This window comes from Sarcophilus harrisii, chromosome 2 (genome assembly GCF_902635505.1).
Source record: "Sarcophilus harrisii chromosome 2, mSarHar1.11, whole genome shotgun sequence".
Lineage (NCBI taxonomy): Eukaryota > Metazoa > Chordata > Mammalia > Dasyuromorphia > Dasyuridae > Sarcophilus > Sarcophilus harrisii.
In genome coordinates this window covers 21,021,266-21,260,392 of record NC_045427.1, presented here as the reverse complement: position 1 = coordinate 21,260,392, position 239,127 = coordinate 21,021,266, and the positions used below count along the sequence as shown (strand labels likewise).

Here is a 239,127-nt window from a genome sequence, read left to right as displayed (position 1 = left end):
CTTTGCAAATCCCAAAGGGAGAAGCTCAGCGTCCTCATCTGCAGAACGATGTGACATTCAAGGACCTTCCCATCACCAAACATCCATGTCAAAGCCAAAATGCCCTCCTGCTTAGGCCGTCTCCACTGCGTCTGTGGTCGGCCCGCGGTCTCCCCATGAGATTGTCCCTGCTTCGCCATCACCCGCTGTCCGGGAAGGGGAGGGGGAAGGGGAAGGGGAGGGAAGGGGGAGGGGAAGGGGAGGAAACACTTGGAGCACCAGGGTAAATGCTGAAAACTATCTTTGCAAAAAATAAATAAATAATTTTTTAAAATTAAAAAAAAACTCTTTGCATGGATTTTGAACATAAAAAGCGATTATCAAAATTTTTAAAAGAACATGAACAAAGTTACAAGGGAAAATGATTGTTCCTGCTTGAGCCCGCGGCAGTCCTTTGCCTTTATATTCCCAGCACTGAGCACCCTGTCTAGCACACAGAAGGCCTTTAATAAATGCTCCTTAACTGACTAATAGACAGAGATACAGCTTTGAGGAATAAGGAGGTGCGGGGCCCACCGTTTCTGTCCGAGTCAGTCTGTACCTAGATTGTTGTTCATGGTGCCACATTTTAGGAAAGCTGTTGATAAGATGGAAAGCACTGGGAAGAGGGCGACCAGGTGGTGGAGGGTTATTCTACATGAGAATTACGTGAGGAAGCCGGGAATTTTGCCCTGGAGTAGAAAAGACTTGGAGTGGACACGTGTAATGTTAAAGAGGAATTTACTCGTTTCTCTCAGCCATAAAGATCAGATCTGGAAGCAAAGACAAAGTGGGTAGAGCACCAGCCCTAAAGTCAGGGGGACCCGAGTTCAAATTTGGCCTCAAACACTTAACATTTCCTGGCTATGGGACCCTGGGCGAGTCACTTAATCCCAAGTGCCTCAGGGAAAAAAAAAAAAAAAAAGCCTTTTTTTTTTTAATTCTTTTATACTAAGTGTCTTCCCTCAGTTGATTATCTACAATGTATCCTGCTGAGCTTCTTTATGCTTGGTGTACAAACTGCTATTGTTTCCATTCCATCATGTGTGTGCTCTCTGAGGGCAGGAACTACTTTTTGCCTTTCTTTGTATCCCAGGCATTTGGCACAGTGCCTGGCCTGCTGAGTGTCTGATGATTTCCTATGTATCTTTTGTGTTTGTTGGTTTTTTTGTTTTTGGTTTTGGTTTTTTGTGGGGATGGGGGAGGGAAATAATGGCTGTCCCGAACCCAGTGAGTATTGGATACATTATTTGTACATGAAAGGGGACTCTGATATCTCCTTTGGGAAGGCCGAAATACGAGCCACAGCATATTAGAGATGTTTCTGGAGCAATTCCAGATGACGGCAATGAACCAAAGATAAGAATTAATCCTCACAGAGGTCAGCCCCCACTCTTAGACTGCATCCATGTTAGGTTCGGGATCTCGGATATTTAAATGCTTGTATAACACTGGGAAGTGGCCTTGTAAAGAACCGTCACCTGTGTGCCTTAGATAAGCAGCAACTTTGCCCGATAAGCAAGGGGGGAAACTTATCTCGCTTTACAGTCCCATTGGACTGGGAAGCCAAACAGCAACCACCTAGTTCAAAGTGTTTCTCTGTCATGGGTCAGAATATTTTTTGGTTCGATAGTTGGAAGGCTGCCACGAGAGCCGAAGAGTACAAACATTTTCATACACTGATGAGATGGACTCAATAGGTTCCGAGGCAAGGTTTCCCAAAATGGAGGGGAATGGGATAGGAATTGGGAGGAAATGGAGGGTTGTGATCAAGCTACCAAAGACTTCAGAAATATCAATAGTTCTATTTCTAGTCATATGAAAAGATGCTCCAAGTCATTATTAATCAGAGAAATGCAAATTAAGACAACTCTAAGATACCACTACACACCTGTCAGATTGGCTAAGATGACAGGAAAAATAATGATGATTGTTGGAGGGATGTGGGAAAACTGGGACATTGATGCATTGTTGGTGGAGTTGTGAAGCAATCCAACCATTTTGGAGAGTAGTTTGGAACTATGCTCAAAAAGTTATCAAACTGTGCATACCCTTTGATCCAGCAGTGTTACTACTGGGATTATATCCCAAAGAGATTATAAAGAAGGGCCTGTATGTGCACGAATGTTTGTGGCAGCCCTTTTTGTAGTGGCTAGAAACTGGAAACTGAATGGATGTCCATCAGTTGGAGAATGGCTGAATAAATTGTGGTATATGAAAATTATGGAATATTACTGTTCTGTAAGAAATGACCAACAGGATGATTTCAGAAAGGCCTGGAGAGACTTACACGAACTGATGCTGAGTGAAATGAGCAGGACCAGGAGATCATTATATACTTCAACAACAATACTAGATGATGACCAGTTCTGATGGATCAGGCCATCCTCAGCAACGAGATCAACCAAATCATTTCTAATGGAGCAGTAATGAACTGAACTAGCTATACCCAGAAAAAGAACTCTGGGAGATGACTAAAACCATTACATTGAATTCCTCAATCCCTATATTTATGCACACATGCATTTCTGATTTCCTTCACAAGCTAATTGTACAATAATTCAGAGTCTGATTCTTTTTGTACAGCAAAATAATGTTTTAGTCATATATACTTATTGTGATCTAAGTTATATTTTAATATATTTAACATCTACTGGTCATCCTGCCATTTAGGGAGGGGTGGGGGTAAGAGGTGAAAAATTGGAACAAGAGGTTTGGCAATTGTTAATGCTGTAAAGTCACCCATGTATATATCCTGTAAATAAAAGGCTATTAAATAAAAAAAAAAAAAAACTAAAAAAAAAAAAGAAAGAAAGAAATATCAATAGTTCACCATCAGAAGGGTCAGGATTTTTTTTTTTTTTTTAAAGTATAATAGTTGATCTAGAGCAGAGGTCCTCAAACTTTTGAAATAAGGGGCCAGTTCACTGTCCCTCAGACTGTTGGAGAGCCAGACTATAGTAAAAACAAAAACTTTGTTTTGTGGGCCTTTAAATAAAGAAACTTCATAGCCCTGGGTGAGGGGGATAAACATCCTCAACTGCTGCATCTGGACTGCCGGCTGTAGTTTGAGGACTCCTGATTTAGAGCCTTAAGGACTCCTCTGGTCTAGGCCCTTCATGGTTCCATAGCTGGTCAATGGCAGAACAAGGATCACTGGTGCTACACAAGCTTTTGTGTGACATGGCAAGAGGAGGTTATCCCCAGGAGCTCAAGGATGCCTCCATGGTCTGTCTCTGTAAAGGAAAAGGAAATAGATCATCCAGTGATCATCACAGAGGGGTCATCACTGGCAAGATTCTTGCCAGAGGCCTTGATAGGCTGGTCCTTCACTGGGAGAGGTTATTTCCCCTAGAGCTAGTGTGGCTCCAGAAATGGTTGATGTGACATTTGCTGCCCAACAGCCCCAGAAGAAGCCAAGAATAGAGCTCTGTACGTACTATTCATCAGTCCGACAAGGTCTTTGATACTGTCACCTGTGAGGGCTTTGGGGAAACCATGTGAAGAACTGTATCAGTATTATATGTCAACTTCACAACGGCATGCTTGCCTACGTTCTGGATCACACTTTCCCCATCTCTGATGGAGTGAAGCAGGCCTGGGCGCTTGCTCCCATGTTTTGGTTTGGCTGAGGCAGTCAGGGTTTAAGTGACTTGTTCAGGGTCCCACAGCCAGGAAGTGTTAAGTGTCTGAGGCAGGATTTGAACTCATGTCCTCCTGACTCAGGACTGGTGCTCTAACCTATCTGCCCCTGTCCTTTAACTCTTACATAGGGATGTCATTTTGGTCAACAACCAACCAATTGACCCAGAGTAGGTACTTTAATTAATGGGCTGATTGAATTGAACGTGGTGGGTGATGGAGGAGTAAAGTCTCATTTTATTTGCTGCTCTTTCTTCCAGGTAAGCCCAATGGTACCTGCTGTTTAAACATGATCTTCCTGTGGGCTCCAGAGCCATGTTCTTAGACGCCTGATGATCTGGTGAAAGGAAACAATTCAAGAAGAGAAGCCGCCCTCCAAAGCCCCCAAAGCCCCCCAGAGCTGAACATCAACTCCTAGAGAATGATTTAGGTTTGGTTGTGGCTTTGAGCTGTCTCTGCCCTCACCGCTGCCAACTCCAGATCTTCTTGCCAAGCGCTCCCAGGCCCTGCCGCCCGTTATTGGGCCAGCCCAGGAGGGTGGAGGGGGCTGAGAGCAGAAGCAAGGAGAGAGGAGACGTGCAGCCATCTAGGATTACCAAATGTCTGGGGAAGGGACAGATGCCCGGAGATGCCCAGCAGGAGATTCCTGTTTGTTTTTCTAATGGGGAAAGGGGAGGGGAAGATAGAGCCTTGCCCTGGCCTAGGGGAACAGCTCTAGAGGGATCTCTGCCAAGTCAGCCAGAGAGACTTGTGTAGGGGGGCCAGTGGAGGATCAAAGGCCTGCCCGTGGGTCTCTGAAAATGGTCCAGGTAGAAGGCTCGGCTCCAGTAGCAGAGCCATTGTTACCCTTCTTTTTATAGAACATGAAAGGTTATTTAGTCTGGTCTCTCACCCAAGGCAGGAATAATCTCCTCTGTGAAATCCCAGACAGATGGCTGTCCAACCTCCGCTTGAATACTTCCATTGACAAAGTACTCACCACTTCCCATCCTAGTGTTGGGATTATAAAGGTTGTTTTTTAAAAATGTATTTATTAAATGCCTATATGTGCCAGGTGAGGGAAAAAAAAAAATCAGTCCTTGTTGGTTGTTATAAAGGTTGTTTTTTTAAAATACATTTATTAAATGCCTATATATGCCAGGCACTAGGTCAAAGAAAGGAGGAAAAAAAAAAAAAAAAAAAAATCAATCCTTGTTCTCAAGGAACTCCCAGCCAAATGGGAGAGACAATGGGCAAACTACTCTGGACACAGGAGAGGCATAGAAGACAAATTGAAGGTGATCCATAAAGCAAAAGTCAAAGCTGTCCCTTCCCTCCCTCAGGTTTTGTGGAACTCCCGGGCCCTCTCCCACCCGGTAGCTCCTCAGCTAACTTTGCTGTTGCCCTGTCTCCTAAAGAACCTTTAGGAGAGATCTGGACCAGCCCCACAGATGAGCTGGCCCAGATACTTCTGGGTTTCGGGGCTGAGTCAGCAGCTCAGAAAGCTGCCACTGGCTTCTGCACAGAAGCTTTGCTGGACTGGCTGGGCATTTGAAAATCTGCCCAATCCTCCGTGGAAGGTCTGACTCCAGCCAGACTCCCTCCTACCAATGATGGGGACAGAAAATAGAGCAATTTTCCTTTAAAATTGTCCGGGATCTTTGGTGGTAACATGGTCCTGCCAGGTTACTGGAGGGTCATACTAGTGGCCCCATCCTTGGGACATTGATTTTAGGGTTTTTTTTTTTTTTTGTTTTGTTTTGTTTTTTTGCTGAGCCAAGTGGGTTAAGTGACTTACCCAGGGTCACACAGCTAGGACATGTTAAGTGTCTGAGGCTGGATTTGAACTCAGGTCCTCCTGACTTCAGGGCTAGTGCTCTATCCACTGTGCCACCTAGCTGTCCCCCAGACATTTTTTTAAAGTAAGTTTTTTCAATTTTTTTTTTATATATGGCCGCCAATTATAGATGTTCTCCAATTAGAGCAAAGAAAGATAATTAAGGAAGACTAAGTAGTGCTGGGACTGATTTGATGAATATGAGATATTCCATACCAGCAGATACCCATCTTTCTCTGGAAAAGAGAGATCTATGAGTTCTTATTTTGGTAGTTTTGATCTAGATCAAAGGAGGGTCTATGGGCTGGGGTGCCAGGTCTCCAGATCAACACGGTACAAAGTATAGCGAGTCTAAGGAGAACAGACCCAGGGGATTCAGCTGGTAGGGAGCCAAAGTAGAGGAGACAGGCAAGGGACCCTGAGAAGAGAAGGGAGATGCCTGGGAACAGTCCTGTCAAGGTCAGAGGCAATCAATGAACAATGAGCATTTATGGAGGACTTACTATGTGCTCCTTGTGCTAGTATGCCGAGGAGACAAAGCTGTCACAATCCTGACCCAAAATACCCTGCTTTTGTGACATGAGAAATTGGAGGACAAGTAGAGGGAGGAGCTGCAACAAATTAGTGTGTGAATGTGATAAAATATTATTATAAAACTACTACTACCAGCTAAGATTTATAGGATGCCTACTATGGGCCAGGCACTGTGCTAAAGGCTTTTCAGTTATTATCTCCTTTGATTTTTGTGTAGTACATTGGATCTGGAATGAGGAGGACCCAAGTTCCAATCTGACCTCAGTCACCTCCGTTGATTAACTATTTGCCTCAATTTCTTCATCTATAAAATAGGGATAATAATAGCACCTACCTCCCAGAGTTTTTGTGAGGATCAAGTGAGGAAAGACATAGGGAACACTTGGTAAACCCTAAACACCTTGTAAGCCACCTGTGGTTGTTCAGTCATCTCAGTTATGTCTGGCCCTTTGTGACCATGTGGGATTTCTTGGCAAAGATACTGGAATGGTTTGTCATTTCTTCCTCCAGCTCATTTTACAGATGAGGAAACTGAGATAAATGGGGTTAAGCGACTTGCCCAAGAACACACAGCTAGGACGTGTCCAAGGCCAGATTTGAACTCAGATCCTGACTTCAGCCCTGGCAATCTCTTCTACTGTGTTACCTACCTACCCAAAGTACTATGTAAATGCTGGCTCTTCTTAAAATGTAGTTCTTTAAAAACAAAATAAAATAAAGCAAATAAAAAAACAAGTTCATAGACCCAAAGTTAAAAACTCCTCAAGAGAAATAGGGGTTACAGGTAAAGAATATTGAATATACGTCTAAGGAGGTCACCATGGGGCTTGGATTTATTTACTTTTGACTCTTTTTGTCATGAAGAAGATTCCATGGAGGGGGAGGAATTTATATTTGTAAATGGATGGATGGAAAGGCAGGTAGAAGATGGATGGATGGATAAGGTAGACAGACAGACAGATAGATATAAATAGATGATAAAGATAGGTAGATAGATATGGATATTGATAGATAAACATGGATAAATAGACTGCTAGATACATAGAATAGATAAGTAGATACATAGATGAGAGAGAGGAAAGGATAGATAGGAGAGAGAAACAAAGACAGATTGACAAGCGAGATACAGAGAGAGAAAGACACAGAGACAGAGTGACAAAGACAGAGAGAGAGAGAGAGAGAGAGAGAGGAAACAGCACCAGCTCTGAAGTTCAAAGACCAGATTCAAATCTTCCCTCTGACACCTGGTGATTTTGAGCTCTCTGGGGCTTAGCTCTGGCACCTGTAAAATGAAAGAGTTTGCTGAGATGCTCTTTGTGGTCTGTTCCACCTCTAATCTTCTGTTGTTCAGTGGGTTTTGAATGAATCATTCTTAAAACAGCCAGAGTTTGTGTGCTCTTGGAGGCTGCCGTGCCTCTCTGATGAATCGTACCCAGCAGGCTGTTTAGAAAAGCCCTAATGGACCCGATATCTCTATCATATAGTCAGGAAAGCCATTTATTGAGCCTAAGCATGAGATTCTACATGTAACCCTATTAAATTTCATCTTATTAAATACAAACTCATGTTCTAGAGTGTCAAGTCAAATCAAATCAAGCATCTATTAAGCATTTACTTTATACCGCGTACTGTGCAGGTTCTCGGGATACAAAGAAAGGCAAAAATAGTTCTGCCCTCATGGAACTCGCACTCTGATAGAGGAGACAAAATCCAAACAACTATGTACAGACAAGAGGGGTATACATATATATGCTATGCACAAATATACATATATATGTGTGTGTATATATATACATATATATACACGTGTGTGTATGTATGTGTGTGTGAAATAACGTAATCAACTGGACATAATCACAGAGTGGAGAATGAACTTCCTTCCTGATCGTGTCTTTTCTCTGCCAAAGCAACCCGAGGCCACTCGTTACAGAATCCTAATAAGACAAATACTTCCATCTGAAGTCCTTGAACTGAATGCAAAATCTTGCCAGTGTTTAAATATCAGTTTTGAGACAGTGTTCTGCACAGCATTATTTTTAACAACCTCCTTATTTAAGAACTAATAAATGTATAAAGAACCTGAGCAGCTCAGGAAGGACTCCTACTTGAAATGATTAAGGTAAGGACAAGACTAAGAATGTTTGATTAAAACTATGAAGTACTTGCTTAATTCAATTAATAGAAATATCTCTTGAGCTTTCCTTTCATTATTCTGAAACAAGAATCCTTGAAAGGCATTTTCAGGACACATATGTGGCACATTGAATGAATCGTCAACCCTGGAGGAAGGAGGACCTGAATTCAAATTTGAACTCGCCATTTACTAGTTGTATGACCCCGCGCAAGTCTCTTAATCCTGACTACCTCAAAAAGGGGAGAGAAAAAGAAAGGGAGAGAGGGAGGAAGAAAGAAAAAGGGGGTAGAAGGAAGAAAAGGAGAGGAAGGGAGGGAAGAAGAAAGACACTGTTAAAGAGAGTTAGAATTTTTTTTAGGAAAATAATTCAAGATTTGCCATAAGATATGATTATTGTTTTATTTTAATAATAAAAAATTTTAGCTGAATTTCATAGAGTTCTTTAACTGTATGTTATCTCAATGTACAATATTTCTTTTGTTTGGAATTATTATAAATGGTCATTTTAAAATGTTTTGTTTCAGAGGGCTTTACTATTTTGACAGGGGTGTCTTTAGACTTCTTGGACATTAGGATACTATACTCATTTTTTTTCCACTAATGCATAAGTGTTGTGAAGATCGCGTATTTTAAAATCAGCAGGAGTCAGGAATTCAGGTTAGGGGAAAATCGTCAGTCTTTATTCTCAGTGAAGAAGGATCGGAGGTGGAAGAGAATGGGCGATAGCATTATGTGCAGCTGAGTCAAGAAGCTAGCTAGACCTGTAGCCACACGACCAGCAGCCAGGAGTATCGAACCCAGGCCCAATCTCCCCCAGCTTCTCTTCCTGTCTCTCTCTGCCTCCACCCACCAAAATCGTCATTTCCTATACAACACATCAGGACTTGCACGGAGAGTGGGCAGGGACCATTCTTTATCCAATCATGTATATTATAGCACAATTACTATTTAGCCTCACGTACTTGGGACCTCAGTGCATCAACTCAAACCTTAGCCCATTACAAGTGTGTGTGTTTGTGTGTGTATATATATATATATATATATAATACACACATGTATATATGTGTGTGTGAATATATGTATATGTACCTATATAGATATGTATATATTAAATATATACATTTATTATATATGTATAAAATATACAAAATGCACATTTTACATTTATATATTTATACACATATATAGCTATAAAGTATAGGTTTTTAAAAGGTTGGATAGATTTCTGTCCCTTTGGAATTTCTTTCCCTAAGGCAGAGATGCTTAGAATAGAATTAAATTATACATTTGTCCCTGGTAGGCTCTTGCTCCCAGATAGACAACACCATTTCCCCCTTCCATCTCCTAACTTTAATAAGTCATCTGCCAATATGCTAAGTGCCATCTATACATACTTCTATCCAAGCTGGCAATAAGAATGTCAAGGGCCAGCACTGATCCCTGAGGCATCTACTTAAGACCTCCTTTCAGACTGACATGGAATCATTTATGGACTCTGAATGTTCATTCAACCACTTCCAAATCTAATGGATTTGTCTAGTCTCTATATCTTATATAGATTAGACAAACAATACAATTAGGTGGATCTGTTATCTCATCAGAATTTTTTCCATTGATGAAATTCATAACCCATCTATCTCTGACCATCCTGCACCACTCTGCTCTGTGTCCTCTCAGAAGTCCCTCACAGGAAGTCCATCCACTGTACTGGAGGCTTTCCTCACTTTCTGGCATTGAGAGTTTGCCAGTGGTAGACTCAAGCTGTCCCCCCCCATCATTCCTCACCCAGGGACCTGCTTATCTTCTTTTTCCATTTCACATTTCCTTAATGTATCTTTTACTCTTGTCCTGCTTGGATGATCCTTAATGGTTATACACTGTACCTGCTGACATCTATTGCCTCTTCTTTGCCTTTTGGTTGATTTTCATTTTCAGTTTGGGGGATTTTATTCCCCATCTCCCAGCCATACTTCAGTATTTCTAGAATCTAGGGGAACTGTATCTCAGCATTCCTGATTAATAGTTTAAAATGGAATAAAATAAGGTGATCCTTTCTTTGACAACTCGTGATGATTCTTCATGACCCTTATTTAGACGTCCCCTAGTCATTTTTTTTTTTTTTTAAAACAGACCCTAGAATTTGCCCAGAACAGGGATTGGTTCTGTCATGTCTTGATAATTTTAGAAGAACATAAAAGGATTGAAAGAGGAATATAATAAAAGGGAAACAGAAAAAGAGTTAAAGAGCATTATTTCAGATAACCAGACATCTCTACAAACAAGGAAGAAAGGCATAGGGAGATGGCTAACATTTGAACCTCACTGCCATCTAAATTGGTCAAAGGAGGGAAGTATATACACAATTGGATACTGAAAGACATTTCATTCAACAAGGAAACTGGAGGGAAACAAGAGAAGAGAGAAAGGAGAATAAAGATAAGCTAGAATGGAAAGGGATTAGTCCTAAGCAATAAACTAAGAATGTAGAAAGCATTTAAATCAGGTTTTTTTTGGGGGGGGGGGGGGGAAGGGAAATTTTTTGTGTGTGTGTGGCAGCAAAGGATTAGAAACTGAGAGGATGCCCATTGATTGGGAAGTGACTAAACAATTTATAGTATATGAATGTGATGATGTGCTATTATTGCCCAGGAAAAAAATGAGGAAGGGAATGGCTTCAGAAAATAGTTCTATGAAACAATTCAGATATCGAAGAGCCACTTCAGGATTACCCAGGACCTGGCAGCATCCACTTTAAAAGATCAAAGGGCCTCAAATCTGATATTCTGAAGGTGAAGAAACTTGGATTGCAGCCAAGAATCAACTATCCAGCAAAATTAAGATTATCTTTCAGAGGAAAAGGTGGACATTTAATGACACAGGTGAATTTCATTTATTTCTGATGAAAAGACCAGAGCTGAACAGAAACATTTGATCTTCAAATACATAACTCAAGAAAGGCATACAAAGGTAAAAAGGAAAGAAAAAAATAACTCTTTTCAAAGTTAAAATGTTTAGATGCCCATAAGGGAAGAGGATATGTTTTATTCTTGAAATCTGTATTTCTGTTAGGGATATACTTATTTTTTTTAACTAAAGCTTTTTATTTTCAAAACATATGCATGAATAATTATTCAATATTAATCCTTACAAAGCCTTGTGTTCCAGTTTCCCCCTTTCCCCTATTCCCTCCCCTAGTTGGCAAGTAATCTATGTTAAACATGGTAGAAATATGTTAAATCCAATATGGATACATGTTTATATAATTATCTCCCTGCACAAGAAAAATCAATTCAAACTGGAAAAAATGAGAAAGAAAATAAAATGCAAGCAAACAACAAAAAGAATGAAAATGCTATGTTGTGAACAACATTCAGTTCTCAATCCTCTCTCTGGGTGTAGATTATTAAGGACCATGTCTAGGTGAAGGGGCAGGTGAATTATCCGAGAGCCTCTATAGCAGGTCTGTTTTGACCTGGTGTTCAATGGCAGTCAGCAGGAGGTCAGCTAGGCAGGATGTGAATTCCTGAATAAAAGATATTGAGCTTGCACATGGCTGTTCTCGAGTGCTCTACTGTGTATCTAAACCATCGTTCCTATGAAATGATAGCCAGAGATCTCTGAAGACCTCAGGCAGAGATAAACTTGGTAAGATTGGTTGAAGCACTGCAAAAGACAGTGATTGGAGATTTCTCTGAGGGCCTGAGAATTAGCAGAGACTGGCAATAGTGAATGCAAAGTAGAACAAGGATATTCGCAAATGTAGTGAATGCTTGGAGTTAACATTCACAGCATCTAAATTCCTAGAGGAGTAGTTAAGAGAGCTAAATTAGACAGCAAAACTATACTAGTGAGGCTCTCAACCTTGCTCTCTCAGAACTAGATAAATTGAATCACAAAATAAATAAGAAAGAAGTTAAGGAGGTAAATAGAATTCTAGAAAAGTTAGGAAGAGAGCCATATCTATCAGAATTGATCCTCATATAGTTTTGTTGTTTAAGTGTATAATGATCTCCTAATTCTGATCATTTCACTCAGCATCAGTTCATATATGTCTCTCCAAGCCTTTCTGAAACCATCCTGCTGGTCATTTCTTACAGAACAATAATATTCCATAAAATTCATATACCAAAATTTATTCAGCCAGTCTCCAACTGGTGGGCATCCCTTCAATTTCCAGTTTCTAGGTACTGTGAAAAGGGCTGCCACAAACATTTTTTGCACATATGGGTCCCCCTTTCCCTTCTTTAATTTCTCTTTGGGATACAAGCCCAGTAGTAACACTGCTGATTCAAAGGGTATGCACAGTTTGATAACTTTTGGGGCATAGTTCCAAATTGCTCTCCAGAATGGTTGAATCCATTCACAACTCCACCAACAATGTATCAGTTTCCCAGTTTTCCCAATGCTAACAGTTTTCCTAATATTGAACCAGCCCTGCATTCCTAGCATAAATCCTACTTGGTCATGGTATATTATCCTGGAGATGATTTTCTGTAGTCTTTTTGCTAATATTTTATTTAAGATTTTTACATCAATGTTCATTAGGGAGATTGGCCTATAATTTCTCTGTTTTCATCCTACCTGGTTTAGGTATCAGTACCTTGTCTATATCATAAAAGGAATTTGGTAGGATGGTGCAAAAATCTTAAATAAAATATTAGCAAAGAGATTACAGCATGTTATCCCCAGGATGGCACACCATGACTAAGTAGGATTTATACCAGGAATGCAGGGCTAATTCAAGATTAGAAAAAATATTAGCATATTTGATTGTATCAATAATCAAACTAACAAAAATCATATGATTATCTCAATAGATGCAGAAAAAAGCATTTGAGAAAATCCAACACCCATTCTTATTAAAAACACTAGAGAGCATAGGAATAAATGGAGTTTCTCTTAAAATAATCAGTAGCATCTATTTAAACCATCAGCAAGCATCACATGTAATGGAGATAAACTAGAACCATTCCCAGTAAGATCAGGAGTGAAACAGATTTGCCCACTATCACCACTACTGTTCAATATTGTATTAAAAATTGAAGCTTTTACAATAAAAGAAAAAAATTTAAAGGAATTAGAGTAGGTAATGAGGAAACCAAATTATCACTCTTGCAGATAACATGATGGTATACTTTGAGAACCCCAGAGATTCTACAAAAAAGCTATTAGAAATAATCCAAAACTTTAGCAAAGTTGCAGGATACAAAATAAATCACATAAATCATCAGAATTTTTTATATATTACCAACAAAGTCCAGCAGCAAGAGATAGAAACAGAAATTCCACTTAAAGTAACTGCTGATAGTATAAAATATTTGAGAATCTATCTGCCAAGGGAAAGTCAGGAACTATATGAGCAAAACTACAAAACACTTTTCACACAAATAAAGTCAGATCTAACCAATGGAAAATAGTAAGTGCTCTTGGATAGGTTGAGCGAATATAATAATGATGACAATACTACCTAAACTAATCTATTTATTTAGTGTTATACCAATCAGACTCCCAAGAAATTATTTTAGTGACCTAGAAAAAAATAACAACAAAATTCATCTGGAAGAATAAAAGATCAAGAATTTCAAGGGAACTAATGGAAAAAATACAAATGAAGGTGGCCTAACTGTGCCAGATCTAAAACTATAGAATAAAATAGAGATCATCAAAACCATTTGGTAATGGCTAAGAAATAGAGTAATCAATCAGTGGAATAGGTTAGGATCACAGGACAAAATAGGCAATAACTATAGTAATCTAGTGTTTAACAAACCCAAGGACCTTAGCTTTGGGGGCAAGAATTCACTATTTGACAAAAACTGCTAGGAAACTTGGGAATTAGTGTGGCAGAAACTAGTCATTGACCCACACCTAACACTGTATATCAAGATAAGGTCAAAATGAGTTCATGATCTAGACATAAAGAATGAGATTTTAAACAAATTAGAAGAATATAGGATTGTTTACCTCTCAGACCTGTGGAGGAGGAAGGAATTTGTGGCCAAAAAAGAAGTGGAGTATATTACTGAATACAAAACGGATAATTTTGATTATATTGTTAAAAATTTTTGTACAAACAAAACCAATGCGGACAAGATTAGAAGGGAAGCAATAAATTGGGAAAAAATTACATTCAAGTGTTCCGATAAAGGCCTCATTTTTAAATATAGAGAAAATTGACTCAAATATGTAAAAATTCAAGTTGTTCTCCAATTGATAAATGGTCAAAGGATGTGAACAGACAATTTTTTATGAAGAAATTGAAACCATTTCTAATCACATGAAAAGGTGCTCCGAATCACTTTTGATCAGAGAAAAATGCAAATTAAGACAACTCTGAGGCACCACTACTCACTTTTCAGATTGACTAAGATGGTAGAAAAAGATAATGACAAATGTTGGAGGAGATGTGGGAAAACTGGGACACTGACACATTATTGGTGTTGTGAACAGATCCAACCATTCTGGAGAGCAATTTGGAACTATGCTCAAAGGGTTATCAAACTGTGCCTACCCTTTGACCCAGCAGTGTTATAACTGGGCCTATATCCCAAAGAGATCTTAAAGGAGGCTCCCACACCACAATATTTACCTTGGCATCAATTCCTTATTAGCTATTTCTGTTAGTTCAAAGGTGGAGAAAATAGAAGCCGCACAAAAAGGAGAAATTCCACCTTCTCTTTCCTATAAGTTATAATACCATTTGCCGCAAAATAGCTGTCATCACTTTTTTGCTCCTTCATTTTCAGTATGGCTTTAACACATAATACACAGAGGCACAGAGAGACATTTACATACAGACACACAATCACATACACAGAGATACACATATATACACAGATACATAATCACTCACACACATTTTTTTGTTTGTTAGTTTTTCTTTTTTCGCCCCCCACCCCCAGTCTTTGTTTTAATAATAGCTTTTTATTTTCAAAATATCTGCAAAGATTATTTTCAATATTCACCTTGCAAAACCTTCTGTTCCAAATTTTTTCTCCTTCCCTTCCTCTCATCCTCTCTCCTGGATGGCAAGTAATCCAGCAATTCTTCTATACATATTTTCACAATCATCATTCTGTGTATTTCTTGGGTTTTCTTATCAGCTCATTGTGAATTTATTATTCCTGACACTATCTTTATAGGAATTTACCAGGCATTTGTATTCAGCCTCCTTCCCAGATCTTGCTTTCTTCTGTATCTAGAATAGACCTGTGACCTTCTGTTCACATCCTTTTAAAATTTAAGATGTTTGACGATTTCTCTAAGCATCCATATTAGCTTTTTAAGACAACTCTTATTTTCTTCTTCAGTGAAATAACTCACCTTTAGTCTTCAGAATTTTATTCTTGAGAATTCACCAGCTCTCATGGGAGGATTTCCCCAGGGGAATTTTAGTCCATGTGATTCTACCCATCTTTCTTCTGAACTCAATGAAATCTGCCTAAAATCTCAGATACATGGCAGACTGTGCCCAGTTTTCTTCTCTTCTGTTGGCATACAAGAGCCACCTAACAATAGCTGCTAGAGCTCCAACACAGACCTGTAGAATGGATCTCCTCATGTGAGAGGATGACACAAGGAGACTGAGAGGCAGTTGCTATTCTCTGACCTTTCTGACTGAGAGACCATTGCCTTGTCTAACTTCTCTCCTCCTCCCTCTGCCTCCAATTTATCTCATTCCCAATCTGCAACACCTGTGTCAGCAAAGGCTACCCTGCAACTCCTTCAGATGTTATGATCCACAGCTGTGAAGGCTGCCAGAGAAGGCTCCCTTAACACTCTTCCATTAAAGACTTTAGAAAATAATATTCAAACTCACTGCCCCAAAAGTTCCCATAATTTCCATCCCAGAAACCAGTTCCTCCCTGTCGGCAAGAGTCAAAGAATAGGATTTTCCATTGATAGTTTCTGCAAATCTGAAGAAAGAAATTATCCCTAAGAAAAATCAGAATGTTACTAGCTCTGCTTTTGGCAGAAAGAAAACACTAGCAGATGTCTAGTCCCCCATCACTATTATAGCATTATCTTCAGACCAAGCTTATAATCTGTTTCCCAACTCCTCTATTTCTTCTTTCTGTTATGTTGACTAATAGTAAAACCTAATAAAAATTTGTTTTATTGGTCTTCACCCAAATGCTCATCCTAGTCCTCTCCCTAGTTCCTGAATTTATTTACCTGGCTTAACCTTCTTAAAATATAATTCTACTCTATTCTTCTCTTTTTCAATCAACAAGCATTTTCTTTTCTTTTTGGTTTTGTTTTGTTTTTGTGGGGTTTTTTTTAATGTTAGTTTTTTATTATGGGAGGCGAGAGGGAAGAGGTCAGAGAAGGTGACTGCCTCTCAATTTCCTTGTATCGTTATCATCCTCTCACATGAACACATGAAGGGATCTATTCTGCCAATCAGAATTAGATCCCCAGCAGCCACTAGAAGGTTGCTCCCATAACAATCATTGAAGCTTTTTAAAGCATGAAATACAACAGAAGGAAGGCTAGAAGGAATCGGGGACAAATAGGTCAGCTCTGAAAGCTATGTGTTGGTTCTGAGCAACAAGATGGCAGATAAGACATTATCTCCTATCCCTACAACTGCTCCAGCATCGCCCAAACAAAAATTATGTGCCAAAGGAAAAGGAACTTCAGCTATTTACAAGGTCTAGGACACTAAGAATCCAAAAGAAGGTTTAAAATTACAAACTAACCCAGGAACTGATGCTCACTGACTATGTGTTGACATAGACAGTAACACAATAGTGACAGAAGACTCCAATATCCCTCTATCTGTTTTAGGTAAGTTTAATAGAAAGATTTTTTTTAAAAGGTGAAATAGAAAACTGAATAAATTTCTAGAGAAACTAGAATGAAAAGACTTAAGCTGCTTCTAAATGCTACTGCAGAAGAACATACATGTTTTATGTTTTTATGTACCACATGAAACTCTTCCAAAAATTGACTATGTATTAAGAAATAGAAAAATCGCAAACAAATGTAAAAAGGCAGAAATAATCAAAACAACCTTTACAGATCATAATTCAATAAAAATAGAAATTGGTTCAGGGACCAAAACAAAAATTACAGTTTGACTTTTAATCTATTCTTTAAAAAAAAAAAAGCAAGGGGTATATAATAGAGATTCACAATTTCATGTATAATTATCTTTTTCTATTGCCTAGAAAAGAGCCTGTTTTTTTCTAAGTTCAGAACAAAAATTACATAATTAAAAGGTAAAGAAAAAAAATTTAGTGTTTGGTGAATATCATGAAATTTCTAAGAAAGAAATGATCACTTCAGCCTGGGGTTCTCTGAAGAAGTTTTTAAGGAGACCTGAATCTTGAATGTTAATTGGCACAAACGGGGCCAGAAGCATTTATTCGGGTAGAATAAGCAAAAGCTCATGAAACGTCCCGTGGCTGTTCGACCAGAGTGCAAGGCAAAGTGAGCCAAGTTGTAGATGTATTTATATATCAGACTAACAGATTTGGACTTTATCCTATAAATAATGAAAAGCTATAAAAGGCATTTGAGGTAGCTAATATACCAATCTGGGGTGTGGGATATTAGGGAGGACTAGTACCTCTGGTGTAAGGACTTCCCAAGCCTTTTCCAGCGTTGCTTATCTATCTTGGATGTCCACCTGTCACCTGTGGCTCCAAAAAGCTGTAGCATGTGTAATGGCCACACCTCAGTAAACCATTTTGGCAGACAAGCTAAAACAGGTTCAGGGTGACTGACAGGCTTCAGATCTGTTGCTGAGTAAGGGGGGCGTCTACCCCAAGCACGTGAAGACTTTCCCCGACAGAATGGGTGGATGAGAACAGTTTGTCCCGCAGGCTAGAGGGTGCTTACAGCTTGGTCAGACATCAAAGTCATCCACTGTATCCTGGGCCACTGCCAGTCATCATGATTTTTGTCTTGCCACTGGGCTTTAATGACTGGGGAAGAGAGAGTGAGGTTGGCAGCTTTGTGCAACTCTCCCTCACGTAAATCCCATTCACTTAGGAGTCATCACCATTGATGTCACTGGTCTTCTTTCAAAACTGTTGAGGGTTTTAGCCTTGGGAAGAAAAGAGCTCTTGAGCTCTCAGTTCCTGCCAATCAGCTTGGAATGGGAGAAGAATTCTTTCCTTCTTTGCTCTAATCCTTGAAAATATCTTCTTTAAAAGTCTTATTACTTTTTTTTAAAAAACAGGTTGACTTCTTCCCCTTCTCTTCTCAATCTATTTCATCAGTGTATAGGTTACTTCCAATGTGGAAAATCCTTCTACCAATGCAAATTGGCGCCTCATCAGCAACTCGGAGTCTTAAAGAACTGTTCTGGGCATTGAGGTCATGTCCTATGTGGGACATCTGATGCACCTGGCTCGATTTAGCTTAGAACAAACAAAATTGGAATAGAGCCATGATTACTATCTCTAAGTCTTTGGAGGGCTGTTATATGGAAGGAATAAATGGATCTGGTGTTTCTCCAGAGAACAGAATCAGAACCAGTAGATTTCATAGAGGGGAAAATTTTTTACACAGTAAAAGGAAGAGTTTTCTAACAATAGTTCACCAAAGGAGTGACCTATTTTTTAAAGTAACAAGTCACTAGGAGTATTTAAACAGAGGCCTGAAATGACTTCTCTAGAATGGATTCTTTCCAAAAAAACTTAAAATGAATTGTTACTATTTTTATTATAATTAAACGTTAGTGTATTGACATTCTTTAATTTTTTATCAACAAAAATCTACCTTCTCTTTCTGCTCTTCCCCCCACATTGAGAAAGAAAGAACAAAACTCTGTTTCAAACATGTATCATCAAGCAAAATGAACCCTTGTATAGGCCAGGTCCAAAAATTCTGACACAGTCTACACTGTCAGAAGGTGGGTCACATGTTTTAACACAAGTCACTGCATTGATCAATTCCTATATCTTTTTAAAGTTGATTGTCTTTACTCTTTTGTTGTCATTGTGTAAATTGTTTTCCTGGTTTTGGTCACTTTTTTTTTTTTTTAGTACATGCAAGTTTTCTCAAGTTTTTCTAAAACCATTGCCTTCATCGTTATTGTGTTTTTTTCCCCATTACACCATAATTTGTTCAATCCTTTTCCAGTTGATAGGTGGCACCTCAGTTTCCAACTCTTTGCCACCCCCCCCCCAAAAAAAAGCATTGCTAGAAATAGAAATTTTGTGCCCATGGGTCTCTTTTGTAGAATAGATCCTTGGGAAGTTAGAATGGATTATCTTTAAGGCTTAGATGAACTTCCAAATCTCAGTTCCTTTTTTTCCAAATGTAAGAATTCTTTTATTCTAATTAAATAACTCCCAGGCACTGGGGGAACAGAAGAAATGATGAGTGCTGCCTTCTGAGTCGGATGTATCACAGGAAATACAAGGCAGGCAGGCATAATTTCAACATTACTAAGTACACATATAAAAATACAGGAATTCTCAACTTAAGTAAGAGGACTGAGTCAGAGAAAGTCCCAGCAGTGTGGAGTTCATTAGGGAATATTTCCTAAAGAAGGCATCTTGCAGCTTTGATTTAAAGTGAGGGAATGGAGACTTACATGACACTATTAGAAGGGAAAATATGGCCAGGAGACTCTTTCTCAGGGGCAGCTTTAAGTTGGCAGAGTGATGATCATATGAGAGACAACATAGGAAGCCCAATTTAGTTGTCAGTGGGAAAGCAAATTATCAGACTATGGGGCATAAGAGGTGTGACTGTAATATCTTAAGTTATATACATTGAGTTTCTTCTAGTTGTTATTTAGTGATTTCAGTCATTTCTGCTCTTTATGACCCATTTGGAGTTTTCTTGGCAAAGATATTAGAGTGGTTTACAATTTGCATCTCCAGTTCATTTGACAGATGAGGAAACTGAGGAAAACAGAGTTAAGTGACTTGCTCAGGGTCACATGGCTAGTTAATTTCTGAGGTCAATTTTGAACTCAAGTCTTCCTGGCTCCAAGCTCTGGCCACTATACCACTTAACTGTCCAATATCCACCAGTAGGCCTGGGTTTAGCTGTTGACCCAGGAGATATGTATTTGCAAGCCGGTTGTAGTTAAAGGATCAGCTATTTCCGGGATTAGAAGTCAATCTATGGGGGCAATGGCTCAATCTGACTGGAGTTAGGGGGCACTGGGCAAGGTAATGGTGACACAAAGGCAATATCAATCTACATTTCACTGGAGTGGGAAGAGAATAGTTTGTGGCCCGGGTTAGGGTCCAGTCTGCGTCCAGGATTCATTTGGACAAAACAGTTATGAAGTGTCAACAATGGGCAAAACCTTAGGCTACTTGCTTCTCTTCTGTCCCAACATTCTCTCTCTGGGTGATCTCCTCAGCTCCCATGAATAGCAGTATTCTCTAACTCCCAGATCTATCTCACATGATGAAGCGGCTTCGTACCTTACCAAAGCTGACTCTTCTGTTTGTTCAAGTGATCCCATTTCCTCCCATTTCCTCCAACAGATCGTCCCCATCATCCCTACTCCTTCATTTATCTTCAATGTTGCCCTTTCTACTAGGTTCTTTTTGACTTTCCACAAACATGACCATGTCTCCTCCATCTGGAAAAAACTCCCAATTGACCGTTCCATCCCTGCTTACTCCTGGTCTATATCTCTTCTGGCCTTTGTAGATAAAATCCTCAAAAAAAGGCCGGAAATAAGGGGGATGTGGCTCCAATTTCTCCCTTTTTGCCCTCTTTTTTAACTTTTTGCAATCTGGCTTCCAACTTGATCATGCCAGAAAAACTGCTCTCTCCAAAGTTATTAATGACCTCTTAGTTGCCAGATCCATCCATGTTCTTTTCTCAGTCTTTGTTCTCCCTGACTTCTCTGCAATTTTCCACACTGTGAATCACTCTCTCCTCCTCTATCTAGGCTTTCTCTCTCTTGGTTCTTGTCCTATCTTGTTGACTGCTCCCTCTCTGTTTATTTTTTCGGATCACCTTCCAGATCAACCCTCTGACCATAGGTATCCCACAGAGTTCTGTCCTGGGTCCTCTTCTCTCTTCCTTCTCTATGACTTCCGTTGGTACCCTCATCAGTATCCAAAGATGGAATGACCATCTCTACGCTGATGTCTCTCAAATCTGTCTTTCCTGCCCCATCTCTCTGCTGACCTTCAATCTTACATCTCCAACTTTGCATATCTCAAATTGATTGTTCAATAGACATCTTCAACTCCAAATGTACAAAACTGAACTCATGATCTTGATCTTCTTCCCCACTATACATACACTCTCTCTCTCTCTCTCTGTCTCTCTCTGTCTGTCTGTCTCTGTCTCTCTGTCTCTCTCCCTCTCTCTATCTCTCTGTCTCTCTCTGTCTCTGTCTCTCTCTCTCTGTCTCTGTCTCTGTCTCTCTCTCTCTACTACAGAGAACAATAGTATCCTCCCAGCCTCTCAATTCCCAATTTAGGAGACATCCTGGATTCGTCAACTATCTTCCCAACCCCATCTCCCATATTCAAGCTGTCACCATGGCCTGTCAATTTCCCCTCTGGAGCATCTCCTAGATCTCACAGCATCTCTCATCCATTTCACATATCCCCTTATATCATCCCTCCAATATGGCTCCTTCCCTTCCTTGACCCTCACCTTGGTCCATGACTTCATCACCTTATACCATATTATTGCAATAACTTCTGGGAGATCCTGCCTAACTCAAGTCTTTCTCCACTTCAACCCAGCCTGCATTCAGCCACTAAAGTGATTTTTTAAAAACACAGATCCAACCATATCACCCCCTATTCAATGCATCATTGACTGCCTCTAGGAATAAATATCAAATCCTCTTTTTAGCCTTCAAAGCCCTTCATGTCCTGGTCCCCTCCTCCCTTTTCAGTCTTCTTACATTTTAGTTCCAAACAAGAACTCTTCAATCCGATGACACTGGCTCCTGGCTATTGCATGAACAAGGCACTCCATTTCTTGGCTCTGGGCATTTTCTCTGGCCAACTCCTATGCCAACACCAACCTCTCTGGCTTTATTTAAGTCTCATTTAAAATCCTGCCTTTTACCGAAAGCCTTTCTAAATCCCTCTTAATTCTGATCCCTTTCCTCTACTAATTATTTCATTTTTATTCTGTATTTAGCTAGCTTCATACATTTTTTTTGCATGTTATCTCCTCTGTTAGATTATAAACTTCTTGAGGAGAGACTGTCATTTGCCTTTTTTGTATCCCTAGCACTTACTACAGTGCCTGGCACATAGTAGGCACTTTATCATTATTCAATTGTTTTCAATCATGTCTAAATCTTCATGATCCTTTTTTAGAGCAAAGATATTGAAGTAGTTGGCCATTTCCTTCTCCAGCTCATTTTACCAATGAGAAAATTGAAGCAAACATAGTTAAATGACTTGCCCAGGGTCACATAGCTGATAAATGTCTGAGACTGGATCTGAACTCAGAAAAAAATCTTCCTGACTGCAGGCCTGGCTCTCTACCCACTGTGAACTTATTAACTGATTGATCTAGCACTGATCAACTCCTCATCTTCAGTTTCATTATCAATAATAACAACAATAACAATAATGATAACTAACATTTGTGTAACATTTTAAGGTTTGCAAAGCACTTTACAAGTATCTCATTTGCTCCTCACATCTAGTCTGCAAAATAGGTGCTATTATTATCCCCACTTTACAGATGAGGAAACTGAGGTACTTCTAGATTCAGTGACTTGTCCATGACCACACAGTTAGCAATGTCTGAGGCCAGGTCTGATAGTTCTCATTCCGGGTCCGCATTCTCTTTGTCACGTGCCTTAGTGTCCCGTATCATCAACTATCTATTGACTTGTAGGCATCTCAAACTCCCTATAGCTAAAACAAAACTCATTGTCTTTCCCTTCAAACCACTTCCCTGCTGAACTTCCCTGTTTATGTTGAGTCCACTAACATCATTCCAATTACCCAAATTCACAAATTCAGAATCATCCTTGACTTTGCATTCTTACTCATCAATCCATTGCCAATCTTATCAATTATACCAGGGGTCCTCAAACTTTTTAAATAGGGGGCCAGTTTACTGTTCCTCAGACTGTTGGAGGGCTGGACTAGAGTAAAAACAAAAACTTTGTTTTGTGGGCCTTTAAATAAAGAAACTTCATAGCCCTAGAGGAGGGGGATAAACGTCCTCAGCTGCCGCATCTGGTCCGTGGGCCATAGTTTGAGGACCCCTGGATTATACCTTTGCAACATTTCTTGCTACCATTCCCTTCACTCTATTCACAGTGGCCACTGGCTTAGCTCAAGCTTTCTTCACCTTTCACCTGGACCATTGCCATAGCCTCCTAATCCGCTTGTTTGTCTTCAGTCTTTGTATGGAAAAAATTACTGGAAAAGCAAACTGTAATTTTTCCAGGAAAAACAAACTGTACATAAAAATGTTTGCAGAATCGACCTCTTTTCATGTTCTACTTTGTATATGGGAAATGCTCACTTTAGTTGTTGTTTTGAGTTCAGAAAAATAAGTCAAGAAAATTGGGAAAGCCACAAACTCCCCTGGCCTTTAAAGCCTGTCATAATAGTTCTGGCCCATAACAATAATCTGGCCCAAGTCTTTCCTTCCCTTAAACCTGGTTCCACCAAATTGGCTCACTTGTTGCCTTTCACACAGGACATCTTGCTACCTGTCATTGGACCTTTCTCCCACATCTGGACTTCCCTTCCCCCTAACTTCTGCCTTCTAAAATCTCTCATTTTCTTTCTGTAACACTACAACAGATAGGGGTTATTACTTAGGGAACAGATGAACAGGGAGAGTGAATAAAATTATCACCACCCTTTACTCCCTAACCTTTTTGTGTGTGGGTGTCTGGATATTTAATCAATCATACACCATTCTAATAAATTATAATAATTAACTCATTTTAAGCCAAAGGCCAGCATAATGGACCCTAAAGTTCATGTGGTTCTCTCCCCTTTTGCTTTAGGGAGATTATATATATATATATATATATATATATATATATATATATCAAGAGAGAGACAGAGAGATAGAGACAGAGAGAGACAGAGACAGAGAGACAGAGGTGGAGAGAGAGACAGAGAGACAGAGAAAGACAGAGAGAGACAGAGACAGAGAGAGACAGAGACAGAGAGAGAGACAGAGACAGAGAGAGAGAAAGAAAGAGAGAGAGACAGACAGAGACAGAGACAGAGAGAGAGACAGAGAGAGAGAGACACAGAAAGAGAGACAGAGAGACACAGAGAGAGAGACAGAGAGAGAGAGAGAGCCAGACCCCCTGTTATGAGTATCCTTGTTTCAAGTATACTTTTACAAAGTTCCAGCCTTCTACATCTCTCTCCATACATATACATATATATATATATATATATATATATATATATATATATATATATATATATATAATAGGGAGAATATATAAACAAAAAGTTAAATATACTCACAGTTGCTCAGAGCCCCTAGTTAGAATTCCTAATATTTAAAGAGAGGTTTGACTCTCTTAGGCAGCTAGGTGGCGCAGTGGATAGAATGCTACTCCTTGGAGTCAAAAAGACTTCTCTTCGCAAGGTCAAACATGGCTTCAAACACTAGCTAGCAGTGTTATCCTGGGCAAGTCACTTAACAGTGGTTACCTCAGTTTGATCACCTGCAAAATGAACTGGAGAAGGACATTTCCTTCCTTCCTGTAAATCACTGCAATATCTTTGCCAAGAAAATCCCAAATGGGATCGGGAAGAGTCAGACGTGACTGAAAACAACAAAAATATTTGTCTCTGCTTTAATTTCAATTTGTATTTATTGTTATTTGAAGAAAGATTCAGATTACCAGAAATATTTGAATAAAACCTTAGAGTATGTTTCAATAGGCAGAGACAGGAAGTTGGGAAAGGGTAAAAATGTTTTCTTAGGAAAAAGATGGGTTTAGTCCATCTTGATCTGAAAAACCTCAAGAATTAATGACTCTCCTTGACTCCTTCCTTTGTCAGTCTATTTCTTTATCTGCAAAATGAATGTTTTGGTCCCATTTTTTCTTTAGGTTTTGCTTTTTTTTTTTTTTTTTGATGCTGCTTTTTTCTTTCTCCATTCATCTGTTGTCCCTATGCTACTAATTCTTTCTAACCCAGCCCTTAAAGCCCCTACTCCTCTCTCTGGAGTGCCAGATTCTCAGATTTCCACATTTGGAGCTGATCTTTTATGTTCTACAAATCCCAGGGCTTAGCCAAATCTCCCCAGCTAAAACTTCCCTGTGTAGCATCTTTAGTTCAGGACTTTTCACATCTAGTATAAAGCCTTTGAAGTGTTTTGGTCTTAGCCCTCTTGTACTTCAAAGCTCAGCTCAAATGCTCCCTCCTCCTTTCCTGATCCCTCCAGGATTTATTACCCCTTTCCGCTTAGCCTGAATTCACTTTGTCTCTATTTGTACCTCCCTGGGTACATGTTGTTTCCCGTGATAGAAGGTAGTCTTCTTCATTAGATTGTGAGCTCCTTGGAGGCAAGAACTCTTTTACTTCTTTTTGTCTCCACGGTGCTCTCTAGTCTCTGGAATATAGTGAGTGCTTGATAAATGTTTATTCACTGACTGACTAACTTCTTGAGAATAGGAACTTTTTCTTTTTTTTCCCTGTTTTTGTATATTCAGAACCTAAATCCTAATAAGGTACTTGATAGATGTTTGTTGATTGTTTGAATAAGGGATGCTAAGAAAAAACAATTCCTTCCCTCAAATAGTTTATATTTAAAGGTCTAGAAGTTCCAGGGGTCCTCAAACTACGGCCCACAGGCCAGATGCAGAAGCAGAGGACGTTTATCCCCCTCCCCCAGGGCTATGAAGTTTCTTTATTTAAAGGCCCACAAAACAAAGTTGTTGTTTTTACTATAGTCAGGCCCTCCAACAATCTGAGGGACAGTGAACTGGCCCCCTATTTCAAAAGTTTGAGGACCCCTGGAGATAGACAAAGCACTTATTAAAGTTTCCAGAGGTCCCTCCCAGTGCCTGGAGAGACAGGCAAGATTGGCCCTGTTTTCAAAGGACTTACATCCTTTTATGTTTTATAAATTATATTGGGAGGGAAAAATCAGACCAAGTGGGAAAAACTATGGGAGAGATTAAAAAATTTTTAAAAGTGAACCTAGCATGTGTTGAGTGACATTCAGTCTCCTGAGTTCTTTTTCTGGACGCAGATGGCATTTTCTGTCCTAAGTCTATTGGGATTGCTTCAGATCACTGAACCTCTGAGAAGAACCGAGTCTTTCATAGCTGATTGTGACACACTCTTGCTGTTATTGTGTACAATGTATTCTTGGTTCTGCTTGTTTTGCGCAACATCAGTTCATGTAAATCTTTCCAGGACTTTCTAAGACCAGTTTGCTCATCATTTTTTATAGGATAATAATATTGTTTTATAGCCCTTTGGGCATAGTTCCAGATTGCTCTCCAGAATGGTTGGATCATCTCACAACTCCACCAACAATGCATCAGTAGGACTAACATTCTAAGGGGGAAAGACATGACACAAAGGGAAAGCAGAAAGGGGAAGGGGAATGCTAATAGGGTGATGGGGCGTGATGATGTCATCGAACTGAGATGAAGGTCTAGATAAGGCAAGATGAGGTACAACTCACCCGTCAGAGCTCAAGGAGGTTTTAGGTGGGGAAGAGGTTGAGCTGATGGTGCATTGGGGCAGACGTGCACGGAGACAGTAGGACCATGAGTGTTAGATGAATAGCTGATGGCCAGGGAGCCACTCCCAAAGTGTGCCTTACTGACAAGGGTGGGACAGAAAGTCTTAAACAATCTGAATCTCTCAAAGATCCTCCCAGTGTGAGGGATGGAGTAGTAAGATTAAATCTGGAAGGGACATTAAAAGTCATTCAATGCAAGCACCCACTTTGTAGATGAAGAAACTGAGACTTGGAGAATGACTTGACACCCATCCAAGCACTACTAGTCTGTGGTGGGAGTAAGGGAACGGCCTGTGGCCAGCAGGAGGGGTCAGTCTGTGGCTAAGGCTATAGGCCAACAGGTGGCTAGTGAATAGGGGGAAGCTAAAAGCCCCAGTCTCTTGAATGAATTTATTGCTATTTGAAGAAAGATTCAGATTACCAGAAACATTTGGATAAAAACTCAGACTATGTTTCAGGAGGCAGAGACAGGAAGTTGGGGAAGAGTAAGAACGTTTTCTCAGGACTTCCCTCAGCCTCTAAAAAGATGGGTTCAGTCCATCTTTTTAGCCTAAGTTCAATTTTACATTTTAGAGTTCACTCATAGCGGCTGCTCAGCTACAAAGACTTTCTAAACGGCTCTCCACCCAGATTTCCAGAGAACTTGAATCTGCTCCTCGGCTCATGGGCCAAAGCTAGAAAGAAACACAGGGGTTCCTTTTCAGTAGTCCAGGGGAGTCAACAAGAGAGGCCATGCGGGTCAGAGAAGCAGCTTCCAGTAACTAGATGTGAAGATAATACTCTGGCCAATTGTTTTGATCAGTGGAAATATCAATAAAGCTGCATTATGGAATATTGTTGCACAATAAGAGATGATGAAAGGGACTTTTCCAGACAAACTTGGAACCAACTCCATGAAGGTGAAGTGTGTTCAACTAGGAGAAAGTTTTCCACAGAAATAATATTTTAAAGAAAATCACTTGGAAGGAATTCTGATCAATGCAACGACCCACCTTCTCTTTCTCTGGAAGAATGATGAAGCAATGAAGAAGCAGGGTGGCCAGCTCACCCAGAGAGACGTGCAGAATCACATTGTCTAAATGTGGGGACTAGCTTTGCTCACCTAGACTTTTTTGTGCTCAAGGAACTGGGGCATAGGTGAGGAGAGCGAAGCTATAGAGTTCCCCACCACTCCCACCCCAAAAAAAAGAAAGAAAGAAAAGAGGGTCATTGAAGTATTTTTAAAACAGCCCAGAAAAGAGCAGAAGGAAGTTCAGAAGCAAATGCACAAAAGAAAAGCAAGCCAAATTCAACATTTGTATTTTCATAGTTCTGTCTATTTTGTATATGGAAATATTAGGTGTTTGTTTGCATTCATTAAATTTATAATAAATCCAAAACAGAGAGAAGGAAAGAGGGAGCAAGTGGAAGGGAAAGTGAAATAGAGACAGAGATAGAAACACATGGAGAGACTGACAGAGAAAGAGAAAGACAGAGGAGAAAAGAATGAGGAGAAAGGAAGGAGAATAAAGAGAAGGAAGGAAGGAAGGAAAGAAGGAAGGAAGGAAGGAAGGAAGGAAGGAAGGAAAGAAGGAAGGAAGGAAGGAAGGAAACAGTTAAACTAAAGAACTAAAGATAAGGCATCGTGAGTGTTAACTGACATCCAGCTCATCCTACCCTTTCTGGTCTTGTTGGAGCCACTCCCAAAGTGTGCCTTACCTGACAAGGACTAACATTCTAAGGGGGAAAGACATGACACAAAGGGAAAGCAGAAAGGGGAAGGGGAATGCTAATAGGGTGATGGGGCATGATGATGTCATCGAACTGAGATGAAGGTCTAGATAAGGCAAGATGAGGTACAACTCACCCGTCAGAGCTCAAGGAGGTTTTAGGTGGGGAAGAGGTTGAGCTGATGGTGCATTGGGGCAGACGTGCACGGAGACAGTAGGACCATGAGTGTTAGATGAATAGCTGATGGCCAGGGAGCCACTCCCAAAGTGTGCCTTACTGACAAGGGTGGGACAGAAAGTCTTAAACAATCTGAATCTCTCAAAGGTCCCCCAGTGTGAGGGATGGAGTAGTAAGATTAAATCTGGAAGGGACATTAAAAGTCATTCAATGCAAGCACCCACTTTGTAGATGAAGAAATCTACCTTGAAGAATGACTTGACACCCATCCAAGCAGTGCTCTTGTCTCTTAGCCAAGTCTTTCATACATTCTGCCTCTGGTCACTTCTACAAGGATATCGCTCCCCTCAGATTGGCCCAGAACTATGGCTGGTGCAAAAAGGGCTATGGAAGAAATAAGAGGCCATCCATCCATAAAGTGCTGGGTTCGGGACCTGCCTGGGATCCATCCTGGCTGTGTGACTCTTGGGCAGATTCCCTAAATTCTTAGTGCTGGACCCTACAAGGCTCAGTACGGTGCACTTCTGTCAGATAATCAGCTGTCAAGAAGCTATCTTCATTCTTTTTATGGAAGCAAAAACTTGGAAAGTTAGTGGATGCCCATCAATTGGGCAATGGCTGAACAAGTTGTGGTACATGAAGGTAATGAATATTATTGCCCTATAAAAATGATGAACAAGCTGATTTTAGAAAGATCTGGAAAGATTTACATGAACTGATGCTGAGGGAAACAACAGAACCAAGAATACGTTGTACACAATAACAGCAAGACTGTGTGATGATCTACTATGAAAGACTTGGTTCTTCTCAGTGATCCAAGGCAATCCCAATAGACTCTGAACAAAAAAGATCCAAAAAAAGAACTAAGGAGACTGAATGTAAATCCACACATACTATGTTCATTCTTTTTTCTGTTTTTTTTCTTTTCCATGATTTTTTCCCTTTTGCTCTAATTTTTCTCTCCCAACATGATTCATAAAGCAATGTGTATTAAAAATAAATAAATTTATTAGGAAAAAGAGGGAAGCTATCTGTAGTCATTGAGGAGGGAGTTTCCTGCCTTACGAGCTCACCACACTAATACAATCAGAAGTCCAGTCCCTTTTTGGCCTCTCCAGGAGCTTCCGGCTCAAAGCGGTGAGCCCAGTACATAGGAGACTGAGGGCCCAGTATAGAAAAAAGCAATACAAGGTGCTGTGGGAAAGAGACTGATCTGGATCTGGGTTCTAATTCCGGAACTGACACCTCTCTATCACCCGAGTGACTTTGGGAAAAACACTTATCTCTCTGGCCCTCAGTATCCTAATCTGTTAAACAAGAGTTGGCTTGAATAAGCTCTGGAGTCTCCTCCAGTTCTAGATCCATGAAGATGTTGAAATTCCAAGGAGGGAGAAAGCAGTATCACTTAGAGTGTCCACAGAACCTTCATGCAGGACAGTCTGGGGGCTGTTTAAATTCACGGGAAGGGAACAACAACTTATGGGCCATATTTAAGACCTGAGAAATCATCTGCAAAATCAGCCACAAGCGGTGATGAGCTGAAAGCCGGGAAGCACCACCTCCCACTGTTCTCTAAGTTGATCATTTTGTATGGCCCCAGAACGAGGTTATAAATATCCACATGGCCCTTGACAGGAAAAAGATTCCCCACCCCTGAATTACATGGCTATTACCGGGCACACAGCAGCCACTGCCAGTTGTGCTGTGAGGGTTGGAGTTTTCCTTCTCATCACGCCCAGAGAAGGCGTAGAGGTGGAAAGGATCTGGCAGAAAATTAAAAAACGAAAGCTACAAAGGATCCCCTGTGGGGGGGCTGTTGGCTCTGATGTATTTTCTGAGGGAAAGAGGAAGAGAAAGAGCTAGAAAGGGAGAAAAGAAGAGACAGAAAAGGTAGGAGAAAAAGAGACCTGTGGAGACAAAGAAATCTTGTCTCTTTAAAGAGAAGAGAAATGGAGCCAGAGGGATGGAAGGGAAAGATGAAAAGGAGACAAAGGGAGAGAGAAAGAGAAAAGGGGGCAGAGAGGGAAGGAGGGGATGATAGGGAGAGAGAGAGGGAGAGAGGAGAAAAAGAGAGGGAGGAAGGAGAAAGGGAAGTGAGGCAGAAAGGAGAAAGGAGGTGATAGGGAGAGTGGGAGGAAAGAAAAGAGGAAGAGGGGAAGAGAAAGAAAAGGAAAAGGGGAGGGAGAGGAAAAGAGGGAGGGAAAGAAGAAGGAAACTGAGAAAAGGGGGAGAGACAATTGGAAGGAGAAAATAAGAGGCAGAGATCGACAGAGACCAAGGGAAGGAAGGATAGAGAGAAGGGGAGAAGAGGGAAGAGGGAGAGAGGGAGGGAGAGCATACAGCATATAGTGATAGCTTGGTCCTGGAACTATGTCCAAACCTTCCTTCCCCACACACACACCCTACCCCAACTCAGCAGTGCCAGTGCTGGGCGCCATGATGAGCCCAAATTATACCCGCCTAGCAGAGCTCCGAATCCTGGGCAGAGGAGGAGCGTGTCTGTGTGAGTGAGTCCCTGACCACGGGGCCATCCTGCTTCCTTCCAGGAGGCCCAAACACGCTGAGGGGTCAGACTGGTCTGTGCTTGGGGGCAAAGGGGCGGCCTGGGAGAGCCGAGCTTGGCCTGGGGCCCCAGGGCGACCATTCTGTCCTTAGGCCTGTGGGCCATTCCCCATTGGCCCAGGGGGAGTTCTCCCTCTCACTTCTTGTGTAAAAGTCACAGATGAGGTTCCTGCCCAGCTCGGGGCTGCGGGGGGCGGAGGGGGGAAGGGGTGAAAGGGGAGAGGGAGAGGAAGAAGGAGGGGGCGGGGGGGGAGAGGGAGAGGGTGGGAAGGATGGAGGGAAGGAGGGAGGGAGGGAGCAGAGCTCTAATGCAGGAGGGAAAGACAAGGAGCAGACTTTTCCCAAGCAGAATAGCGGGAGAGAGGGGGCAAAGGGCCCGGAGGGACGTCCCTGCTTCAGGCTCCGGCTCCGGCTCCAGGCCTGATTTCTGGCACTCACCGCCCTCCCTCGCCCTCAGGGGCTGCAGCTCGCCCTCAGGCCTTGGCCTGGCTGAGTTCTGGAACTGATCTGTCCCCTGCCAGGCCTGCTCTGCCAGGGGCTCTAACCTCCGGGTCCTTAAGCCCGGGAGAGGAAAGGGCTCACAAGGCTCCAAGCCCAATTTACCCAGTGAGCTGTGGAATGAGAGACTGGCTCCCTCGGCCCTGAGGTCAGAGAGCGATTTTCTATGGCCAGAGGGTAAATCTGGAACTTAAAGTCACCCTCCCACTGCTGGCTCTCCCGGGCCTGACGCTGGACCCATGGGGTGGGGTATGAAGCCGTTCCGCTGCCACCCGAGGGGCTTATCTGCTGCAGAGCCACGTGTTTTGTCTGGACTAGGCTCAACCTTGAGGAGCCTGACCCCTAAAGAGAAGGGGTCTCCTTTTCTCACCCTCACTGGCTCACTGACCTCCCACCCCTAAAGAGAAGGGGTCTCCTTTTCTCACCCTCACTGGCTCACTGACCTCCCACCTTAAGGAGAGTTTTATTTCTGAATCATATCTAAGATTGCCAAATTGAGAGGATTAAGAAAAATATTCAACATATAGTAGGAGTCAGATATGGGGCAGGTAATTTATTCCTTTTAAAAAATTAATAAAAATAATTAATTGCTAATTAATAACTTATAAAATTATTTATCCATTATGATTGGGATTAATAGATAATTATATTATTTTATTAATTAAAATTATTAATTAATAAAAATTTTATTTTTCAAGACATATGCATGGATAAATTCTTCAACATTAATCCTTACCAAACCTTCCCTCACACCCTCTCCTAGATGTTAAGTAGTCCAATATATGTTAAATATGATAAAAATATATGTTAAATCCAATATATGTGTGCATATTTATACAATTATCTTGCTGCACAAGAAAAGTCAAATTAAACTGGAAAGAGAGAAAGAAAATAAAATGCAAACAAATAACAGCAAAAAGAGTGAAAATGCTATGTTGTAAACCACATTGAGTTCCCACAGTCCTCTCTCTAGATATAGATGGCTGTCTCCATCTAAGTCCATTGGAACTGGCCTGAATCCTCTCGTTGTTGAAGAGGGCCACGTCCATTAGAATTGATTATCATATAATCTTCTTGTTGCCACAATGATCTCCTGGTTCTGCTCATTTCACTCAGCATCAGTTCGTGTCAGTCTCTCCAGGCCTCTCTGAAATCTTCCTGTTGGTCATTTCTTACAGAACAATAATATTCCTTAATATTCATATCAGGTAATTTATTCCTGCGCACAAAAGAAATGCTAACTGAATTTAATAGACAAATTTAGAAAAAGATTCAGTAACTTAAATTCTGATCACTGTTGCAATTTATTATTGCACATATTTAACTTATACTTCTTGCTGTTTTGAAAGGAAGAAAAAGAGAAGGAAGGAAAAAAATTTGGAAGATACAAAAATGAGTGTTTAAAACTATCTTTCCATGTATTTGGAAAAATAAAATGCTATTGAAAATAAAAAGCCCAATCTATTAGAAGTGTCTGTTGTTGCCAGAGTTTTCAGTGGTCTGAGAAACTCTCAGGGTCCCACACCCATTATGTGGGTTAGGTGGGATTTGAATCCAGCTCCCTACTCACGACACCAAACCAGAGTAAGTGCTTGATAAATACTGGGCAAATTGAATTGAGCTGGACTTTGGTATAGAATATTCTCATCAAGTGATCACTCAGCCTTTTCTTGAAAACCTCTGGAGAAAGGAAGCCCAGTAAGTCTTCAGGAGGCTCTCCCCCTTTGGGATACCAAAATATATGAGGAAATTAGAGCCTAAAGTGGCCTCTCTTCAGGTTCTGCCTTTTGGACACCTTGGAGGCCAAGCCGAGCACGCCAAATCCCTACTGGTCCTACCCCCATCCCCCTATTCCTTATGGATGAATGCCGGCCTTCTTTAAGCTAAAAACCATGGGTCTTTACTTGGGGTCCATAAATGATTCTAAACACGATTTTGACCATTAAAATTCAATGTCATCGGTTTTCTTTGTAATCTTATACATTTTATTCTATGCATTTCAAAACGTGATTCTGAAAAGTTTCAAGGGCTTCATTCACCAGGCTGAGCTTAAGAACTGTCCGGGCTGCTAAAATAAAGGTCTCCAGATCCTTCAACTGATCCTTCTATGGAATAGACTCCAGTCCCTTCGGCGTCCTGGTCCCTCTCTGGCCACTTGCCAGCTCGTTTAAATTCAGGAAAATGAGTCTTCCCAACTCCAGTTCTGGCATTCTATCCACTGTGACTCTTGGATCCAGGACATATCCCCATGTCCTATCTGTATTTGGTGTTGGGAATATAACGATGGTCCCATAAACTGATATAATAAAGCAGAATCAGGAAAACGGAGTGACTCTAATACTATAAATGGAAACAAGAATCACCACAAATCAAAGCTAAACACTGAAGTTATAATGATCAAATCTGGCCCCAAAGAAGAGTTAAAAGGAAACCCCTTCTTTCCCTTCCCTCCCCTCCTTTGCTCTCCCCTCTCTCCTTTCCCCCTCCTCCTGCCTTTTTTGCAGGGATTGGGGACTTTGGGTGTAGAACACTGCTCAGGCTTAGTTGATGTGTTGGTTAGTTTTGCCTTAGTGGGTTTTTTCCCTCCTCTTTGTTATGAGGGATGGCTTTTTTTAAAAAAGAGAGGAAAGTATTAGAAAGTGAAGGTGATGTAAAAACAAAAAGTGTAAATGAAAATGTTAAGAAAAAAACCTTACTCGGTTCAAATGAGCTCTGACTGTTCTCCCAAATCTCCAGTTATTGGATGCCAGTTATTGCTCAACAGATCCTAGGGTTTAGAGCTAGCAGGGACCTTCCAGATCTCTTATTTTTACAGATGAATAAACTGAGGACCAGAGTTGTCCAATGATTTGTCCATGGTTACACCGCTGATATGAGAATCTTGGGGCAGCAAGATGACACAGTACCAAGCCTGAAATCAGAAGGATCTGAATTAAAATCAGGTCTCAGACACTTAACACTTACTAGCTGTGTGATCCGGGGCAAGTCACTTAACCCCAATCACCTCGCAAAATAAACATGAATAATATGAGACTCTGCACTCAGTCTTAGACCGTGTCCTTATCCCCCTTATTTTCCTCTAACAAAGGGTTCATTTCTAGAAGATTATGTGGTGACTGCACTGGGTCCCAGGGAAAACCCCTGGGAATGCCCAGAGTTTGGACATTAACTGTGACTATTCAAAGGGCATTCTGAATCATGGCTTTCCCTGGTTTCTGAAAAGCCCATTCTGGGACACTAACCTCTGTAGTTCCTGTTACTATCCAATTGAAAGGAGGAAAAAAAAAAAAAAAAGATCCCACAACCTAAATAGTGAGGTTAAAACAACTGGAAATGAGAAAAATCCTGCTCCCTAGAGCCCAGAGCCCAGGAGGCTCAGGGGGCTGGTCGTTTGTGCCTTCCAGGACAATGTCACCACACCAGAAGCATTGCAAGAGAAAGGGGCAGAAAAGGGGCTTAGCTTATTAAGCAAGAATCCAAAAAGTTGAAACCTGAAAAGACATTGCATCTAAACACCACAGGGGACACATAATTTCAGAGCCACTTTAATCCCGACGAAAACAGAGACTACAGAGAAAGATCCTTGGGAATTCAGGGAGAATTCTTTACATTGGTTGACAGTGAACTGGAGTAGATTGAGTGCATACATACATACATAACAGTATCTAAGAGGAGGAAACAGACATCAATCGACTGATGGACCCTGAATAGAGACCTAATATAAGATTTTATACATTACTGGTATATCCTTCAATCCTCAAGGACAGGCAATAGTAGAGAGAAGAAACAGAGACATTAAAACACTCCTCCAAAAACAAAAGAAAGGGGGAGCCACAGGTAACCGTAGAGAATTTCTAAATTTAGTTCTCTATACCATTCTTTTTTTTTTTTATTATTAAATAACTTTTTATTGACAGAACCCATGCCAGGATAATTTTTACAACATTATCCCTTGCACTCACTTCTGTCCCGATTTTTCCCCTCCCTCCCTCCACCCTCTCCCCAAGATGGCAAGCAGTCCTATACATGTTAAATAGATTACAGTAGATCTTGGATACAATATATGTGTGCAGAACTGAACAGTTCTCTTGTTGCTCAGGGAGAATTGGATTTAGAAGGTATAAATAACCTGGGAAGAAGAACAAAAATGCAAGCAGTTTACATTCGTTTCCTAGTGTTCTTTCTTTGGGTGTAGCTGCTTCTGTCCATCCTTGATCAATTGGAACTAAGTTAGATCTTGTCTTTGTTGAAGAAATCCACTTCCTTCAGAATACATCCTCATACAGTATCATTGTTGAGGTATATAATGATTTCCTGGTTCTGCTCATTTCGTTCAGCATCAGTTCATGTAAGTCTCGCCAATCCTCTCTGTATTCGTCCTGCTGGTCATTTCTTACAGAACAAAAATATTCCATAACATTCATATACCACAATTCACCCAACCATTCTCCAATTGATGGGCATCCATTCATTTTCCGGCTTCTGGCCACTACAAACAGGGCTGCCACAAACATTTTGGCACATACAGGTCCCTTTCCCTTTTTTAGTATCTCTTTGGGGTATAAGCCCAGTAGAGACACTGCTGGATCAAAGCATATGCACAGTTTGATAACTTTTTGGGCATAGTTCCAAATTGCTCTCCAGAATGGCTGGATGTATTCACAATTCCACCAACAATGTATCAGTGTCCCTGTTTTCCCACATCCCCTCCAACATTCTGCATTATCTTTCCCTGTCATTCTGGCCAATCTGACAGGCGTATAGTTGTACCATTCATTTTTAAATTTTTGATAAAAAAGTGTTATTCCTGGAATTGTGAAGATGAAATATCTGAGAAGTAGCAGGGCAGGGGATGATAATTAGAAGAAATGGCCAAATATCAAGATAAAACTTGGTGCCTGTGATGGATGAGGAAATGCCCTAGCTCTGATTCTATCACAGAAGAAATAATTATAATATCATAATTCAAACATGGTTGTTAAATATTCTGGTCGGACAGGTTTACACGGTTTCACTTCTTTTCTGGGAAGCAATATTAGCTATGCAGTGTCAAAAGAATATGCCAATGAATTTTATTTGAAGAAGAATGATTGATGTTTTAATTTAAACTACAAAAAAGATGTATGGTAATGATCCTCTTACCAGAATGTATCTGGATGAGGTGGAAATGAATTGTCCTCTCAGTCTAGCTCACGTCATCGCTCAGAATGGTAGAATTTGATAGAACTTCAAGTTCATACGACACAGTTTTTAAGGAATTTTATTTTTCTAAATAATTGCAAAGATAATTTTTGACATTCACCCTTGCAAAATCTCGTGTTCCAAATTTTTATCCCTCCCTCTCTTCTCCCCTAGAGAGTAAGTAATCTTATATAGGTTAAACATATGCAATTCTTCTAAACTTATTTCTGGGGGCAGCTGGATGGTGCAACAAAGTACTAGTCAAATCTGATCTCAGGCACTTAACACTTACCAGTCCTGTGACCGTGAACAAATCATTTAACTCCAATTGCCTTGAAAAAGAAAACAAAAAAACAAGGGAACCATCATATTTCCATATTTGTCATGGTGTGCAAGAAAAATCAGATCTGAAGGAAAAAATGAGAAAGGAAAAAAGCAAACAACAAAAGGAGAAAATATTATATTTTCATTCACATTGTTTCCATAGTGCTCTTTCTGGATGCAAATGGCTCCTTCCATCACAAGTCTATTGGAATTGTCTTGGATCATTTCATTATTGAAAAGAGCCACGTGCATCAGAATTGATCATCACATAATCTTGTTATTGCTGTATACAATGTTCTCTTAGTTCTACTCACTTCACTCAGCACCAGTTCATGTAAATCTTTCCAGGTCTCTCTGAAACCTTCCTACTGATCATTTCTTATAGAACAGCAATATTCCACTACATTCATATATCATCACTTATTCAGTCATTCCCCAACTGATGGGCAGCCACTCAATTTCCAATTCTTTGCCACTACAAGAAAGAGCTGCTACAAACATTTTTGCATACATGGCTCCTTTTTCCTCTTTTATGACTTCTTTGGGCTACAGACCCAATAGAGACACTGCTGGATCAAATGCCCTTTCGTCATAGTTCCAAATTGCTCCTGAGAGTGGTTGGATCAGTTCCCAACCCCACCAACACTGCATTAGAGACACTAACAATTCTTATACCAAGATTTCTAAAGCTCCTTTAAGTGATCGTCTATTTTATTTGTTGTTTTTCAGTAGCATCTAGCTCTTCATGACACCCCTTCCCCCCGAGGTTTTCTTGGCAAAGATACTGTCGTGGTTCGCCATTTCCTTCTCCAGCTTTTTACAGATGAAGAAACTGAGGCAACAGGGAACCCTTTAAGTGACTTGCTCAGGGTCACAGTAGTAAATGTCTAAGGTAAGATTTGAACTCAAGAAGATGTGTTCCTAATTCTAGGCTGGGTGCTTTCTGTTCTGTAGCATTCTCTCTATTAGCTCCCCAGACAGTCTATGCTTAGTAACATGAGAATTACCTTATGTCTCCAGAGTAGCCCCTTCCACTCCTGGATAACTCCCAATGTCAGGAAGCAACTCCCACCCATTACTCCAAATTGTATACTTCCTCCATGATAGTTCTTGAGATCCTCCTTTTCCACATTTTGGGGACAGATGTAAAGACTCGTTTCCCTTCCATTTATAGGTGCTTCACTAAGTAGCCCATTGATGGTAGAGTGCTCTTTCCCTTTATTAGTGCCATGACAGACCTGACCCTTTACTTATTTATTACAACACACTTTTCCTATTAGGAAGCAAGGGGGGGTGGAAAGTATGTGGAGTTGAATATAAAGGCTTATTAATCAATGTCTTTATAGCCAAAGAGTGGAAAAGTGAGGAAGAACTCTTGTGGTGTTCCCTCTCTTACATGGTTAATTTTTCTTTAAAGTGGGGCTACACAGCCCTTTTTGTAGTGGCAAGGAACTGGAAACTGAGTGGATGCCCATCAGTTGGGGAATGGCTGAATAAATTGTGGTGTATTAATGTTTTATAAGAAACCATCAGCAAGATGATTTCAGAGAGGCTGGAGAGACTTACAGGAACTGCTGCTGAGTGAAATGAGCAGAACCAGGAGATCATTATACACGGCAACAACAAGACTATATGATGATCAATTCTGATGGACATGGCTCTCTTCAACAATGAGATGATTCAAACCAGTGCCAATGGTCTTGTGATGAAGAGAGCCATCTGCATCCAGAGAGAGGATTGTGGGAAATGAGTGTGGACCACTACATAGTGTTTCCACTTTTTTTGTTCCTTCCTTGTTTGCATTTTGTTTTCTTTCTCATTTTTTCCCTGTTTGATCTGATTTTTCTTGCGCAGCCTGATAATTGTAGAAATATGTACAGAAATGTATCATATATTGGATTACTTATCTAGGGGAAGGGGTGGGAGAAGAGGAAGAAAATTTGGAATACAAGATTTTGAAAGAGTGAATGTTGAAAAATGATCTTTGCATGTATTTTGAAAATAAAAAGCTATTATTAAAAATGAATAAAAAATAAAGTGGGGCTACAAGAGAATTCAGAGTGATTTCCCTTGGCTGTGTATGATTTTCCCATTTCCTGTAGCAAACTGGCAGATCTTTCTGTAGGCGAAAGCTCTCTTAAGGTGGAAGAAAATTCCTCTTTGCAAAGTCTTCTTTCCAAGGAGTCTTCTTAAACTTTCTGCTCTTCCCCATGTTGCAGTGATCCTGGCTTCCTTCCTGTTCCCCAAGCAAGCCCTTCCACCTACCACCTCGCTGGCGGCTGTTCCCTCAGGCCTGGAAGGCCTCTCTCCTCGACAAGTGCGGGCCGAAATCCTGCTTTTTACTGGAAGTTTATTCTGCCCCCCTGTAACTGTTCGAGCCCTCCCTCTGAGACTGGTTCCAATTTACCCCGTATAAAGATCACTTGTACACGCGGTCTCTCCGAAGAGTGTCTGCACACAGTAGGTGCTTGATAAATGCTTCTTGACTTTTTTTTTTTTAACAAATCAGAATCTGTCCCTTATAAGTCTTATAGCTCACAGTAGGGTCAGTTCCTGATTAATTACGGTCTGGCCTGGGAAGCATCCGCGCTCTTGCTGTAACTGAAGGACATCGATTTGATGTGAACTTGGTGGGAAAATCCCGCTGTTGACACTTGGAGCGGGAGGTCCGATCATTTAACTTGGCAATTCCCTGTTAACTCGCTGCTTGTCCCAGTGGCAGCGGAGGCCGAGTCGGGAAGGCTCGGTCAGAGGGCTCGGATCTTGCCTGGATGATGGCGAGCTGCGCGGGTCTGGGCGCCTTCACTTTCTCACCTGTAACGCGGGCGCAGTACTAGGTCTCAGGCCTGACCTCAGGCTGTGGCTGGAGGAGTCACTTAACCCCGGGCAGGGAACGGGAGCAGGAAGCGGCGAGCCCTCTGCTTTGCCAGGGAATCCCGGGGGGCCGTGACGAGTTAGGGGAGACTGGGAAAGTCCGGGGTCGGAGCCCCTGCTTTCCGGGGCTGTCGGGAGGGTAACCTGAGACCTTGGTAAACCCGCAGTCCCCGAGTCAGAGAGACAACGCTAACATAGTAACACCCAGTATTACTATAATCAATAATAAAGAAGGATTAGCTTTCTAGCCTCCTTTACTGGGGGAACGAGCCTCAGCATTACAGAAATCACTGCGCGAGAACCCCTGGCTTCTCCGTAAAGCTCTGGAAGGGGACCCGCGCCTACTGTGTGCCGGCCCCCGCGCGCCTACTGTGTGCCGGCCCCGCGCGCCTACTGTGTGCCGGCCCCGCGCGCCTACTGTGTGCCGGCCCCGCGCGCCCTCCCGGAGCCGCCGCTGGGAGGAGGCAGGGAGGCACCTGTGTGGGTCCGGACGGTAACCGCCAGGGCAGAGGGAGCGGGCCGTGGGGGGCTCGGGCAGCTGCGGGGGGGCGGGACGGAGACCTCCTGGGGAGCTGAGGTCGGGGCGGGGGGGAGGCCCAGCCCGGCGCGCTCACCTTCTCTCCCCCTCCCCCCTCTTTTTCATTGCCTGCTTTGTGCGGGCCCCGGGAAGCCCCGAAGGCGAATCTCGCCCTGGGCAGGCTCCGTCTCCCGGCTCTCCCCTCGCCGCGTGGCCCGGCTCCGTCCATTGCAAGGCCTGCCTTGGAGGGCAGCTGCCAGGACCTGGCGGGGGAGGGGAGGTTCCGTCCCGGAGGCGGGTCCCCGTTTAGTGGGGGACTGGAGAACTGGAGACTCTCCTCCAGAGGAGGGAAGCTCGAGGGGGGCGGGGAGGGGCCCGACAGGCTGGGGGGGTGGGGGGGGGACGCGTGTGGCCGCCAGGCAGCGAAGCGCACCGCGTCTGGGACTGGTCTGGCTCCGTGACCCCGGAAGGGCTTCCCGGGCGATGACCCGCGGGAGCGGCTGCCCGTCTGGCAGACGGGGAAACTGAGGCAAGCAGCCGCAGGGGACTCGCCCAGGACCGCACAGCGAGGAAGGGGCCGAGGTCGGACTGGGAGGAAGAGTCAGGAGCTCAGGCCAGGGCGCTGCGCACTATGGCGCCACCTGGAGGTCCTGCCCAGCAACGGCAGGCGCTTCACGCATTTGACTGACAAGGACGGGGAAGTCTTCTCTCCTTACTATTCTTGTTGGTCTTTTTGGGGGGAGAGTGTGGGGGGGAGCAGGGGGGAGCCAAGGCAACTGGGGATAAGTGACTTGTCCAGCATCACACAGCTAGTAAGTGTTAAATGTCTGAGGCTGGATTTGGACTCAGACCCTCCTGATTCCGCGGCTGGCGCCCCCTGCACCGCCCATCCTTACCCACTCTCAAGACCACCTGGGACACCCCCTCTTGCCGACAGTTTTCCCCAAGCTCCCCTCTGACAGTGATGGGCAGGTCCTCCCTCAGGGCCTTCCCCCAGACTTGGCACTGCTCTGTGGCAGCCGTCGTTGGGTGGCCTCTCCCACTCTGAGAAGGCAGTGGTGGCCAGCGCCCCATCACTCGCGGGGAGCCCTTCCCTCAAAGGCTTCATCCTGAGTCCCAAGGATGGAGCTCAGAGAGCCCCGGATCCCGCCCCTTCACTGTACAGCGACAGAATCTGAGGCCTGGGGAGACAGACGGCGGTCACACGGGTCGTAAGTGACGGGGCCTGGAACCAGTAAGTGACGGGGCCGGAGCCCAGGGCCTCTGGCTGAAGCCAGTGACTTTCCTTTGAACAACCCGAGTCCGTCCTCCAAGAGAGATAGCCCTGGGGAAGGAAAAGTCACCGATCTGCTTCTTTCCTTAAATAAAGGATTGGAAAAGTTCTCCCGCTCTCTGGAGAGCACCGCCATTGTCTGAAAATGACAGAGGTGAGGTGGGACAGCTCTGAGACAGGAGGAAGAAACGTCCAGGAGGCCGATGACCACGGAGTTTTCTCTACAGCCCCCTGAGCTTCTGGGAAGGGGCCGAGATTGGAGATTATTCCCAAAGCAGCCCCAGGCCCTCCTGAAGCACACCTCTGCTTGGGGCAGTCAGGAGCAGGGCTGGGCACCCTCTTTGTACACAGGCCTATTCTTCTGCTTTGGCCGCTGCAGAAGGTACCCACTAACCTTCTGTCCCTGTTGCTAAAGCCCTGATCTTCTATTTATCCTGTAACCAAGGTGGCGACAGCAGAACCCCCTCGATGCACAGGGAGCGGGGGCTGCCGGCACAAGCCCAGCAGAGAAGTCTCTGTGATTTTCCATCTTAGAGCGGGGCAGAGACCATTTACTCATTTTACCCATAGGTCATTGGAGAGGAGTTACGAAAGGCCAGGGACACACCCTGAAAGTTCCCTCATCCTTGGCCTGAGACTGCACTGTTTCTCCCAGCAGGAATGCAGGCAAGGGAGCACCAGCCCGCCCCCTGCTCCCTCCCGGCTCCCAGCCCCAGGGGCGGAGGGGGGCAGGATCAGGGGATGGGCAAAGCCTCGGCTTTAGAGTGAGGGGTCTTGGCTTCAAGCCCCAGCTCTGTTCTCACTCCCTAGGAATCCTGGGTGCTCCTATATGAGGAGTGGGCCCAGAAACTCCTTGGCTTGACCCGGGAATGGTCTGCAGGAAGCACTTCTGTCTCTGGTTCTCTGCTGCCTTATGTGGGAAAGTATGCAACCCAATCAACCTTGCCCCACTTATTAGCCCACAGGACACTCTGGGACTGAAAATACTAACGTTAACAATCATCCGATGCATTATGGTTTACAGACATTATTATTATTATCCCATCTCGCAGATGAAAAAACAAAAGCGATGGAGGGATATTGGACGCTCAGGTCCCTTCAGGCAGCCCAAACCCAGGGCTCGGTGCCCCAAATGACAACTCTGTCACCCATTGTGATGGAAGGAACCCACACAAGGAGCTTGTGCAACAGAGATGATGGTGAGAGCCACATGGATGAATAGGCTGATTCTCACAGAGAAACTCACCTGTGCTGAACACATCTGGAGCACTGAGTTTCCTGGGGGAAGCAGGCCAGGCTGGAAGCCTCAAAGTCAAGTCAAGAAGCATTTCTTTTATTTTATTTATTTTGCTGAGGCAATTGGGGTTAAGTGACTTGCCCAGGGTCACACAGCCAGGAAGTGTCAAGTGTCTGAGACCAGATTTGAACTCCGGTCCTCCTGACCCCAGGGCTGGGGCTCTATCCACTGCACCACCTAGTATTTATTAAGGGCAGCTAGAGCACTGGCTCTGGAGTCAGGAAGACTCGAGTTCAAATTCAGCTGCAGACACTTACTAGCTGTGTGTAAAAAGTAATTGATCAACTTCTTCCCTTAAATGAAGGACTGAAAAAATTCTCAAGTTCTCTGGAGATTTCTCCCCTTGTCTGTATCCTGAGGGTGATGATAGAGATAAAGTGGGACAACCTCTCTGAAATAGGATGATTGCCTCCAAGAGAAACATTTATTTAGTGCCTGCTGTGTGCCAGGTACCGCACTAAGTGAGCACCAGACAGACAAAAACATAGTTCCTGCTCTCAAGGAGCTCACAATATGATTGCTAAGCCCCGATTTCAAGTCATATTTCTGACCCCTTTCCCCCAGGGTAGGGGGCTTTATATAATGCTACAGAGAAGATACTGACTTAAACTTGTAAAGGGAAACTTCTTTTTGCCAGATTATGTCAATGCAATCACTGATCCAGTTCTAGCCTGTGCTGTCTTATTTAATATTTTAGAGGAAAGACCACTGGTAACATTTAACTCTCCTCCCAGAACTCCTGTTCACAGGGTGCTGAACCAGGGTCCCTTAGAACAGAATCTTCAACAGAACCTTGGATTTGGTGTTAAGGAGACCCGGATTCAAGTCAAGTTACTTCTCTCAGAGCCTCAGTTTCCCCATATGTAAACTACTAGATTATACTCATGTCCACACCTTGTGTTCTTATATTCCTGAATTATGATTTTCCTCTGGGTCCGAGGAAAAGAGAATGAAAAAGCAGTTTCTGATGCCCCTGACATGAGATGGGGCAGATTTCCTTCCCTTGCCCAGCAATCTTGGAGGCCAGACAGCAAATGTGAGCAAGAAGCAATGCTTTTTACCCGCCTGGGATGACGGTTATGCTGTTGCCCTTGCTTAGCCCGTACTTGCAACGTTAGCCCTTCCATCCCAACCAGCCTCTGGCCACCCTTCCTATCACGGGGGCTGGTCCTGACCTCAGGAGCCGCCACCAAAGGTCGCTGTGGATGCTCTCGGTCCTGAGGGGTTTCAGCACCAGGGGCTTTGCACACTGGAGTGCTAATGTTTCTGGGAAGCTTGACGTAACTTCTTTCTGGTTCTGCATTTTGAAAAAGAACCAAAAATCAGAGATTGCTCTTGCCCAGAGCTCTTTGTGGGTGAAGTCCTGGAACTCAGGGAGGGGGTAGTTACTTCCTCCCCTAGGAGTTCATGCTTAACAAAGTCTAGCACAGGAACTCAGGCCTGGCTAGGTCACTACACTGTTGCGTGACTTTGGGCCCTTCATTGCCCTTCTCTGGGCCTCAGATTCTGCTTCTGCAAAAGCAGGGGGTGAGCACAGCTAGAATTTACAGAGCACTTCTACATTGGCAAATCCTTCCCATGTGTCCTTTGATCTTCACAACACCCGGAGAGGTAGGTGCCATTACTGTCCCCATTTTGCAGATGAGGAAACTGAGGCAAACAAATGAAAAGGCTTTCCCGGGGTCACACAGCTACAAAATGTCTGAGGCCAGATTCAAACTCAAGCCCTGCCCATTATTCTGTACATTATAGCTCCTAGGAACATTATCCAATAACATTTTGTTTTTATTTTTCACTGCTGTGGTTAGGAAAAAAATTCTTTTTTAACAAATCTTCCAAAACACGCAAAGATGGTTTTCGACATTCACCTTTGCAAACACTGTGTGTCCCCAAATTTTCTCCCTCCCCTCTCCCCCAGTCAGCAAGCAATCCATTATGGGTTACACACAGACAATTCCTCTAAACGTGTTTCCATATTTGTCTGCTGCACCGGAAAAACCAGATCAGCAGGGAAAGGAACAGCTCTGGCCTGAGCTCAGGGAGCTTACATTCTAGCAGCCGATAGCGGAGATGGCTTGTTCATGTGGATATGTGACAAACACGTCTGAGGTCATTTGGAAAGGTGCAAGCAGCTGGGACTGAGGGGCAGGGAAAGGCTCAGGAGGGAAGGAAAACAGCCCTTGCAAGAGGCAAAATAAACCGGGATCCCTTTTACACCGGCCTGGAGACTCTGCTTCTGGGGAGGGAGATGAGGCGGAGAGCTGACCTCGGAGCCCTTCCTGCCCCCAGCCTCTGCCCTGTCTGGGCATCCTGTCCGGGCCACGAGCTTCCCAGGTCTCTGCCAGCAGCACATGTTATCATCCAGCCCCGTGGCAGGCAGCGGTACGAACAGTTCTGGTCTCAGCTTACCTCCTGACCCGCTCTGTGACATTGAGAAAATCTCCCCCTCCTGCTGGCCACAGACCAGACTATTGGGGCCCATCCTCAGGCTGAGGGAGGGGAGAGTCAGAAAGTTGAGGACTGAAAATGGTCCTGTGGAGAGCGACGGGCCTGGATCTTCTGATTTCCCCCTTTCCCTCTCCTAGAGGAGCTTCCAGGAGCCCCTTGCCACCTTCCAGGCCAATTCCTCCCCACGCTATCCACCTTTCCTGCCCAGCCCTGGAACACAGAAATGGAGCGAGTCAGCCTTTCCGCTGACCTCCTTTTCTCTGAGAGGGGAGTCATGGAAAGTGCATGGCTTTGGAACCAGGAGGTTTTGGCCCTTGCTAGCAGGGTAAATCTTGGGCTTCTCCTGGGCCTTGGTTTGTTTGTCAAGCGAGCAGGGGTGATCAGGGACCTTTAAGGCCCTTCCGGGCCAAAGGCCCCATGTTCTGCATCCTGGATGGGGCAGCTCTGTCCCTGAGCCCAAGCGGGAGCCACCAGGATGGGGAGGGGGGGACAGCTCCCAGCACAGGGCCGCACTAAATAAATACTTGATTGTTGGAGCAGGAGGCAGTGCTCTCCACTGTGCATTATTCCCAGGAGGTCCAAAATTCTCGTCCAAAATCATCACCAGGGAAAGGGCAGGAGGAAGAAAGGAAAAACGCCAGGAAGGAGAGGCCGGCTTTATTTATAAATCAACCTGGAGCCGGCCCTCATCCCGGGGAGGCAGAGAATGGAACCAACTATGGCAAAGCAAAAACCCCGTGCTGGCTCATGCTCTGACCCAGGTCTTTGGGAAGTGGACCCAGCAAGCCTGGCAGAGGGGAATTAGGGTTTGAGGCCTCCAATCAGAAGCAAACAGGGGCTTTTTTTAAATGGGGCTGGGGCCCCTTCTAGCTGGCTGCTTGGGGCAGATCTAGGGTCTCCTGTACCCCAGCTGGCTGGCTGCTTGGGGCAGATCTAGGGTCTCCCGTACCCCAGCTGGCTGGCTGCTTGGGGCGGATCTAGGGTCTCCCGTACCCCAGCTGACTGGCTGCTTGGGGCGGATCTAGGGTCTCCCGTACCCCAGCTGGCTGGCTGCTTGGGGAGGATCTGGGGTCTCCCGTACCCCAGCTGGCTGGCTGCTTGGGGAGGATCTGGGGTCTCCCGTACCCCAGCTGGCTGGCTGCTTGGGGCGGATCTGGGGTCTCCCGTACCCCAGCTGGCTGGCTGTTTGGGGAAGATCTGGAGTCTCCTGTACCTCAGTTTCCCCATTTGCACAATAGAATTATAATATTCCCTCCTACCTTCTACTCAGGGTTAGGGTCTATTTTTTAAGGATAGTTTTTAATCCAAAGGTAACATATGGATATGGATTCTTATTAATGTTCTGTGACACTTTTCCCCTCATAACACTGAAACACATTCCAAAGAGCAGGTAAGTTGATAAAAAAATTGAATTCTCTCCACTAGTACATCTTGCCATTAGCCCCAGCCGGGGCTGAACCCCTCCCCCCTTACCTGGGGTCATCCCCCCACTCAGGACCCAGAATTCAGAGAGGAATTAATACATCCAATCCATCAGTTCAAGCCTCTAAGACCCTAAGTCTGAGCACTGACAGCTAGGGAGATGTCACCTCACTCTTGGTACCCAGCCCTCCCCACTTTTACAGAGACCCCCCATTCCTCACTCCCACTCTTGTCCGCCCTTGCTTCTAGATGGGGCTGACCCTGGACTCCCCTTCCCTAAGGTGCCATACCATCCATGGGCCGGGCTCCCCTCTCCAGCCACCACTTCCTTATGGGGCTTATCTTCCCATTAAGTTCTTGAGGGTGAAGACTGTCTCACTTTTGTGTTTGCAGTGCTTGGCATACAGTAGGAGCTTAATACATGCGTTTTGTACTCATCCTTTCCACTCTAAAGCTACATGATTCATTGCTCCTATCCAAGCCAGAATTTGGGAAAGCTGGGCTTCCTCTCCCTCCCTACCACGTTCCTTCTGCCCTTTCCATCTCTTTTCCAGTATAGGCTAATTTCCCTTAAATTGTGCCGTTTAATCTAGGCTTGAGAAGGAAGCAAATGGCTTATGATTTATGGATAAGAAAGCTTGAATTACCCCATTTACTTATGAGCTTTTTGTTCTCGATGATCTCTATGTAAAACAGGTTTATAGAACAATATCCATCATAGAAAGCTGCAGAGAAATTGGACTTTTAAAAGCCTTCTAGTCTCTAGGGATGTGGTTTGGCCAGACTGAGGGCATTTATTAACACCTACTGCATTCAAGGCACTGGGGATACAAGGACAAAAATGAAATTGTCCCTGCACCCTGCTTACATTCTACTGGGACATAAAATAGGCACGTGGAGGCATATATAAAATAAAGTTGGGGAAGGATGTACACAGCTAGGGAGATCAGGAAAAAATCTCATCTGAGGTACTAAATGGGGTAAAACCACGATTTATTGAGTTGAAATCAATTATCTTAGATTAAAAACCTATTCGGTTCATTCAAGACCTTTTTGAAACCGCTCGTATGCTAGGCCTCCTGTGAGCAGGATGATGATAGAGTATGCTAGGGTAAGTACAGTGTTGGTAGTTGACAGCTGGATGGCTCAGGGCAGGGGTAGCTATTTGAGTAGAGAGAAGGGGACGGCTGTGAGAGATGTTGTGGAGGTAGAAAAAATGGTCAACTTCAGAATAATGTGATATTTATGCAGCACTTATGGTATGGGGGCACTTTGCAGAAGCTTCACCATTACTATATCATTTGATCCTCACCACCATCCTGGGAGGCAGGTGCTATTATTGTGCCCATTTCACAGCTGGGGAAACTGAGGCAGAAGCTAACTGGCTTTCCTAGAGTCACATGCTTCGTAAATGTCCAAGGACAAATTTGAACTTTGGCCTTCTTGCCTTCAAGCCTAGTACTTTATCCACTGGACCACTTCGTGGCCCCTTTTGGACACATGGATTGAAGTGTAAATCTAGCCCTGGACACTTGCTGTGTGACTCCGGGCCAAACAAGTCACTTCACTTCTGTCTGCCTCAGTTTTTTCCCCTATAAAATGGGGACAATACTGATACCTATTTCCCAGGGTGGTTGTGAGAATATTTGCAAAAAGCGCCTCGCACAGTACGTAGGGCAGGCACTGAAGGTTAGCCATCATTCTTGTGATTGTTACTATTGCTTGTGAGAGAAATAGGGAAGTTTGCGGCAGGGGCGTCTTGGCGAAGGGTAACGAGTTCTGTTTTGGACATGTGTTGTAGAGGTCCACTTGGAAGCGTCCAGTTAGTGACGCAAGTCCAGAGCCCAGAAGGGGCAGCCAGAGTAAGGAGACAACTAGAGGGAGACAGAGGGAGCAAGCTGCTGGAAGGGATCCAGGCAGCAAGGAGAAGGGCGTTGTGGGAGTGTGATGGCGAAGGGGGAGCCGGTGGAGGAGGGGAGAGGAGAGGACGCAGCTCCTGGGGAATGCTCCCAATTTTCTCAGGGTGATGGGGAGGCAAGCTTCCCTGCTGAGCCACAAATCAATTGCCAGACTATGTCAATGCAATCACTGATCCAGTTCTAGCCTGTGCTGTCTTATTTAATATTTTAGAGGAAAGACCACTGGTAACATTTAACTCTCCTCCCAGAACTCCTGTTCACAGGGTGCTGAACCAGGGTCCCTTAGAACAGAATCTTCCACAGAACCTTGGATTTGGTGTTAAGGAGACCCGGATTCAAGTCAAGTTACTTCTCTCAGAGCCTCAGGAGGGGTAGAGGGATGGCCTTGCAGTCAAGAGGACCCAACTGGGATTACATAACAATAATAGGGTCCCCCGGCAGGGCCGTGGTGAGCATCCGGGGACTGCGGACAGCTCCATTTCTTCTCGACACCAAGCATCCTTTTGGAGGCCTCTCTACGTGGACGCGGCCTTTGTTCCTGATGAAGCACATTAGGGAACAATGTTCTCCAGTCTAGCGTCCTTCCCAGACCGCCCGAGTGAAGGGAATCACCGATTTTCATGATAAAAACTCCTCCTCTTTCAGTGAATAGAAGTGAGCAGGACTGGTCCCGGATTTGAAGATTCAGCATCTCAGACACTCCCTGCGCGACCCTTCATCCTGTGGGCCTCAGTTTCCTCTCCGTAGAATGAACCGGAGAAAGAAGGGCAAGCCTCTGCCACAAACCTCAGACGGGCCACCAACCGGCCCTTGGCTGCTTGTAAAGGAGAAGCACCTCAGTCGGCCCTTGGCTGCTTGTAAAGGAGAAGCACCTCAGTCCCGCCGAGCCCGCGCCGGCTGACGCCAGAGTGTCAGCGCCGCGCAAAGGCCTCTGGGAGCCCAGCAGCCCGTCGCCTCTAGTTCCCGCCTCTTCCCCCGTAAAACGGCGCTGACGGTAACGAGAGCGTCTCCTCGGCGGGCGCTCGGGACCGGTGCGAGCCGCACGGTTAGCCGCCGGGACAGGGAAGCGCTTTCGGGCTGTGCTGACAGCGGCCCTGCGCCACCCCGACTGCGAAGTCTGCTGCCGACTCCGAGACGGCTCCCGTGGGTGGCACTTCCGAAGGCCCGAGGGGTCCCCGTCGGGGTGCTGAGCAGTAAGGAAGGGGGGGGCGGATTAGCGTCATCACACGGGGGACACGCCTCTTGCTCGCAGCCCCGCCTCCCCGGCCGCTCGTCTCCGCTCCCGCATCACGGGGAGTCGGCGCCTCGCTTTCTGAATTAGGCGAGAACGCCCCCGCACACCGCTCGCCCAGGGGCCGCCTGCGGGGGCACGGGCCTGGGGACGCGCCGGTCCTGCGGGCGGAGCCAGGACTCAACCTCCTGCCGGTGCCCCCGGGCACGTCTGCCTCAGTTCCCCGCGCTGAGAAATGGGCGTAACAAGGCCCCGCTTCCCCGGAGGATCGGATGAGGTCACTTCTGAACCGCGGGCTATTACGTAAAGGCGTTGCGGGGGGACCGGCCGAGAGAAGCCCCCAGAGGCCGCCCGGCGGGGAGCCCAGCCTCGGACGTGGCAAGCGGGCCGCCGGGGCGGGGCCGTGCCAGTTACCAGGGCCACGTGCCAGTTACCAGGGCCACGCGCGCGCTCGGCTCCCGGCTCCGCAGAGCGATCCGCCACCCCCTCCCCCTTCCCCGGGGAGCTTCTATCCCCGCCTTCTTCTCCCACCTATCAGGCTTCCCGCGCTCGGCCCGTCCCCGCCTCTGATTGGCCGGCGGGCGCGGAGGAGGCGGGCCCCCGACGCGGCTAGCGGTGTCGGCAGCGTCGCTAGCTCAGTGTCTCCGGGTCTCCGCCTGGGGCGGGTTGGAGGGTGTGAAGGGCCAGGCCGGGGCGCGAAGATGCCCCAGGACGGTGTCGCCGGCGGCGCGCCTGGGCACGGGCAGGGAGCCCTGGCAGCCGCCGCCGCCGCCGCCGCCTCTGCCGCCGGAGTGGTCGGGCTCGGCGGCGGGGCGCTCCTGCCGAGCCCCGCGTTGGTGGCCTCCGTAGCTGCGCCCGTCCCGGACCCGCTAAGGCGGTGAGCGCGTCCTCTGGGGAATCCGCGGCCCGGCCGCCAGTGCGCATGCTCCCTGGGGGGGTGTGGCCCCGGAGGGAGAGCGGGAGGGGGCCCGGCGGGGGGGGGCGGGCGCAGGGGCGGGGTCGGGCTCGGTGATTGGCCCGGACCGGGCGATAACACTTGACTGCTGGTTTTTTACCTGTGTAGCGCTTTCCCTACCTCCTCTCTGTGGCTGACTGCCCCCCTGCTGGGAGCGCGCGGCTGCTGGGCCCACCGGGCCGCAGCGCCGCCTGCAGACCCCCGGGGCCTGCCCCCGGCCCGCGGCTCTGTCTGCCGCTTCCCCCGGGGTGACCTTGGGCGGGTCATCGAGCGGGGCTCGCCGGACCCGGAGCCCTGGTTCCGATCCAGCTCCAGCGGGACTCGGGGCCGCGCAGCCTCCGGAGCTGCAAACGGGCTCTCCCTGCTCCGGGGCTGCTGAGGCATAACTGAGACGCTTGCCAGAGCTCTGCACGCCTCAGACCTAATCTCCGTGTTAGTGTCATGTTCCACTCCCCTTGTGGACCTAAAAGGCGCGGGCGCCTCCCAAGTCCCCGTCGGGACCCTCTGGGGGGGGGGGGGGGGGGGGGCGGGCGCTCGCCCTTGGATTCCGGATTGCGGGCCAGCGTTTGGCTGGCTCCCCCTGGGGGGAGGGAGGATCCCCGGAAGCCCCCCAGCCCCGAAGGGAGGCGTCCAATGACGCTCCTCTCTCAACCCCGAAGGGAGGCGTCCAATGACGCTCCTCTCTCAGCCCGTCTGGGAGGCTGAGCGCTCCTGCCGTGTCTTTAGGTCCTCGTGGATGCTTAACACAGTTTGTGGACCCTTTGAAACCGGCCCTCAGATGGTGGTGCCCAGTTTCAGAGCCTTGCGGGTAACAGACTTGTTCAGAGGAGGAGAAGATGCTAGATCTTTTGGGGTCAAAATCCCTCCACCCGCAAATGAGGAGAAGACCCAGACAGCAGAGTCGTGGAGCTCCTAAGAGGGATTAGGAGCGCAGTGAGGAGCTCCAGTCTGCTCCTTGGGGACCTATGAGCCGGGGCGAGGTGCTTTAGGAACAGACAGACTGAAATCTGGTGTCTGGAGGCGCCTCTAGTCCACAGAGAGAGGATAGAATTCATGACTGGAAGGCAGCTTCCGAGCAGTCCGGGCCAATGATCTCATTTTGCAGATGGGAGAACTGAGGCCCGGGGTGAGTGCTAAATTCCAGGTCAGACAGGTGGTGAGCTGGAGTCAAACTCTGGTTCTCTGGCTGCGGGCTCAGACCTCGGCCCCACACCAGCAAGAGTTATCCCTCTTACGGGCAGCACTAGGGGCCCATTTCGTTTCCCAACAGTCACTCTCCGTCTGCCCTTTTTGTAAATCCAGATATTTTATGTCCATCAGTTAAGGACTGTTCACTGAGAACCTGCCTTGGGTCCTCTTTCTGTCTGCTGGAATCCTCTTTTCCTGCTCCTTTGGAGTCATTGGGAATTAGCTTACAGCATGTGAAGGCTACATTTGTGGCTTAAGGGAGATCTAGGACCTCCTTGGGTGCCATCTTCGCTTTTTAGAAAAAGATAATAATTGTCTCTTATTTAGAAAAGAATTTTCTTTCTGTTGTTGAGGAAATGTATGCTGTCGTTTTCCGGGTAAGTTCCTCAGGAAAAACCGAGTGAGGGGAGCAAACTAGCCAATAGCCTCAGTGCTGAAACTCCAGCCTTCTCCTGGATGCCAAAGGGTTGAAGGCGAGCTGCCAACGGCTTTGATGCAGTGACTTCTGTGTCCGCCCAGTAGGACTGAGGGATTGATTTCCCAGGCTTGGATATACTATGACAAACGCAGAAACCCAACTACCTGGATTCCCATCACCTAGAATAGCCATAAAAGAGCATCCACGTGTCTTCCCCTCACAACCTTCTTTTTTTTCCACTTTTTTATATCCTTGTTTTCTAATCCTAACAGAGTTTTACTGTGTGGAAATATAGGTCATAAAACATGAAATAGGATGATTTATGGGCCAACAAACAGAACTTTCCCAACTTTTTAGAAGTTTGGGGCAGTAGGATAGAATATGTATTGTTATCTCAATATATTTTTTGCTGAAATGGCCTGGTTTTTTAAGTCTTCATCCTGGAAATATGGTTTATATTTTGGTTTGCCCTTAACCCAATGACACTAGATTTGTTTTGCTTTCTTATCCCATAAGATGGGAGATGAGGAAAAATCAGTTGTGTTCCTTGGATAAATTTTTGACTAAATATGGTATTGCCAGGATGGTTTACTTTTTTAGATTGCCTCATTCTAGGCTATTTTACTGTTTATACCAGTTGGTCTAATGGAGCCATGGTAGGATTAGGAGGCTGAGATAGGACCAGATAAGTACAGTTGTATTTTTTTTTATTAAAGCTTTTTATTTTTCAAAACATATGCATAGATAATTCTGCAGCCTTAGCCCTTGCAAAACCTTTTGTTCCGGTTTTACTCCCCTTCTCCCACTCCTCTCGCCTATATGGCAAGTAGTCCAACATATGTTAAACATGGTAGAAATATATGTTAAATCCAATATATGTATGCATATTTATACAGTTATCTTGTGTACAGTTGTATCTTGTTTTACACAATAGATATGTTTATGAAAAAGGTGTCATTTAATTGGTTATAGTTTAAGACACCAGGGGAATTTCTCCTTAAAGGAAGTCTATTTGGAATACTTTCCTTAAACCATTACCCACTTCTTAATTCATCCTTTGTTTAATGGGAGAGAGTAATTGGGAAAAAATTACTGGCTTGGCAGCAAGGTAATGGCTGATTTGGGGGCTCCAGCAATTCTCAAGTGTCCTGAGTTCTAGAAAAGCTGAAGTTTGCCCTTGTGATTGGAGCACCAGTTCCTGTCGAAGTGTTGAAAGCGTCAGATCCTAATGCTCATCACACCGAAGCTGACTTTGTTATTGGGTTTTCTTACACAGGTATCCCTGTAGTGAGCAGCCCTACCGTGGGTGGAAGGATTTGAAATGGAGTAGAACAGAAGTTTGCCCTGTTCTAAAGATGAGGAAAGTGGGGCTGGGATAGTTTAAGTGACTCGTCCAGGGCCTCGTGGGTAGTTCTGTTTGTGACTCAGCCCGTGAGCATTTGTGAAGGGTCAGAAGAGTCCGTGACTGGCCACGTTCAGGCCTTGAGACAGTGTCCGCTCCTCAGGAGCTCACAGGCCGCAGGGCGGCCCAGGGGATGGAGCTCAGGACTAAGGCGCGCTCTTCTCTGGGGAGCCGGGGGTGGAGCCACAGAAAGTGACCTTTTCTTTCCCTTGATGGACACGCGTATAGCCTGTTTAGGGGCAGCTAGGGGGCACCAGAGCGCTGGGCCCAGCCAGAGATACTGCCCAGATGGTGACCCTGGGCGAGTCACCTCACCTTCTGCCTCAGTTTCCTCATCTGTCAGAGGAGCCGCAGAAGGAAATGTCGAAGCCCTCCAGCGTCTCTGCCGAGAAAACCCCCGCAGAGGGACAGTTGTAATGTGCTTATGGCTTCTGCAGCCCATTTTAGTTGCACAGCTCTAGGCATTTATGAAATGAGGAAACCGGCTCCAAGTGAAGTAGGAGAGAAGGAGGGGCGGCAGAGGGCTTGTGGTGGGGTCCCAGGCTTCTCTAAGGAGCCGCCTTAGCTTCCTTCCCTGAGTGACTTCTCAGGTGCCTGATGGCTCTAGATTTAGTAAATGTCAGGGTCAGAATTCAAGCCGTTCACCTCCTCCCTCTGCCCTCTGCCCTTCATCCCTCCACTGTTTTTGTAGAGTAAAGGAAACTCACGGGGTCAAGTCCTCGGTTTGTGTGAATATGCTGGCGAGGGAAGAGGCCGCTGCTTTCTTTCCCCTGTCATTTGATTTATAGAATGGAATACAATGGTGTTCTGCTGGCTTAAGCAACTTTGTTATTTGAATGTGGCCCGTCATCCTTTTGCCTCATGAGATTTTTATCTGCTTATTGAAGTGTTATTTTGTACCGTAGCATGGAAAAATGGGAGGCAGTAACATTTTCCTCCTTTATTTTAGCAGTATCGTAGAAAACTTGCCCTTGTAGGCCTGGGGGACCCCTCTCCAGCAAGTTGCTGGCTGCTGAAATGTGGGGTGATCTGGTGTAATCCCCACTCCTGTTGAACCTTGTGTTTTGTGAAAATCTGACTCGCCACGAGTGAAAGCTGCCAAGGAATGGGCAAGGCTTGGGGTCTCTCCAAGGAGAGGGGTCCCAAAAGGCCCTGAGCCTCCTGGGACACCGGGGCTTCTCTCTTGCTCCCTAGTTTTTTCCCCACAAAGTGTCTGAGCCTTGCCCGGTCCAGCCTGTAATAGGGACAGCAAGGCCTTGTTTCAGGCCTGATGGAGTGTTTTCTGCATCTTGTGCGCGGAGTTGTGGAGATTTCTTTCTGGCTAGCAGTCGATTGTCAAAGAGCAGATCCAGGAGAGCCCCTCTCTCAAGTACCTTCCACAGACATTTTACATTAGGAGAGCTTAATTAACTTTGCCTCTAAGAGCTAAAGTAGAAGGAGCAGATGTCGCTGAACTAGAGGATTGGAGCTGATGTTTGAAGAGAAAAAAATCAAAGGGAGAATCTGTTCTTGATAGATTAGTCAGCTCTCTTCACCAGCAGATGCCTAATTGTATATGAATGAAAAGGGAAAAGAAGGTGCTTTGGGCATTTAAAAGGAGAAAAGAGAAAAGACATGGAAATATTTCTAGATTTTTTTAAAAATCGCTCAGTCCTTATAAAATTACTTTTTTTCATTTTTGTCAAACTTATTTTAAAAATCCGTACAATCAGTATGTGTAGTGAGACGGATGATGGAGCAGCTCTGTGAGTCACAATGAAATATGATAGACGTCAGTGTTCTGTTACAGATGTTAGCGTTCGTGTAGTTGTCAGCACCCGTGTCATAAAGTAGAAAGAGGAATACGGAGGAAAATATTTCTGTTGATAGACGGCAGTGTTTGGGTACAGATGTTAGTGTTCATATAGTTGTCAACACCAGTAATCATAAAGTAGAAGATAGAAATACAGAGGAAAATATTTCTATCTGTGGGGATGCTGATGGCACACTGGCATGTGATTAGGAGGAGAGAAATTCTGGCTGCAATGAGCAAGGCCCAAAGGAAGGGAGCAAGAAATTGGGAGGCTCGTAGAGCTGGCGCTTCTCAAGCAAACACTCAGCTTGTTTTAGCCATAATATTGTTTCTTCCTGGGAGTCTCTGGTTGGGGAGGGGAGAGAGCTGGAGATGGCTGCAGCATTTGCTTATTACTCCAGAGAAAATAGTTTCTGCTGCTCTGTCACATCAGCCGGGCTGTGCCTTCGAAAATGCCAGAAGACCATATATTTAGAGCTAAGGGTCCCAGTAGGTTGTCATCAAGTGCACGAGGCACAGAGAAGAGAAGCTGCCGACTGAGGGCTGGGCCCCTTGTCTCCAAATGCATCTTCGTTTCTCCACTGCACCCCACGGCGGCCAGTGCTGTCTTGTATGGGGCAGTCGGTGGAGGGATTAAAGGAATGAAACTGAGGCCGCCTTCTTAGTGTTGAGAGGTGTATTCAGGTAGCAAGGCTGAAGGATCAGTAAAATAACAGCTAATTCAGAAAATTGGGGACCTCAGGCTCATATTTATTTGTTTTTATTGGGGCAAAAGTGACAGGAAGCATTTTAAAGAACCTCACATTGGTTTGTTAGAGCTCAAAGCAGGTTGATCTCAGAGGGAAATAAGGACCAGGATAAAATCAAACAAGTGGATTATAGAAGCCCTTCAGGGAGGAGAAACCCCTCTTTCCTCCTCCCAGGAGAGATGTCCTCACAGTGCCTGTTGTCCCATCTTGGGGCAAAATGGAATCCTGGTTAAAATGAGCTGGGAGAGGGAACCCGTCACCTCCCCTCCCCGGAGCTCCCCAAGCAGAGGCTGGACCGTTCCTTGTGAGCCTTATCATATTGGAGCTTTCTCTTCTGAGCTCCCTTGGAGTATCATTAGCCTTTTCAAAGCTCCATTTTCCCCATCTTGGTCTAATAGATTGTGTGTGGGTATTAGAAAGTAAATGGGGATTTTTTGGAAGTTTTACAGAAAGCACAGATGACATAGAAAAAGTATAGAAACCCAGAAGGGCCTAAAATGTATATATAGTTTTATACAATATCAACATATTTTATTTTTCAGTATTATAATAATTCAGACCTTGAGGGCCAAAAACTTTTCCTGATTTTGGGGCGAGGGGTGCTCCTAACCCCCCTGGGATGTGGCAGGGATAACTGTCCCTAGTCAGAAAAATCTCTACCAGTTAAGAAACGTGATGAATCTGTGTCTGGGGCAGTGGTGCAGAAAGTCGCCCTTGTCCCGCAGTGAGTTAGGGCCACCCCAGAAGGGCCGGCTTGGCTCAGGCTTCCATGCTTGTGGCTGAGGGCCTTACCTCAAGGGGGATCAGAGGGCTTCCCAAAGCTGGCCTTTCCACAGCTCACATGGGAATGGATTGCTTTTCAGCTGGGAGTGGCAATCTGCTCTGGTGAGTCCCAGTTTGGGGTGATTTCTCTCCACAGAGAGAAGTCTTAGCTCTTTGTCTCCTGAGCGTTAGGGCGTTGTCCTTGGCTTTGCCCTTCTGCTGTGCCCACCAGGAGGAGGGTAGTAACAGGGAAGGGTGATGACAAAAAAAAAATTTACTGCCTGCCATGTGAGATGATCTCCGTGAGTGATTCCTTCCCCCAGGGAGTGTTTTCTGAGTAAAAATAATAATGATAATAAAACACCTCATATTTATTTTGAGGAACCTTTTCATCTTCAAAAGAGAGAATATCTTGTCTCTGTAACTGCTTCATTTAAATGAAGGTGGGGGGCTAGGAGCAGAGATTCCCCAACACTCATGCTGGTTCTTAATAGCAGGAGAGTGACAGAACTGGTAGTTAGAATGGGGACAGGAGAAGAAGAGGCTCATTGTTGACTGACTGGGCTTTTCCATTAGCTGGTGGTACTGAGAGGATACATAGAAGCGGCTCAAAGGGCGATGTGTGAAGGGAAAGGCAAAATGTCATCTTCCCCGGGGCTCCAGGTCAACCTGTCCAACCTTGGGTGGTGGTCACGATAAGCTTGTGTGGGTCCTTCTCCCGGAGCTCTCTTCCCAGTTTCAAAATGACTCCTCTGGGCAGTGAAATGAAAGCCCCTGCTTGTTCATCTCAGGACCTCAGAACATGGCAAATAAATGCCAAACTGCCGGCCTCATCTGCCAAGAATTCCTGCCTGCACCCGCGGCCCCGTGCTTGCACGAGGCCCCGGCATGGCCTTCCCGGCACACGGGGCCGTCCCAGCGGGTCTGCCCCCGGGACTGGCCCCGCTCTCTGGGAGTTAGCCCGCACCGGCCCTTGCGCCCGCTCTTGTGACTGGCTGGAGTTTCTGGGTTTGGTAACAGATGTCTCGGGTCGGTGAAGGGCTGCTTTGTACTCCCCTCCTCCTGGCAGCGCCACCCTCCCCCTGGCTTTGACGCCACTGCTGCCCCTGCCGCCTCAATCGCCTGCCTTGTGTTGCCTCTGTGAGTAGCTTATGACCCCACAGAAGCCGTTTTCCCCAAACCCCCAGACTGAGCCATGAAAATAGTGGTGATATTGAAAAGAACTATCTAGTTTTTCAAGAAGGTGAAGCCATTGAGTTATTCTCGGGAGCCGCGGCCCTTTTCTGCCTCCCCCGGGTTCAGTGTCTGCCCACTGTTTTGGACACCACACAGAACATCACTAACAGAACGACTTTCTTCTAAGAACATAAAAGAACTTGCCAAGTAAAGGGTCATTAATCTTGTCTGAGAATGAAGGGCACCGAATGGAGCTTCTCATCAGCCGGGGGCAGGGGGGTTCTGGGAGTACCCGAATCCTGTGCCCCCCCCTGCCCCATAACTCCCTTGTTTGTTACAGATGGTACTGGACACAGGAGTGGCCCGCTCTGGCACCACCTAGTGAGCCGTGCCGCAAAGTGAGTTTAAGAATTTGTAAATACCGTGTGCCAGTTAGCAAATCTTGTTACTCAATTCAGAGGCCTTGTGTTTAAACGGGGGTTCTTTCTCAAGATCAGTTAAGAGAAAGGGGGTGGGGTGGGGAAGGGCACTTACCAGAGAGCTCTGGGTTTGTGTCCCTGGCATCCGTTTTACTGCCACCCTCAGCACAGGACAGTTTTCTCCAGTTTGGGGGGAAAACAACACAGCAAAACCGGGGCTGGAGACTGAGTATTTCTTGTGCTGCTGAGAAGGGGAGGAGTTTCTAGAGCTCCCTAGAGGGGAATCACAAACCCTAGAGGGAATCACAGAGCTGGAATTGTCCTTCCTTCCTGAGCCGGGTCCTCCATGTTGAGCCTTCTGCCTTGGGGCCCCAAGCAGTGGGCAGGGCGGCTCTGGTCCCTCTCCCCGGTACATGCAGAGAGGGCAGAAGCTGCTGGAGTGCACAGTGGTTTTACTGCGTGTATCTCTAGCATCCTCCATATCATCGGTACGTAAGAAACACTCATGGATTGAAAGAATGAAACGGCATTTGTCAGGCACTTAATGTGTGCCAGGCCCTGTATCAGGTGTTGGGAAGACAAGAAACTAGCTCGTTCTGCTCTTTAGGAACATACCTTCTAATGAAGAGAAAGGAAACAGCATCTCGAGAGGGGCTGCCAGGTCAGGATTGTGAGCCAATCCTAGAAAACCAGTCATTTTACCAGCATTTATTAAGTGCCGACTGCAAGCCAGGCATTGGGTTAAGTCCTGGGAATACAACCAAACTGAAACTCCAAACCCCAATCGGCCTCTTTGGGAGTTCACAGATTAAGGAAGAGAAGGCAAATTTAAATAAATAGAGGTCACTCAAGGGTAAATTGGGGATAGATAGTCTCACAGAGTCAGGAGGTCTGAGCAAGGATTCGTGCACACAGTTAGTCTTTTATTGAGACCTGGAAAAATCCAAGAAAGCCAAAGGGGAAAATGAGAGAGAGCTCTGGGAAGAGGACTCAGCAAATGGAAATGTTGCAACGGATGCAGAGAGAAAGATGTAAGAAGGCTGGGAAGGAGATCGAGAACTGAGGCAGAGGAATCATATTGGGGACCAACCAGGGCTGGTAGCTGTGGAACCCGGCACTCATCGGGAAGGGGTGAGAGAGGGAGACACACACACACACTCACACTCTCACACTCTCACACATACAAACACACACACACTCACACACACATATACTCACACATACACACACACACACTCACACATTCACACACACTCTCACACATACACACACACACACACACATCTAGAAGGGTCTCAGTCTCCTATGTGTAAAAAGAAATTAATGGGGAGAATTAGGGCAAGAGGGGATATAAAGGGTTTGTAGATTAATGGGAATGGGATAAAGAGGGAGGGGAAGGGTGGGGGACAGCAGAAGGGGAGTCATCCCTTGGAGGGGATAGGGTAAGTAATAGGAGGGCAAGGTAGAGAATGGAAGCAAAGTTAAAAAGCCAGCAGACAAACGAGATACACACCAACATTATAGTAATGATCAGGAATAGAAGTTATTGGAAAAAAGGAGGGGTGATAACCATTGACCTCAGACAAAATTAAAGCTAAAATAGACTGAATCAAGAAATAGAGAAACTATACTGTATGTCAGCCATAGTAATCAGTATTGTTTTAGGCTATTTAAAATAGTGTAAGGTTGAAATGTTCCTCTGGTGTCGAGAATGTTGTTGGTGGATTGAGAAAAATATAAAGCTGATGTTATCAACCTTCAGAGAACAGAGGGCAAACAAACGTGTATATGAATGTATGTGCATGTTTGTGTATGATTATAGATACCATATGTGTGTGTTTGTATACATATGTATATGTGTATGATTATAGATAACTGTATGTGTGTGTTTGTATATATGTATACGTGTATATGTATATGCGTGTGTTTGTGTATACATATGTATGTGTTTGATTATTGAGATCTATGTATGTGTGTATATGTGTTTATATATGGGTATAAGCATGTATATGATTATAAAGATCTGTATGTGTGTATATGTTTCTGTATGCATATATGTGTGTGTGTATGATTATAAATATCTCTGAATATGTATAAATACATCTGCTTAATTGTAGCCTTCTTGGAAAGGGAGGAAAAAAGAACAAAGTAAAAAGTGAGCAGCAGAGGAAAAAAGGCAGCAAAGAAAAGCTGGATGGCTCAGACACCATGTATAGGGTTTCTTACATGGGCTTTCTGGGCGTAGAAATGGATTGTTTCCATTGATCTCGGCTTTCCAAGTCAAATGGGATTTTATATTTGATGCTGGAGGTAATAGGGAGCCACAGAAGCTGACTGGCAAGGGGAGCGACCTGATCAGAGTTGAGCTTTGGGGGAGGTGCCTTTGACAGCTGGGTGGAGGATGGGCTGGGGGGGGGGGGGGAAAGGCCCCCAGAAGGACATTACAGGAGCTCAGAAATGAAGCTGGGAGAACCCACAGGGGGTGGCAGTGCCAGAGCAGAGGGGCACCCACAGCAGATACCTAATGATGGGGATGGCAGGACTTGGCTCACAGCTGGATGGGGGGGCTAGAAAGGGGGCAGGGAGACTGGCCTGAGAGCCGGGCCGCAAGATGGTGGGCCTAGGTAGTAGTGAGGAAGTTAGGAGGAGGGGAGGCTTTGGGGCAAGATGTCGGGCCCAGTTTGGACGTGTCAACTTGTTTGTGGGACGTCTGGCTCGGGGTGTCAGACCGTGGGAACTCTGCCCCTGGAGTTGGGAGAGAGGCTAGAGATGGATTAGCAGGTCTGAGGGTCATCTTCTAGAGATGACAATGGAGTTCCTGGCAGCTGATGAGGCGTCCAATGGAATTCTGTAGAGGGACTGGAAGCACCTCCAGGGTGAGCAGGGCCGGCCTGAAGCATGGGGAGCCTGGGAAGAGGCGGTCATCCTGAGGAGAACTGGAAGCCTGAGGGGGTCGGCCCGTTTGAGGAAAGGCCCTTAGATGCGGTGGAGAAGGGCGTTTCCCTGGAATGATGAGCTACAAAGGGAAGGAGAGATCTGGAAACATGGGATGGGGGCAACCAGGATTGGGGATGGTGGGTCTTGTTTGTGGGCAGTATGGGGAGAAGGTGGAAGTCATTGGGAGCCTGAAGAGTCCTGAGAGACTAGTTCCTGGGGTATGCTTGCCCCTTCCTCCGGGCTCTCTCCAGAGGTGACATCCTCACCCAGACCCAGCTCCCTCCTGGTGCCAGCCTGGCCAGCACTCCTCCTGGACTCCCAGGTGAAGTTGGGGAGGTGGGGATGCTCCTTAGTGCTCCCTCCCAGGCCATAAAGTCCTCAGTGCTCCCTCCCAGGCCATAAAGTCCTCAGTGCTCCCCCAGGCCATAAAGTCCTCAGTGCTCCCTCCAAGCCATAAGGTCCTCAGTGCTCCCCCAGGCCATAAGGTTAGTAATCCTGTCAGAATCACAGTAGCTGTTCTCTAAGTCCTCCCCAAGGCTCCCACCCTTCCTTCACAAGCTCAGGGCCCAGCTCACAGCCTTCCCCCCAGCCCCTCCCATCCCCCTAGGGGGGGCACAGGCAGTGACACCCCAAACCCCTCACTTCAAGCTACTCCTCCTCCGCACCCTCCCAGAGGCCCCATTTGCATGTTCAAGGGCCCTGAGAACCCCTTCTCTGATAATCATCTCCCCCCGGGGCTTCCTAGGCCAAAGGCTTGTCCACCTTGGGGCCCTTAGGCTCTTCCAGGCCATCCCCATGGCCCCATCCTCCTTTCCCCATCCTGACCCGTGGCGAGCCTGTCCAACCCAACACTTGACCCCTTGAGTCCCGTCCCCCTTCTGTCACTGCTGGTGCCCCCCCATCCCTGCCCCCACTGTCCGCTCCTGTGGGCACACTGAGGACAGAGGGAGAAAATCAGGAAACCTTGATGCTGTCCTGGCCACTAGAAATCCATGTTCCACCCCTCCAGGCACCCGGGAATCCCCTCCCCCCCCCCCCACTGCTTCCCTAACTACCTCACCGTCCTCCTCAGTGGGGGCAAGATGGCCTGAGTTCAAATCTAGCTTCAGACCCTCTCTCTGGACCCTGGACAATCATGTCACTCTGTGCGCCTCAGTTTCCTCATCTGTGAAGTGAGCTGGAGGAGCAGAATCTTGGCCAGGAAAACCCCAAGGGGTCACCACCAAAGCTCTCCCTCTCATTCCAAAAGCCTGTCCCCCCTCAGACTTCCCATGGGTCCCCCGAGGCGACCCCACTCTGTGCCAGGAGCCGTGTCTGTTAGCAAACTCTGAGGCTCCCCCTGGGCCCGTGCAGAAGGCAGGGCCTCCCGAGGCCCTGGGGGGAGGCAACAGCACAGGAGAACACCATGGAGAGGGCCGGGAAGGGCTTAGGAGGCAGAGAGGGGAGGGAGCCTTCCACGGGGAGGGGGAGAGCCAGCAGGAGGCCCTGTCTCCAGACCTCCAGCATGGGGAGGGGGCCATAAAGCAGAAGTCGGTGGGAAAAGGGAGGGGTGGTGAGGATGCAGCAGTGATAGGGCTCCCCCCGGAGGTGAGGGAGGGGAAGTGTCGGGGACAGCCTGCAGCGAGCTCTTGCCGTAGTCCCAGCCAGGGGAATGGGGTCCAGAGAAGATGGGGACCTACCATGGAAGGGGGTACTGTGGGCCTCGGAGGTGGGAACCAGGAACAGGGGCTTTGGAGGAAGATGCCGAACTCCCTGTTGGCTCTGCCGAGTCGAAGCTGGCTGCAGTCTGTGCAGGTCAGAGTGTTTGTGAGGCAGCTAAAAATCAGAGATGGGAAGTCGGGGAAAGCTTGGGGGGGGGGGGCGATGGATTCGAGGCTCACCAGCACAGTGATGGTCATTGAATCCACTATCTCCAGAGAGAGAAGAGGACCCCAGACCAAGTCCTGGGGACCCCCAGGGTGGGTGAAGGGAAGGGAGAGTAAATGGAGAAGTGCTCCTAGGGATGTGGGTACAGGAGGAACGAGGGGTACGAGATGGATGGGGGCAAGGGGTCCACGGTGTCAGAGGCTGCAGGGGCCTAGATGGACGAGGAACAAGGAAAGGCCTCTGGGTTGGACCAGCATAGGCCTTTGGTAACTTGGGAGGGAGCAGCCGAGCTGGAATGGGGGGTCAGCAGGCAGCCAGCACAGGGTTAAGAGGAGGGAAGGAAGGGGAGGCAGCAGTTGGACGTGGCCTTCTCACAGAGCTTAGCCACAAAAGGGAAGAGCAGGGAGGGCTTTATAGGGGGAGATACAGGCATGGGGGGAGGCTGGCAAAGGGGCCACTGGAGGAGAGGGTGTGGAATGGGGAGGGCTCTTGGGAAATGGCTTTGAGTTTTTGGTAACCCATGAGACGCTCTGGGATGAGAGAGAGGGGCCAGAGGGAGCCGGGAAAGTGTGCGGAGGGCCCAGTAGCCTGAAGGCCCAGGGAAGTTGTGGGGGACCCGGTCTGCACATCGGGGCTCTTCTCCAGCAGCATTTCCAGGTGCCTGTGGAGGATAAAGGCAGCAGCAGGAGGGAGGCTGAGGCCTGGTGGGGTCAGCTCCTGAGGAGAGATCAGGGCCGGCTGAAGTGGCTCACCAGGAGGTCAGCATGGAGGGGGAGGGCAGTGCTTAGTCTGGAGTAGAACTGGGGGGCCCAGTGTGGACAAAGCCAAGGGCAGGCCATGGGAAGACCAGGAATGTGTGACCTAGGCCACGGAAAACCCCCTGAGGTTAGAGGGATGTCTCAGTATGTATGCTCCAGCCCCCATGGGATTAGGGAGAAAGGTGGTGGGCCCCTTGAGGAAAGAGGATGCCCTGGAGAGTGGGGGTCAGCAGCTGCCAGGACTTTGGAGGGTGGGGGCTATTGTACCTCAGAGACTCCTGACCAGCGGTGTGAGGGTGGGGACCTGGAAGTGTTGGTGGGGGCTCCCGTGGGCCAGAGGGCGGTTCGTGCTGGTGAGGATGGCCGGAGTCTTCGTCATCGGTGGTGAGCCTGGCCTTCGAGGCAGGGGATAGAAAAGGAGAAAGCAAGCTGTGAGATGGTCAGGGAGGGGCAAGGATTTTCACAAGAAACGGGGAGGGTCACCAGTATGGGTGATGACACCCTTTCTGTCCTCCTGGGGCTTCTGAAGGGGTGGTTCAAGGCTGAAGCTGGGCCGGACACAATCGGCAATGTGGTGAGGAGGCCAAAGAAGGCGTGGACTCGAACAGGATCTCCAAAGGGTCCCCAGGGAGGAACGGACAGGAGTCAGGGCTTCTTCCAGAGAACCTGGAAGGAAGCTGAGCAGAGGGAGAGGTGGAATGACAATGGATTGTTATCAGGGAAGGAAAGCTCTTTGGTTGGTGATGGGGAAATGGACTATCTCTGAATGAAATTGAGGGTTAGTGAATAATAATGGTCAAAACCTTTAGAAACTTTCTCATAAAATTTTTTTGGGGAAATTTTATTTTAATCAGCAAAAAAACTGCCTTGTCTCACTTGTACCTCAGACCCCCATCACAAATACATCTCCCACAAAAATACCCCCACAAAATGTCTCATTCTGGGAGGGGAATGAGTAGCATGTTCCACTGATGTCTGCTGACATCATGCTTGGCCATTATTGTGATTGAGTTCAAAATTGTCTTTACAATATTGTCCCTATGGGAGTTTCTGATCACTTTGCATCAGTTCTTAGAAGTCTCCCAGGCTTCTCCTTCATTTCAGTGGGATTACAGTCCTATTCCCCAACTTGTTCAGCCATTCTCAGCTGGTGGACATCTCAGATCCCCTTCTTTGCCAGCTCGAAAGAAACTAAATATTTGTATCTCCTTAGCTGTGGTTTGTTTTAGGAGGTATCCTCCCATCAATCCCCCCTTCTTTCTTCCCCATCTCCTTTCCCTCCTCTCTCATTTCCCTAATGAGGGAAATGTTTTTCTGTACCTGCCTATGTCCATTTCTCCCTGTCTTTTTGACGGTTCAGATGGGAGTGAGCTTCAAGTGTTAACGCTGCCTGCTTCCTTCCTCCGTTTGTATCCACTGCCACTTGTTCGCTGGGTGATGTCCTTGTCCAAGCTTCCTTTCCCTTCCCCAACCCCCACCCCCACCGCCTCCCCCTCTTTCCATACTTCTTTCATGATCATCAAACTATCACAGACCCATTCCCAGAGCTTAGACTCTTTCCATGACCCCAGGTGCCGTGGGATAGAGAGGGGACACATGTATCATCTCCCCTTACTGGAATGGAACAGTTGATCCTTGTTTAGTCCCGTGGCAGTCACCTTTTAACTTCTCTTCCCTCCTGGGTTTGGACTATGCAGCTCTGCTCTTTCCTTCGAGAACGCCTGGAAGTCCTCAGTTTCACTGCTGACCCATTTTCCCCTTGAAGGGTCTTGCTGAGTTTTTCTGGGCAAGTTATCTTGGCTGGAAGCTCATTTCCTCTGTCTTTTGGAATATCAGATTCCAAACCGTCAGCTTCTTCTACTGGCACTTGCTAAATCACGTATGATCTTGGCTGTGGCTCCTCCGTGCTGAGTTCTTTGGGCTGTAATGTTCTTGAGAGTTGTAGCTTTTCTACTTCTCTTTTGTCTTCTGGTTCTAAGAGACTGAGGAAAGTTTAAGATTTCTTGTAATAAGGTGTCAGGCTTTTTTTGTCAGGGTAGTTCAATAATTCTTAAATTTTGTCTCCCTGATCTTTTTCCAGGTTGTTTTTTGATATGAAGTATCTTACATTTTAGCTTCTCTTTTTTTAGTCTTTTGACTTTGTTTTTAATATTTCTTGTCTCATAGAATCTTTGTTATCTGTTTGGTCCATTCTGATTTCCAAAAAATTTGTTGCTTAAGCAAAAGTTTGCTGTTTTGGGTTAGATCAAGCTGTTAATTCAATTGAATATCAGTTGAATCTGTGCCCAAATTGTGTTTTTCTTTGAAGCTTTGCATGTAGATGATTTGAAGTCATTGGGTTTGTGTCTTGAACATCCCTTTCCCCATTTTGGGGTTGAGATTGCTTTTTTACTTACTGACTTTTGACTTGATTTTGTACAAGGAAGGTCTGTGCAAGACCTATTGTTGCTTGAGTCTGTTGAGTATTGGTTTATTCCAGGATCTCAGAGACAGCTCAGGTTGGGGATCTGCAAGCTTTTAAATGAGATATTTGTTCAAGCACAGTGTCTAGCTCATAGTAAGTGCTCAATCGGTGCACATTCCCTCTGCCTCCTTCCCTATAGTAAATGCTTAATAAATGCACATTCCCTTTTTGCTTATTCTTTATATCTAGGGCAGAGACTGCTTCCTGTACCTCTAGCATGAGCCCTGCAAGCTCCTGATGGGCAGCCGGGGACTGCTCCTGGACTCAGGCCCTCTCAACCAGCTGCTGCTCAGGGGGACCGAACTTTAGGCTTCTCTTTGCTTTAGGATTCCTGCAGTGGCCATTCCTCTGCAGGGCCCTCTCAGCTGGCTGCTGCTCAGGGGGACCAAACTTTAGGCTTCTCTTTGCTTTAGGATTCCTGCAGTGGTCATTCCTCTGCAGGGCCCTCTCAGCTGGCTAGTGCTCAGGGGGACCAAACTTTAGGCTTCTCTTTACTTTAGGATTCCTGCATTGGCCATTCCTCTGCAGCCTCCAGCAAGGACCAAACTCTGGACCTGAAATGCTGTCTCAGAACCCGAACCTTTTCTGTGGGGCCTGTTGTCCCCCACCCCCCATCCCCAGCTGGACCCTGCCTCAGGGCACCTTGGACCTGAGAGCTGGGACTGAGCAGTGAGTGACAGAACTGCCAGCTGGCACCCATTTCCACACCTGTCTGGGTCTGCATGTCCCTCTTAGTGCTGGTGCCCCCAACTCCACTTGTCTTCAGGTGTCCCCTGCTTGTTTCCCCTGCCAAACTGGGTCAGACAAAGGACTCCCTGTGGCTTTATCTAGATTCATCAAAATTCAGTCTGGTTCATTTTCTAGATGGCTCTCCCCACCTTGGCTGTGTCCCTGGCCAATTCAGTCTTTGTGTAAAAACCTCCTAAACTTTAGAGTGAGGTAGTCAGTTAACATTTATCAGGCACTACTTGTGTACCAGACGCTAAGCTAAGTACTGAGGGTACAAAGAAAGGTCTAAGACGGGAGGGGAAATACACAAAAAGCTCAAAAGGGATGGGGAGGGGGGATGATGAAGTTCTATACTGGAGTAGGAAAGGATCTGAGGGGGTGATAGCACACAAATAATCCATCTCACAGCTGGGTTCTGGGAAATGATGCTCAAAAAGAGGGTCTTGGAGGAGTACAAAGATGCCCTCTTCTCCCCAACTAGAGGGGTGATGGAGGGTCTCCAGGGCAGGGGCTGCTGGGCAGGAGAAAGCTTCAGAGCTGATTTCAGCTCACAGATCATGGGATCTGGGGATCATGAAATCCAAGGGGGTCCAGCGTAGGGAGTAATGAAGGGGAAGTGGAACAGCTATCTCAGGAAGTGGTGAATTCCTCCTTCCTGGGGGGTCTTCAAACAAAGACGAGAACATTTCCCTCTTTCTAGTGGGGCTTCTCTTTGGGATAGAGATTAGACCAGAAGGACCCTCAGGTCCTTTCCAGAACCACACCAGTCTAGTTTGGGCCCTTACTTCCCATGACTTGTGTGGTCTTGTTCCATTCCCCCCCCCCTTTAGTCCATCTGCCAACTTGCTGCCAAGATTATCTTCCAAAGGCACAGACGGGACCTTGTCATTCTCCTTTTCAAAGGGCTTTGAGGTCTCCCTGTTTCTGGGGCCAAATATGGCCTGGCCTCCTATGGCCTCCCCAACCGGATTTGGCCTAACTGATCCCGGCTTCCTCGGATTCACCCTAACCGATCCTGGCTTCTTTGAGGGTGTTCTCTTTTGCCCTCCCTGTGCTCCAGCAGCCCGGCCTTCTGATTCTCAGACCATTCCTTTCTGGTGGCTGTTCTCCCAAACCTAGTCTGCTGGAACTGTTTGCACTGATGCTTTCTCTTCTTCCCCATCTTTTACTGTGCCCCCCTCAATGCTATTTTTGTTCTTTTTCTTTTCAAATCACTTTAAATTTACACTTATACATGTATATTTTATCTTCTAATGGACCTACTCAATGGGGCCTCTTAATTCCCTGAGCACAGTAGGTGTTCCATAAATGTCTGTTGAAAGTAATAAAATGTCCTGTTTGTCAGCCTCCATATGATGGGTCTTTATGTTTCTTGTCATTCACACCAGTTTTCTTGGGACGTAAGCTCCTCTGGTACAAGGAATAGGTTGGATTTGCTTTGTCAGGGCTTCTATACAATGACTCACACAGATAAATGTGAAATAACGCACTTTGATGATCACAGGAAAAATTCAAAGATTTCATGAAGATGAAATTTGTTTGGAGAGAAGACCACAGGGAGCAGGAAATATCTTTGCAAATTGTGAGAACTAGGTCAGTTTGAGAAGGTTTGAATAGGCCTTCGCCAGCCAAGTTACACTGTGACCAGGCTTTGTGATGCGGACACTGGCCAGGCTGGAAGGACTGGCAGAGGGGCACCGGGCTTGGCAGTGGAGTGCTTGCTGGCAGGAAAAGGTCAGCTTTCTTCTTGAAGGATGCAGTTGTGGTGGGAGCTTGAAATGGGATGGGTCTTTTTGTCACGGCAATGATTGCTTCTTAAATTTTTCAGTTTAAAAATGTGAGTGATGAGGACAATTATGTTAATACTTCCAGAAGGGGTTCTTAACTTTTTCTGGGTTGCAGATTTCTTTGGCAGTCTTTTCAGAATAATGTAATACTTAAAAGAAGAAATACCAACTTTCAGGTAGAGGTCAGTGAAACTAAAAAGGGAATTTTTCACTATTCATGTTCATAGATCCTCTGACATCTCTCCCCAGATCCCAATCCATAGATCCTTTGTTAAAAACCCCTAGGAGCTTTTGTCCAATAGATGTCCTACTAGTGTAGATCCTAACACCTCTATTATTATTGGCTGAAAACTGAATGGCCCTGGAGCCATCTTAATAGGTAGCCTCTCCATTGATAAGTTGACAGACCTCTCACCAGCTCCACACTTGTAATCTTTCCTACTTGGCAAGACCTAACCTGGCAGGGGCATCCTCCTTGAATCGGATAGTCATAATATTTTATTTCAGTCATTTAACATTTTCTCCCAACTATATGAAAGCAATCTTTAATATTTTTTACAGTTTTGAGCCTCCAAATTATATCCCTCTCTCATCTCTCTTCTCCCTAAGACAGTCAGCAATCAGATGTAGATTATATACATGCAATTATGTAAAGATTTCCATCTCAGTCATTTTATATTTAAAAATTTGAATAAAAGAAAAAATGAAAATTAGTATTATTCAGTCTGTATTCAAACAATATCTGTTCTTTTTCTGGAGGTGGATAGTATGCTCCATCACATGATCCAGCAATGTCACTTAGTCTATAGCTCATCAAAGTACCTGGTTTGTAGCACTGACATCTGGAAGTAATTGGGAGTTTGTCGCTCCCCCCACACACACACACTCCTACCTTTTTGTGATTCAGTTACATGCAGATAGGAAGTGATTCTCTAAAGGAAGTGTTCTCTCCTTTCCATAGCAGTAACATCACTCTGCCAGGATTTGAAGCACTAACCACTAATGACTTGTAGTTTGCAGCCTGTTTTCTGAAGTCTGGGACAGTATTTGCCCTTCTCCATGCCTCCCATACGCCTCCATTTTCTGGGATTTGTCATAGATCAGTGACTGGCTCTGCACTAGCAGTTCTTTCACTCCCTAAAGATGCTCTTTGTCCAGAACGGTGCTCCCCCTACTGGGCCCCATTAGCATCCATCCCCTTCGACGGGGTGGGCCTCCAGAAAGGTGGAGCGGAGGCAGCGGAGAGTGGCCCAGCAAAGCTGCCGCAGAGGCTTCTGGTCCCGTCCCTGCCCCCTTCCAAGGGGCCTCTGCCTCTGATGGACGAAAGCCCTCCCAGCCTTTTCCTCACTGCTTCTGTCCCGCTTCCCTTCATCTCCTCTCTCCTCCTCCATCGGTTCACCGTCCTGTGTGTGACGGCCCCCCTGGAGCGTAAGCCCCTCGAAGGCAGGATCTGTGTTTCTGCTCGCATTTGTGTCCCGTTCTTGGCACTGCCTAGAACACAGGAAGGGGACAATACTGAGCCAGGTTCTGAAGGGCGTAAAAGTGAGAATAGCGCTAAGAATGCCGGAGACAGCCAACACTTACGGTCCCCGTGTGTCGGGCCCTGGGCTAAGGAAGAGACCACGCTGGGAGGCTGAGGACACTGAGGGAAGCAGAGAGGCCCAGCTAGGAAGTGCGGGGGCTGGCCGCCGCCGCGAGCCACAGCCCCTTGACGCTCAGGGCACAACGTGGTAAATAAGGCGCAGACACAGCGGGGCCTCGGGGGAGGAGCCAGAGCCGTGGGCCGGGCCGGGCCGGGGCCGGAGAGGGCCCGGCCGCTCCCGCCGCAGCTGCGGTCCCGTCAGCCACAGCCCTGCCAGCGCGTATCCCCGCGACACACAAAACTAGAGCCTGGGGGGAGGGCCGGTGATGGGGGGTCCTCAAAGGCTTCCCGAGGAGACGGTGAAAGCTGCGCCCCGGCCCGGGTGGGAGCAGAGCCCCCGGGGTGCCCGGCAGGGTTAGCGCGGGCCCCTGCCCCTGCCCCTGCCCCTCGGGGCCGAGCAGGGGGGCCCGGAGCGCGCCGCCCATGCAGCTCCCCCAGGAGCGCCGCCTCCCGGCCCCGGGAGGCCCCCACGGGCCTTGCGGGGCCCGGCCTCGGGCTAACAGCGAGGCTTCTCCTGGATGTGCCTGCGTGTGCGCGTGCGCGGTCTTCAGGCACCAGCTGGCCCGAGGGGGCCCCTGGAAAGGATCACCCCCAAGTCCCTGCGGTCCGGCGGGGCCGCGGGGTGCAACTGCCCCTTGCCCGGGTCTCCTCGGTACCGGTGTTTGTGAAGGACCCGAGCCCGGCCGCGCGCCCCCGCCTCCCTCTGCAGCCTGCGCGGCTCCCAGGTGCTCCCGGACCAAGGAGAGAAAGGCCCGCCCACGACCCGCGCGCTCTCGGGCCAGCCGGGGTCACCCGCACGGAGCGCGCGGGGCCCGCCTGAGCCCGGAGGTCCGGGGCGGAGGCTCCCTCGCCCTCCGGCGTCCCCGCGCAGCCCCTCGGGGCCGGGCCCCCGCGCCCGCGGCTGCTCTCTGCCGCCATCTGCCGGGCCTTGGCCGACCTGCAGTCTCTGCCCTGGGAGGGGGGAGGAGGCCGAGGATGGAAAGAGGGGAGGGGGGGAGAGGGAGAACGGAGGAGGGGGAGAAAGGGGGAAGAGCAGGAGGGAGGCCAAGGCCTGAGCCCAGCAGTTCCCTGGGAAAGGCCTTGGTGTGGGGAACTCCCTGTGAGGAGCCTCCCTTTACCCTTGCACATCGCCAGCTCTCGGGCAGCCTCGGGCCTCCGGGGCCCCCAGACATCTTCGGACCCCTCTCCGGGCTCTGCTCCCCTTCACTGGGCCGCCTACCTCTGTTCTGAGGCAGGGTCCGAACCTTGCCCCTGATTGCTTTCCTCTCCTGGGTCCTGACGTCATTCCCAGGCTCCCCTTAGCAAAGCCGCAAAGGAACTGCCCGGAGGCGGGATGAAGCCGCTGGGCAGTGAGGACTCCCAGAGAGGAGATGGGCCCCTGCGGCCCTCCCGTTTTAAAGGGGCGCGTGGCTGAGAGCAGAGAATAGCCATTTACCTGGGGAGCAAGGAGCTTACCGGGAATGGGATTCGTTCATTTTCCCTTCTTTCCCTCCTTCCCTCCCTCTCACCTTCCCCACCTTCCCTCTTCCCTCCCTTCCTTCCTTTATTCTCTCCCTTCCTTCCTCCCTTCTTCTTGCTTCTCTCCCTCTTCTTTCTTGCTTCTCTCCCTTCCTTCCCTCTTTCCTCCCTCCCTCCCTCCCTTCCCTTTTCCCTCCCTTTTTTCCTCCTTCCCTCCCTCTCTTCCTTTTCTCCTTCATTTCCTCCTTCTTCCATTCCCTGTTCCCTCCCTGCCTCACTCCCTTTTTTCTCTTCCCACCTTCTCTTCTCTTCCCTCCCTCCCTTCCTTCCTTTCCTCCCTCTCTCCTTTCCCTGTTCCCTTCTGGCTCCCTGCCTCCCTGCCTTCTTCCTTCCCTTCCTTTCCCTCACCTTGTTCTACCTGGGAAGGGATCCCCACAGGGACCCAGAATGGAGATTGGCATCCCTCCTGATGTATCCCCTGGCCCACAGCAGATCCTTGAAGGCCAGAGCTCCCTGGGAGATGGTCCAGTTCATTTTATACAACACCTGAGCCTTTTCTGCCCCTCTGGCATGGGCTCATCTCCAGGAAACTGTCCCAGGAGCCTCGAATTGGGAATGTGTAGGGCCAGTACAGTCAGATTCAAATCCAGCAAGGGAGAGGGGAGAGGTGGCCTGCTTCTGCTCCTACTCTAGTTTCTGCTTCTTGCTCCCTGCTCCAGCTCCAGCTCCTGTTCCTGCTCCAGCACCTGCTTCAGCTCCAGCTTCTGCTCCCTGCCCCTGCCCCTGTTCCTGTTCCTGCTCCAGCTCTAGCACCTGCTTCAGCTCCAGCTTCTGCTCCCTGCCCCTGTTCCAACTCCAATACCTGCTTCAGCTCCAGCTTCTGCTCCCTGCCCCTGCTCCTGCTCCAGCACCTGCTTCAGCTCCAGCTCCTGCTCCTGTTCCAGCTCCAGCACTTGCTTCAGCTCCAGCTCCTGCTCCTGTTCTTGCTCCTGCTCCTGTTCCAGCTCCAACACTTGCTTCAGCTTCCTGCCCCTGCTCCTGCTCCAGCACCTGCTTCAGCTCCAGCTTTGCTCCCTGCCCCTGCCCCTGTTCCTGTTCCTGCTCCAGCTCTAGCACCTGCTTCAGCTCCAACTTCTGCTTCCTGCCTATTCCAGCTTTAGCACCTGCTTCAGCTCCAGCTTCAGCTCCCTGCCCCTGCTCCAGCTCCAGCACCTGCTTCAGCTCCAGCTTCTGCTCCCTGCCCCTGCTCCTGTTCCTGCTCCATGCTCCTGTTCCTGCTCCAGCTCCAGAACCTGCTTCAGCTCCAGCTTCTGCTCCCTGCTCCTGCTTCAGCTTCTGCTTCAGCTCCAGCTTCTGCTCCCTGCCCCTGTTCCTGCTCTGGCTCCTGTTCTTGCTCCAGCTCCTGCTCCTGTTCCAGCTCCAGCACCTGCTTCAGCTCCCGCTCTTGCTCTTGCTCCCTACTGCTCCTTGGAGTCTCTCTTGTTTTCCATTAGGCAATGCTGCCTTAGCATTATCTCTTGTCAAAAGTGAATCTTTAAAAGCACCTTTTACTGCCAGCTGGGAATTCCTAGGGGGAATAATAAGGCCCCTCCCCAGCAGTCTCATCATTTGAATTTGACCTCTATATCCATTGGGCCAGAACCAAATGCTACGCTTTACATAATTATAACTTCGAATAGTGCAAATTCAAGTACATAGGACCAGTTCAGGGAGTTCCCTGAATTCATCAGTCACACTAAGGGGGCCCTCGCTGTCACCCACTTTTCATGGGGATCCTTAAGAAGGAGTACTCTTTCCTCTAGAATAAGCAAACTTTTTTCTAAAGGGGAAAGCTGCTTCAGTGTCTCCAAATTTGGAGCAGAGAGCCCTGCAGTTTTCCAGAAAAGGTTTTTCCTTGAAAAGGGTTTTCCCAAAAGACCATTTCCTTGGAGTTAGGTGGGACCATGTCGGCTTGTACCCTTGGTTTATACACAGCCTAAGAGTCTAAAGGGGAAGGGACCGGGGAAGGCTTTGCTCCAGTTCCTGGCCCTCCGTATTGGCTGAAGCTGTTGGTGTGGGGAAGGATTACAAGTTCTTAGCATTGAAACATGATTCATTGTTAACATGGAAGCCAAGGCTCTTGGGCGGTTTGCTGGCAGTGATATATTTGGAGTAGTCTAGCAGAGGATCTCAGCTAAAAGAGGAAGGGAACCTTTAGGTGTCAGAATGCCCCCTAGAAGTTATGGGTCGGAATTTTCAATCCCATTTCACTGCTGTTTTCCAGAGGTTTGCTAGAGCCAGGGGTCTTTTTGGCCACCATGCTTGTACCCCATCAGCAACCTCACCAAGAGTCTTGCTTCTATGTTGCCCTAAAAAGATTTTTTTTTTTTTTTTTTTTTTGCTGGAGAGCCCCTGTGGGAATATCTGGTTACTCTTTACCCCATCACTTAAACCAGTTGATTCATTACACTAAGTACATTCAGCTGTTGCTCTTCAAAGTAATACGGATGATTTTGAAAAAGCAAAATTTTGCTTCATGCTTATGAACAGTGGGGAGAAAGGATTTTTGGGGGAGAAGTGTGGTGTGGATGAGATGGTCCCAATTTCCTGCTGTTAATTCTGATTGAGACTCTTATAAGGTAAATGCACACTTGTTAAGCAGGGCCCCCTTTGTCTTTGCTATTATTCTATTTTAGCCATCTCTTCTTTAATCTGTAATCTTTACACTTTTGTACTTATTTTGGATTTATTACTTTGTTGACTTTCTAATTTTTAAAAATCCATATTTCGTTAATTCTCTCCTTTTCTTTTTTGTTTATGTATGTTTGTAAGGATATGATTTCCTCCTTTGGTACTGGTGTAGCTGTATTCCATTAATTTGGGGATAATATTCATCATTTCATCATCATTTTCTTTTACCTATTTTTTCTCTATGATTTGTTCTTTGACACACTCAGGAGTTCATTCTTAAGTCTACTTTTAGATTTATGTTGTTTGTTCGAATGTTTTAAATTGATAAATTTTCATTGTGTAAAGGATATGTTTGCTATTTCTGCCTTTCTACAGTTGTACCTTGTGCCTTGTGCATGGTCGGTTTTTATAAACATCGTATTATGATGCTGAGCAATATACATATTCTTTTGCAGTCTCATTTAGAAGATCATAAACCTTTTCACTTTACTTTCTCTGGCAGCTTTTTAAATTCTGCATTTTGTTTATCTTTCTTGTTAGATTTAACTAAAACTGAGAGAAGAATGTTGTCCTTCATATCTGTGTATTTGTATCCCCAATAAATTATTTTCCTTTATTTTTATTTATTTGTTTGTTTTTGGTAAGGCTTGCCATCTTGAATTTCCATTTTTCTTTTCTGCTAGTTATTTCTTCTGTACAGATCATACTTTTTGCTTTCACAATTCTTTCTTTTAAAAGCCAATTAGGAACAGTCTGCTCTGGTTGCATGCTCTCTTGGGAATCTACAAGATCCTTTCCCTCATCAGATGTTGATTCCTTCTCCTTTGTTTTACAGTTTTATTCATAGATACCGAAGTCTGTCAGTTTGGAGGACATATTGCCTTCTGTTACAGATGTATTTTTAATGATTTATCTGCTTATATTCAGGATCTTTGCTGAATTTTCTTCCTCCCAAGATCTTTTGAGAATTTCAAATCCTTTTTTTCCCCTTTATATTCCCTTATTGCTTGCTCTTTGACTACTTCCCTGTCAATGGGGTCTGGACTGGACAATTCACATTTCTGTGGTCATTATCTCTGGCCCCTGGTAACTTCTGGGGGTGACAGGAATGGCTTCTGGGCTCTGCCCCTCAGGCTTAGTGCAGTGATACAGATGAGTAACTGAGGCAGGCAGAGGCTGTGACTTGCTAGGGAGTGTCTGAGGCTGTATTTGTAGCCAGGTTTTTGTAGCCAGGTTTTTGTAGCCAGCTGCCTCCAGCACTTAACATGCATTTCTCACAAAAGCCCTGAAGGCTAAGCACATCCAGCATTATTAAGTGCCTGGGGTAAGGACTGGACCTGAGGCTCAGGGAGCTCTGAGGACTGTCCAGAGTCAGGGGTCAGAGCTCTCTCATTGGATTCTTCACCATCCTCACCGGTGGCCATAACAGGCCACGCTGCATAATCTTTGGGCACAGATCTGGGCCCTCAGAAGAGCTGGGGAGGCAGGCACCCTGGATGACCCTCTGCCCCACGAGAACTGCTTCAGATCCCAGGCTGAGGCCAAAGTAGAAGCACGGGTGGCCAGAGCCGGACACACACCCAAGGCCTGACTCAGGCCTGCCTCTGTTCCTTATTGCCAAGACCTGGGGGTGGCCTGGGTGCCGAGCTTCCCATCCTGTGGCTGCCTCTGGAGCCTTTACAGTGGGGCCCGGCTCCCAGCGGCCTAGCTGGTGGTCCCTTCAGCTCAGAGCTCCCTCCCACCCCGTTCATCTCTTTCTAGCCTTCAGAAAAGGTCTAATGTCTAAATTCATTCATTTATTTAACTAATGATAGGAACTGGACCGGGGCTTTCACTGGAACAGGGAAGCCTCCTGTTCCCCCACCACCAAAGCCTCTGACCACCATCTTTGTCCATGAGTGGCCCAGGGCACTAGCCGCTTCTGTGACTCTCCCCTCTTAAGGTTCCCCAGCCGTGTCCTATGGAACATGAATCAGTCTTGGGCCTCCTCTTCCCTGGTTTGTGCCTCCCAGATTGTCACAGCTCGTGCTCCAGGATGCTGACTGGCCCCCTGCATCAGTACTTGGTGCCCCTCACAAACATGGAGGGGCCCGTCCTTGATCAGCGTTCTGAGACAGGAGGAAAGATCAGTCTTCCTGCATCTCTCTCCCTGGAATCAGACTGTTTCTTTACAAAAATATCCATGTAACTTAATTACTTCCGGGGTATTGACATCAGTAGCTGGGCAGATACCATAGGGAAAGTCTCCCTAGCCCTAACATACGGGTCCCACCACCCAAATTGCCCTTGGCTGCAGGCAGCGGCTGCTGTGGATGGGCTCCGTGCCCCGGGACTGCGAGTCTCTTGAGTAAGCAGCCACAAACACACCTCCTTGGGCTATTTTTCTCCTCAAACCGAAGACTGCTAAGAAGCCCATTGGGTGGAGTGTGGGCCTTGGAGTCTGGAACCTCTGAGCTGAAATCCTCAGACACTTGTTAGTTGTGGGACTCTAGGGAAGCTGCTAGTTGCTAAACTACCCTCTTTTGTTTCCTCTTTTGTAAACTGCGGGTAATTATAGCACCTACCCCACAGGGTTGATTTGAGGATCTTAAAAATTAACAAAGGAAAAGTGCTCCGAAAACCTTAAGAGTTATAAAAGCGTAATTCTGTTACTGTTGAGGATGCCTTGAAGCTCAGAGGACCCGAATGCAGTGAGTGATAAGGAAGAAAAAGACAACTGTCCAAAAAATTGATGTGGTTGCACAAGAAACTCTTTGAGCAGCTTTGTTGTTAAGGAGACGTATTTAAAACAGTAACAGGGAAGGATAAAAGGATATCTAGGGTGAGTGTCAGAATCAAAAAGCTGAGGGTGACTGTGATTGCTGAAAGGGATTTATTTTAGGAGCAGGAAGAATATCAAGGAAAGGAGAGAACACAGCTCTGTGTGAACTAGACAACGAGAAGGAGCATCTGAGAAAAAGCACAGTCTTTCAATTCCTGTACTGCTTTTTGCTGCCAGAGAGAACCCTCTTTGTCCTTGGAAGCTTGGAGCACCAATAATCCGCAGGGACTGTGACATGCAAGATAAGCCAGGAAATGTCAGGCAGGAGTTCCTGTCTCCAGACTCGGAGAAGTTCATCCAGCCACAGGGAATGGATGTTCAGCACACCGAGCATGTCAGCCTAGAGCTGGGGAAGAGCCCCGCTCTTGAAAACGGGGCAGACGGATTGTTCCTGCTACAGGAGCGTGAACTTCATGTTGATTCCTGGCAAAACGGAGGATGTGTCAGTGAGACATGATCGATGGACGTTTAGCAGAGAAGCCATGACATCTTCCCCACCCCGATTCAACCCCCCTCCCTTGGGACTTCCACCATCTCCTCCATGATCCTCTGACCATGCTCGTCAGCTTCCCCCCTCCTCTGACACTGCTTTAGCTGATGCAGACTCTCAGCCCATCACACCTGGACTGTGGCAGTAGCTGCTGGAGGGCTGACCCATAGGTCCAGTAACACTGACCTCCTTTCTGTTCTTCAAACAAGACACTCCAATATCCCAACTCAAAGCATTTCCACCAGCAGTCCTCTGGATGGGGAATACTTTCCTGACTGTGGCCTCCTGGCTTCAAATTCCAGCTAAAATCCCTCCTTTCCCAATTCCTCTTAATTCTAGGCTTTCCTTCTGGTGATTATTTCCTATTTTTCCCATATAGAACTTGTTTGTACAGAGTTGTTGGTGTGGGTTTCTGTGGGAACATAAACTGAGTTCCTTGGGAAGACAAATGTTTTGGTTTGGTTTGGTTTGGTTTTTTGCATCTCCAGTGCTGAGCATATAGAAGATGCTTAATAAATGTTGATTAGCTGAGACTACATTTAAGTCATATTTCAGAGGAGGATGAATGGAATGCCTCAGATTATCGTGCATTTAAACTTTAGAGTGAGGAAGAAGAGCAGACATAAAACTAGGTGACTTGTTACACAGGTTTACATTGCAGACATGATAAGGTGACCAGTCACAACTGTTCACCTTATAATGAGGAAACTTAGATGAAGGAAGGAGAAAGCAAAACAGTTTATTTTATGAATCAGAATAAACATCTCTTATTGCTCTCAAGAACAATGGTATCATATCATTCTCATTAATTATGAAAAAAATCTCTTTGTATACCCAAGAGCATAAGGCAGATTTGTAAATAATAGCAGTTCTTCTATATCTTGGATATTGGCCAACCAGCTCGATTTCTCTTCTTTCTTCTTTCCCTCCCTCCCTTTTTTTCTTCCTTCCTTTATTTTTTTGAAGATAAATTTTTATTTTTATTTTATTTATTTTATTCTTTTTTCTTAATAAGTTTTTATTTTCAAAATATATGCAAAATCATTGTTAATATTTACCCTTGTAAAATCTTGCGATTCAGATTTTTCTCCCTCTCTTCCCCATTACCACCTCCCCAGACAGCAAATAATCCAATTTATAATTCTTATATACATATTTTTCCACATTTATTATGCTGCACAAGAAAAATCAAATCAAAAAGGAAAAAAATGAGAAAGAAAACAAAAATCAAGCAAACAAAAATAGAAAAAGTGAAAATACTATGTTGTGATGCTCATTCAGTCCCCATGATCCTCTCTCTGGGTGCAGATGGCTCTCTCCATTCCAAGTCTATTGGAACTGTCCTGAATCACCTCATTGTTGAAAAGAGCCATGTCCATCGGAGTTGATTATCGTGTAATCTTGTTGTTGCTGTGTACCATGTTCTCTTGGTTCTACTCACTTCACTTAGCATCAGTGAATATATCAGTGAATCACTTACATAAATCTCTCCAGGCCTTTCTAAAATCATCCTTCGGATTGTTTCTTACACAACAATAATATTCCATAATATTCACATGCCATAACTTATTCAGCTATTCCCCAACTGATGGGCATCCACTCAGTTTCTAGTTCCTTGCTGCCATGAATTGTGCTTCATTTTTGCACATGTCGGCCCTTTTCCAAAAGACAAATTTAAAGAAAGATATGTAATACCACAATCAAATAAATGGTTATCATAGTCAATGAAAAATCACTGCTTTGAAGAAGAAATATATATATATATATATATATATATATATATATATATACAGAGAGAGAGATAAAAAAAATGGCCCAGATCACTCTTGATTAGAGGGATGCAAATTAAGATAATTCTGAGATACCACCACATACCTCTCAGATTGGCTAAGATGGCAGGAAAAGATAATGAGGAATGTTGGAGGGGATGTGGGGAAACTGGGACACTGATACATTGTAGGTGGAATTGTGTCTGCATGACTGATGAGGGACTTGGAAGAATGGAATAAAGGAAATTATCAAAGGAAGAGATGGGCTGTTCCCATGGTGAGGGTGAGAGTTGACAGGTGCCGAACCTGAGCGTCACTGATGCTTCAGAGAAGGAGAATAAAGTCATGAGGCTACGAGGTAGGACACAAACCCGGCCTCGGACACTGCCTAGCTATGTGACCCTGGCCGAGTCCCCTCACCCTGCTTGCCTCAGTTTCTTCATCTGTTGAATGAGCTGGAGGAGGAAATGGCAAATGGCTCCAGCATCTCCGCCAAGGAAACCCCACAGGGGATCACAACTCCACAAAATGAGCCAGTTCCACGGTGGACACAGTCAAGGTTAGCCACACATTTCCAGACAGGCCCCAGCTTAGGAGAGCTTACAGCTTGCCACTGGAAGCAAAGGGTCCAAGAGCACATGCAAAGGGAACAGAAGTGGGGTGTCAGGCACCCGCTGTAGGAGGTGACCCTGCAGCAGGGCGGAGGCTGGCTGCTGGCACAGGGGAGCGGGAGTTCTCTTAGGCTCCACTGGGAAAAAGGGGGCTGATGCTAAGGCTGGTGGGGCTCACCTCCAGGGCCTGCCGAGGACCTAAGTCCCCTGTGGCCATCAAGCTCTCTTCACTAAGTGAGATAAAGCCCACCATGAGACTATGAGTTACCCTTCTCATTCTCACTTTGCTCTTGAGGAAAAAGATTCTCGGGGCTTCCGTTTAGAAATTGTAGCTGATCTGCAGCGACTGCTCTCATGAGACTAGACACTGTCCTTTTGGACGGATGAAAGCTTGGAAGTAGGAGCAGAGCTAGGAAAAGGTCATCCATGACTGGGGGCCTTCAGGGGCTTCTGCTGGCACATCTCCAGTGAAAGGGAGACTTGGGATGGATCAGCCTCTGGAAAATGTGGCCTGGGCCTTTCTGTGGGGGACACAGGGTCTCTATGACAGCCCAGAGGAGGGATAGTGACTTTTCCTTCCCTGGATTGGGGTAGCCCACCTCTCAATGATCCTCCAGTGACTGCTTTGGCCTTCCTCTCTCAGACTGAGCCTGCAGACTTGAGGGCCTGGGCGCCAAAACCAATGGATTCCTTCAGCGCCCCTCCCATTTCCATGTAACCACTGAATGCTTTTTCTAAAGGTAGATTTACTTAGAAAATTATTATCATTGTTGTTTGTCCTTCGTTCTTGAAGAGCACCTTGACATCAGGAAGGTGAAGCCATGAATGTAAGGGAATTGTATTGAAGCAACGGAGCACTGTGCAAGGTCACAGCCTGACTTTCCCTTCAGGAACTATCTTATCCAGAGCCAATCATAATTCTAAATGGGAAAAGTTAAAGTTGTGGAGGCTCAAAGGAGATCCCAAAAGGTTGAGGTCTCAGGTCAGTGTCACAAGGTGTGTCAAAAGAATTTGCAGGCTTAAACCTATCTCCAGGTCAAGGGACAAAGTTTATTATAATCGTAATGCCAATTGAAGTGGGCAAAGAACCAGGAGCAAGGAGACCAATTTATAGGGAAAGACAGAGATCTGGTTCTTTATGTCACTGATATGCTAATTTTATGGCTTAGAGGGAGAACTGAGGAGTGGTCTGATTTCCACCTCAATATTGAATTTTGTGGTTCAGAAGTGGGGTTGAGGAGTAGCATTTTACCATTTGTCTCAGAAACGCTGTTATTACTGATCTACAGATTGTTATCTGGCAGTAAGCAATGTTTGTAGCATTATACAGTAGAATTCCTGAAGCCAGGAGATCATTGATAAACAGATTAGAACAATAGCACTCCTAAAGTCTGGGCTTTTCAGGATTATTGTTCTATTTCTCCCAAAAGCTGCACCCTATCAGTCTTACTATCTATTTCGGAGCCTTATTTTATTTTACTTTCCCTTTTAAAATTTAGTGGCAGGTTTAGTATTTTTCTATAGTCTATGGTACCTTTTATCATAATGTAATTTCTCTGTTTATCTTTTTAATTAAGTCTGTTTTAATTTTAACTTTGAGATCATAACTGCTGCTTCTACTTTTTTGTTTTTATCTCGGCTTCAGAATAATAAATTCTATTCTAAACCATTATTTTAATTCTGTGTGTATTTGTCATTTTAAAATGTATTCCTTGTAAATAAGATGTTGAAATTTTGATTTTTAATCAGTTTGCTATCCATTTCTGTTTTATGGGTGAGTTCATCCTGGTCACATTCAAAGTTATAACTAATTGTAAATTTCACTCCTGTATCTTATCACCCTTTTTCTTTTTACTCTGTCCCTCCTCATACTTATCTCCCTAATCTGTACCCTTTTAAAGAACTCCACCTTGATTTTCTCTCCTTGCCTTCCTCCTTAAGAATGTTTGGTGAGGAGTATGAGAAATTAGACTTCTGCAGACATTGTCAAAACAGGATGAAGGGAGGGGTGAAGTTTCTTGTTAAGACAAGAGAGAGACAGAGACGGACAGAGAGAGAGAGAGAGAGAGAGAGATTTCCAACCAATCACCCAGTGAATGATTCAGGAATGGGCCAGACAACAAAGGTCCTGAGAAAGGGGCCCAGGCTTAAACTGGTCCAGACTGTCTAGGTTCTAGGACAGGGCACAAGCCTTTTGATATGGAATGGACAAATGAAGAGGATGTTAAATCTGACCAAATTGTAATTCGAATTCTAAATGGACCGATTGCAACTAACTCAGATTGGAAATCCAGCCAATCCAAACCTTGAAGGGCAGGGTAAGGAGCTGGACTAACATATAAAGCTTGCTCTGCTTCTGTGTTTGGTGTGTATCTTCCCAGGGAGCATGTTTGCTCTGTTAAGGGACAGGTCCATTCTCCGAGAGCCTCCCCAACTGTGAATCAGAGCATCTGAGGGAACTGTGGGGCAGCCTTTGCTGACACAGGTGTTGGGGACTGGGAATGAGATAAATTGGAGGCAGAGGGAAGAGGAGAGAGGTCAGACAACTCAATGGCCTCTCAGTGCAAAGGTTGGAGAACAGGAACTGCCTTTCACTCTCCTTGTATCATCCTCTCACACGAGGAGGCCCATTGTGCATTGGGTCTCCAGCAGCCACGTGTATTCCAACACTGCTCCCCATGAGAATCGTTTCTAAAAGCGCTGGTTGTAAGTGCTCTTGGACCAGCTTGCACCTGGGGAAGCTGTGGCTAGTCCGGGGCTCGCTCCCCCACCTGCAGGCTTCCACGGACACCACTGTTCTTCCCTTTAAGAATCTCCTGGTCCAGTCAGCATGGCCTGCACACCCTTGCTTGTCCTCTCCCCCACCCTTCTTGTTGTAGCTGAAAGCCCCTCCCTAATCCCATGCCCTCTCCCTTCTATTTATTTATCAATTTAACGCATTTCTGCCCTTCTAGATTTGTTCTTCCTTAAACCAGTTCTGATGAGAATAAAGTTCTGGCACTACCGGCACTCTACCCCAACGGGTTTCTATTGTACCAATTTTTGCATTCATACCTTGTTTGTATGAGATAATTGCTCCATTTTACCCATCTCTACCCAATTTTGTCTTTTAGAATCATCCTATTTTACACATCTTAACTACAAGTCTTCTATTTATATATGCTCTTTTAAAAGTTCCAAACAATGATAACATTCGTAAGGGTACAGATATATAAAAAATAAATAATTGACCTTGCTGAGACCCTTATTATTGGTCTTTATTTACTTTGTTTCTTTTGGAGCCAGTCAGATTTTTCCATTGAGTTCTGGTCCATTACAAATGCCTGAAAGATTTTCAATTCATTACATTTTCTTTTTTTCTTTTTTTTTTTTTAAATTTAGGATTACAGTCAGCTTTGCTGGGTAAGTTATTTTTAGTTGCAAGCCAAGCTCTTTTGCTCTTCAAAATAATAATGTTCCAAGCCCTTTGATCTTTTAATGTAGGAGCTGCTAGATTTTGTGTTATTTTGACAAAAGCTCCACAGTATTTAAATCGTTTTGTGTGTGTTTGTTTGTTTTTCCTCATTGCTTACAGTATTTTCTCCTTGAACTGGGAATATTGAAACTTGGCTACGATGTCCCTTTGAGTTTTCATCTTGGGATTTCCTTCACATGGTGACCAGTAGATTTTTTCCTATTTTACCTTCTTGTTCTAAAACTTTAGAGCAACTTTCCTTATAATTTCTTGTAGTATTGCATCCAGACTTTTTTTTTTTTTAAGTAATAACTTTCAGATAGTTTAACTGTGAGAATTTGATGGGAGTTTAATTTCCACTGACTTAGGAAAACTGAATTAGAGAACTACAGAGAAATGAAATTTAAATTAGAAAATAAAATTGAAACCCAAGAAATGGAGGCTAGAAAAGAGAGTGTCATGGGGTGGGGGATTTGTATCTGAAAACAAAAAGAGAAAGTAATTAAGGGTAGAGATTTAGAATAAGAACAGGTAAAGATTTAAAATCAAATTTAGATATAATTAGGGAAGAAGGCCATATGTAACAATGGGTGATCAGAGGAGGAGATTTACACTCAAGTGGGGAAATTAGATTCTGTAGAAAGGGTAGTACTCAAATAATGGGGAATGAGGGAAAAGACTGAACTGGGACCAAATAAAGTGATTGCCAAGGGAGGAGTAATGATGGAATCAGGGGTGGAGATTCATACTCAAGGCGGAAGATTATTCACTCCTGATGGATTGTGACCTCTGGTATTCAGTCAAAGTTGCATCAGGGTGGGACTTGAACTTTGGGTATTAAAAAAAAGGACAAGTCTTGATTCCAAGTATTCCTATTTCATAGGACACCCACCCCTGCAATTGTGTAATTCAAGATTTTGAACTTCACCCTTCCCAAGTCCCTCCACCTCTCTGATTTCTAAAGCTCCTCCAGCCTCTTCATTTTTAAGACTCTACCAAGAATTTTTGGGAGGCTTGTGACCATTTGACATTTTTCTTTGAAGTTGGAGTGTTTTTTTTTTTTTTTAATTTCACTATCCTTTTCTGAGTAGGAACCCAGATCTCCTCTATCCCCATTGTAACTATCTATGGTCAGGTTTTCTCCTTTGCTTACTCATTATTATTATTATTATTATCATTTTTAGTGGTTTATTATTATTGTCAGTTCTTAGTCCCCAGATGTGGGGAATAGTGACCCAGGTCTCAGGTCTTTCTCATGGTTATTATCTGAGCTCCCTCTCTGGGATCATGACTTTGGATACCCCCCTCTGCTCCAAATCACAGGCAGGCCAGCCCCCTCCCCAAGTGCTGTCCTGGAAATGCAAATGATCTGGCTCCCTAGGGTCCCACCCAGAGGCGAATTTCAGCTCTCTCCTCTGACGCTGATTCTCCTCTGCTCTCCTTCAAGTGCCCCGCTGCCATTCCTCTCATTGAGTTTGTGTTTGCTTCTCACCCATAGCCCTCAGCAAGTGTATAATCGGCCAGGCTGGGCCTGGTATGCACTGATCAGACCCCCCCTGCCCCAGCAGGATCTGAGAGGGGAAAGCTCCTGAGACCAAGGCCGCTGCCCACACCAGCTGCCAGCTTTTTTCCAGGGGCAAACCCCGGCCCCAGGAGGTCAGGTCTTTCCTAAGCCCTCTCAAGTTGTCTTAGCAAGACAACTGCTTTAGACTGACTTTTAATGATTTCTTCTGCTCTAAGTTCATTTGAGGAGATAGTTCATCTTGTTTGTAGTAGAATTTTAGAAAGCCTAATATTTCCTATTCTGCCTTCTTCCCAGAATCCACTTTGATTTTTGCCCCCCAAATTACTCAAGTTCTAATCTCTTGGTGATTTGATTGGTATAGAATTAAAAGTGTAAATTAACTTGGGTAGCATTGGGTCTTTTAATCCTATTGGCACAGCCTAGCCATGACCATTGATTATTCCTCCAGCTATGTAGTGGTTCTTAATTCTGTAAGGAGTGCTTTGTAATTGGATCTGTTCTGTTGTATGCTTTGGCAAGCTAGTTCTGAGATAATTTATGCATTTTGTAGTTAGTTGTGGAATGAGATTGCCCTTTCTAGTGCTTCTTATTATTTAAAAAGATGCTACTGGGGCAAGTAGTTGAAGTCAGGAGGACCGGAGTTCAAATCTGGCCTCAGATACTTAACATTTCCTGACTGTGCCATCCCGGGCAAGTCACTTAACCCCAATTGCTTCAGCAAAAATAAAATAAAAAGATGCTATTGATTTGTGAGGATTTTTTTTAATGTAACCTGAAACTTTGTGGAAGCTATCGTCTCAATATCTTTGCTGATTTCCTGGTGTTTTCCAAGTCATCCTATCGTCAACAGGTAAAGATAGTTTTATTTCCTCCTTACTTATCTTTATTCTCATAATTTCTTTATCTTGTTTTATTGCTGCTGCTAACATTTTCAGAATTATATCAAGTAATTGGGAAAGCAGGCAGCTTTGCTTCGCTCCTGAATTTGTTGGAAAAGGTTCTAATGTATTCCCATTTCATATGATACTTGCTTTTGGTTTTAGATAAATGCTTTTCATATCTTTTTTAAAATTTAAATATATTTTATTCCCTGCCCCCCAAATTACATGTTAAAATAATGATAGATAATTTTCATTATATTAAAAAAAAGTTCCTCTGTGCCTACGTTTTAGGATTTTTAGCATAAAAGAGTGTGTTTTCTGCATCTATTAGGAATCATGTGGTTTTGGATATTTTGGTTTTCAGTATGGTTAAAATATGTTACGTTGATAGTTGATAGTTTTCCTAATGTTGAACCATACTTGCATCTGTGGAATAAATCCTATTTGATCTATGAATAATTTCTTGGATAAATCACTGTTATTATTTTTTGATGAAATCTTTTTTAATCTTTTTAAAATTTGGAGCCAATTTCCATTAATGATCTTGGCCTATACTTTTCTTTTGTCTTACCCTTGTTAAGTAAAAAGTATTTTGTCTCATAAAACTTTTCTTATAGGCTCCTTTCTCAGTATTTAAAAATATGTGAAATGGAGGCCCTGGAATTTGAAAATTTGAGGGGCAGCTAGGTGGCGCAGTGGATAGAGTACTAGCTCTGAAGTCAGGAGGGACTTAAACCCTAGGCAAGTCACAAGGTCCACAGGGTGGCTTCACAGAGAGCCGTGGCAGTGGAGCTAAAAGAGGGTGTCCAGAGCCAGCGGTTCCCAGCCAGTCTAAGGAAAGACTCTTAGTGACTGTGAGGGGAATTGGCTTATCAGGAGGGGTGTGGCCTTGGCCCTTCCCAGCATGCCCTTGGCCTTTCCCAGCATGCCATCTTCCCAAAATTCAGGGGCCACAAGTTTTTGGAAAGGAGAGGCAGGTGGTGGCAGAAAGCGCCAGCTGGGAGAATGACATAAAAGTAGAGCCAAGCTTAGACAGAAGGGCTTGGCCAAGCAGGAGACAGGGGCTTAGGGGAGGACCAAACAGACGGACAAAAGGAGATGCTGTGCATTTCCCAGTGTGGGTTTGCCATCGGTGCCCAAGGGGGTGAGGGGCGGGATAGGAGGTGAGAATGGAGTAACTGGCTTCAGTATCAGTCAAGAAGGGGATAGACATCCTCAGTGTCCAAAGCCACCCTCGGTTCAGCCAGAGAGATGTTCAAGGAGGGAGCCCCCTCACTCCAAGTCTTGAGGGTCTGGGGTGGCGGGAATCTGAGAAGAAGCCGGCTTCTTTCCTCCTGCACATGGACCCTGGGGAGGTGGGTTTCCAGTGTCCCTGTCAGTGACAGGGGGGCAAGGTCCAGGAGGTTGCCACCCACCCAAGGACTTGAGGACAGTCTCGGCACCAAGCCCATCCTTCGTATATTTAAAGCAAGAGTGAGTGAAGTGGTGGCCGTGGTTCTTGGTCAGTGGCTAAAGCCTGAGTCTTCTGTCTAATCCTCCCATCCTTCTCTCCACCTGTTGTCTTGTCCCTGTTATCAAAGGCCTTAAAAGCCACATTCCCAAAGGGAGATTTGGGGGCCCTTCTCAGCTTTTTGGACCTTCTGACAAATGTCTGGAGCTGAATTTAAAATAAAATGCACGATTTTTGTTTTTTCTTCTCAGGTTATTTTTACCTCTTTCTAAATCCGATCTTTTTTGTGCAGCAAGATAACTGTATAAATATGCATACATATATTGTATTTAATATGTAGTTTAACATATTTAACCTGTATGGGACTACCTGCCGTCTGGGGGAGGGGGTAGAGGGAAGGAGGGGGAAAGTTGGAACAAGTTTTTGCAAGGGTCAATGCTAAAAAATTACCCATGTACATGTTTTGTATATAAAAAGCTATAATAAAATATTTTTAAAAAACAAACCAACCAACAAATAACTAATGGGAATCAGGATTTAGGCCGGTTAACTTGACCATGGCGTCCCATGATTCTAGCTAATTAACATCTCGCAGCTAACAAGTTCCCCATCATCCATTTCCCAGGGTGTCTGAATCCCAAATGGCCCAGACCAGACTAGAGCGACCCCTGGCCCCGTTTTCCACGTGGGAATCTCCCTTTACGGCCGGAGTTATTTAGCGTTATACGTTACACAAGGGCTGTTTGTTCTAACATTTCCTATCCGGGGGCTCGCAGCCAATGCCCGGCCAAAGATACGGAAGCAGCAGGACTCCTCCGCCCGGGGAGGAGCGGGCGGCCCGCGAGGTAGCGCGGCCGGGGCTCCCGCAGCCGGGGCTCCCGCAGCCAGGGCTCCTGCAGCCGGGGCTCCCGCAGCCGGGGCTCCCGCGGCCTCTCCGGGCTTTCCGTCACTTCCCACGCCTCCCCAACGCGCTTCAGCCTTCTCCCGTTTCCCTGTCCCTCGTGGCCGGAAAAGCCGAGCTTTCCTTGCCGTCCGCGTTCTTTTCTCAGCCCTTTCCCATCTCTCTTTCCCAGGCTTCGAACACCTTTGGGCTCCCTGCTTTCCTTTGTTTGCTACATGGAATCGTTCCGCTGAACATGTGATGTGGGCGCCCCTCATTGGCCTCTCCTCCCCCCTCCCGCTGGGGATCTGGGCGGGCCTTCGGTTTGCCCCGCCCCCCCGGGGGGCCTGAGCGGTTTCTAGCCTCCCCAGCCGCAGGCCCTTTGCTCCCAGCGCCAGACCTCGCGCCCTGCCCGGAGGGATTATGTTGGGGAGCCCCTGCCGCCCCCGGAGCTGTGCCCAGGGCGGGTGCGGGCCCTTGCAGCGCTGCCCAGCAGCGGGACCCCTGGGGACCCTCTATCCGGGCGCTGGCAAGGGGGCTGCAGGAGGGAAGCCCGAGGCGCTGGGGGTGAGTGGGGCGTCGGGCGGGGCCCTGGAGGGTATCGGCCCAAGGGGCCGCCGGTGCGGCTGGAGACTGTGCGGGAGTGAGGGGGGGGTCTGGGAGTAGCTGCAGGGGGGGGGGAGGGGATGCAAAAAGGGAGCCCGCTCGGGGCCCTGGCGCAGGAGGGGGGGGAGGGGGGCGCCCCCAGGGGGGCCGAGAGCCGCGTTAGGCCCCTCCCCGGACCCTGCCTCGAGGATTTGCTGCACGGGGGGGGGGGAGGCGCACGCGGCTCAAGCCCTCCCAGCCGCTGCCCGGGCGTTCCTGGAGCATGAATACGTAATGTGGGCGCCCCTCATTGGCCTCTCCTCCCCCCTTCCCCCCCCTCGGGAAACGCGGCGGGAGGTCAGGAGCTTGCGGATCCCGGTGGGAGGCCAGCTGGACTCCTAGAGAAAGCAGGGCAAGGAGGGAGGCACCCAAGGGACCTTCCAGACCGATGGCAGTGCGGGGGGAGGAGTCCCTGGGCCCCAGGCCAAGGCAGGATGGGATCAAGCAGCATCCGGGGGCTGGTTGGGCCCAGGGGGTCCTGCAGGAGGGGTATTTTACAGGGAAAGGTGAGGGGGGCGGGGCTTGCCCTCTGCTCATTGGTCAGACCCTCTCCAGGGAGCCGTTTACTTCTTAACCATTGGCCAAATTTTGAGGAAAAACAAGGAATAGAATCCTAGCAGGTCCAAGTTTCCACCCAATCTCCGAGGGCCTGTGTATGGTTGAGCATGTCCAGTTTACCACAAGCCACCCCACCCTGCCCTGTAGCAACAGTTTCTTTTTCTTCCTAACTACCAACAGGGGCCCTGCTGGAACCCGTTCCAGACTGATTGCTATTGCATGGTGCAGGTAAATGAATTTAGGCAGAATTGTAATTTTTATTGTATTGACTCAGCCTAACCACGAGCAATTACTTTCCCATTTGTTTAGATCTGACTTGATTTGTATGAAAACTTTATAATTGAATTCATTTCGTTCCTGGCAGATAAGACTTATCTTGGGCAGATAAGACTCCTAATTATTTTATACAGAATTTCTTTCTCTTGCAGCTGGACTTTGTCGGTCATATAAAGAAATGCCGATGATTTATGTGGCTTTAATCTATATCCTGTAACTTTACTAAGGTTAATTATTTCCAGAATAATTTTAAAAATTTAATTACTAATTTAAATAACTAAAAAATTAGTTGATGATCTAGGGTTCTCTAGGTATACCATTATGTCATCTGCAAAAGGAGATAGTTTGTTTTCTCATCGCATATTCAAATTTCTTTGATTTCTTTTTCTTCTTTTATGGCTAAAGCTAACATTTCTAGTACTGTCTGGAATAACAGGCATTCTTGTTTCATCCCTGAGTGTGTTGAGGCTTCTAGCTTGCCCCCATTACAGATAATACTTTCTGATGGTTTTGAATAGATACTGCTTATAATTTTATGGAATACTGCCTATATTCCCATATTCTCTAGTATTTTTAACCGAATGGGTGCTGTATTTCGTCGAAAGATTTTTCAGCATTTTTAATGAGATAATCATATGATTAGTTAGTTTGTTTTTTAATATGGCCAATTATGCTGATGGTTTTCCTAATATTGAACTGGCCCTGAATTCCTGGTATAAATCCCACCCGGCCATAGGGCTTTAAGGGGGAGGACTCTGGGAAGATGGGGGAGTATAGGTCAGAAAATTTCAGGCTCTCCAGATTTCCCCTACCAGCAGGCAAATGTGTGCTTCAAGGCAAACGTAGACTGGTGAAAAATCAACAAGACTTTGGGCAAAATGAAGGTCCTCCTGATACTACTCGGGAGGAATTGAAGAAAGATCCCAGGCCAGGAATTAACCAGTGTCAAGTGTAAACACCCCCAGGCTAGCTAGTGTGGACTCCTGGGGTTAGCTGGGTTTGACTGAAGCCTCAGCAGAAACCATGGGAACTTTCACTTCCTGCTTTACAGACACAGTTGGGTCTGAGTCTGGGAAGTCTGAGGCAGCCTGCGCTGATAGGAGCTCCAGGCCAGCTGTGCTGCAGAGACACGGTCCTAACTGGGAAAGAGCCAGCATCCTGGGAGTACAGAAGCAGTGGGGCTAGCACTTACAGGCTGGGGGGAGAGCTGAAATGAAACTAGAAGCACCATCTTCTCACAATTAAAGATGCTTACCCTGGGGAAAAAAAGACCCCTGACATAGAAATTTACCTTGGGAACAGGAAAGATTAAGGTTCATTTTCAGAGGAGGATACTGAAATAAAAAAAGCTTTTCGTAAAGAATAAGGTTAAATGGTTCCCTGCCCAGAGAGAACTTAAAGAACTCAAAAAAGAATTCTAAAATCAAATGAGACATTGAATAAAAACTAAAAAATTAAAATAAAAACCATCCAAGAAAAACAAGATTATTTTAAAAAAAAATTAACCAAGTAGAAAAGGAGCATAGTTTTAATGAAAAAACAATTCTTTGAAAATTAAAATTGGATAAGAGGAAGCCAATGAAGAGACCAAGAAATAACAAAACAAAATAGAAAGAATTAAAAAATAGAAATAGAAAGTGCAACATTTAAAAAACCAATTTGGAGAACAGATTAAGAAGAGAAAGTAGAAGATTAATTGGACTGACTACCTGAACATGAGGGAAAAATAGAAATAGACAAAAATCTACCAGTCACCACCTCAAAAATATCCTTTGTGGAAAACACATGGGAATATTATTGCCAGATTTTGTAAGAAATAAGAAAAAAATAATTCAAATACACTAGAGCTACAATTGGAATAGTACAGGTCTTAGCAGTCACAATAAAAGACTACAGCCCTTGGAATTATATATACCAGTAATCAAAAGAACTAGTCGTGGGGCCAATAATATATCCAACAAAATTATCTATAATGTTGAATAAAAATGAATATTCAACAAACTTGCAGAATTTCAAGACTTTTCTTTCTTTTTTAATAATAGCTTTTTATTTACAAAATATATGTCAAGATAGTTTTCAAGGTTCACCCTTGCAAAATCTTGTGTTCCAAATTTTTCTCCCTCCCTTCCTCCCATCTCCTCCCTGAGGGAACAAGTAATCCAATATATGTTAAACATGTACAGTTCTTCTATACCTATTTCTACATTTTTCATACTACACAAGAAAAATCAACTCAAAAAGGGGAAAAAAATGAGAGAAAAAAAGCAAGCTAGGAACCACAAAAAAAGGTGAAAATACTATGTTGTGGTCCACTTTCAGTTTCTCTCTGGATGCAGATGGATCTCTCAATTGGCCTGGATCACTTGATTTTCAAGATTTCCAATTTGGTGCTAAATTGGGGTTTTTTAATTTGTTCAAGATTTTTTTAGTTGCACGCCCCATTCATTGATCTTTTCTTTTTTTATCTTGTTGATATAAGCAGGAGTCATGTTAATCATTTCTCTCTTCAACCACTCAGAAACAATTAATATCCATTGTTTTATGATAATTATTCATAGATGACTGACTTGTTTACTAGAGTTGGAGGCTACAATTCTCCTGATTTTAGTATATTTTTCCTGTGGATTAATCTGTTTGACGTTTGAGATTTCTTTTTAGAATCTTTGGTACTTTCAGTCTCTCCTCCCCATCCCTCTATTTTCTTCTCACTTCTGACTCCCTCTCCCAATTAAGGTTTGCATGAGGGGCCACATCTCACAGCATCTCAGCCTTCTTCTACAATGGGCAATTCACAGATCGCCAGCTTATGTTTCTGCCCCGCCAGTTTCTGGGTGATCAGAACCAGCCCCAACTGCATACTGTATTCTTCCCTCACGAGGCTGCTCCTTGCATGCACTGGGTCCTGCCCTGGTTCCCACTCCCTCTGGCCCAGCACCAGCAGTTCAGAGCCTGCTTTCCCAGGCTGTGGCAGGTCAGGGCTGGGATGGAGTGATGAGTTTTGATGTAGCTCCGTGGTGTCCTTGGATCTGCTAGTATAGCCTCACTGCCAGTGGGGGGGTAAGGGGGAAGGGAGTAATCAACAATTCCTGGATATTTGTCCTTGTTTTTTAATCTTCTTTGGGATTCTTGTTGCCCTAGATCATGGAAATAATTGAAGTTGTTTTGTCTTTAGCACATAGTTTCTGTTTGGGGGAAGTTTGAGAGGTTATGAGGATCAGAGAAAATGGCTCATCTGCTTGCTAAATTGTTGTTCATGTAATTTGGAAGAAAATATGCAACACTTTTAATATAATATGTTTAGCTTGAATATTCTGTGAGCTATTGGAACGGGAGGGGGAGACTTTGAGTTGGAAGGAATATTTGGGGTACAGATGTGGTTGATTTCTGATTTCTTATGTTAGTCAGCCTCTTCTAATTTTGCTCCTCTGATTTTTCCTATAATTTCATGAAGAGAGATGCACAAGAGAAGTGGAGGCTAGGGTGCCAGTGCTGGACTGAACCATTTCTCCCTCACTGAATTTGATTGGCTGCATCCCCAAAAAGGCAGGACAGTATGAGATGTTTCTTAGGTACTTTCCAACTCTCACATTCTTGTAATGACCAAAAATATGCAACGAAATAGCAAGTTAAGAGGCTTAAATGTTAAAAATATAAATTTAATGTCATATTTCTGCTTTTTTGTTTTTACTTGTCTTTTTTATACTGTTTCTGTTTAGGCTATGAGTGCATATCCTCCTTTTGTAGGTAGGGAGCCTTTCTTTGGAGTCATTTGTTGCAGCTCTTTCCAAATAGGCACTCAATAATAAAGATTGTGACTCTCCACCCTCTAACGATGGGTTTGAGAATGTGGAGACCCAAAACGTTCTGCCCCAGACCCTTCCCAGTGAGACTGGCTAGGTGTGTGCTTCTAAGGGAAAGAATATGCTATGAAATTAAGTAGTTTATAAGAGAACTCTTCCCATTTGGCATCATTAACACAGCTTTCATCTAGTATGAGAAGCAGGAATCTCTTGCTTAAATTAGTGCTCAAAGAGGTTAAATTTCCCCTTTTCTCTACTTGTGTAGCCTCTACCCTTGTTCAGGCCCTTCTCATCCTTCACCTGAACCATTTAAATATTTTTTTTATTATTCTGAATTTGAACATTTTCATATTCAAAGATGAGCAGAAAAATATTGTCCATAAAATCATGAAGCTCAATTGAATGTAACTTTTTTCAATATCCTGAATATATAAATATATGAAGTGTGTCAGTTTCAAAATTATCCTGCTTACCATGTGTCCTTGTGAATTAGAGTTCTTTTCTTTGTACTTTTAAAACATGTACTATGGATGTTCTTAACCTATTCTGGCCTCACTTCTGTTACCCACCATTGACCACAATCAAGCACATGGATCATTCCCTTGGACTTCAGTTATCCCCTTCTCTTGTTGTTGTCTGCTGTTTAGCTTAGTTCCTTTTTTTGTGGTGGTTAATGTGACAAATTTTAGTTTTGTTTCAATAGTATTTTATTTTTCAATCACATCTAAAGATACTTTTCAACATTTGTTTTTCTAAGATTTTGAGTTACAAATGTTTTCTCCCTCCTCCCCAAGACATCAAACAATCTGATATAAGGTCATTTTAACATATTTCTGTATTAATGACGTTAGGAAAGAAAAATAAGAACAAAAGAGAAAAATCGCAAGAAAGAAAAAGCAAAGAAAAAGGTTAGTTCTCTCTCTGGGTAAGGGTGTCAATTTCCATGCCTTGAATCACATCATTGTTGAGAAGAGCCAAGCCCATCACAGTTGATTTTCATGTAAATCTTGTTGCTATATACAATGTTCTCTTGTGTCTGCTCACTTCACTTAGCATCAGTTCATGTAAATCTTTCCAGGCCTTTCGTTCCCTGTATATTTCAGAAATGAAGCCTTTTAAGATGACAGGAAAAGATGATAAATGTTGGAGGGGATATGGGAAAATTGAGGCACTAACGCATTGTTGGTGGAGTTGTAAACTGATCTATCCTTTCTGGAAGGCAATTTCAAACTATGATCAAATGGCTATCACACTGTATATACCTTTTGATCCATCAGTGTCACTATTGGGTCTGTATCCCAAAGAGATCATAAAAAAGGGAAAAGAGCCCACATGTGCAAAAATGTTTATAACAGCCTTTTTTTGTAGTGGCAAAGAACTAGAAACTGGGTGGATGCCCATCAGTTAGAGAATGGCTGAAAAGGTTCTGGTATATAAATGTTATGGAATATTATTGTTCTGTAAGAAACAACCAGCAGATTGATTTCAGAGAGGCTTGGAGAGACTTAATGAACTGATGTGTAAGTGAAATGAACAGAACCAAGCGAACATTGAACACAGCAATGAGATTATATGATGATCAATTGGGATGGACTTGGGTCTTCTCAACAATGTGGTGATTCAAGGCAATTCTAATAGACTTGTGATGGAAAGAGCCATCCACATCCAGAGGGAGAATCATGGAGACTGAATGTGGATCAAAGCGCATAGTGTTTTCACCTTTTTGGTTTTTTTTCTTTCTTGTGTTTTTTCCTTTTTGATCTATTTTTTATGTAGTATGACTAATATGGAAATATATTTAAAAGAATTGCACATGTTTAACTTTTGTTGTATTGCTTCCTGTCTTGAGAAGAGGGAGAGGGAAAGAGGAAGGAAAAAAATTTGGAACATAATTTTGTAAAATTATGTACCTTTGTAAAAAGGTAAATGTTGAAAACTGTCTTTGCATGTATTTGAAAAAATAAAAACTATCTTAAAAAGAAGACTTTTACCAGAGACCTGCTAAAAAGATTGTTTCCTAGTTTTCTGCTTCTCCTCTAATCTTTTTTTTTTTTTTTTTATTATAGCTTTTTATTTATAAGATATATACATGGGTAATTTTTCAGCATTGACAATTGCAAAACCTTTTGTTCCATTTTTTCCCCTTCTTCCTCCTCCCCCCTCCCCCAGATGGCAGGTAGACCAATACATGTTAAATACAATGTTTTTATACATATCCATAGTTATTTTGCTGCAAAAGAAGAATCGGACTTTGAAATAATATACAATTAACGTGTGAAAGAAATAAAAAATGCAGGTGGACAAAAACAGAGGAATTGGAAATGCTGTATAGTGGTTCACACTCATTTCTCAGAGTTCTGTAGCTGGGTGTAGCTGGTTCTTATTCATTATTGAACAAATGGAACTGATGTGGTACATCTCATTGTTGAAGAGAGCCACGTCCATCAGAATTGATCATCATATAGCATTTCTCCTCTAATCTTGACCATATTAGTCTTGTTTGTGCAAACCCTTTTTAATTTAATATAATCAAAATTATCCATTTTGTATTTCATACTGTTTAATATTTTTTGTTTGGTCATAAATTCCTCCATTCTCTTCAGATCTTTAGAGGTAAACCATTCCTTGTTCTCCTAATTTGCTTATAGTATCACCTTTTATATCTTAATCATGAACCCATTTCAACCTTCTCTTGTTACAGCAGATGAAATGTTGGTCTATGTCTAGTTTCTTCCATACTATTGGATTTATCAAACACTAAGTTAATATACTCATTGACTATTGTGTCTTGTATACTTAATCTATTTCACTGATCCATCCCTCTATTTCTTAGCTAGTAGCAAATGATTTTGATTGGCATTTTATAATACAGTTTTAGGTCTGGTACAACTAGGCCATCTTCCTTTCCATTTTACCCCCATTAATTTCCTTGATATTCTTGGCATTTTGTTCTTCCAGATGAATTTTGTTATTATTTTTTCTAGCTCTACAAAATTTTTGGCATTTTGATTGGTATGGCTCTAAGTAGATTAATTAAGTAGACTTGTCATTTTTATTATATTACCTTGGCCTACCCATGAACAATTGATATTTTCCCACTTGTTAGATCTGACTTTGTGTGAAAAATGTTTTGTAATTGTGTTCATATAGTTACTGGGTTTGTCTTGTCAGGTAGACTTCCACATAGTTTATGTTGTCTATAGTTACTTTAAATGAGATTTTTGTTTTTATCTCTTGCTGTTGGGCTTCCTTGGAAGTAGAAATGCCCATGATTTATGTGGATTTATTTTATATTCTGCAACTTTGCTAAAGTTGTTTGTTGTTTCAAGTAGTTTTTTGGTTGATTTGCTAGGATTCTCTGAGTATACTATTCTATCTGCAAAGAGTGATAGTTTTATTTCCTCATTGACTACTCAAATTCCTTCAATTTCTTTTTCTTCCCTTATTGCTAATGCTAACATTTCTATTACAACATTGAATAATAGTGGTGATAATGGGCATCCTTATTTTATCACTGATCTTATTGAGAATGATTCTAGCTTATTCCAATTACATATAATGCTCACTGATGGTTTTAGATAGATGTTGCTTATTTTAATTTCTATTAATTCCTATGCTCTGTAGTGTTTTTAATAGGAATGGGTATTGTATTTCTTCAGAAGATTTCCCAGCATCTTTTGAGATAATGATTTATTAGTTTTCTTATTGATATGGTCAATTATATTGATGGTTTTCCTAATACTGAACCTGCTCTGCATTCTTGCTATAAATTTTACTTGGTCATACTATTTTATCCTGGTGCTAAATTGCTGTAATCTGTTTGCTAATGCTTTATTTAAAAATTTTGCACCAATATTTATTAGAGAGATTGGTCTATGATTTTCTTTGTCTGTTTTGGCTCTTCTTGGTTTGGGTATCAGCACCATATTTGTGTCAGTAAAAGAATGTAGCAAGACTCCCTCATCTCTTTTTCTAAATAGTTATATGGTATTGAAATTGTTTTTAAAATGTTTTATTTAAATGTTCATTGATGGTTTATTTAATTTCTCTTTCTGAAATGAGGTTATTTAAGTATTTTATTCCCCATCTGTTAATCTGGCTAATTTATATTTTTTGTAAATTTTCATCCGTTTCATCCATTTCATCCATGGTAGATTTATTTCCTAATAATGGTGGGAAGATCATCCTTTTCATTTTTTGATGCTGGCAATTTGTTTTTCTTTTCTTTTTCTTATCAAATTAACTAAAAGTTTATTTATCTTATTGGTTTTTTCCTAAAGCCATATCATAATTTTATTAGCTCAAAAATTTTGTTTTATTAATCTCTTCTTTGGTTTTCAGAATTTCTAATTTGTTCTTTAATTGGGTTTTTAAATTGCTCTTTTCTAGTTTTTTTTAGGTGCATTTCCAATACATTGAGCTTCTCTTTTTTATTTTATTCATGTAATCATTTAGAGATATAAAATTTCCCATATGAACTGCTTTGGTTGTATCCCATAAGTTTTGGTATGTCATTTCATTATTGTCATTCCCTTGGGTGAAATTGTTTTCTGTGTCTATTGATATAATCATATGATTTCTGTTAATTTAGTTATTGATAAGTCAGATATGCTAATAGTTTTCCTTATATTGAACTAGCCCTACTTGGTCATAGTGTATTATCCTGGTGATAAATTGCTGTAATCTCTTTGCTAATATTTTATTTAAGATTTTTGCTTTAATATTCATTAGGGAAATTGGTGTATAATTTTCTTTCTGTATTTTGACTCTACTTGGTTTAGGTATCAATACCATATCTGTGTCATAAAAGGGATTTGTTAGTACTCCTTCTTCCCCCATTTTCCCAAATAGTTTGTATAATACTAGTTCTTGTTCTTTAAATGTTTGGTAGCATTCCCTTGTAAATTCATCTGGCCCTGGAGATTTTTTTCTTAGAGAGTTCATTAATAGCTTGTTCAATTTCTTTTTCTAAGATGGGACTATGTAAGTAAATTCTTTCTTCCTCTGTTAATCTGTGCAATCTATGTTTTTGTTAGTATTCATCCATTTCATTTAGATGATCAGATTTATTGGCATACAGTTGGGCAAAATAGCACCTAGTTATTACTTTAATTTCCTCTTCGTTGGTGAAAAGTTCTCCCTTTTCACTTTTGATATTAACAAATTGGTTTTCTTCTTGACTTTTTTCTAATCAAATTAACTAAAAGGTTTATCTATTTTGCTTTTTTTCATAAAACCAATTTTTAGTTTTATTAGTTCAATAGTTTTCTTACTTTCCATTTTATTAATCTTGCCTTTTATTTTCAGAATTTCAAATTTGGTATTTAATTGGTTTTAAATTTGTTTTCCCCCTAGCTTTTTTAGTTGCATGCCCAATTCACTGATCTCATCTTTCTCTATTTTATTCAAGTAAGCATCCTTCATGCACTTAGTCTTTAGAATTAGATTATTTAGTTTCCAAGTAATTTTTGGTCTATTTTCCTTTGGACTTTTATTACATGTAATTTTTTATTGCATTATGATCTGAAAAAGATGCATTTTCTACTTCTGCCTTTCTACATTTGATTTTGAGGTTTTTATGTCATAATATATGGTTAGTTTTTGTGTAGATGCCATGTGTTGCTGAGAAAATATATATTCCTTTTTTTCCCCATTGTTTTTTCCAGAGATCTATCATATCTAATTCTAAGATTCTATTCACCTCTTCAACATTTTTTATTTTGTGGTTGGATTTATCTAATTCTGAGAGGAGGAGATTGAAGTTTTGTTGTCTATTTCTTCCCGTAACTAAGCTTCTTTTATAAGAATTTGGATTCTGTACCACTTGGTAATATATGTTTAATATTGATATTATTTAATTGTCAAGGGTACCTTTTAATGAGATGTAATTTCCTTGTCTTTTTAAATTAGATCTGTTTTTCCTTTTGGTTTTGAGATTGAGATTGCTACCCCTGCTTTTTTTTTTTTTTTAACTTCATATTCTGCTCCACTTTTACTCTGTGTATCTATCTGCTTCAGATGTGTTTCTTATAAAAGAACATATTGTAGGATTCTGCTTTTCAATCTACTCTGCTATCCACTTAGGTTTTATGGGAAAGCTCATCCCATTCATATTCAGTTATGATCACCAGCTGTGTATCTTTCTCCATCCTATTTTCTCCCCTCTATATACTTTTTTTCTCTTTGTACTCTGTCCCTCCTTACTAGTGTTTTGTTACTGACCAACCCTTTCCTTTTTTTCCCTCCTTTCTCTCACCCTTTTTCTGTATTGTTTTTGCCCTCCCTTCTGTCAAACCCTTTCCTTTTCATTCCCCTTTCTCCTCTTTTCTATAGACTAAGATAAATTTAGATATCCAACTAAATATGTATCTTATTCCATTTTTATGCTAAATCTGATGAGATTAAGTTTTAGACAATGCTCATCCCCCTTCCCTTCTTTCCCTCTACTATAATAGGTCTTTTGTGTTTCTTCATGATGATCTCATTTATTCCATTTTATCTCCCCTTTCCTCTTCTCCCAGTATAATTCTTTTTTCACCCCATAATGCCTTTTTTCTAATAGCATCACAATCCAGTCAATTTATATCCATCTTCTCTGTCTATATATATATATATATATACCTCTTCTAACTGCTCTAATAAAAGTTCTCAAGAGTTACAAATACCATCATCTTCCCAGTTTAACCTTTAAAAATGTTTTTTTCTTTCCTGTTTGTTTTTTTTATGCTTCTCTTGAGTCTTCTATTTGAAGACTGAATTTTGTTTAGTTCTTGTTTTTTAAACAGAAATGATTGAAAATCATCTATTTCATTGAAGGTCCTTCTTGATTGTAGTCCAAGTTTGTTTGCTTGGATTCCAAGCCTTTAATATAGGAGCTGCTAAGATCTTCATTGTGGACTGTCTATATTTGAATTGCTTGCAGTATTTTCACCTTAGCCTTATAATTCTGGAATTTAGTTACAAAATTTTTTGGAGTTTTTCCCATTCTGGGATGATCAGTGCATTCATACAATGGCTATTTTGTCCTCTGATTCTAGAAGCACTTTTCTTTGATTTTTTGAAAAGTGCTATCCAGCCTTCTCTTTTTTTGATAATGGCTTTCTGGTAGTCCAACAATTCTTATCTTATCTCTCCTGGACCTATTTTCCAGGTCATTTTTCCCCCAACGAGGTATTTTACATTTTTTTTTCATCCTTTTTAGTTGGACTTTTTAGTCAAAACATTAAAACATTCTTTTTAGTTTAGTACTCAATGACACAGTCATTAGCTTCTATTTGCCTAATTCTAGTTTTTAATGTGTGATTTTCTTCAGTTGGCTTTTGTGCCTTCTTCCATTTAGCTAATTTTACTTTTAAAGATGCTTTCTTTAGTCAACTTTTTGTCCTTAGAAAATCTAAGCTGTTGACTCTCTTTTGCATATTTTCCATTCCTTTCCCCAATTTTTCTTCAGCCCCTTTTATTTGACTTTTAAAACCTGAGCTTTTCTCAGAAGTCTCTTTGGGCTTGAGAGCAATTCATATCTTCCTTTGAGGTTTCTTTGGCTTTGAATGCAGGGGCTCCCGGTGCTTCGTGATTTGCTTTCCGAGCCGAGGCAGCCGGCTTTAGTCTTGCCTTTTGTTTTCTGGTTCCCAGGGTTGGCAATTTGACTTCTGCATGGGGACTGGCGGCTCCACCACTGGTCTGCCGTGGTATTTTCCAGTTGCCCCAGGACTCAGAGGGGTTGCTTGCTGGTCTGTGCTGCGGCTAAGCCCCTCACGCAGGTTTGCCTTGCTGCCACCTGTGCTGGGCTGTGCTCCTTTTCACCCAAGGGAGACTAGTTGCCCTCTGAAAAAAACGTGCTTTATTCTGTCTCTTTGTAGCTTCGGTTGCTCCAGAATCTGTTCAGAGGTTTGGATTCAGGTTGTTTCAGAAGGAAACTAGAAAGAGTTTAGGCGACTTCCAGGCTTCTCTACCTCCTCCTAAGTTCTTAGAGGCCCGGTGACAAGCAGAAGGTGGTCTCGACTTTCCAGGGAATTGGATTTAAAGGAGGCAGAGCTGCATCTCATCAGCCTCCCAGTCGCCCCCTAGGACCGGCGTGCCCGCCGGCAGAGCGTGCTCAGACAGCTCCCCTCGGTCCGGGCCCTCGTGCCCCCTAGCAGCTCGCCCTCCCCTCAGGATCCGGTTGCGCAGAACAACAAGTAGGGAGCAAACATCTCGGCGAAACCGCCGTCCGTCCTGCAGCTTCGAAGGCGGCCGGCTGGCAGGGGGGGCGGGGAGCCTGAAGGCGGGCACCGGCCGGGCAGAGGGGCGTGGATGGGACGGACCGCTGCTGGCCGGCGCTGGGGAGAGGGAGGCAAGCCCAGAGCGCGACGTCGGGGCGGCACGGCCGCTCCGGGCGCGGGCTGAGCTCGCGTGCGCCGTGCGAGCCCGAGCGGAGTCCGAACTCCCCGGGACGAGCAGGTGCACGTCCCGGGCAGCAGGAGAAAGGCAGCGCCGAGCCGGGAGGGCACGGCGCGGGGCAGCACGCATGCGCGCCCCGGCCCCCTCCCGGGATCGGCCGGACCCGGGCTCTCGGAGCTTCAGAACGCCGTCTTGTCTCCGCCTCCCAGGGGCCCGCTTCTCATTGGCGCATTGGGGCAGTGCGCAAGCGCTCCCGCGGCTGGAAAGCCGAGGGGGGTAGGGCAGCGCAGCGACAGCGCGGATAGGCGCGCATGCGCGGCGAGACGGCCGCGGGAGCGGTAGCTGCGGCGGGGGCTCCCAGCGAAGGGAGTTGAAGAGGCTGTGGGGGTGAGCGGGCCGGGGCCGTCGGTCTGCTTGGCCTAGGTAGGACGAAGTCCACGGGGCCGGGCGAGGGCGGGAGGCGGCGCTGGCACGAGCCGAGTCCGGCCGTGGCTAAGGGCCCTGGGCCGTTTGCCGACAGGTTGGTTGTGGGGCCGGCTATTGTGTGCGCTGTCGCAGCGGCGGCGGTGGCGGAGGCCGGCGCCTAAGATGGCGGCGGCGCGGGGGGGCGGACGCCCAGAGGGAGGCCGGCGGGGTCCCCTCCCGCCGCCGCGGCCACCCCCGAGCTGCGCGAGCGCCCCTCCCCCTCATGTCCGGGCCCCCTCCCCAGGGTCCGTGGCTGGAGCGCGGCCTGCGGGCTCTGCGGCTGCGCAGGAGGCGCCGAGCCGGGCCCGGGTGAACGTGCGCGTCCCCGCGCCCCTCCCCCACGGCTTTTTGCCCCGGGGGGGGGTGTCTGACGGAGGGGGACGGGTGCCTGGCGGCGGAGGTGATCCGGGGGCTGGGCCGAGGTCGGGTTCCAGAAACTAACGGGTCTCGCTTCCGTGGTGGCGAGCAGCCCACGGTGCTCAGGGGGTCCCTTCCTCGAGGCTCCTCCCGAGCGCCTGGCGTGCGGCTAATCGCTCCCGCCCCCTCCTCAGAAGACGTACCCGAAGGGGGAGGGGGTGTTCTTGTCCGGGAGGACCCGGGTGAGGGAAGCCTCTCGAGGGCGTGCGCCTGGGGCTGTCACCGGGAGCGGGGTCGGAACGGGGGGCGGGGAGTCCCGGGGAGAAGCAGGCACGAGGGGAGGATGGGTCCAGGCGGGGCCGTCGGGGATCTGGGGGCTCTCGGGCTTCGCTCTGGCCACGGCCTGGACTAATAGGGGAGGCGGCCGCAGATGGTTTGGTTTTCACATCATTGGAGGACGAGTCTCTTCCAAACAGTGTCATCACTTTTCATTTCATTGTTGGTTTAAAGAATTTTTCTCTTGGGAACTCCAGGGTGTGATCTGAATTTGTGGTGGTTACATAATGACAGAGAAGCTCGAGTCTTTAGCCCTTCAGATGCTCTCTCTAACTAGAGCCCCCTAGGAGGCTCACATTCTTAACGGCTCTCACCACTGGGCTGCCCGACGGGTCCGAAACTGCCTGCGGCCCGTTTCTTGTCCAAGGTCACGCAGATGACCCGACCTCCTGCCCCGCAAGGTAGGGGAGCCTTTATTAAGCTCCCACCGCCGGCAGGCACGCCATTAGCATTTTGTAAATAGCTCCAATTTTCTCTTCCTTGTGCCCTTAGCGGTTTCCACTTGAGAAAACTGAGGCTAGTAGGTATCTAAGAAGAAATCTGAACCAAGTCTGGGCGAGTCCCCAGAGTCAGCCGGCTGCTTTTATGTGCCGCGGCACTTTGCACTTCATAAAAGATTTGGTGGTGGCTCAGTGCCAGAGGCTGAGTTATAAGCTGGATATTTTGATCACCTCTTTGTTAGCTCTTTTTAAAATAAAATTCTCCAGTCCTGTAGATGCCAACTCTTCTATTCCAGTCAGCCATCTATTCTTCCTCTCTCTCCTCCATGACACCTCTTTGGTCAAGATGTTCTACACTGCACACGGTGCTTTTATAGGCTCCTACATGGAGAACTGGAGTGGCTTCTTTAGGGGTCAAGGAATCCCACCTCATTTTGCAGAGAAGGTCGCTTGAGGCTGAGAGGCCTCTGAAAACAGTGGATGAGTGTTGGAGGCAGAATGCAGACTGGGATCACAGTGGCTTTCAAGTTTGCCTTCTTTGGGGCTACCCAGGTGATTTCCTTGTTCCTGATTTATTCCTCCTTATTCCTCCTGTCCCCATGGTTGAAGCCTGACTGCAGGCTTGTTTTCCAGTCCTACTTCCTTCTTCCCTCATACTCTCCAGTTCAGGCCCTCTCCTTCCATCTCCCTTGATTAGAATGACCTGTCAGCCTCTCCTCTACCGTTTGTTGGTACTTAACTCATTTGTCCCGCAGAATTTGATGAGTACTGGTGTGAAGCCTCTGCAAAGTTAGGGTAGTTCTTCCTCTTTGCTCCTTAGATTCAAATGTGTCTTAATATTACATTTTTCTTTCTAGAACCTCTGTTTTCTCTCATGCCTCTCTCTCCAACCACTAAACATCAGCATGGTTCTTTATCTTCTTTTTTCTCTTGCCAATCTTTCACCATTCTCCTATGGAGTAAATCTGCTTTATGCCTATTGCTCCCAAATCTGTATTTGCAGCCCCAACTTTGTCCCTGAGTTTCAGGCCTCTCATCTTTGCTACTCCCCCCCCCCCCCCCCATTACAAGTTTACCATCTAACACATTTCCCAGTGACTCCCCAAACCCAATATATCTCAAGCAGATGATTGTTTCAAGCTTTACCAACTCTCTTGACTTTTCCTCCTTTTTTTCCTAGTAAATTTATTTATTTTTAATACACATTGCTTTATGAATCATTTTGGGAGAGAAAAATCAAAGCAAAAGAGAAAAACCATGGAAGAGATAAAAAAAAAAATAGAAAAAAGTGAACTTAGCATGTGTTAATTTACATTGTCTCCTTAGTTCCTTTTCTGGATGCAGATGACATTTTCTGTCCAAAGTCTATTGGGATTGCTTTTTACACTTTTCTTCCTGCTAAGAAGGAAGGAAACAAATGTATTTATTAAGTGCCTGCTTCATGCCAAGCATTTTGCAGATAGCTTATTTTATCTTTACAACAACCAAGGAGATTGGCTTTTTTCCTCCCATTATATAGTTGAAGAAACTGAAGCAGATGGGTTAAGTGAGTGACCCAGAATCACAGCTCTAGTAAAGTGTCTGAGGCCATTTATGAATTCAGGTCTTTACAACTCCAGGCCGGACATTCTAGCCACTGTGCTACCTAGCTATCTTTACCATTCATCCCTATCATGTAATGTTTTTTTTTTTTTTTTTTTTTACCAGGGCTTAATAGACCAAAAGCAGCCAGATAGGCAGGGTGCACCGCCTATAGTCAGGAAGACTCCAGTTCAAATTCTTTTGAACTTAGACTTTTAGTGATTTGTGACCCTGGGCAAGCTACTTCACACTCTCTACCTCAGTTTCTTCATCTGTTAAATGGAAGTAATCATATCACCTCTCTCACAGGGCTGTTAAGATCATACAAAGTCTTATTTATAAAGAGCCTTACAAATAAATGCAATCTATTACCTTTGGTGATTTTCTCATTTCTCTTATCCATGTCAGTTCCTGATTTTTTTTACCTGTTAGCAATCTCTTCTTTCCTTGTTATCATTCCTGCTCTGCTAATGTTAATGGGCTCTTATCAGAGTCTGATTCTTAAAGAGCCATCAAAAGGTAGTAAATTTGAATCTCAGCTCTGATAGCTATCACTTATGTGTAATTCTGAGCAGGTAAAGTAGGAGTCTGGGAGGCACTGCCTTTGAAAGTTTGTTGGATTTAGAGTTAAGAGGTTGGGGTGGGTTGGGAGTGTGTTTACTTACCTGGCTGTCTTCTTTGTTCTTCAGTACAGTCTGAAGATTGTGCTAGTTACTTCCAAGGTACATCGTGATCCTCTTTGCAGGTTCTTCCAGATCTACATTCTATAAACTCTTGGCTGGATTGCATCCCTCCCCTCTGAGCATGGTCCTTTGGTGCCCCACCTAAGCCATGTCAGCCTGGACATAGTGGAGATGACTGGTTTATGTCCAGTCATCCATTTTTGCCTTCTTCATTTTAGTGTCTGTCGGAGGTTCTCTCCTTAGCTATATCCTTGCCCATAGAAATCTGGCTCTTCATCTTTGAAGTCCAGCTCACGTGATGTTTTCATGAAGTTTTCTCTGATTCCTTCTCAGTAGTAATCGGTTTTCTCTAGAACTTGCCTAGGCTTGGCATACAATAGTTTTTGTACCTCTTGTGTCTCCAGCATATCCTGAATGCCAGATGGACCAGGGGTGCTCAGACGCCACTTCACTTGGAAGGAAACATTTCATCCTAATATTTATTCTTTTTGACTTGTGGATAAATATACGACATCAATTCATGGAGTTTGGTTCTCATTCTTCCCTTGAAGTCCTTTGTTTTCAGTCTTGTCCTTGATATGTGATTAATAAATGTTTGTTAAATAAAATTGGATTGTATTATTTTTTTAATGCAGCTATTTCCTTATCATATTCTTCTACTGGAATGTTAGTTCCTTGTGGGTCATCTTGGCATTTTCATGCTTTCCTGGCCTAGTACTCTGAATAGGAGACAGTTAATGTTATAAATTTGAGTAAATAAGAAATAGTGAATCCAACTAAATAATAGGTAGTATTGAAGATATTGAAGATGAGGTTTTGCTGAGAAATAAACATAACTTATTAGTCTATCATATTTTAATGTCTTTTTCTCAGAATATAATAGCATATAAGCATATGAGATAGCAGTTGAGAGACCTCCAAACTGAAAGGGATCTCATTAAAGAAAAATGAGCAGTGTTTTCTCTTTGATAATCTTGGGCAAGTCCTCTAGTTTCCTTGCACCTCATTTTCTCACCTGTAAAAAAGGGGATTAATAATAGTTGTTCCATTTAGTATACAGGGTAGTGAGAATCAAATGCAGACTGCCTCATGCATTTATGTTGGCAGTGCTGTCAGGGACTTATAAAATGAGTAGGGTAAGCGTTTTCCCCATTTTGTAGAAGAGGATTATAAGGCTGAAAGAAATCAAGTGACTTTTACGTGAGGTTGGTAGGCATCGATCCTAGCTTTGTGTATTGCCCGTCCACCATTGGCTTTCAGAGAATGGAGCCTCGGGGCACTAGTGGCAGCTAAGGGAGTGCTGACGGACTTTGGGTGGTCCTGTGAGGCAGCAGTGCCAATAATTGTAGGTGAGAAAGGTGAGTCTCACAGGTTTTCAGGTGAGAAAGCCCAGTCTCACAGAGATTATGTGACTTCCTCTTTGTCTCTCCTAGTGTCAGAGAAAAGGATCTGAACCCAGCTCTCTGCTACATCCAGCTGACATATATCTGAAAAGTGCTTTATCAATTGAAGTGTACAGTAGATCTCAGGCAGTTTGGTTCCCACAAAAAGAAAGGAACCAAAGAGTGTGGGGGGAGGCCAAGAACAAGGCCACATGTATGATCCATGAGTCTAGGATATTGTTTGTCACTTCTAAAGATCCCCTTAAGCATAGAACTAAATTCACAATGCTCCTTTTGCTTTGATGTTTGACTCTGGTTTCTGATTTTTTTTTTAAACCCTTTCCCATTATCATTAACTGCCTGTTTTCCCTATCAGTACATAAATAGCTGCTTCTCCCTCCCTCATCCCATCCTGTTCTACCCCACATGTCATGAGCATTCTACTGAGGCAAAGATCCCAGGGTCAGTGTCCTCTCTATGCCTGGCATTATGTAAAGCTCTGTAGAGACATAACAAATCAGGTTCTGTTCTCAGGGAGCTTGCAACCTAATAGTGGGACAGCTTGTAAACAATTAAACCTTACAGGAAAAAAAAGATGAATTGGAGATGATCACCAGAGAAAGCACTAAGGGGATGAGGAAAGGCTTCTAGAAAGTGGGGTTTTAGTTGGGACTTGAAGCCAAGAAGCAGAGAGTAAGGGAGAGAATTCCATGCACTTGGGATTTGGGAAATGGAGTGTGCTGTTGGGGGGATGGAGGCTAGTGTTACCTAGTCACAGAGTACTCCTGGAGAGGGGATTGTAGAGAGATGCAAGAAGACTGGAAGGTAGGAAGGATCCAGATTTGAATTCTAAACATATAGTTTTATGTTTTGTCCTGGAGATGATAGGGAGCTATTGGAGTTTACTGACATGCTTGTGATTTATGTTTAAAGAGGATTAATTTGACACCTTTGGAGGTTGGACTGAGGAAGGAAGGGATTTGAGCCAGGCAGACCCACCAACTGGCTATTGCAGTAGTTCAGGTGTAAAATGTTCAAAGCCAGTACCAGAGTAGTGACAGCGTCACAGGCTACTTTAATCAAGGTCAAATCGATCTATGAATATCAGCACAGAGATGATTGGCTCATTATCATCACAAATAAAATTGTATAGAGGGAGAAGAGAAGGCCCGGAGGGAGCCCTGCTCCATGAGATCCTCCTCCTTCCCCCCTAAGCTTGGGAAATAATCAAGAGCTCAGCATTTTTATGTCTTTTGATAATCCTATGTTGTGTTACTAGTCTAGATAACTGCAAAGAGCTCCTTTTTTCTTCTTTTAAAGATATTTCATTTAAGTAAGCCAAATTATAGTATTCAGTATACTATGGGTGATGAATTATATATCAACACCCCTAATAAGAAGGGTTACCTGAAATTTCATGTGGAAATTTTCCCAACTTAATTTTGGATATTATGGCATATTAATTGACTATCTAGCTATCATAAGGGCTGAAAATAACAAAGGTTAGAGGGAATCCTAATTGAAGATTGTAGATATTATGAACATGTAGGTTGTTTGTAGTTTTTCACTGTTTCAGGTAAAGCATTTCTGTCTTTTATGTTCTTTTTCATAACATTAAATGTGAAAGTTTTGAAGGGTCAGGGTCATTCTGACACACAAGGCTTTAAATATTTTGTAACTGATAATTACATTAGATCAAAAGTTTTATATGTAACACCAATAAGATCATTTTAGGTGATAAAAGTTGGAAGAAAATTACATTCCAAATACTGCCTCTGATATTTCATAGTTACTTGATTACAGGTGAGTCCTTTTACTTCTGAGTTTGTTTATTGATCTATAAAATGGATGTTAATTACCCATCCCAATATTGAACATATATATATATATATATATATATACATACATGTATTTGCTGTTTTTACTAAATTGAGGTTTTAATTTGTTTCTTGAGTTTGGACAGTTTTTCAAGTGTCTAATTAATGGCTGATTTCCTTGTTAATATCTGTTTTGCGTCGGGAATAATGGGGATTAATTACTTCTAATAGCTTCTGAATATCAGATTATATTTTAATTGATAAGTTTACTATAAAGATTTCCTAACATGTTTATTTTGGATATATTATTTTCTGTAGTGTAACATTTTTTGTTTAATAAAGTCAAGAGTTGGATGTTAAACGATAATTTATAATTGTTCAGTATGTGCCCAGAATCTGAGTTCTAATCCTAGTGGTACAATTTCCTCATTCTATATTTTGGGGAAAATAACTTCCCCTCTTTGGACCTCACTGTAAAAGCAGGCAAGGCATTTGGACTGAAAGATATTTTCCAGATCCCTTTGCATTTCTGTGCTCAACATAGACTTTTTATGCTGCTACCTAATTTTTCCATTGCTTTAATGAATGCATCTTGATCTTTTCACACATTTTCTTCTCTTCTAGATTTTTCTGCTTTGTTCTAATGTGTGTTTTCCTCCATTTTTCAGTGAGTCAAGGAGGCAGCACAGTAGATACAGTACTAAATTGGTCATAAAGAATTTGGGGGCTCTGTGCTGCCTTTTGCTCTGTGACATATAAATGAATCTCTAAAAATCTCTGTTGAATTGCGATTTTCTCAATTGCAAAGTAGGAGTGATATTTACATTGTCCATCTTGATGGGGGATAGTTTTGACAACATGTAAATCACTTCAGAATTTTAAAGTTCTATATAAATATTTGCTGTCATGAATTAATCTGGATAATTCATGATTGGAAGATATTTTTAAACTTGGCAAGGCTGCCTTTATCAGTTTGCTTTTTCTGGATCCTTTTGACAACTTGCTTATTTTTCTAGGTGATAAATCTTTTTGTCTTCATAAAGTGTAACCTGTTGGCAGTTTGAGAATATCAATTTTGGAGCATGTTGACATCTTTACTACTGTTGTCTTGATTTAGCCTTATACAAGGAATGTTCTAATTATATAGTTTATTTCAAAGTTTTAGTTATTCTGGCATATAGTGCACTGATAATGACTTGACTGTCTCATTTAATGTGAATCTTTTTGAGCAGATTTGGAAAAAAACAGAAGATAGTTTTGTGTTTTAGATTTAACTTAATACAAAGGAAAATTGAATTAGAGTAGACATAAGAGAGATTAACATTTTTTTGGTGTACTTGAACTCCTTTATCATTCTTGGTAAAGCCTTTGCACTCTAAACTGATGTTTTTAAATGCATATAGGATATATTGCTAGGGAAACCATTATTATTGGTTTATTAAATACAATTATTGCTATGTTTTTAAAATTCATGGACCCCTTTGGGGACTCCAAGGGGACACTCACAGATAGCTAGCTACTTAAGAACCCTTTCCATACTGTATTATATATTCCTTGCTGTCAGATTGGTAGTTTTTGAGAGAACTCTTCCAGATTGTTTGCTTTTGCAACCTCTTGCTGGGAGTTCCCACTACCTAAGGGACAATGAACTTTTGTGTAGTTTTTTTTTTTTTTTTACTAGTAAATTTTGAGAAGAGAATGTGAGACTAACTTGCTTGCTGTAATCTATACCAAAACTTTCTTTCCTTGTTCTAAAACCCCATCCCCTCTTCACTACAGTCCAAGCTCTGTTATAGTAGCAATACTCTTAATACGTGTAACCAAGTTTCTAGAAGTAGACTTACTTATTTTCTATTATATATAATTATTGATCATTAAACTTTGCACCATCCTGAAAAGAACCAATGACTTTAAAGTATATTTGGGGAACTGCTGTTTAGGTGCCAATGCTGTTTGGATTTCCCTTCTGACATACTTAGGGTGGTATTGAAATAAGAAGATTAGTTTAATCTTAAAAGATGCGGGAGAAACAGTACAAAGCTTTGCCAACTAAGACTTGTTTCTGTTTTAAGTTTTTAAAAAGTTTTTGTGGGCCCCCTTGTTGCTTTGTACTGTATATCTTTTTTTTTTTTTTTTTTTTGGATGGCCTAATATTGTAAAACGCCAAAATTCTGTTACAGTAAATAATTTTGGCCCAAAGTTTAAGATCCCTGGAATTGAGCATATTCTAGGTCTCTTGCTAAATTTCTGAGTTTGCTTGAGTAAAGTAGAATGAATAAAAACCGACCCTTTTTGAGTTTGCCTTTCAAATTGGGAATTGGGCCTCTTGAGTATTGATCTTTTGTGAGTGGAATAATTCCCGGGATCTTACTGATTGACTATCTGAACTCAGGTCCCTGATAAATTGAAGATCTCAAATGTATCTCTTCCTCAAGTTGGAATGGGATAGCAGGAAGCTCTTGTCTTTGCTATTGGCCCACAGAAGAATCCTAACAAGTTATGATGGCCTTTCCTTCGTGCTGGTTCCTGTAAGACTATTTCCTAATAAAACTTCTGAAATCACTATCTAAGGCTGCTGGGTTCAGGTTTATTATTTCTTAGTTGATTTTAGATTTATAAAGCACTTTAATCACATGTGACAGAGATAACGGAATGGGAGGTCTTGAACAGGTATCAAGTAAGTGTCTGAAATGGAATGCACACCTATTCCTTCTGATTCTAAGATCATTTGGCATTTTGCATTGTTGCAGCTTGGCTTCTTCTGTCATCTGAAATTGTCCAGCATGTCTGACCAGTTTGACCATGGGCTTGAAATATATTTTCCTGCAATATCCATGGATAAAGGAAGAATCAAGAAATTTGGAGCAGAGTAGTACCGTGACTAGAGTGCAGAAATTATCTTCCAGAAGAACAGTTTAAATCCTGCCTCAGACACTTAGTAGGTGTGTGCCTGGGCAAGAAACTTTAGCTGTCCTAAACTCAAAAGTTCTCTTTTGTAAAGAGGGGGATATAAGGCCACCTTACAGAATTATTGGAACAACCAAATGAGTGTGAAGCATCTGACAAATCTTAAAGGGGCTATGTAAATGCCAGTTCCCATTAAACATATTTTCATAATGAACATTGCTGAATAATTTTTGGTTCTGTGCAAGATTTCAGATCTAGTATTGTAAAATTTAGCTATGACTGAAAACTTTATTTACCATACATACATATTGTGAAATGCAGCTTGTGAAATGGAATGATGCTTAATTCAACATGGAGATGTGTTTCAAGTATAGGGACTTGGTTAAAAGTTGAAGCTGTGCTTTCAATTCCAAGGGTAAGAAATCCTAACAGTCATCATCATCCTTAGAAGTTTTATGTTCAGTTTTTACATTTGTTTTAGGTAGCAGTGAGCTTTAAACTTTAAAGAAGTACAAGGATTTCTCTTTGTAAACAATTTATAAACTACTTGTTGAAATGATGCATATATAAAAAGAATAATATTTATGGAATTTGTCCATTCAGATTGAGAAAAGTCTAATTAAATATTAAATATGGTAGAGATTTTTAGCAACTTGGGGGGAACCAAATTGCAGAATTAAGACAGTGAGGGGAGAGGGTGTAGGCTCTGGGATGATTAGATCAAGAATGGAGGAGTCTAGTCATCTGTATGAGCAGTAGGGACATAGCCAGTAGATAAAATGGAAGATCAGTAAGAGTGGGATGATAGAGAAAGCAGTATGAAAAAGATGGAATGGAAATTCTCATTACTAGTGAATGACAAAGTTTGTTCTCAATTCTAGATGACTAATTAAGGGAAAAAACATCTTGGATCACAAGATTAGCAAGTACTGTTGAAGACTACTGCTTGTTTATGTTAACACATTTTTTTAATTCTTTTGATTTTTACATCAATCATTTCTACCAAAAAATGGATAAAATAAAACATTCCAAGTGTAAAGCATTAAACCCTTAATTATCCAGAAAAATCTTTTGGCCAAGAGTCTCATTTATGGATAATTTCCACATAACTACTAATTGTCTCAAGTATAGAACATAAATAACTGGATTTTACTTTTGTGATTGAGTACCCTACCCAAGTTGTGTGATATTGCATTCATAAATATACAAAATGTGATCCTTCTTTGGATTTCTAAAAAAAAGCGTGGCTTTTTTCTAATAATTATATATTTGCTTTGTTATGGTTTGGAAATAACACCCTTCCTCTATCCCACCTGGGGTGTCCCTCCCCTCCCCCTTTTTTCCCCTATAGGAAACCTTAACACTTAAAAAGTTGGTGATGGCTTCTAATTTTAGATGGTGTAACAGAGATGTCAAACAAATGGCCCTTGCAACATCTGCAGCCTGAACCAGATTAAAGTGTAATTGAGAAATATTTAACAAACTAGATAAAATTGTATTGAACTATAATTAAACTTACATTTTAAGTGTTACTTTGTAGCTCATACTGCAGAAATCCTTACATACTTTCTATTTGCATTTGATACCTGGTGTAATAGGTAGTATTGAATTTGGGAGTCAAGAATGACTGACTGTATACCTGCCCCATACATGTAATGGTTGTATAATTTAGCAAGCCATGCGACCTTTTTCAGCCTCAGTTTCTTCATTCGTAAAATAGTGATAATAGCATTTACTTTACAGGATCATTGTGAGATCCCAATGAGAGAGCGTACATTCCTTTGCAAACCTTAAAAGAGCTATGCAAATGCTAGATATTGTTACTTTTTCTATCTTTGTGTAACTTTCATGATTCATATAAACTATTGAGAGTTTTTTTTTGGTTTTTTTTTTGGGGGGGGGGTTGGTGTAATTTTTTTTTTCCAATAAGTAACTTGTTCACCAAGGTGAATATAAAGTTGAGTGCTGTTTAAAACCAATTATTAGCACTTAGGTTCTCTTGATAATTATTTCTCCACTTAAATGGTTTGTAAATTTAGCTATGGTGAGTGAAGAAATAAAAACCAGACAGTTAAAAATCCAGTGAGAAAACAGCCATTTTTAATAAAGTCTCTTGAAATATAGTAATATTTATTTACTAAATGCTTGTGATATAGTTAAAGACAAACAAAATAGTTGAAGAATCTAAGAAGATAAGAAAGTATCAACATTAATCTATTTCAGTGAATTTTCAGAAAGGCAGATGTTGAGCTAAAGCCACACCAACTCTATAAAAAAGCACAGAAGTAAATGAAAAACGTATGCTGACAAACTTGTTTAAGAACATTGACATTTTGTCTGGGATTCCCATTACTTGTCATTCTGTTTCACAACTTGGGAGTTTTGGTTCTTCATTATGATGTGTAGTTCATTTATTTGCATATTGATTTGCAGCAAGCTAGAAGGGACAATATAAAAGGATTCTCCATTCTGAAATGTCATATTAACCTTTTCTGGTTTTTCTCAGGCTTTTTAACTAACACTTTATTTTGTAATTTTTGGTATACTTATGTATTAAATGTAGCTATCTGTCTGCATGTCTAATCCCCCAAATAGAGGATAAAAACTTTATTAGTACAGAGATCTTCTGCCTAAATCTTGTAATTTTCCTGTGTAGCACAGTGCTCTGCACACAATATATACTTTAAAAATGTTTATCTTCATGTTTTGTGAGAGTTGAAGCACAAATATTCTCTTAAGATTTAATGACAATCAAAGTTAGGTTGGTATTTGAAGGGAATGCTTTATGTTTTATGTTGAACAGATTTTATCACAAAGTTTGATATTATCTTTAGAATACTTCAAGGAATACTTTTATGCTCCACCTTCAACATATCCTGGCCTTGTGGTCCTGGACAAGTTAATTTAGAGTGTTCTCAGTGATTGAGGCAATGTTGCCACTCCAAAAGGCAGAGATAATGTCACTTGGGCTTGATATAAGAAGTTTCCTTACCAAATAGGTCCCTATATCAGTGATCACAAGTCTAAGCCCTTATCCATACTTAAGTGTGGAAGATTGTTCTTGAACTCTGTTTGCTTCAGGAAAAAGAAAAAGATCCACTTTGCCCAAGAAAAATGAAAAGAAAACATTTTAGGGAGATTCTAACTTTTTAAATTCTATTTTGTTTTGAGAGCACATTTCAACCTTATTTTTAGAGAACACATTTTTCACATATTCTAAGTAGCTGAGATGAATCTTTGGAACTTTATTGTTGAGTTGGTACTTAGGGCCACTGCTTTTTAGCCTTGGGAGGGTGACTTTAGAGCTAAGAAATCAAGAAAGAACAAAAGAGAAAGACAAGAACTGAAAGTTGGTGTTGAAGGGTAATGGGGAAAAGTTTTCAAAGTTTTTAAATTATCATTATCAATATCATTATAAAATTCAAATTAAGTATTACTGTGATTTGAAATATATAAATATAAACATATTCTAATTTGTAAAGATACTTGAGTAATCATCAGCTTTTGTTTTAGAAATGACAAAGAAAAGCTCTCAATCTAGTCCTATAGAAAGAGTCATAATAAAGACCATTTTCTTTTATGGGAATTAATGGATATTGAGCTGATAAAAACCAGCACCAGACCATTGCTTTCATTTAAAAAAGCATGTGTTAAGCATTATACATGGTCAGCACCATTCTGGCTACCGGACAGATAATCTGTGGATAGCTTAACAGATAATCAAGAGTATACATATAGCTGGTACTCGTTATTACTAGTTTAAACAAATATTTGTTTACTGACAATAGAAATTTCATTCCATTACATTATTTTGTAAGAAACTTCATGGTTAGAGGTAGAAATGTAGGAATTATTTTAAGAAATAAGCTAGGGTATGGATATAATAGGAACTAAAATATAATGCACTGATACACACACACATATAAGTGTATATATGTCTTGGAGTAGAACTAGGAAAATGGAGGGAATTTCAGCTGTTTTGGAAGAAGACATGTCAAGAGAACTGAGTTGGGGCTGGGCATTTTCAGATTAACCATAGCAAGTCCCACAAGAAGTTTCATGTTTTTCCTCTCCTAGAGAACAGAGGGATATCTTCAGAATACAACCAAAAATTCAGGACCTTGGCTTTTTGCTGATTGCATAGACTAAAACGACTAAATCATATTTCACTTCGGGAGTTGTCTTAAAATAGGTTTTGTGTAATTTCAGAGCCTCCTTGCACCACAAAATCTCTCCCCTGTTTATTGAAGCCTTAGGTCCTTAAGAAAAAAAAGAAAAGAAAAACATATTGATTTGTGCTTGTACAAGGTGGACTAGACTTAGAATGGACTAGTCTAGTTACAGTCTAAAGTTTGTGTAGGGAATAAATAAATACATAATAAAGTTGAAGTAATAAAGTGAAGAATATTGTGTAGGACCTTGAAATTGTCTATAAAGAATTGTCACTATTAGAGGCAGTGAGGAGCCATTAAAGAATTTGAAAAGGCTGGTTATAATGATGAAAAAATTATTATGGAAGACTAGTTAGGTGACTACATTTAGACTGGATTATAGAAGAAGGGATTAACTAGTTTAATATTATTCTCCAGTGTACAGGATAATAACATGCATAAAAATATAGGAGATATGGATAAATTTGTAGTCTGAACTAATAAATTTTAACTAACTATACTTAAACAGACTACGTGATGTGAAGACAGGCACCAGTGCATGATCTGTACTTGGCCACCCATGCTGTGGTGTCGAGCATAAAGAGTAGTTGACTAGAAGCTCTTTGAAGCCTAATATTGCCTGCCTGCCATATGCTGGCTCCTAATTGGGGTGGGGGAGGGGGAGATGGACTGGGATGACAGCAGTACCTTTTCACTTAACATATCTTCAAGAAATTTTGATCATTTTGATCTTCCATGTTTTCTCTCCTTGGAGAGAAAATTTCCACAAAGTTTGTGCCAACTTACGAAAAACAAAACAAAACCCTGTATTTACCTAGAATTCATTGTTAATGCACGATTGTTTATTATTGGGACTTCCAATATAATTATTAATGGAAATTGTTTCTCCAGTTATGTTAAATTGATACTGAAAAAAAATTCTGTAGTTGTGTTACTTTACATTGCATAGGAATAATTAATGAACCAGTTTACTTGCTATATGTTACTTAAATATGTTTCTTAAAAATGTTAAGTTTTACTATTCTGTGGGCATGCTATTTTATAATTGAGAATTTAAAATTTTTATGAATTTATCAGTCTAAAGTGTTAAACATATAATTTTTTTTTTTGCCAACATAATATTTGTAACATTACAGTTGCCTGAAATATCCCAATTTTGGGGGAAAAAATTTAAAAGTTTTAAAAACCATTGGAAGTCATTGCCCAGCACCTTGGACAGCTCTTGTTACTCCTTGGTAGAAGATGGGGAATGTCCAATTACTACTATGTCGAAAGTATTTGTGTTTTTAAGAACAAGAAGGAAAATGCACTGGGATTATTGATTTAAATTTTTCCTGAAGCTTCATTCTAAAGGCATTTGAAATTTAGCTTGATTTCATGATTTAACATTTCATAATGTTTTTCACTGGCTATAGAATCCACTTCATAAAATAGTTTGAGTTAAAATGATCTAATATTTGTGTTTTAACTTTCAGCTTTGTGTTATTCTTGGAAAATTTCGCACCACTTGTGAATTCCTTGAACCTGGGCATTGCAAACCCACTTCTGTTGGGCCCATCTCCTTTGCAGTTTGCTCAGATTAAGACACAGTTGGCTCTACAACAGCTGAATGCAGTTGCTTCACATGGTTCAGCATCACCTTATTCTTTATTAAATCAATCATTCTTGAAAATAGCCATGTCGAGACCAAGGTTTACTCCTCGAGGACACTTTCCAGGTCAAAGGCCACAAGCACCTAACCCTTCTGGGATGAAGCCTCATGGAGGATATATGAGAACTGAAACAATGGGTATACCAAGATTACACCCATCGGGAAGACCCCATGGAATTGCACAAAGATTTGGAGGCCATGAGTCTTACCAGAGCATGGGCCCCCATAGGACAAATGTTCAGATGATGCAACACCGAACTGACCCAAGATTGGCCAAAGAAAAAATGGATTTTCATGAAGCTCAGCAAAAGAAGGGAAAACCTCACGTTGGTCAGTGGGATGATAGTCCTCGTCCATCTGGAACAACAGGACTGAAACGTGGTTCTGCAACACACATTACAGACCAGAATCCTAAAGTACATAGTCGCTATACAAAGGAAAGCGCATCAAGTATTTTAGCAAGTTTTGGATTATCCAATGAAGACCTAGAGGAACTCAGTCGATATCCAGATGAACAATTAACTCCAGAAAACATGCCATTGATACTAAGGGATATAAGAATGCGTAAAATGGGGCGCTGGTTACCTAATTTACCTTCCCAGAGAAGTGGTAAAGAAACCCTTGGTGGTGAGACAGTTTCAAGTAATGTGATTGATTATGGACATGCCAGTAAATATGGTTATACAGAAGATCCATTGGAAGTACGAATTTATGACCCTGAAGAACCGACTGAAGAAAATAAGAATGAATTTCAGTCCCAGCAGAATATTTCTGTCTCTGCTCCAAATGTGATATGTAATACAATGTTTCCAGTTGAAGATTTGATCAGACAGATGGGTTTCCAAAGTGAGTCCTCCAATAATCAGTCATTTTTCCCAGTTGATAGTACAAACAAGATGTCAAATTTAAGCATGACAGGACAATCAGTCCTTGAACCAGTGAACTCTGTGAGCCAATCTATTAGTCAAGCAATGAGCCAGTCACTTATTTCTTCAATGAGCCAATCTCTGATACCACCTCCTATGAGCCAGCAGTCCTTTTCAGCTGAGTTAATTACACCTGTAAGCCAACAGGAGAGGATTTCGCATGAACCTGTGATTAATTCATCTAACATGCATATTGGGTCTGGAGGTGGGAAAAAAAATTACTCATCAGAACCTGATGCTCCTATTCAATCTCCATTTGGAATTGTAAAAGCATCTTGGCTGCCCAAGTTTTCACAGGCAGGTGCCCAGAAGATGAAGAGACTTCCAACTCCTTCTATGATGAATGATTATTATGCTGCATCTCCAAGAATATTTCCACATATGTGTTCTCTATGTAACGTAGAGTGTAGTCATTTGAAGGTGAGTGGTTTCTAAAGATCACTGTATAATTCTCAGCGCCTGAGTAAATTATATTCTACATTCTGATGTGTTCTGGTATTTATTGGAAATTAAACTGACAGGCAATTAAGTCTGAGCTTTATGTAAACTATAAATTTTTGAAGATCTTAAATCACAAATTATCTGAATAAGATTATGGTATTTCTCTGCTTGGATGAGAACTTAATTCTATGGATCATGTAAAAAGTTGATATGTTGCATTTATCTTTGGTACATCCTTTGGAGATCCTCAACAGCCTTGCACATATCTATGTGTTCAGGGCTAGTGACGTTTAAAGCTGATTTAAGTGTGTTATTGGGCAATATGGGCCAGATAACTTTTAATACTTAGAAGTGAAGAAATAGAAGACTAAACAAGCTAAGTTTTCCAAGATGAGAATATGTCAGAAATAAGTTAAACAATATTAACACTCATTGAGTATATTGTCTCTTTAAACAAAGCTTGTTTTCATGTTGACTAGTTCAGGGATTCTTAGCTTCTTTGTATCACATGCACTCCTTTGGAATTCTGGTAAAACCAATAGACAACTCAGAATGTTTTTGAATTTAGAAAGTAAAATACATAAAAAGGAAACTAAGATTGAAATACATTTATCAGAATTTTAAAAACAGCTTTACAAGTCCTACACTAAGACTCTGGTTTAGATTTTTCTTTGGGAAATACGCAAAACTGGGATATATTGCCTCTTCATAAACGGAATTAGTAACATACTGAGGCTTTTTTAATGCTTAGCACTTTTTTTTTTTAAGAGACTGTAAAATGATGACAATATGGAGAAATAAATGTAAATTCATTAGGTTTAGATACTTAACGGTTAGTGTAGTATTGTCACATGTTAATATTATAGAGGTATTGAAGAGTGCGAAAAGTAAGATTTTTGATGTAATGTGGTATATACATATTCTTTTTTACAATAAATATGCGGAGTTCAGGATGAAATGCTTTATAGTTTGTTTACTTATGATATGCTTGTGTAAATTATTTTCTGCTAAAATTCTTTGTAATTTGTAGTCTAGATTCTTGGGCTCAAAATATGAGGGGGGGGGGGAATCCTTTTTATAGGAGCAGGTTTATATAAAAGACCCTTTTTGCTTCGTACCTTAACCATTGTTTTTGAAACCTATCAACTTTTGCCCAAGCCCAAGATTATGAGTTTTCCTGTCATCTTATTCTTATTTAGTCTAAATCCTTATCTTCTCTTCCCTTAACGACATTCTTTACTTACTAATGATCAGCCTCTGGTGCTTTTTTCTGGAGCTGGGGCAATTGACCTAAGACGACCTCTGTAGAGGTAAAATGTCTTGGGGTTGTCGCCATATTCTTTTAGTTTTAGCTCCTTTAGAAACAGGTCATAGTCTGTTTAAGGAAAAAATGTCAAGTGATCTTTATTTTCTGAGCCTGGAGAGACTAGAGGATTGTTACAATAGAGATTGAGGTGGAAATCAGAACATGTGAGGAAACTCATGTCAGATTCTCTTGTATGTATGTATTTAGGATAGAGTTTTGTATGAACTTATAAATTTCATTTCCATTTTGGGATGATTTTTAATGTTGTTCATGGAAGTAGATTTCAGTTTCTGTGAGAGGTATCCAATTTGGAATTGGTTACTTCTATCTTTGAAAGTGTTTAAGCAGTCTGGCCAGGGATTCTATAGAGGAGTCTGCTTAGGTGGAAAAATTGAATTAGATGACCTTTAAGGTCTCTTTTCGGTTTTATGTTCTTTCTATTTAAAGACAGAATTTTATTTCCCTTCTCGTGTTTCTTTAGCATTAAATTTGTCTTCTTGCAGGATTACAAAATTGCCTCCACTTCTAGTTATTAGACACTTCACTGTGATAAAATTTTCACATGACAAAATATTTAAATACTTGTAGCTCAGGAAAAATTACTTTTTAAATAGCATCAGGGGCTTCTATACAAAATGTACTTGGATAAGGAAATGTAAAAAAGTTATTGTATATTTGGTCAGTAGTTCACAGGTAAACTTTTAATCATAAGGGAAATTGATTTGGAACTGGTTTAGGTTTGGATCCCATCTCTTCCTTTTATTACCTATGTGGACAAGTCCTTTAACTTTTCTGGGTCTGCGTTTCCTCACCTGTAAAATGGGATTGGGTCCCTTAAAATTTTAAATTGACAGTGTTGACCGGATTATGTTAAGGGTAGTCTGTGTTAGGGGCAAAAGTTTTAAGTTGGTCAAATTCAGAAAATTTAGGGAGCAAATGAAGAAATGGTTAAAATCATTAGAAGATTTACAAACAATACTGTTCTGGGTCTTCTTACATCCTATCATTTCAACATTTCCCTTTATCTCTGAGAGAGGAAAATTGCCTTCTGGACATTTTCATAATTTAGATGCCATTGTTGGAGATTTCTTACCCTAGACATTGGAGGAAGCACTGTCAATCTGTAGGTAATGCTACTGTTAACTTCTTTTGTTTGCAAGAAGTTTTGTTAAAATTTCCCACTTTTAGTTCCCAGTCAGCATTTCCTGGAAAAAAATTTAAAAGTCCATCTGGTTACACTCCTAAATGACTGTTGGTTCAGGGCAGCCATTTGGAATAGCTTTGCCTCTTTCTGCTTTAAGATAAATTCTGCAGTTAGTAGCAATTGATGGCTTGACTTATGTACTCTCAGCAGTGATATTAGCAGCAAACTAATATTTGAAACAAGGGAATTGTGTACTTTTGCTTTTTGCGGGGCTCGCTACATAAAATAGTTTTCTGGTTCATGTTGGAAAAACAAAACCACATTAAACAGTATGTTTTGTTTTCAGGTAGTTCTTCTGGTTCACTTAAAGAATTGTACTCTTTTTTTTTTTTTTTTGTGCTTCAGGAGCTGATGAGATGCATTTGTGACTTGAGGGCACTGAGTAATGCCCAATATTTAATTTTTATTATATATATAATGTGTTATTTTTAAATGAAAGTAAGCTTTAACTGTATTTTTAGAGTATATGGAACCATATCCTTGTATAGATTTAATGGTGATCTCTTTTTGAAAATATATATCTCATGAGTGACAGGATTTTATAGCATGGATTTATATTGCCAACCATTTATATGTATTTGCAGGCCACATGCCATAAAGACCATTTTCTTTAAAACATAGGTGGTCTCTGGCATTTCTGTTTTCTTTTGATAAAAATGGAACACCTATCCTTTAGGGTTTTGTTAAAAAAATTTTTTTAATGAGTTTTTTTTTTGAGATGTGTGCAATTTAGACTCGAAGTCTTGCCTATAAAATGAAAGAAGGTAAACACAATTTTTGTTGTAGTTTAATTTTTCAGCAACATCAGTAAGTTGATGTTGATTTGGGGCTTTATCTTGTCTTTTGTCAAGTTTATTAAATATAAATTTCAATATGCTATTATAGTTGTGTATTTTAGTTTTGGAGATCAGTTTAATTACTGAAACAATTGGGGGGGAAATGGAAAAAAATGCTTAACAGCTGACTTTAAGAATTCATAATTATAGTGGACATGTCATGATATGGCATATTCTAACTTAAGCACTTTTCCCCCTTTTCTAATAGAATTGGATTCAGCATCAGAATACACCTGCCCACATTGAGAGCTGCCGGCAGTTACGTCAACAGTAAGGAAATTTATTTTTTCTTGGCTAGATAAAAGACTTTTAGGATGCCTTTTGGTACCTTTCAATCCGAGACTTTTTTGGAAAATATTTAAGGTATTTTCATGTAGCTTTTGTTAATTTTACAAACATATAGTATTTGGTTCATTTAATGGTAGGAAGAATATTTTGAATTAGGAAATGAAAAACTTTCTAATGATTTTTTTGTTTGGTTTACTACACTACTCTGGGCACAAAATCATTGAGTTGTTTCTCTCAATATGCTGATATTATTTATTTATGGGTGTATCTTTTTTGGTTTCTTTGTTCCTTCAGGAAAAACCTACTTTGGAAAAGTAGTTCTTTTTTTGTTTGTTTGTTTGTTTTTCTTTGTATTTTAAGATTCATTCATTAGCTGTATATTAAGAAGCACTGTTGATGTGCAACAGTTTGGTGCTGGGGAAACAAAGACAATAATAGAAGTCCTATTTCCCCTTTGTCTACAAAGTATAAATAGTTGGAGGAGCTGTTTTATTATCTGACTTGTTCCAGAAAACTGCTGTGTGCTTTTTTTTTTTTTAATTGTACCATAATAAAATATACTTTATTGATATAGAACTTGTATGCATGGGTCCTCAATTCCATATCTGATGGTTTCTTGCATACATGCACATTGACATAGATCTGTGGTCCCCCAAGAGGTATCCTGATTTCCTTCCGAGTCAGGTTAAATTCTTCCCTCAGGTCACATAGATAGTAAATATTTGAACTTTTCCAAAGTCTTCACTATTCATTATTTCAGGTTGCTGTAATAATCAGTCTTTTTAATCTCTTGTGCTGAGGTCTCTTGTAGAAAGTTTTTAACACTTTAATTTCATGCTTTAAATAAATGGATTAAATTGAGTTTGAAAACTGGACTCTTTAAATGGAAGACTTCATTCAAGGGGCTAGAATCTTTTCCTGATTGATGGGGGGTCAGTTATTTATTGTGTCGTAATCCAAAGCTTTTTTCCCCAGTCATGACTGATGATAGAGGAAATCCCACCAGACCATTTGTTATAATAGCTAAAATTAGTCTTTTGATGAAGTTGAATAAACCTTATAGTTAATTAACTTCATGGTTCTTATATCTATCTGCTAGTTTCAATGTTGCCTAATAGAATTTGAGACTTAACACGGGTTATATACAGAACATAAACTTAATCATTTATTAAGTTCTTGTATATTTTCCAAATATGATAGGGATATGAAGCAAAAATAGTCCTGTTTCAAGAAGTTTACGTTCTAATGGGGAAAGATTAGTACAAACAAGTTAAATAGAGTAGGTGTCACACACTTAAAGGTATTTTAAAGAATCCTAATTTCATGAAAAGTATTTAATTAGTTTTTTTCTAAAAGCAATATAAAACATTTTTAAGTTAAAGAAGGTTATAGTATAAAGTATATAATTCTTTGATATCCTGACATGTACCTTTACTCTATTACCAAATACTCTGTTATTCTGTCTGAAATTTTCCATACCACTTTGATAACATGAACTTGGCTTAACAAAATTCTTTCCATCTTCTTTTAGTTTGTGATTTCTGTGGTAGGAACGTTTTTACTTTAAAAAATTGAATTATAATCTGTACTTAGTCTTTGTGTCTAAATTAAGAACATGTTTAGTCAGAAGTTACAGGTGAATGTCTAACACAAGTAGCATAGTGGAATTGTTTTTTAAAAGTGGAAATTATTCTTCTAAACTTGGGATGTTTTGGAACAATCCATGTTTTTTATTGTAGTTAGAAACAAAAAGACTTATTGGGCTTCTATAAAATTTCATTTTTTTAAAAAAGTATCATATTGACAATCTAATTGTATTCATTAATGTCATTCCCCCCAAAAAACAGATATCCCGATTGGAATCCTGAGATCCTGTCTTCCAGGAGGTAATGATTTTTGCTAAAATCATTATTTTAAATATTTGAACTGTTAATTTAGTCCTCTTGAGCTTTTTATGACCCCATGGACCTCAGATGCCTCTTTTGTTATCTCTTGAAGTTTGTCTGATCTCAGGTTCATTGCTTTCCTGATACTTTCTATCCCTTTCATCCTTTTCCGTCCTCTTTATCTTTTGCTTTTAGTCTTTATCAATATCAAGGTCTGTTTTTCAGTGTATCTTGTCTTTTCCTCATATAGCCAAAATATTTTAGCTTTAATAATATTTGTCCTTCCAATGAATATTTTGAATTAATTTAAGCATTGATTGATTGATCTCTTTGCTCTCCAAGGGACTCTCCAAAGTCTTTTCCAGCATCACAGTTTGAAAGTGTTGATTGTCTGTGGTGCTCAGCTTTCCATATAGTGCATCTCTCACAACTATACATTACTCCTGGAAAAAATCATAATTTTGAGTTTTACAGACTTTTGTGACACCAAGGTTATATCTATTTTTTAGTATGCTGTTTGGTTTTTGACAGAGCTTTCCATCCAAGGAGCAAGCATCTCTTAAAGTTCATGGTTGCAGTTGCCATCTGCAATGCTATTTTGCTAAGTAATAGTCTTCAAATAGCTTAAGTAGTCAGCAAAAAGTACCCTTTGCAAAAATGTCTACTTTTACTATGGAAAATACATAGTATTTTCCCCTTTTTTTGTTTGCTTGCTTTTTGTTTTCTTTCTCATTCTTTTTCCTTTTTTGTTCTGATTTTCCTTGTGCAGCATGATAAATGTGGAAATAGATTTAGAATTGCACATGTTTAACCTATATTACTTGCTGTCTAGGGGAGTGGGAGGATGGGGAGGGAGGGAAATTTGGAATACAAGGTTTTGCAGAGGTTGAAAACTATTTTTGTATTTTGAAAAATAAAATGCTGTTAGTATTTAAAAAAAAAATGGTCCACTCTTAATTGGTGATTAAAGATTCTATGTTAAAATGATAGCTTGATAAATGTATAATTTGTTTTGAATTGGAACTCAGATTGTAAAGAACTATCTGAGTTATGGAGAACTAAAGATGAAACATTCCTCCCTCTATCAGTAGAGTGGGCATGGGTCAGAGGGAGGTGGCATTGCCCTTGCATATGTGTAGTGTAATCTATGCAGTTAGATATTGTCATTGGTTTTGCCTTTTAACCTTTTAACAAAGGGGGAAGTTACTTTGGTTTAAAAAAACAATATAATTTTTTTTTTTTCCTGAGGCAATTGGGTTTATGTAATTTGCCTAGGGTCACACAGCTAAGGAAGTGTTAAGTGTCTGAATGTAGATTTGATTTCGGGTCCTCCTGACTTCAGGGTTGGTGCTCTATCCACTGCACCACCTAGCTACCCCAGAAATTTAAAAAAAAAAAATCATTGCTAGTAGTCTAACAATCTTTTGCTTTTATTTGTAATAGATAGTTCTTGGATCACTTTTTTATGCAGTATCATGTTGGAGTTGGTGGAGCAGTCTTCTGGTTGGTCTGTTTCCCTCCAAGTCTTTCACTATTCCAGTCTGTACTACATGCAGCTGCTAGAGTAATTTTAAGTTTAGATCTGTGTGACTCTACTTAGCCAATTTTTAGTGCTTCCTTTGCCTCTAGAGCAAATACAAGATCTTGTTTAGCTTTTAAAACCTTATACAACCTGGCCTTGACCTATCTTTTTTTTTTTTTTTTTTTTTTTTTTTTTGAAATTTATCATTTTATTCAACTATATATTTTTTATTATAGTTTTTTATTTACAAGTTATATGCATGGGTAACTTTACCAGCATTGACAATTGCCAAATCTTTTGTTCCAATTTTTCCCCTTCCCCCTATCCTCCTCCCCCCCCCCCACCCCCCATGGCAGGTTGACCAATAGATGTTAAATATGTTAAAGTATGAATTAAATACAATATAAGTATACATGTCCTAACAGTTATTTTGCTGTACAAAAAGAATTGGATTTTGAAATAGTGTACATTTAGCCTGTGAAGGAAATAAAACATGCAGGCGGACAAAAATAGAGGAATTGGGAATTCTATGTAATGGTTCATAATCATCTCCCAGAGTTCTTTACCTGGGTGTAGTTCAATTCATTACTGCTCTATTGGAACTGATTTGGTTCATCTCATTGCTGGAGATGGCCATGTCCATCAGAATTGTTCATCATATAGTATTGTTGTTGAAGTATATAATGATCTCCTGGTCCTGCTCATTTCACTCGGCATCTGTTCATGTAGGTCTCTCCAGGCCTTTCTGAAATTATCCTGCTGCTGACCTATCTTTCCAGCTTCATTGGACTTTCTTTCCCCTTCCTGTGCATACTCTGTTAAAACTGGCTTTTTCTTCACTCCCTCAACTCCTATTTCCTGGCTCTGCTTTTCCACCCTCTTGCCTCTATTCCATTCTTATCCTGACTGATAGAATCCTCATCTCTGAAGATGCAGCTCAAATAATATCTTCTGTGTGAAGCCTTTCCTAATTCCTCCTGCTACTGATTTCCAACTTCCCAAAATACTTTAGATGTATGTATTAAATTTACATTTATACTGTATAGTTTTATATGTACTTGTTGTCTTTCCCATTATAGATTTTTTCCCCCTGAATGCTAGGATTTAAGAAATACTACTTGGTTAATAGAATCTAGCTAGTAACTTGATTTTCATCTACTGCGTGTCCTTCCAAATGGTCCATCAGCTTTTATTTGAAGGCCTGCAGGGAAAAGGGCAGTCACAAACCTCCGAAACAGCTTTCTTCTTAACCCTTTGCTGACTACTCTTGTCTTCTATCATTCACTGAGAATGGGTCCTTCCAAAGGACCCCTGGCTACCCTGTCCAGTACTGGTTGTACAACACAAATCTCAAAGGACTTGACGTGACAGTGGTAGAGGCAGCCAGGGAATAGCAGTGGGGTCAAAGAAGTAGTGAGCACAGGAGAGAGGGACTGGAGTGAAAAGAGAAAAGCCAGTTGGTCGGCTGGTCACATTGTTTCAATGCCAAGTATATGTTTGCCTAAAAGACTATTTTATGGAAAACTCATAGAAAGCAAGTGCTCAGAGGATGGTCAGAAAAAGCAATACCAAGATACTCTCAAGGTCTCCCTTAAGAACTTTGGAGATGTGAGATAAGGGGGATCCTGGACTGCTTATCATGGTGTGCCCTCATCAGAGGTGCTACCGAGTCCTAGGATGACTTTTTTCTCTTTTTATACTCTCTTGATAATCACCTCACGTGAATTCAATGGCATGTCCCGTTGGATATCTTCACATCTCAAACTGACGATGGCCGCATTACCTTTCCTCATACACACATCTCTTTCAAACCTCCCTGTAACTGTACAGTATGCAACTGTCACCCTGCTTATTTAGGTCTGTGTGACCTTGGTAGTCATATTCAGCCCATGTTTCACCTGCTTTTGCATTGTCTCTCACATGTCTTTTCTCTATTCATAAAGCTTACGACTTTAATTGCAAACTCTCATCATTTTTTATATTTGTTTTATATTCTTGAAACAATTTAAGAAGTATATTTTCTCTTAAAGAAAATGAGCCACTTGGGTGGGAAAATAATTCATTTTGGTTTTGTGTCCTTTGAACCTAGCACTTATATGAGGTGCTTATTAATATGTATTGATTAGTTGATTTTCCCAAAAAGATATCAGAGGCAGTATAAGAACATCAGTAGAGTCTTTGTTATGTTTCCATAAATTGCTCCCTAAAATTTAAAATAATTTTTTTCCTTCCCTTGACCATATTTTGGCTTTCTTCTATAGCACAGGTGAAAAAGTCTTTAGTAAAATGGTCAAAGGATATGAACAGACAATTCTCAGATGAAGAAATTGAAACTATTTCTAGTCATATGAAAAGATGCTCCAAGTCATTATTAATCAGAGAAATGCAAATTAAGACAACTCTAAGATACCACTACACACCTGTCAGATTGGCTAAGATGACAGGAAAAAATAATGATGATTGTTGGAGGGGATGCGGGAAAACTGGGACATTGATGCATTGTTGGTGGAGTTGTGAACGAATCCAACCATTTTGGAGAGTAGTTTGGAACTATGCTCAAAAAGTTATCAAACTGTGCATACCCTTTGATCCAGCAGTGTTACTACTGGGATTATATCCCAAAGAGATTATAAAGAAGGGAAAGGGACCTGTATGTGCACGAATGTTTGTGGCAGCCCTTTTTGTAGTGGCTAGAAACTGGAAACTGAATGGATGTCCATCAGTTGGAGAATGGCTGAATAAATTGTGGTATATGAAAATTATGGAATATTACTGTTCTGTAAGAAATGACCAACAGGATGATTTCAGAAAGGCCTGGAGAGACTTACACGAACTGATGCTGAGTGAAATGAGCAGGACCAGGAGATCATTATATACTTCAACAACAATACTAGATGATGACCAGTTCTGATGGATCAGGCCATCCTCAGCAACGAGATCAACCAAATCATTTCTAATGGAGCAGTAATGAACTGAACTAGCTATACCCAGAAAAAGAACTCTGGGAGATGACTAAAAACCATTACATTGAATTCCCAATCCCCTATATTTATGCACACCTGCATCTTTGATTTCCTTCACAAGCTAATTGTACAATAATTCAGAGTCTGATTCTTTTTGTACAGCAAAATAATGTTTTGGTCATGTATACTTATTGTGTATCTAAGTTATATTTTAATATATTTAACATCTACTGGTCATCCTGCCATTTAGGGGAGGGGGTGGGGGGGGGGGTAAGAGGTGAAAAATTGGAACAAGAGGTTTGGCAATTGTTAATGCTGTAAAGTTACCAATGTATATATCCTGTAAATTAAAGGCTATTAAATTAAAAAAAAAAAAAAAAAAAAAAAAAGTCTTTAGTAGTCCAGACACTTCAAGAGGCTGAGTCAGATAAAATGTAATTGAGACGTATTTAACAATAAGTAAAAATACAGTAGAACATAGATGGTGTTAATGTGGATTTTTTTTTTAATTTAAATAATTTTTAATATTCACCTTTGCAAAATCATGAGTTCCAAATTTTTCTTCCTTTTCTCCTGCCTGCCTCCTCCCCAAGACAGCAAGCAATCTGACATAGTTAAACATGTACAACTGTAATAAATTTCCATATTCATCATGCTGTACACACACACACCAAGTACACACACCAAGTCAGATCAAAAGGGGAAAAAAAACAACCAAATGAACAACCGCCATCAAAAAAAAAAAAAGAGCAAACATACTATTCTTTGATGCACATTTATTTTGTGGCTGTGAATGGCACTTTCTATCACAAGTCTACTGGAATTGCCTTGAATCGCCACATAGTTGAATAAGAGCAAAGTCTACCACAATTGATAGTCACATAATTTTGTTACTGTGTACAACGTTCTTCTCTTGGTTCTGCTTACTTCATTTAGCATCAGTTCTTGTAACTCTTTCTAGGCTTTTCTGAAATCAAGCCTGTTCATCATTTCTTATAGTACAATAATATTCCATTTCATTCATATGCGATAATTTATTCTCCAATTGATGGACATCTGCTCAGTTTTTAGTTTTTTGCCAGTATACAAAGGACTGCTTCTAACATTAACATGTGGTTTTCTAAGTCGGTATGCAGCCTGCAGAGAAATTTAAGTATATTTTAGTAGTCCCCTATTGCTCTTTTTAAATTTGACACTACTGCTCTATAGTGTATACTTTTGACAATATGCATAATATTTATTGTAGTTATTCAAATAAAATTTCTGAATTCTTTATAGTCTGTAAAAAACCTCAAATCTATCTTTGTGGCTGTCAGGAAGAAAAGTATTTGTGGGATAAGCCAGTTATTTACCAAAAATGTGTGTTCGTGCTTTACTTAATTTCACATGCACCTTTTCCATAGGGGGAGGAGGGGGAAGAGGGAAGGAAGTAAGAGAATCTGGAACTCAAGTTTTAAAAACAGATGTAAAATTTTATTTTACAGCTAACTGGGAAAACTAAAATATTAAATATATATTCAAATAAATCTCATTTAAAAAGCTATTAGAGTTGGAGTATGCATGCACATCCTTTCTGAAAATTTAAAAGTTTTAAATTAGCTTACTTCTGAAAAAAAAAAATGAAATTAAGTGGGGATTTGTTGAAATCTATGTTCTTGATTTTATTTCACAGAGATGAGGGCAATAGAAAAGAAAATCAGACTCCAAGGAGACGTACTCACTCATCTAGTGCTAGTCCCCGCCGGTCTAGGGCACCAAGCTTTGGTCACAAGTTACGGCGATCTCGATCTAGAAGCCCTGGACGTTACATGCAAAACAGACCAAGAAGTCGAAGTCCAAGATGTTCACATCGTTTCAGTCCTCGACACCGGTCTCGGTCACCACATAGGTCTAGAAATCCCCTCCGGGGCAGTCCTAAACCCCCAAGATCTGCTAGCTCTGAGTGGACATCAAGGAGACGGCCCAGGTCACCAGGTACACCAATGGTCACTTTGCACGTTAAAAATCAGTTTATCTTAATTATTCTCTCTGCTTAATTAAAGTGCTCTCAGCTTTTTTTTTTTTTTTCAATAAAAAAAAAATTGCTATAGTAGCTCAGTTCTTTAGTTTATTTTGCCCAACAGTAACAGAGATTGGAAAAGCATGACTACATACTCTAAATCTATTCTTTAAATGCTCAAAAATGCATATCAAGCATTTGAGTACACAACTAGTAGAAAAAAAATGGTAAATTCAGAGTCAGGAGACTTATTTCGAGTTCTCATTCCAATATGTAAAGTGCTTGGCATATCTTAAAATTAGAGCTTTTATTTTAGCTTCTTTTTTTTTTTTTTTTTTTTTTGGCGGCGTATTATAGTAAGTGAAAAAGCAGTAGTCATAAATAAGCTAATCCTCTTCATACATTACCGTTCAACTTTCTTATTTTTTGTTTTTATTTATTTTGGTAAGATGAAGAATGAAGAAATGGAAATCTTAGCTTTGTGTTCTGCTTGGTTTAAATTATGTGAAGCAAAATTGAGTTTATTCCTTGAAAGTTCATATTCATTTATCTACTGAAAAAGCAAATGCCTTTCAAGTAGAATTAATTATTTTGAATGCTTTGTAAGGATCCTTAGCACAAAAGAATTGACCTGATAATAGGCTTTGGGCTTATAAAAGAACCCTGGAAGCTGATAGTCCTATGTCCTCAGCATGCCTTTTTGGTGACCCAAAGCAGTGAAGGGATTGCCCTGCCCTAATTCTTATGATGGTATGGTCATTGACAGCTCAAAGTCTTTGAGACTCACTCTGTGCTTTTTTATGCCCAGATAAAAGAAGCTCATTGGAAGCTGTGGTACAGAGTCTAGGACATGGTTTTCCTGCAGAGTTCAGTAAGCAGAAGCACTTTGAAGTAGGTGGGAAGGGAAGATCCTCAAGTCAGAAGATTCTGAGCAGCGGTTCAAAACCACTTTGTAAGAATGCAGGCTCAGCCAAGAGTGAGCCCTCTTCAGCCAGTCACTCTGCTCGCCATAAGGTCAAGAATCCTGAAGACGCCTGCTCGTCACAGATGCTGGAGGAAAGTGTTCCTCAAAGAAAGGTTAGAGACTCTAACACTCACAGTGCAGAGCCTGTTCTGCTGGTGAGCATGCTCATAATACAGTTGCCCTTCTCTCTTACACTTTGAAGAATCAAAATCTCAAAAGATGAGTTAGAAATAATTAACCATCTAGTGAGAAATCCCCTTTGCTAGTGGGGGCGTCCAGCTGATTATTGGATCATAAGAGGTTCTAGGTCTAAAAGGGACCTCCAATATTTTAGGCTTTTCTGCTGAGCTGGAAGTATTATTGGGAGTGAGCAGAGTATGGAAACTACAAGAGAACAGATGGATTGCAATAGAGACTGGACATTGATATAATCAGGAAAGATTCTAAGGATTTATGTGATTTAAAGACTTATTAAATGCCTTTAATATTTCTTTTATATCATCTTATTATATGCATGCTTCCCAGAGAGCCATCCCTTAGAATTTATGGTTTTTAAAGAGCCAGAAAAGAAAAAAATTTAAAACTCATCAGCATATTTAAGTCCCACATCTTGGGTAGTATTCTACACTTGCCACTTCTCTGGAGCAGAGCATGGTCATGTAATATTCAAGGTTGATTGTGTTGCTATCCTCATTGTTACTTTATCCATTCACATTAATGTTTTCCCAGCAGTGCTTTGCATCTGTTCATTTAAGTCTTTTCATATTTCTCAGAATTCATCTCATCTCGTTCATTTTCTCTTCTAGCACAGTCATACTCCCATTTTGTTCACATTATCACAACTTGTTTAATTATTTCTAAACGGTGGGCATTTACTGTGTTTCTTCTGCCAAAAAAAAAAAAAATGATGGATATCATTGACTTGTGAGTCTAACTCTGGATGGACTCTAGGTTATATGCCTTTCTTGGCATAATTCCACTTGCTCTGTAGAAGGATTGTGACATTTTGCAGATCCACCAAAAATATATCATTGTGTGCCTGTGTTGACATTATCCCTTGCAACATTGACTCTTACCTTATTTTGTCATTGCCAGTTTACTGGATATGAGTTGAATCTGCAAGGTTCTTTTGGGTAGTTCTGGATGTCTTTTTTCCCCTAATTTAGTTTGTAGTTAAAATATTTACATATATTTTTCCTTAAGTAACCATCATTTTTAAAGAAAAAAAGAAAAAACCACCCACAACCTCTAAATGTAATACTTTCTTATAGGGACCAAAAAGGTCAAAAATTCATGATACAGTGACCAAAGGTGACAGCATACATACTATTGTGTCCTGGCTGTCTTCCTTTTTTCCTTTGAGGCAAGAAATATCTTTTGTCTATTTACCAAAAGCATCATTTGTTTTTCATTATTGAGCTTGTGGATTTATTTTATTTTGTGATAGGCAGTTCAATTAGGTTATCTGTCTTCCCATAGCTCTTGTTGACATTATTGTTGTTTGTAGGAGGATAGAGAATTAGTTTAATTTCTTATCTATTAGAGAATGACTGTAGTGTTATTTGTGGTTTATTGTTTTTTAAACTTTGATTCTGAATTTTATTATATTGGGATAGGCATTTTTTTCCAAATTTGGAATTTGTCTTGGGTTTTTTTTTTTTAATCTATAATCTTGTCAATTTGTATTTTTAGTAATTTAATTTCAAGTCTTTTCCTTCAACATACAGCAATTAATGAAAAATCCTTCTAACAAATATGTATAGTCAAGAGAGGCAGGTTTCCTTTTAGTCTTGTTGGAAAATATAGGTCTTGTTCTGCATTTGAAATCCATCACCTTCCTATCAGGAAGTGGCTAATTTGCTTCAGTTTTCTGGAATCATGATTTGTTACTACATTGATTAGTGTTGTAAAGTCTTTTGAAGTTGTTTTGCTTTCTAACTTTAATGACGTTTTGTAATTGATTTCCTGTATCACTTCATAGGAGTTTTTGATTTCCTTTGAAACTGTTTCTTATAGAACTGTCATATTCCATTACATTCATAAACTATGATTTATTTTGTCATTTCCCAGTAGGTGATCCCTTCCTTAGTTTTCAATTCTTTGCTACTATGAAAAAAGCTGTTAAAAATATTTTGTACTTATGCATCTTTTCTTCAATCTCTTCTAGGAATATGCCTAGTAGTAGTATGGATGGACCACAATTTATTGGCCTTTTTGGGCATAATACCAAATAGCTTTTCATAATGACTGAACCAGTTCATACTCTATTCTTAATATACTCATGTTTCTGATTTCCCAAAATCCCTTAAATATTTGTCATTTTCCTCTTTTATCTTTTCTAATATAGTGATTATGAAGTAAACCTAAATTTGCTTTAATTTACAATTCTCTGATTTTTAGAGTTTTTGAGCTTTTTTTTAAATATGGGTGTAAATAACTTTGATTTCTTCCTTTGAAGCACCTTGTGTATCTTTTTATGTAATGGGGAATGGCTTTTAACAATGATAAATTTGGTTCCTTACATATCTTAAGAAATAAGACCTTTATCAGAGAAAAAAATGTTCCCATTGTTTTCCTTCTAATTTTAACTCCATTGGCTTTATTTGTGTGCTCCCCTCCATGAATTTTAGGCAACTAAAATTATTCATTATATTTTCTTTTATCTCTTCTGTCACTCTTCCTTATCCATAGATCTGAAAAGTATTTTCTTTTTTCCTCTTCTAATTTGTTCATGATATGACCTTTTATATTTAGTTCATATAGCCATTTGGAATTTATCATGGTATATCATATAAAGTATTGATCTATATCTGTAATTGCTGACAAACTGTTTTCTAGTTTTTCTTCTAATTCTCTTTTAAGATCCTTTTTGAATTCTTCCAAGAGAGCCTTGTGAGATGGAGACCAACTCATATCAATCTTTGGAGCTTCATCTAGAGACAATTTGCCTTGAATGTCCTCAGGATTTGAGGTCTCTTCTTCTCTGTCGCTATAAAAGCTATCTAGGGTCAGAGCTCTTATTGCTTTTTTTGCTCATTTGTTTTAAAGGTTGAGGTCTCCTCTTAGGGCAAAGGGGAGATGGTCTCCAGCTTCCTCACCAGGACGGCAGCTTCCCTGGGCCAATGCTGCTGCCTTCCTTCTGTGCTGGGTGGGCATGGCTAAGTCCTGTGTTATTCTGTTGCCTTTTTCTGTTTACATTGGATGTCTCAGAGCTGATCTGCTGATAGCCAACGCTGCTGTGTTTTGGCTGAGAGCCTCCCAGGAGAATCTACATGTGGAAGCCACACTGCCCTGGGCCACCTGCTCCTCTCTGCTGTGCCCTCCTCCTCCACCTTCTTCCAAAATATGTTCTGCTGGAAATTTGTTGCGCTCCAAATGGGTTCTGTCACTCCAAAACTAGTTCAGAGGCTTGATCTGGTGTTGATCCAGGGGACACCAGGAAGAGCTCAAATAAAGACTTGTCTAATCTCCTCCATTTTGGCTCCACCCCCTTTCTGTTTTCTAGTTTTTTCCAGTAGTATTTAGCAAACATTAGCTCTCCTGTATATTTGGAAGCCATAGTGGGAATAATGGATTCATAGAATAAGAAAGAGTGATAGCATAGCATCAAGAAAGTAACAGTTTTAGGAGTGAGATAGAATTAAGAGAGGAATTTTCAGCATTTAGATAGTAGCACAATTAGCTCACTAGTGACTCTTTCTCTAGTTGGCTTAGAGTGTGAAAATGTAGGTCCTGGTAGTTGATGAATTGTAGGGTCAGATCATTCCAGGCATATAATAAGGCCTCATGTATGAAAATGGTGATAGAGTTAATACAAAAATTTAACCAAGCAAACTAAACTCCTTTAGGAAGCAGGTAGCCTGCCCTGGTGTCCTGGTGTGACTCTGGACGAATAATGCCCCATCAGCAAAATAACATTTATTACATAACCTCAAAATATGTGTATTTTCCATATATATAATTGTTTAAACTCTAACTCAACTCTCATGATCCCAATTTGGGCTTTTTTCGGGATGGAAGGAGGGGCAAAGATGCTGGAGGGTTTCACCATTTCCTTCTCCAGCTAATATTACAGATGAAGAATCTGAGGTAAACAGGGTTAAATAACTTGCCCGGGATCACACAGCTTGTGTTTTTGACCAGATCTGAACATGGGTCTTTTCTGATTTCAGGTCCAGTGCTCTGTCCACTGCACCGTTTAACTGCTCCATTTTGTGGATATACTATTACTCTACAACAAATATGTTAGGTATATTACAGGACAGACATTTTAAATTTATCAATGTGGTCATAATGTTTTAAAAGTTCATTAACAGTATACTTACTTTTTCTGGCTTTAATTCACCGTGTATTTGAATTAAGCATTATTATTTTTTTAATGCCCTGTATGTTCTAGGGAGCAGGTTGTATTTGTAAATAATAATTATTAGTAATTATTCAACTAACTTGGTCATTACAGTTGACCAAGTTTTTAAAAGATTTTTTTCTCAATATTTTTATAACGATAGCTAACATTTATAGAATTATGTATTGTGTATGTCAAGCACTGTGCTAAGTGCTTTACAATTATTATCTGATTTGTTTTTACAACAACCCTGCTGTTATCCCCATTTTACAGATGGGGAAACTGAGGCAGACGATGGTTAAGTGAGTTGTCCCAGGTCATACAGCTAATGAGTGTTTGTAGCAGATTCCTGATTCTGGACCCATTGTGCTCTTTCCATTGTGCCACCTAAATAGGTCATAACTGGAGTCATGTTTCTGTGGTTATAATTTGTCACCATACAGGATATAGACAGCCTAATGAATTGATTTCAATTCGGCAGCAGAAAGTTTTCAAAAGAAATACTTTTCATTTACTTTGGTTATGTTTAAAGTTATAAATATGCTTAAAGTACCTCTTCATATTTGGGGATTTTCATTGTGTTTTTAAGTGGAAGAAGGGTAAAAGATTGGGAACAATTGTGAAGAATTTTATTATTTTTTGCTGAGGCAATTGGCATTAAGTGACTTGCTTAGGGTCACACAGCTAGGAAGTGTTAACTGTCTGAGGCTGTGTGAAGAATTTTAAATGCCAGGTTGAGAATAGGGAACTCTTGGCATTAGAAGGGAAAGGTGCTCTGGAATGAGTGTGATCACACCTGTAATGTGTACAGAAGAAACTGTAATGGGAAGAGGCTTTTGACAGAGAGACCAGTTGTGGTCATAGCAATGCTTCAAGCCCGAAGTGATGGCTTGAATGCAAATGGTAACTTTCCAATTGTAGAAAAAAGGAGGAAGATTTTAAGAGATGTTTGGGGAGAGAAACAAGATTGGATAACTGATGGAATATCTGGTGTGAAGAAAAGTTAGAATAGCTGGAGATAGGGTCAAGCTTAACAACATATAGTAGATGCTTAAGGCTCTACAATACAAAGTTAGAAAGAAGGTCAATTGGAGGCTAGAAGATTATGTATCTAGAGCTGGGGTGCAGATGGAACCTCTTTACTCCTTTATATTTTCTGGAGTATATATCCCTTTTGTCCATAAAAGTGCACACCCCTTACGGGTCAGTTGTCACAACTACAAACTGAAGGACTGGGGAGGAAGGGAATTCTCTCCATGTCACTTGTTTTGCTATATCTTTCACATAGAGTCACTAAATGGATTTTTCTTAAAACCAAGCAATGTCATTCTTCTACTCAGATTTCACTGATTCCCTATTGTCTTGAATCAAATGTCAGTTCCTCTGTCTAGCTTTTTTTTTTTAAACTGGTACAAAGGAATATTTACTTATATTTACTAAGGAAGAAGCATTTTGGTGGAATTGGAGATAGGCAAGCTTTTGCAAATGATATTTTTATTTTAGCAGACTCCTGTTTTTAGGGGCCTGCAGTTGTTGGAAAGGCAGAAGAAAATAGGATCATGAATTTGGTTGATCAGGTAGAGTAAAATACCATCTTGAAGACTGCTTATTCTAAAATTATGCCAGATTTCTTGAAAGATGCAACAGAGAATGCCATGGAACTCTCATCACTCCAGATGAGGCAGGAGTGTGTATATATGCCCCAAAAAGGAGAGCATTGTTATGGAAGCTGTCTTGCTTGCGTTTTCATGAGAATGCTATGAGATTCTCTTGGTGCTGCTCCAGTTTGTGAATGACACTTTCAAAGTCTCCACCATAACGTTAAGCGCTGTAACATTTACAAAAACCTTGCTATATTCGAGGTCTTGGGGATACAAATGGAAACTGTAAAATAAACCATTCTCTGAAAGAAAACTTAATTTAATGAAGAGACATATATAAAGAGAAAAAAAAACTGATGACTAGGGAGGTGGCACACTAGTGGTTGGAAGAAGGCAGAATGAAGTACAATGGAGGTGGGGGCCTAAATCATGAAGGAATTTACAAGCTGGAGGACCTCTGAAGTAACTAGGGTTGGAGAAGAGCTACTTTTAAGGAAAATCACTTTGCTCTCTCAGGTTAAGGTGAGACCTGAGGCCAGGAGGCCAAATTTTTTTAGTCTTTTACAATGACATAGGCATGAGCTGATGAGGTCTCAGTTAAATTGGTAGCTGTGTGATTGCAAAAAAAGGGTCAAAGGTGGAGCTAGAAATGGCAAGACCTGTCCAAGGAGTGGGTGGAATGCTTCATTATCAGTATTTAGGACTTAGTCTTTTTATGGATTAAGCATTCTGAAGTCTATCAGAATTGTTTTTCTTTACAGTGTTGTTGCATACCAGTTTTCCTGATTTTGCTCATTTTAATTTGCATTGCTTCACACAATGTCTTCCTGTTTCTTAGAAACTTTCCCTTTATCATTTTTTTTAACAGTGCAACAATGCTACATTACATTCAAAAATTATAATTTGTTCAGCCATTCCCCAGTTGATGAGCACATTCTTTTATTTGTTTTTGTTGTTTTTTCTTTTGTTTTCTACAATAAAAAAAAAATCTGCTATAAATATTTTTACACATTATTGGACTTTTTTTTTTTTTTTTTTTTAATTTCTTTGGAATATAGACCTAATAGTGTCACCAATGGGTCAAAGTGCAGGCTCAGTTTTAGTTTTGGTTTCAAATTGTTTTCCAAAATGGCTGAACAACTCCTAACTTCATCAACAGTGTACCAATGTGTTTGTCTGCCATGCTGGGTTGATTTTCAAACCCTTACTTTGAGTAAAATTGAATATCATATGAGAGTATGATTGGCCCACTGAAAAGTTAACACTATTACTAAGGGGAGGAAAACAAAGCACTTGTGTTAATAATTGTGATTTACTTGTGTCCCTCTTGTTTACAAAGAACAGTATACGATATCTTTGTGTCATTTTAAAAGTGCTTTTCAGCGTCTGGTACACTAAAATTTGGACACTGATTATAAGCATGGTAATTGAAACATTCATGATTTGTTAGTGTGTTTTTTCCTTTAATTTTAGAAATATTGTTAATTTGAGGGTGTAGTGACTTATTTGGATTGCTAGAAATCCAAATAACTTTTTTCCTCCTCCCATACAGCTGTGGGAAGATGAATCCTTGCGTTGTGATACAATTATTCATGTATCAGAGTTACCAACTGATGGCTACACTGAGCAAGATATTATAAAAATAGTTCAACCATTTGGAAAAGTTAGTGATCTCTTGATTGTTCCATCTAGAAATGAGGTAAGCAATTCAATCAGCACTTTTGAAGGAGATGATATAATTTTATGGGAAATGACTGGCTTTTTTTTTTCTTTTTCAAATTCAGAAATGACTGATTTTTACTAGCTATCCTCGGCCATCCCCTTATATCCATAATCTCCTAAACCCCTTTAAACCAGACCAATAATTTCATTAATGTAGACAGCTTAGCTCAGTACCTGTTTGGCACTTTGATAGTGTAGGGAGTTGTCAGGGACGGTACAATGTTAAGTGACTTATTCCCCGCCCCCCCAGGTCACACAGCCAGTAGGTTACAGAAATGGGTCTTCCTCATTGCAAGATTGACTCTCTGCAGCGTGTATACTGCGTGGCTTTTCTCTTTTATGTGTCCTTGTTTCTTTATGGTGTTTTTTTGTGTAGCTTTACTTTTACAATTGGTTGTGTGTTTTTGGGAAGTCAGAAATAGTGTTAGGTTTCTTGTTCAGTACACACTTTTAATATTTTGCAATTAAGTGTAGAAGTTGTGGTAAGGCAGGTAGCTTCTTGTTATGAAACCTAAAAATCTGGCAAATGGTGTCGAGTTAAGTTGATTCAAACAAAATTGTATACTCCAGAGCTGGGGGTAGGACTGTCATCAAGCTCGCCTTCCTCCCACATCCCTGAGAAGTGAGTGAATCTTTAGCTTTCATAGGGGTTCTTTCATTGAGATCACATTTTAAACATACTAAGGGCATTTTCTGATTCTATATTCTGTTCATTTGCTGCACTTTGCCTTCCCTTGGCTATCTCTATGCTGTGATACATAGCAGTTTTCCTCTTTTCTCTTATAAGTGGCCTCTGATCTTACCTTTTATTTTGATTGGATGAATTTCAGTCTTGAATGAAATGATAATAGGATTTAAGAGATTTCTAAAGGAGCCTGTCTTAAGCTTCCATCCATATGTATTAGAACACTTATGAAAAGCTTAGTTTTGACAAATATATTTTATAAGATTTGAAAATAAGCAATGTCTGATCCTGCAGCTTCAGTCCATGAACCAATGAGAAATTCTCCTGCAACTCATGCATTCCATGTGACCAACTAACTTGCTGCATATTCTGACTAGCTAGTCCTGGCTCTCCATTCTCCCTTCCCACCCAGCAGAAGAAAGGAGAAGATGAGGACCTGCTCATCTGCTCTTTTCCATCTGGACTTCAGGCAGTCAGGATCGTTGCTAAATGGCAGGATTTGCCATGGGTAGAATTTTGTCAAATTGTATGTGTTTTTAAAGCCAGCTGTTTAATTTTAAAGATTTTGTTTTTAAGTATGGATAACTGATTATTTGTGAATGAATATAATGTTATGCCATATTCAAAGAAAGAATACAGTACTTTTCTGTTAAATTGATGCAGTTTGAAAATAGGTCTCTGAGCATCAGCTGGGTCTTTTTTAGTATCACTAGGTAGACTTGGCTAGTAACTGTTTCCAGAATACTACTTACAGAACATATATTCTCTTTTGACTCTAAAAACTCTGTGAATACAGTGGGCATGAACGTCATTTTTCAGATGAGGAGTCAGCCTAGGAGCAGCCCCACACCTAGGAAGTCAGTGAGACAGACTTAAATTCAAATTCTTTATAGCATGCTGTGGGGTAAATTTTCACTTCTGAAGTGATTCCTTTTTGAACAAGAAAAGAAGGAAACATCCCATTGATATGAACTGATCATGAAATTCAGGGCTAGATAAAGAAGGAATATCCACCTCTAGTAGTCTCCATAATGCTGTCTGTAGACTGACCCCTTCTGTGTTGATTCATGTTGCTGCTGTGCCCACTCTCAGCTATCTCTTCCACGGGATGCCTCAGCTTGGCCACTTTTTCCAGAGGTGACTACTTACTTGATGACCCTTCAGTCAGCTTTCTGAACTGGAGCTGGAGTGCCCACAACTACCTACTAAGAGAAACCTTGTGGGCATTCAAGGTGGAGAGCTTGGGGAGAGGACCTAGACACCCTCTGCATCAAAGGAAAAATGGGCCAGGGAGAAGAGAGCACTGAGGGAAGCATGCAGTCCATTTATGTGTCTGACACCTTTAAGTAGGGGCAAATCTGAAGGAGATGAGGCATAAACTTGCCATTTCTTCTAGGCCTACTTGGAAATGAAGTTTAAAGAGGCTGTGGCCGCCGCTGTGAAGTACTGTGAAACAACCCCCGTGCAGGTGAAAGGGAAGCGGGTGAAGATCAGCGCCGCGGGAAAAAAGAAATTACCGAGCACTGTCCAGGTAAGTTCATCCACTCCTTCCTCATCAAGCCTGAGCATCTTGCTGTGGCCATGCAGCTTTCCAAAGTCTACAAGTCCAGAAGTTTCTGAAGCTTTTTAAAAGATGAAAAATCATTATTGGAACTGTTGCTGTTTTAGTGTTCTGTTTTCTAAGGATTATACTGTCCTTGACCATTTTAATTTTCACATTGTGCTGCTCATGCAGATGATCTGTAATCTAGGAATGAATGAGTACAGAGCTCATAGTCCCTTGAGAGCTTTACTTCCTTTCTTTATATTGCCAGTAGTGCTTAGCACAGTGCCTGGCACATTAAAAATGTTTATTAGATGATTCTCACATTTTTGCTCTCCCTCTACTTCTCACTGTCAACACTACATTTTCTTGCTTTTTTATTAGCCGACTCCCATGTCTGAAACATATTTCTTCTCTATTTCTGGCTCATGAAATCCCTCCCCTCTTAAATCATCATGAGTATTTTTCTTGGCTCCCCTACCTGCAAATAAATTCCCTCCCATAGTACCTCATATTTAACTATTTTATGTTTGTGTGCCCGCTACCAAAAAATTATTTAGTTTCATATTCATGTCCAAGGTGTCTCAAAAATCTTAGTGCTGTTTCAAACTTTAGCCGCAATTAAATATTTGAGCTACTAAAGCTGAAATGGCACTTAAGAGTTTTGGGACACTCTATTTTTATAGATACTCTCCATTAGAATATAAATTCATCTGCAAGTAGGGACTGTTTCCATTCTTTGTATTTATATTCCCATTGTCTAGCAGTGTTGCACAACAATCAATTCATCACCCCTCAAATTCATCACCTGTTACAAAATTTAAAGTGAAATTTTATATGTTTCATTGTGCCTGAAATATACTTCCTAAAACTAAAAGTAGGAATCAGAGGCTCTTACATAATGGGGCTGAAAGGCTAAAAGTTATTAATAACATCAGCACTGATTTTCTAGAGGATCAACATTTAAAGGTTATTTCCTCTTTGGATTCATAAATTACTCTTCAGGGTGGTTATAAAGGATATGATCATAGAATTAAAGCTGCTGACCTAAGGCACTTTGCCTAAAAACAATTTCTAGTCTAAGGATTTTTTTTTGATATTCTGAAACCTTGTGCTATCCTTTTGGCAACCAAGTGATTCTATAGTTCCCTTCCCTTCTCAGAATTATGTTTTAAAATGTTTAAGGTTACAGAGAACATCAATTATATTGAAATGTCTTGCCTATATATTTCTAAATCCATTTCCCTGACATCTGGTTGAGAATCCCTAGTCTAGGGACTATGAGCTCTGTTGTTGGGGGAGAGGGGGCCTAGGCAGAGTTTTAGACAGAGAGTAGAATATCTTTTAGATATCAATCAGAAATGCCTACCAATCGACAATTGATAATGTGTGATTGAAGCCCAAAAGAGAAACTGAAGGTGAATCTGTAAATCTAGGATCATCTGTAGATAGTTAAACCCATGAGAATTGGTGTTACAGAGAAACAGAATATTGAGAAAGGACAGGGTCCAGGAAATTACCTTGGGGTGGAATAGCAACAGGTGGGAGTCGTGCTGTGGGTGTCATGAACCAGCAAGAGAGATAAAGGAGTACTGAGTTAGATAGGAGGTAAACCAGGTATAATTGATGTTAAGAAAATTCAGAGAGGAGAGTCTCCAGAAGAGGATCATCACCAGGGTCAAATGCAAAAGATGAATTCAGAATGATGAGGACCGAGAAAAGAGCACTATATTTGACTTTTGGAATCCCTGCTAACTGGGTTAAAACAGCTTGAATTGTGTGACAGTGTCAGAAGCCAGATCACCCCACTTGGGGAGTGAGTGAGAGGAGGGAATTTGACAGCAGTGAGTGTAGATAACTTTTAAAGATCCTGGCTAAGGAGAGAAAAGGTATATGTGATGACATGGCCAGTTCTAGTGAAAGCAGGAGATAGTATCTCATGGGAGAGAAAAGCACAGGCACAGCCCTAAGGAAGCCTATTTGGAATTTATATATTGGATGTAGATTGTCAAACTGAGGTTTTGGGTCAATATCAAACAAGGTATTGGGTCAATAATAGTACCGTTGAAATCTTTCTTTGTATAGTAACTTGACTTAAAAGTCTGTTAGTTGGGTATCTTAAAGTGGATCCCTTTTATTTTTAGAACAAAGATGGGAAAAAAATAGTTTCAGAGACAAAGAAACCATCGACTTCAAAGTAAGTGTTCTTATGATTATGTTTTGGGAGTGGGATATTAAACTAAGGGGCTTTCTTCTTAAGAGTTGCTCATTTTACTGTGGAAAACCTACTTTTAAATTTAAAATATTTGATGGTATTTTTGTTTTGTTTTGTTTTTTGGCACTAAGGCAATTGGGGTTAAGTGACTTGCCCAGGGTCACCCAGCTAGAAAGTATCAAGTGTCTGAGGTCAGATTTATATAATGTTCAGGCTAGCTTTCTGGAGATCCTCCAGAAGGGCCTTGGTCTCATCAGGATAGACACCATGAGAATGAACAAGAATTGAGTCCAAAATCTTCATTATCTCTTACACAGGTCTGTATCTGTCATAGTCTGACCTAGTCTCCTCCAGCAGTCTGCCAGTCTCAGGCAGTCTCCCCTCTCACTCTGACTTTGTCCCCAGTTTAAATACCCTATTACAATTACATTATTACAGCATACTGAATATGTGTGAACTAGAGAACCATTACATCACCATGCTAAGTACTAAATATATATGGGAACTAGAGAACCATGATCTCTCATCAATTCCACTGAGTTAATACCTTGTTGCAAGTATACTTCTCCAGACTTTGGCTTTTTACAGATTTAAGCTCAGGTCCTCTTGACTTCAGTACTGGTGCTCTATCCACTGTGTCACCTAGCTGCCCTGATGCCTTTCATTTTTAACAAAAGCCATTTTAAAAATATCTCTCCTCTCCCCCCTTTTCCCCCCCCCAATTACTCCATTAACCTTCCTTTTAAAACAAAAAAAACTTTGAACCAAAACAGACACAATGACAGATTAACAGTGTATCGTCCTTTGCCTTGGCTTATCACTTGTCTACTCAAAGGAGAGAGGAGCCTTCTTTCCTTCCATTGTATCCAGGTTATTTGTCACAGTTGTTTGGAGTTAGCTGCATTTTCTCTTGACACACTTTTAATTCAAGCAGGTCTTCCTACTCTAAAACAAAGATGTCTTAAAATGTTGTTGTGCTATTTGATGGTTAGGTGTCACAACTCTTTAAAATTAAGAATAATTTTCATCTTTAATTTATGAAATTTCCTTTGTTTTATGAACCTTTCTACTTTGTTTCCGTAGAAAAGATACAGATGCTTCAAAGGCTGAATCTGTAATGGCACCTTCCACTGGTAAGTCGATTTTTCTGGACTAGGGCTTTTTTTGTTGTTGGTTGTTTGTTACCTAACTTTAACTCTAAAGCTGTAGAGGCAAACAAGAAGAACAGTTAAAAGTTATTGGACTAAATTTATTTGTGAGAAAACAGCAACATGTGTGAGTGTGTGAGAAAGAAACCAGTGCAATTTAACACCATATAAACCATAAACAAACAAGCAGTCACCTCTTCAGATAGATCTGCCTTGTAGAAGCGAAAAAGCTTTAGAAGGACAGGGTGGGCTTGGGAGAACCAAAGCCTAAGCCCTTTCAGAAGAGCTGTGAGGTTTCTGGACAGTCAAAGCTTTCTATGAGAACCCAAAACCTAGGAAATCTTGAGGCCATTTTGCCTAAGAATAGTCAGTTCCTTAGAGTGTTTGTTCTGTATTGTATAATAATGATCTAGGCAAACCCGAGTCAAACAATTTTGACATGTTATTCTTTTGTTAAAGAATATATATATATATGTATTATATAGTATTTTAGAAAAATGACAGGAGGCAGCTAGGTGGCACAGTGGGTAGAGCACCATCCCTGAAGTCAGGAGGACTTAAGTTCAAATTTGATCTCAGACACTTAACACTTTCTAGCTATATGACCCTAGGCAAGTCAACTTAACCTTATTTGCCTCAGCAAGAAAGAAAAATGATATCCAAATAAATTAATATAAAATATTAGTGCTGCTCATTTACTTGCATACCAAAGGTAATGTATAACATTAGTTATATGCAAACCTGACACAAGTAAGATAATACCTATTTAGAGGATTGACAGCTTTGAAAACATTTTCCTGTGATAAGTAGTACAGGTATCATTTTATTTTACAGATGGAGAAAGGGAAAATTAAATGAGTGAAGTCTTTGCCCTTTTTGATAGGTCTTGGCTGACCCCAGGCCTGGTGACTGCATCTCCATTGTACTGTTCAAATACTGGAGTTGCTATAATTAGATAGAGTAGTAGGGGCCTGCTCAGGCTAGGTCTGGAGTTGGTAGGAAAAGCCTTTTTGACCCCAGAGTGCCCATGCAGAGCCTCGCCACCAGTAGATAATGACTTTTGCAGGGCATGAAGTTGGAATTTTAGAAGTCAGGCAGAAGTAAAATGTGTAGGGAAGGCAAGTAAGAGGAGAAAGTCTTTGCTGAAAGTGAAGCAGCTAGCATCTAAGGCCTAAGTCAGGGCCATAGGCTAGACCTTTGTGGACAAGATGACTGCTTGGTACAGAGTCTCATTAGTAGCCTAGAGCATGTACCACGAAAGAGAGAAGGAAGCTTGCCTGGCTTTGCCATACAGAGCCCTGGTCTGGAGTCAGAGACTTGAGGAGGACTTCACTCCTGGTGGAAGACTTCAGGGCTGCTCCTCTGGTCTCCTCATTTTATAGATGAGAGGTAGCAGGATCTGGAGAATTGAGAACTTTTCTAGGTTCTGCTCCTTCTAATTTAGTATTTACTCAGGTCTGCTCCTCACTTTTGGCCCACCTTCTTTACTATACCTTCTCTCCATCCTTTTGAACTACATTCACAATTGAGACAAGCTGGCTTTTGAAAATGGGGGGGGGGGAAGGAGGAAGCCCAAAAACTCAGTTTAATTTTCTTTGAAAGTTGTTACAAGGTTTTTGGTAATGATAGATAAGGGAAATTGAGTAGTGATTATTTTGAGTGGGAGAAGATGGACTGTGCTTATAACATTTTTTTACTGTATAGGATATAAGGGAATCTTCTTTTGAGCACTGGAAAAAGGGCTGGAAAGGAGGAACAGACACAGAGATTGTAGATTAGAATCATAGGAATTTGTCTGGTTTAGAGATGGAGACTATAAATCTGTATCTTGGGATCAACATGGAGGCAGTGGTGGTGGTCTATAAAAAGCAGAAGTGTTTGGTAGGAATACTAAATGTGTAAGGAGAATGACAAGGCAGGAAGTTCTGAGGATTGATAATAATTTACTTGTGTCTTTCTCTGACAATACTAAATTATCCAGAATTATTCCAGTTTTGCTCTTGTGATGCCAAGTAACAAATCATACTTGAGTGGTCTGATTGTTAGATCATTTCTCCAAGTACTAACTTGGTTTGTAGGAAACTCATTTTATTGAGTTTATGTTGGAATTCAGAATCCTTAACTACCAGAAATAGTCATCAAATCAATAGCCATTGATTTGATAATGTTTTTATAACTAATAAATTTCTTTATTACTACTAAACAATAACTTTAAGTTATTGGCTCCAGGTTGCATTTGTTTAAAACTATGCTTGTGATTTGAGACTTAGGGATACTTCTTGTTACTTCAGCCAACTTAACAAAGACCTGAATGTCAAAGCCAAAGTGATTCAGTCTGTTGATGTATTGTGGATCAGGTGAATATATTCAGTGTGTTAGAGAATTCAAAAATATGTCTGCACAATAGTGTGGTATTGGATTTTTCATGTGATAAGAATGGTGATGCTCATTGATGAAGAATGGAAGTTCACATGACCATCTAGAAATTGCAGAAAATTTGATTGATTTGAGTATGTGATGTTTTCTCTTTACACATAATTGCTCAAATAAATTATAGTAGTCCAACATGATGATTGGAAAAAGCAGATTCTCATTTTAAGTGTATGTTCAGCCCCTTCTATGACGAAGATCATGTTTATTAGCTTAGTAAAATTGGCAAGATAGTACTTCTGCAGTTTGTCTATAGGATTAATCACCCATCATAGATATTCTCAAAGTTGCCAGCAGTATTTTGTTCCTCTTCCCTAATATATTCTTCTCCACTTGATGGATCCTAGGACATATCTATTAATCTTTTGTAACCCAGGAAGAGGTGAATTGGTGAACTTGATCCACATTCTGTTGTACTCATGAATAAAACCAGATCCAGGAGGGTCCTGCCAGTCATAGAATTTATCAGAATGATTTTTTCTCCCCACCTTTGAGTTGTTCTAGCTTAACACCTGGGTATCTCAACATTTGGGTTAAACTCCCTGCAGGAAGCATATCCTGAGACAGCACCATGAGCAAGCGGAGCCGGGGCCTTCTGGTCAGTAGGCAGATGAGGAGCGTGTGAAATGCATGGGTGCCCAGGCTGTCTGTGGAGAGGACAGGGTAATTGCCAGCCCCAGGGGCCTTTTGGCTCGGTGTTGTATGTGCTCCACCCTCGGTTTTCTCTGAGTGTCATTCAATACAGAAGGGCTTTGGCACCTCACACAGGTTGTACCTCAAGATAGACTCAGGAGAGGCAGGATTCCTTTTAGAATTTGTGTCTCCTCACTCAGAGTTATCTTGGTATTCTCTGTTCATTCGTTACCTGTTAGCGCTCAGGAAGACACAGACTTCAAGCATTCTGATGACCACGCAGAGGCCCTCATGTTTCCAGCCATAGTTCTGTGGGGAGCACCTTCTTTTTGAGTAGCTTTTTAGAGTGGCAGGCTGTGGTATCTGGACACTAAAGAGTCAGAAAAGTTCAGTATTTCTGTGGGATGGTGGTGTGGGGCTACTGAGAGTTGCTTCCAAAATTCTGTTAAATTAGCTAGGACCCTGAGCTGCCTGGATTTCTCTATTTAGAAAAGCATGATAGATGCATTCCAAGAGTCTAGACATCCTGACTCTTGTAACTTCTTGGGGGACAATGTGACATTTCCCAAGAAGTAGGTAAGTTACTTTTTCTAATAATATTTTATTTTCTTGTCCAACTGTCCTTTATTAACATGAATGTCTTATGCCATAAAAGTGATGGAATTTTATGTTAAGAAAGCAGTAATTTAATTTTGCTGCGTGTGTTTGCATTCATTTTAAAAACATTAATGAATGAATGATAGCTGAATACAAAGTTTTGTTTTAAAAAATGAACCAGTCTTGACTCTAATTTCTGTAATTTAGGAAAGTCATCAGTTAAAAAGTCTATGATTTCCGCAAGTGCTAAAAGTAATAAAACTTCTAACAAATCAGGTAAGGCTGCTGGAAACAGAAAGCAGGTTTTAATCTGTTCATAATGACTCTTAGACAACATTATCTGAAACAAATTTGAAATTCTTGATATTCCTCAAATACATTCAGCTGTTAAAAATCTATTAGGTTGGCCCTAGATAGTTGCGCAGATTTGAACCTTTTCTCCCTTCTTTCTTCCTTCCCTCCCTTCCCTCTCTTTTTTCCCTTCCTCCCTTCCTCTTCTTTCTTTATTAACAAAGGCTTTTGTGTGAAGATCTAAATCATTAGGTAAAGAACATTCTGGATTAGCAATTAATTTGCCACTTAGGACTGTCGCTTAGTTTCCTCCTTGCTGTGTATAGTTTTTGAGTGTCTTTTAAAACAATACAAATGTTTGCCAAAATTTTAAGGTTCTTTTGAATTATCTCTGAGGTTGAAGATGACTGTTTAGAATAGTGGTTCTCAAAGTATGGTCTAGAGAATCCTGGGGATCTTTGAAACCCTTTTAGAGGGTCTACAAATTCAAAAATAGTTTTTATTCCCAATATGGTAAATGTCTATAAATATAATCCAGATAAACAAAAATTCTTTGAAGAGATCCTCAATAATTTTTAATAGGAATAAAGATACTGAAAACAAAAGTTTGAGAACCACTGGTTTAGAATATACTATTTTTCAGATTCAATATTATTGTAAACAAAGTATTTTAGCTATCACAGAATCTAAATCAATCTTGTGAGTGATTCTGCCAGCAGAGTAAGGCAGAAGGTGGAAGCAATGGCCTTTAACTACCATTGTAGTCTCAATTCTGTGAAATGAGGTCCAATATTTTACATAAAAATAATTTTTGAAAGATTGAAAGTCATAAATTTAATTCTCATTGCTAATCAAATGATAATAATAAGAAAAAAAAGACCAATGAGTGAATAGGAAGGAAAAATGTCAGAGGAAAGCTGAATTCCAAATATTCCTAGGAAATAAAGGAAAGGGATATACCTAGGAATAAAAGAAAACTATATAATTGAATAAGCTGTGCTATATATGTTGGAATAATTGTTTTAAATCTACTTCCAACAGCAAAGCCTAGTGGAAAGAAGACAGTAGAAAGCAAAAAACCTATAGATCCCCAAATTAAAGACTCTAATAAGACTGTGACAGTGCCAGGTAAATTTGGGCTACAATTTTAATATTTACTTTCAAAAAATTAAAACTGCTTGAAATATACATGATATAATTTTTTTTTTTTTTTTTTTTTAAAGAAAAACTTATACCATTATTGACTGAATCAGATCAACCTACCAAGACTTTAATTGACAAAGGTAAGCAAGCAATAAGCTGTTTCTAGGCTAATTTAGATTTATTCTATTTATCATGATTAGTCTGCTTTTGTGATGCTTTAAAATGAAAATTTTCATGCAGAAAACATTGAAATAAGAAGCATTTCAGAAACCAAGAGCATTCCTGAAAGCAAAGCCGTTGAAGGTACTGCTAAAGAAAATGCTTCAGGTAGGTGAAAAGACAAATCTTACTCGTGTAAACAAAATGATGACTTTGACTAAATAAAATTAGATATTTTATTTATGACCCAGTAAAATATGGAATGTGATATGGTTTTCATTCTGTAAAGCTTGTAGAAATACTATAAATTGATGAGTTTTTCCTTTCTCCCTATTTCATCATCATTGTAAAACTGTCCTTAAAAGGAATAAAACTGATCATCCTTAACAGCTCAAATTAATTTTGTCTTTGTTTACAGGCTAACTCTGTAGTTGTGTCTGTTAGATGTTTGTATATGTGACTTTTTTTTTTTTTTTTTTGTCTCCATGAATCTTTCAGGGATCACTGAAAATGAGGATTCAGTTAGCAAGGTTGGTTTAAATATTTGAATTGAAGCAATTCTAATGTAGATTTGTATTGTAATATTGAAATTGTGGTAGTATGAGCTGCAAATATCATAAATCTATTCATTTTCCTTAACAATTTAGTATATCAGTATATATAGTAAATTTCTGTATATTTTTGGGAAGTTTAGATTTGGAGAATTTGTCTTTGCCTAGTCTAGTCCCTTTATCATTGTGAAAATAATGTAAAAAAGGATTTTATAAGAAATCTTAAGTAAGCATTTAATTGATTTACACCAACATTTACATTTCTACAAAATATTTTTATTGCTAGCTTTTTTTGTATCATAAAATTCTGAAAACATTCTTTCCCCCACTTATCAAGCCATTCCATGTAGCAAAAAATTTAATAGTGAGAAGTTAAAGGTTCTAAAGCAATCCATATTTATATGTGACCATACCCATGTACCTCTTTCTTTATAAAGAATTAAAATTCCTGATTTTAAAATGTTTAAAAACAAGTATTTGAAGAGTAATCAATAATAGGAAAGCTAAAAGGAAATAACTATCATAATCTTGATTTAAAGGAAACTGAAGAAATGTGCATTGTCCTTATTTCAAATTTGCCAAATAAAGGATATTCTACAGAAGAAGTTTCCAATCTGGCAAAACCATTTGGTGGTTTCAAGGATATTTTAATTTTATCATCTCATAAAAAGGTAAGAATTCTCTTTTGCAATAAAGAAAGCTTTGATTATGTAGGTTCTCTTTAAAAAAATACTTCTGTAACTTGCTTAATTAGGAGGTAGAGATTTAAAATATTAAATTTGAAGTTATTTAGTTATGAATAGTTATTTAGTTATTAGTTATTTAGAAATGAAACAAAATTTAAAATTTTTTTTAATTAAAAAAATTTGGTCTTTAGTAAACTCAAACAATATTTGTTACTAATGTAATATACCAAAAAATGCTTGTGTAATAGAACAAAGTCTTAATTGTGCAGTTTGTTGAATGCAGAGATTTGAGGTTTAAAAAAAAAATTCTTGCCCTGAACATTTTTTTCCTAGGTCATATTTATCACTACTATAACAATAAATGAATTTCATGATGAGAATTAGTAGATGTTGTTTTACACTCACACAATATTACAGGCCCTATTTAAAGCTTTTGTTAGTTTAGGTAGTTCTTCTTAGCACTGGCTTACTTTTTTTTTCTTATGGATCCTTGTAAATTAGTGAGGAATTTTAACTGTGGGGTCAAAGAATGCCAGACCTAGCCATTGAAATAAGCATTTTCTGCTTGCTAGTGAAAATTTAAGGGGGCAACTAGTGGCGCAGTAGATAGAGCAACAACCTTGAAGTTGGGAGGACCTGAGTTCAAACCTAGTCTCAGATAATTAACACTTCCTGGCTGTGTGACCCTGGGCAAGTCACTTAACCCCAATTGCTTCAGCCAAAAAAAACAAAAAACACCTTAATTTAAAAATAAAATACTTGGAAATAGTGTGCTTAAACAGGAAAATAATACAAATAGCTTGCTTGTAATGCTAAACCACCATCATGTTGGTGTATATTCCTATCTCTTGGAGAATAGGTAAAAGTAATTATCACATGTATATTCTTATAGATCTTTCTTTGGAGTTTTGCGTTATTTCATTAGGACAGCTATGGAGGAACTGCAGGAAAGTTATGAGTTGCATCAGTAGACTGACACTGGAGAGATGACAAATGGTAGCTTGAAAGAGATTATATCTTTTAGGAGTGTGTGTGTTTATATATATATATATATATATATATTTACTGATCCTGATTTACCACAGTTTATTTAATTTTCTTGTTTATACTCACACTTAATGAATCTGAAATTAGGTCTTGCATTCCTTTTATTGTATATGAATGTTTGAAGGATCTGTGCTTTTTATTAATATGAAATCCCTCTGCTCAAAAAGAGATCACAGTGCTTAAATGCATAAAGATTAAATAATGGGCCCAGAGTCATATAGTATCACAAGCAGGGCTCGGGTCTGGGACTTTTCACCTTGAAGCCCAGTACCGTCCATTGAGACCATCGTGCTTTTGGAATGATAAAAGAACAAGCTGGGTTTTTTTTTGCCCCCAATAAAGTTTTTGATTTTGAGTTTTGATTGGCGAGGCTATGGCCTTTGGCTCCCCTGAATTGTCATGAGCTAAGTAAAGTGAGTACCCACAATAAAGTCTGACACCAGCACCTGGCTGTTCCACCGGGGTCATAGTGTCACACTAAGTTATCTTAGAAGGGCTGAAGTGGCAAGGAGTAGGGTGCCTCTGCTCAGGAGTTGGTCAGTTATATTTCCAACCTGGTCAGGGTCTGGAGACCTGGTGTGCTGTACACTCTCACCACCATGTTAGGCAGTACAGGAAAAGTATGACAGTTTAATATATTGTAGGAGTGGAATTGTTCAGCAGATATGTCAGGCTACCTATACCAGTTTGTGTCGGGGAAAAATACGTTTTCATCCAAGTCACTTGGGTAGAATTTATTCTCAAGAATCTGGGATAGTGATTAACTTGGAACGTGTCATTTTCTGTGACATAAATAAATCACTTTTAAGCATTAGGTTGATCAAAAGAAAGGTTACTTCCTCTTCCTCATTGGAAAGTTGTTTTTATTTTCAATGACCCAACTGCATTAATGGGAGAGAGGGGGTGTGGGAGAGTGAAGTCAGGACCAACTCAGCTTAAGGCCTGCCTCTAACACTTCCCAGTGGGCCCAAGTTTCCCCTGACAAGAGATCAGTCTACATCGGGGGACAGTTTGTTATTTGCAGTTCCTCAAATCAGTGGCCTGCATTAAAATTACAACAATATTTATGTGTTGTTTTGCTAGTTGTTGAATTGTTTTATATAAATTTAGGGATTTTGTCCTTTAGGACAGATAATATAGAGAGATATTAAAGTATAGACTTAATACAATACAATGAGTAGAGCCTTTTACATAAGGCAGAAGTATAGCATAGTTGGAATTAATAACTAAAAGAGAAGTCATTCCATTTATTTCAGCTACAGTGAATCCTGCAGGATTCTAAAACATGAGAGAAGGCTTTTTAGCTGTGAAATTTCAGGGGCCTGTTTTATGGGTTTGACATCATGTGGTAACCTAGTGTTGTAGGGCAAGGTGCTCATGTATAAGGTGGTGCCCTGAGAAAAGGTGCTGAGTTGACTAAAAGGGATGACAACTTACACTGAGTAAGGATTGAGTATTGACGATTGAAGACCTGTAAAGGCTTGATGGGTGTACATTGCCTTGGATTACGTTAAATGTTGTATGGTAATTGCATTGAAAAGCTATATAAAACCAGAAAAGAGTGTATTTTATAACTTCATGTGATTTTTTTTTTTTTCAAACGAAATTTTTTTTTTTTAAACAATTTTTGCTTCAAACATAACTGTAGAACCTATAAATGCTGGTGCTCATGCAATTTAGGGGATATATGATACACCATTTAAGGGATTGGAAGAATTGCCAGGGCAATGGGAGCAGAATTGAGGAAATTAAATCCATTGTTATGGTCTTGAAACTGCTGCATGCAATAAATCCCACCTTCTATTTAATATTTTCTCTTTATATCCTGATGAATTTTAGACCACTATAGAACAGTGTGGGAAATACTTTTGAAGGTTGGGTTGTTTTTGGAAAAAAAAAAAGATTTTTTTATTTTTTATGATGGCTATATAAACATCTAATTTTTATTTGTATTGTAATTTCTACTTTAAAAGGCGTACATGGAAATAAATAGAAAATCTGCAGACTCTATGGTAAAATTTTATACCTGCTTCCCGATGTCAATGGATGGAAATCAACTTTTGATAAATATGGCTCCTGAAAATATTAATCTAAAGGATGAGGTAAGCAATGGTCTGTCATTTCTTTTGAGTTTAAATACTAGGAAACTTTTCTCTTCAAATGCAGAACCATAATCCTTAAATACAAATAGGTTCTAAATATACCAAAAAGGATATTTCTCTGTTAGTTATTGGGGGTAAATGTTTTGTAATTGTATAGTCTGGAATTTGCATCATTAGTTTTGTTTTTTGTTTGAGTGTGATTTCCACTTGTGTTTTGGACATGTATACCACAGAATATCTTCCCCATTTCTCTTGGACATACAACCTTCTTATCTTTCAAACTAGGAAGTGTGCAGTTACTGTTGCTTCTTTCTTTTCCTTCATATCTAACATAGCGTTGTCCCCTCTTGAGTCTCCTTGGAAATGTCACGTGACTCGCAGCTTTGCCTTGCCACTGTCCTCCCTGCCTTACGACCAGGTCTTAGCTGGCATCCCTCCTAGAGAGCTTGGGGTGGCTTCCATCGACTCCCGTTCAGACTCCTCTGCCTGGCTGTCAAGGCCCTCCAGCAGCTAGTCTCCCCCTGCCTATCCAACCTTACTTCCCACTACGTGTACTAGAAGAGTGATGGAAACTAAGGTTGGATAGGTAGAGGAAGACCACATTTGAAAATCAGGGAGTTATATTCAACAAGTTTTATTATTGACCAGGTAAAAAAGAAATGAAAGGCGGCGTCTGTGATCTGATCCAACACATTTGGAGGCTGCCCCCTGCCAACTGGTCATGTGGCCTTGGGCAAGTCACCTAACTTTGGTGAATATCAAGTTTGCTCATATATAAAGTAGGGTGCAAAGAACACTGTGAGTTCTGAGATCCTTTCCAACCATAAAAATCTATGACTATGGTTAAGAGATTTTTGGGGAATAGAGGTGCCTGTCTTAAAAACTGTTTTAGCTGTATATTTAATAAAAAGGTAAATATGTAATTCATTAAGAGGATATATCTTTAGCTTTCCAACTTTTATTTTTTTAGGAAGCTATATTTACATCTTTGATTAAAGAATCTTCCCCTGAGGTGAGTTTTGGTTTTTAATTGGTTCATTTGCCTGTTTGCTTACTAGATCAGAAAACTGTTATTTTTGTTTCATAAAATCTAGGACACACCTTCTGGACTCACTAGAGACTGCCTGAAATTTCTATTTATAACAAATAGAAGAAGAAATACATTAGTTCATCATGAATTCTCCATGATTGGACTACATATTAATTATTAAAATTGAGTCATTGCCACAATTAAGGCTTTTGAGACTTAATGGTTGTTAGTAGTTTTACATGAAGATTGTAGCATTTCATTTATTCTGTTTTAAACATAAGAACTTAAATTTTGATGGAGTCATTATTTTCCTACTCTAGGAAGAGGGTTTGGTCTGGGCTATGTCATTTGTTCTTGGGAACTTAATTTGTATTCCATTTTTGCTATCATCTTTTATTATTTTCTTTGAAAATAAACATGTATGTGTCTACACAGGCCAATCTAGATACAATTCACAGTCATTTTGTACATCTTGGCAACTTACCGGAGGATGGATACACTGAACATGAGGTAGTTTGTGTTGGACTTCAATTTGGAAAAGTGGATCGCTATGTGTTCATAAATAATAGAAACAAGGTGAATATTGATTTTCAAAATTTTAGATTCTCAATAGGATTAATGGTTTAGTCTTAAAATCTCGCAAAATATTAATAAAATTTATTTCAGTCATTGAATACCTACAATATGCTGGATCCTGTGCTGAGTAAGGCCTTTTGATAAAAGAAGAAAGGGTGAAATCATCTTCTGTTCCCAGGGAACTTAGGTCCTTATGGAGAAAACATCTGCAAAAAGTACACTATAAAGTAGTTGGGAGGAATAGCACCAGCAGTTGGAAAGTCAGGAAAAGTTTCTAAAGCTGTCTGAGCTGCCCCTTAAAGGGAAGGGAGAGAATCTGAGATCCTAGTGGATCTTAGTGAGATCCTGAGGAAGGAACATGTTGCAGGTGGGAGAGGTAGCATAGGGAACTGATGCCAGTTCCTCTAAGGAACTAAGGGCCAGATCCTCTAAGGAAAGGAGGAAACGTATTTGACTATTGCAGAGAATTGGGGGAGGGGGGTGGTAGCCAGTGGTGCTGGAGGGAGCTGAGAAGCACTCTGCTATCCCGGGCTTATAGGAGGAGGCTGTTTTTGGAGCTTAGAGACAGTAGGAAGACATTTTACTGGAGGGAGTGATGACATGGTCAGCGCTTAGAATGCAGGAGAGGGACTGGAAGGAGAAGCTGCAGGTAAGAGGTAATAGCCAGAAGAGAGCTTATGAAGGGAGACTTGGGAGGACCTGGAGCTCATAGGATTTGTAGCATAAGAGAGGTAGATGCTGACGCTGGCCCCACCAGTATGTTGGTGGTGCTTGTACCGTAGTGAACTCTATTTTAGAGTGGTTGAGTTTAGGATTTTGGGGGGGGGGGGGGGGGAGAAGGGGAGTGACCCCGGCGGGGGGGGGGGTCTCTGGAGCTGTTTGCATGAATGATCTTGCTTCGAGGGTCTGGAGGGAGAAGAGGCATGAGAACAAACTGAGGGGACCGTCTTCATTGGAAGTGCATGAGGAGGCTGAGAAGAAGGGACCAGTCAAAGGAGGAGGGGAGGGAAGAGCATCTGGAGCTGAGACCAATCAGCTTGGGCCCACATGGAGCCCACAGCTTGGAGAAGCACTGACCCTGGGCAAGGATAGTCTATTTTGGACAGTTCAGAGGTCGTGGGTGATTGATGAGGTCCCAAACCAGATTAGCGTGGTTTGAGGGCCGAGGAATTGTAGAATGATGTGACTAGAGATTGTGCCTTTTTTAGTTTGGCTGAGAAGGGGATAAGGCCAGCACAAGAACTTGATGGGGTTCAGACTGGCCAGCAAACCAGTTGATGAATGGAGGTTGAAAATTTGGGGCAATTGAGGATTACTTAACTGGAGAGGTGAAGAGTGGAGGTGGATCCAGGTGTGTTTGTTAGGGATGTTAGCCTCTGAGAGAGAAAAGGGCATGGGGAGAGATGGAAGGGTCTTATCCCAGGGTTGAGAAAAGAAGGTAACGGTTTGGTCATGTATACTTATTGTGTATTTAATTTATATTTTAATATATTTAACATCTACTGGTCATCCTGCCATCTAGCAGAAGGGGTCGGAGGAAGGAAGGGAAAAATTGGAACAAAAGGTTTGGCAATTGTCAATGCTGTAAAATTACCCATACATATATAACTCATAAATAAAAAGCTATGGAAAAGAAAAGAAGGTGCTCACCTCAGCTTTTTTCAGTAAGAAGTCAATTCTCAGTGGAGGAGAAGGCAGAACAAAGGAGTTATTTGAAAAGGGATAAAAGGCTTGGAACAAATTCTTCTGTGAGGAGTGAAAGTAGGAATTAGGATGCATAGCATTGAAGGCCCAGGTCTGGAGACAGTGAGTATGTTCATTTGTAATGCAGCGCATTTAGGGTTACATGTGGGATCAAAGGTTACTTAGTCTGAAGAGAGAAAGAAGGTAGATCTGAATCTTTATATTAAACCAGCTGCAGCTAACTAAACCTGAGGACATTTCTTGTAACAGACCCTCTACAAGGTGACCAACTTGTGCTTTTGTAGGAAAGCATAACAGCAGGGTGAGGCTTTGTCGAACCTTCAGAAAGCGTGGAAGCCTCCCTCTATTAGATTCTCAGCCCCTGAGTGAGGGCCAAGTCTTTAAATTCCCCTTGAATATCCTATGAAATCAGAGGTATAAAAAAGATGGGTTTGGGATTGCTTCTAGCTCCAAAGTATGTTTATCAAGTTGATAATTGCAAGGGGGAGGTAAAAAAAGTAAGACATTTTCACTTTTCTTTGTTATCCAAGTTTACTTCTTGGATAGTGTTTGTTTCCGGATGCTCTACCTTCTGTGTCTTAGACAGATTAGGAAATTTGAGTGCCACAATTAGGGGAATGCTAATAGCCATATTAAAGCAAAGACACATTAATTTTATTAGAATTGTGGGGTAAATATTTTTGATTAAACTATTATTACTATTTTGAATGGAGCTAATCTAGCGTTTAATCTCTATTCCAATTCTCTAAATCTCAAAAAAAAAAAAAAAAAAGACCCTATCAATTTTATCTATTCCATAATATACCCTTCTTTTGTTTTTCTCCTGTGTCCTCATTCTTTTTTTTTTTTTTTTTACTTAGAAAATATATAAAGTTAAGGCCATTTTTAACAAAACAAATATAGATGCTAACCGAGGTTGTATTTAAAATGCAGAGGAAAAAAAATCTACTTGGAAGCTTTCAAATATGGGGTAGAAATGATTGCGCCCCCTTTTTTTTTTCCTTATTTCTTTCTTACTCTTCCCATCCCTACAGGTAATTCTTCAGTTAGATAGTCCTGAATCTGCTCAGAAAATGCACAGCTTCTTAAAGCAAAATCCTTTTAACCTGGGTGAAAATATGTTGACCTGTACGTTGTCTCTGAAGACAGAGCCACCTGAGGTAAGACAGAAGTTTGGTTTTTGTTTTGTTTTTTTACGTTTGTTTATTATTATTTTTATTAAAGCTTTTTATTTTCAAAACATATGTAAGGATAATTTTTCAACATTGATCCTTGCTTAGCCTTGTATTCCAAGTTTTCCCCTTCTTCCCTCCACCGCCTCCCCTAGTTGGCAGGTAGTCCGATACATGTTAAAATACATGTTAAATCCAATATATGTAAACATATTTGTACAATTACCTTCCTGCACAAGAAAGATCAAAAAGAAAAGAAAATGAGTAAGAAAACAAAATGCAAATGAACAACAACAAAAAGAGTGAGAATTTTATGTTGTGATCCACATTCAGTTTCCACAGTCCCCTCTCTGGCTCTCTTCATCATGAGATCATTGAAACTGGCATGAATCATCTCATTGTTGAAGAAAGCCACGTCCATCAGAATTGATCATCATATAATCTTCTTGTTGCCATGTACAATGATCTCTTGATTTCACTCGGCATCAGTTTATGTAAGTCTCTCCAAGCCTCTCTGAAATCATTCTATTGGTCATTTCTTTCTTTTTTTTTTTTTTTTTTTTTTTTTTTTTTTTTTTTTTTTTTTTTTTTTTTTTTTTTTTTTTTTTTTTTTCTTGGTTTTTTTTTCAGCATTAACAATTGCCAAACCTCTTGTTCCAATTTTTCACCTCTTACCCCCCACCCCCCCACCCCCTCCTCTAGATGGCAGGATGTATTGGTCATTTCTTACAGAAGAATAATATTTCATGATATTCATATACCTTAATTTATTCAGCGATTCCCCAACTGATGGACATCCACTCAGTTTCCAGTTTCTGGCCACTACAAAGAGGTCTGCTACAAACATTCTTGCACATATAGTCCCTTTCCCTTCTTTAAGATCTCTTTGGGATATAAGCCCAGTAGAGACACTGCTGGATCAAAGGGTTTGCACCGTTTTTGATAACTTGAGCATAGTTCCAAACTGCTCTCCAGAGTGGTTGGATCCATTCACAATTCCACCAACAATGTATCAATGTCCCTGTTTTTCCACATTCCTTCCAACATTCGTCATGATCTTTTCTTGTCATTTTAGCCAATCTGAAAGGTGTGTACTGGTAAGTTTGTAAGCATAGTTCTTGGACTTTGGAGAGAGCAGAACTTGGAGCCAGCACTCGGATGGTCATAAGCCACTAAATCTGGGGACCTATGTCTGAAAAACAGAGAAGCAATTTCTATTTAATTTTTAAAGCTTTACACCTTGATTTGTTGGTTTTTTTTTTTTTTTTAATTAATGACAGTGATACTTTTTGTAACAAAATTAAAAGAAATAAAAGCAGTTGATCAACTGCATCAGACAAGGTGTTCTGTCCTTATAGTGACTCCAGAAATCAAAATTTATTTGACACATTATTTCATTTTCAAGTTGGTTACACATTACTTCATTTCCTAAGAGTTTGATTACTTTAAGACCTACCTTTTTTTTTTTTTTCCCTAGGACCTGGGATTGATGGATCTCCTTACAGGACTATCATAGAGCCTAAATAGTGATTCAAATCTTAGGTAGTAATTCAGATGGTGTTTTTGACTTAGAAATTTCAGGTCATTTGGCTTTCTGAAAAAAATCATTAACAGTGTGTGAGACATGTAGATATAGCATCGTATAACTCTTAATCAGCGTGACTCAAAAATTATTTTTTAAAAAAGTTTTGATTTCAGAAGGGGGTAAGGGATCAAATAAATGTGTTTATGGGGAAGTCCAAAGATAGGGTCAAAATTTCTTTAATTTGAAAGATTCTGTTTTAGCATTTGGTACACACTTTTAACCTAAGGACAATTTTCTGTGCCAAACTTTTATATAAAATATGCTAATTGTTGTGGTAGGTCCTAGATTGATAAAACTTGATTCAATTAATATAAAAGTGATCTAGAATCTTTACTTATAGACTTATTTACTTTTTATTTTGAAATTTTCCTCTTCAATTTTTTGCTGAGGAAATATTTTTTAATATTTCTTTTTTTAAAGAATATATTAAGACTGATAATTGTCATATCTTTTGTTCAGTTGGATCTCACTCTGTTATTTATAATAGTTTTTACTTCATAAAGATGTTGGTACCATTTCATCACTCTCATTTTCTTGTTGGTTTTAGTGTCTACACTTTTAAAATGTAGACTTGTGTATAATGGTGTATTGGAGAGAGATCTGGCTTTTTGACTAGAAAGTAATGTTGCTGCCCCAAAGAGTGTTTTAAATCATTCTTACAATGAAGATGCTGGCATTTCAACAACAATTTTTATATTTTTGCTTGTAAATCCCAAAGTTTATGCTTGTTTTATACTAGAAGTTTTTAAATGTTTTCCTGTGTGCTGGTGTCCCTTTGGCAGAACAGTGACATCTGTGGATCTCTACTCAAAAGTCTCAGTGCTTTTAAATGCATATAATAAAACAGGTTCACAAAGGAAACCAATACTATTAAAATAACAGTTATCAAAATAGGTTTTTTAAATAGTTCATGAAACCCAGGTTAATAGGATAAACTTTTTTTTTTACTCTATTTTTTCTTTGATAATTGATGTGTGGCTTATTAAGCTAGCACAGATTTTCTTCTAATAAGAATAAGAGGTCCTTTTAATGGAACTTGGTATTTAAGGTATAGTCACAAGTTGTTGAGAATTTTTTGCTATTTAAAGTGTGGTTATATTTTAATTGTCTTGGTTTTTAAATGAAAACAATTTAATTCAACTTAAGACTGCATAACAGAATTGTCTGGACCATAAGCGATATCATATAGGATCTTCCAAATTAAATGAATGAAATTATATTTCAGGTCGAAACTGAGAGAGATCCAGAACCAGGAAAAGAGAGGTATGTTTTAGTTGTCTAACATTTGATTACTATTCCAATATACATGTATTTATAGATTCTGCCTTTTAACATAGACCTGATGTATATATGTAGCCAGAGATGACATTAACCTCTGATTTGAGGTTTCTTAATTAATGTATGTGCAAGTTGCTATGGTTCTCTTTTCTTTTTCCCGAATTTGCTGTTACATTTATTTTTTAAAAATTACATGAATGTATAGATATGCTTTAATTAAAATATGCAAATATTAGTGTCTTAGTTTAAAATAACATATTTCTAAATTGATTTAAAGTAATTTAATCAGTGGTCTAATATGTATGTTCTTTTGATGCTTTAAATATCCACACATATTTCAATTAATAATAGCAGTAACTTTTATCTATTTTATTATCATTGACTTAAAACAAACAAAAATAACAATCAGTTATCCAAATTTTGTCAATTCTTTATCTTGATTGGTTATTTAAAACACATAAAAAAACACAAAATCTTAGCACTAATGACTCACTTTTATAATAGCAATTGCTTTTAAATCTCTTCTTTCCCTAAGGGAAGAGGAGCTGAGAGGGCAAAGACCTTTGTGTAATTTTAGATACTTCTATCTGTATTTTGTAGGCAGAAGTTAATTAAAAAACAAAGGGAATAATTCCAAGATGTTTTATATTTTATTCAATGGGAAGCCATATTCTGTTTGTGACTTAGTCTTTTATCATGTATTTACTTTTCCAGTGATTCATTCACATTTAAATTATACTATAGTATTGTACATGTTTTGGGGTGAGAATCTGTTCTTTAAGAATATGGACAATTCTTCATTCTCCTGGGTGATCCACTGTCTAATCTGAGGAGCCCTGAAAACTATATGGGTTCTTAATTCTTATGTTGTAGGAAAAAAAAATTTTATTCATCAGTTTAGAAGTAGTGGATATGAATTATGTGAAAATACAAAAAGAACTTTTATCTGCTCAGTAGTAGTAGACTTGAATTTATTGAATTGAATACTATATAGATCATACATTTTATCTTTTTAAAATCACTCAAAAAAGTAGGAATACCATCAGCATCTTTGAATGCTGATAGCAATAAACAGTGGTAGACTGTAGAGCAAAAATGTTCCAAGGAAAGTGAAAGAGCCACAGTTACTGTTGATTTGTCCACATTTGGCCTGAGTGATAAACAAGTGAATACATTTCTTTGCACGTTTCAGCCTGAGCTACCGACATGAGTTTGGAATAATCTTTCTTCTCAGCTTCTTAGACTGTTTTCCCTTCTACCTCTTTCTTTCCCCCAGCTAATAGCTGCTTTAGAAATAAATTTACAAGTAAATAAACTTAGATTTCATGGAATTCTTCCTGTAAGCTTTCTTGCCTCCCATTCCCAATTCAGTTTTCTAAGCTGAGGAATGGGAGAAGAGAGCCAGAGGATGTGATGAGACCATGGTGGATTGAATTTGCTTTTGATTGCATGAGCTAACCTTGAAGAAATGCTGGAATTGTCTTCGCTTTTGACAACAAGGGACCTGTATGAATGTGGTCTATTTGATCATTATAGCTGCAAACCGAAGAAAGAAAATTTCACAACTTTTTACCATTCAGTATCAGTCAAGTTCTTCTGATTTCTTAGACGTGTGTGGTTGAAACTTCAAAGCAGGATGGAAGATCAAGTCTTAAAGTTCCTTAATGATATTTTGGGGTCACTTGAGAGTTGACCAAAATATTAGAGGTTAGAGTTGAGTTGAAAGCAACTTGGGATGTGTATGCTGTGACTTTGATCAAGCTCCCCATTTACTCTGCTATAGGCACATGCTCTTAAGGGAATTCCGTTGTGAAGTTTAAATATGGGGAGGAAGTGAGGCACTATTTCCTGAGAAGCTGGACTTAGCAGGAACTGCAGGAAGGCTGTGGAGGGGAGGGAGGCAGTGGTGGTCTGTCAGTGGCATTCTGTTAAGAGTTGCTGCCAACAAGGTCCTTCTTGGGGTATCTTGCTGTGTTCTGCCAGTATACTACCATAGGGTACTCCTGGCTTTTTTTTCCACCTGAGCTCTTGATGCCCTATTGTACTTTCTTCTACATTCAAGGCTGTTGAACTGTATTGTTACAGAGATGGGGATTTGATTTCTTTTGTAAACCAACTGACTTTGAGATATTTTGGGAACATTAAAGAAGCTACTTCTCCTAAAATGCCAAAGGTACCACAGAAAACTGGAAACAGTCTGATTTTTGGGAAGAAAATTTGCACCTTTGGAGCCCAACATCTAAGTACAAAGATTGAAAGGTGATAGCCATTTTTACAAATGGTTGATATGCTTTTATAGTATAGCAGTGTTTCCCTTTTGAAAATATAGAACTTAAGGTTATCAGTGTTGTAAAGATGAGAGATGAAAACTTGGAAGATAGAAAAAGAAAATAAAAGAAGAAAATAAAAGAAGATCTTGGTATCAAGAAATAAAGTAGTATTTCATTGACTTTAGGATCCAGTAAACCACAGGCAGTTCTCTCCTCTCCTCCCTTCCCTCCTACCCCCAATTCCTTAGTGCTTACATGTTTTCCTATAAATAAGGAATTGAATGGAGCACCCATGACAAAGTGAATCTCACAATTTGAAAATGAAAATAATAAATTCAGAAAGTTAGTTTTCAAACATCCACTTTATCAGGCTTTTTTCTTAGCATATGAGTTCATTTCAACTTAGTCTTCACAAATTGGGGCTGTTGTCCTCAGTCTCAGATGTTTCTAAGGGCTGAATTGTGCTTCCAGTGATGAAAAGCTGGGTTTCACACATAAACAAGATGTTGCTTGCACCCTGGAATTAAATTTCCAGAGCTTAATTGGTCATTACAGCTTTTCAAAAGAGTGGAAGATTTTTTTGAATATGGTCACTGATCCATAAGAAACTTGGTCTCTTTTTGAAGTCTGAATCTGCCGCTTTTAGGGAAGAAGATGAACGCATCAGTTCCACCAAGTGGATGCTCAGGTAGCAGTAAGCATTTGCTTTTTATGATGTATCAAAACCTTTTTTGGAGGATAATCCTAATTAGCATTTGGTTATTAGCTTCATTACCTCAGGAAAATATTGGGAAAAGTAGTTTGTTACCTGAGCTATGAAAACCTCAGGAGCTTTGATAACTTAATCTTCTCTGAAAAGCATGAGACGTCATAAATCCTTTCATCTCTTCTTTAAACATAGAAGGGAAGGAATGTTCCTTTCTGCTTAATTTTCATGCCCATCTGATTACCTTTTGCTTTTGGGTATACCTTTTCTCTGATTGCTGCTTTTAATGATGTGTGAAGACATGCCACTATATTTTTCCTAGCATGTTGGGTATACAAGATAATCTGTGATCTGTGGAGTAGTAATAAAAAGATAGTTCATTGGATCTCTTATCTCCAAGACAGAGTTAGAGAAGGCACTAAAAAAGCATTGACACGAAAAGGAAAATACTGGTTCATAGAATTTTAAAGGAAGTATTTGCCTTCCATTTTCCTTCCCATTTATAACTGAAGACTCTTCCTTCAGTTTACATTGTGTTATTCTCACATTGTGGTAATCTGATATTTCACAAATTTTTCTATCTTCACTTGTCTTTCTTTATAGGGAAATCTAACTTCCAGTGAAAGTGTTCTTTGACATTCTTTAAAAACAAACAAGAAAATAAAAAAAAATTCTTTATCTTCACAATCTTGAAAATTGAAGAGAAACTGTCATTTTGATCACCCTCACCTTGAAAGAAGGGTGATATGTTTGGGGCTGAAGGAATATTTATTACATGTCACTTTTCTCCCCTCCTCTCACCAGTTTTCAGTTGTACCTTTTTAGATGTGGTCTAGTCAAACGACACATCTTCATGCAAGGTTGGTCGAGAACTAGAGCTTTAGGTCGCCATTTTGGGGGAAATGGGCTCTTTATAGTAAATTGAAATGTTTTTGATGGAGGGGGAGGGTAATGTTTTATGCGCCTATCTGTATACACATGTCTACCTCCTAAAATCAGATGCCAACTTGATCTTGGGGGGAAAAAATTGTTCCTGGGTCAAAGCCCTTGTTAAAAAAACAAAAATAATGATCAGAACAGTCTTGTACAAGTAATTTCCTTTGAATTATAAGGAAGCTTTCCGTTCTAAGGAGGATTTTTTTTTTTTAATTAAGTTGTTCACTGATTTGCCTCAAATATTTTTAACCATTTTAACGCTGATAGGCTAGATTTCCCAATGCTAATTAACTAATGCATTAGGAAATCTTAACCTTTGGCGTCAAGAGGGTTATTTATAATGGTTGAATTCTCATCATAGTTTGATTTTTGTTTGTTTTTTGTTTGTGTTTTTTGTTTTTAAATACCTTTAGCCCTGACTTGAAAAACAATCCAGTTGATGAAAGTGAGGTGCAAACAGCAGCTGATAGTTCCTCATTTAAGCCTAGTGAAATCAAGGAAGAGACCATCCCAAATTCCACCTTCCAAACAGAGCCTTCCACATTGCAGGAAGAAACTTCCAAGGGAGAAATTCAGAGAGGAGCAGTGTGTGATTATGACTTGGCTCCTGGCAAGGTGGAGGTGGAAAAACAGGTGGAGGAGACAGAGTTGAAGAATCCTGATGGCACCTCGGCCCTGGCCTACACAGAAGTAGCACAAGACAGCACAGAGAATTCCATTTTCACTCCGCAGGACAATGTGGTTGATCTGGAGAAGGAAGCTGATCTATCATCAGGTCCCTCTGGTGGGGCAGGTAGAGAAGAAAGGGACAATAAGCAAAAAGTAGAAGAGTTCTTCCCCGAGACCGAAGATGCCCACAGCGTGGAGAAGGCTGGAAATGCTCTTTCAGGGTCTGTTGGAGTGGCAGCAGGAGACATGGAACTGCTTGAAACTGCTTCAGAGGTGGTCTCTCCTATTTCTCCCATGGTCACAATCCAGGGAGTTTACACTGGGAATGAGAAGTTGACAGTAAGCAAAGAGGGAATCTATGATAAAAACACCCTGGAGGAGGACAAGGTGATTGAATTTAAGGACATTAAAACTGAGCCAAAAGCTGCGCTGGAAATAGGACTAGAGAAGGAGCCTGACAGAAACACGGCCGAGGATGCATTGGGTGTGGAGAAGCCTGAAAGGATTGTCATAGTGACAAGGGAGAAAATGGCGGAGAATACTGTGATCAGGGAACATGTGAATAAAGGAGTGAGCCAAGCTAGTAAGCCTGACGAAACGAGTAAAACCAGTGTTCAGGTGGTGTCAAATGCCTCCTGCAGCAAGCTGAGCTCCAGGCCCGGGGCTTCCACCCCAAACACACTTAAGACAAAGGTGACCGGTCAGAAAAGTGAAGTAAAAACAGAAGATCAGAGGACTTGCTCAAAGCTTCTTCCCAAGAGCCAAGCAAGCATGGATAAGAAGCTCATGGCCAAAGACATGGGCTCTCTTAGACCTGCCATTGCCAGGTCCTCCCTGGGTGAAAGCAGCAAATCTAAAGCTTCCCCCAGCGGCGTAGCCAGAGGAGGCAGTGGGCGGACCTCAGTTCCACAAGACAAGGATTACAGGGCTCTAGCAAAACAGTCTCAAGAAACAGAGACTAGACCTTCCGCCATGAAACGGGATGACAGCGGCAATAAGGTGAGAAAAGGCAGGAAGGCCGGCTCGGTGTAGTTGTCAAGTAACTAACTCTGCTGCTCCAGCTATGGAGTAGACTGTGTAAATGTGCTATCACGTTCCCTTCCCCAAGCTCCTACTCCTTTTCCTTCAGAATTGCTGGTTTTAGGCCAAAAGCAGCATGATGGGACTATCAGCACAACAGGTAATTTGCGTTCCTAACAGCTTTGGTACATCATTGAAGTAACAGGTTTGAAAAGTGTTATATGGATAAGGTTCTGTCAGGGAGGACACATTTTCTTTTTTAAAAGTTCTAGTGACTTTCCTAAATGTTATTTCTGCCAGTTTGCTTCTTGATGGGGGGGAAACAGTTTTTGTCTCCTTTTGTCAATTGTAGCTTCCTTTTTTATCAAATCACTGATCACCTTAGACAGGGATTGGTTTCAAGAAGAGATTTTTAATATGATATTGATGATGACTTTGTCCATATTATTAAGTGATTGATGGCTTAGTTTTATGCATTTTAAGTATTTAGACAATTAATTGAGTCCACTGTGACCATGTTACTTGCACTTGATGTAATGTTTTGGATCTTTAAAGAAGATTGACTGCCTGACTGTGTGTCCTGTGTTCCTTCATCCCTTGTCTAATCTTTCAGACTTCTGCTGGGCAGAACACTAAGAACCCTAAAGGCAGCTCTGGTAAAACTGCCAAACCTAGAGAGGTAAGGACTGACCCTTCCCTCTCACCCCTCTCCCTCCTTTGGAGGATTCTATGTGAAAGACTATGTGGGGAAAAACAGAAGGGACGGTGAATAAGGATAACTGGACTTACATTGGTAGCTTAACACTCTTAAATCAGATCTTTTGAGGACCGTAGGAAAGAATCATGAATCTTAAATTACTTATTACCTGTCTTAATAAGACCATAACACCATAGGGAAGTATAAACAATTTAATTGAGCTATTCCTGATTTATCATTTTTTCCCCCCTTTAAAAATTAAAGTAAGTTGTGGTCTTCCTAGCTTGTCCAGCCTGGAAGTTTAGAGGATATGCAAGCCCACTGTGATCAGCATGCAAGCTTTAGTCTCTTCTGTTTTTACTTAGGATTTTTTGCAAGTCCCTGTTCCTGGGGGCTCACCATATTGTGATGCCAGACTTAATGTAGACACTTTGAATAGCTTAGGTGATTTTGGTAGCTTAGAACTATTGAGCTCAAGAGATCTACCTGCCAGGGGTCTCCCAGTTGACTGATGATAGCTGGATTACACAATCTTTAGCAGGATGCACAGTCTTTAGTAATTTTGAAGGGGAATTTTTTTTTTTTTTTTTTAGGATAAAAAGAACAACCTGTATAAAAGTGGTATTATAAGAATAGAAGAGGGACAAGTAAAACAAAATGTATGAGGTACATGGCTGTCTCTGCAGACAGAGTGGAATCGGTGATAGGGTGATTTCTTATAAAGAAATCAGGTTCATTCGTGTCCTTTGGTTTGCATATAATAGGAATTAATGAATAATACTATAGTATGATTTTAATTTCATAGGATAATTCCTTTTCTTCATGTACCTTTTTGGTTTGGGGTTCTGTATTTTAATCATTTAAAGCACATTTTCCTTTGCCTGTTTCCTTTCACTTTGTTCTTATTTTTAAAGGACTAAATATTGGGTTGGTTTAAGTGGGGAGATACTTAGGATTTAACTATAAAGTGGTTTAAATATAAAATACAAATATAATATTTTTAGATAAAAATATCTAAACTTAAGTACAGACTAAGGAAACTTTTGGGCTTTTTTTTTTTTTTTTTTTAAACAGAAGGAAAAATCAATTCATCCAATTAACTTGGTAACACAAAATCTAAGTTAAATGTAACAGTTGTATTTTTTTTCCTTTTTTTTTTTTTTTTTTTTTTATTAAGATCTCCCTTCTTTGCAAATATAGAGAGATTGCTTAGTTTGAATTAGGAGAGACCTTGGAAATGTTAAAATTCAATCCACACACAGATTGGGAGACATGAATGGTTAATCTAGTCAGTTCGTGGCAGATTGGGGTTGAGAATCTGTTCCCCTTACTTGAAATATTTTGTTCCTTGTAGGACACATTGCTTCTCTGTCCACTGTAGCAGACCTGGTCAGTCTTAAAGTTTTACGATGGGGAAGACAGAACATGTCACCCCAGGAAAGAAGACGGTAACAATACTTGTTAGATTCTAGTGCCATTATTAAATGTGCCAGTAATTCAAGGGAATCCCTTGTGGAATGAGAACCTGTTCTCTCCTCCTTGAATCCCTTCTTTATAGAGCTTCCAAAATAATATTGCTAAAGCAGGCTTACAAAGGGAACTTCCCTCACGAAAACTCTGTATGGTTTTTTTTTGTCAGTTCCTGGACAAATGCCTCAGACTGTCTCTTTATTTACAAAGAAAATGAATTGTGTGTCATTGTTCTTTAAAACTGTTATTTATATTGTTTACCTTCATTTCTAGATAAGATCCCTCTCTCATTCCCTGCCCAGTAGATATCTGTAGTAATAGAGATTGAAAAAGTAAAAGTCAGTACAGCAAAATCAGTGAACATGTTAGCTGTGCCTGAGAATATAAGTGATATTCCTTATATAGTCCCCCAATTGTATAGAGTTAGGGGAGGGAGAGGAGTGTAATTTCTGATTTTTTTTTTCTTTCTAGTCTATTTAAAGCTCTTCATCATATAGCTTCCAACGACTTTTTATATTACTCTTGTGTATTCCAGCTAAAATGGGCTAATAAGCTGTTCTCTGAACATTTCACCTTCTTGCCTTTCCATGGGCTGCTCTCCTTGTTATCCTTCCTCACCTTCTCATCTTAGAGCTTATTAATAAGGCTCAGATCAGTTGCCACTAAATATGGTTAGGGTTCCCCCCTCCTTCCTCCCTTTTCCTGAAGTTGTTAAATGTTCTCTTAAGACTCACATTATCCTGTATTCACATGTCTTATCAATGGAATGATCTATTGAGGCCAGGAACTAGGTTCTCGCCATTTAACAACGTCTCTTAATTTTTTTTTAAACGTCACAATCTCTCATCATTGAATCCAATCCTATGACAAAAATTTGAGCAAAATTCCAACAATGAAATATATGTCACACAGTGTCAAACAATCTGCAACATTCTACGCTGATAGTCCCCTCCTATCTTTGTATCATATAGTGCTTAACACATTGCCTTTCTTCCATATAGTAAATAGGCATTTAGCCACAACTACTTGAATCCTAAATTAGATAATTTTATTTGGGAAAAGACTAAAAAAATTCATTGTATTTCTGGATGTAAAGTTTAACCTTTGAATCAGTAATTAGTGTTAAGATTCAAATCTTTTGTCATTTTATTTTTCTGGGCATAATTGAATATATTGATTCAGAAATAATTTCGATATTTAACATTGAGATAATTGATATTATTGCAGGAACTTAAAGATGTACATTAAAGCATCTTTGAGTGATGCTTTATGTATAAAACTTTTAAAAATAATTAGCTAATATATTTAATCGAATGTGGTTTGCAACTTTATAACCACATAAAATAATAGATTACTTTTTTGAACAACTTTTTGTCTGAATTAGAGGTTTTTATAATATGAGATTCCTTTCATCATACGTAGGAAGATTCATTGGAATGGTAATCATGGAGCAAGATTGCCATTGTAAATACCTTATCAATGGATTATAAACTACAGTTAGCTTATTTTGTCAATCCCCTGAAAGTCTTTAACTCCCCAGGTTTATATTTTGAAATGATATAAATAGAAGCATGTGTTATTTATTGTTGTGAAAATCAAATAAAACTATATTTAAAGCACTACATAAATGTTAGCTGTTTATCATTATTGGAATCAAATGTATCCCACACAGTTAATAGCTAGTTGTAGTTTATAACTTCTTACTTTTGGTTTTTTAGGAAGAAGAGCTTTTCCCGTTTAATTTGGATGAGTTTGTTACCGTGGATGAAGTTATAGAAGAGGTGGATCCTTCTCAAGTCAAGCAAAATACACCAAAAGGCAAAAAGAAAGAACTTGCCAAGAATCCTCCTTCCTCTGAAATTAACTTAAAAAGAAGGAAGGGGAAAAGCTCAGTGTCCTGTGTTGCGGAGAATGAGTTATCTTTTGTGACCTTGGATGAGATTGGTGAAGAAGAAGATGCAGCTGCTCACCTGACCATAGAGTCTAACTTGGAAACTAAAGCTCTGGTCACTGTGGATGAAGTTAATGATGAAGAGGAGCTAAATGTGGAAGAAATGGTGAAAAATGCAAATTCCCTTCTTACTTTAGATGAGATAATTGAGCAAGATGATTGCACTTCCCATGGGGAACCTAAAGATGTCACTATTTTGTCAGTAGATGAAGAACGGGATCTTTTGAAGAGAGAACCTCTAGTAACTGTGGATGAAATTGGGGAAGTAGAAGAGCTACCTTTAAATGAATCGGCGGACATAAATTTTGCTCCTATAAATCCTAAGGAAGAAGAAACTGCTGTAAGGGAGTCCATTGGCTTTATTTCTTCTCAGGTCCCTGAAGACCCAACTACTTTAGTCACAGTAGATGAAATACAGGATGACAGCAGTGATGTTCATTTAGTGACTTTAGATGAAGTGACAGAAGAAGATGAAGAGTCTTTGGCAGACTTTAACAACCTTAAAGAGGAACTGAATTTTGTTACTGTGGATGAAGTTGGGGAAGAGGAAGAGGGAGAGAATGACTTAAAAATTGAGACAACTAGGAAAGATGTTTGCCTTATGGCTAAAACAGGAGGCATCAAGAAGAAAACTATAGTTACCAAACAGGAGAAGCCTAAAGCTTTGCATCAAATAGGCCAGATTAGTGAGGAGATTATAGAAAAAGACCCCAAAACTATGACTGAACGGCATTTAGCAGGTAGGAATTTAAGTAACAATGGGTTGGTCTCTCCCTCCCTTCCCTCTACTCCATTACTCTTTTTTAAAGATGAAAATTTTTGTCACAGAAAGCAGTGAATTAAAATGTTTGTTCACTCGTTTTTTTCTGTTACAAACATTCTCTAAAGTGAATCTCTTCTAAAAGTTATTTCTGCCATTTTGTCTCTGAATTGGAAGTTTTGTGTCCCTTTTATAAATTGTAGCTTTTTAAATTAAATCTCATTAATCACCCTGCACTGGAATTTGTTTTAGGCAAAAGAGAGCTTTAATAATTTCAAAATGACTTTGAGTTTGAGGTATAGTTGATATTTTAACAAATATATATTTAAAATATTTTAATAAAAAAATACTTAAGTTAAAAAAAAAAAAAACTGTTGGTATGCTATTTGAATAGTATTTTGGCCAAGGTAAAAGGAGCCTAGGAAGAATTACCATGGGTTATTTGTCTGATCTGATTAAATATATTAAAGATACTTCCACTTTGCTTAAATTTCAGAGCAAAGCGTGTCCCATGTTGCTTCACCTCAAGAAAAGGGGATAAAGCCAGAGACCAAGCAAGAACACACAGGTAGGAACTAGAGCAAAATGAAATAGCCTTTCACTTGACTTAGAACAGAGAGCCTATGAGTCCCTTTTCTCCATTCATCAAGATACATGCAAACAACAAAAAAAGAAGAAATATCCAAAGACATGACAGGCCAACAGAAACTTGGGAGTGTAGTTTCAATACAACTAAGGCTCCAGATGTAGTTCTTAGTTCTTTTCCATGATTGCCCAAAAGACTTCTTTTGGTGGATGGGCCCATTGACATATCCAGCTCTGGGCCTCAGAGTCTTTCTCTGTAAAGGCTTACTTTACTACTCTTACCTGGGACGTTAATGCTCACTCTTGTCCTGCTAACATGCCTAGGTATTCTCTCCCTGGAAGAATGGAATCAAAGGGTTTTTTCTGTTTTGTTTTGTTTTGTTTTTGGATTCCCTGGGCCAGGCACATAATGCACATTTGATTTGTCTTCCATGGCCATAACTTCTCAAATTCCATCATTTAACGAAATAACTTCTGTAAAATGCTTTATAGAAGCATTGCAGAAGGTACTAGGAAACGCTGTTAGGTACTAATGGAGTTTGTGTTACTTCTTCAGTCTGCCACCCATTGCAAAACAATCCCTGAGAAAAGCCTGGCCTTTCTGGGGGTTCACCCACTCCTACCTTGCCACTACTCCCAGGCAAATCTTTATGCAAAGGTACTGTCATATTATATAGCTTTACCTCAACCATTTTTGAGGTAAAATGGCTTTAACTTCTTTGCTTTCAGGGCCAATGACAAACTTGCACCCAATTTATTTTTCCCACTGATTTTGGTATTCCATTCCCACCATTTCTTTTTTCTATCTCATCCCTATTGTTTCTTTTTTAACCATTTCATTCTGCCCTCCTGTTCTGTGTCTTTAAAGAAGTTTCTGTGGGTTTCTTTTGCGTTTTTTTTTGCCATAAATCTTGTTACTTTGTTCTCTTCTCTCAACCTCTTTACATCAAAAGCCAAAAGGAGGAATAAAAAAGAACCATCTGAATGATTAGATAAGTGCAGTCATGTTCATGACTCTGAATTCACACATTGGCTGTGTCCTTATACTTGCTTCGTTTGACCAGAGTTCTTCAGTCTTTCAAAATGATTTTTCTTAAAAATCTTTGTTCCCTGGTTGTCTACCTGTTTGTCTGCATCAGATTCAGTTCCCCAACTCTTAACATCTTTAATTGTCTTGTATAGCACAATAGTCTTTCATTAACCACAATTGTTTGGCCAGACCCCTGTTCTCTCATACATCTAAGGCAACTCTCCTTTTTTGTTTTTTTTTCTTCTCCTTCCCCTCTTTTCCCCCTTATCTCCCTCTCTCCCCTCCCCCCAATGCTTCCATCCCCCAATCCATCTTCAGGATCAGAAAGTTTTTCCTAAGCAGTGTTTTCTTCTTTACCTTTCCCCATTCCCTGTGCATACATAGGAAAAAAAAAAAAAAGAAAGAAAAATGTCCACTTATAGGTTTCTGGAACTGAATTGAACAATATATAATACATATCAGATTTTCTTCATTTTGGAAATCCAGGGATTTGCTAGTACATGAGTTTTATTCATTTTATCACTTCTTTTTTAAAGCCAAAACTTCAGCTAAAAGGAGTCGAAGCAAGAAAATGCCGTCCTCTGAGACATCTGATACCTCAGAACAGCCCAAACTGGAAGAAGCCTTGAATACAGGTAAAGCTGGGCTCTATGCAAGTGAAGGTCCAGTTTGTACAGGGGCAAACTCGGTCAGAAGTTAAAAAGGAGCCACAGACAAACAAGTCAGGCTCAGTGCTTAAAGGTTCTCAGGGAGTTGGGCTTAGGCAAGTCATTCTCCTAATTGAGTATTTAATTAGGATCAGACCTAAATCTGCTTTACTTTAATTTCTATTGCTGCTGCTGCTTTCTCATGGGACCAAACATACAAGCCTCATCCTTCTTCCATAGGGCAGTGTTTCAGCAACTTGAGGAGTCCGGCTCCCCTAACTCTCCATGTGCTTCCACTTGGCCCAGTCTTCCCTCCAAGCTAAACCTATTCATACAACTTAGACCAGTTGATTCATCAAAAAAGAAATACTCAGAAGGTCTTTTCATATTTAGCCAACAGTAAAAATGAAACAACAACTTTGAAGTGAGGTGCTTAGGAGAAACCTCAAGTAGTCATTTAGTCACTTCATCCAAAAAACACATTCATGTGCAAAACTTATTACATTGACCAACAGCCAGAGAAAAACAGCTTACAGATCAAGAGTGAGCAAGTAGGAGTAATTAACTTCTATAAGATGTTTGATAAAATTTGAAGTTCTAGTGTGCTAGGAGAGTGTTCCAGGAAGCTGTAAAGGGCTGTATAAGATCTGTTCTACTTACAGATTAAAATGTTAAAAGGATAGGTGATGTCATAGTCTGAATTGCAGATGACGAAGAAGGACTAAAAAGAGATTGATAACTCTGACATTGGACTGAATTTAAGATAAAATTCAGTAGACATGAATGTGAAACCTAACACAGTTACCAGAAATAAGCCTCTTGTAACAACAAAAAGGAAGAAACATGATCAGCCCACAGCTAATCTGTTTTCAAGAGATCTGGGAGTTTTAATGAACTGCAAATCCAGTAGAAATCTTATCAGGGTGATAGGACTGTGGGGAAGTTAACAGGCAAAGATGAGGCAGCGATTTGGTAATCAGTGCTGGTACCACCATTTGTAATTTTGGAGCAAGGATGTTGACAAGTTGGAAGACTGTAAGAGGAGGGCCTGGAGTTTCCCAGAGTCCCTGACAACACCCAACCTAGAAAGGCCATACTCATGGTCTTCAGGTGTTTGAGTGCTAGTGCACAGGGTTTAGTCTTGCTTTCTTACTGGTCTATACTTTCTGCACCTATAAAAGGAGGGGCACTGGGGCTTGAACAGGATGTTTTCAAGGACTCTAGACTTTGATTTTATGAATACTTGTTAAGGTAAATTATAGGGGAGGAATCATCAGGGTTTTGTTCTTAACCTGGTAACTGTGGACTTGTTTTTAAATTTATAACTATTTTTATAGAATTCATTAATCTTAGGTCTTTTATTTAAAACATTTAAAAATATTCTGAGAACAGGCTCTTTCTTAGACTGCACTAGATTGCTTAAAAGGATCTATGACCCTGAAGTAAAAAATTATTATTTTGAAGTCTCTTATAATGGAAATTCTACAGTTTCAAGGTTTTCCTCATATTCTACTTGTTCTTATGGCAGTGTTACCAATTCAGAGCTCCAATTTCTGGTCTGTAAATCCGCAGGTGCTGCTATGCTGTCTCAGGATGTTTCCACTTTTAACTTTCAACAGACAGAAGCAGTAAATGTTGTCTATAATTCCAGCATACAGATCATACAAAAGAAATCATTATTTGACCTTTTATTCAACTTCTTAGTCACCCCATCCCTGGAGTATTAGATCCCACAGGCAGGCCAACAATGAATTTTAGTTCACTGTGTATTGTCTACTTTAAAAAATTCCTAATAATTATAGGAGAAAACATGATGTCTTTTTGTTGATGAGAAAATGGAGTGCAGTGAGAATTAGAAAAGGTCTTTGGAGAACACTATTTGGGAGATTGGAAAAGTGCTTGCCTGTAGATCATGTGGGGAGTTTGTTTGTTTTTCTTTAAACTCAATTGTAATTTTAGTTGAAGAATCTGGATCGGAAGATGCAGAACCTGAGAAAAAGAGAAAGAAAGATGAAGAGTCTTCATTAGGCAAGTAACCTCAGACCAGTCCAACAACATCAACAACAAAACATTTTATCCAAATCTTTGTGCAGCTGTTGGCGTGATACTAAAGATATATAGCATATATACAAGTAATTCATAACATGGAAGCTCATGAGAGACAACAAGAGAGCCTTGTGAGCTCAGAAGTCAAAAGTCATCTGCTATTATACTTTAGGAGAAAAAGCATATGAATCTTTTCTCATCATATGCAGTTTTTCAGCGACAACAGTATTTTGGATAAAAAATTGAGGAAATATATTGGAATTGTTGAAAGTGCCACAATTCAATACTTGCCCTTTTTGGGAAGTAGGTGGTTTATTAGACTGGGTACAACTATAATAGTATTAGCTTTATTCCTTTCTTGATGTTGAACTGTTAATGGGACTGTCATCTGAATACCCTTCTCTCCTTTTGCTCTTTGGAGTAAATACCATATTTATCATAAATATATGAGAGTCTGTGGTATGGTACTTGATGGCATGTTTTCTCATGGCCTTAAGGTCATTGTCATGGCAGTGACAAAGCTAAGCCCTGGAGATAACTGGATGACAAATCCAGCTCTTTTTGTGACCCACTGTATTTCCAAGCAGGTTGAAGTCCTCATGAGGTTGGGGAATTTCTCAGCCCTTCGTAATGTATTGAAATCCTAAACTTTTCTAAGAATTATCTGGAGGCATCATAACCAGGCTGCCATTTCCCTGGGATCGATGAGGGCCAGAGCATCTTGGTGCCCAGTGAAGGTTGTGGAATTGCAGTGTCAAATTAGAGTTAGTAGAAAAAACATACTACCTCCCTGCATGCACACACACACACATCTTCTGTCTTCCTTGTTGTCTTGTCTTCCAGATTTAGATTTTCTTATACCGAAGGCCGGTTTCTTCTGTCCTATTTGTTCCCTCTTCTATTCCGATCAGAAAACAATGGCAAATCATTGCAAGAGTGCGCGCCACAAGCAGAATACAGAGGTAAGTTTTTGGCTCATCCATCCTTGAGTCTTTTAGCATTCTCATCCACTCTCCCAGTGCCCTTTTTGAGATTATATCTTAGTTTCATATTCTTATGATTTGTGCTTTCCCATTAGTTTCTATTCTGTACAGGGACTCCTTTGTGGAGTTGCATAGAATTATGACAAGAATGGCAAACTGAGAAGTCACAGAGTTCAGGCCCCAGCTGGGCCGTTTTAATCTCCGTAGGCCTTCATGGAAAAAGGACACTATCACTCTAAATCTAATGAGAATTTCATTTCACTTCATGCGTTATGTGATTCCCTCTTTCCTCCAAAATATCTCAACTTTGAGGCCTCAACCAGAGTCTACCTGTCTGATGGATTAGGGACACTGTAATCAATATCCTTAAAAGAATTAATACAGCAATCTCTCTGGCCTTTTGTTTGGGAAATCTGAGCATTCCTAATCAATAAAAGCATAACCAATGAGGAATAAATTAGTAAGAACTGTTGCACACAATTTCTATGACAATAAAACTGAAAAAAGTCATAAAAGGAAAAGAACCTAGGACCTATGCATTTACAAGTATATTATATCAAACATTAAAAAACTATTCAAATTGTTTGGGGGGAAAACAATAAGAAAGGTTTTCTACCAAATTACTAACAAGATACGAGTATATGGTCTTGATAAACTGAACCAAGGAAAGTCAAAACAATAAACTATCAACCATTCCTAACGAATATTTATATAAAAATATTAATTATCAAGGAGACTTTAGTAATATATGACAAGACTGTATTATATTACTGTGCTCTATTTGTACCTGGTTCAATATCAGGAAGCCTTTAAACACAATTGGCAGTATTTTAATAGCAATAACAACAAAAATGATTTCTATCAATAGAGAAGAAACTTTTGCTATGACACTTAATATTTAAAAAAATAGAAAACATAGGAATAATATATATGATATGATATGATTGATAACTTTTCTAAAACCAAAAAGCAATATTCTCTCTAATGAGAATAAATAGATGAGGATAAACGGCCAACTTTCCAGTGAGATTAGGAATAAAGCCAGAATGTCTTTGTCATTACTATTCAGTGTAGCACTAGAACTGCTAGCTATAGCAATAAGACAAAATAGGTTAATGGTAGAATGAACATAAGTAAAGAAGAAATACTCGTTTTCTTTTTTCACTCAATATTTTATTTTATTTTTTCCAATTATATCTAAAGAGGGGCAGCTAGGTGGCGCAGTGGATAGAATACCACCCCTGAAGTCAGGAGGACCTGAGTTAAAATCTGGCCTCAGGCAGTTAATATTTCCTAGCTCTGGGACCCTTTGCAAGTCACTTAATCCCCATTGCCTCAGCAAAAAAAGAAAAAGGGGGAAAAATTTATATGTAAAGATTGTTTTCAACATTCATTTTTGTAAGATTCTGTGCTCCAAATTTTTCTTCCTTCTTCCCAAGACAACAAGCATATAGGCTATGCATATATAGTCATGCAAAACTCATCCGTGGTTTATGTAAGAGAGCCCTAGAAAGTCTACTTGAAGTTGAAGACAATTAACTTTGAAAAAGTTGTAGGATATAAAATAAACCCATATAAATCATTAGTATTACTATATTTTAACAGCAAAATCCAGCAAGAGGAGAGAAATTTTGTATCCACTGTGCCATCTAGCTGCCCCCAAAAGGTTGTTTTTAACATTCACCTTTGCAAAACCTTGTACAAATTTTTCTCCTTTCCTCTCCAAGACCACAAGAAAACTAATATAGGTTAAACATGTGTGATTCTTCTAAACATATTTCCATCATTTGTCATGCTGTGCCCCCCCCCCAAAAAAAAAAAAAAAAAACAGACCAAGGGGGGGGGCCGGGGAGAGACCTCAAGAAAGGGGGAAAAAAAACAAGCAAACAACAAAAAAGTATAAATATTATGCTTTGATTCACATTCAGTCTCCCTAGTTCTTTCTCTGGATTTGGATGGCACTTTGCATCACAAGTCTGTTGGAACTACTCGAATCACCTCATTGTCTGTTGCATGTAAGGGTCCAAGAGGAACCTCGCATAGTATAATGAGGAAGTAAAGGGGCTTTGATGCCTGAGGCACCTGGACGTGATCTTTGCAGCTAATAGGGACCATCTCTCAAATGGGAACTCTAGTGGCGTTGAGAACCTGTCATCAATGGGAGATGCCTCCTTCTCTTATTGGCTGTGTGTGTGACCTCATAGACCCAATATTAGTAGTAGGGACTAGGAAGTAGGTGGAGTTCAGTGGGAATGCAGGAGAGTGCAGGAGGAGTGTAGGAGTGGTATAGGATGTGATCCTGTACAATAAAGATCTGAGCTTGCAAAGACGCTGGGCACTCTGTTGGACAAGAGAACCACTACTGTGAGGCAGTGGCCAGAGTTCTCTGAAGACCTAGGATTAGGTAAATAGTAAAGGATCACTGCTCTAAGAGGCAGTGGCCAGGGATTTCTGAAGGCCTGGGATTAGGCAAAACTGAAAATCAGTAACCTCTGAGGGGGAGGCTACAAGTGGCAGCCCAATGTGGAGGCAGCGCATTCAAAGTTGTCAGGACTCGAAGGTTTGAACAGCTTCATCGAGAGCTGAGAAGAAGGTAGAGAAGCGTAATGGATCTGGGGCTTAAGTTTACCCGTGATCATGCCCGATGACACAGCCGTGCACGCAGCTCAAGTATATTAAGTTAGAGAGCCAGGTGGGTGATTCTGTAGCAGAGAACACATCTGATGAGGAAGGAGTAGGGGGCTTGCTCCCGGGCTCATTGAAAAAAATCAGGAGGAATAGAAGAACTGAAAAGTTAATTTACAGCAGTTAGAACTAAAAGTACAAGAATTCTGCCTCCAGGCTGAGGAAGAGAAGAAACAAAAGATTACAACAATTAGAACAATAAGTGCAAGAGTTACAGGTTTAGTTAGAGAAGAAACGAAAAGTTATTTTACAGCAGTAAAAATACTGCAGCAAAAAATACAGCAGCAAAAAGTACAAGAGCTCAGCCTGCAGGCTGAGGCAGAGAAAGAACAAAAAGCTACTTTTACAGCAGTTAATAATGGAAGAACTAACTGAATACAATAGGTTAAGAAATTTCACAAGTTTTAAAACTAGGAAAGATTTTAACTTGGACAGCCAAACAAGGAAGTATCAGGACAAAAGCAAATAAAGGATTGGTGGCTGTAGCCTCAGGGACAGCATGTGGAACATAGTTGAAGAAATCTTTTTTAGCATTTTACTGATTTATTTTACCTGTTACCTCTTTAGGAGATCTGCAGGGTTTAGCCCCTTTGGGGATGAGAGTTAAGTATCTTAATTATCATGGTGAGCTAGGCAGAAAAAGAATTAGTAGGTGTGTCAAGAACCTTGCAGAAGAGAAGGGATTTGGTGCTTTTCACATGCAAAGCTCTTTCTGTTCCAATTCTGCCTACCACAGAGTATGCACTCTTAGGGTATTCCCTATATCTTGACCCTTTTCCCTCAACTCCATCTTACTGGGTGGGAAGAGTGATGACACCATCAGCACCGCCCATGAAGCAGTTTTGCCCACCCCCTACGTCCTTATTACAAGAGGTGGGGCTTGGCTTCAGGGCCCCAGGCAAAAAAAACACTTGTGGCTTGGTGGCAGCTAATATACCCAGAGAATCTTTGTGGGACAAGGGGATTGCAGTTAGGGACAGTAAAGCTGTATGCTGCTGGGACCTACTAAGATATCTCCTGGAGAGTTGAAATCTGTTCCTGTTCTGCCTATAGATCCTTTGCCTCACACTTGGTAGGCTTGACCACTTAATTTTCTGAGAGTACTTATAAAACAGTATCTATCAATACACTGATTTGGGAAACTGAGGAATGTGTAGCTATTGTCTCAGTCGCTAATATAGGTAGGCAATGTGTGATCTATGACCTAGGAGGAGGAGTAGCATCAGGTTTACTGATTCACACTCCTGAAATGCAATTTGGTGATATTTATCCAGATTTTGACTCCCAGCAACAGAATCTAGGAATATTCTGAAGTGCAGCTGCTACAGCTAACCAACATATGCTAACTATCTATGTAAATGGCACCATTGAAAAGGTTGGTAGATACAGGTGCAGAATGTACAGTCATTAGCAGTGCCAGTTGGCCCAGTCACTGGCCAAAGATTAAGGTAGACACCTACATGTCTGGCGTAGGAGGATCAATAGCAGCTGAAATTAGTGCTTCCCCTTTGAGATGGACTTTTAAAGGCAAAACAGGAGTTTTTACTCCTTTTATAGTTTAAAAAAAAAAATCCCCATCAAAATTTGGGGAAGAGACATCTTCCAAAGTGAAAAAATTCTGGCCTTATTAGATATAGTACAGGAGCAATTTGACCAAGGACATTTACAGCCTTTTCTAAGTCCTTGGAATTCCCCTGTATTTGTTGTAAGCAAGAAATCTGGAAAATGGAGGATATTGACTGATTTGAGAAAAGTAAATGAACAGATGGAGCAATGGAGCTCTTGAGTTTGGGCTTCTATCTCCTGCTCAATTGCCTAGGGAATGGTCTCTCTGGATTAAGGATTGTTTCTCTTCTATCCCTCTAGATAAGGAGGATATGAAAAGATTTGCCTTTCCAGTGCCTAGCATTAATTTAGCTGAGCTTTATAAAACATATGAATGGACAGTTTTGCCACAGGGAATGAAAAATAGCACTACTGTGTGTCAAATGTATGTTGCTCCTGCCCTTACTCCAGTAAGAAAAGCATTTCCAAAAGTAATGTTGTTACATTATATGGATGATATATTAGGATGTGCACCTGAGTAGCAAATGTTAGAAACATGTCTACAAAAGACTATAGAAACATTAAGGAACTACCAATTGTATACAACCCAAGAAAAAATTCAAGGGTATTCTCCTTATTAATATTTAAGATGTGAAGTATACACTAAGGTACCTACAGTACAAAAACTTTCTTTAAGAACAGAGAAGTTGGACACCTTAAATGACTTTCAGAAATCATAGGAGATATCCAATGGATGTGTCCAGGGTTGGGCTTAACGACCTATCACTTACAACCTTTGAATGACATTTTAAGGGGAGCCAATGCTTTGGACTCACCACGCCAGCTTACAAAAGAAGCGTAAGATGCTTTGAGAGTAGTTGAACTGGCTTTATCCAATGTGGTTGAGTCACTCAAAAAGCCTTGGAAATAAAAGTTTTTGCTACAAAAAAAGGCACCCACAGCAGTCCTTCATCAAGGAGCCAGTGGATTTCCCAGCACAACCAGAACAAAACCTTACTCCTTACCCAGTGTTTATGGCTAGAATCTTATAGGTCATTAAGAGAGTAGGATAATTATCTGGGATAAGACATACACCTTTTATACTAATGCATGCTGTGAAACCATCCCACAGTGGCAAATTTTATTGGCCACAGTTCCAAACTTTACACATTGGTCTCCATTAAAGATAATCTGACTGTTACATAATTGGCAATGGATTTTTGAAGAAAAGGTTTCTAAGGTTCCTCTTAAAGGACCAACTATCTTTACAGACGCATCCAAACAAAATATTTGTTCTGTATACTCTGGTGACTTAACTATAAAGAGAGTAGTCAGAACTCCTTTTCAGTCCACTCAGCAGAATGAATTGTATGTAATCATTATAGCTTTTATTATCTAGGAGAGGTAAATATAATATCTGATTTGGTCTATTCAGTAGGTGTGGTGCAAAGAATTGCCACAGCTCAAATAAAATTTGTAACTTCTGATATATATCAGCTCTTTAAGGAACTTCAAGAGCAAGTGAGAAAGCATTCAGGTAAAATTTATATCTTGCATGTCCACTCTCATAGTGGACTTCAAGGTCCTATTTTTTATTATCAAGCTGCTCGAGCTTTACTTTTGCAATTTGGGATAACAGAAGAGGAAACTGGGAGCATGGTAAAAGCCTGTACAGCTTGCCTTCCTTTCTATGCTCCTACCCTCCCTATAGGGAAGAACCCTCGTGGTTTGAGACCAACGAAATTTGGCAAATGGACGTTATTCATGTTAAGAGGCAGAGCATCCATGTAACCATGGATACATATTCTCAATTCCTCATGGCTTAACTACAATCAGGGGTAATAGGCGTGTAATTGTCCATCTATCATTGTTTTTCCATTGCTGGAGTCCCACGTGCACTTAAGACAGTTAATGGACCAGCTTATACAGCTTCTGCCTTTTGGTCCTTCTGCTTTGAAGTTGGCATTGCCCGTTCCACTGGCATCTCATATAACCCCACAGGTCAAGCCATTATTGGCTATTCGTACCCTAAAGACGCTAAACAAGAAAAGAGAGTATTGAGGTTCAGATGACCCTCTTGCCTGACTCATGCAGGCTCAAGAGCCCTCTCTCCATAGTGATGTGGAAGGGCTTAGATGGCCTCTTGAAGAGCCCAGGTTGGGTCAGGGTTTGGGGACCCCGGTATGCTCTTGTCATTCCAGATGCAGATCCAACGACTGAGGAAGGGAGCCCTGGGGAATCAAAAAGAAAAAGAGCAGACGAAGGTGTCAGCGATGATGGCCCAGAAAGAAAGGCCCAATATCAGCAGTTCTTGAGATGCTGATAAAAGCCATGTCCCTCCTGACCATGACACCAAAAACAGTGAACATAACACCAGTAGAGACAGTGAACACACTACCAGTAGAAACCATGAACAAAACGCCAGTAAGAACAGTGAACACACCAGTAAAAATGGTGAACACAACACCAGTAGAAACAATGAAAACATTAGTAAAGACAATGAACAAAACACCAGTAAAAACGGCGAACACACCTACCAGTAGAAATGGTAAACACACCAGTGAAAACAGTGAGCACACCACCAGTAAAAACTGGGAACAAATCACCAGTAAAGACAGTGAACACAACATCAGTGTAGCAGCTCAATTGGGATTGCTCTGGTTGATGCACGGACACCTAGAGACTGACAGAACCAGACAATGGACTTGGGCACTTCTCCCTTGGCCTCCCGCTATTCATATGGTGGCCTGGGAAGAGGTTTTGCCCTGCTTCCCATGATGCCTTTAAACTAGTGGTTTGAATACCATGTTATCTTTTCTTGGTTTTGGCCCCTGTTGGACCTAGTTCTTACTATTTTACTTTTGTTTGCCTTTGTTTTATTTTTATACACCTTGTAATCTCATTAAACAACCTATTGTTGATGTTAAAGTTAGTTTGATGTGATGAGTGGTCCCCACTAAACAAGCAAAGAGAGTTGTAAGGGTCAGAGAGGAAGTAAAGAGGCTTTGATGCCTGATGCAGCTAGTAAGGATTGCTAGTGAATGGGAATTCTGGTCGCATTGAGAACGCATCATCAACGGGATATGTCTCCTCTTATTGGCTGTGCATGTGACCTCATAGACCCTATATTAGTGGGGACCAGGAAGTAGGTGGAGTTCAGTGGGAGTTTGGGAGAGTGCAGGAGTAATGCAGGATGTGATCACATGGAATAAAGACTTGAGCTCACAAGCCACTATGTTTGGACCTTTTGTTGATCATAGAACCACTGCTCAAAAAGGCAGTGGCAGAGATCTCTGAAGGCCTGGGATTAGGCAAGATTGACAATCAGTAACCTTCAAGGGGGAGCAGTTTTTGAAATTTTGAAAATTTTTTGAAAAAATTTTAAATTGATTTCTTTTTAACTTCACTGTAGTTTTCTTCAATATCCGCCTTCCTCTCAGAAAGCCATCCTAGATCACAGCAAAAGAGAGGGGGAAAAAAAATTGATGATTGTCTAAAAAGTCTATTGTTTAACAATAATCTTTAGGAAGTCTGAAAAGCTGTCTAGTATGTGTAATACTTATGGATTTTACGTGTTTTCAAAGGCATGGAGTGAAGCTTTGTTCTCATACATCTTATTTTGAACCCTGCTTTTGTTATTTGCAATTTTGCAACATTTACTTTCTTAGGTCTGCATGTTTTGAGATGTGTGTGTATTTTTGTGGTGGCTAAGAATTGGAAATTGAAGGGATGCCCATCATTTGGGGGGTAGCTAAACAAGCTGTGGTGTGAAGGATTATAATGGAATATTATTGTGCTATCAAAAATGACAGTATCGTTTTAGAAAAACCTAGACAGACTTATGAACCGATGCATAGTGAACAGAAGAAAAACATACAGTAACAGCCATAGTATTTGATGAAGAACTGTGAATGACTTAGTTCTCAGCAATAGTGTTCCAAGACAATCCCAAAGGACTAGTGAAAAAACATACTATCTGCTTCCAGAGAAAGAAGTGATATTATTTGAATACAACTTAAAACATGCTATTACTGACTTTTTCCTTTTTTTTCCCTTTTATTTGAGTAGTAATGACTATGGAAATGTTTCATGTAATTGCACATGTATAACCTATATCTGATTGCTTACCATCTCAGGGAAGGAGAGAGGCCTAAATTTTAAAAAAGAATAAAAGAAAACTAAGGAACAAAAAGAAAGTGCTTCTATTTGCATTTTGATGTATATGGGGGCTTTCTTCTAATAATAGGGTATAGGCCTAGTAATCTCTGGGTCACAGGATATGAACATTTGAGTAATTCAGAATTACTTTTCAAAATAGTCTGCTGATTCAGTTTCCCATAGGAATGTTACATAGTATGTATCTTCCCCAAATCCTGTCGCTGTTGGACACTCCTATTTTTTTTTTGTCATTTTGCCAACTTTGTAGAATGTGAGGTAATTTGTCATTTTGATTGTAAATATTGTTAATAATTTGGAGCATTCATTCATGTGGTTGTTAGTAGTGTGTAACTGAGAACTGTTTCTGTCTTTTGACCATTTAATATTTTAGGGAATGACATATATACTATAATTCAGATTGCACATACATTTAGCCTGCTTTGTGTAATACGCTAAGTTATCGATCTAAGCTTAAATATATATCTTTGTTTGGATGGATTCCAAGGGGGAAGGGAAAAAAATTCTAATGAATTTTTTTTTTAACATTTTTTTAAAACAGAAATTCATGGCCAGGCAAAAAGAAAAAGAACGGAAAGAGGCGGAAGAGAAAAGCTCCAGGTGATCAGGAGAAGAATTCATTAAGAATTCATTTAGGGTCCAGTTGATTTTATGTATTTTGTTATCACTTAATTTGTAACTTTGTTTCAGAAGCAGATATTCATGTTGTACAAATTTCTGATTGCACTTGATGTAGAAAGGACTGTTGGGGGTGGGGGGCGGTGTGGGAGGGGGAGTATGATGGGTTTGATTTTTATATCAAATCATCTGGCCTGGAGAAACATCTTTTACATACAAGTGTTGAAATAAATGTTGCTACTGTATATTTAACAGCACCTACTTGTGTTTGTTGTTTATTGCTAAGGATCTTTCTGTGATTGCTGTGTCTTAAAGAATTTTCTTGACTGACAATCTTGTGAGTCATCGTGGTAACATTTAGTGTCCTGTTTTCAGAAAATGACTGTACTTTATCCATTTCGGACCTGTGGTGTCAAATTTCTTCATGGGTTAGACTAATTGGTCTATTAGGGTAATAATCACCTGAGTATCTGTCCTAACTTGGTATGTGACATTGTCCACCTCTAGTAGTTTCACTTGTTTTTTAGTATCATGGTGTTTAGTTTGGGTACGAGGTGACTGTTTATTTTCTGCATTGAATCTTAACTGGTAACCCTTGGACAGCCCAGAATTTTTGAGACCTACATTTTAAGTAGTTCTCTCAAAATGAGTATTGCTTTTGTTAAAACTTTTTTTTTTTTTTTTTTTTTTTTTTTTGTCAAGTCAACTCAGATTTTTCTCATCTGGGAATATCTGTCATATTTTGCCAAGGCCCAGTTATATGACACATAAACTAGCCAGTCAGTGTTTGTTATCAGTTGGGAGGATAAAGGGAGACAGCTTATTACCAGCCTACTTACAATGTTAGTTTTGATGGGTATCAAAGTGATCATACTTGCTAAATATGAAGTTATAAAAATATAGTAATGGCACATTTATCAAACAGGGAATAAGCTGTTCACATCAATTAATTTCCCTGATTTAAATGTCCTTTTTTATTTTTTTAAAAAAAAATATGGGAGTAGTTATTTGTAAAATGTATTCCATATTTTCCTGACTTAGAGTGTATTGAGCTCAATTTAGTCTTTTCCTGATTACTTAGGTTTTCAGGATAAGCATAAATTATTCTGTTCTTGAAAATAATGTTTATACTTATATTGTAAAGTTGATGAGACCTTGGAAGTGATTTTATTGCATTTTTACATTTTACTTTGAAGTGTGATTGTTTATTTGAGTTGGGAAACTAGTTGCAGAATGTTCATTGGCTTAGCCAGAGTCATCTCTTTAACTAGAATATAAACTTTTAGAGCAATGAGTGTATCTTATTTGTGTCTCTCACTTTGTAATGCATTGCAGATAACAGTAACCTTTGCCCCAGAATGAGTAACCATCAGAGATGGTAACTTCAGAAAACATTTAGTGAATGCTCTCTCTGCCCTCAGTACTTTACAGATCCTATGGAAAGATGTCTATCAAATTAATTTAGGTCACCTAGGTTATTAAGTATAAGAGTAGATAAGATGGTACAGATAGAATAAAGTTAAAGGATAGGTAGGAGAAGGCTTACAGCTAATTAAGGGATGCTTGAGTATAGAAGGGAATAGGTGCCAAGCATTTATTAAGCACCCACTATGTGTAAAGCACTAGTTAGTATTAAAGGGAATTGAAAAAGACTGATAGAAGGTAGTATTTTAATTGGGAAGCCAAGATAGTATAGATGAGGATAAGAATTTCAAGCATGGGGACAGCTGGTGAAAATGCCTGGAGTTAGGAGGTGAAGTGTGTTGTGAAAAGAAGTGCAAGACAGTCATTGCTGCTAGATCACAGAGTAAGATTTAATTATAGAAAAGAAGGAAAAGAATTGGTGAGTTTAGTTTTGAATGAAGTGGGAAGGACCTGGAAGATAATGTCATGAGTGAAAATACAAGCAGGGAGATGAGCCTGTCTAGGTCAGAGGTACCCCATTTTTGGATTTTTTTTTTCTGAACTTAACACTTTAGACTGAACATTTCCACATAAAGGAGAGCAGAAAATGAAGCTTGTACTTGAAACCACAAATTTATTACCACTTGTTTTTCCTTTAAGTGTATAATAAATTCAACCTGTAACTTTCAAGGCTATCCTGTTTGTGTTTCCTTCTGGTTTTCCATTATTTTTCTTCCATGCAATTTAAATTCATGCTTGAGCAATAAAAGATCAATGTAAAGAAGTCAAGAGTCTGGATTAACAGAATTAAGTAAATAGACAACCACAGAAGAGGCATTATGCTGGGGGAGACCAGCAGTCAAGGTGGTGGAATGGGAGGAAGCAGTGTTAGGCAGCTCTGCCAGACATTGGCCCTCCAGCCTTGAAGCCACAGCTCAGCCCTTCCTTTCTCCATCCCCAGAGGAGAAAGAGATGAGACTGGGACAAGAGCAGGGCTTCAACAGGGTCATTTATTCCTAAGATCTCAGTTCCTGGGTACAGGGGCCTGGAGGCTATCACTCAGCCCAAGAAGGTGCTCTCCAAGCCAGATCTCCATGAAGAATAGGATCACCTGACCCCAGCAATAGTAAAATTGTTTAAACAGACCTGGACTATCTAAGGCTGAGTTTGTAGCGGATGGCATACAGAGCCTCATTCTGGGAAATAAAATGGGAAAGATAGCTAAGTCAAAGGGCTCGTGTCTTGCTGCACACGTAGGTGACCAACACAGATTGTTGTTCGCTCATCTCCATCTTCATGAGATTTTCTTGGCAAAGATGCTGGAGTGGTTTATCATGCGAGTCCTCCTACACAACATCGCACAGCTACTATCTGAGGTCAAATTTGAACTCGGGTCTTGACTCCAGGCCCAGCACTGTATACTGTATCACTGAGCCACCTTGGCTAGCTCATTTGGATTGTCCCTTAGACTTTAAATAAAGTTTGCCTCCTGAGCAAATGGAGAAAAACCTCAGTGATTTGATGGACTTGGTCCCTGGTCTATGTGACTATCAGCCCTTAAGAATTGCCAGAGATAAGATATTGGGAAAGGATTTATCTTTCATGTTACTGCAACTGAAAGGGAGATTGGTCACCATGCACAAATCTGACCCTCCCTTAGGAGATGACCTCTGACTGCCTGCTTACCTGCACAAGCTGGAGGTGGGAGCCCACACTGCCTTACCCAGCGGGGTAGGTGAATCCTGTTAGATCTGGCAGCTACATTTTGGCTTTTCAGAGGCGATCCTTAAGGCTGGAGATGGATCAAAGTGTGCTGGAGTTTTATCGATGTGAAATTTCAGGAGAAATCCACTGATCAGATTCAGCTCATTGCAAGTTACCTCCACCAGGAAGCTTTGGGGTTTCGTGGTGTAAGATGAACAGTGGTGCCCGGGAACCTCAGGGGTAGCCTTTGCAGACGGGAAGAAAGCTGGACCTGTGACTTGGCTTCCCACACAGCTAACCTTGGGGATATGGTAGATAAAATCGGATGTCTGCTGAATGAAGCGTGCTCCCATGAGGTCTGTGCAGACTGGCAGACAGCCTGTTGAAGGCTTTCAAGAGGAAGTAGTGTTACTGCGCTCTTCCCAACAAGCCCATACCATGCACTCAGGATTCCTTAGAAAACTGGCTCCTCAGGGGCTGTAAGAATTTTTTTACACAGTTACATTTTTTCCATCAATAAAAGGTGCATAAAACTTTAAATTCCCTAAAACTGATTTTTCACAACCTTTTTTTTTTTTTTTAAACAAAGATCTTTAATGTTTCTATGGAGACCATGTTATGTCGCTTTTTGATGCACTTCTGGTGTCCCCTTTCCCCAAAATCCATTTATAAGTTTCAAACAGTCTTATCCCTTTACCTTCTCTAATACCTTTTAGCTATCTTGTTATAAAAATTGTAGCAAAGTATGAAATACTATGGTTTGTGAATACTATGGTTGTGAAAAAGAAAAATTGGAAATCAAGTTTGTTTAAGAAGGAGCTGTTTGGGATGAAGCAAGGTAAGGGGAGTCCAAAAGGGTTCGGTGACAGGGTGATATAATTATGAGAGGAGGTTGACGTGAGTCCTCAACTTTGTTCTTTGGACTCATTCCCAATGCCAAGAAGATGCTGTTTTGGGGAAAAGATGAGATCAGAAGCTGAGAAATCTGCTTTACATTTTGCTCTTTATAGTCTGAGTTTAGACTAAAATTTTATTTTTATGGAATTTTTAAAGGTTTTTTGTTTTTCATATGCAATTTTTTTAAAAAAGAGAACCTCATTTTGATGACAGGGATGCTTAAAAAACAAACTTGGAAGAGAGAAATAACCCCTAAATAGCCACAAATTATAAACTTGGGAAAAAAACGGCTTAGAAAAAATTATTTCTCAAGTAATAGGCTCTCTAAAAATAAGAATGAACCAAACAAAAGCTAATTCCCAGAGACAAGAAGAAATTATGCAAAACCAAAGTTAAAAGACTGAAAAATAGATGGTCATAGGAAAAAAATGACTTGAATGTCCTGAAAGCCATCACCAAAATTTGGATTGTCCTGGATCACTGAACCACCCAGAAGAACCGAGTCTTCATAGTTGGTCATTCCATGTTCTTGCTGGTATTGTGTGCAACATATCCCTCGTTCTGCTTTTTTGGCTCAGTATCAGTCCGTGTGAATTTCCAAGCTTTTAAAAAATCATCATGTTCATCATTTTTTAGAGAACAATAATATTCCATTATCTTCATATGCCACAACTTAATCAGCCATTCCCCAATTGATGGACTTCTCATTTTCTAATTTTTTGTTACCACAAAAAGCTGCTACAAACACACAAAAAAAATTGTTTTCAAAAAAAGTTGCACATCAAAAGAACAAAATTCATAAGGTGATCAAGTATTTTATTAAGTGCCTCCTATTTTTCAGGCACTGGGCTAAGTTCTAGGAATACAAAGAGATGGAAAAATGCTTCCTGCTCTCAAAAAGCTCATAGTCTAATTAGGGGAAAACACCCAACTGCCAAAACCTCTACAGGATCATTATCCTGTATTCTGAGATAGTCTCACAACTGAGAAGACCAGGACAAGCATTTTGGGTGAGACGTTAAGGAAATGAAAAGGCTGTGGTGAGGGAGAATTCCAAATGTGGAGGTAGGAGCCCGAGCGTGTTATGTGATAAACAGCAAAGAAACAATTATTTCTAGATTACAGAGTACGTACAGAAAGGTAGGGGCTGGAGGCAGGCTGGTGAGAGTAGAAATATAAGAAAGGCCAGCTTATGAGGACTTTAAAAATCAAAACAGGATTTTATATTTGGCCCTGGAAATAATAGGGAGCTAATGGGATTTACTGAATGGATGATGTGGAGGAACACCGTCAGATTTCAACTTGGAGAAAAATTAGCTAAGAAAGGATGGACTGGAGCGGGTAGAAGTTGGTGGCAGTGTCAGAGGAGAGAAAACGGGGTGCACACAAAAGGTCAGAAGGAGAAAAGGTTAATTTGCATTAATATTTTTTCATTAGTCTAGACAATAGGACAATAGATCAAAGCCAGATTTGTAATGTGTAACGACTTTTGAAGAGCACAAATACTGAAAACTTGACAATGAGCTCTTGAGAAATGGTTCTAGCATAACCATTTCTGTGGAAAATGGAGATGCAATCTAGCCAAGAATGTCTATGGTGAGCATTGTGATTCATAAAAGAAGAGGACCAAGAACATGCATCAGAACCAGAAAAGACTTGGAGACGCAGTGGATGGGCTGAATTTTTGCAGCGTTGAAATAGGTTCTGACATCTGTTGCTCGCTACTCAATTCACTGTCACAGAGTCAACTGTGGCATTCCAAGGTAGGGAGGAGTAGGCTTTAGGCCACATAGGAATAAAGGAAACAGCTGTCTGGCTCTCACCCAGGGCTGCAAGTCCAGCTTCCAGCACGTCAAACCTGCAGCAGAACCACCAGATCGGGAAACAAACAAAAGTGGAACCTGCAATTCTCCCACTCTGAACTAGCAAAACTTTCCAGCTGGCTGCGGGCTGCTTCCATCATTAGTCTAATAGAACTCCATTCAGGGCAGGTGTGTTGCTCAGATCCAAACATGTCAGGGTTTTTTGGAACTGTCCAGAAGGATAGCGCTTGGCTCTGGATGAAACCACTTTGGGAACTCTGAACGTTTCCAGGTCTCTGAGTTGTCTGACATCCTGCAATATTACCTACCTGTGATAATCTGTATCCCAGGAAAATAGTAGCAGAACCAAAAGAGAGCTTAAGCTCAGTCCATTCCCTCTAGAAGTGCACAGAACCTGACCCTAACAAAGCTAGGAAGTAGTTTGGGAGAATGCGCCAATTTTAAAAAAAAAATCGCATCATAAACTATTGTGACAATCACTCAAGACACAAACCCGGGAAGAGAATTATTCAAAAACAACCACAAGCCAAGTGTCAAACGAAAAATACACTTTAGGCACAAGTTCAACTGGAATTTTTGAAAGAGATAAAGCAAATGTTTAAAGTTTAAAATTTTAAATTTTTAAATAAATGAAATGACAGTGCAAGGATGGGGGGGGGAGTGGAAAAGAAATGAGAGCTGTGGAAAAAAAGAATTGGAAATATAATTAGTAGGCACAAAACCCATCTAAACAACAAAATCTATGAAGATTTAAATGGACCAAATAGAAGTCAGTGATTCATTAATGGCATGAAATATTAAAGGCAAAAGACCAAAGAAATAAAGAAAATTTAAGATATGGCTTAAACAACTGACCTGAAAAAAAAAAAAAAGATAATTTAGGAATCATTGAACTGTTTGAAAGGCTCAAACTATGTCTCACAGACATATTAAAGTCAACATATCCCAAACTTAATTCATTTCCCCAAAAGTCTTCCCCATTCTTGCTTGAGAAAGAAATATCCTGCTTCCTTCATTCCTTCCTCTATAGGACTACAATTGATTTTCCAGTTACTCAAATAACTGTCCCTTCAATTATATTATTGTTTATATTGCTGTTTTGGTTCTGCAGAGTTTATTCTTCATTATTTCAATCAACCAAGTATTAAACACCTACTATGCACTAAATTAAGCACCTATTAAGCACCAAAAACCATGGTATACATTTGGCATACAATGGAAGAATCTCTACTCTCAAGGAGATTGTATTCTAATGGCTCCGATCACAACACATAAATATAAACTTAATGAATATAAAGTTAACTACAATGTAGTTTGAGATATCAGAAAAATTTCATGTCGAGGATGGGACTTGAGCTTCATCTTCAAAGAAGAGAGGAATTATTTTAGGCATTCCAGCCACAGATCACAATGTTTACCAAGACACAGAAATGGGAGATGGAACAGAGAGAAAGTCAGAATGTAAAAGGAAGAGTATGATACAATGAGGTTGGGAAGATGGATTGAGATCAGGGGGTAAAGAGCTTTAAAAGTTGAACTGAGAATATAGTTAATTCTGGAAACAGTGGAGGACTTTGAAGTTTATTTAATGTGGAAAATCTTCATGTTGCAAGAATCTATAGTTATCCAGTTCTCCTTTTCTCTCTTTGTATCCCTCCCCCTGGCCCTCTCTCTTTCCTTCCCTCTCATCCTTCCTCCTTCCTTCCCTCCCTCTTTCTCACACACACATTCATATACCCATAATAGGGGATAAGGTTCTTTGAACAAAGAAGGCTACATTTAGCCATCCTTATCTCAGATCAAGCAAAAGCAAACACTGATCTAATTAAAAGAGATAAGGAGGGAAATCTTGCTAAAGGGTAGCACAGACATTGAAGCAATATCAGTCTAAACATATATGCACCAAGTGGTATGGCATCTAACTTCCTAAAGGAGATGTTAAGAGAGTTGCAAGAAGAAATAAGAGAGTTGCAAATAGACAGCAAAACCATAATGGTGGGAGATCTCAACCTTGTACTCTCAGAATTAGATAAATCAAGCCACAAAACAAATAAGAAGGAAGTTAAAGAGGTAAATAGAATATTAGAAAAGTTAGGTATAATAGATCTTTGGAGAAAACTGAATGTAGACAGAAAGGAGTACCTATACAAAAACTGACCATATATTAGGACATAAAGACCTCAAAATTAAATGCAGAAAGGCAGAAATAATAAATGCATTCTTCTTACATCACAATGCAATAAAAACTAATTCAACAAAAAGCCAGGGGAAAATGGACCAAAAAGTAAGTAGAAACTAAATAATCTCATCCTAAAGAATAAATGGGAGAAACAGCAAATCATAAACACAATAATTTCACCCAAGAGACTGACAATAATGAGAACATACTAAAATTTGTGGGATGCAGCCAAAGTGGTAATAAGGGGAAATTGTATATCTCTAGAGGCTTACTTGCATAAAATAGAGAGGTCAATGAATTGGGCTTGCAACTTAAAAAAGCTAGAAAAAGACCAAATTAAAAACTCCCAATCAAATACTAAGCTTGAAATTCTAAAAATAAAAAAAGAAATTAATAAAATTGAAAGTAAAAAAAAAAACCTATTGAATTAATAAATAAAACTAAGAGTTGGTTTTACAAAAAACCCCAACAAAGTAGATAAACCTTTGGTAAATTTGAACAGAAAAAGGAAAGAGGAAAATCAAATTGTTTAAGAATCAAATTCTTAAAAATGAAAAGGGAGAACTCTCCACTAATGAAGAGGAAGTTAGAGCACTAATAAGGAGTTACTTTGCCCAACTTTATGCCAATCAACTTAAATGAAGTGGATGAATACCTTCAAAAATATAGCTTGCCCACATGAACAGAAGAAGCAAATTGGCTAAACAGTTCCATTTTAGAAAAAGAAATAGAACAAGCTATTAATCAACTCCCTAAGAAAAAAATCCCCAGGATCAGATGGATTTACATGTGAATTCTACCAAACATTTAAAGAACAATTAACTTCAATGCTATTTAAACTATTTGAAAAATTAGGGATTGAAGAAGTCCTACCAAATTCCTTTTATGACACAGACATGGTACTGATACCTAAACCAAGTAGGACAAAAACAGAAATTATAGACCAATCTCCCCAGTGAACATTGATACAAAAATCTTAAATAAAATACTAGCAAAAAGATTACAGATAATCATCCCCAGGATAATATACCATGACCAAGTAGGATTTGTACCAGGAATGCAGGGTGGTTCAACATTAGGAAAACTATTAGCATAATTGACTATATCAATAACCAAATTAACAAAAACCATATGATCATCTTAATAGATGCAGAAAAAGCATTTGATAAAATCCAACATTCATTCCTATTAAAAACACTAGAGAGTACAGGAATAAATGGACTTTTCCTTAAAATAGTCAGTAACATCTATTTAAAACCATCAGTAAGCATCATATGTAATGGGGATAAACTAGAACCATTTCCATTAAGATCAGGAATGAAACAAGGCTGCCCACTATCACCATTACTATTCAATATTGTATTAGAAATGTTGGCTTAAGCAATATGAGTTGAAAAAGAGATTAAAGGAATTAGAGTAGTAATGAAGAAACCAAATTATCACTCTTTGCAGATGATATGATGGTATACTTAGAGAACCCAAGAGATTCTACTAAAAAGCTATTAGAAATAATCCACAACTTCAGCAAAGTTGCAGGATACAAAATAAATCCACATATATCATTAACATTCTTATATATCACTAACAAAATCCAATAGCAAGAGATACAGAGAGAAATTCCATTTAAAGTAACTGCCAATAGTATAAAATATTTGGGAATCTATCTGCCAAAGGAAAGTCAGGAGCTATATGAGCAAAATTACAAAAAACTTTCCACACAAATAAAGTCAGACTTAAATAACTGGAAAAAATATTAAGCGCTCTTGGATAGGTCGAGCAAATAAAGATGACAATACTACCTATTTAGTGTTATACCAATCAGAGTCCCAAAAAACTATTTCAAATGGTAATAATATGACCTAGAAAAAATAACAATAAAATTCATCTGGAAGGACAAAAGTTCAAGACTTTCAAGGGAACTAATGAAAAAAAAAATTAAATGAAGGTGGTCTAGCTGTACCTGATCTAAAACTATATTATAAAGCAGTGGTCACCAAAACCGTTTGGTATTGGCTAAGAAATAGATTAGTTGATCAGTGGACTAGGTTAGGTTCATAGGACAAAATAGTCAATAACTTTAATAATCTAGTGTTTGACAAATTCAAAGACCCCAGCTTTTGGGATAAGAACTCACTGTTTGACAAAAACTGCTGGGAAAATTGGAAATTAGTATGGCAGAAACTAGGCATTGACCCACACTTAACATTGTATACCAAGATAAGGTCAAAATGGCATAAAGAATGAGATTATAAATAAATTAGAAGAACATAAGATAGTTTACCTCTCCGACCTGTGGAGGAGGAAGGAATTTGCGACCAAAGAACTAGAGATCATTATTGATCACAAAATAGAAAATTTTGGTTATATCAAGTTAAAAAGTTTTTGTACAAATATTTAAACCTTAATGCAAACAAGATTAGAAGGCAAGCGATAAAGTGGGAAAATAGTTTTACAGTCAAAGGGTCTGATAAAGGCTTCATTTCCAAAACAGAGAATTAAGTCTAATTTATAAGAAATCAAGCCATTCTTCTCCAATTGATAAATGGTCAAAGGCTATGAACACTTTTCAGATGAAGAAATTGAAATTATTTCTAGCCATATGAAAAGATGCTCCAAATTATTCTTGATCAGAGAGATACAAATTAAGACAACTCTGAGATACCAATACACACTTCTCAGATTGGCTAGAATGACAGGAAAAGATAATGATAATGTTGGAGGGGATGTGGGAAAACTGGGACACTGATACATTGTTGGTGGAATTGTGAGTGCATCCAACCATTCTGGAGAGCAATCTGGAACTGTGCTCAAAAAGTTATCAAACTGTGCATACCCTTTGATCCAGCAGTGTTACTACTGGTTATTTCCCAAAGAGAAATTAAAGAAGGGAAAGGGACCTGTATGTGCAAGAATGTTTGTGGCAGCCCTCTTTGTAGTAGCCAGAAACTGGAAATTGAATAGATGCCCATCAATTAGTTATGGTATATAATATTATGGAATATTATTGTTCTCTAAGAAATGATCAGCAGGATGATTTCAGAAAGTCCTGGGGAGACCTACATGAACTGATGCTGAGTGAAATGAGCAGAACCAGGAGATCATCATATACTTCAACAACAATACTATATGGGGATGTATTCTAATGGACGTGGCTCTCTTCCACAATGTGTTGTACCAAATCAGTTCCAATTGACCAGTAATGAAGAGACCCAGCTACACCCAGCAAAAGAACTATAGGAAAAGAGTGTGGACCACAACATAGCATTTCCACACCTTCTGTTATTGTCCGCTTGCATTTTTGTTTTCCTTCTCAGGTTATTATTACCTTATTTCTAAATCTAATCTTTCCTGTGCAGCAAGATAATTGTATAAATATGTATGCATATATTGTATTTAACACATACTTTAACATATTTAACATATATTGGTCTACCTGACATTTAGGGGAGGGGTTGGAGGGAAGGAGGGGAAAAGTTGGAACAGAAGGTTTGCAAGGGTCAGTGCTGAAAAATTACCCATGCATATGTTTTGTAAATAAAAAGTAAAAATAAAAAATGTTTTTTTAAAGAAGTCTACATTTGCCTTTTAGTGATGTTATGAGAGATTAGGTGATTCCTTTCTATTTCTAGTGGCTCAGACCCCTGTTTCAATGTGTTCCTCCCAACATTAAACTACTAGTTTAACTATTCTTTTTTAAAAACTATTCTTTATATCAATACCCTATTGTGATTAGCACCCTAACATAATTTTACCAATGAACATAAATTAACTTTTTACAAAGGGACAACTATCTGGCCTTAGACACTTGCTAGCTGTGTGACTTAGAATTAGCCACTTCACTCTGCAGTTTCCTCATTTATAAAATGAGATGAAGAAGGAAATGGTAAATCATTCCAGTATCCTTACCGGAAAACTCCAAAAGACATCATGAAGAGTTGGACATGACCGAAAAAGACTAAACAACAACATTTTTTCAAATAAAGAGAAATTTACCTAGAAGATATCAAAAGTACAGAAGTACAATAAAGGTGCCCTCTCCCTCTACTACCTTGGTCTCTGGGTAAAGTGGGCTCATTCCAACACGTTTCCTTCTGAAGGTGACCTAGCCCGTAGAAGAATTCCTTTCTCTTTGAGGGCCTGATATCCTGTCTTCAGATCCAATCCATATTTGGATTGGGTCCTGGTCACTCCTCAGGATTAGGCTGGTGGACCTCATACTCTTATCCCTAATTCCCATTCTCCTGAGCTTTCAAAGCCTGCAAGGTTTCAACTAGATTGATACAAATGTTCCTGCAGGTGCTATAGCCACTTCTATTGAGAAAAGAAAATTCTCAGCACCAAACACCTAGCTGCCATTAGGGGATTATCATCTAAAATGTCTTTAAAGAAGACACATCCCCATCTTCTTGGCTGCTTCCCTCTAAGAATCATTTGACTTCCAGTTGAATCCTTTCATTAAAATAGCAGTTCCTTGAGATCAGGACATCAGCAGAGGGCTAGCATAGAGATGGTAAGTAAATTTATGAGACTTGATGAGATCACCAAGATAAACAGTATAGTGAGAGAAGAGGGCCCAGGACAGAACTCTGAAGGATACCTACAATTCAAGGGCATGTTCTGGAAGAGATTCCAGCAATAGAGACAGAGGAGTGGTCAGATAAGTAGGAGAACCATGAGAAAGTGATGTTCCAAAAATTTAGAGAAAAGAGGATATCAAGGAGACAGCAATAAACAGGGTCAAAAGCAGCTGAGAAGTTGGGGAGAATGAGGGTTGAGAAAAATCATTGGATTTGGCAGTTTAGAGATGATTGCTAACTTTGAAGAGAGCACTTTTTAAAAATTAATAATATTTTATTTTTCCAAATACATGTAAAGATAGTTTCCAGTGTTCATGTTCTTTTAAAAAAATTTTTATTATAGCTTTTTATTGGCAGAACATATGCATGGGTGATTTTTCAATACTGACCCTTGCATATGAACAGACAATTTTCAGATGATGAAATTGAAACTATTTCCACTCATATGAAGAAGTGTTCCAAATCACTATTGATCAGAGAAATGCAAATTGACACAACTCTGAGATACCACTACATACCTATCAGACTGGCTAAGATGTCAGGAAAAAGTAATGATGAATGTTGGAGAGGATGCGGGAAAACTGGGACACTGATGCATTGTTGGTGGAGTTATGAACGAATCCAACCATTCTGGAGAGGAATCTGGAATTATCCCCCAAAAGTTATCAAACTGTGCATCCCCTTTGATTCAGCAGTGCTACTACTGGGCTTATACCCCAAAGAGATACTAAAGAAGGGAAAGGGACCTGTATATGCCAAAATGTTTGCGGCAGCCCTGTTTGTAGTGGCCAGAAACTGGAAAATGAATGGATGCCCATCAATTGGAGAATGGTTGGGTATATGAATGTTATGGAATATTAATTTTCTGTAAGAAATGACCAGCAGGATGAATACAGAGAGGCTTGGAGAGACTCACATGAACTGATGCTGAGTGAAATGAGCAGAACCAGGAGATCATTATATACGTCAACAACGATACTGTGTGAGGATGTATTCTGATGGAAGTGGATTTCTTCGACAAAGAGAAGATCTAACTAGTTTCAACTGATCAAGGATGGACAGAAGCAGCTACACCCAGAGAAGGAACACTGGGAAATGTTTGCATTGTTGTTTTTCTTCCAGGGTTATTTTTACTTTCTGAATCCAATTCTTCCTGTGCAACAAGAGAACTGTTCGGTTCTGCACACATATATTGTATCTAGGATATACTGTGACATATTTAACTTGTATAGGACTGCTTGCCATCTGGAGGAGGGGGTGGAGGGAGGGAGGGAAAAAGTCAGAACAGAAGTGAGTGCAAGGGGTAATGTTGTAAAGAAAATTTTTTCAAAATAAAAAAAAGGGAAAAAAATACTGACCCTTGCAAAACTGTTCCAAATTTTTCCTCCTTCCCTCCACCCCTTCCTCTAGATGGCAGCTAGTCCAATACATGTTAAACATTTTAAAGTATATCTTAAAATACAATATATGTGTACATATTTATACAGTTTTCTTGTTGCACAAGAAAAATCGGATCTAGAAAGAAAGAAAAAAACCTGAGAAGGAAAATAAAAATGTAAGCAAACAATAACAGAAAGAGTGGAAACGCTATGTTGTGGTCCATACTCATTTTCCAGTGTTCTTTCATTGGGTGTAGCCGGTTCTGTTCATCCCTGATCAATTGGAATTGAATTGGATCCTCTCATTGTTGAAGAGAGTCACGTCCATCAGAATTGATCATCATATAGTGTTGTTGCTGAAGTGTACAATGATCTCCTGGTTCTGCTCATTTCACTCAGCATCAGTTCACGTAAGTCTCTCCAGGCTTCTTTGAAATTATCCTGCTGATCATTTCTTATAGAACAATAATATTCCATAACACTCATATACCACAATTTATTCAGCCATTCTCCAACTGATGGGCATCCACTCAATTTCCAGTTTCTTGTCAATACAAAAAAGGCTGCTACAAACATTTTGCACCTATTGTTTTCTTTCCCTTTTTTATGCTCTCTTTGGGGTACAGACCCAGTAGAGATACTGCTGGATCAAAAGTTCTCTAGCCCTTTGAACATAGTTCCAAATTGTTCTCCAGAATAGTTGGATCATTTCACAATGCCACCAATAATAAATTATCGTTCCAGTTTTCCCACATTCCCTCCAAAATTTATCATTATCTTTTTATGTCATCTTAGCCAATTTGAGAGGTGTGAGGTGGTACTTCAGAATTGTCTTAATTTTTCTAATAGTGCCTTAGAGCATTTTTTCATATGACTAGAAATGGCTTTAATTTCTTCATCTGAAAAGTGTCTGTTAATATCCTTTGACCATTTTACACATTGAAGAATGACTTGTATTCTTATATATTGAGTCAGGTCTCTATATATTTTAGAGATGAGGCTTTTATCAGAAATACTAACTGCAAAATTTCCCCCCCCCACCCCCAGCTTTCTGCAAAAATTTTTTAACTTAATGTTATCAAAATGATCAATTTTGCATTTCATAGTTCTTTAGTTCTTTTTTGGCCATAAATTCTTCCTTTCTCCACAGAGCGTTTTCCCTTATTTTCCTAATTTGCATATCATCCTTTTCAATCTTATCTTGCTATATATAGGGTATTACATGTTGGTCAGTGCCTAATTTCTGCCATACTATTTTCCAACTTCCCCAGCAATTTTTGTCAAATGAGTTCTTATCCCAGAAGCTGGAGTCTTTGGGTTTTTCAAACACTACATTATTGTAGTTATTGACTATTGTGTCTTGTGTACCTAACCTATTCCACTGATCTACCCCTCTGTTTCTTAGCCAATACCAAAGGGTTTTGATGATTGCTGTTTGATAATATAGTTTTAGATCTGTATGGTTTTAGATTCTTTGCATTTTTTCCATTATTTCTCTTAATATTCTTGACTTTTTATTCTTCCAGGTTAATTTTGTTATTTTTTTTCTGGCTCTATAAAGTAATTTTTTGAGGGCAGTTTGGTTGGTAAGACACTGGATACATTAATTTAGGTAGAATTATCTTTTTTTATTATATTAGTTTGGCCTACCCATAAGCACTTGATATCCTTCCAATTGTTTAGAACTAATTTTATTTGTGTGAAAAGTGTTTTGTAACGGTGTTCCTGGTTTTGTCTTGGCAGGTAGATACTCAAATATTTTATATTCATAATTATTTTAAATGGGATTTCTCTTTCTATCTCTTGCTGCTGGGTTTGTTGGTAACATATAGAAATGCTGATTATTCACGTGGGGTTATTTTATATCCTGCAACTTTGTTAAAGTTGTTAATTGTTCCTGGTAGTTTTTTAGTTGATTCTCTGCGATTTTCTAAGTATACCATCATATCATCTGCAAAGAGTGTTTTGTTTCTTCATTGTCTACTCTAATTCCTTCAATTTCTTTTTCTTATTGCCAAAGCTAAGATTGCTAGTTCAATGTTGAATTACAGTAGTGAAAATGGGCATCCTTGTTTCATTGCTGATTGTATTGAGAAGGCTTCTAGCTTATCCCCATTACATATAATGCTTGTTGATGGTTTTAGATAGATGCTATTTATCATTTTAAGGAAAACCCCATTCATTCATATGCTGGAGAGAACGCTTTTAGTGGAATGATGAGATTGGAAGCTAGACTGTAGAGTTAAGAAGAGTGAAAGGAGAGGTACCCACCACACATGATGTTTTCAGAAGTTTTAGCTACAAAGGACCGAGGAGAAAGGAGTTGAAAGTTTTCCGGAATGGAAGGATCAAATGAGGGTTTTTTCAGGATGCAGAGATATGTATACATTGGCAATAGGGACTAAGTCTGTAGATAAATGGGTGAAGGAGTGGGGATGACAGGGAGGGGGCCATCAGCTGGAAGAGTTGAGATAATATAGGATTGCATGAGCAGATAGAGGGGCCACTTCATTATGTGAGGGGTGAAGGAGAAGATAGTAGCTCTTGAGTTGTGTAGGAGGCGAGGAAAAGGGGGAAAGGGGAAATTCTTAGTGAACCACCCCACCAATGTATGAGATAAGGTTCTCAGCTGGAAGAGGAGGAAGAGCAGAAGAGGTCTGAAGAGGAATAATGGAGGTAGGAGAGTCATCCTGGAGACCAAAGGTATTGCCTCGAAGCAAACCAAGGCCCAGATGAAGATGTGGCTAACAAACTTGTAGCAATAAAGGACAATTGTTTCCGTTTTGGCCAGAACTCCTGAAGATCTCCCCCACGAGACTCCTCTCCAACTCTTCCCTGACTCTCTAGACCTGCCCTTACTTCCCTCCCACTTTTCCCTTCTTTAAAAGTCCATGACACCTGAAACATCCTGCTTAATCATAAGTGATTCAGCCTTGCTCGGTTATATTTGATTTAGCCTGTGAGCCGTTTCATGTAATAAATGGCACCCTTTATGTCTGTGATAATGTCTTATGAGTTCTTCATGTTTCTAACCACTCTCCCACCTGGTACATTGGTACTTTACCTAATACTTCTCCACTGGGAAAGACCTTAGCTTAAAAAGGCTGAAGTCTCCCACTGTATCCAGGTCCATCTCCACTCATCCTGAGTTATATCTGGTCACTGGACCCCACTGGAGGGGAAAGTGAGGCTGGTGACCTTGCCGAGCCCTCCTTCACTTATATCCAATTCCCTTGCGTGTCATGGCAGCACCTCCCTGATGTCATGGTCCTCCTTGAGAACAAAGGACAAGACAACACCCTCTGTGAGTAGGATTAGGAGCTGCCTCACTGGGGACCCAAATAGAACAGCAAAATCACTCTTCTCTTTCTTCTACCCCTTCCCTCTGACTACATAGGATATCATACCCTTACCTGCAAGTGCTCTGCCCAAAAGAATGTAAATTTTGGTTGCTGAAACCTCCTGAGATATCTTGGGATTTAGGGTAGATTTCTTTTCTATCCTCCCTTCTTCCCTTTCTATCCTCCCTTCCTCACTTTCTATCCTCCTTTCTTTCCTCCTTTCCTTCCTCCCTTCCTCCCTTTCTCTCTTCCTCATTTCCTTCCTTCCTTCTTTTTTCTTTCTTTCCTCCTTTCCTCCCTTCCTTCCTTCCTTCCTTCCTTCCTTCCTTCCTTCCTTTCTTTCTTTCATAAAGCCAGGAAGTTTTAAGTGTCTGAAGTAAAATTCGAACTCAAATCCTCCTGACTTCAGGGCCAGTGCTCTATCCATTGCACCATGTAATTATCCTTAGACTTCTTTCTTTTTTTTTTTAATTTTTATTTTTTTTATTAAATAACTTTTTATTGACAGAACCCATGCCAGGGTAATTTTTTACAACATTATCCCTTGCACTCACTTCTGTTCCGATTTTTCCCCCCCCTCCCTCCACCCTCTCCCCAAGATGGCAAGCAGTCCTATACATGTTAAATAGATTACAGTAGATCTTGGATACAATCTATGTGTGCAGAACCGAACAGTTTTCTTGTTGCTCAGGGAGAATTGGATTCAGAAGGTATAAATAACCCGGGAAGAAGAACAAAAATGCAAGCAGTTTACATTCATTTCCTAGTGTTCTTTCTTTGGGTGTAGCTGCTTCTGTCCATCTTTGATCAATTGAAACTAAGTCAGATCTTGTCTTTCTTGAAGAAATCCACTTCCATCAGAATACATCCTCATACAGTATCGTTGTTGACATATATAATGATCTCCTGGTTCTGCTCATTTCACTCAGCATCAGTTCATGTAAATCTCACCAAGCCTCTCTGTATTCATCCTGCTGGTCGTTTCTTACCGAACAATAATATTCCATAACATTCATATACTACAATTTACCCAACCATTCTCCAATTGATGGGCATCCATTCATTTTCCAGCTTCTGGCCACTACAAACAGGGCTGCCACAAACATGTTGGCACATACAGGTCCTTTCCCTTTTTTAGTATCTCTTTGGGGTATAAGCCCAGTAGAGACACTGCTGGATCAAAGGGTATGTAGACTTCTTTCTTAAGGACTATGTTTTAAATCCAAATCATCGTGGCTCTCATAGATTGACTAAGGGTAGGCTCTAGATCAAGCCCCATTTGATCATTGTTGGGCCCTGATTGGTTCAGAGGGATTGTAAATAGCAATTGTTTCCATTTTGGCCAGAAATCCAAAGGTCAATTGATATCTATTAGGATCTTTTTATCTCTAAGGTCATAATAAATAAATTAAAAATAATTAATAGGAATTGGCAAACAGAAGTCTTTAATAATACAGCCACCTTTTTAACCTTTAAAAATAAAATCTAACCACTTCACACCTGTCAGATTGGATAAGATGACAGGAAAAGATAATGATGAATGTTGGAGGGGATGTGGGAAAACTGGGACACTGATGCATTGTTGGTGGAATTGTGAATGGCTTCAGCCATTCTGGAGAGCAATTTGAAACTACGCTCAAAAAGTTATCAAACTCTGCATACCCTTTGATCCAGCAGTGTCACTACTTGGCCTGTATCCCAAAGAGATCTTAAAGGAGGGAAAGGGACCCCTGGGTGCAAAAATGTTTGTGGCAACCCTGTTTGTAGTGGTCAGAAATTGGAAACTGAGTTTTCATCAGTTGGAGAATGGCTGAATAAATTATGGTATATGAATGTGATGGAATATTATTGTTCTGTAAGAAATGACCAGCAGGATGATTCCAGAAAGGCCTGGAGAGACCTACATGGACTGATGCTGAGTGAAATGAGCAGAACCAGGAGATCATTATACATGGCAACAAGAAGAATATATGACAATACATTCTGATGGACATAGCTCTTGTCAACAGTGAGATGATTCAGGCCAGTTCCAATGGTCTTGTGATGGAGAGAGCCATCTGCATCCAGAAAAAGGATTGTGGGAACTGAGTGTGGACCACAACATAGCATTCTCACTCTTTTTATTTCTTCTTCTTCTTCTTCTTCTTCTTCTTCTTCTTCTTCTTCTTCTTCTTCTTCTTCTTCTTCTTCTTCTTCTTCTTCTTCTTCTTCTTCTTCTTCTTCTTCTTCTTCTTCTTCTTCTTCTTCTTCTTCTTCTTCTTCTTCTTCTTCTTCTTCTTCTTCTTCTTCTTCTTCTTCTTCTTCTTCTTCTTCTTCTTCTTCTTCTTCTTCTTCTTCTTCTTCTTCTTCTTCTTCTTCTTCTTCTTCTTCTTCTTCTTCTTCTTCTTCTTCTTCTTCTTCTTCTTCTTCTCCTCCTCCTCCTCCTTCTGTTTCTTCTCTTCTTCTTTTACTGGTTTGATTTGATTTTTCTTGTGCGGAACAATAATTGTATAAATATATACTCATGTATTGGATTTAACATATATTTTTACCATGTTTAACATATATTGGAGTACTTGCCATCTAGGGGAGGCTAATGTTAAAGAATTGTCAATGCACATGTTTTGAAAAATAAATAAAAAGCTTTAATAAAAAATTTTTAAAAAATAAAATCTATTTGGCTTGATTAAAAAATCAGTAAGTCTCTAACCCACCCCCAAGTCCCACCGTGGTCCCTCCTAGTACACAAACACTCCACAACACAGCACCGCTGAATTTCACATATGGCTGCCACCTCCATTTAAAAGGAGATAGTTGGGGGAGGGACTTTTGGGTTCCAATTATGTTTTGAGTTTTGAGTTTCTACCGTGCCATCAGTTAAACTCAGAGAAAAGAAAACAGCTTCTGTCTTATGTGAATCTTACCTGCAAAACCAGTCTCCTGGTAATTGTGCTGAGGCACTTTGGTTACCAAAGGCTTTCCAAAAGAGCTTATCCCCATGAGGTATTAGGTACCGGGAGTGTCAGCACCTGACCATTCTCAAGCTCAAACAGGTTCACTTTACTTTTCCTACTTGTGAAACAGAGAAATCACTTTTTTTGCAGTATATAAATAACATAAAATATTAGGGCAGAAGCTTTTTTTGATTTTGGGGTTTCTGTAACAACATTATAGTTGTTTGGGGCCTTATATAAAACTAGGTTGGATGGATGAGAGGGCCATTTAAGTGATATTTCTCCTGTGATCCTATAGCCACCCAGCGTGGTAGGCAATGACTGTTGTCCCCATTTAACAGAAGAAGAAACTGAGGCAGATGGTGAGAAGCGAAGTGATTAGCTGATCAGTCAACTAATGTTAGAGATGAGCTTCAACCTCAATCTCTCCCGAGTCCAAGTTTAGTAGTCTCCATTCCACACTCCCTGTCAGCTAACCTGTGCCTCTCCATCTTTCCTGAGGAAATACAGGAGATAATTTTGTCAAAGGCCTCATTGAAACCCAAGGAGACTATGTGCGCCGGGCCCTGTGATTTTCAATCCAAAAAGGCAATGAGGTTAATCGGGCACAGTCTGTTCTTAATGAAGCCATGTTAGTTTTTATGTCTGCATGTCCATTCTTTTCAAATAATAATGCCTTCTCTAATTTTTTTTCAGGAATTAAAATTAAGCCAACTTGATTATTCAGGGCAACATTTGTCCTCTTCCAATTTAACAATTATATGCAATTGTTATATATGCGATATCTAAGACAATAATGCAGCTGACCCTGATAACCTGAACTCATTGAGACCAGCCAGCTGCTCTCCCCATCTCCTCCCTTTCCTTCCATTTCATCTCTCTAAATATTTCTGTTCTGTTCTTTCGAGTCCATGAGAAGCAGCATCATTCATCCTTCTGTCTTTACAACTAACTTTCCAGATGTGTCTACATCTATTTATGTAATCTATCCAGATCTGTCTATCCATGCATCCATCAGTCTGTCTATTCATCTATCCATTTATCTGTCTATCCAACCATTATTCATTCATATATCTATTCGCATTTCTCTCTCTCCCTCCTTCCCTTTTTCTCTCTTTCTTTCTGTCTCTCCGACTCTCTCTCTTTGTGTCTCTGTCTCTCTGTGTCTCTGTCTCTCTCTCTCTGTTTCTGTCTTTCTGTCTCTGTCTGTGTCTCTCTCTCTGTCTTTCTGTCTCTCTCTTCCCCCCTCCATCCATCCATCTATTTATCTATCTATATCAACCCATCTCTCTCTTTCTCTTGATAGATATCTCCAAAACACAGTGATATGGTACAATTGGGCAGCCAGGGTTGCCAGGCTTAGAATCAGAAAGACTCATCTTCCTGAGTTCAAATTTGGCTTCAGATCCTTGCTAAGCTGTGTGACCCATGGCAAGTCACTTAATTCAGTTTTTCTTAGTTTCCTTATCTGTAAAACGAGCTGGAGAAGGAAATGGCAAAAACATTCCAGTGTCTTTGCCAAAACAAAAACAAAACACCAAATGGAGTCCTGAAGAGACGGCTAGAACTGAAAATGACTGAAAAATGGCAATAAATTGGCACAAGCAATTCTTGGTGGAGAAAACAGCAAAGTACAAGCTGAATTCCGGTTGGAAGAAACTTCAGAAGCTGCCTGGTCCAGTCTGTACCATCAGAATTTCCCCTCTCTAGCATCTCCAGCGGGGAGTCTTTTCACTGGAAGATGTCTTATAAAGGGAAGCCTCGTGCCTGGTGAGACAGCCCTCTCTGGGTGGCTATAGTGCTAATTATACCCTTGATCCTAACAAGTAGCCAGTCCCTACTTCAATCTGCCTTAGAGCTGTAACACCCATTCTTGGTTACCATCTTCATCCATTCATTCTATGTTTTAGTGCCAAATTCTCCTTTCTCAGAACCAAAGAATTTAAGAGTGAGAAAGGGCCTTAGCAACCAACTAGCCCATACCCAAAAGGAATTTCCATGTAACACACCTAACAGGTTCACCTTTGTTAAAGAGATCAAAGAGAGGTAACCCAACTCCTCCCAAGGCAGCCAGTTGACTTTCTGACAGAATTATTAGTACATTTTTCTTTTTTTTTCTTATTCTTTTTATTAGTACACTTTTCTAGCCACTTCTTACTGGACTCAGACAAAAAAACAACTAATTTTCTCTGCATCAGGCTTGCCCCCTCTACTTCCCTCTCCTTCTAGTTTTTCTTTATGTGTGGTCTTCATCCAACAGACGGTAGGAAGCAATCAAATTTTTTGGTTGCTTGCACTTGTATCCCTCCCCTTAACATAGTGTTGGCACACAATAAATGCTTAATAAATGCTTTATCTATTTATCTATCTCTCCACCTCTATTTCTATCTATCTATCTATCTATCTATCTGTCTGTCCATCCATCTGTCCGTCTGTCTTCTATCTCTCTAGTTGTATTTATATCTATCTCTCTAATTCTATTTCTATCTGTCTCTCTGTCTATATATCTGTCTGTCTGTTTGTCTTCTATCTCTCCAGTTCTATTTATATCTATCTATCTATCCATTTATCTATCTATCTATCTGTCTGTCTGTCCGTCCATCCGTGTGTCTTCTATCTCTCTGGTTGTATTTATATCTATCTCTCTAATTCTATTTATATGTCTCTCTGCCTATATATCTGTCTGTCTGTCTGTTTGTCTTCTATCTCTCCAGTTCTATTTATATCTATCTATCTATCCATCTATCTATCTGTCTGTCTGTCTGTCCGTCCATCCGTCTGTCTTCTATCTCTCTAGTTGTATTTATATCTATCTCTCTAATTCTATTTATATGTCTCTCTGCCTATATATCTGTCTGTCTGTCTGTCTGTCCGTCCATCTGTCTGTCTTCTATCTATCTCTCTAATTCTATTTATATCTGCCTCTCTGCTTATATATCTGTCTGTCTGTCTTCTATCTCTCCAGTGCTATTTATATCTATCTATCTGTCTGTCTGTCTGTCCGTCCATCTGTCTGTCTTCTATCTATCTCTCTAATTCTATTTATATCTGCCTCTCTGCTTATATATCTGTCTGTCTGTCTTCTATCTCTCCAGTTCTATTTATATCTATCAATCTACCTATCCATCTATCTGTCTGTCCATCCGTCTGTCCGTCTGTCTGTCTTCTATCTATCTCTCTAGTTGTATTTATATCTATCTCTCTAATTCTATTTATATCTGCCTCTCTGCCTATATATCTGTCTGTCTGTCTATCTTCTCTGTCCAGTTCTATTTATATCTATCTATCTATCCATCTATCCATCTATCTATCTAATGTGTGTCTCCAATTTCCTACCTTTACTTCCACCTTCTATATGTGTCTTTTAAGAAATCAGAGCTGGGAGGTGGTTTCCCATGATGGTCTTGGTCTCTACTCTGGCCTTTGCCTCCTTATAGGAATCATCCTGCTTGAATCTTCAGACTTTGATTCTTAAGAGATCCCCATCTCTTTTACGCTAGTATCTCCCAAAAAATATCCAGTCCCTTTGCTCCGGTCTGATTTTTCTCCAATTCCTATCACAACACGACTGACTGACTGTCCCCTTGTCTATGGCCCGGTTATTGTTCTGGCTTCGTTCATTTGTACGTGGAATTGGAATGTGGGGTCCTTGAAGGCAGGAACGTTTTGACTTTCTCCTCAGCATTTATAAGGCACATTGCCTGGTGTTTACCACATGCTTGCTTGATTTTGCCCTTCCTTTAATGATTCAAACCCTAACAAGCCGCGTTTGAGCGGTAGCAGGCCCACAAGTGAGTGGACCTTGGAACACGGGATTTTCTTGAACTGTTTGTGTCTTCTTCCTAATCTGAATGGCGGATGCTAGGAAGGTGGGAGGGATAAGATGGGAAAGTTTGCTTCGTGTCATTTGGCTCCAACCACGTGATATTGCCCTCACATAAATAACCAGAAGAAGCTCTAAATATAGCTGGAGGGACGCAGGGAGCCAGTTGCTGTTGAGCCAGGGTGCTTGGAAATTGAATGCTGCAAAGAGATCCCCCTACAAGTGAGCCTTTAAGTTCAATGACCTCACTGGAAGTTGTTCCAACAATAGCTGGTTGCTTGCTCAAAGAAGAATTTTACTAACTAAATTGGAAAAAACAAAACAAAATCATAAATGCAGAGGAAAAAATTAATTCCAGGGAGCCCTGAATCAACCAATCAGCAAGCATTCTTTTTTATTATTTTATTTTTATTTATTATAGCTTTTTATTTACAAGATATATGCATGGGTAATTTTTCAGCATTGACCCTTGCAAAACCTTCTGTTCCAACTTTTCCCCTCCTTCCCCCTCACCCCCTCCTCCAGATGGCAGGTAATCCCATACATGTTAAATATGTTAAAGTATATGTTAAATACAACATATGTGTACATAGCCATAGTTATTTTTCAGCAAGCATTCTTAAAGTTTAATATTCAAAGGAACTTATGTCCTTTCAGACGACATTTAGGATCACATAATTAGAACTGACTCCTCTCTTTATAGAACAGGCTTATTTTGTTCCATGAATGAAAAGGAAGACAATTGGCCTTAGTTTACAGTCAGAGTATTCCTCTGATTTTGATAGGACACTTCCACTGGGGGTATAGCACAGCTTGGAGCTGCCGTTGCTGAAACTTTTTGGGGACTTTCTTTTGGTTACAAAAAAGGGTTCAGTTGAGAGATGAGGTCGCTATTAGGACAGGTGACTGATTTTTTTTAAGAAGAGATATCAATAAATCTCTAAAGTTTGAAAAATAGAGCAATCAACAAACAAACGTGTATTAAAGGACTGTATCTAGGTACTGGGAATACAAAGATAAAATGAACCAGTTCCTCTCCTAAAGGAGTTTATGTTCTTTTTTTTTTTTTAATAATAGCTTTTTACTTTCAAAATACATGCAAAGATAGTTTTCAATATTCACCCTTGCAAAACCTTGTGATCCAAAATTTTCCAGGAATTTATATTTTAACGAAGGACATCCATATAGGAAATACATGAAAATAAGGTTTGAGTCCCAGCTCTGGTGACACTGTTGTGCCACAGTTCTCTTTTAATGTCCTGACTCAGTTTCCCTAATTGTCTTATTCAGTTACTCTGCCTCAGGTTATAACCATTCCCTCTTAATGTTTAATGGGATAAAGATCCATTTTAGCTGTCATTAGCATATCAATACCTCCCCCCATTAGGTCATCCCCATCCATGTACCTTCTCCATTATATCATTGTTCTTGTTACCCCATAAAAGAGTCTTGTACCTGATATTCCGGGCTGGATTCTTTGAGAAGATAACCTCATTCAGCCGTGGGACCAAACATGGATCCATTTGGTCCCAGTAAATCTCTCCATTTAATAAACTATTCAATTGTTCTCTAATCTCTGTCTTGCTCAGTTTCTCCGTATTACAACACTAATTCCCCATTCTCTACTTCAGGCTCCACCATATGAAAAAAAAAGAGAGAGAACTGGATAAGTCTTTGAAAGCTTTAATACAACACTGTTAGGGAAATGCTTTGCATGGCTATGGCACTGAATTGCCTGCTTGCTTCAGGGAGCTGGGATAGGGAGGGAGGAAGGGCAAGAATTTGGAACTCAAAGTTTTCAAAACACTTGTTAAAAACTGTTTTAAATGTAAGTGGGGGAAAATAAAATGGGAAATAAAAAGAAATTAGAAAAATGAAAGTCTCCACATATGCTTGTTGAATGAATGAATAACTATAATTTAAACTGTCTTCCAGCTCATTTTGTAAATGTATTAGTCTTGCTTCTTTTCCTCCACTTTCCTCCCCCATCCTCCTCCTTGAATGAATAAGACTTTCTTTGTCAAGAAAGTCTTTGGGACTCCACCCCAGCCAAATAGTTTTTTATTAGCAAGATAGGTGTATAACAGGAGTTTTTAACCAACTTTGTGTATATATACATATATCCTTTCTCATGATGATTTTCCCCCTGAGACAGTTTGGGGTAAGTGACTTGCCCAGGGTCACACAGCTAGGAAGTGTTAAATGTTTGAGGTTGGATTTGAACTCAGGTCCTCCTATCTTCAGGACTAGCACTCTATCCACTGCACCATCTAGCTGTCCAGGATGACATATATATATATATATATATATATAGACAGAGCATATGCATGGGTAATTTTTCAACATTGTTCCTTGCAGTCACTTCTGTTCCTTCCCTCCACCCCCTCCCCTAGACGGCAGGCAGTCTCATACATGTTAAAGTATATCTTAAATACAACATATGCGTACATATTTGTACAGTTCTCTTGTTGCACAGGAAGAATTGGATTCAGAAGGTAAAAATAACCTGGGAAGAAAAACCAAAATGCAAACAGTTTACACTCATTTCCCAAAGTTCTTTCTCTGGGTGTAGCTGGTTCTGTTTATCACTGATCGATTGGAACTGATTTGGATCTTCTCGTTGCTGAAGAGAGCCACCTCCATCAGAATTGATCCTCATATAATCTTGTTGCTGTATATAATCATCTCCTGGTTCTGCTCATTTCACTCAGCATCAGTTCATGTTGGTCTCTCCAGGTCTCCCTATATTCCAGGATGATATTTTTAAATGCACAAAATAAAATATATGGGATTACAAAGGAAAGCCATCTTATTGAATGACATTTATAAACATATTTTAAAAAACAAGTTCCCAGGTAAGTTCTCAAGAGCTATACAGTAAGATTCGATTGGGTTATTTGCTCCTTTGATTAGACAGGAACCTTCTGCTTCCCACTGGGAGCCCTTCCGATTAGCCTTCTGAGGGCACTTGTTAATGCTTAGGGTACACTCGATGGCGGAACTAGTTTTGTGGGAGCGTGCAAACGTAGGTGACAAGGTTTTCTGGGACAGCTCTCAATCTTCACTTCCTTTTATAGGAGTCAATCAACGGACTCTACATGGGTACTACAAGCACTGGGGATGGAGACAAAATGAATCAGTTCTTGCCCTCAAGGGGCTTCCAATCTAATTGGGAAAATACATAGATGGTGATTATGGGAGGAAGGGTTCTCTGAGCCTTTGTCCCTCCCTGCAAGCCATGCGGAACCATGGTCCCTTCTTTTCCCTACCTGCTTTTGCCTCATTTCCTAAGAAAGAGCCAATTAAAACAGGTGTGCTGGGCAAGGAGGGTGTGAAGTCAGCAGCAAGTTCCATTCAATTCCCCAATTCTGGCCATTTCTACAGGGCCCTGCCAGGCCCAAGCAGGAGCTTTGGATGATTTCTCTGGGTTTTTTATGTGTCATTTTGGTAAGACTTTATGAACCAAAATTTCCTCCCTTACCTCGCCCCCCCCCCCCAAGACAGCAAGTAATCTGATATAGGTTAAACATGTGCAATCTTTTAGAACATATTTCCATGTTTGTTATGTTGTGCAAGAAATATCTGAATAAAAGAGAAAAAAACCAAGAGAAAGAAAAAACCAAACAAAGGTTTTAGTCCACATGCAGTCTCCATACTTTTCTCTCTGGATGTGGACGACATTTTCTATCTATGGATATAGATAGAATCATGGCTTGGCTGAGAAGAGCTGCGTCCCTCACGGTGGATCAACGTGTCACTTGCTATTTCTGTGGCAGGGCTCTCTTGTTCTGCTCACCTCACTCAGCACCACTTCATTATCTTTCCAGGCTTTTCTAAAATCAGCCTGCTCATCATTTCTTATAGAACAAGAATATAAGATCGAGTCACCGAGTGTAACTCATCCTGCCGTTCCCCAGCTGGCGGCCATCGCCTCAGTTTCTAGTTCCTTGCCACCACAAAAGGGGCTGCTACAAACAGCTCTGCACATGTGGGTCCTTTAAGAAAAAAAAATCTTAAAATATTAAAATAATCCCCAAAGGAATTAAGTAACCCAAGTCAGTAGCTTAGAAGCAATGGGATATTAGTTGCTTATAAGCAAGGGAAACCTGAAAGATTGTTACTCCAAGCAACAAAAAGCAAAGATTCCACCTTATACCTTTTGTATGTTTGCTTGTTGCTGAGGCCATTGGGGGTAAGGGACTTGCCCAGGGTCCCACAGCCCGGAAGTATTAAGTGCCTGAGGTTAGATTTGCACTCGGGTCCTCCTGACTTCAGGGCCCGGGCACCACTTAGCCGCCCCACACCTTATACCTTTTACATTATGATTTAGCCAGTGAACCCAGAGGGTCAATAACCAAATCACTTCCAAGATGGAGAAGACAATGATATGAACAACAGCAAAAACCTGGTGCATCCAACTTCCTCAAGAAACGTTACTTATTCTTTCCCCCCATCACCCAATCTGACCTATCACCCATCTTTTTCTGAGTCTGGCAGAGACTTGGGAAGAATGTTTTCAGTTTTACTATAGATGAGGTTTTAAATATTCTACATACAACACGGGCCGGGATCGGAATCCTCAGGGAAGCACAGAAAGAACATCTTGGAGTTGGAGCCACTGGACCTCCCTGATGCTTCTGGCTGAGGGCTGTGCTAGCTGGAAAAACCAAATGGACCAGAGGTCAGGAGGCCGGCTTCCCATCCTGCCTCTGCCACTGACAGACTGTGACATGGAGTTAAAATTCCCCCCTGCCCCATCTGGGAGGGGAAGACTGGCTGAGACAACCATGTAAGTGCTTCCAGAACCCTGGTGATTGTTGGGTGATCCTGGCTAAGTCCCTATTCAGGGAGCCTCAGTTTCCCTTTCCGTACAAGACAGAAAATGGTAATACTTGCAGGGCACGGTGTATGATGTTGTTTAGAAGGAAGAGCCTTACAAATCTTACCATCCTTGTTTCAGGATTGGAAGAGACTCGGAAATCATTTGGTCCAACTTTTCATTTTACAGAAGAGCAAGCCAAGGGCCGGTGCGTAGAGGGAGGGTCCCCAGGCCGGGATCCCCGGGTCACCGGACCTTGTCCACCTTGTCCCGAGTCCTCGGGACTCGCCCGAGCCCACACAGACCCCGAGCCGCAGAACTGAGATTGGAACCCAGGTAGTATTTCTGTGGCACTCTGGGGATCACAAAGCGCTTTACAAAAGCTCATATTCTTCTCATTTTCGCGAGGCTTCCCTGACTTCCCAGCTGTCTGTGATTCCAGGACTAGAATTAGAACCCGGGGCTTCTGGCTCCGGCAAATCCAGTTCCCTTCCTAGCAGGTCATCCATCCTTGCCATCCTCCTCCTCCTCCTCCTCTTCCTCCCTCTCCCAGTCTCTAAATGGGCGGGGTCAGTTTAAGACGTCAGCTCCCCAAGGCCGGGGTCTTGGGGGCCATCCTCAGTCATCGGACGTTCTCCGTGCGGCCCCTGGACCCGACGGCCCCCGTTCCCTTCCGGGGCAGGGGAGCACCCCCCGCCGTCCCGGCCCCCGGAGAACGGAGGCTGCCCGACACTAACCGCGACCCTCTCCCCTCCTCGCCCCCAGCCTCCCTGGGCCGCCCCTGGGAGGGGCCCCGCCTTTAAGCCCCGGCCGCTGCTTTGCGCGGTGACGGCGCAGGACCGGGCGCGGGACGCAAAGTCCCCGGGGAGAACTTGGCCGCGAGCCCCGGCGCTCGGGCCGGCCCACGCCCGCGAGCCTGGGGAATGACTGGCGAGGGCAGGGGCCGGACCCGGCTCCCTGCTGACTCAGCGCGCCCCGGCTTCCCAGCCCCGGCCGGGCCGCGCACGGCCCTTAAAAGGAGTCGGGCTCCCTCTCGGGGCGGTCGGGCAGCGGGGACCTGCCGGGAGCGAGAGAGCCGGGCCGCTCCTGCCCGGGAGCGCGGGGAGGCGCCGCGGACGTCCCCGGAGGGGCCGGGCCGGCGGGGCGGGGGCCGCGGGGGCTCCCACCGCCTCCTGCGCGCCCAGCGGCGCCGGCAGCATGCTCCGGGTGTTCATCCTCTACGCGGAGAACGCCCGCACCGGGGACAGCGACATCACCGACGCCTACTGCTCCGTGGTCTTCCAAGGTGAGCGGCCGGCGCGGGGAGCGGGGCGCGGGACTGCAACCGGGGCGGGGGGGGGGGGGCTAGGAACGAAGGAATGCGGCCAAGGTCACTCAGCTAGTGGCGACTGGCGTGTGAACCCGGAGCCCGGACTCCAAATCCAGCCTCGGACGCCCCCAAATCCAGCCTCGGACACCCCCAAACCCAGGCTCAGGACGTCCCCAAACCCAGGCTCGGACGCCCCCAAATCCAGCCTCGGACACCCCAAATCCAGGCTCGGACGCCCCCCCAAATCCAGCCTCGGACACCCCCAAATCCAGGCTCGGAGTCCCCAAATCCAGCTTCGGACGCCCCAAACCCAGAGCTCAGGACGCCCCAAATCCAGCCTCGGACACCCCAAACCCAGGCTCGGACGCCCCCCCAAATCCAGCCTCGGACACCCCAAATCCAGGCTCGGACGCCCCAAACCCAGCCTCGGACACCCCCAAACCCAGATTTGGACACCCCTAAACCCAGATTCGGACGCCCCCAAATCCAGACTCGGACACCCCAAATCCAGCCTCGGACGCCCCCAAACCCAGCCTCGGACGCCCCAAATCCAGCCTCGGACACCCCTAAACCCAGATTCGGACGCCCCCAAATCCAGGCTCTTACCCCCCAAACCCTAAAAGGAAAGACACGAAGAGTTCACGAGACTGGGAAAAAAGGTGGAAGCCCGCGGGAGCGAGCCAGAGCGAGGTCCGGGGGGAGGCCAGACCCCGGAGAAGGGCTTCCGGCGAGCCGGGCAGCCGGAGCAGGTGCCCGCGCGAGGCGGGGGGCGGCAGGCGCCGCTCTGCCCAGGGATGCTCCGGACGCCCCTCGCTCCCTCCGCACCGCCCGGGACCGAGGTTATTTATAACTTCCGACTCGTCCCCATCCCCCTCTTGGGTCCACTCCGCTCCTCTGGCCTCTTCTGCCTTCCCGGGCCAGGCCGAGTGACTCAGTCCCGTCCCAGCCCCCGAAGGTTGGTTCTGAGACCACCCCGCAATCCCCGAACCCCGCGGCTGGGGCGGAACAGAGCTCGCTGCTAGGCAGTCTCGCCCCCTCCCGTTTGAAACCTCCCCGAGGGAGGGGCCGCCTCTCCCCCCAATATTGGGGGTCCCCATCTCCCCGCCCAAGCTGTCCCCGGGAACCTTGTCCCCGAGCGGGGCGAGTTAGCAGCGGGACATTGCAGGGGGAGGCTCGGCCTGGGGACTGCCTCGGGAGCTCAGGCCATCCTGGGCTTGAAATCGGAGGCGCCCCTTTTGGAAGAGACCTTGAGGGGCGGGGGGTCGCTCGGGGCTGGCTCTGCCGATTCCAATGGTCCTCCCCCATACACCTATTTTCTCCTGGTCATTCTCCCTTCCCCCCTCCCCCTTCCCCCTGGGCTGAGTCGGGGCCACGCCCACCACGCTGGAGTCTGCCTCAGGCTCTGGACGTTTGCTGGAAAACGCAGAGAGATGCTCGCTTTCATTTCCCTAATTATTAAAGAGCCAAGCTGCTCAGAAAGTAATTGTTTTAGTTAATGGGCCCTTTATTTTTCTTCTACACGGAAATGGATTAATAACTTAAGCGATTTTTCATCCTAGTAACAATAGCAGTAATCATGATGATTTTTATTACAGCTTTTTATTTACAAAGCACACACATGGGTGATTTTGCAGCGTGGACCCTTGCAAAACTTTCTGTTCCAAATCCCTCCCCCCCTTAGCTGGCAGGTAGTCCCATACATCTTAAATAGGTTAAAATACATGTTAAATCCAATATATATAAACATTTATATCATTATCTTGCTGCACAAGAAAAATCAGATCAAGAAGGAAAAAAAAAACTGGGAAAGAAAACATAATGCCAGCAAACAACAACAGAGAGAGAGAATGCTGTGTTGTGATCCACACTCAGTTCCCACAGGCCTCTGGGTGCAGAGGGCTCTCTCCATCACTGAAGCAAGAAAGCAATTTTTAAAGCACAGCCAGTTCTCGGTCAGGGGACTGGAGATCCGCTCAGAATCCTGGCCCTGCTATTTGCTGTTTGACCTTGCACAAGTTACCTCATCTCTGAACTTGTTTCCTGCTTTATAAAATCACCGTGGGGGTGGGGGATGGACTCTGTGCCCTCAGGTCCCTTCCCCGGGAACATTCTGTGATCCCTGATCACAGCCCCCAGAAGCCCGTCTGTTTGTCTGCCTCCAGGCAGGTCCTGTGCTCATGGGGATGTTATGCTCCTTGATTTCTCTTGATGTGAAGGCTACCCAAGAACGTGCCCTTCCAGACCGCAGCAGCAGAGCCCTGCACAGGGAGGCTTTTAGTTCCTGGCCTCCGGAAAAGTCGGTAACAGTCAGAGCAGGAGGGCAGGGAGACAGCGCATCTGTGCAGGAAAGGGCAGGGGCAGGCTGGGAAACTGGGCTTCTGCGGGTCAGTGAGTTGCGTGCTGGTGGGACAGACACCTCTGTTCTTAGGAAACTGGCTTTGCCAAGGTCTCAGGGGTCTCCAGATGTGTCCTCGGGGGAGGGAGGAAGCCAGGAGCAGAGGGGAGAAGATAGTGCTAGGAATTTCCCTAGTTATCTGAAGTAGGAGCCTGTCAGAGTGGTCCTCCCTTAACACCTGCCCTTTTTTGAGGTGGGGTGTTTTATTTTTGCATGGTAATAATCATTTCCCCATTTGTCTTCTCTCCCGCTGACTCCTGCCTTGTAATACGAGAAACAGCATAAGCAACAAAGCCCCAACTTTGACAGCGTGTGACCCTCCCATTCTGCAGCCATAGTCCCTCCCCTCTTCACCCAGGGCAGGCTTGGCCATTAGTTATCTGAAGTAGGAGCCTGTCAGAGTGGTCCTCCCTTAGGAGCCTGTCAGAGTGGTCCTCCCTTAGGAGCCTGTCAGAGTGGTCCTCCCTTAGGACAGTGGAGTGCTCTCCTGCCAAGTTTTCTTCATGCAGCCTTCCATACTTGGTCTTCTCCAGTGATCATTTTAATGGAATGAGGGCTTGCAGAGTGGACGACATCGTACTTCTATAGCTGTGTGGTATCATAGAGCCGGGAAAGGGGTTATTGATCCAATCCCTTCATGTGGCCAGTGAGGAAACAGCCCCAGAAGGTTCCAAGATGGTGGGGCTGGTAAAGCTCTGATGTGGGGCCCGTTGTGGGCCAGCTGGGCTGCACGCCTTTCCGGGGCGTCCCGCTCCCAGTCTGGCCTGGGACCTGAAGCAGTAGCTAAATGCAGATCACGGGGCCTTTCAGCTGTCCCTTCCAGGGTCAGTCTGATCCCATTCTGGGCCAGTGACAGCGCTCTTGCCCCGTTCCCAAATGGGTTTCCAAGATAACTCCGGATGCCAGGCTGGTGAATAATTACCCAGAAGGCTCTGGCCCTGGGGAGACTGGTTAATGGATAACATTTCTGGAAAACCCTCTCTAGCTCCCTTGGGGTTATTATTCTCCCTTCCCTGGGTTCCACTGGAACTCGGTCTGTTCCAGAGAATCTCATCAGATCAGTCCAGGGATGGAGCCTCTGCCCCACCTCCGTACCCAACCCCCTCTCAATGCCTCCCAACCACTGAGCTGTGGAGAAAGTCACTCATTCCTGTCCCTCACCCCTTAACTCGTGTCTCTCATTTGGGCCCTGCCCTTCCCCCCAGTAAGGTCCCCATCAGCTTCCAATGGCTGCCTCTGATGTCTCAGCCTCCATTTCTCCCCAGGCCAGCCCATCTTTGGCTCAGCTGCCAAAGCAATTTCCCATATTGTGGGTCTGGCCGTGGCCTCTCCCTCATGGCCCTAACACATGCCAGTGGCTCTTTCTAAGCCCCCAGGATCAGATATAAACTCCTCTGCTTGGCTTTGCAAGCCCTTCCAAAGTCTAACTCTGACCCATCTTTCCACATGATCTCATCACTGCCCCTCCCTTCTTCCCCCGTCTAAGGCCCGGATAAACCCTGTTCCTGATACATGACAGTCCGCCTCCCACTTCTGTGCCCGGGCTGTCCGCCATGCTTAGAATGGATTCAGTCTTCACCCTCCCTTTTCAAGTCCCCAGAACCCTTCCAAGTACCCACTTCTACAGCCTGGCCAGGCCCTCTGCCAGGGCACCCCCCTCCTGTGTGTACCCACGAGCGCTATTTTTTTCTGTGTATGTATATCTCCCCAACAGAAAGTAGACTCTGAATTCTGGGGTCGTATCCTGGAAAGTGCTCTCTTTTTACCCGCACTTTCTGTAGTTCCATTCATGGAGAACCTGCATCTGTTTTGTGTGTATGAGCATCCACACCGAGTATTTAATGAAGTGTGCGAAGGATACGAGGGAACACTAATCCAACGAGTGAAATAATCCCTGCTCCAAAGAGACAACAGTGACGTATTTAAATGGAACAGAGAATATCTATAGAGAACAGGGCAGCTGAGGGTACAGTGGAGAGTCAAGAAGTCACCTTTCTTCTGTCAATAAAAAGTTATAATTATTAAAAATTTTTTTTAAAAGTCACCTTTCTGAGCTCAGATTCTTAGTAGCTGGGTGACCTTGAGCAAACCTGTTTTTCTATCTCCTTATCTGTAAAAAAAGAGCTAGAGAAGGAAATGGCAAAGTACTCCGGTGTCTTTGCCAAGAAAACCCAAAGGGGATCATGAAGAATTGGACAACGAGTGGACGACAAAGTAAAAAGCGAGGTAGTTTGAGAGGAGTTAGCAGTCGAGGAGAAAGAAGAAAGGATTTGTGCAGAATCAGGAATCCTTGGGCTGCATCCTGAGGGAAGAGAGGGAACTCTGTGAGGAAGAGCTGAGAAAGAGAGATTCCAGCTTGGCTGGATGGTGAGTCTGGAAAGACAGGCTTGGGCCAGACTGTGTGGAAACTAAACAGAAGAACTTACATTTGTTTCTAGAAGCAATAGCAAAGTTTATTGGCGTTTATCGACTAGGGCAGCGAGATGGTTGGATGGGAATTTAAGGAAAACCTTTTTGGCGGTAATTGTGGAGCAGGGACTGAAGAGGTGGGGGGAGAGTCTAGGGTGGGAGACCATTTAAGGGGCTGTTGTGATAATCTAAGTAAGGGGTGATGGCATTTGTCCTTCGCTCTGGATGTGGGACAGTGGCTCAGGTGGCTAATGTCTTGACTTGCAAGTGAATTGGATTTAAGGGATGTCACCAGCCTTACTTTCTCCAGGGTCATCTGCATCTAACGGCCAGATCTAGGTCAGGATGACTGGAGATGATCCCGGATGCAGCGGGAGACCCAGGCCCTTTTAACCTCAGGCCTTTAACAAGTCTCAGTTTGAGAAGGAAACACCCATTCAGGGATTCAAGGCAGAGTGGGAACGATGACTGCCAGGGGAGGGAGCTGCATTTGCCTTCCCTTCTCTCCCATGTTTTGTGTTATTCTGTATCTACTTAAAACTGTAAAAGCTCCTTCCTTACAAGGGGCAGGCCTAAGTCTCTCACTTAATGGCTTTGATTGATTCCAGGAGTCTGATTGAAGGATTGATTCTGTCCCTGAGTGTTCTTAGCTAAGGAAGGTAATTTCTGTGGGAAGGAGAGGGCATAAAAGGGCTGATACGAAAACAGCGCATCCAGACTGGGGCTTTAAGTGCCAGAATGTAGAGGGAAGAATGGGTGGACTTGGAAAGGCGGGGTCTGGGTTCTAGCTCCACTTGCTGCAGGCACTTGCACATCCCTTCCCTCTCTGAACTTCGGCTCTGTAAATGAGAGGACTGGACCAAAGGCCATCAGGTGCCCTTTCACTCTATGATCCCAGCGGGAAGAGATGGTGAGATTGTAGGTCGCTCAGATTAGGAGTGAAGAGATCCACTGAGGATTTTGGAGCAGTGGAGTCACGTCATGTATGGGGAGCCATCGATCAATCAATCAGTCATTAATAAGTGCCTACTATGTGCCGGGCGCTGTGCTAAGTACTTTGGGTAAGAAAAGAGGCGCACGTCCTGCCTTCAGGAAGTTTGCAGTCTAAGGCAAATCAACACATATGTGTGTGTGTGAGTGTGAGTGTAGATATACATATATATATGTGTCTTTATATCTCAAATAATTAGCAGAGGGAAAGTACTGGAATTGAGACACCGGGGAAGGCTTCCGGCACAAGGTGGGATTTTAGCTGGGATTTACAGGAAGCTGGAGAGGAGTGGAGGAGGGAGAGCATTCCAGGCTTGGGGGACAGCTGGAGAAAATGCCGGAGCATCAGGAAGATTATTTTGGGAGCTGTATGTGGGATGCTTTGGAGAAAGGGAGAAACCGGAGGCCAGGCCCTTGAACATCTTGTTTCTCCCTCTGTACACTGAAGGGATTGCTCTGGGCAGACTCCAAGGTCACTCTAGGATCCCATGTTGGTTTCCTTCCTTGAATCTCCGTTATTAGAATGTTCCTCACCTCAAGCTTTTCTACCCTTCCGTGACTGACTTCTCGCTCTAATCTGGGTCCCTTTGGCGATCACACCCCTAGACTTTTGAAATTTGTCGGACTCTCCTTAAGTTACTATTTCTGTCCAAGGACAATCGTCAGATCATTGGGTAGGCCCTGAGCCTAAAGACCGACCTCACCGTTTCCTTTTGGATTCTTTCTGACCCGGTCAGGCCTTTCCCTTCTCATCCCCTGGATTCACCAGGTGATTTTCAAACTTCAGCTTTTTAAAGAGACTTTCCCCTGAGATGGTGGAGCCGGGTAGATGCCTTGGTGGAAACAGAGGGTTGTGGTGGCCCTTCGGCACCAAAATCGCCACCCCCAGAATTCCAGAGGAGTTATTTTTGGTGAGCCCAGACTTAGTGATTAATGTAGCTTAAATAAGAAAATGTCAGCAAAACATCACTCTGGACTGCCAGAAATGGACACCTCCTGAATATTTAGCAAGACTTGTAATAACTTGATGGTTAGAAATATAGAGAAAAAGCTCATATTCTTTCATGGAATCCTCTGAATACTACCATTATAGTCTCTCTGTTCTCCCCTTATCCCCTCCTCCTGCCACCTCCCCTTCTTCCCCAATATCCAATAAACTTTCCCCAAATTGGGTAATTTCCTTAGATGTAATTATTGGTCACAATTTTCCATCTATAACAGCTATTCATAAGGACTTAAGGATATTTTATTTTATTTTTTAAAAATTTAGTTATTTTTGCTGAGGCAATTGGGGTTAAGTGAGTTGCCCAGGGTCACACAGCTAGGAAGTATTAAGTGTCTGAGGCCAGATTTGAACTCAGGACCTCCTGATTTCAGGGCTGGGGCTCTGTGCACCTAGCTGCCCCTTAAGGATATTTTAAATAGATATCATCATCCCAAATACAACCTCTAAGCTTTATGGGATTAAAAAAAAAACTTTCAAAATATAGAGATCTAGAAGAGGAAATCACTTATATGAATGTAATAAAGTACATGTTATTCCTACTGTTCTGTCTATAATTGAATTTGTATCAAGGGATGCTTTCTGAGAAGAGATGAAATGCTGTTTCTTTTATTAAAACACAAAAAGACATTCCTGGACTCATAGTCGGAATTATGGGAGTTCAAATCCAGCTTTGACATTTCCTAACTGTGTGATACTGGGTAAGTCTTTAATTATGGCCTAGTTCAGTTTCCTCGTGTTTATATGAAAATAACAATAGTAGCTCCCTCCCAGGATTGCTGGGCTGAAGGTAAAATGAGATAAGGTTTTGTAAAGCAGGTTGCAAACCTTAAAGCATTTCTGTAAATGCTAATTTTTATTATCATCCAACAGTGCAACAGTCTATAGAACATTAAATAACAAAGAGAAACATCAGGAAGACAACTTGTTCCAGAATCATTTTTATCTCAATTTCATAAAAAAGATAAGAACCAAATAATAATAATAATTAGGATAATAATTGTTATTACTAATCCTCAGACATTTAAAAGCTGTGGGACTCATTCAATCCTGTTTGTCTCGGTTTCCTCATCTGTTAGATAAGTTAGAGAAATGGCAAATGACTCTTGTTATCTTTGCCAAGAAAACCCCAAATGGATCACAAAGAATTGTATGTGACTGAAATGACTGAACAACAACAAAGTAGGGGATTTGGTGAATTTTGAGGTTCCTTCCAGTTGTAATTCTATAATCCTAGCACTGATGTGTAAGTTATTATTATTATTATTGTGATTATTGTTATTGTCTGAGGGAGAACAGAGCAGCCTTGGCTTTGTGGTACCAACAGGGGAACCCCGGGTGCCGAATTGTGAGTCATGAAGGGGTTCAGGTTGGAGAGGGGCGGGGAGGAGGGCGAGGCTAAACACTCACTCTCCTCCCTCACAGCTTCTCCTGGAGGTCGGCGCTGTTTAAATTCTGTCTGCTTTCAAAATCCAATTCTTTTTGTACAGCAAAATAACAGTTAGGACATGTATACTTATATTGTATTTAATTTCTACTTTAACATATTTAACATGTAGTGGTCAACCTGCCATCTGGGGGAGGGGATGGGGGAAGGAGAGGAAAAGTTGGAACAGAAGGTTTGGCAGTTGTCAATGCTGTAAAATTACCCATGCATAGAACTTGTAAATAAAAAGCTATTTAAAAAAAAAGACAAAAAACAAACAAAAAAATAAATTCTGTCTGCTCAGGGAATGACTTAAATTTAGTGTGGGAGAGACTGAAATGAAGGGTCAACACTTGGAAGCAGGTGGGAAATTTGAGACTGGAGTTGGGGGTCAGAAAGCCCAGAACAGGGCTATGGGCACTAAATCGACAGATGAAAGCTCCTCATTGACTTATAGCATTTCGGCCTTCAGGACCTGGAAGGAACATCTACTTGTGATGGTAAGATCAAGGGGGTCACGGTCTCTGGGCCTGGCCGGGATCACTGGGAGAAAGCCGTAAATAAAATCAGATTCCAATCAAGAAACATTGAATAGCTGCATTTAAAATAAAAACTAACGGGCTAATATTCTTTTTTTTTTTTTTTCTTGAGAAAAAAAAGCATGAATCGTGTTAAGTAAATAAGTGTGGTACTTTCAACATGTGAATTGCACAGAAGCTAGCTGGCTAAATGCGCTTCCCTTTAACGCTGACCTTCCATTCAGATAATTTGCCTTCATCCCAGGAACTGCTCCAGCTGCTCACACAGAGGGGAGTGCCCGGAAGCCGTCCCCACCTGTTCTTTCCCATTTCCCTAATTTCCCACCCCGGCTCCATTACCCGGAGCTTTACTTGAATGACTGGCTCCACCCCTGGCTATTTTAGGATCTGGCTCTTTTTTGGACTCAGAAATTGGTCTCAAATGATAACCGAGACCTCCTCACCCTATGGTGGAACTGAAAGGAAAAACAAAACAGAACTTGGGGTCCTTGTGATTGTAGATGGGGCTTGGACCCTGGCGGGGGCCGCCCTAACCTGGTTGGAGTTCCCCCATCCCTGCCTGACCCATGTCAGAGTGCCCATCCGGTGGGGTACGTGGCCGCCCCTCCCCCAGGCACTGTACACCATTCCCAAAAATAGGCCAGGCCATGTAATGAGGGCTGTCAGTGGCTCCCAAAAGGCCCACAGAGACATATGGGGGGGGTTGTTAATTTGGATGGGAAAAATGACATCATTATTTCCAAATTATGGGTTTCTTTTGCCATCTTCTGTGTTGTATTATATGCATTTAAAAGCATGATTCTGCACGGGGGCCCACAGGCTTCTTCCACAGACCCCGTGGGGTTCCCAATACAGAAAAGGTCCCTGGTCCCTGGTGGCCTGGTCTTGGAGGCAGGGAGATTAAATCTCACCCCAACACTGTGCAAGTTAATCCAACAAGGGCCTACTGGGGCTTAGCGAGTTTCTGGATTTCTCTCAGTTCTATTGTAAAGCGGGGCAGGGAAGGAAGAAAATCTGGTCAGAAGCACAATAACGAGGGTCCTTTCTTTGTTCTCCCTTCCTACATGTTGACCTGTCGACTGCCTGGGGATGGGAGATCCCACAGGGGGAACTGGGACTGGTTGGGGGATGTAGCAAAGACGGCTTATTAAGGAGGTGCAGGTTTTCAGTACTAGAAAATGCCTGATTCACTCAGGCACTTATTTTGTGATTATTCATGTTTAGTGAAGGCTCAAAACTCCAGATCTGTCAAATGTAAAACCCTCAGCACAATGCCTGGCCCATGGCCCCTAAGGTATCAGCCAAGCCCCAGTTGGTCATTGTTTAGGCCCTGACTGACCCAAGATGGCGTGAATGGCGATTTCTTCTGTTTGGGCCGGAAACGCTGAGGGCTGCCCCCCTTTTCAGACACACCCACACTTATACAGATAAATGCAGATGTGGGAGTGTGTGAATATGTGTAAGGTGGATGGTCGCTGTCCTCTGTCTTTGAAGAGGCCCAAAATACGGGGGTGAGGACATCTCTGTGTTACAATCAAGTTATCGGGTATCTGGCTGTGGCTGACCAGACCAACACGGCTCGGAGTGCGCTGTCCCAGGTCGGACCAAATAGTCCCTGGGAAGGAACATTTAGGATGGCTTCCCTGACTGTGTGAGTGAGTGTATGTGTGTGTGTGTGTGTGTGTGTGTGTGTGTGTGTCTGTATGTGGTTGTGAGTGTGTGTGAGTGAGTGTGTTGTGTGAATGTGTGTGTGTGTGTCTGTATGTGGTTGTGAGTGTGTGTGTGTTGTGTGAATGTGTGTGTGAGTGTGTGTTTGAGTGTATGTATGTGTTGTGTGTGTGTGAGTATGTATGTGAGTGTGTGTATGTTGTGAGTGTGTGTGTGTGTGAATGTGTGTGTTGTGTGAATGTCTGTGTGTGTGTGTGTGAGTGTGTCTGTGTGTGTACATGTACACTGTGTAAAAGAGGCCTTTCTTTGCCTTCTTATCTGGCCTTGATCACTGAACGGTCATTGCCGTTCCCAATTTATCCCAAATTAATCTATCTATTCAATGCCACCTCAATTAAATGACCAAAAATTATTTTACCAAGCCAGAAAAAATAATGAAATTCATTTGGAAGAACAAAAGCTCAAGAATATTAAAGGATCTAATAAAAAATGTAGAGAAAGGAGGTTTAGCGGTACCAGATCTGAAACTATAGTATAAGGTAGTAATTATCAAAACTATCCGGTGCTGGTGGAGCAGAGTGGATATATGATCTGCACCAGCAAATGACTAGTTACCCAACGTTTGACAAGTATAAAAATAAGTGGGATAAGAAGTTTTTTTTTTGTATAAAAATTGTTGGGAAAGCTGGAAAGCAGTCTGGCAGAAAATGATCACAAACCAAAATCTTACGCCATTTATCCAGATAAGGTCAAAATGGATACAAGACTGAGATATAATGGGAGATAAAAGAAAATTTGAAGAATATGGGACATATTACTTATCAGATTATGGATAGGTGAACAATTTGTGGAAAAAAAACAAGGGATAGTATGAGATGTAAAAATTAAATTAAAAAGTTTTTGAACAAATAAATGTAGCCAAGACTAGAAGAAAAAGCAGAAATGATAGTTCCTCAGATAGGTCTCATATCTCAAATATATAAAGAACTTTCAAATCTAAGAATGTGAATCATATCCCAATTGATAAGTAGTCAAAGGATATGACAGGCAGTTCTCTGATGAAGAAATCAATTTATGATTATGAATATTATATATGAAAAAATGCTCTAAATCATTATTGGCTAGAGAAATGCAAATTACAACAGTCTTGGGATATCATATTACAGCTAGCAGATTGGTTAAAATGATATAGATAAATGCTGGAGGGGATGTGGAAAAATCGGGACTTTAAATCATTGTTGGTGGATCTGTGAGTTGATCCAACCATTTTGGAGAGAGACTTGGATTCGTGTTCAAACAATTATTAAATCGCCTGTACCCTTTGACCCAGAGAAACCATTATTGGGTCTATTTCCCAAGAGGATTGGGGAAAATGGAACAGAACCTAGAGGTGACAAAATATTTATAGCGGCTCTGTGTGTGTGGCAAAGAAGTGGAAATTGCAGGGATGCTCATTCATTGGAGAGTGGCTGAGCAAATTGTGATAGTGTTCATGGTGGAATATTACTCTGCTATAAGAAATGAAGAGCTTGGTGATTTTCAGAAAAGCATGGAGGGACCTTCGTGAAATAACGAAGAGAGAAGTGAGCGAAACCGAGAGAACATTGGATACAGTAACAGAGGATTGTTTTAAGAACAATTTTGAGCAATCGGGTCATTTTGACTGTTATTAAAACCCAAATTAACTTCCAAGGTCCTCTGAAGGAAGCTGCTGATTGGATCTAGAAAGGAATATTGCCGGGGTGTTGGAAATGATGAGCTGGTTAAAAACATGGAAAGGCTTGGACTTGGGAAGAAAGATACCCGCCGCCTTCAGAAAAACCGCGGATGGGAAGAAATGAGCTTGGTGCGGTTTTCCTATATTTGTGTAAATATCTACGCTGATAGATACTTGTGTATTTCCATCTCTTTGTATCTATGTCCATACTTAATTGTAGCCTTCTTTAGGTGGGGGAGAAGGAAAAGGAAAAACAAAGGAAGCAAAGGAAAGCTGGGTAGCTTTGAAAACAACAAGTAGAGTTTATTATATAGGTTTTCCCTGGATCCCGGTGACTCTGGAGGGGAAAGTGAGGCTGGTGATTTTGCTCAGCTGCCTTCCCTGTTTCAGCCCGATTAATTTGCAAATGATGACATCACTGAGTACCATTCTTTAGTGTGGGACACTAGAGGGCAGCGAGGGGCTGCTGAGGAGAGAGGGCCGGGCTGGAAGTCGGGAAGACTCTTCATGAGTTTGAATCTGACCTCTGATACTTACTCGCTCTCTGACCCTGGACAAATCACTTTGCCTCAGTTTCCTCATCTGTCAAATGAGCTGGAGAAAGAAATGGCAAAGCACTGGGCCAAGAAAAGCCCGGTGTCTGTATGAAGGGTTGGACAAGACTAAAATGACTCAAAAATAACCAAAAGGGTGGCTGGATCCTTATTATCGGGGCAACGAGGGGGTGCAGGGACAGCCGGCGGACCTGGAATCGGGAGGAGGGCCATCTGAATTCAAATCTGACCTCAGCTAATATTGGTGTGAGTTTGGGCAAATCAGTTAATCTTTTGTCTGCTTCCTCGTCTGTAAAATGGGAATAATAAATACTACATCCCAGGATCATTGTGAGGATCAGATGAGATAATAAAGGCTTAGCATGCTGCCTGGCACGCAGTGAGTAAAGTCTAAATGTTAACTTCTATTATCCCTCTTTTTTTTTTTTTTTAACCATGTGACAAACTGATCTTCTCTTTTTGTCACATAATTCCATGATAATTTATTCCTTTTCTTCAAAGTTTCTCATTGGTATTTACACATATACACACAAACATACGTCTCAATCATTATATACAGATATATATACGTATATACACACATATATGTAGTTTTATTACTATTACATATTATATTATTAAAAATATATTATTAATATTTTTGTTTTGACGTGACATGTAGTTCTTTCTATAATGGTTCCCCACCATCATCTCCTTTTATTCTCAGAGAGCCATCCCTTATCATATAGAATTTTTTTTTAAAAGAGGAAGGAGTTCAGATAAACAAACCAATTTATCAGAGAACATGTAATATTAAATGTGGCATCCCATAGCCATGCTCCCTAACTTCTGCAAGTGGAGGAGGGGGTCTCCTCCTGGCCTTTCTCTGGGGCCAAATTTGGTCATTATAATTTCATCGAATTTCATTTCAATTGTTTTAGAGTTCTTATTTTTTATAGGGTTGTAGTCATTGTCAGCATCGCTTTGCTCTTCTACCTTGCATTAGTTCATGTAAGTTTTTCCCTGCTTCTCTGTATTTCTCCTCATTGGTTCTACATTTGTGTCCAGTTTCCACTCTTTTCCTCTCTATGTCCCTTTGCATGATCTTCATTTCCGATTTTTAAAAATGTTTTTAATATTTTATTTCCCCTTCCCCCATTACATTTAAAAACAGTTTTTAGCATTTGTTTTTGAATCTTCAAATTCTGTCCCTTCCTCCCTCCCCAACCTCCTCTTCCCCAATTAAGAAGGCAAATAATTTGATATAGGCAATACATGTGTAGTCAAGAAAAACATTTCCATTTTTTCCCCTGAAAGAATATATCCAATTCTGCTCGGTAAGTGATTCTTGGTTTCCATATTAGTCACAGGTTAAAAAAAGAACTTGAAGAAAAATGAAGTTCAAAAAGATATGCTTTGATCTGTATTCAAACACTATCAATTCTTTCTCTGAAGGTGGATAGTGTTTTTCATCTTAAGTCCCTCAGAGTTGTCTTGAATCATTGTATCACTGAGAATAGTCAAGATAGATAGTACCTCAAAATTCTTTTAATTTGCATTTCTCTAATCAATAGTGAGTTAGAGAATTTTTTCATTTGGCTTTAGATAGCTTTAATTACTTCATCTGAAAATTGTTCATAATTTTTTTTTATCATTTATCCACTGGGGAATGACATATATATGTCATTCCCCAGTGGATAAATTTTATATATATATATATATATATATATATATTATAACTTTTTATTGACAGAGCCCATGCCTGGTAATTTCTTTATAACATTATCCCTTGCACTCACTTCTGTTCCAATTTTTCCCCTCCCTCCCTTCAGATGGCAAGCAGTCCTATACATGTTGAATATGTCACCGTATAGCCTAGATACAATATATGTGTGCAGAACCGAACAGTTCTCTTGTTGCACAGGGAGAATTGGATTCAGAAGGTAAAAATAACCCGGGAAGGTGAACAAAAATGCAAAGAGTTTACATTCATTTCCCAGTATTCCTTCTCTGGGTGTAGCTGCTTCTGTCCATCATTGATCAATTGAAACTGAGTTAGGTCTCTTTGTCAAAGAAATCCACTTCCATCAGAATACATCCTCATACAGTATCGTTGTTGAGGTATATAATGATCCCCTGCTTCTGCTCATTTCACTCAGCATCAGTTCATGTAGGTCTCTCTAGGCCTCTCTGTATTCATCCTGCGGGTCATTTCTTACAGAACAATAATATTCCATAACATTCATATACACTGGGGAATGACTTTTATTTATTTATTTTTTTATTTAATAGCCTTTTATTTACAGGATATATGCATGGGTAACTTTACAGCATTAACAATTGCCAAACCTCTTGTTCCAATTTTTCACCTCTTACCCCCCCACCCCCTCCCCTAGATGGCAGGATGACCAGTAGATGTTAAATATATTAAAATATAAATTAGATACACAATAAGTATACATGACCAAAACGTTATTTTGCTGTACAAAAAGAATCAGACTCACATTGTACAATTAGTTTGTGAAGGAAATCAAAAATACAGGTGTGCATAAATATAGGGATTGGGAATTCAATGTAATGGTTTTTATGACTTTTATTTTTTATAAATTTGACTCAATTCTCTTTATGTTTGAGAAATGTTTTATCAGAAAAAACTTGCTTAAAAATTTTTTTTTCATAGTTACTATTGCTAACTGTATTTCCCTTCATCCTATTTCCTCTTTCTTGTCATTTATTCTATTCTCTCTCCTTTTACTCTGTCCCTCTTCAAAAGTGTTTTGCTTCTGACCACCCCCTCCCCCAGTCTGTCCTCCCTTTTATCACTCCTCCCTCTTTCCCTCCTCCTTTCCTCTAGGGTAAAATAGGATTTCTATTAACATAGAAGCTTCTAAATTTTGTTTTATTCTAACATGATAATAGAATTGTTTAAAATATACCTTCCTAGTGAAGTGATGAGGCAGGATTCTTGAGGATGGTGGAAAAATGGAGTCTGTTTATTCCAAGGTCTTTCCCCTTTTATACCCTGATAACTTTATGTAATCAAAACAACACGGGGCATGTGCTAAGTATTGTTTCTTATTCAAGATCATTTCATATGTTCCTTGAAGAGTTTGGATATGGGAGTTTTGGTTTATTATCTTGTTCTGAGTGTGTTGTGATCATCCTTGTCAACAAAATCACTTTCTATGGTTTGCTCATTTCCCCGGCCTATTTCCCAACTTTCAACTCTTTATTAAAGGAGGGTTGAGTCAAGTTTTATTGGCTTTTTGCAGCTGTTGTCAGAGAAACTTTTAGGGACCAGTAAGTTTTCTGTTCTTCCAAGGTAGTGTTAAGGGCCAGAACTCTGAACTTGAAACAAAGGATTCTCACAAGGTGCTAAGTCGGTGGAATTGATAGAGACAATGGTTATCATTATGTCCAACATAATTTAGCATTAATTATTATCTAATGAGCAATCTAATTTGCTTAACAGTTTTCTAGTTCAGTGCATGTGCTTCATACTTACTATAGCTCTACAAGATTCACACCTTTGATAAGAGATCATATATAAGCTGGGAGCCTCAGCCAGGATTCAGTTGGGGAGATTCGGAAGTCAGAGAAGGCCCTGGGACGGCCAACCAGGACTGCCCTTGAGATCCAAGTATGGGCAAAGAGATTCCCGTATTCTCCTGAGGTTACTCCTCCCTGCTGTCTCCTTGTCACAGCTGCTTCTTCAGTGGCTGCCAAGGTCGCTCCTATATGCTGGGGCCTGGTCTGTGTCAGACTGAGCCCCACCCTCACCCCGGTGCTTTCCTGCTGACCATCTAAGGTGCCTGTGGCTGAGAAATGATTTCACCCGCTCCTTTTGTGGCTTCTGCTGCTCCAGGGATTGTTTTATAGTGTTATTTAAAGGCATTCAGGGGGGTTTGGGGGAGAGCTCATGTGAGTTACTCCCTTTTCTTTGCCATTTGGTCCTGCCCATTTCTAATCTCTATTCCATCTTTAACTACCGTACAGCACACTAATAGATATTGGTATTACAGAGATGGCCCTTTGTTTCTTGGCTGCAATTTTCAGAAGGTAATTTAGCCTGTTCTCCTCCTCCTCCTCTTCAACTCCAGGATATCCCATTACCCACTGTGCTGTGTGTCCCAGAGATCCACAGAAATGGGTAACTCTCTAGTTTTCCATTTTGTTAAAATCTGGGCAGGAGACAACCTCCTTTGACACTTCCTGGGTTCTTCTGGGGCTTGATACGGTCCATATAATGTCACCTGAAATATAACCGGGACAGGATCACCAGCGTTTTGTGCCAGGGCACTGAAATCTGCCAGTTTCTTCCTGTGACAGTCCAGAACTCCAAGATTCTCCCACGGCCTGAGCCTCTCTTCCCTTGTCCCCTCCAACTCCACTGTTCCATAGGCCTGGTCTGCCTCTCCAGTTCTCCTCTGCAGTGCCTGCAAGAGCAAAGGTGTTTCTCTAGGCAACATCCAGCACCTCTCACAGCACAATTGTAATTTCTCCTCAGTATCACAGTATCTGCCAGCCCTAACATATGAAAAGACTTTTAGTTCTACTTATGAATTTGTAGGGAAGACGAGTCCTGTTTCAAAACAAAACATATCATTTTAAAAAAGAGAATTCATGTTGACATGCAGCAACCCACTTAGCCTCTGCCGTGGCACTTACTGGGTGAGATCAACACTGGCTGAATTTTGCTATCAATGAATAGGCTTCTTTGTGAGTAAGTCATTGAAAGAACAATGTTCTTTTTTTTTCTCCTAATATATTCTTTTTATTTATTTATTATTTCTTTTTTATTATTATAGTTTTTAATATACAAAGCATATGCATGGGTAATTTTTGAACACTGACCCTTGCAAAAATTTCTGTTTCCACTTTTCCCCTCCTTCCCTCCACCCCGTCCCCGAGATGGCAGGTAGTCCCATACATGTTAAATACGTTAAGTATATGTTAAATACAACATATCTATACATATTTATACAGTTATCTTGTTGCACAGGAAAGATCAGATTTAGAAAGAAGGTAAAAATAATCTGAGAAGAAAAAACAAAAATGCAAGCAGACAATAATAGAAAGAGTGGAAATGTTATGTTGTGGTCCATACTCATTTCCCAATGAAAGAACAATTTTCTAAAGGCAAGCAAGCCTACTCTCTGCTACTTAATTTTGGTCCTAGTTTATTATCTGTCAGAAGCACCCGTCTAAGATCAAATCACCGAACTGGCTGGGTGTCTGGCTTGCCTGTCGTAATCTGAACAGCATTTATTTTTCATCCACTTTGTTTTTCCAAAAAGCTTGATTGGATGAATCTCTTTTATACTGTTGTTTCACCAGGGTTCAGTGAATTGAATCCAATGTCACCTGTGAATAGGAATGCTTGGAGAACCCAGCATGGAAGTCCAGTTTTGTTTACCTTAGGACTTTACATCTTTCTTGAAACTAATGAAGAACTGTGTAGGAACATACAGCAGTAATATTCTGTGCAGAATATATACATCTCGAGCCTCTCTTTTCTTCCAAATCCTCCACTAGGAGCAGCAATTTAGAAAAACATTATTAGATTAAATCTCTTTCCCCTCCTGATGTTTTTCTCCTCAGTAACTTCCTTCTAAATACATTCTCATTAAGTAGAGCAAATCCTTTTGATTCTTCATTTTTATTTCTTCTTAGGTCAAATTGAATATCGATATTCGATTATGTCCATATGTTATATTTTATTTAGCCTTTTGCTGTGTGATGGGCTTCTGCTTTGATTTCATTTTTTTGCACAACTAAATGCTGTTTTAAATACTTTGGGGCATATGGGAACTTTTTATCTTTTATATTCTTGAAGTATATATGCCTTGCAGTGGGATCTCGGGCACAAGAGGTAGCGTTTTTAGTCCAGAATGATCGGAATAATTCACAATTCAACCAAAAGTGACTTGATGTACCGGGCAGAGGGGCAGATTTAGGTTTGTTATAAGGAAAAAATCCTCCCAAAACCTTTATAATAAGGAGAACCATCTTTAGTTGGTGGTGAGACCATGGGCTTCCCCTCAAATTGAGCAGCTACTAAATGCATTGTATAGATGCACCTGCATTATAATGGGGATTCTTGTTCTGATAGGTTTGATATATTTATATAATATATTTATAGATATACACACATACATATATACACGTATATTTATAAATATACGTGTGTATATATAAATTACCTTTCTAGAGATTTCACTTTCTGAAATCTCTAGATTTCAGTAAAATCACTTTCCTGATACTTTCTCAAATCCAGAGACAGACACTGACTGGTGTTTACCAATGGGAGGCAGTGTGGGACAGTGAAAAGTCGCTGGCTCTGGAGCCTGAGGACTGTATGACCCTGAATAAGCCTCTTAATCTCTTTAAGCCTCAGGAAGACCTGAGTTCAGATCCTTCCTTTGTCAAAGGAAGGATGTGATGCCACTTTATATTTCTCAGCCTCAGTCTCCCCATCTGGAAAATGAGAATAATAAGTCCAGTCTCACAGGGTTTTTGTCAAGATCAAACAAGATAGTATTGGTAGAGTTTTGTAAACCTTAATGTGTTCTCTATAACTCTTAGCTATTATTATTAGTAATCCTCAGTTTCCACCTTAATTTTTTTTAAAATGAGAGTTTGGCTAGGTAATTCTACCTTTGTACTATTGACATAGGCAGTCATCCCCTCTGGTCAGTCCCTGTGCATAAGGAACTTGATTCTGTTGGAGGATGAAGCAAAGAAATAAATATAGAAGAATTTGAGAATCACTGGTCTGGGAAGAACATCAGAGATGATCTAGTTCAAACCTCTTCATTTTACAGATGAGGAAACTGAGGCTCAAAGAGATGGTAAGTGACCTCCTCAAGGTCACACAAGTAATGTCAAAGAGAGAAAACAATGAAAAAAGTGGGGAGGGACATCAGAAGACTTTACCAGGTGGTATCCTCTGTCCTTACTGTGGAAGAAAGGATGGGTAGTTCGTTTGGGATATGGAGGAGGACTTGGACAAATTTGAGGAGGAGGAAGACCCAGAGAGGGTAGGAAAGGGAATAATGTGAAATAAAGGTGTGAGATTTTTGAAGATCTTTGAACGTGAGACTGAACAATTTATATTTTATCCTAGAGGTGATAGGGAGCCATAGAAAACCTTTGAGCAAGAGAGTAACATTCAGTGAAAAGTGTCAGAGCACCTAGTTTGGAATCCTGACTCTGCCACTTTCTCCATGGGCCACTTTGGGCAAGGCACTGCCCTTTATGGGCCTCCATCTTCTCCCTTGAAATAGAGAGCTGTAATTGATTGCCTAATTTAAGGCCCTTTCCTGTTTTAAATCCATTGTCTTGTGATCCTACCTGTGCTAATCTGTGCAGAATGGATTGAGCTGGGAGACCTTGGAGGCTACAGCTCAGGAGGAAAGTAAGGGAAAGAGGCTTCAGAGCTGACCCGGGCTCTTGTTAAGCCAACCTATGCGCATTAAAAATAAATTCAGACTTCCAAAGAACAGACTCACCAAAGAATTTGGTGGGGCTGCTCTGTTGTAGCCTGGGAATTTCCGGCTTGGAAAATTTTTTCCAGAGGAAAAAGGTGTTGGTAGTGGAAGAAGTATAGACAAGGTGTTAACCCCACTGATTTTGATTTTTAAAAAATTGATAAGTGCACTTTAATATAATTGGCTTCCTTTGGAAGACTATGCACTTTATTTTACTCATTGAAAAGCATTCTTCTGAGCAGTCCAGGGGCTTCACTTGACTATCCAGGGATTCTGTGACCAAGCAAATAGTAAGAATCCCGCTCTAGTCCAATATCCCCTCGTCCCCACCCCCTTTTTTACATATGAGGAAAGTGGAGGCTTACTTGGGGAAAGGACTTGCTAAGACCCAACAGCTCCTTTAGCTGCTCTGTTATACAATCAAAGTCTCCTGAAGGAATGATTTTTAATTCCTTTTAATTAATCCCAACAGCTGATGTGCATGGAGCCTTCTCCTAAGCTCTGGGCGGGAGACTAAGGTACCATTCCCTTTCTCTTGGAATTGATCTGCTCAGTGATTGTGGATCTGAGTTACACACATAATGATAAGAATATCATAGGATAAGTGAATTAAACATTTTCCATCGGTCTCTTGCCTCGATGTCCTGTTACGGAGGGTTCCTGGGGT

The 239,127-nt window shown here is 41.3% G+C and overlaps 2 protein-coding genes across 8 annotated transcripts in view; both read left to right on the top strand.

Annotated features, from left to right (window-relative positions):
• The first annotated feature begins 50,008 nt into the window (after window positions 1–50,008).
• ZNF638 (zinc finger protein 638) lies at window positions 50,009–190,193 on the top strand. 7 transcript variants are annotated; one of them, XM_031949721.1, is made up of 29 exons: window positions 50,009–51,105; window positions 118,555–120,076; window positions 123,652–123,713; window positions 125,579–125,617; window positions 131,775–132,076; window positions 132,910–133,178; window positions 140,564–140,710; window positions 142,815–142,949; window positions 145,106–145,158; window positions 146,260–146,309; window positions 150,192–150,260; window positions 151,317–151,403; window positions 151,499–151,558; window positions 151,659–151,745; window positions 152,076–152,107; window positions 152,668–152,799; window positions 155,835–155,963; window positions 156,934–156,975; window positions 157,429–157,569; window positions 160,308–160,433; window positions 163,256–163,293; window positions 167,634–168,888; window positions 169,523–169,588; window positions 172,795–173,767; window positions 174,284–174,355; window positions 175,939–176,037; window positions 178,009–178,077; window positions 178,939–179,057; window positions 188,026–190,193. In XM_031949721.1, the coding sequence occupies exons 1-29, from the start codon at window positions 50,501–50,503 to the stop codon at window positions 188,086–188,088; spliced, it is 6,843 nt and encodes a 2,280-aa protein (XP_031805581.1). In that variant the 5' UTR covers window positions 50,009–50,500; the 3' UTR covers window positions 188,089–190,193. The 7 variants fall into 7 exon arrangements, with proteins under 7 accessions (XP_031805581.1, XP_031805584.1, XP_031805582.1 ...); XM_031949726.1 differs by lacking the exon at window positions 50,009–51,105 and adding an exon at window positions 90,523–90,712; XM_031949727.1 differs by lacking the exon at window positions 50,009–51,105 and adding an exon at window positions 103,284–103,362.
• A 27,581-nt stretch (window positions 190,194–217,774) lies between these two features.
• DYSF (dysferlin) overlaps window positions 217,775–239,127 on the top strand; it is a 211,045-nt gene continuing 189,692 nt past the window's right edge. Inside the window, 1 exon segment of the mRNA XM_031949204.1 lies at window positions 217,775–218,266. Within this exon segment, the coding sequence (XP_031805064.1) occupies window positions 218,179–218,266 (88 nt within the window). The 5' untranslated portion in view covers window positions 217,775–218,178.

Bases quoted from the DNA above. Each gene is read 5' to 3' on its own strand.
- ZNF638 (XM_031949721.1), top strand. From the start codon at position 50,501: ATGAGGTCACTTCTGAACCGCGGGCTATTACGTAAAGGCGTTGCGGGG. The intron at 51,106-118,554 runs GTGAGCGCGTCC...TTTAACTTTCAG, and splicing joins GTCCCGGACCCGCTAAGGCG to CTTTGTGTTATTCTTGGAAA. The intron at 142,950-145,105 runs GTAAGTTCATCC...TTTTATTTTTAG, and splicing joins AATTACCGAGCACTGTCCAG to AACAAAGATGGGAAAAAAAT.